Source organism: Chlorocebus sabaeus, chromosome 3, assembly GCF_047675955.1.
Source record: "Chlorocebus sabaeus isolate Y175 chromosome 3, mChlSab1.0.hap1, whole genome shotgun sequence".
Taxonomy (NCBI): Eukaryota; Metazoa; Chordata; class Mammalia; order Primates; family Cercopithecidae; genus Chlorocebus; species Chlorocebus sabaeus.
Window position 1 is genome coordinate 72,827,631 of NC_132906.1, and position 288,358 is coordinate 73,115,988.

General features: G+C 36.4%; 1 non-coding gene and 1 pseudogene across 1 annotated transcript; one reads left to right on the forward strand and one right to left on the reverse strand.

Annotated features, from left to right (window-relative positions):
* The first annotated feature begins 35,426 nt into the window (after nucleotides 1–35,426).
* On the forward strand, nucleotides 35,427–36,851 carry LOC103214877 (E3 ubiquitin-protein ligase HUWE1 pseudogene; annotated as a pseudogene).
* Nucleotides 36,852–69,955: 33,104 nt separating this feature from the next.
* LOC119627593 (U6 spliceosomal RNA) lies at nucleotides 69,956–70,061 on the reverse strand. Its single transcript, XR_005243792.1, has one exon. It is a non-coding gene; the product is annotated as a U6 spliceosomal RNA (small nuclear RNA).
* Between the last annotated feature and the right edge of the window lie 218,297 nt (nucleotides 70,062–288,358).

Sequence of the window (288,358 nt, forward strand, 5' to 3'; positions counted from 1 at the left end):
AGTAATGAGGGCTTTACACTAGAGACAATGAAAGTCACTTAAGTATGACCCTGGCATGATTAAATTGCGCATCAAAAAGATAAATTTCCTCTATGAAAACTTAACAGGAAGGGAGATTTGTTAGAAGATATGAAAATCTGTTAAACAGGCATGCATATCCTATGTAAAAACAAATGAACATGAAAAGAAAAAACTATGGAGAAAGAAAAAAATTGGGTTTTGCTGAGTTAAAGGGGAAGGAGGCATGAAAAGGTGGGGCACAGAGGATTTTTAGGGCAGTAATACTATTTCATATGATGTATGATATCATAGTGATTAATACACATCATTATACACTTGTTGAAACCCATCAAATGTACAACACCAAGAGTGAACACTAATATAAACTATGGCCTTTGGATGATAGTGATATATCAATACAGGATCATCAGTTGTAACAAATGTGCCACTCTATAGGCACCTGTAGTCCCAGCCACTCAGGAGGTTGAGGCAGGAGAATGGCGTGAACCCGGGAGGCGGAGCTTGCAATGAGCCGAGATCGGGCCACTGCACTCCAGCCTGGGTGACAGACTGGGAATCCGTCTCAAAAAAAAAATGTTGGCAGTGGGGGAGGTCATGCAGAAGGAGGCCTGGGAGTATATGGGAACTCTGTACTTTCTACTCAATTTTGTTGTGAATCTAAACTGCTCTGAAAATAAAGTTAAATAATTTAAAAAATAAAACACGGATGCAGTAGAGATGCAATAAAAAGAGGACATATTTGAGAGTCAGTAAGAATGAAGAATGAACAGAAACTGTTGAAAGGTTAGATACAGGAGAACACAGGGGAAGAGGAAGTGAAAGTACCACCCTGGTTTCTAACTTAAGGGTATGAAGTAAAGTGTGATAACATTTAATAATACATGGAATAGAGGAGAACCAAGTGAGGGTGGGAGGTGTGTGAGCAATGATCATTTCTGACCCTACTGAATCTGGGAAACTCATTTGATACTGCAGTAGAGATGGCTGGAAAGAGTTAGCAATCAGAGGCAGAGACCACTAACCTGAGGCCATGGCCCAGGAAAGCAAGCTCCAACAAGTAGGCACTTTCACAGTGTCTGGACTTAGCATTACACAGGCTAGTCACGTAACACAGCTTTATGCTATGACAGTGATATTGGCAGTAGATATTATCTCTTGCTTCCACCTACTTTAGGTCATCTGAATGTCACAAAATTCATCAATAGGGTCTCTGTCTCTTTCTGCCACCACTTTCCAGCCATCTCTGCTGCAATGTCGCATGGGCTCCCCAGATTCAGTAGATGGCCACCTCTAACAAGACAGGCTTATTAGTAGAACCCTTATAACAAAACAGTAAGAGTAAGCCAAGGTGGAGGAAAAGATTTATAGGGAAAATAATTGATAAAAATTACCCTGCTTTTTATCAGAAAGAAATTGAATTAAAACAAAATGAAAAAATTCGGATCCATTTCTATGGCAACAAAAGGATGGTTACTGAAAACTACTATGCTATGTGTGTTAGTTCTGTTTGGTTTCTGTGTGTGTGTGTCTCTGTGTGTGTGTGTGTCTTCTTAACTGAGCACTGGGGATCTATTTACTGTTGAGAGCCTAATTCCATAAACATCGTTTTCTTAATACAAAATTAGGCTATTTTTTTTTTTATCAAGAAAATAGTGCATTTGGGTAAATGTGATTTCAGAAAAGGTCATTTAGTAAAATAATTGGCATGTGCAGAGCTCTTACAACTGAGGAGAATGAATTAGAATTCAATGACCCACTTTCAAACTTGCTCTCATGGCTAGGGATCCAATATCGTTCTGAAGTCTTGTGAAAAACTTGAGAAGATGACCTTTGAAAACATGAGCCTAGGAAGGACCTAAGAAATAAAATCCCCGGCCGGGCGCGGTGGCTCAAGCCTGTAATCCCAGCACTTTGGGAGGCCGAGACGGGCGGATCACGAGGTCAGGAGATCGAGACCATCCTGGCTAACCCGGTGAAACCCCGTCTCTACTAAAAGAATACAAAAAACTAGCCGGGCGAGGTGGCGGGCGCCTGTAGTCCCAGCTACTCGGGAGGCTGAGGCAGGAGAATGGCGTGAACCCGGGAGGCGGAGCTTGCAGTGAGCAGAGATCCGGCCACTGCACTCCAGCCTGGGCCACAGAGCGAGACTCCGTCTCAAAAAAAAAAAAAAAAAAAAAAAAAAGAAATAAAATCCCCTTCTGTAGAAGGCATGAGATTTTTACATTTTGGCTTTCATAGTCAAAATGATGATGATAATGAATAATAATTGAAGTCCTGCATGTGGTGAGGTAGGCAAACTGCAGTGGTGGGGCCAAGTCAAGAGTGGAGAAGCTTCTGCGAGGACACACTCTTTATGAAGGACCAAATCTTCACTTCCCCTATGCAGGAAAGGAGAAAACCTAAGTTCACTAAAACCACAAATATTCTTCCTTATATGTGGATAATTCTGAAATTACCTGACTGTATTAGTCAGGGTTTGCCTAGGAAACAGAACCAATAGAATGTGTATAGCTAGATACATGCCTCTATCTATCTATCTATCTATCTATCTATCTATCTATCTATCTATCTGGAAATTTTAAGGAACTGGTATAGATTATAATGGAAGCTGGCAATTCCAGATTCTGCAGGACTGGTGGCAGACTGGAGACCCAGGGAAGAGCTGATTTTGTTGCAGTTCAAGTAAGAAGTTAATATTCCAACAGAATCCTCTTTTCCTGGGAGTCTAGTCTTTTTTTCTCTTAAGGTCTTCAACTGATTGGATGAGGCCTACCCACATTATGGAGTGCAATTTGCTTGACTCAAAGTCTACCGATTTCAATATTAATCTCATCTAACAACCCCTTCACAGAAACATCTAGAATAATGTTCGACGAAATATCTGGGTGCCATGGTCTAGCCAAGGTGCATATAAAATTAAACACCACACTGATATTTTTCCAAAGTTTGTGAGTTTATGTCTCAATGTAATAATCTGGCCTTTGATATTGGGCACAAGAAGCGAATGGCCAAGGAAAAACAAATGTGCTTTGCCACACTTTGTTCTAGACTCCTAGTGATATGTGGAACAAGTCTAATAGATAATAATGCCAAATGGGTCCAGCAGAAGAGGGAGAGGGAGGGAAAGATAATGCAGGCTGCCCACATGCCAGAGATTAGGAAAACAAGTTTCCTAATTTCCCCACGAGTTATGAAGCATCAGGAGTCTGTTGTCTTCTAGCTAATACTGAAAAAAAGGCCTTTTGCCTCTAAAAGTACTCGAAATATATCCAAGATTCCAACTCTCTCCCTGTCTTTAGGATAGTAATAAAGACTAAATAAGTAGTGTCTATGGTAGATATCAATGAAATATCAAAAATCTTTGCATGCCCATGTAACCCAGATTTGTGATTTCTAAGAAAATGTATCTCTCTGCTAATCTTATTCATATCCAGTCTTCAAGAATATAACCTTGGAAGTTGACCTTTGGATTTATAAACATAGTATTCTGTTATGTCTAGAAATGCTATCCCTACAGTTAGTTCCAAAGCCATCCAAATGTGGCTTATGTGAAACCAATCTCAGGGAGTGTGGTTTTCAGATGATGTACTCAGTCAGTCAGAGAAAATATGACTTACTATATTTTGAAAGGGCTCAGATATTTTATAGTCCAAGGATCATTTCTCAGTCAGATGTTACATCAATCGTAAGGTATATCTGAGTAATTATCTTACCATCTTCAAATCTACTTTTTGTGAAACTATCTCTTTTCCTCCAGCCAACCACCTTCAGCCTATATGAAATCATAGGCTATGAATCCTGAGCTAGCAGCTATCCCCAAAAGTTAGCAATTTGGACCATGATTATCTTAGCACATGGTAAGGTCTCTTTTCTTATATTTTCCAGGGCCTGACAGATGGGCTTGACCATGAAAACCCCTTACCAGAGAACATGAGTCCATGGCTCTAAAAACAACTACATCCCAAGTATAGACACAAAGAGCCCAGCATGAAGTCAGGTGCACAGTCGCAGCACTGGAATACAGCGGACTCGCAGCCTCTTGTTTCTAATAATTTCCCAGACCACGCATGTGGTAAGCTTTTAGGTGGAACTGGTTGTGATAATCCGGGGTGAAGTTTAGAGTTTGAGTAAGAAATGAAGTAGTGAATGAGCAATGGCAGCAGCAGCAGGTTCTGTGCTTCCCTCAGCTGATTTCCATTCATGGGACCTGTTGGGTTAGGTAGACCCATTCAGGGGCTGCTTTCCATCATTCATGCCGGCCACGGGGGTTGACACCAGATACTTTGATATGGTGAAGCAGGACCTATTTAGGTAAATGAAATTCCCAAAGGTTTGTGAACGGACTCTAGAAGGGGAAGAGATCTTGTCCCCAAATCTTTCATTTGCATAGCCTGCTAGACTTACCTGTCATTAACAGTATTCCACCAATCCTGTTAATGTTGTAAATGTTTAGCTTTCTAAGGTGTATACAGGTAAGTTCTGACAACACTGCTGTTCTATGGTAAATATAACTGATTTAAAAGCAGGAGTCAGATAACGGAAATAGATCTGGAAGCAGGGTTTGAGGCCCTGCAAGTACATAAAACAAACAATTAGGTATGTTACTTGGCCTGATTTTCTAGGGACTAAGTAGGATAAAGTAACCGTGGGGAGGGGGGAATATACAGAATATTAAACTTCTTATCATAAAATATTGACTTACCAGCTACAGTAAGGTGAAGGTTTCTTAGACATGGAATTCTTAGAACAGCCATATCTGGTCTCTTAAACAGTTTTATTAATATCACCTATGAGCCATGTATCATTCAGCACATTTATTACACCATATGGCTAAGAACAAGGTCTGGGAACATGGTGCAGTGTCAAATGCAGACACATCATTTACTGAAAGTTAATTCTACTGTGCTGAGAAAACATATTTAATGGGCAATATCTTTGTCCAAAAACAATGACTGAATGACAGGCGAGCTTGATTGGGAAGACATAAAGCAGTACACAAAAGAAAAATTGTAAGGACACAAGCAAGAGACCTACAGTGGATGTGGTGTGGCTGTGGAATGCTTGGGGGGAAAAAAAACGAACACATAATCAGTTATGAAGTAATTGCAGTAAGAGGAATGACTCATTTTGAGCAAGGACAGCCTTTGAAAGAAAAGGAGTCATAAACAGAGTTGGCAATGATTATTAACTTCCATTTGTATGCTGCACAACACATTCCAAAACACTTCCACATGTTTTATCTTAGTCGAATTGGAAAACAATCCTGAAAGTTAGAAAAGGCAGATATTTGTTCTCCCTGTTTTGTATGCAAGGAAAAGAATACAGGGAGGTTAATTGAGCTCGCCGAGGTCACATTGCTAGTTAGAGAACCAGCAAGGAAGAGAACCTAGGTTTCCAGAATCTCAGTGTAATGTATTTTAACCACCCCTGGCTGCACACAGCCGTTTTGCTGAACAAAGAAATTCTTCACTTATGTACAGCTTAGAGAACCCTGGCGTTTTTAGCCAGTCTCTTCCTATTAATAACAATGATGTCAGTTTCACCCCTCTCCAGCTATGAAATCATAGGACCCCAGAGGTCACTGGGTTCATCCACCATCACACAATGTTCACCAACCCAAGATCAAATTACCCTTCTTGCAGCACTATCAAAACGTTTACTTCTATTCATCTTAAGGTCAAACATACGCTTCAGAGATATGTATGATGCATAGAATTACTTAGTTTTACTTAGAAAAATGGAATCCTTGCTAAAGAACATATTCCAACTGCTTTACCTTGGGAGAGAGGAGGCATGAGAAGAATATGAGGTAATTACAATATCTATTATGACCTCAGGCTATTGGTCTTAAAACACCACCTTAAAAATACAAAAGAATAGTTGATGTTTATTTTCCGACCTAACTTATAATTTGCTATATTCCAAATATCTAAATCAAATTCCATCACAATCAGAGCTAAAGTTCCACAGCAATCAGTGCCTGCAGTCAGGCTGGAGAAAAACAGTTGCAGTTGGGTGTCCAATCACAACCTGTCAATACCTGCTGTTGAACAGGAGTGGGCTCCACTTTTAATTGTCAAACAATTGATTTTTCCAGGCAATGTGGATGAAGTGGACAAGAAAAGCTCCTGTGTTTTCATCCAGGACCCTCCTGCTTGGAACAACTGAACCCAAATCAAAATAATTTCACTCCACATCCTAATTATATCAGTTCTCAACACCTCTAGCATCAAAAATATCCCCTTTCTTCCAGTTCAGTATGTCAAGCACAAGAAAATATAATCACAAGTGGGAGCAAAAAGAAACATGATGTGAATTGAGAGAGCTGTTTTGCATGAGGCAAAACTGCAATGTAGTTTGCATTTGAATCTATTTCAGCGTTTGAAGATATGCAATTCTTATCCTACAAGGGTATTATCATTGATTGTGTGATTTGTATAAATAAATGAGGCTTAAAAGACAACTACATGACTTAAAGTTCTTTCACTAGTAAGAATATGTGTAATTTATTCTCCAGTTGGAGACTTAGAATACTGCTGGAAAAAACTCAATTTGTTTAATGTTCTGCCTCTTTTCTCATTGGCTGCCTAATGTTTTTGATCTATTCAATTTAGACCATTTCTGATTGATGGGCACCATCAGAATCTAGCTGCCAATGCAGCTTTCCTGCAATCAATAGCAGTGGGACAATTCTTCATGTTTTACATAAGAATATTCACATAGTTCCTTTGCCATGCTTTAGCAAGGCACATTTTCTTTTTCTTTATTAAGCAAAATCAATTCCATACACTTGTGTTTCAAAGTAAATGGCAAGACACTAATATAAGTACTGTAGAGAAAAGCAATACAAGATATGGCCTCTGATTTTTCTTTTTTTTTAAAGTAAGATTGACAATTTTTGAGCCTTTACCATCTGGGCTATGCCAAGTCTTTTAAATGTAAAGATGGATGTCTAACTCATTCTTGTAAAGAAGAGGACTAGGACTTACAGAGTTTCAATCACTTGCTAAAAGTTACTCAGAGAATGCATAGCATGTCTCTGGTTCCAAAAATTTTCCAGTGTTTTGTGCAACACATTTCAGAGTTTCCCAAAACAGATCCTATTGTCTTATGGAGAAATCAGACACAGAAGTGATGTGTCACACAATTACAATGCAGATGAGATATAGAAGGCCATTTCTTAGTAGTCATAAAGATACTAGTTACTGTAGTAACAATACTCTACGAGTATAGTGCACCTGGAAATTATTTCAGGTGAAGATGTTTAAGAAGGCCTTTGGGGTAGTTAAGAGAATTAAACTACTTCTTAAAGAATGAGAGAATTTGAATGAGATGAGAATAATGAGCTCAGTATTGTGCCATAGGGGAACAGTATGAGCAAAAAACTCAATGGATGTTTAAAGCAATGTACCCAAGTATTTCAATAGGATGCAGGACTTGATTTAAATGCCCTCTTCAGTCTCAAAAAATTAACAAGCTAAAATGTGGTGGACACTGTATAGCTACAGTGTAAGTCGGGCTCAATGGCTTGCCTATTCAAAAATCTCTGCCTTAATGGCTACATGATTACTTGAAATTCTCATGAGTATCAGCTTTCTTTCAAGTTAATGTTTTAGCTTTATCTAGTCACTCTGGTATCTCTTGATGAAAGTCAACATTTTCCTGAAGTTCTTCATACATTAACCCCTATGATGTCACCAACATGTTTGTTTCTAGATTGTCATGGATGTAAGACCCCAAATAGTTATTTTAATTCTGAGGCTTGTGAAAGGATCAACAAGCATGAGATATGGCCTATGAGTCAGGGGTAGGTGGGCAGTGAAGTGAGAAAAGATGGAGAAGTCTCCTAAAACGGTATATACTAAAACACAAGGTGGTTTTAGTGAGAGCTGGCTGAACAGAAATATTTCACATACACTATAACATGAAGGTCAACCAGTATGGTTATTATTGATTCCTGAGAGGTCTCCGGATTCGTCTTAGTAGTTCCTACATTTGGAGAAAGACTATTACTTGGGAACAAATCTATTCTTCACAATATTAAAGATTAAACAGTATCTTCACATTGTGTGATAGAAAATTGCTGAAATTATTTACTAAATGCCAATATTTTCCATTGTGTGATATCTCAGACCATCATAAAGTACCCATGTAGTTGTGTTTAATGGGAATCTTAACTATAGACATAATGGATACATTGCTATGAGAAAGAATGAGATGAGATGCAGAAACAGCTAATAATATACTGTCAAAGTCATTGTTACCTTAATAAAAACACTCCAGCACTCTGTTGCTTTTGCCCCCTAAACCTCTTTTTGTGCATTTGGTATGAGATATACATGTATATAATATGATAAATAATACTTTTCTCTTTGGCAGCAACACATCTTGAACATCTTTGCCTTTCACAATCACTTAAGTTTTTTATACAAAAGAGTTAGCAAATAGTAGTTACTTCTGGAATCTATACTGTCCTCAAGTAATGTGTCTGAGATTCTTGTAATATTTGAAATGATTAAGAATTATTAAGTACCTATCAGCATATAGCAGATGCTTGATAGCTATTTGTTGAATAAATAAAATACATGGATGATTAAAGAAAGACTAAGGGCATACATTTACATAATCCATATTATATGCTACTTTATATGGTTTACAAATTTTACATATTATTTAATATTTATAACAATCTTATTATTAAAGGTAAATTATTATTCCCCTATTACAGATTTTAAAAATTGAGTACTTCATTGTTAGTAAATTCCCAACCAAATATTTAAACCCAGGCACCCCGACACAAGTCATTTCTATTAACTGTTCTGCTGTGAATGAATTAAGTTCAGTAAATGAATAATTGGAACTACCTAGTTTCTTAAGATGTCTGTCACTCGTTTTTTAATAAAATCTTTAGCTATAATCAATTTCATTGTTATATGTCACATTGTGATTCCTTAATAGAATTTTGATAAAATGCACATTTATAATAATTGTTGAAATTTCTAATTGAGTCCTGATATGGTTTGGCTGTTTCCCCACCCCAATCTCATCCTGAGTTATAATAATCCCCACAGTTCAAGGGCAGGACCAGGTGGAGATAATTAAATCATTAGTGTGGTTCCCCGCATACTGTTCTCGTGAGAGTGAGTGAGTTCTCAAGAGATCCCATGGTTTTATAAGGGGCTTTCCCCTTCGTTTCGGTCTGCATTTCTCCTTCCTGTTGCCTTGTAAAGAAGGATGTGATTGCTACCATGATTGTAAGTTTCCTGAGGCCTCCCCAGCCCTGCAAAACTGTGAGTCAATTAAACCTCTTTCCTTTATAAATTACCCCATCTCGAGTATTTCTTCATAGCAGTGTGAGAATGGACTAATATAAGTCCTATATCAGTTTATGAAAACAACACAGTGTATGTGATTTCCTCAGTTTTAGGGATCTTTTGATATACTACCTAGACAATGCAAATTAAAGTCAGCTTGCTGATGTCAATACTAGTAGCACCACAGGGAAGATAAAAACCAACAATTGGGAGATTACATCATTACAGATGCAATTTCCTCAACATCTTTAAGTGTACCTAACCAAAGATTGATAGCAAATTTAATGAACAAGCTGTTCTTATGCTGAATGCACATGATGCTATTATATAAAATGGAAACAACTGGAAATGTGTCAGAAATGCACTTTACAACATTAGTTGAAAACGCCATTGATTGATCAGTATCATACTGTGTTTGACCCCAGCAACTAGTTTTGCAGTGTTCAGGACAAATTACATGTAAAAGAAAGTTTCAGGTAAAAATCCGTGTTTAAGGGGAAAAAAAAACCATTTTTTCATAAAGAAAATGTCAGTGTCTTTTTGAGGCAATATGCCAATGAAATGTCTCCTGTCACACAAAGGAGAGTAATACTTTTTGGCAAATTATGTTGTCTTATCTTTTGCCAGGCACTCATTTGGTAAACTGCTGCATATATTGTTTTACTCTCATAGCTATAAATTATATCTGGTTTCTTCTAAATTGCAACTTATTTAATGGACAATTATTGAGAAATTATTTCTGCATGACTTGACTGGTGAAATGTAAGGGAGAAATGGAGGTCATTTAATGTTTTAGGGAATGTAGTCCCAGCCTGGAAGGAGAACGCAGCATAATGAATAGAAGTTTACTCTTAGTGTGTTCCACATATTCCCCTTTAGCTTTCCCTTTTCATATTGACTAGGTTAATTGATGAGACTCATTGATTAAACAATGGTAGAAAGGGCTGTTACAGCAGCCAGAGCAGAAATCATAAAAATTTGGTTGCAACAAGGCCTAGCAAACTCACAGGTTCTTGTTTTTGACTTTGCTTAATTCTCTTCACCACCTTTTGGGAATGAGTGAGGAGAGAGGCACTAGTTGACCCAAAAGAGTGTGAATACTACCAGGGCAAAGTATGGCAAAATTTTTCTAAAGCATGAAGAAGATCAACCAACTAATTTGGAAAGGGAATTTTAGGAGTTTATCTTGTTATGGTCAGAAAGGAAAATGACGTTGTTACTACTCTGAAGATTGGTCATTTCAATGACAAAACACAGAAAAAGGAGGATCTGAAGAAGTATTATTAAATGTTTCATATTATAGGGAAAGCAGATAATTCAAAATTATAAACTCCTATTATTTTTAAATACAGAAGACAAATAATACCCCAGAATTTATACTCAAGATCAGTAGTTCCCATTCCCTTCACAACCTTTTTGAGTTTTCATTTAATCATATCATTTACTAGTTATCTGATAGTAATGGCTATAATTTTAAACATATGCATATAGAACTCTTTCACAATATATAAGCTTTTCTATTATCTTTGCCTCTTGCAATGAAAGATGGGGGCACAATAAATTTAACTTACTTGCCACTTCCTCTATCATTCCTCACACCCACTATATCAAAATTTTAAATTATTTTTAGTGTTTCAACTGATTATTTTGTAACTGTAAGTGATACATGTTTGATTATATTTCTTGTTGAATCTCCTTTAGACATTCTCTTTTACTTTCCTTACTAGGTATGAATATGAGCATCCCTACATATTCTCCAGGTCACTTTTCCACCACCCACTCCATTTTTCAATAGTTACAGCTCCCTATACCCTTATCTTATCAGGGTTAGTAATTTGTCCTTTAAAAATAATTAGGCACTTAGTCTTTTGTCCACAGATGATTTCTGAAGGTTAAAAACCAATAAACATTTACACAAATCTGTGTATATAAATATTTTTCATTGCAAAACCCACAGCAGAGCTAAGCAGCATTTCCTTCTTCAATTTACAGCCTCTGTAAGGTCCTAGGTCAGGACAAGAGTGTTGCTCACGGTGGAATGTTCCTAATACCAAGCACAAACAAAATTTTATTTTCTTATGTTTCATTCATTGTTCCCAAGAATAGGACATTTTGCCTTGCCTCATATGTAGATCTTGAATTTCTATTATTCGTGTTTAGTAGTTTTGTTTTGCTTGTTTGTTTTTCTTGACTTTTCTGATTGTCAACTATTTTATCTTGTGAGAAAAATAAACATATACATGTATATATATTATATATATATAATATATATATATGTCACTAGTATATTCCAGCTTTTTATATAATTACTTGACTGTTCACTAGCCAATGTGTCTTTTAGACAGGCATTTTAGAGCCACTGATGTTCAGTCTTATAACTACTTTCAATGCTTATTCAGAATTATCCTTTTAGGATTTCATTTCCATGAGCTTTTCTGTCAGGGTCACTGTTTCTGCAATTCCACAGCCTCCGTTCTCTCTTTTTTTACCCCTAGATTGAGTAACTACTTCTGAAATAGTACTAGGAGGAGAGTTGCTTGAAATGCTATCGTTTACAAAAGTGCGTTCATTTTCATTTATAATTGATGGACAGTTTGTCTCAGAGTAGAATACCAGGTTGAATAGCACTTCCCTTAAAAATCTGAGGTGGTTTTATCTTTATCTTCCATAACCCAAAGATTTGATAAATATATAGGTCTTAGCCTTGCTTCTTTGGTGCTAACCTGCTTTTTTTTTCAATCTTGAAGTTTTTAATAATTATCCTTATTAAATAATATTTATTATAATTAATGTTTTAATAATAAATATTATTTATTTATAATTATAAATAATTATAATTATAATTATTTAATAATATTAAATAATTCCTATAACATTGAAAATTCAGAAAGTAAACTTACATGTGAGGCTTTTAAAATTTCTTCTGCATGCCAATTTGTGAATATCTTTGATTTAAATTCTTACATCATTTATTAGATCTGGCAAATTTTCTTTTATTCCTTTAGTGTCTTCCTTGTGTTTTCTTCTTTCTCGTTTAATTTTTTCCTAATTAATTGAAGTATAATAACATGGATAAGTATATAAATCAATAACTAGAGCAATCATGAATGGTCTCAAAGTGAACACGCCTCTGATATCTTGACTAACCAAGCCAAAATTAAAAAGATAACCAAAAAAAAAAAGGAAATTTCTTTATGTTGATTCCCAATTCCTATTCTTTTTCATCCTACACAATATAACCATTAACCCAGTTTCTAAAACTATAGACTAGTTTCTTCTGTTTTGCTTTTTAACTTTTGTAAAAGGAGTCATGCAGTATTTGTACTTACATGTCTGACTTCTTATACCCAGCATTGGTTTTATGAGATTATTATTGAGTGTAGTCATAGTTCTTTTATTGATTGTTTCATTTTAGTTGTACTGATAGGTATTAGAATATCTCATTGTCATATTAATTGGCATTTTACTATTATTAATGCTTGATAGCTTTTCATGCTTAATGAATATTTGGATGTCCGCTTTGGGTAAGTCCTTGCTCTGCCTTTTCTATTCTGATATGTAGGATTTTCTTATATATTCTGGATATGGGCCATTTGTAAATTATATAAATTAAAAATATTTTGTTCTCTGTAGCTTATTTTTATTCTTTTAATGCTTATAGTTCATAAACAGAATTCTTAATTTTAATATTACCCGACTTATTTTTATCTTCCTTTATATCAGGGCTTTGGTGTCCCATTTACCTACCCCCAGTTCATGAAGATATTTTAAAATACAATTCTAAAAGTTTTAACATTATGCCTTTCATATTTTGGATCTACAATCAACATGAAATTGATCTTTGTGTATGATGTAAGATAAAGGTCAAGTTTTATTTCTTTTCATAAGTGGATCCAATTAATCCATTGAAAAGAATATCTTCCTCCCAATACTATTTAATATAATTCTTACTATAAGTCAAGTGTTCACATATGTATGGGTCTATTTTGTTCTAGTAATCTCTTTAGTATCCTTTGTGCTAATTTTATTTTGTATTAATTCAAGACTTTTAAATCAAGGACTGTAATACCTTAGAAAAAGAACGCAGAGAGGTGAACCTTACAACTGCCTCAGCTTATTACTTAAAGGCAATTGCTCTATTGAGAGGTGCGGGGAGACAGTACCCTGCCAGAGTCATGCGATGTAGCTTAGTTGAGGGAGGGCAAGATAGCCAGAGTCTGTAGAGCAGAATACTAGAGAGAAAGTGGTGGCAGAGAGAGAGAATCTAGAGAGTTGTAGAGGGAACCTCTGGAAGTCTTGGTTAAATACTTATCTGTATGTGCGTAAGAAGAAATTACCTGGGACTAGAGAAAGAATGATGCAAACGATTTGTGTCCTATGAGCCAGAGCAGAAAGATCTTACAAACACAGGATATTGGACAGAATCCTAAAAAGGGACATCATCTCAGTAGAGCTAAATTAGCCATATACTAAAGAATTCCATAACACCCACATAACTGAGAATTAAGTTAGAATGCAAAAAGACCAATCCAATTTCAAGTAACTTAACTGAGCAAAGTCCAACACCAAGCAATATAAAATTCAGAGTATACAATAGCCTATCAAAATTTACCAGGCATGCAAAGAATCAGAAAAATATGGCCCATAACTACAGAGAAAAAAATAAATCAATGTAAACAAAGCCAGACATGACACAGATGATGGAATTAGTAGCTGTTGTAAAAATGCACCATATGTTCAAGAAGATAGAGGAAATCATTAACAAAGTTAGAAAGAAAAAGATACAAATTTATTTTTCGTAGCTTATTGGTGATACATAAAAACAAAATTAAATTTTATGTATTGATGTTGAATGAAGATATGCAGGTCAGATAACCCTTCAAGAAAGGCCTTGCTTCTCAACTGCAAAAATTAATTGACTGATATTTTCTATTTTTAGTTCTCTCTGGATATGCCTCAGTATTTGATCTGAGGTCATACTTTTCAGAATGACTCCTGGATAATGACTAAGCAAGAAGATAGTAATGGAAGTCATTCTTCTTCATATGCCCCTAAACAATAGCTAATGCAATATCTTCCTTATAGGGGAGTGTTCCTTTTGTGGAGAAGATAGAGGAAAATGGCCCATCTTGGTTCAATTGCAAATTGAAACAAATATGATTTAGCTCCACATATCAGAGTAAACTGGAATAAAATGTAGCTGTCATATAGGCCCACTCAGGTGCAACCTTGAAAAACAGCACAAATGAAAAATCTCCCCAATGTGCAGAACTTTTGAGAATAACTTTTTTACCTCATCTCTCATTTTGTGTGGAAATAGAAGCTACCTAAGGTGAGAATGTACACAAACTAAGAGGGAGAAACCAAAGACTTTGTCAGGGACCTGGAAGATTAGAAGATTGGAGATGTAGGCATGGGTAGAAGAGTCTGGATGGACCTATGGGAGGTAGAACTAATGTGAAGATCACTGTATTTCATGCTAACGCCTACCAGATGGCATTTACTCTGAAAGAGACGCTGAATAACCAGTAGACGCATTGACTTGGCCCACTGTTATCAGACAGTCTCTGTCTCTGTGAGGCCCAGTTGCGAATGGAGGCATCAAAGTGGCTCCCACTCATCAAGTTTGACCTGTCTACTGCTTCTACTAAATATTCAATCTGCCAGGAAGAGGGATAGGCACTGAGCCCTTATTACAGCATCATCCTTTGAATAGGTCAATGGGCCACATGGTGGTAAATCAACACAGTGGACTTCTTTAACCCAGAATTTTTATTAGAAACATTTCTATCATTTTTACATTTTGCTTTTCTTACCTACAAACCCGCAACAAGTAGATTCATAGCCAATGTATCACATATAATATCGAATTATGCCAAAGAACCCACTTAACAAAAACAGAAGCGTAGTAATTGCCCCATGACCAAGACATTCACTGGTCCTATCCTAAGTCACACCCATCAGAAGCTGCTGGCCTGTGGGAATGATGGAGCCATTGATGGCACAGCTGGGGTGCCACCTTGGAGAGAATTCCCTTTAAAGAGATTAACCTTCCTCCAGGAAACAGTACACTTCCCATATCTGCAATTATTATATAGAGTTGTACCCAGTATAGACTACATAGGTCTAGGAACTCAGGAGTCAAAGTAGGGAATTCTTCATCTACCATCACTCCTAGTAACCTTCTCAGAGAATGTTTCTTTTTCCCACAACTCTGTACCCTGAAGTGTTAGAGATACTGATCTCTCAAAGGGGAAGCACCTCCACTGGGACACTCAGCAATTCCCTTAAACTTTATCCTGCACCTGGCTACTCTCAGCTGTCTTGTCTATGACTAGGGTCCTTCCCAAGCAGCCTACACCAATGACTGGTTGATGTTTATAAAAACCCACCCTCTAGCCCTAAAACAAGACAAATCTGGAGGTCCATGACAGCTTTACACCTTTGTCTGGGGCCAGCTGAAGCCTTTGCCGAGTTTGTATTGCAATTCGAGCTTCTCTGTGTGCCCAAACTTGCTTTCTTTTCTTCCCCTCTCAGGTGTTAATGCTAAGCACATTGTCTAATAAACTTCCAGCATGCCTAATCTTGGTGTGTCTACTTCCTGGAAAATTCAGACCATAACTGCTCATCACTACAGTCAATTTCATCCCTCACCTGGTGCAGTGGCTGACATGTGTAATCCCAGCACTTTGGGAGGCTGAGGCAGGAGGATCGCTTGAGTCCAGGAGTTTGAAACCAGTCTGGGCAACAAAGTGAGGGCCCGTCTCTACAAAAAAGATTGAGGTAAAATAAAAAATTAACTGGGTGTGGTGGCACACTCCTGTATCACAGTTACTTGGGAGACTGAGGCAGGAAGGTCATTTAAGCCTAAATGGTAGAGGCTACAGTGAGCCATGATAATACCACTGCACTCCAGCCTGGGAGACAGTGAAAACACTGTCTCAAAGAAAACAAACTAACTAAGGAAACACTTCATCTTTCAAAATACTTCCAGACACTTTCTGTTCCAGAAATTTTTCAAGGTCTCTTGTCACTGGAAATTGCCTCCTTTTTTATTTCATCATGTGTTCATCTCCTTTTATGCTCTTTTATAATTTTATTTTAATAATTTTGGAGGAAGAGGGACATGCATAATTCTTGACCCAGATCTTCCAGTTTCTAATATTAAGTTTAGTACATATATGATACTTTTATAGTAAAAAATGCTCAATAACAATTTTATGTGAATTTAAATTTGTGATCGAAATTGTAGCCAAATAATACTGTCAAATCTTCATAAGGATGCAATTCTGCAATATGAAATTGTCAATGGCTTTAATAAATGACAGGACTTTTGATGGTACAGGATATCAATAACAGAAATGCTATTGTTTATAGTTGTGTTTGAAGTAACACAATTACATTATCATAAATGGACAATATAAGCAATGTATAACAAAAAGCTTTATGGCATATTATGTTTGATTTTTTCTGACAAAATAGTTTTGAAACTAAAAATGCTAAATTTGTGAATCTCCTCAATGTACTATACTGATACAAGGAAATAATATTTATACTTAATTTTGATAATTTTACAATATTTTATAAGTATTCTAGATACAGAATAGAAACTAAAATTCCCATATTTCTCTATACATATATATCTTGAAATACATTTCTACAAATCTGAAAATAAAATTAAATTTGATTTACATATAGACAGGTCAGTAGCTCAGAAACTCTCTCCAGAATAGTAAATTATCCTGAAATAATTCCTTTGGCATATTTCTGTTTCTTAGGCAATGAGATCAGCTTCATTATACCATATCTTCTATGCTTTCAATGACACAGAAGTCTTAAATTTTTCAATAAAGCTTCCCTGTAGTTTCAAAATACAAGAGATAGTGATGATGCTGAAACAATCAGCAATGTATGTGAGATGGGAATTTTTCAACGCTCTCAAAAATGTTGTTTTGTAAAAAACACTGGATCTACACATGATCATTTCAAAAACTATAATGATACATGCAAAGTGAAACATTTTAAAAATAGAAGAAAAATACACATTTACAAGAACCAAGCCTTTGAAAATGTATGCTTGGGAACCAAATGGTAATTGTTTTCTTTTGCACTAAAACATTTAAGGCAGGATCAGTAGTGAAGCTTTCTTCTGTACATAATTTTGTTTCCTGACCTCACAGGGTTCATTTGTACAGATGTGTTAATCTAATCTGTCTACACTGTGAATATTTCACAAGAGTTATGCCTCTGTCTTGCTTATGGCAAAGATTTCTTTTAAAATTTCTGTTACTCACACAATTTCTGAATTAGTAAATTCTCCCTCTCCAAGGTAGAAGCTACACAATGACTCCAAGTACTCCCCACTTCTTAATGTAATCCAGAGTTAGAACTGTTGCATAGTACGTGTTCAATAAATTCATATGTCTTATATAAATCAAGATCTGTTTAGCTTTCTCTTGACCTGTAAAACAGTCAATGTAAAAGCAGTTTTTGTGACTGCATGTATTTTGCTGCTCAAATAAAATATGTGTGGTGATACGGTTTGGCTCTGCAGCCCCATCCAAATCTCATCTTGAATTGTAGCTCCCATAATTCCCACGTGTTGTGGGATGGACCCAGTGGGAGCTAATTTGAATCATGAGGGCAGTATGCCCTATACTTCCCCCAGTTCATTACCATTCTTATGGTAGCAAATAAGTCTCACAAGATCTGATGGTTTTATCAGGGGTTTCCGCTTTTGCATCTTCCTCATTTTCTCTTGCCGCTGCCATGTGAGAAGCGCCTTTCACATCCCGCCATGATTCTGAGGCCTCCCCAACCATGTGGAACTGTAAAGTCCAATTAAACCTCTCTTCCCAGTCTCCCGTATATCTTTATCAGCAGCATAAAAACAAACTAATACATTAAATTGGTAGCAGTAGAGTGGGGCATTGCTGAAAAGATATCCGAAAATGTGAAAGTGACTTTGGAACTGGGTAACAACAGGCAGAGGTTGGAACAATTTGGAGGGCTCGGAAGAAGGAAAATCCCTAAAAGTTTGGAACTTGTTAGAGACTTGTTGAGTGGCTTTGCCCAAAATGCTGATAGTGATATGGACAATAAGGTCCAGACTGAGGTGGCCTCAGATAGAAATGAGGAAATTGTTGGGAACTGGAGCAAAGGTGACTCTTGTTATGTTTCAGCAGAGAAACTGGTGGCATTTTGCCCGTGCCCTAGAGATTTGTAGAACTTTGAACTTGAGAGAAATGATTTATGGTATCCAGAGGAAGAAATTTCTAAGCATCAAAGCATTCAAGGGGTGACTTTTGGTGCTGTTAAAGGCATTCAGTTTTATGAGGGAAGCAGAGCATATAAGTTTGGAAAATTTGCAGCCTGACTCTGAGACAGAAAAGAAAATCCCACGGCCAGGTGCAGTGGCTCACGCCTGTAATCCCCGCTCTTTGGGAGGCCGAGGCTGGCGGATCACAAGGTCAGGAGACGGAGACCATTCTGGCTAACACAGTGAAACCCTGTCTCTACTAAAAATACAAAAAAATTAGCCCGGCGTGGTGGTGGGCGCCTGTAGTCCCAGCTATTTGGGAGGTTGAGGCAGGAGAATGGCGTTAACCTGGGAGGTGGAGCTTGCAGTGAGACGAGATCGTGCCACTGCACTCCAACCTGGGCGACAGAGGGAGACTCCTCCTCAAAAAAAAAAAAAAAAAAGAAAAAAGAAAAGAAAAACCCATTTTCTGAGGAGAAATTCAAGCCTGCTGCAGAAATTGGCATAAGTAACAAGAGCCAAATGTTAATCACCCAGACAATGGGGCAAATATCTCCAGGGCATGTCAGAGGTCTTCAAGGCAGCCGGTCCCATCACCAGCCGGAGACCTAGGAGAAAATGGTTTCATGGGCCGGGCCTAGGGTCCACGTACTGTGGGTAGCATAGGGACTTGGTGCCCTGGGTCCCAGTCGCTCCAGCTGTGACTGAAAGGGGCCAATGTAGAGGTCGGGCTGTGGCTTCTGTAGGTTGTCTATTCACTCTGATGATAGTTTCTTTTCCTGTGCACGAGCTCTTTAGTTTAATTAGATCCCATTTGTCAGTTTTGGTTTTTGTTGCCATTGCTTTTGGTGTTTTAGTCATGAAGTTTTTGCCCATGCCAATGTCCTGAATGGTATTGCCTAGGTTTTTGTCTAGGGTTTTTATGGTTTTCAATCTTATGTTTAAATCTTTAATCCATCTTGAGTATACAAAAATCCAATTTTTGTATAAGGTGTAAGGAAGGGGTCTAGTTCCAGTTTTCTGCATATGGCTAGCCAGTTTTCCCAACACCATTTATTAAATAGGGAACCTTTCCCCATTGCTTGTTTTTGTCAGATTTGTCAAACATCAGATGGTTGTAGATCATTTCTGAGGCTTCTGTTCTGATCCATTGGTCTAAATATCTGTTTTGCAAATTTACAAGAAAAAAAACAACCCCATCAAAAAGTGGGCAAAGGATATGAACAGACACTTCTCAAAAAAAACATGCATACAGCCAACAGACATATGAAAAAATGTTCATCATCACTGGCCATCAGAGAAATGCAAATCAAAACCACAATGAGATACCATCTCACACCAGTTAGAATGGCAATCATTAAAAAGTCAGGAAACAACAGGTGCTGGAGAGAATGTGGAGAAATAGGAACACTTTTACACTGTTGGTGGGATTGTAAACTGGTTCAACCATTGTGGAAAACAGTATGACGATTCCTCAAAGATCTAGAACTAGATGTACCATATGACCCAGCCATCCCATTACTGGGTATACCCAAAGGACTATAAATCATGCTGCTATAAAGACACATGTACATGTATGTTTATTGGGCACTATTCACAATAGCAAAGACTTGGAATCAACCCAAATGTCCATCAGTGACAGACTGGGTTGAGAAAATGTGGCACATATACACCATGGAATACTATGCAGCCATAAAAAAGGATGAGTTCATGTCATTTGTGGGGACATGGATGCAGCTGGAAACCATCATTCTCAGCAAACTATCGCAAGAACAGAAAACCAAACACTGCATGTTCTCACTCATAGGTAGGAATTGAACAGTGAGATCACTTGGACTCTGGAAGGGGAACATCACATGCTGGGGCCTATTATGTGGGGGGTGGCAAAGGGAGAGGGATTGCATTGGGAGTTATACCTGATGTAAATCACGAATTGATGGGTGCTGACGAGTTGATGGGTGCAGCACACCAACATGGCACAAGTATACATATGTAACAAACTTGCATGTTGTGCACATGTACCCTGGAACTTAAAGTATAATAATAATAATAAAAAAAGATTTCTTATAAGGATAAAAAAATAAATAAATAAATATCTGTTTTGGTACCAGTACCATGCTGTTTTGGTTACTGTAGTCTTGCAGAGCAGTTTGAAATCAGGTAGCATGATTTATGCCTCCAGATTTGTTCTTTTTCTTAGGATTGTCTTGGCTATATAGGCTCTTTTCTGGTTCCATATGAAATTTAAAGTAGTTTTCTCTAACTCTGTGAAGAAAGTCTGTGGTAGCTTGATGGGAATAGCATTGAATCTATAAATTACTTTGAGCAGTATGGCCATATTCATGATATTGATTCTTCCTATCTATGTGCATGGAATGTTATTCCATTTGTTTGTGTCCTCTTATTTTTTTGAGCAGTGGCTTGTAGTTCTTGAAGAAGTCCTTCACATCCCTTGTAAGTTGTATTCCTAGGTATTTTATTCTCTTTATAGCAATTGTGAATGGAAGTTCACTCATAATTTTGCTCTTTGATTGTCTATTACTGATGTATAGGAATGCTTCTGATTTTTGCATATTGATTTTGTATCCTGACCCTTTGCTAAAGTTTCTTATCAGCTTAATGAGATTTTGGGTTGAGACAATGGGCTTTTAAAAATATACAATCATGTTATCTGGAAACAGACAATTTGACTTCCTTTCTTCCTATGTGAATATGCTTTATTTATTTCTCTTGCCTGATTGCCCAGGTCAGAACTTCTAATACTATGTTGAATAAGAGTGGTGAAAGATTGAGGCACTAATTAACAGCCTACCAACAAAAAAAGGCCCAGGACCAGCTGGATGCACAGCCAAATTCCACCAGAGGTACAAAAAGGAGCTAGTACCATTCCCTCTAAAACTATTTCAAACAATAGGAAAAGAGGGACTTCTTCCTAATTCATTATATGAGGCCAGCATCATCCTGATACCAAAATCTAGTAGATTCACAACAAAAAAGGAAAATTTCAGGCCAATATCCCTGATGAACTTCACTGAGAAAATCCTCAATAAAATACTGGCAAACTGAATCCAGCAGCACATCAAAAAACTTATCCACCACAATCAAGTAGGCTTCATCCTGGTATGCAAGGCTTGTTCAACATACACAAATCAATAAACATAATCCATCATATAAACAGAACCAAAGACAAAAACCACATGATTATCTCAATAGATCCAGAAAAGGCCTTTGATAAAATTCAACACCCCTTCATGATAAAAATTCTCAATAAACTAGGTATTGATGAAACATATCTCAAAATAAGAGCTATTTATGACAGACCCACAGGCAATATCATACTGAATGGGCAAAAGCTGGAAGCATTCTCTTTGAAAATCAGCAAAAGACAAGGTTGTCCTCTCTAACCACTTCTTTTCAACATTGTATTGGAAGTTCTGGCCAGGGCAATTAGGCAAGAGAAAGAAATAAATAATAGTATTCAAATAGGAAGAGAGGAAATCAAATTGTCTCTGTTTGCAGATGACATAATTGTATATCTAGAAAAGCCCATTGTCTCAGTCCAAAATCTCCTTAAGCTGATAAGCAACTTCAGCAAAGTCTCAGGATACAAAATCAATGTGTAAAAATCACAAGCATTCCTATACATCAATAATAGATAAACAGAGAGCCAAATCATGAGCAAACTCCTATTCACAATTGCTAGAAACATAATAAAATACCTAGGAACACAAGTTGCAAGGGATGTGGACCTCTTCAAGGAGAACTACAAACCACTGCTCAAGGAAATAAGAGAGTACACACACAAATGGAAAAACATTCCATGCTCATGGATAGGAAGATTCAATATTGTGAAAATAGCCATACTGCCCAAAGTAATGCATAGATTCAATGCTATTCCCATCAAGCTACCATTGACTTTCTTCAGAGTTGGAGAAAACTACCTTAAATTTCATATGGAACCAAAAAACAGCCCGTATAGCTGAGACAATCCTAAGAAAAAGAACAAAGTTGGAGGCTTCAACCACGCTACCTGATTTCAAACTACACTGCAAGGCTACAGTAACCAAAACAGCATAGTACTGGTACCAAAACAGATATATAGACCAATGGAACAGAACAGAGGCCTCAGAAATAACACCACACATCTACAACCATCTGATGTTTGACAAACCTGACAAAAACAGGCAATGGGGAAAGGTTTCCCTATTTAATAAATGGTGTTGGGAAAACTGGCTAACCATATGCAGAAAACTGAAACTGGACCCCTTCCTTACACCTTATACAAAAATTACTTAAACTTAAGACCTAAAACCATAAGAATCCGAGAAGAAAACCTAGGCAATACCATTCAGGACATTGGCATGGGCCAAGACTTCATGACTAAAATAGCAAAGCAATGGCAATAAAAGCCAAAATTGACAAATGGAATCTAATTTAACAGAAGACCTTCTGTACCATGCTTTTTTGATTTCTATATATTTGTATGAGGTTTTGAGGTCACATAGTATGATGCCTTCAGCTCTGGTATTTTTGATTATCATTGCTTTGGCTATGCAAGATCTTTGGTGCTCCATATAAATTTTAGTATATATTTTTTTTCTGTGAAAAAAATATCATTGAAATTTTGGTAGGAACTGCTTGGAATCTATAGATAGCATTAGTTAGTATGGACATTTTAACAATGTAAGTTCTCCCAATCTGTGAACATGGTGTATCTTTTTATTTATTTGTGTCTTCTCCAATTTCTTTCATCAATGTTTTGTAGTTTTCAGTGTACTGATCTTTCACCTCCGTGGTTAAATTTATTTCTAAGTTTTTTTTGGTGGCTATTATAAATGTATATTTTTAAATTTCAGATCAATAGAAGGAATAAGTTCATGAGATCTGTTGTGCAGCATGGTGACTATAGATAGTAACAATGTGTTATATACTTGAAAACCACTAACAGAATAAATTTTAAATGCTCTTATAACCAAAAATCATAAGGATGTAGGTGATAGATATGTAAACTAGCTCAATTTAGCCATTTCACAATGTACACATATTTTAAAACATTATGGTGTACACTATAAATAAACATTTTATTTGTCAAATGATTAAAATGATTTTTTAATGTTTAAATTCGAGTTTTACAATTTGAAAAATTTGATTTTTAAAAATATGGAAACCCACATGTTTTAAGGGAAAGTATCTTTAGTAAGCCAGATACAGTGCAGTTGAGTTTAATGTGTCTTAAAGCATTTCATTCTTGAGCCATGTTTCTGGCAAGTTGCTCTCACCAAACAACTAATAATAACTGTACGAACCTACTTAGGCTGCCATAACAAACTATCACAAACTGAGTGGCTTAAACAACAGATAATTATGTTTTCACTTCTGGAGGCTAGAAGCCTGAGATCCAGGTGTTGGCAGGTTTTATTTCACCTAAAGCCTCTCTTTGTTTTGCAGATTGTGCCTTCTCACTGTGTCTTCACATGGTCTTTTCTATGTGTATCCAGATATCTGCAACTTAAAACCTGTTCTTTATCCTCTTCACTGGAGCCCACATTGCTCTTGTCTCACTTCTCTGGTCTGTCCTGGAATGATCACTTCTGTTTTCCCAAGTTCTCTAAATTGTTTGAAGAGACTTCATCTTTTTGGCTAGATGCAGGGATGGTGAGGTAGCCCATTCTTTCTCTACATTATGCAATGTGTCCTTCCTTCCTTCCTTCCTTCCTTCCTTCCTTCCTTCCTTCCTCCCTTCCTTCCTCCCTCCCTTCCTCCCTCCCTCCCTCCCTCCCTCCCTCCCTTCCTTCTTCTTTCCTTTCTTTTTTTCTTTTTTTTTCTTTTGATATGGAGCCTCACTTGGTTGCCCAGGCTGGAGTGCAACAGCAAGATCTCGACTCACTGCAACCTCGGCCTCCCAGGTTCAAGTGATTCTCCTGTCTCAACCTCCCCAGTAGCTGGCATTACAGGGACTCGCCACCATGCCCAGCTACTTTTTAAATATTTTTAGTAGAGATAGGGTTTCACCATGTTGGCTAGGCTAGTCGTGAACTCCTGACCTCAAGTGATCCACCCGCTTCCGCCTCCCAAAGTGTTGGGATTACAGGTGTAAGCCACCATTTTCTTCATCAGCCTCAGTGTTTTCTGTAGCCTGAGTTGTAGCTGAATTCTGTAGCAATTTTAAAGCTCATTCCTGTTTTAGCTTCATTTAAACTAGATGTGGAAGCTGGAATGTACTCTCCTGTGTAATCGGAGCAAAGCCATCTTTTACCACACCTGTAGCCCCAGTAACTACTTAGCACAGTGACTGTGTGTTAGATGCAGTGTGTGATTATGCAAGCCCACAGAGTTAGTATGTGAACAGAGTATAATGTGAAATTCCAACCTGAAAAATAAATCACTTGTTAAAGTTTCTAGAGCTAAATACTTAGACAATGTTTTCTTCAAAATGTTTTTCTTTCCTTTAACAAAGTAATCATATTTCTATGTGTCAGGAGGGTGTGAAGGCATTTCTTTTGAAATGCTGTTATATCAAATAATAAGCTATCTTGTTATTTGGGGCTATCTAACCACAAAATTAATCATGCAAATTACTAGTGTTTACTACCCTTAAATATAGGTCTCATCTTGTGCCGAGTAATTCTAGGTTATATAAGAAGGATAATAAACGTAGATAAAAATGCATTTTTCAATGTTTGGTTTATATTATCATTTACAGTTGTTAATCATTTTATAATGTTGAAAAGCAAAATTACATCAATTCCAGTTTTGCAGATCTTACTGGCTTTTATTTGTGATTCTAGAATCGAGCAGCAGTCTGGACCAAAAATGGTTCAGAATGCTCCACCCCACCACATGTGCAGGCTATATTTATAGCCAGAGAAAATAGAGCGATGTACAGAAAATGGAAGTGAGGTACAGAGACAGCTTGATTGGTTAAACCTGGGCTTTTGCCTTAATTGAACCTGTTTTGAACAGTTGGCTTCCTGCTATGGACAGAAGCTCGACTTCTGTGATTGGCTGAGACAGCTATTTGTGACATAGGCAAATTTCTAAGTTAGGTTTTCGGTTTTAAACTAGATTGCAATTCCTCAGGCCACATTTCATTTGATTTAAAAATAATGAAATGTAATGAAAAAATAGGTGACAATTTCATATATTTCAACAAATATTCTCTGTGATATGGGAATCTGTAAGTTATTCCATCATAAATTTAATATCACACTTCCATTCTAAAATATTATTGTGATGAGCTAGTAACCTGGATCTTCATAACTCCAGGAATCTCAAAAGTCAGAAAGATTAACCCCTAATCTTTTTCTTTTTCTTATTTTTTTTTTGAGACAGAGTCTCCCTTTGTCATCCGGGCTGGAGTGCAGTGCTCCCATCTCAGCTCACTGCAACCTCCACCTCCCATGTTCAATCGATTCTCCGGCCTCAGCCTCCAGAGCAGCTGGGACTACAGACATGCACCACCACACCCAGCTAATTTTTGTATTTGTAGTAGAGATGGGGTTTTGCCATGCTGGCCAGACTGGTTTCAAACATCTGACCTCAAATGATTCACCCGCCTTCGCTTCCCAAAGTGCTGGGATTATAGGCATGAGCCACTGCACCCGTCTGTCCCCTTATCTTTACGTTATTTTTAAATATATCTGATAGTCATCACCTGGAAGCAAATAGTGGGGTTCCTTCTCATATGTTTTGGTGTCTCACATCCTACAAAGTGAGTTCAGGGTTGTTGAAGTTCTCTGAAAAAAATAGCAAGTTAGCGTGTGATAGTTAATTTTATATGTCAACTTGACTAGGCCATGGTGCCTAGATATGTGGTCAAACATTATTCTGGACGTTCCTATGAGAATGTTTTTCTGTTTGTTTTTTGTTTTGTTTTGTTTTTTTCTGAGATGGAGTCTCGCTCTGCTGACCAGGCTGGAGTGCAATAGTGCAATCTTGGCTCACTGCAACCTCCGCCTCCCAGGTCCAACCGATTTTCCTGCCTCAGCCTCCCAAGTAGTTGGGATTATAGGCGTCTGCCACCACACCTGGCTAATTTTTGTATTTTTAGTACAGACGGGTTTCACCACGTTGGTGAGGCTGGTCTTGAACTCCTGACCTCAGGTGATCCACCTGCCTCACCCTTCCAAAGTGCTGGGATTACAGATGTAAGCCACTGTGCCCAGCCATGAGGATGTTTTTAGGTGAGATTAACATTTAAATCTGGGGACTTTAATTAAGCATATTGTCCTCTATAATATAGATGGGTCTCATCCAATCTGTTTGAATAGAGCAAAAGACTGACCTCCCCTCAACAAGAGGGAAGATTCTGCCTATATTTACCATACCTTGTTGCTGATATGTAGCCATAAAAAACTAATACTTGACCATCAGTTAGAAGCCCATCATTGAGCCTAAGTTATTACCTAATGTGTTAAACGTTTCCTGGCAAAACCTGAACTCATCATGAACTGGAAAATACCTAATCTTTGCTATTCCTAAATTTTAAAACCTTGAGAAAGATTAGAAATACTCATGAAAATAATAAGAATTCTTTTTACAGTGAAAAGGTTTCTGTTGTGTAATCTGATGTGCACCTTTTCCAAACGAGAAATTGAAATCTCTGAGATGAAAAGTGACTTGCTGTGGTCATAATGTGCACATAAAAAATAAATGCCAAGGGAGATTGAAAGGCATATTTAAAAGTAAAACTCTTTGTACTAGTCACTGTTTGTCAAAATCACATTGATTTGTAGCTAGAATATTAAAAAGAAACAATTAGGAATGTTCAGTAGCTAATTGAAACAAAACAACATATAGAATGAAATATTCAAATGCAGTCATAAAGGAGAATTTAAACTTTAAAAAGCAAATTATTTTTAAATAGATGTGGGTCATGATCCTGCCAAAACAGAAAATGGTGATAAAATGTTTGCAGAGCAATGCATATTACAAAGAATAAAGAATAAACATTTTAAAAACATTCTTTTTAACTTAAACTACATTTCAACTATTTTAAAAAGTAATTGTTCTTACTTATAAAATACTTTTTATTCCAATTCACTATAATTATAAAACAACTTTCTCATATGAACCACATCTTTCAAGTTATGAAATTATTTTAAACTTTCAGAAACACTCATGTACTTAGTCTCTGGACAAGTCATGAACTCAATTAGGAATTTGTAAAGATTTACTAAAGATCATTAAATAGGAGCTCTCTAGATCATTGCAAATAATCACCTAACTGCAACTGTTTTTTAGCATATGTAATAAAATAAATACCCATGAAGTCTAGAGTTGAGTATTCTAGTTTGTAATAACTAATACAATAGTCATTACAAAGCTATGTGAGTAAGGAAAAAATATTTCTGTCTGCCCTTTAAAGTTTCTCCCCCATAATACCTCACTCCCAAACTCTATCTTAAAAAGCGCATAAAGGTAAATAAGCATAGATATACCTCTTTGGGTTCCTCCAAGTATCTCCTAACATTGCTTCTAAATGTATGTCTGGTGTGCTCCAGTTTGGCATATAACCTACCTTTGATTTGCACCTTGGTTAATCCTGACTAAATCTCTATTTCTATATCTGCTTATACTTAACCTGTTTAATGAGGTTTGTCTTCACCACTCTTCTTAACACTGCAAGCAAGCCCCTATCCCCACCTTAGCATTCATGATCCCTGTATACTTAGTATCTAAAATAATAAGTATTTTACTTGATTATAATTATGCTTCTTCTCTTATGGCATCTCTTGAGAAACAAACTTGACACTTGGTCTGTTTTGTGGTCTACTATATTAACTAATATATCCCAAGTGCAACATAAGAAACACAAAGTAATATTTGATGAATGATTGAACATTAACAATGAGCATCTATCTCTCTATATTTTTTAATTTGTGAACTATATGTTCTATTTTCATTGTTTTTTTCTTCATTCTCACTAATGTGTATTGCTTTTAAAATGCTCTTGATTTTTAAGGATATTCTTTCAAATATTAATTACATTCTATAATTTATTTTGATATAAGAAATTGAGCATGATATTTTATAATAGTTGACCATCTGTTTTTATACTGTTTGTTAAATAATCAATTCTTGTCCCCTTCTGGAAGCCAAGTAAACAATATATATATACAAGGAAAAGGCAAAGATTAGCTGAACCTAAAGCTGATAGGGTAAGAAGGTAGGAAATGATAATTAATAATTGGGCTTAGTGATTTGTTACAGATGAGCTGCATATATGCACTTGGCTCTATTTCTGAACTTTTGATATTGTTTCTTCATCCTATACAGTTTATTTCTATCCCAGAAGCTTGAGTGATACTTTTACGACATCCTGTCATTCCTTTGCTCAAACTGTTGCTCTTATATTTTACTCCCAATAAAAGCCATGTATCTATCTGCCTACGCTTTTGTGAATAACTCATCTCTAAAGTGTTTAATTTTATAATAAATATTTAAATTTATAGATGCCATCTCCTTTATAAAATGTCTTATTGCTTTTGTATCTATTTTGAAGGATTATTTTCTCAATCTACTTTTAAATTTTAATTAGATCTTCATGAAATAGATCAATTAAACTTACATGAGGACTTAGAGAAACCTCAAAGAATGATCTGGCTTCAAAAGTGTAGGTTGACAACCCAGGAGGTTAGGCTGGATGGTGCATCCCTGACTCCATCACCTTTCAGAGCAGTGGCTATGACGTGAGTCATATCCACCACACAGCACATGAAAAGTCCACTCATCTGAAAAGGACAAAACAAGAGAAGGGAAGTCTGAACTAATATGGTCATATGACTAACAAAAGAAGCCAGATCTTTTGTGCTTAATTATTCCACATTCCTTCTTTTTATGGGAGCGAGCACTACCTACCTACCCCCACCTTCCTTCATCATGCCTAACTTGGCTTAGTTCTACAGGCACAGGTCAGGGAATAACCTGCCAATCTGTAAATCCTCTCAAGCCAGCTTTCCTGGCATCGCAATGACACTCACTGCTCTTCTGCAGCAGTGGTTTGCAAACACTGTTTTGTAAACGATCAGATAATAAATATCATAGACTTTACAGACATTATACAGTCTCTGTTGATTCTCCTTCTGCTCCTCCTTCCTCCTTCTTCTCCTCTTCCTCCTCTTTGCTCTCCTCTTCCTTCTTCTCTTCTTCATCTTTACTCTTTAAACATGTAAAAACCACTCTTAGCCCACAAGCCATATGAAAACAGGCAAAAGGCTGGATTTGGTCCACAGGTCATACTTTTCCAATCCCTGATCTAAAGGCAGATATCTTTCTTTACATTTTTATTAATCAAAATTTTATTCTGTTGTCACCATAAGAATACCGGATGGTACCTTAAACAAATAACGTATTTCATCCAACTCTCAAGAAATAGATTATTCCCCTCCTAAGGCATCTTTAGACTCCCAGGTATAGCAGCCACAGAAATGCACAAGTTAAATCTCACACTGTGGAGAGCAGAGTTCGAACCCCAGTTGCCACCTCTCTGTATTTATGCCGAGGCCATGCTTCCCTCAAGCTGCTCTCAGCCAATGGAGGAACATGGCAGGGTTATTCTGCAAACTCATTACTACAAGAGGCATGACTCCTCTGGGGTTGAGAATTCCCCATATACCTGGCAAATGTCCATAGTCCTGTGCTGCAGTTTGAAACTCTTGCTACTCAGTCCTTCTTTCTTGCCCTTCTATTTCACGGAAGTCAGACTTGCACTGTAGTCTAGAGACTCTCCCTGTTCCCTCCTTTTATCCTTCACAGGGATTTCCTCCACATCTAATCCCACCAGTGCCTATTTCTCAGAGAACCCAAATTAACTCATCAGTTAACCCAAATTAGCTCATTCTGCCTCTAAGAAACAGATTTTCTTCATGCTGATTTTCTTCTTCACCAGGTTCAAATGTATTAGTTTGCTATAGCTGCTGTAACAAAGTACCACAAACTGGGTGGCTTCAACCACAGAAACTTTTTGTATCACAGTTCTGGAGGGTGAAAGCCCAAGAGTGAGTTGTTTGTAGGATTGGTGCCTTCAGAGGGATATGGGGGAAAACCTGCTCAGCTCCAGTGATTTGCTCTTGCAGATGGTGTTCTAGTTGTCTTCTCATCGTCTTCCCTCTGTACATAACACTCTCTTCAGGTAGTGTTTTTTTTGTTTTGTTTTGTTTTTGTTTGTTTGTTTTTTTAAGAGCATCAGTCACATTGGTTTAGAAGCCCACCTTACTCTACTATGACCTCAACTGCAATAATCCTATTTCCAAATGAGTACATTCTGAGATACTGGCAGTTAGGATTTCAACAAATGAATTTGGTGGTAGGGCAGGGGTAGAATTCAACCCAAACACCAGACTTGACATCTAACCTCTTCCTCAGGGACTGCGTGCACAACAATAACAACAAAAATAATCCCCACAAAGCAATAGTGAGGACGTGAGGGTGACATGGCTAGAATCATACTTGAACTTCGTATTCTTAAAAAGTATTTCAGCCAATCACTACCAATCACTACTAATTAGATGATCACCCACTTAGTATTCACCTTCCAGGATGTCAATGGTGTATCTTCCCCTCCCATTTTCCTCTCCTCTCCTGTCTTTCCTCTCCCCTTTTCCTTGGGGAAGAGAAACAAATCCCTTCTAATTTTCTCTTTCATATCAGATGACCATTGCCCTAGAGTAAGAAATGGGACTATTGCAATAAACAAGTCTAGTCTCCTCAGATGCAAAATGCACATTGAAATAGTATTTTGCCCTCCTCCTTCAGGCAGCAGACAAGCAATATAAAATGTTATCACAGGAGCTTATGGAGTATACAACAGAAATTTATTGCTTCATAAGACTGATAGCTTGAGAATATAGTGAACCACAAATTGGATATGGCACATTTTATAGTAAGGCAATTTTTCTTAAAAACATTTTTATCATAAAGTTTTCTCCCCTTTAGAAAAATATTAGTATTGATAGTTGATAATAAATTTCAATGTCAGGTAAAATAAAAATAAATTGTTATAATCATTCTCCCATAATTTCTTACATTTTCCTAACTATCTAACCCTCCCTTTGAGTGATGGTACCACCAGTTTTGTACATAGAAGACTATCCAGAACAGCAAAGAATAATTAATCAGCTGACAAACCACATCTTCAGCAGAGCTGTAGTGCTCTTAGAAGTCAAACTACGTGACTTCATTACCTCTTTAAAAATTGTGTTTCTCATCTTGAGTTTTTGTGTATTTTTTGTTGTTGTTTCTTTTGCCTTCAAAGATTTCTCTTATATTCTTAGTTCAATTATATTTAGGAAGTTTTTACACATTTACATGTTCAGTTTAGATAAACGTTTTGCTAAATATTTTGGATATTTTGGTAGGAAAAGTTGTTGTGTACTGGGAACTTTCCATGATAAAGATTTTTAGCCTTCCAGATTTTTATTTAAAAAGCCACCTTCAACTCAAACTGTCCTGTTAGTTTTCACTAGTAATTCTATGTTGCTGAATCTAATGATAAATTCTGACTGAGTCTTCATCTTATTTGCATAATCATAGCACATGATATACCTAAGCACTTTTTCCTTTTTGAAGCACTTTATTTTTTTCTTCCAGAATACCCTCTCCTGATTTTCTTTTTTTCATCACTGGACATTCCTCCTTAGGTGCTAACTGTACCCTCCTCATTTTCTTCACACTAAAGCGTGAGAAACCTGCAAGTCTCTATACTCAGTCAGTCCCAGATCTCTATATTATTTCTCTGGGTGATCTCATACCGTCTTGTGCTCCAAATACCCTCTATGCACTGATGGTCCCTAACTAACTGTGTGTTGGTAGACTCAGACTCAACTTTCCCTTGAACTGAAGACTTGTATAACAATCGACTATTCAAAATTTCTACTTGCACATCTAAAGAGTAGCTCAAACAAAAGTCTAAATTCTTTCCCTTACCTGTTTCTCCTGCTACATTCCCTCTTAGAAAAGACCACCTCAATTTCTTTAGATACTCAGACAATAATAATAATAAATAAATAAATAAATACATACATAAATAATTATTTTAAAAAACATTAGTCATCCCTGGCTACTCTTTTCTTCATATATTTCCCATATATTAATTTAGATGAAAATAATTGTCACCTGTGCCTTCCAAATATATGGAATCCAAGCACTTTACCACTGTGCTCTTACCACCTTAGTTCCAGCCATGCACGCCATCCTTCTCATACATTGTCCCAGTCACATCCTTATGCTTACTTTCACTTATGTAATGCTCATTTATTTTCCGTAAAGCAGCCAGAGTAATCCTATTAACCTGGACATAAGAGTGTATCACACGTATATCCAGAACCCCTAATGTGTTGTTTTATTACCTACAATAAAATTCAAGTTCTTTCCACCGTCTGCAGGGCTCCATGGCATCTCACCCCTGACCACTCCCACTCAAGCTCTTCCTCTTTCTGTTCTGACTACATCGCACTCTTGGCTATTCTAGGAACATGCCTAGCACACTCCCAGCTCAGGTAGTTTGTGCCTGCTGTCCTCCCTGCCTACACATTTGGCACTGCAAAGTCACGTGGGAACCTGACCAACAGTTTTCTCCTCAATGAAGCCTGCACTGAACACTTTATTGAAAATAGATGCCGCCATCACTTTATATCCCCTAACTATGCTTTAGTTCCATTCATCACATTTATCTCTGCCTCATATATGCGTGTCTTTATTTTTTCATTGCTTTTCCTCCTCAAGATTTTAATCTTGATTTAGACATAGAATACTTCTCTTTTCTTCACTGCTGTATTACCAGCTCCGGAACAGAGCCCAGCACAGAGTAAATGTTAGAAAACCAAAATGCGGTTGAATACGTATGATCTCCTTATACAGATCTCCTTATACAGTTTTATGTGTTACCCAATGTAATTGAGGTAGTAAGTAGAATATTGAGATATTAAATCCTGGCCAATTTAAAAATAATAACAAAATGTAACAAAACAAAAAAGTGATATTTTTCATTGCTCTCTGCTACATTCATAAAATCACAGTTTCTTTGCATGATAGTCATGGGTTCCCCATCTGACCCCAATCTGCCTTTTGAGCCTCATCTAACATATGAATCAGTCTTCTTACAGAAGCCCTATCTAAACCCACTCCTGTTTTTCTAGCTGTCTCCCTTCAAACTCTTGCCCTTGTTCACCTCTGTGCTTTGCCTCATCCTTCTCCCTTAGCCTGGAGTGACCTCTTTCCCTATCTCTGGCTAACGAAATCTTCCTCTTGCTTTACTTAGGTCAAATGTCACTTACACCATTAAGTCAGCTCCGGTCATCTCAGTAAAAATTAATCTCTTTTCCTCCAGGCACTGCCAAAGCACTTCCTTTTCGTTTACCTTTTGGTGGTTTATATAATGTGCCTTGTATTAACTGTAATGACGTTCCCGCTCATGTTGCTCAAGAGAAACTAAGCTTCTTGAGGACAGCGGTTTCTTTCTAATCACCTTTGCATTCTTTTCTTTGATCATTACAGTGTTTCATATACAGTCAGTATGTAAATAGACATTAAAAGCATTCTTTTAACTCTACTGTCATATCCCATTGTCCTAATAAGAGAAATATCCAATTGCTTTTCACTTTTAAAGTTATTGGGGTTTGTTTGTTTTGTTTTGTTTTTTAGGCAGATTTTCACTCTATTTCCCAGGCTGGAGTGCAGTGGCACGATTACAGCTCGCTGCAGCCTCAAATTCTTGGGCCCAAGCCATCCTCCCACCTCAGTCTCCCAAATAGGTAGGACTACAGGTATGAGACACTGTGCTCAGCTAATTTATTATTATTAATTATTATTATTATTTTGTAGGAAAAGGGTCTCAATATGCTATCTAGGCTGATCTTGAACTCCTGACCCCAAGCAATCCTTCTGCTTCAGTCTCCCAAAGTGCTGGGATAACAGTTCATATTATTGTTTTGATGCATAAAGTTATAAACTCAGATTTCTCTTTTGACTGGCTGAAGTTTTACTATAAAGATCAGCAATATAATTCATAACACTTACTTACAACATACTTTCAAATAAATCCACATTACTTAAAAATGTAAATAGAGAACGATTATTAGGAGGAGTAAAAAATAATACATAAAGAGGAAGACAGAGAAGTAAAATATATGTGTGGTTGGGAAGGTAGTTCACATTGTGACATGAAGGGAAACTATGTCCCCTCAGTCCTTTTAATTCTTTGATTCCTTCCCATGCTGAGTCCAGTAGGTTTTCAGTTTCAATTGTGCATATTTATTTAATTTTCAATCCTTAGGAAGTTGCAGTATATGTCGATGGAATAGCAGATATTTTGATATAGTTGTCACTGAAGATACTTTGTGCAGATGCTTTAAGTAGGGTAAATATGACAAGGACAGAGTTCACACTACAGAATACTCATAATGTCATGCTTACATATTGGTGTGTTTTCCTTACGCACATGAAGAAGATTTTGAGCAGAAAACTAATTAAACCTTATTTGAGGTTGGGGAATATAATTTCTGTATTCAACCAGAAATATAAACTGCCTAGGGAAGAAATTTGAGTCAAGAAGTTTTTTAGCAGAATAGAGAACAAAAGCCTCATTTTTAGCAGCAGAGTAGTAATGGTGGAGGGAACAAAGAAATAATAATAATATCAAAGATTGCAAACTTAGACCACAGATTGCACAAAAATAAGTTAGTAAAGTATTTATTAATTGTGAATTTATTCACATGTATTGAGTGTTTTCGAAGTCTTACACATAAGAATGAAATGCTATTAATGTATAACATAGAGGTTTTTATTAACCTAGTCAAGAAGAAGCAACTACAGTTGAGAAGGAAGAATAGTGGTTAACTACTAAGTGAAGAAGAAAGGGAAGCATATTTCGAGGTAGAGTACTTGCAATTTCAGTGGCAGAAGAGCGCGTAGAAAGTTTAAGAAATGCCAAACTCTTGGACCTCAGTGCTGAAGGTGAGGTCATAGCCTAGGGTGGAGACATCATTTTCCAGTAGATAAACCAGACCCTGGTAGAAGTGGTAATCTTCACTCTCCATATCTGTATATCTGACTGACTTGCCCAAGATGTGTTTGTAAAAGGATCAAGTAGAGTAGCACTCCAAAAGATGGTTGTCATATACAGCTTTGGCCACAATGTGTCCGACAAACTTGAAGTAGCTGAGGAGGTTGGGGCTGCAGTGGGAAGATGGAATGATGGTGTGGGTGACTCGATCACCAGGTGAGGTAAGGAACAAGGCATACCTAGGGTTAAACATCTCTCGAGAGATGATCATATACCACCCCCGCAGGAGCCCGCCAGCATCCTGCCCTTCTCCTTCAAACACTATATTCAATCAATTCTTCATTTCTTCGGGGGATTTGCGATGCCTTGTATGCCAGATGAGAATGACAGGAGCCATCTGCAAGCAGCTGGCGGCTTTCTTACAAGGCTTCTATGAGATCACCACAAAGCGCCTCATGTCCATCTTCACTGAGCAGGAGTTAGAGCTGCTTATATCAGGACTGCCCACTATTGACATCGATGATCTGAAATCCAACACTGAATACCACAAGTACCAGTCCAACTCTATTCAGATCCAGTGGTTCTGGAGAGCATTGGTGTTCTTTCGACCAAGGTGACCATGCCAAGTTCCTCCAGTTTGTCACAGGTACTTCCAAGTTACCCCTGCAAGGCTTTGCTGCCCTCGAAGGCATGAATGGCATTCAGAGGTTTCAGATTCATCGAGATGACAGGTCCACAGATAGCCTGCCTTCAGCTCACACATGTTTTAATCAGCTGGATCTGCCTGGCTATGAGAGCTTTGAGAAGCTCCGCCACATGCTACTGTTGGCTATCCAGGAACTCTCTGAAGGCTTTGGGCTGGCCTAATAAGGCCCTGCCCACTTCTGTGGAGTTTTCTTGTTTGTTTGTTTCTTTGTTTTTTAACCATTGTTGGACTTGGGGAGGGGGTAGTTACAAAAAGAACCAGAAAGAAATTATCAAAAACCAATAAAACCAATAAATGAAATCCACCAACTCACCTTGTGTCCCAGCTGCCCCATCTTCCCCAGCGCGTATCTGTTCCTCTCCTCATTCTCTCCCCACCGCCTGTTTCCTTGCCTTCTCTCCCCTTTCTATGCCATCCATGATCCCCAACCCATGTGTTTAAAAGGCAGTAACCTTTGCAGGGACCTGTCTGTCCCAACTGTTTGAACAGTGTGCTCCTCAGATTCTGTGTTCAGAAGGATTTGCTGCATTGAGACTTGAAACCTTTGGATAGGGGAAAGAATTATACATATATATATTTACATATGTATATAAAATAAATATATACATGTATTTATTCTGTTTGCATTTCTTAATTTGTGCTTGGAATGTGTTGATGTGCACAGCTAATGATTCAGTGTGAGACAAGATTGGCATCTGTGTTGTGGGTTTTCAAATAAAGAGCACTCTTCATTAAAAAAAAAAAAGAAAGTTTAAGAAATGCTTGGAAAAGTTCAGCAGTGATCTCAGAAGACAGTGAGAAGGAGGGCTGGATGAGGAAGGCTATTGTACACTACGTTAAGAATTACAATCTTAATAGGATTTGGACGTGCAACCACACTTGCAATATTTTTGTTTTCCTTTCATGAATGCATCAGAAAGTTATAGGACGAATATTTTTTCTCACATCCTGGGAATATTTAAAGTTAAAGCTCTTTCTGTCATTTAGTGAAAAAGAACAAATTCATACTCTGATGTTAATGAAATGCCAAAAAAATGATAAGGTTTTTTATTTGTTTGTCCCTGGCTCCACATCACCCCATCACAACCAACAACAACCAATTAGAAAGATAAAGAAGACGAGGACCTGGGAAACCTACATTGCCTGGAGGAGAGGATGTTACATTATGGCAACTGGGAAACTTGAAAACATAATAGGAAAATAATAATAATAATAATAATGATAACAACAAAGACAGGGAACCTAGAAGGAAATAATTGAGTTGAACTCATCAAATATATTTGAGTGCAGTCCTCTTCAAACACCTAGGATCTCCTATTGGGACAAAATGTGGGGCCGCCTGACCTTCCTCCAGGCCATGGGATTTGCATGAGCATCATCACTACCCTTGATGGCCATCCTAGAGCACTTGTACCCAGTACCTCCAGCATGATTCAGAGAGAAAAGTTCCCTATACAGTTTAAGACTGGGACTACACTAAACAAGCTTAAAACTCCTGGACCAGAAAAGTGATCATTGATGTGACATTCCACTTTTGGTATGAGAAATGAGAAGGAAACAAATAATCATAATATCATATTTGTATTTCAAAAGAAGCCCTCTGGCTGAAAACCATGAAGTATCTCTCAGGGAAGGAGAGATCGTATGCAGCATTTTCAGCCTATTGTAATGGGCACATCTAAAGATTTTTAATAGTGAGGTAGCAGTGGAAATGGAAAGATATATTTTGGGTGTAAAAAAGATAAGGAGGAGCTAATTTAAAATGAATTACTAATGAATTATTGATTGGACATTAAAGATGGAAAAGTAACATTGAGTCAAAGATGCTAAGAAATCTGTCTTGGGGAGTTAGGAGAAAAACTGATGAGCTTGATGTTAGATGAGTTAAGTAGAAAGTTTTCTAGTAATATCTCTACATTGATGTCAAATTGGAAATGGCAAATGTAGATCTGAAACACAGTTAAAAGTTGGAGGCTCCTCTGTTCTTCACAGAACTAGAAAAAAATTCCTAAAATTCATATGGAACCAAAAAACAACCTTCATAGCCAAAGCAAGAGTAAGCAAAAAGAACAAATCTAGAGGCATCACATTACTTGATTTAAAACTATACTATAAGGCCATAGCACCAAAACAGCATGGTGCTGGTGTAAAAATAGGCACATATACCAATGGAACAGAATAGAGAACCCATAAATAAACCCAAATATTTAAAGTCAACTGATCTCTGATAAAGCAAACAAAAACACAAAGTGGGGAAAGAACAGCCTATTCAATAAATGGTACTGGGATAATTGGCCAGCCACATGTAGGAGAATGAAATTGGATCTTCATCTCTCACCTTACACAAAAATCAAGTCAATTGGATCAAGGACTTAAATCTAACACCTGGAACTATAAAAATTGTAGAAGATAACTTTGGAAAAACCCTTCTAGACATTGACTTGGGCAAAGATTCCATGACCAAGAACCCAAAAGCAAATGCAATGAAAACAAAAATAAATAGGTGGGATTTAATTAAACAAAGGAACTTTTGCACGACAAAAGGAACAGTCAGCAGAGTAAATACACAACACACAGAGTGGGAGAAAATCTTCACTATCTATACATCTGACAACGGACTAATATCCAGAATCTACAAGATTCTCAAATAAGTAGTGTGTTAGGGTTCTCTAGAAGGACAGAACTAATGAAAAAAAAAAAATATATATACATATATATATACACACACACACACACACACAAAGGGGAGTTTGTTAAGTATTAACTCACATGATCACAAGGTCCCATATAGGCCATCTTCAGGCTAAGGAGCAAGGAGAGTCAATCTGATTTCCAAAACTGAAGAACTTGGAGTCCAATGTTTGAGGGCAGGAAGCATCCAGCATGGTAGAAAGGTGTAGTCTGGGAGGCTAAACCAGTCTCTCTTTTTCACATTTTTATACCTACTTTATATTTTAACTATGCTGGAGCTGATTAAATTGTGCCCACCCAGATTAAAGGTGGGTCTGCCTTTCCCAGTACACTGACTCAACTGTTAATCTCCTTTGACAACACCCTCACAGACACACCCAGGATCAATACTTTGTATCCTTCAATCCAGTCAAGTTGACACTCAGTATTAACCATTGCAAGTAGCAAGAAAAAAACAAACAATACATCAAAAAGCAGGCTAGGGACATGAATAGATAATTCTCAAAAGAATGTATACAAGTGGCCAACAAACATATGAAAAAATGCTCAACATCACTAATGATCAGGTAAATGCAAATCAAAACCACAATGCTATACCACCTTACTCCCACAAGAATGGCCATAATAAAAAATTCAAAAAATAATAGACGTCGGAGTGGATGTGGTGAAAAGGGAACACGTATACACTGCTGGTGGGAATGTAAACTAATACAACCACTACGGAAAACAGTGTGGAGATTCCTTAAAGACCTAAAAGTAGAAAAACCATTTGATCCAGAAATCCCACTACTGGGTATCTTCCCAGAGGAAATGAAGTCATTATACAAAAAAGATACTTGCACAAGCATGTTTATACCAGCATGACTTGCAATTGCAAAAAAAATGTGGAACTAGCCCAAATGTCCATCAATCAACTAGTGGATAAAGAAACTGTGATTGATATATATGTGTGTGTGTGTGTGTGTGTGTGTGTGTGTGTATGATGAATGATGAAATACTACTCAGTCATAAAAAAGGAACAAATTAATAGCATTGGCAGCAACCTGGATGGGATTCGAGACTATTATTTTAAGTGAAGTAACTCAGGAATGGAAAACCAAACATCATATGTTCTCACTCATAAATGGGAGCTAAGCTATGAGGATACAAAGGCATAAGAATGATAAAATGGACTTCGGGGACTCAGGCGGCAAGGGTGGGAAGGGGTGAGGGATAAAAGACTACAAATTGGGTTTAGTGTATATTACTCAGGTGATGGATGCACCAAAATCTCACAAATCACAACTAAAGAACTTATGCATGTAACCAAATACAACCTGTTTCCCAAAAACATATGGCGATAAAAAGCTTAAATAAATAAACCAAAAAAAAAGTTAGAGGTTAGTGATTTCAATCATTTGTAGAGAAACAATAATAAAGAACAAAACAATGTAGTGAGGGCCAGGTGCTCTAATTTACAAATGTTATTCCATTTTGTTCTCGAAATAATACTGCAGGATGAACAATATAATACCAATTAACAGACGAGAAAAGTAAGGCTTACAAAAGTTAATTTGCCAGGGGTTCAATTTCAGAGTTTGTCTTCTTAAATTACTATATTTTGCAGGCTCTCTATGATGTTAGGGTGCACTAAGAATGAAAGAATTACCCAGAAACAAATAGAAAAAGAATCTCCAGCACAAGGGAATGAAAAACAAGACAGAGAAGCACATGCAAAAAGCCAGGGACTGAAATACCTTCAAAATCAAAGGTGGGGATTTGATAGTTTTGAATGTTAGTTTTATTGAAGTTTGTTACCCTTGCAAAGTGCATCAAAGGTGTTGAGACAGAGGAATAAGGAGAAAAAGTTATTTCATTCAGTCATTCAGAAAATGAATTTAGCAACAAATCTGAGCCAACTACTCTTCTATTTGCTGGAAATACAATAGTGAACAAGACAGAGAAAAATCACATTCCTAATGACATGAAATTCTAATAGGAGACAGACAATAAACAAACTATTGTATAACTCAAGACCATGAATTGACACTTACCAATGAGGAACTCCCTGGGGTTATGTAAGTGAAGCAAATTCTCTGGGTTAGAGGTCAGATGGCCTTGAATCGAAGAATAAAGAGGAGGCGATGCTGGAGTGAAGTAAAGTGAACGTGGATAATTGCTGCACCTTGTGTGTTTACAGAAAGGATATAATATACAGGTTGCTGGAGAATGCTGACAGCAGGTACAAAAGCTATACTATGATATGAGTAGATGCATTAAAGTGGTCCTTAGGTACTGTGATGGTTAATTTTATGTGTTAACATGACTGAGCCACGGGGTGCCCAGACATGTGATTAAACATTAGTTCCGGATGTGTCTGTAAGGGTGTTTCTGGAAAGATTAACAGTTGCACTGATGAACTGAGTAAAGAAGATGGCCCTTCCCAACGTGGATAGGCAACATCCTTTCCCTTGAAAGCCTAAATAGAATACAAATGTGGAGAAAGTTTAAATCCACACTCCCTCTACCTGTTTGAGATGCGACATCCATCTTCTCCCGCCCTCCGCACTTTTGATTCTCAGGGTTCAGACTACTACACCTGCCTTCCTGGCTTCACCCTCCAGCTTGCAGATGGCAGATCCTTGGGCTTCTCAACCTCCATAATCACAAGAGCCAATATTCTGTGCCAGGTACTCTTCTAAGTTCTGTGGATGTGTGTGTGCATTTTGTTTCTCCGGAGAACCCTGACTAACACAGATACTTATGGTCTCCTTTTGTGCAATTTCCAATTAACAGGGAGGTTAAAGTGAGCAGTTGTATTTGCTGTCAAAACAGCATCCCTAGAGTCACCTGGAGGGCTTGGAGAACACAGAGGACTGAGTCCATTCCAAGAGTTTCTGATTTAGGAGGTCTGGGGTGAGACCCAAGGATTTTCATTTGTAACAAGTTCCCGGGTGATTCTGAAGCTGCCAGTTGGTAGACGGTGCCTTGAGAACAATTGCCATAAAAGAGTAAATTTTGTAAATAATTAGAACAGTCCAGGCTTTAGTCACATTCTTGTTCTCTCTCCCAACAAGTTCTTAATCAGAGGAAACAAGATCTTGAGCCAGCTTGAAAAATTCTGTTCTTATTTAATTATTTAGAAAATTGAACATAAATCTCCAACAGGCTGTCTGCTCTATCCCTGACAAAGTCCCTGTGTCTCATTATAATAGAGGCTCCACAAGCCTAGCAAAATGTCAATTTTACTGCTAAAGAGCAAGTTCTTAAAAAATCCGTTTCACAAAGTATAGGAAAACAGCCAATTAAAAAAACTTTTCTCACAGCAGGACCTCCCTTTAAGTAATCTAACCATAAATAATATCTTGTATTTCTGCAAAAAGTTGCATTATGACTAATATTAACTTAAGATGAGAGATTTTACCATTTGCTCCCTTGTAGAAGTTATTGACTTTGTATATTTTTAGTGAATGTCTCTCTTGCACTCACAAACTATGCTCACAAGAGAAGCTACCACCTAGCTGGTCTCTCAATGTCCTTGTCTATTTGTGAACATTTCCTTGACCTCTATACCATTTTGTACACATTTCTATTTATCTATTGCGTGTAACTATGGCTAGATTCTTCTGTTTTTCAAAAGACAGCTTAATAAATGCCATTTCATTGGGAAAGCTCTCTCTGACTCCCTTTGGGCTAGGTCCAGATTCTTTTGTTATAAAAGAGCACACTGGACACTGATTTTTTTGTTTTGTAAACATTGAATTAAGATATTTTTTATATCTGTATGTATAGATGTCTGTTTACGTATGCATAGACAAACACATAAATTCAAGGTATACAAATGAGTATATCTTCAGAAAGTTACCATGCTGTATACCAGCAAACACCTAGACCTAGAATCAGAATACATCCTGATTCTATTTTGCCAGACATCATTTCCATCAGCCATCTTGTGCCCATTTAAGGTTTGGACGAGAAGTCTCAGTGCCCAGTTCCATGTGCCTGCAGACAAGCTCTGCTATGTACTTTAGACCCAGATTTCCTCTGCCTGCAATCTACCTTCTGCCCTTCACTAGAGGGCACATCTCGGCTTTTCTTAGTGACCCCCTTTCTTGAATTATGGTAGCCATCCGCAGAGATTCTAGAGCCCAGGCTGAGGCTGCATGAACAGGAGCTCTGAAGTTAACAAGACAATGACACTAAGCTCTTGTACTTGAGAGATCTGGGGATTCAAATATTCATGAGAGTTTTGTGAGAGTTATATGTTACAGACTATGTAAAGTGCCTAGTACAAAACTGGCACTATTAAAATATTAATCTTCTCCCTTTCTGCTACTTTATTTTCCTGAGGAGTGTTCTCTGTTCTTCCACAATTCTCCCAAGTATTTCTGTTCTTTTTCTAAAATTCTCCATTATTTTATAGAGGTGGAAAATAGTTTCTTAAGAAGGTTGACGCTCAAAGGTCTCTTATTCATTATCCATCCTATGTCACCTGTCTCTAGCGCCATCCCACCCCTTACCAAATCACACATAGAAGTTGATGACAAATTTATTTCTATATACTTTGAGTATCACTGAAAAGCATAATATGGTGGTGTTTTGTGAAAGAATAAGTGTATAGACACTGATCTCTTCTTCTTTGAAATTTTTTGATCTTATTTATTTTTGAATTTATTTATTTATATATACATATATTTAGAGACAAGGTCTCACTCTGTCATCCAGGCTGGAGTGCAGTGGCATGATCATTAGATCCAGCCTCGAACTCCTAGACTCAAGGGATCCTCTCACCTCAGCCTTCTGAGTAGCTGGGACTACAGGCATATGCCACCACACCACACAATTTGTTTTATTTCTTGTAGAGATGCTTTCTCACTATGTTGTCCAGGCTGGTTTGAAACTCCTAGGCTCAAGTGATCCTCTTGCCTCAGCTCTCAAAGTGCTGGGATCACAGGCATGAGCCAACATACTTGGTCCAGAAATTCTGTTTCTTTTGTTTGTTTGTTTGTTTGTTTTTTGAGCTGTAGTTGGTTACCTAGATGTTACTTATGTTGTTTAATGTACCAAATTTTGAGCAGGATATTGGATATTAATAATAATAGTAAGACTAGACACCTCTGTAGTTCCTAAGTCATCTGGTCTATAAAAATGCCAACCCCTTCACATGCTCTAAAGTATGCTTATGATTTCTCATACCAGCAGCCAACGTGGAATAATAAAAGAACATGCTTGGTCAGTATTATTGTTTTATCATGTCTATCTCCAAGTGGTAAGGTGTCCTGAGAAAGCTCTAAATACACTCAAGCGTGTTGTCTTCTGTGTCTCTCTAGGTCTAATTGATAACAATAGGTATTTATGATTTCCATTTAACAAGTGTTTATCAAAGGCCAAGAAACACTGCTGAAAAAGTCTAACTTGATCCTGCTGTTATGGCATTTTAATCTTGGATTAACTATTATGTACCCAAACTTCATTTTACTCAACACCCATATTCACTTAGTAAACAAGCTGAGAGGTGCCAACTCTATGGTAAGCACCGTGGTATTGTTTATAAATGCAAAGTGAACAAGACAGACCAATTAGTACCCTTACTGATATGTGTGATTTTGGCAAATGAATGCAAATGTTTTAGTTTGTACTTGAATTTTATTGTAGCTGCTGCCTAGCCACATGCTTATGAATGGCAGAGCACTACTTAAAAATAGCTATTCTTAAAATCAATGACTCATTGCCCTGTGCTAGAGATTTAATTTTCTGTTTTCTTGGAAAAAACTCTTTCTCAGGAGTATTCCCCAGCCACCCTTCATTCAAAACCTTGGAAAAGACACTGCACTGCACTAATTCTATGATATCCCTGAAAGCCATGTGCGCAAGACCACATTTGTGTATAAAGCCCCACAGAAAACAAATAATATGCAGAAATATGGAAAAGAATTATTTTGACCATCTAATTAATATATCTACCATTTACTCTGTGTCAATATAAGCCAAGCACGTTTGGTCAATTTACATTTATTATTTCAAGTTTTCATAACCTTGCTGCAAGGTATATATAATTATCTCAGAGATGTTAAGTGACGTGTCCCGTGGAGATTGCTCATACTCTTAAAAGTAGGATTTGCATGTAAATACTTGTCATTCTTCTATGCTCTGCTGTTTCTGTGTGTATGATGGTGTATTAAGTTTCGGAGCTTATGAGAAGAAACACTAACGGAATCAGGAAGAATGCAGTCATTTATTTAAAATTCTACAAATTGATAAAAATTCATGTTTTTAAAATGATTTTGAATACAACAGAGTCTTTCCATTTTAAATTGCTTTTTGGTGTTGTAAATATTTAAGCAGTGCTTAAACAGTTTCTAACTGAAACCAAATGATGTTATTATAATTGCTGTACGAATGGAGCAAAATGCTTCAACTTCTCCCAGGAGATCATTGTATTTGTCTCTTCCATACTCTCTTTGGAGGAATAGATTGATTTAGGCAAATACATTACAAGAGTAAAGACCTTTTTAAAGATTGCCTCCTAATCTCTACTCCAATCCATTCTAGCTCTATTCTATCATGTCTCTCTGAGTATAAGCATACTTTCAGTACAAGTTGCTATTTGGTCCACAATTTTCTGGAAATTGTGGTTGATAAATATCTTCACACAGGCATATTGCTATGTATGTCAAGAGTACGGTTATTCAAGGTAAGTGATATTGATGCATCTGAGTCTCTGTACCTGAGTGTTGTACATTTGTGAACATTGTCATCTGAATGATTTTGCAACAGTAAAACACCGTTATACTGTAGGTCTTCTTGTCCCCTGCTGTGTGTTCCATCTGTTCAGCCTTTTGTTTTTGTGTTTTAAATGACACCAATAGCCTTTAACTTATTTTACTGAAATTTTGAATGAAGAGATTAAATATATACACACACTAAGAAGATTTACATTACCCTGACCTTCTAGTTCATCACGATATAAAGTAGGTATTTTGAGTCTTTGCTAGCTTATCTTATCTAATTTTCAAAGTCAAAAGTAATATCTCATAGGATATTTGGTGCACTAAATAACAGAAGAGCCACCAATCTATTAACTCACTAATGTTAAGTCTCTATAAACCTGTGGGACACCAAAGGCTAGAAAACTGAAAATCAGAAGAAAGCTCCAGTTGACTTATTCCTCTGATTTCTGCTAAATTCTTTGATCCTGCTAAGGGAAAAAAAATTGCTTCGGTAAAATACTTGCATAATTTATTCAACATCCATTTCATAGCTTTTTACTTGGTGTGTATTATGGTGGGGAAAGAATGATGAAAATAAAGTCAAGGTTGCTAGTTACGTGAAATTCATAGCTGGTAAGGGTACACATATTTTCAACAGATAATTTCATACATTTTAATTTCATTACAATTGCTCTAATGAACATGAAGAAAAAATAAAATACAGTAAGAGATTATAACGGAGAATATCTCAAAATAGCCTTGGGAGTCAGGGAGAGATTTCTAGAATGGCAGGACTTAATCTCAGACCTGCAGGGTACATAGAAACTTTCAGGGTTCGAAGGGATAGTGACAGCCTTTTGACAAAATGATATGTGTGGCTGTGTTCTCAGGAGAGAAGGTGAATGTTCATTTAAGCAAAGAAATGGAGACCAAAATGGCAACAATGAGACTTGTAAGAGTTGATTAAGATAAAGTTTATGAGCTAGGCAGTGATGAATGCTATGGCCTTTTTCAGTCAGGTGAAAGACTTTGATTCCCCTCTTAAAACCAATGTGAACTGAAAACATATTAAGGGGAGAACCAGCAGAATTACATTTTTGAAGATCGTTCTAGCATCTCTATGAACAGTAGGTGAGAAGAAAGTCAGAGAAGATGTTTGGAGACAAACTTAGAGGCCACTGTACTCATATGTACAGAATTGTCATTGGCTTGGCCTGGAGTGATTGCAGTGAAAAGGGAGAGAAGGAGACAGACTTGATAAATAATCAGATATAGAAAGAGTGAGATTCAGTGATTTATTAGATATATGAAGGAATCAGTTATGGAGGACAACTCTTGAGTAATGAGGCTATCAATTGAGAAAGCAAACATTGGAGAAAGGATGGTTGAGGAGGGAAAGGGGACGAAAAGTATTACCAAGTTTTCAAATTTGACGGATTGTGTGTGAGATGTTTAAGTATTGCACAAGTGCAGATGCTGAATAGGCAGTCATGTATATGTGCATGGAACTTGGTAATGTGGCCCCAGTTGGAGTTATAAATTTGGAGCTTATCAACGTGTGTATGTTTTTTTATTCCATGGGATATTATGAGACTTTCTACAAGAATGGTACAGTTTGAGAATCAAAAAGTGTATAGGACAGAACCCTGAGGAACTTTTGTATTTAAAGTTTCAACAGAAATGGAGAACCCAGGAAGGGTAACCAACAAGGATAAGAGGGGTATAAATAAACAATGAAATTACAGTAACCCAGACAGTAAACTGTTTCATGGTAGAGGAAGCAGTCAACAGAATCCAGTTTTTACCTCAGCATGATTGAAGACATTGATGACTGAAGCAAAAGAAGTCACATCGATCTTATTGACTCAGGAATAAGTTGAGTTGTGGAGTATATGGAAGGAGAAGAAGTGGAGAATCATAGCCAAAAGGAGAGCATGGACTGTGGAAGGAATTTTTTATGAAAAGTGCTAAATTATATTTAAATGATAACTAGAAGGATGCACCAAAGTGGGAATGTTTGAAGATACAAGGAAGCACAGGGCACATTTGATAGCATATACAGCTCGTGAGAAGGGAGCAAAGAAGAGATGAAATTGCATATGGATGAATAGAAAAGTACTTTGGGACTCAGTATGTTTTCTGAAAAAGACACTTCCTCTGGGTCAAAAGGCAGGGAAGTTGCTAAAAATAGATATACTGATGATGACAGATTTAGATATTTAACATTTCAGAGTTTTCTAATAATGTATTTTTCTCAATACAAGCATGATCACTTTCAGTGTGATTGGACCATAAGTAATATGGGTGGTGGTAATAGGAAAGAAGATGCTTATAATGTAGGAATACGGAGTGCACATTAAAGAAATTTATGTGAAGAGAGGATACTGATAAAATTTATGTTTCAGAACATAAATTTTATGTTAACTCTGGCTGTGACAGAAGAAATGGATTACAGATGGTAAATCTGGAAGTAAAGCAAACTAAAACTAATTGTTTTTCCTAGGGATTTTTGCTGATGTTCGTGTTTTTGCTCACCCTTCCCCACCAACTGCCCTCTCCCCAAATGCATACACACACACACACACACACACACACACACACACACACCACAGAGCCATCTGCCACCCCTTCTCATTTGCCAAGAATAAGTATGCCTGCTTTGGCTAGGATAAAGCATTGTTTCATTGTCTGAGTGATAGTCATGTTAATAATGGTTTTCCTAATGTCTCTCTTGCTACCATGAAGCAGACCATGCTGGTTGGCTGGACCCTTAAGAATTATTTTCTTCATTCAACAATGCATTTTTTGGTTTTTGTTTGTTTGTTTATGAGACAGAATCTCACTCTTGTTGCCCAGGCTGGAGTGCAGTGGCACGACCTCAGCTCACTGCAACCTCAGCCTCCCAGGTTCAAGCAATTCTCCTGCCTCAGCCTCCCGAGTAGCTGTGACCACAGGCATGTGCCACCATGCCCAGCTAACTTTTTTTTTTTTTTTTTTTGGTAGAGATGGGGTTTCACCATGTTGGCCAGGCTAGTTTTGAATTTCTGACCTCAAGTGATCCGCCCACCTTGGCCTCCCAAAGCGCTGGTTTTACAAGCGTGAGTCACCATGTTAGCACATTCAACAATATTTTGTTCGATGCCCTATTTGCTCTGTACCAGACACTGAAATTAACCATGGACACAAAGTGGTAGGCAAAAATGAAAAGATTATTTAAACCATTCTGCCTTCAAGAAGTAGACATGGTCTTACCTCAAAACACATGGAATACCATTCCTAATCATTTAAATTATTCCTTTTGAATTCCACTCCATGTACATGAGGTTGTAAACATATAGTAGAAAATCTATGACCTTTTAGGAGTGCAAGACATGGAGTAGCATACATATATTTTTATTAAGGGTGAGCATGAGTCCCTCCACATCCTTGGCTTTAAGGCACCAAAAGTAAAACCTCAAAATTATCCCATTTATTTTGGACTTTGGCAAAGTGGAGCATAGGATGCCTATTCCCAACACCAATACACAAAAATGTTCTAGCCATGCTCTATTTTTATACATCCATGGTAACCTATTTTTCTTTCTTTGTTTCTTCCTTTTTTTTTTTTTTTTGGCTGCTAAGTGAATGTTGCTAAGCAGTTTACATTGCTGTACTGGGTAATTATATAAAAACTGTTACATTTCTTGCAGATTCTCATTTTATTATATACAAATTCTGTCTACTTACTCAAAGAAAAAAATAAGTTTAATGCCACCAAAAGTATTAAACTTATTTTTTCAGAAGCGAATTTTTGTCTTCTGGATTGTGTCATTTTTATCAAAATGTGTTGCAGGACACTTATTATAGAAGCTAAAAGTTTATAAATTACTGCCTGTATATGGAAAAGTCAACTCATATCTGTTAAATGAATAGAAAGCATAATACAGGATGAACTGATGGATTTTGATTTAGCTTGATTTTTCATCTAGCCTCACAGATACCAATAACATACAAACCTACAGAGAAATTCACAATGAGAAAGAGACTCCATCCACAATGTTTTTTCCAGGACCAGTTGATAGAGATTATCTTGTTTGCCACAATGGCCAGGTTGTAGAGCCATTTCTATGCCTTGCTTCTGTTATTTTTCCAGGGAAAATTCACTCTGCAACATGAAAACAGCAGTGTATCTTCTGGAGAAAGAGGTTAAGAGTTGCCCTTGAAACACTGAGAGTATATGGAGAGTAGGTATGAAATTCCATTTCATGAGAAAGAAAATATGTCTCATGTTAATTTTCTTCTAGTAATATCTTCCACAATAAGATGTATTAGGAAATCATAACTGCTTTTTAAATAAAGCAATTATTGTACAATTTTTGCTCCAAATCTCAGAACTAATTTTGGATATGCCGAAACTACTTGGTAATTTATTTTGAGAGATTATTAGATTTAACTTTAGGGCTATAAATTATGACAATCAATTTTGGCATATAAATTTATTATTTCATTGTTCCAAATCAGACTATCTTGGTTTAAATACTGGGCCTGACACTCACTAAGTTATTGACCTTGGGAATATCATATAAACTCTTTCTGTTTCCTATCTCTGAAGTGAGGCTTATGCTAGTAACCAACTTACCTATCAATCTGGGCATTATTTTGTGCATTAATAAAGCTAATATATGTCAAAAACTTAGGTCAAGGCCAATCACATGATAAGCACATCTATCTATCATCATTGTTGTCATCATCATATCTATGAGCTGCCATAATCAAAGCAAACCTTATTTTTGTTATGTAATTATTATGATCTAAGAAAATTTATAAGGGTGAACATGGTATTTGGGTTCTGAAATTTTACTCTGTTTTCTTCTTAAATAAGATGAAAACTCCAACTAGTATAAATCCTTTTTGAATAGAATTTTAACTAAATTGAATTCTTCCTTCGCTGAAAGTAAGTTCAACTGATGTAATTCAGTTTCGAATGTCCTAATGTATTTATCTTGCTTACAAGTGGTTTACACGTGACATACATCAGATTCGGTCAAAGTAATGCAATAGTTTTATTCTTTGGCAAGACTCTAAATATACACATACTGAACAAGGGAAGGGCATTTAAAATCTAGAGACAGAATTCAATGCTCAATAGTAATTGAAAAAGATGTGCTGCTTGGAAACTGCAGAGATCTCTGCTTTGTTTCAAGTGAAGGCTAATACAAATCATGCATTAAAATAGTAGAACCTTTTTAAAATTTCAACAGTGCAATGGATGAGAGTTTTAATAAGCTCTGACACATAACTTAGAATAGTGCATTTCCATCATACAGATGCTTCGCCAAGATAATACACAAACATTGATAGATTTATATTCAGGTTTGTTTGGTTACACACCTTATTAGGCTTCAGGTTATGGGTGCATAAACTGGACCCAGATTAAGGGTAATGAAATATTCCTTCTAAGAATAATCACCCTTTCAGAAAAAAAAAAAAAAGGATCTAATCAGCAGTGTCATGCACCATTAAGTTTCTGTGCATGGGATTTGATGTTTAATAGCTGTTTGGTGACATTTGCAATTGGATGCAGTTATTAAACAATGTAAGATGCTAATTTGTTACTTGGCAGAGGGAGTGGATCCTTCCACTCCCACCCAGTTTCAAAATGTAGTGACCCTGAAAGTTAATGAAAATAGAGATCCACACATAGGGGACAAAAATCACTATGCAGTGGCAATGACCACTCACACTTTGTTTGGCTGCTTGAGGTATGAAAGTCAAATCCTTGCAGACAAGTCCCCTGAATGGTGTAGCACTCACTGAATAATTTCTCCCTCCTGAAGCCTCATTATATCCAAACTTTCTCCTACAGCTCTAGAAGTTATTCCATATTGGAGAATAATTGATCTGCTCTTAGAGCAGTTTATGAGATCCTGCTATTTTTAAAATCTATTTCTTATCTGATGCAAAACTTAGTCTGATGACTTCTTGAAAAATTATAACCCTTTTATAAGCTCATAGACAAAAGTTAGTTTCTAGCTCGTTTTTAAAAGACCATTTTAAATCAAACATAATTATAATCCGTTTAATAGAGGGGAACGCATTCAAGTTCTATTGTGTGCCAGCACACTACTTACTTGATTTTTGCTTTTTAAAGTTCACAATAAACTTGTAAACTAGACATCAATACAATTCATTTCATTTTAATAAGTTGTCAACCATTAAAACCACAAATATACCCAGAAGTCAGAGTCACTTTTGAATACATTTTGTTAACTAGAGATTTTGATACTGTTTCCCTTATTAATGCAAAAATAGCGTTACAAATCCATGGATAAGATAATGAAAAGTTGTAATTTTGGAATGAAATTGCTATGATCCAGAGCTTAAATAAAGGTGATAATACTGCAAATGTTACAATAATTTACAATTTTAAGGACAATAATCTTTAAAGAACTATCCGAAAAGAATTTTTGATACATATACTATATAAAAAATAATGTTTAAATTATCCTTCCAATTTTTCCCATTAGAAAACTTTCCTGATATTCCTTATAATGTATTGTAATTTCCAATATTTTGACACATGACTGTAATTAAGAGTTTAACAATAAATATTTATGTAGTGATTTCTGGCAAATAAAATGTTTTCTTATATTTTGTTTTATTTCATTTTAGCAGTTGAATACAGGATAGACTCGGATAGACTAGTTTATCCTCAGGTAACTAATACCACACAAACCTTACTGACTCAGAAGAACAAAGGCTTATTTCTTCCTCAAATTAGAAAATCTCGGGGGAGGTAGGGAAGCTCTGTTAATTGTAGTCCCTCAGAGGTCAGTCTCAGGAAGCAAACAACGTCTCAATTTTTGACATGTCAGAGGGAAAAGACAAGTGAGTGTCTCCCACCCACTATTAAACACTGCTGATTATCCATAACATTCATCACTTCTGCTGACAAATCAGTGGTCAGAATTGGTTCAACCATAAGGTGACTAGGAAGAACTATCTTTGTTCCCAGAAGGAGGAAAAACCAGAAAGAAGGATTGACTTATTCTTACCACTATCACTGACAGACTTGTTCTTAGCATTGTCTTGCAGAAACAAGAGAGAGGCTTAGAATATTTAAGTAGCTTGTTTAAGATCACCCAGTGATACAAAGTTGTAGAACCAAGTCTCAAATGTATATCTGTAGACTCGCTGACCACTCACCTCACCCTATGCATGCAAGTTATTTCGCACTCCACTGATATCACTGTCCTCAAAAAAAAAAAAAAAAAAGTTTCAGCCTCTTTACCGTTGCACGTTCCACTCACTTCTAAAATGGCCTTTCTTCCTTTCTCTCACCAAAACTTCAAGATCAGTTTCACTGACTTGATGAAACCTGCCTATGTCTTCTAGGCAGTATTATTCTGTCTAATATCTGGCCTTGAATATTACAAGAAACTCTGTTTATCCCTGAGAAGGACTCACAGGATTGTTCTCTCATTTGTCTGTTTACAGTCCTGCCTCCACCTCTGGTGACGAGCACGACTAGAACAAGGATTCTGCATTATTCAGCTGTATGTTTTTAGTATTTATTAATTGCTCAGGTGCATAGTGGTTGCTCAGTAAAGATTTTCAGAATGTTCTTTGGTATTCAATATTTAATATACAATGGTAAATACATTTTATAACTTTTTTGGACAAATACATTCAATACATCCATTTTTTAGGCATATTCAATAAAAGTGTGAAGCATCTTCTATGTATGAAAAGGGAGAAAAAGCTCATTCCCTTGAGAGAATATCCTTAATCAGAACCTTGATAAAGCTCAAGTCATTAAAGTCATGAAAAGCAGAGGAAAAAGGTGTAGTATACACATCGCCAGCAGAAACCCCACACCTCAGAGAACACTGCATCTTCTCAGAGGAGCGGGCACTTCAAGGGAAGCTGAAAGTGAAGAAAATGAATTTAAAATGACTGCTGAGATGGAAGCATTTTGAGCACAAAGAGAAGCACACGTGAAGGCAGGAGGTATGGGCAAATAGAGCATTTTCTGGGAACTACAAGTAGTTGAATATTCTTGGAGTATCAAATGTGAATGTGTGGAGTGTGGACGTGAGCAGAAGGAGAAAAAAAAAAAAAAAGATAAGGCTGAGCAAATTAGTCAGGGAAAGTCCATGAGGACCTACCATGCCATCCAAGGCAGTTTAGAATGTATCCTGCTGTGATGAAGAAACTGAAGCTCTTGGTGTTGGTGTGACTTGTTCAAAGTCACAGAGTCAGCTAGTGAGGGGAGTAGATGCAACCTTGCCTACAGCTTGATTCTTAACAAGTGTTTGTTCATTCTGAATATGTTGCAGTCAGATATTAATTACCATTAAAGCCTGAAATTCCCATGAGATAGAGCTAAGTTTGCTTCACTTTTCAAGATGAGGCTGATTAACAAAATTGACAAGTCAAGGCCACAGTAGAGACCTTTGAATTAAGGATTATCACTGGGTAGATTTCAGTTCTCAGCTTATTTTTCTATCTTTCACCTCTCATAGCGAATTATGTGTTTACATCTGTGAATCAAGACCACAATATTCCACCTAAATCTGATGTTTAACATTTATCTAATTTTCAGACTTAAAATTACATGTCAGATCCATTATCCAACTAAGAATCTGCTAATGATGAAATAAACACCTGATAAACATACTGAAAAAGTAAAATATAGACACGCAATATAGGAAGAGGAAATACATTTCCTTAGATCTATGTATTACTTGACACAGAAGAAAAATGTGAGGTAGTAGCCTTATAATTAAATAACAATGAAGAATAATGTGAACAACAACTTTGTCAAGTGAAAAACTGTTTTTTAGTAACATGATACCCTTCCCACTGGAATGCCTATGTACATATGGCAAATGCAAATCGATCTCTATTCTTAAAAGGAGGCATATTTCTTGAAAAGATTTTCAAATAATCTATGCAAAAATAAACTAATCCTAAGAGCAAACTGCTTAAATTAAATTACTGTAATGCTATCTGGAAGTGGTTGATGTTCAGAGAATTTACAGTACTCCTGTCTACTGTACTATCAGGATGATCTGCTTGCCTTTGAAAGCTTTTGAAATTGTTTTCCTTTCTTTATCCTTGGGACATGAGGAGATGCTGGGAAGTAGTGAGATAATTGTAATGGGATTTTTTTCCCCTCTTAGGATGAGAATTCACTTTAGAAATCTCCTTCCCCTTAAGTGATAAACAGTAGCTGTTTTGATCAAAATAATATGAATAATAAACCACAGCAGGAATCTTCCTCCCTTTTAAAATAAACTACTGCCTTCTTTTGTTATTCACACTAACAGCTTCTCATTAGAGAACGATGCTCATAAACTTTGAGTTAATCTTGAAGGAAACAAAACTTCCTGGTTGACTTTTTGGCAAGGTCTTCTTACCAATTAGTATTTTTCTCTTATCAGCGAGGACTGTTAAAGATTGTGTTTTTATTCCCTCTTACATTTTTGTTTTATTTACTGAGAACAACATGTTTACAACATCATGGTATCAGCTGAGATATAATTATTTTTAATATTTTATTTGTCTCTGCTTTATTCAATGAGCTTCAAAATCCCTAATCATGTTACATGGTTTATAAAGTAGTTGATATGTTAGTTGAAGACTAAATGTATATAATTTATAAATAGATAGTTTTACTTATACAAGTAGTGGACTCTTTTGTTGTTGTTAACTCATTTGTTTGTGGTCAAAATTTGAAGCCCTCTGTTCTATACAACTGTAGCTCTAGAAATTAACTTTTAATATTAAAATATTTCTAGGCTTGTTTATCTCTTCCCTAATAATATTATGGATTAAGAATACTAATGGTATCTTAATTCACAAATGAGGTATCATCTGTTCATCCTCAGTTTCCTCTTTGCTTTGGATCTGATGCTATTCACCATTTTATTTTTTTAAAGACTACTATTGAAAGTTTGCTACCTGAACATCAGTCTTTGTTAACTTTCCTCCTTTTTTTCTGCACTTTCTTTTCATTCATCCTCCTGAGCATCTGTTCTGAACGTAAAGGCCATGTTTCTGAGAACTTCATCCCCAGCAGTCTTCTCTTCCATCTTCTTTCCCTGGGCTACTGCAACTACACATGCTATTTTACCAGCTAAATAATAGAAGGTCTCAACTCAACCTGCTCACCAATGCCTGCCCCCCAACACACACACACACACACACACACACACACACACACACACACACAAACTCATCTCAGGCTCTACATCTTCAAAACTCAACTCAAAATCTTCCCTTCTCAAAGATATTATATTTTGTACTCACACCTGAGAAAAAAAAATAATTATTCACCCATTACCCAATACACAAATGTGATCATTATTTCAGAATCTTTTTTTCTCAGTCTCTCTCTCTCTCTCTCTCACCCCCCGTATCAAATCATTAGCAAAGTCTACAATTCTAATTGCTAACCATTAATTTAATCTGTATTATTCTCTCCATCATAATGTGTTTTTGCTCTGGCCCCACAGATTTTTTAATGTAGATTATCACAATAGCTTTCTATGTAACTTACCTTTTTCCCATCTTGCCCCAGCTGGTCTTTCTCAGACGTTTGAATGATCTTTCAGTGATGACATGATTATATCATCCATTTGCTAAAATATTACCTATGGGTCAGCATTAAGTAAATGATAAAAATATTACCGTATTAACACAATTTTGAAAGGAAAATAAATCTTGGGGTCCCAAAATCACTAAGCTGAAGTGAAAAGCCATGCTGGGAACTGCTTAGGGCAAACCTGCCTCCCACTCTATTCAAAGTCATCCCTTTGCTTACTGAGATAGATGCATATCTGATTGCCTCCTTTGAAAAGGCTAATCAGATAAAACATTATAAAAGGAACCAGGAAATAAGAGAGATATAAAGAAAGTTGTGTAAATAAAGAGGTATTTTTTTGGTAAGAAAGCTTAAACAGAAATATGAGAAAGAATCTTGCATGGTAAATTTAGTCCTAGAATAAAATGACTGGTTGTTTAAGAAAGAGGGATGTTCAGGATAAACCAGAAAGTCCAAGCATGTCATTAATGGTCTATAAAAGTCACAACAAGAGGATTTATTTTAAAAAACCAAAAACTTTTGTATAATCAAGTTGTCTATAATTAAAGGAAAATTATAATGGTCTTTCTAGAGATCAAGTTTGATGTAAAAATAAACACATACACTAAATAATTGATTAGAACAATAAAATTTTCTTGAGGGAGAGAGTGATTTCCTCTTAATAAATTATAAGAAATTAAAAAAATTTTTAACCCAATGTTCAACTATTACATCTCACCATTTTCTATTTTCTCTCACCTTTTAAAAGGCACAAACACTCTCCTTCAAGTCATTTTCAACTCATATAAGTTTTTTTTCCCCTCAAGTTCTGTTTGCTGTGGCCTGATGCTAACAATGTTTTCTTAAGGGTCTGAAGAAAATATTTTCTTCCAACATAATATTCTGTGCACTGCAGAATGTCTTTTCTTTTGCCTTTTTGTAACTGGCCTAACAGATTTTATGTTTTATTGAATAAGTCCTATGCCATTATTACAAAGTTTTGGTTTGCTCAGAAGAAAACTGAATTTTTAAAAAATTAAGATGATTACATCTGTGTATTTTTTATTTGTGCTTTTAAAGTCCTTGTGAGATTTAGCTACAGGGCGTTGGCTCCTGGATCCAAAAAGGATACCAAGTCCTGCTAAATCTTGAACACTGACAGCAACTGAAGCCTCATTTTCAAGCCCAGTAGAAGATGTCGATCAAAATAAACTGTGTTCCTGAGACACAGGAGCACAAATTAAAGCTATTCAGCTCCTCAAGGCTCAGGGACTATTGTGGAAGAAGTGGCCACATGAGATTGTAAGGGCTGATTTTGAAAGATAAAATAAATTCTGTTTCTCTATAATTTAATCATTAATATAAAAGGCACATTGATGCAAGACCAGCATATGGGCCCCTGTGTCAGATTAAGAAGATTTTCTTTAGCATTAACCAACTCCCTAATAAAGATTATAAAGATTAGAAAAGGCTTATGGAAGTTACATCTTATGGTCAAGATTAAAATTTTACAGATTGCTTCTAAAATTTTGAAAAACAAATTCAGTTGACTTCATGCTGTTTTTATTAGGGCTTATCATTTTGAAAATTAAGTGTCTTCTCTCAAAGATGAAGGTTTTTGCCTATTTTTGAAATCCTTGAGTTATCACTTTGGTTAAATGAATTACTTATTGGACAATGACCTGTAATCCTATTTTGTGATATCAAGTGTTTTAAACCTTTGATATTTGACAAACTTTCTGAAATCAAATTATAAATTATGTCTTTTCTGACCTAATTAATCCTTTAAGATATTAGATTCCCTAAAGTTCAAAAATGACATATTTGGCTATTTGTATAAAAATTATATGGGAAGCATTGTCAAATGTGAAATGGTGTTTGACTTTCTTTGGGTTGTATTTGTAAAAATATGTTATTCATATGTGTTCCAAAATTATGGGAAACTCTTATAATTCTGATATGACTTAGTGTATGTTATCAATAATATTTATAATTGATATGTTAAATTATTGTGTACCACAGAGGTAACAAATTTCTTTGTCAATAGTGTCTCTGACTATGGCTGCCCTAAAACTATTTGTCATGCATTAACAATCGTTTTGGTCTTCTTTAGAATGTGGTTTTACGATCAGCTGTAAAACTCTAACAGGTTCTCTCGAATGTAGGTCTCTCTGATAACCTTGCAGATAACCTTGCAGTTCAGAACACAGGAAAAACTTTCAGGACTTATGGAGAGCTGAAATGTTCATGAATGTCAAGCTGAACAAGAATTAACTGCATGGACTGAACTAATAGAAGACTGAAGTGACATTGTTGTCCTTTTGCTTAAAATGTTGCTGATCCTTTGTTTTCTTTTTCAAAGTCAAGGAAACTTTTCTTTTGAGCTATTGACAGCTTTTAACAATTAAATAAAGTATACTCGTGTGGACAAAATTTGGAGCGTATTTTTTCTTTCTACCTAATTTGTCCAGAATTTGAAAACTATTTGTGAGTATTCTTAACTGATGCCAATATAGTTATTTACATAAGTGCAATGAGAATCTATTTTCATTTGTAATGGGACATAATTGGAGAAACTGGTTATTTTCAAGGCTTTGACTGGAATGGTGTGCTTTCCTTTAAGGAATCAAACTTGACTTATGGAGTCAATAAAAGCCCCTTGGGAAAACTGTCCTCATACCTTGTCTACACAGTCCCTGCACAGGGTTCCTGACCTGTTGTGAGTAAAGAATATCACTTTCTAACAGGTTGAGAAGCCCCAACTTTATCTTGTGACTTCAAGAGAAGTGAATTCACTAACTCGTAGGTGTTTGATGTTACAAATCCATGGCTGGGCTTGGCTTTAAAAAAGTCTTATCTGAGATTACCAATTTTAAAAGCCTATGTGAAAAATGTTTTTTCCTGCACTTTACACAAATAATCTGCCAAGTATAATAAAGCAAACTGGTCCTACCATGATTTGTCTTTAGTAAAAATGGGAAATTGGAGGGAGAAAAATTATGTTTTAAAACTGTAATACACCAGTTGTTATATTCTAATCTTGCCTAAAGTTTTTCAATGTTTATTTTCTACCATTTGGTCTAAATTGTAATTTTCCCTGGCTACATGTCTCCAAAATAATGTTTTCAATTTTTTTGTTGTTGTTGTTCTGTCTTTCCTTCCCCCAACCTCGATTTTTCCTAATTTGAAATCACTGAAAACTTAGCTGGGCTTTTTTAAAGTCCAAACTGAAGCTGGACAACTTAAACTTCAGAAGAAAATAACAGCAACCTACTTACATGCGTAAGTCACTTTCATACCTGCCTACTGATGTATGAACTTCAGAGAAATGTGGCCTATATCTATTTCCCATGATTGTTATTTTATTTGTTGTTGTTTTTCCTACCTTCTTCCATTTTCTCTTCACAAGAGATGAGAGTTCACAACCTGCTAAAAATAAGCTTTCCTAATAACTCGAGACTTACCTGTCTAGGAATAAACCATCCTAGCCAGGAGAGATCAGACAAAACCTGAAATCAGAGACTCATTTTTTGCTAAAATGCTTTGTACAAAAGATTTTAAAAAGAAAAAGGGACTGGGCCTGGTGTCTCATGCCTGTAATCTCAGCACTTTGGGAGGCAGAGGTGGATGGATCACCTGAGGTCAACCGTTCAAGATCAGCCTGGCCAACATGGTGAAACCTCATCTCTACTACTACTAACAAAAATAATAAAAAAAAAATTAGCTCAGCATGGTGACATGTGCCTGTAGTCCCAGTTACTCAGGAGACCGAGGCAGGAGAATCACTGGAACCTGGGAGGCAGAGATTGCAGTGAGCCAAGATTGTGCCACTGTACTCCAGCCTGGGCAACAAAGCGAGACTCCATCTCGAAAAAGAAAAAAAAAAAAAACAAAGAAAAAGGAAAAAGGAAAAATGTGAAAGGAAAATAAATTTTGGGGCTCCCAAATCACTAAGCTAAAGGGAAATGTCAAGCTGAAACCTGCCTCCCTTTCTATTCAGTCATCACTCTGCTCATTAGATAGATGAATATCTTATTTCATCCTTTGAAAAGACAGATACTCAAAAGAATGCAACCTTTTGTCTCTCACCTATCTGTGACCTGGAAGCCCCCTCCCTACTTTGAGTTGTCCTGCCTTTCTGGATGGAACCAGTGTATAGCTTGCTTATATTGATTGATGACTAATATCTCCCTAAACTGTATAAAACCAAGCTGGGCCTTGACCACCTTGGGCACAAGTCATCAGGATCTCCTGAAGCTGTGTCATGGGTGCGCATCCTCAACCTTGGCAAAATAAACTTTCTAAATTAACCAAGACTTGTTTCAGATAATTGGGGTTCACACAATCAAGGCTTTTAATGATGTCTTAAACATATTTTTTAGTCTTATTTCTACTTCTCTGCACAATAGGACTCAAATTAATACTTATATCAGTGTGTATCAAGGACTTCAAAATGTAAAGATGAAGGTGACTATGCAGTTAATGATTGAACATTTAGTTCGAAAATACTACTTTAACTATTGGATGAAAGCATTAGTCTATTACAAGAAACAGCATTTGCAAATTTTAAAAATAGATAATAATGTATGTTACCAAGTTAACTACCTACTCCATCATCAATAACTGCTTTTTAATTTTAGAGCTGAGCAGCAGAAATTAGATTGTCTCAAAATGTCGTATCTGCCATTCCTGAAGAGCAGTGTTCACAATGCTTCATATTTCCTGTTTTAGGAAAGACATTTTCTTTCTTTATTCCCTTTAATTATGAAAGGATACTTATGACCTGTGTTCTACCATTCAGATGAGAGAATTAAAGATTATAACAACTGCAAATGATATGTTTAAAATTATTCTTAAAAAGATGGGAAGAAAAATCTTCAAATATTTTAACTATTTGCTCTCCAGTCTTCCTAAGTGACAATAAATCCAGGGTTTGTTTCAATAATGATACTAAACATACACTCCTGACACAAATTATTTTTACCATAAATTACACCAGTTACTACATACTCAGAATGTTTTGTGAACTATGTGGGAACTAATAAAAATAAAGTAATTCATCTAAAGCACACCAATTCTCATGGTGTTTTCAATAAACTTTCCGTGTTTGATGGGATTCACTATCATTTAGGACAAGTTTATGCCCCATTCTTCTAGAAATTTCTTCAGTCAGTTGTTCTAATCATTAAGGTAGACTTGTTTCACGTGAAACCCCAAATTTAAATTCCCTAAGCCCGTTGGGTACTTGGGCAATATTAGTTTTAAACACAGTCTCTCTGCTGTAATTTTGTTTCTATCTGTGATGTGTTTAGTTGATTTGTTCTTTTACAAAATTCCAGAGATTCTTCTCTATTGTACTGCTTTCCTCTTTCCCCATCTCAAGCCAGTACATTTTTTCATAAACTTTATTTTTATGTCAATCAAGCTGTAATTTCTAAAACATAACATACATAAACAAACCAAAATTATTCCATTTTCTGGAAATAATGTTTTAATTAAGATTGAGGCATATGAAACTTCATTCTTCACAACTGTGGTAGTTATGGATTTGCCTGAGAACTGGTTACTGTTGTAACCAGCTTAAAGCAATGCTTTTCTGCAGTTTGGGATTTCAATTCAGGAGCACTAGCTAACCCCCAGGTTTTCAGCATGATTACATTTATCTATATTTAAAGTACAAAAGAATCAACATGCTGGAAAGTAATTGCTCTGTTACCATAGGGAAAGAGATTACAAAAACTGTGTGTTTAAGGGAGAAACTGCCTGTGTAGTAATCCCTTTTATTATCTACTCTTTTATTATCTACTCTAAGCCATAAATGATTCTATCCCAAGCCTAATAAATAATTATGTCATGAACTATAGGGTCAGAGGACTTTAGCAAGATTGTTAAAAAGTCCAACTATAAGAAACTTTCCATATTTCTAAGTCCATATTTTCTCTTTTTAAAGTATCTATTTGACAGCCCAAAATGCAGGGCAGATGCTAATGCACACAGCAGGGGAGAATAATTACCAAAACCATTCATTTACTAGGTGATCTTTAAAGCCTCTTCTAACTTTAAAATTCTATGCCTATGTCTAAATTAGAGAGTCATTTTCATTTGAATTGACAAAGCTAATCATACGTTTTAATTAAGATATTTTCCTTTCATTAAATGACTGTGTGTCAGATTAGGGAATTATGTTAATAGGAAACCAAATTTTGTCTGGAAAGCCAGGGTCATGGAGCAGGCAGAACTTAGACAAATGACTAAGATCTCTCATAAAACAAGTTTGCCAGCAGAGGTTGAGCTAAAGCGTTTGTCAATTGGGCAAGGGAATAGATAAATATATCGATATGGATAATGGGAACAAGAATTAGTGGAGGTAAACATGGAGTCAACAGGTAAAGCCAACTTAGGTTTGGGGAAGAGGCGATTGTGAGTATAATCCTATGTTTCTAATGGGTTACCCAGATTTTCTCCCATCAATTCCACTTACAAACCAAACTAGCTTATGCTTTATTTTTTCCAGGACTGTGAAAGTCCTAGAAAATCCACCAGCCGTCTCAGTCATTTTTCATAATTTATACAGACACAGTCTAAATAAAATGGATAAATTATAAAAACATAATGAAAACTGGTTTAGGGGTTAGCATAGGTTAAGATGGGTTAGAATCCCCTGTGAAGTGACTAGGTACATGCTAATTATTTTATAAACTGGGTGTCTTCTTTCTTGTTATTTTCTACTTCCAGGACCTCACCCTCCACACTGGGGCTGAGATAGAGTCCCGACATTCAGGCATTTGACCAGACAATAAAGGAAAATAATCAGCTGCAATGAGAAAATAATGAATTTGATTTAATGACCTCTCTGTAATACATAAGGTAAGGAAGAAATACCAACCCTCTCAAATCCTATCTCTAACAGAAAATGCTTCAGTAACGATTCCTTGCTAAGATGGCCTCCTTATTCTCTGCATCCCTGTTTCCTTCACTTTAGAGGCACATGCTGCCTCACAGCAGCTCTCAAATTGTTTCATTGCATGATTTGACTATTTCATGAAATATTTTAGAAACGTATGACCATTTCCACCAACAAGACCACTACCTCCTTGAGGAAGTTGCCCATGAATTGTAAGATATTCACAATAGGATAACATAGGATCTAGCCAGGGGAGAGTTGTGTCCATCACATTCAATGTTATATCATCATACGATGCACCCGATAAGTACTTGTAAAAGTTAGGGCAAGGAGTGGAGGGCAGTACTCTTTCTGAATAAACAGAATGACTACACATTTCCATTATGAAAAACATGAAGCAAAGGAAAGTAGGTTTAGGGAAAAAATAGAAATCTTATTTTAAAAATATTAAATATGTAGTAGTTGCATAATGGTTAGGTGTTGATAAACGTATCACTCCTCACTAATGTGTAATGTGTATTTCTTCCTTTAGGTGGTAAGTTTCCCGAGGAAAGGAACCATGATTTGTATGTTTCTTACCACATAACCAGTATTAGGACAATGCCAGAAACACACCAGGTATTTGATAAATCTTGACTATCGCAAAAACTTAGTTAATTTAGTAAATTAATATTATATGTACCCCTCTGTTCATTAGTATCCCAAAATAATGCTTCATATGGTTAATAGGAACATACAATGCTTTCTTTGTTTCAGTTACCATTAAAATATACTAAAGCACTTTAACGTATTAGATAATCAAATCCTTGAAATAACACTAGGAAATACTTACTATCATTATCCCTATTCTATAACATGAAGACAAAGAGGCACTGGGCAGGTTAAGTAAATTGCCCAAGGTCACCAGGCTTGGGCAATTCTTGGGTTAATATTGGTGCTGCTGTCTGAATCTAAGCACTCACTCTCTACAGGCCATGCTGTTACCCATTGTCTTATTCTTCTCTATTGCCTTTATAATGCATTTACATGTATTTTGGCTAGCCGGTAAGCAAAACAATTGGCAAATGAAAAAAGAATTGAAGAGAAATTATGCCCATATGTATTCTGGAAAAAGGGAAAATGAGAGATAAAGAATTGAAATGGTAAAATCAAAATGCATACAGAACCCTATTAGAAGTTGACACTGGGAAGAAGAGAAAAAGGGAAACAAAAATGTTTCTATTTTAAATGGCTCATGCTGGCAGCAATATAAATGTTCATTTTAAGGACATGGTGCTGCTGAGGAAACAACTTTAATTAGCAGGATATTTCAATTCCCCAGGAGAGAGGGAGTTTGAGGAAGTAAAGAATGAAATAAAAGGGTGAGGCTGAGGGGGTGGTTTCAAAAGAAATTTAAAAACGAGAGTTGGACGGGCACAGTGGTGGATAAGACTAGGAGAATGAGAAAATATGAGGTGTAAGTGTAAATCTCAGGCTTCTGGCTTTGATGGCAAAGTGGATGCAGGGCCCATGATCACAAGGCTGTAGGAAAATCCAGATCACATACTGTTTTGTGTGATGACGAGTTGACTTTGGGATGTTTTTAGGGTAAGATACCTATCTGTGTCTCCAGCCTCTTTTCTGGAGCACCATATATTTGCCTACCTGTCACTGCCACTAGTTTATATCTCATGCCTCTCAATCTCAACACATGCAAAACTGGCTTCCTGAGTGCTCTGCAAACCTATTCCTCTTCCAGTGCTCCCAGATTTAGTAAAGGGCACCGCCATCCACTTAGTGACCCAACCAGAATGTTGAGACTTTCTTAACTTCATCCTCTCCCTCATTTCACATCCACCCAATCACGAAGTCCTTCTGAGTCTTCATTCTTAACACAATGGAATACTTCATTCTTTTCAATCCCCGATTCTGAAGCCTTATTATTTCTCACTAGATTTAGTGCTATTGCTAGATAAGTAGGTGTTAACTGAAAGAAAGGTGAGGAGGTGGAACTTGCTCTTCCCATGTTAAAAAAATAAAATCCTTGCTTATCCCCACTTTACAAATCAAATCTTTACTTACACTTAGAGCCCAACCAAAAATTGCTCCCACTGGGACACCCTTTCTAACTTCAAAACTAGAGCAACATGGCCAGGCCAGGCGCAGTGGCTCACACGTACAATCCTAGCACTTTGGGAGGCCAAGGCAGGATGATCACCTGAGATTGGGAGTTCAAGACCAGCCTGACCAACATGGAGAAACCCCATCTCTACTAAAAATACAGAATTAGCTGGGCGTGGTGGTGTATGCCTATAATCCCAGATATTTGAGAGGCTGAGGCAGGAGAATCGCTTGAACCCGGGAGGCAGAGGTTGCAGTGAGCCGAGATTGTGCCATTGCACTCCAGCCTGGGCAACAAGAGCAAAACTCTATCTCAAAGAACAACAACAACAACAATAAAAACTAGAGATTGCTGCTCAGTCACTTGACAGCTTCTAACATTTAGCATCTGTATAATTTGTTCGTTGTCAATTGTCAGTATCATAAAAACGTGGTCTCTGTCTTCTGTTTTCCAAGAGCCTGGCAAGAGTTCAATACTTCATTAAGTGAATGAATGAATGAGAGGTTAGCAAGATAACAACACCAAAAATACCCATTGGCTTTCATAACATAAAAATCATTTATGATTTTTGCAAGTCCATTGTGGCAGCTACATCAGGTTGTATTAAGAGTAAATAAAATAAAAATAAAAACAATAGTTCAAATTTATTTCCAGGAATTGCTTCTGACATTAGTTGAGTTGAAAGAGGAAACTGTGACAATCGGCGTACACTTTGCTCATTGACAGTTACCCACTGACTTAAATAACTGAGAGCTGGCATGCTTGCAAACTTGTTATCAATAGTATCAACAAGAAGTACTGCAGCAATACTTTAAGTGTCTTTGAAAATGCCAAATATGCATCACAGATTTTTTATTCTCAACTGTAGCAAAATAATAATTTTATAAAATTATTACTTATAATCATAATTCACTTGAGGATTTTGAATTGATTTTCTATAGTCCAGAAAGCACAATGAAACCCTAAGGGTCAAACATAGACATAGAACAGCCATATTCAAGGGCAAAGGTGGCAGGGTTTTTAACCCCAAAAAGATACAAAACAATCTAACAGTCTCTCAGGTAGTCAATGCAGCAGAGAAGCTTTTGGAGGTTGAATTTGACCTGCTTTCCTCCTTGTAGCCTCATATTCAAGTCGGCCCCCAGACTTCCCAGAGCTAATCTTGTCACAGGACTCAAGAGAATAGCAAAAAGGTATAACTGTTCTTTCTTTTCAGTTAAAATTCTTCCAAAGACAAAGAAAAGAGGCCTAAAAAGTAGCTTTTACAATAAATATTGTTTTCCTCTATTTTTAAAAAAGTTTCTTTGTAGATCTTGTTCTTTCCCAAGTGAATTTTAACACACAACCATTGCCCTTATACTCCAACAAAATAGTGTTGAATATAGATTAGTACAAGCCACTCAGAAATTTAAAATCTAAACAGAAGAGGGTAATTGAAAAAAAAAACAAAAACAAAAACGTGAACTCGTTTTGAATTTTTGTCCCTCTGGGGACCTGGACTAGATAGCTACTCCCTTATAATAAGTTGATCTTGTCATACGGGTGACCTTTTACTCTATTAAAAATATTTTTGAATTCTAGATTGAAATAATATATTAAAGCATTTCAATTTTATTCAACATTCGCTATCATGAAGAAAGAATTAAAATGCAACAGATTGCTAAGTATATTGGAATAAGCATAATAGCTTTACCCACTAAAGAGTCAATGGGGCTAAGATTTCTGCATAATGAATATCTGTACCAATTAAGATGGTGAAAAAGAAATGAATTAAGTATTATCATTTAATAATACATAAATGTCACAATGAGGCTTCTAGTTCCTATTTCTAAGCTTTGAAACCTGGGGAGTGGGGGAGGAGAGGCCCTTGAAGTGAATTTAAAGTGGGTAAAGTGCCCTGATGACTAGGGCAGTCAATATTCAAGTTTGTCTTTTTGTGTTACCAATTATCTTTATAATTTGTCTCATTAAGATGTTTTTATTTTAATATATGATCGCAAATTACTACTTATTTTTCCTGAGTATATATTTATGGAGACTGACGTCCTAGATTATTTAGAGGATTCAGCCGTAAAAAATTGGGTTAGTTAAGGTGAAATTATGAGGATAATTCTGCTAACTGTAAGAATTCTCAACCTAAGAAACAGACACAACATGATTCTATTTGCATATCCATTGCATCAAATAATTCTGGAGCCCAATTTGCTGACTTGTGAACGAAAGGAGATCTTAGAAAAATCATTTAGAAAATTTTTGTTGGAATAAGGAAACTTTCTCCCCTATATGGTTTTAAAAGTTACTCTCTGCGTTCTTTAGATCTGGGACAGCAGAATTCTGTTAAAGAAGATACACCCATCCAAGGGAAGAATTTTATTTTGAACAAAAATGTAAAATAGACATTAAAGTCATCCAGAACCAATAAGACTGTGCAGTCTTTTCCCTCTCAAGGCGTATCTATCTGTGACTTGACTTTACACCTTTCTCTACCACCATCTCCCTGCTTAAAATTAATTCCTTTTCAACATAATGTTGACTTTAAACATGTTCCATTGAGTACATTTTTATCCTAAGTCTTCTTCGTGACCATTCACCTGATATTCTTATGTAATTAACTTATTCTTTCAGCATTCGGGTTTAATTAGTTCAAATTTCATAAGAGTAATGTTTTTGTTTATCTTTTATTTCAAAAACACCTGGCCTGGCTCTGGATTCATTGCCCCTGAGTCAAGCACTTGTTCTGGATTCTTCAGTATTAACCAAGAGAATGCAGGGCAATATATCATAAAAAATATGACCCCCAATAGAATTGTGCATGAGAAAGTTAGAACTATTTATGGTAGAAAGATGAGTAAACATATCTATCATAAGAAGAACACGTGGACTTACCAGATACTATCAATTAATAAGTTAAATTGCTAACATTTTTATTTGAATGAAACAAATGACAATAGTGAGGGAAAAACAAAATAATTTTGAATGAATGAGCAGTTTCTATTATAATGGGTTTTTTAAAAACTGAAATCAACTTAAAAACTGTAAAAAATTTGCATTAAAAATGGAATATTTTACATTTGAAATTTTGAGGTATAAATGGAGTAAGTCCACTTCCCTCCATTATTATAAAGTAATCTTAATTTTACTAACATGTTTCCAGTACTTTATAATCATGAATGCCAAGATTATTTTGGGTGCAGATCAAATTAGGCACAAACAATAAAAATTTTTTTTTAAATTTCTCACATGATACTTAAGAAATATACAATCATGAAGTGCTTAACAATAGGAATGAAATCCAAGAAATGTGTTCTTAGATATTTCATTTTTGTGTGAACATCATAGAGTTTACTTACACAAACCTTGATGGGATAGCCTGCTACGCACCTACAAAATATGGTATAGTCTATTGTTTGTAGGACACAAACCTGTATATATAGGCTACACCAAACCTATATATGGACTTTTTCTAAACACAGAAAAAGTATAATCTAGTGGGACCACCTTCATATATGTGCTCTGTCACTGACTGAAATGACATTATGCTATACATGACTATAATCCATATGTAATTATGACTTTTTTATAACAGAGCATATTGTCAATGAAAACTGTACTAATTCTAGAATGCCTTTCTTTCAACGTATCTTTTAATTGCAGATCACTCCAATATGAATTTCAATTTGCATATTGTTCTCATAAAGCTACTCCTTCATTTCTTGCTAGAATGCTCAATTTTGAAATAAAATGTACACTTGTTAAACTGATGCATTTCTACCCCTCATTTGTTTGTTCTATTTTAATTTTATATGATAGTTCTCCATTTTATGAGAACAAATAACAATTGCTTTTTCCAAAATCAAGTTGCATATGCATTCAATATGTCAGGTCTGAATTTAGACATATCGTTTCACATACTGTCTTCTATTACTCTAATTACTATGCTGCACATATTTTTCCAAACTGGCATTTCAATATGCTTTACTTTATTTAAAAGCTGATATTCCTAAAATTACCATTTTCCTCCTCACTCTTTCCTTTCACCTTAACTCTTTTCAGTGATGTTTTCTCAAAAGGGAACTTTCAAGCTCAAATAACTATAAAGGTAGGAAAGATGTTTTAATTAATCATAAAGTGGTACTTAAAAGTTTGCATATCTAAATGTGAACTTATACAGGGAGAGAAAAAATGGATTTAGTAGCTGAAAAATATTTAAGAAATAAATTATTCTTATCAAAACATCTTTTAAATTGTTTTACACTGTAGTTTATTACAATTTACTTTAAAAATATATGGTACTTCCACAATATTAATATGCCTTTTCTTGTCTCTAATTTATTTCTTAATTCTCTCTGGATATTTCAAGTAAAGTATACATACATTGGTGGATTATAAATAATATCTCAATATTTCATTTAATTATATCATATTAAAATACAATTATTATTCATTCCCAAATTCACTGCATGAGAATAAAGTAGCATACTGGGGAGGGTAGTGTTAAGGAAGTAAAATAGATTACTTTCACAAATAAGATCTGTAATTTGAAATTTAAAAATTACTTTAATATATGAAAATTCTAACTTTAAATATTGCTAACCTACTTCCAGTAAAAGTAGTTATCCACTGTTGAATGTCTTGCAGAATCCCTTTCAAATTTATAATTCAGCAATTATTTCCAAGAGCATGTTTCACAAAATGCACACAGAATGCTTCCTGAAGTTTTATGTCATTCATGTCATTCTTTGCAAGGACCCTGATAATCTTCTCTGAGTCATTCCAATTTTAGTGTATGTGCTACCAAGGCAAGCATGATTTTAAGATTTTTGTTTTTTGGTCTTATTTGTCTCAATGATCATTAGACAAACTTTTAAATATTTAAAATGTTTCTTATAAAGTATATATTTATGGGGTACAATGTGATGCTATGATTTATAAATGTGTTGTGAAATAATTAAATCAAACTAATTAGCATACCCATAATGTCAAATGCTTACTATTTTTGTGTTGAGAACATTTGAAATTTATTATTTTAACCATTTTTAAATGGACAATACACTGTAATTAACTTCAGTCATCATGCTTTGGAATTGATCTGAAGAAAAAAAATACCCTCATTCTTCCTTTCTAAGCTTTTGTACCCTTTGACCATCATCTCCTTATTTCTCCACCTCTAGCCTCTGCAATTTATATGTTATTCTCTGTTTTTATGAGTTCAATTGTTTTAGATTCCACATATAAGTGAGAACAAGTGGTGTTTATTTTTCTGTACCTAGATTATTTCACTTAGCATAATATTCTCCAATTCCATCCATGTTACAAATGATCACATTTCCTTCTCCTTTTCTTTTTTTTTTTTTTTTTTTAAGGCTGAAGAGCATTCTATTATGTATATATACCACATTTTCTTTATGTACTTATCTGTTAATGGCTGCTGAGGTTGGCTATCATGAAAATTGCTGCAAAGAACATGGGAGTGCAGACATCTCTTCAACAAACTAGTTTCAAATATGCTGTGTAAATATCCAGAAATGGGATTGCTAAGTCATATGGTGTTCTAAGTTTTTTGAGGAACCTCTGTATAGTTTTCCATGTGGCTGTACTAATTAATATTCTCGCCAACAATATACAAGTGTAGGAGGGGCGGAGCAAGATGGCCGAATAGGAACAGCTCCAGTCTCCAACTCCCAGCGCGAGCGACACAGAAGACCAGTGATTTCTGCATTTTCAACTGAGGTACTGGGTTCATCTCACTGGGGAGTGCCAGACGATCAGTGCTGGTCAGCTGCTGCAGCCCGACCAGCGAGAGCTGAAGCAGGGCGAGGCATTGCCTCACCTGGAAAGCGCAAGGGGGAAGGGAATCCCTTTTCCTAGCCAGGGGAACTGAGACACACAACACCTGGAAAATCGGGTAACTCCCACCCCAATACTGCGCTTTAAGCAAACAGGCACACCAGGAGATCATATCCCACACCTGGCCGGGAGGGTCCCACACCCACGGAGCCCCTCATTGCTAGCACAGCAGTCTGTGATCTACTGGCAAGGCAGCAGCGAGGCTGGGGGAGGGGCGCCTGCCATTGCTGAGGCTTAAGTAGGTAAACAAAGCTGCTGGGAAGCTCGAACTGGGTGGAGCTCACAGCAGCTCAAGGAAACCTGCCTGTCTCCGTAGACTCCACCTCTGGGGACAGGGCACAGTAAACAATAACAACAGAAAGCTCTGCAGACGCAAACGACTCTGTCTGACAGCTTTGAAGAGAGCAGTGGATCTCCCAACACGGAGGTTGAGATCTGAGAAGGGACAGACTCCCTGCTCAAGTGGGTCCCTGACCCCTGAGTAGCCTAACTGGGAGACATCCCCCACTAGGGGCAGTCTGACACCCCACACCTCACAGGGTGGAGTACACCCCTGAGAGGAAGATTCCAAAGCAAGAATCAGACAGGTACACTCGCTGTTCAGAAATATTCTATCTTCTGCAACCTCTGCTGCTGATACCCAGGCAAACAGGGTCTGGAGTGGACCTCAAGCAATCTCCAACAGACCTACAGCTGAGGGTCCTGACTGTTAGAAGGAAAACTATCAAACAGGAAGGACACCTACACCAAAACCCCATCAGTACATCACCATCATCAAAGACCAGAGGCAGATAAAACCACAAAGATGGGGAAAAAGCAGGGCAGAAAAGCTGGAAATTCAAAAAATAAGAGCGCATCTCCCCCGGCAAAGGAGCGCAGCTCATCGCCAGCAACGGATCAAAGCTGGACGGAGAATGACTTCGACGAGATGAGAGAAGAAGGCTTCAGTCCATCAAATTTCTCAGAGCTAAAGGAGGAATTACGTACCCAGCGCAAAGAAACTAAAAATCTTGAAAAAAAAGTGGAAGAATTGATGGCTAGAGTAATTAATGCAGAGAAGCTCATAAACGAAATGAAAGAGACGAAAACCATGACACGAGAAATACGTGACAAATGCACAAGCTTCAGTAACCGACTCGATCAACTGGAAGAAAGAATGTCAGCGATTGAAGATCAAATGAATGAAATGAAGCGAGAAGAGAAACCAAAAGAAAAAAGAAGAAAAAGAAATGAACAAAGCCTGCAAGAAGTATGGGATTATGTAAAAAGACCAAATCTACGTCTGATTGGGGTGCCTGAAAGTGAGGGGGAAAATGGAACCAAGTTGGAAAACACTCTTCAGGATATCATCCAGGAGAACTTCCCCAACCTAGTAGGGCAGGCCAACATTCAAATCCAGGAAATACAGAGAACGCCACAAAGATACTCCTCGAGAAGAGCAACTCCAAGACACATAATTGCCAGATTCACCAAAGTTGAAATGAAGGAAAAAATCTTAAGGGCATCCAGAGAGAAAGGTCGGGTTACCCACAAAGGGAAGCCCATCAGACTAACAGCAGATCTCTTGGCAGAAACTCTTCAAGCCTGAAGAGAGTGGGGGCCAATATTCAATATACAAGTGTACCTTGCTCTCCACATCCTCCAACACTAGTTAACTTTCCTCTTTTTGATACCAACCATTCTGACAGGTGTGAGGTGCTATTTCATTGTGGTATTCATTTGGATTTTCCTAATGATTATCTCTAATGATTATTAATGTTGAACATTTTTCATTCATCTGTTGGCCATTTGTATGTCTTTTTAAAAAAGTCTAACCGGGTCCCTTCCCCATTTTTTAAAATCAAGTTATTTGTTTTCTTGCTATTGAGTTGCTTGAGTTCTTCATATATTTTAGATATAGACCCCTCATCAGATGTGGGGCTTATAAATATTTTCTCTCAATCCACAGGTTGTGTCTGCACACTGCTAATGCATTTCTTTGCCATGTAGAAGTTTTTAGTTTGATATCATCCCATTTGTCTATTTTTGTTTTGTTGGGGTCAAATCCAAAAAAATCATTGCTCAGGCCAATGTCATATAGCTTTTCTAAAATGTTGTGTGTGTTTTCTTCTAGTAGTTTTACAGTTTCTGCTCTTACATGTAAGTCTTTATTAAATTTTGAGCAGATTTTTGTGTATGGTGTTAGATAAAGTTCCAATTTCATTCTTCTAAATGTAGATATCCAATTATCCCAGCAACACTTTTTGAAAAGACTGTCCTGTTCTTACTGCATGTTATTGGCTCCTTTGTCAAAAATCATTTCTGGGCTCTCTATTCTGTTGGTTTATGTGTCTGTTTTTATTACAATACCATGCAGTTTTAATTACATTAGTTTTGTAGTACACAGGCATACCTTGGAGATATTGCAGGTTTGGATCCAGATCACAGCAGTAAAGCAAATATCACAATAGGCAAGCCAAATGAATTTCTTGGTTTCTGAGTGCATATAAAAGTTATATTTAAACCACAATCTCTTAAGCGTGCAATAGCATCATGTCTTTTAAAAAGTACAACATAAAAAATACTTTATTGCTAAAAAAATTCAGACACAGAGACTTGAAGTGAGCACATGTTGTCAGAAAAAAATGGTGTTTATAGACTTGATCAATGCAATGCTGCCACAAACCTTCAATTTGTAAAAAATGCAATATCCACAAAGTACAATAAAATGAAGTATAAAAAACAAACAAACAAGTTATGTCTGCAGTTTGAAATCAGAATAGTGTGACACCTTTAGCTTTGTCCTTTTTGTTCATGACTACATTGACTATACATGGATTTTGTGGTTCTATACATATTTTAGGATTCCTTTTTCTATTTCTATGAAGAAAAATGAAATTTAGGGATTGCACTGACTCCATGCTCTTTGGACTGCTTTGAGTAGTATAGACATTTTCACAATATTAATTCTCCTGGTATATGAACACAGGTTATTTTTTCTTTTATTTATGCTCTTTTAAATTTATTCTATTAATTTTTATAGGTTTTAGTTTACTTATTTTTTAACCCCTTGGTTAAATTTATTCCTAAGTATTTAATTTTTTGTAGTTATTACATGTGGAATTTTTTGAATTGTTCATTATTAGAGTATAGAACACGACTGATTTCGGGGTGTTGATTTGCATCTTGTAACTGCATTGCATGCATTTATTAGTTCCAACAGGGGTTTTTTTTTTGGTGAAGTCTAGGATTTTCCATATATAAGAAAATGTTGATGGTAAACAGCAACAATTTCCCTTCTTTTTCTTTTTTTTCCTATTTGAACGCTTTTTATTTATTTCTCTTGTTAATTACTCTGGCAAGAACTTTCACTACTATATTGAAGAGAAGCAATAGGTATTCTTTTTGAATTAAGAAAAGAAACATAAGTTCTCAATTCAGAACTTAGAGAAAAGGCTTTTAATTTTTCACCATTCAGTATAATATTAGCTGTGGGCTTTTCATATATGGTATTTATTGTGTTGAAGTATATTCTTGTTCTAGCTAATTTGATGAGAGTTTTTATTATAAAAGGATGATGAATTCTGTCAAATGCTTTTCCTGTCTAATGAAATTATCATATGGCTTTTGTTCTTCATTCTGTTAATACGATGTATCATATTTATTGATTTTTGTACGTTGAATGATTTTTGCATCCCAGGGATAAATCAGACTTGATCATGGTGCATAAGTCCTTTTAAAATGTTGTGGAATTTGCTTTGTTAGCATTTTGTTGAGGTTCATCAAAACTATTGGCCTATAATTTTCTTTCCTTGTAGTGTCCTTGTCTGGCTTTGATATCCAAGTAATGTTGGCATCCTAAAAATTGTGTAGAATTATTCCCTCTTCTTCTATTTTTTGGAATAGTTTGAGGAGAATTGGTATTAACTTTTTCTTGAATGTTTGGTAGAATTCAGCGGTAAAACCATTTGGTCCTGGACTTTTCTTTAATTGGAAACTGTTTATTACTGATTCAATTTCCCATTCATTATTGGTCTGTTCAAATGTTCTCTTTCTTCATGATTCAGTCTTGGTAAGTTTTCCCTGTTTAGGAATTCATCCATTTCTTCTAGGTTATCTAATTTGCTGACATGTAATTATTCATAGTGATATTTTATTATCCTTTGTATTTCTATGGTATCAATTGTAATGTCTACTCTTTCATTTCTAATTTTATTTTCTTCTCCCCTTTTCCCCTAATCTAGCCAATCGTTTGTCAACTTTGTCTTTTCAAAAATTCAATTCAGTTTCATTGATCTTTTCACTTTTTTCTTGTCTCCCTTTTACTTACTTATGATCTGATCTTTGTAACTTCCTTCTGCTAACTTTGGGCTTAGTTTGTCCTTTTTCTAGTTCCTCAAGGAGTAACTGTAAGTTGCTTGAGATTTTTCTTCACTTTTGATGTAGGCATTTACTGCTAAAAACTTCCCTCTCAGACCCACTTTTGCTGTGTCCCATAAGTTTGGGTATAATGTGTTTTTATTTTCATTTGTCTTAAAATATATGTAAATTTCCCTTTTAATTTCTTCATTGGCCCATTTGTTGTTCAAGAGTATATTGTCTAATTTCCATGTATTTGTGAATTTTCCAAAATTCCTTCTATTATTGGTTTCCAGTTTTCTACCATTGTAGTCAGAAAAAATACTTGATACAATTTCAGCTTTTTAAAATTTTCTAATAGTTGTTTTGTGCTCTAACATATAATCTGTCCTGGAGAATGTTTCATGTATGTTGGAGAAGACTGTGTATTCTGTTGCTATTGAATGAAATGTTCTATACATGTCTATTATCATTTGATGAAAAGTGTTCAAGTCCAATGTTTTCTTATTAGTTTTCTGTCTTGATGATCTGTCCATTATTAAAAGTGGAGTATCGAAGTTCCCTACTACTATTATATTGCAATCCATTTCTCCTTTCAGATCCTTTAATATATGCTTCATATATTTAGCTGCCCCCAACGTTGAGTGCATATATATGTACTGCTTTATCATTATATAGTATTCTTATCTTTTTCTCTCTCTTTTTTTTTTTTTTGACAGAGTCTTGCTGTCACCCAGGCTGGAGTGAGTGGCGTGATGGTGATGTTGGCTCACTGCAAGCTCTGCCTTCTGGGTTCACGCCATTCTCTTGCCTCAGCTTCCTGAGTAACATGCTGCCCTAACTTTTTGTATTTTTAGTAGAGATGGGGTTTCACCGTGTTAGCCAGGATGGTCTTGATCTCCTGATCTCATGATCCGCCCGCCTCAGCCTCCGAAAGTGCTGGGATTACAGGTGTGAGCCACCGCGCCCAGCCTATAGTGTTCTTGTCTCTTTTTACAATTTTTGACTTAATGTCTATTTTGTGTGATGTAAGTATAGCTACTTCTGCCCTCTTTTGGTTTACATTTGCAAGGAGTATCTTTTCCATCCCTTTGCTTTCAGTCTCTGTGTGTCCTTAAAAGTGAGATGAGTCTCTTGTAGGCAGCATATAGCTGAGTCTTGTTATTCATTTATTACATCTCTTTATTAGACAATTTTATAATGGTATATATATATATAGTCTTATAGACAATAATACTATCATTTATATAAATATTGACATGATAATTATTTATATTGATATTTACATGAGAAATATTTGTTGTTTAAGCCATCCAATCTACAGAATTTTGTTATGGCAGCCAAAATTGATGAAGAAAGTTTTTGATACTGACAAGTAGGTTGCTGCTATAACCAATATGAAAAAATGTGGAAGCAGCTTTAAAGGTGATTCTAGTCAGGACTTACAAAGAAAAAAAGCAGGGCTATAGAGAATGATTCTACCTTCTTTTTTTTTTTTTTTAATGAGATAGAGTCTCACTCTGTTACCCAGGCTGGAGTGCGGTGGCACAATCTCGGCTCACTGCAAGCTCTGCCTCCCATATTCACGCCTTTCTTCTGCCTCAGCCTCCCAAGTAGCTGGGACTACAGGCACCTGCCACCACGTCCAGCTAATTGTTTGTATTTTTAGTAGAGAAGGGGTTTCACCATGTTAGCCAGGATGGTCTTGATCTCCTGACCTTGGGATCCACCTGCCTCAGCCTCCCAAAGTGCTGGGATTACAGGCATGAGCCACTGTGCCTGGCCTGATTCCATCTTCTTAAAGTGTACATAAATAGTTACGTATAGTCTGTTGGAAGAAATGTAGACACTAAAGAGTATTCTGATGAAGCCTCATGTAGAAATGGGAAACATGTTATTAGACAATAGAGAAAGGCAATTTTTATTATAAATAAAGGAAGGCTGTCAAACTACTTAGATCCTACAGGACAGGGCTATAAAGCTATTCATCTGTAAACTTGTGATATTCTTCAAGAAAAGGGAAGAATGGCTCTGATGATGATTCATAAATTATCAAGACCACCATCTCAGTTGCAATGTGCTGGACAGTCTCCAGTCAAAACCATAGGAATGGGGCCATGTGGAGTTGACTGTGTATGTCTCCTGCCTGGCACACAATTATTATTTATATTAATATTGGTATTCTATACCAGTATTATATTTTCCTGGCTACAGTGTTCACAATCTGTTTTCTTCACATTTTTATACAGACCATTGTATTAGTCTCTTCTTACACTGCTAATAAAGACATACTCAAAACAGGGTAATTTATAAAGAAAAGAGGTTTAACAGATGCACAGTTCCACATGGCTGGGGAGGCCTCAAAATCACGGTGGAAGGCAAAGGAGAAGCAAAGGCACATCTTACATGGAAGCAGACAAGAGAGCTTGTGCAGGGAACTCCCAGTTAAAAAACCATCAGATCTCATGAGACTTATACATTACCACCAGACCAGTATGGGGGAAACTGCCCCCATGATTCAATTATCTCCACCAGACCTCAAACTTGACATGTGGGGATTATTACAATTCAAGGTGAGATTTGAGTGGGGACACAGCCAAACCATACCAACCATTGACTACAGAATTAATAATTAAGGCTTACCTTATAAATATTAACTATTATAAAGCACTTCATATTATTATCAGTAGAGACAGGCAATCTAGTTGAACAAAAATTTGGCACAATGAAACCATCTTCTTTTCAGTCCTATCCTTGGCATTAATTATCTGTGTGATCTTCAGTTGGGCTCTGTGATCTCTGCCTTGGGTTTGTCATGAGGATAATAATACTTAATCTACATGCTTCCTAGGAGTGTTGTGAACAAAATAACCCTGGTAGCATAATTTGGAAATGTAGCAAATGATAAAATATAACATACATTATTGCTGGCATAATTTTACGTAGTTAAGTAAATTTGATTATTTGAGTAATAATAGACAAACTTAAATATAGCTGCTTCTCTGCTGGATATGCAATTAAATTTGTGGTGAGCATCTGAGAGTCTTTTTGCCCTTTTGGCACTTTGAAATTTATTTCATATCTTAAAAATATGTAGAGCAGAAACTATTTTAAAAATTATTATTCATTATTTAAGAATTTAAGTTCTGAAGGTAATGTTGTTTTAACTTTAGCCTCAGGAAAACCTATTTATGATTGTTTGTCTCGACCTGCTAATATCATTTAAGGTGCAAAGAATGAGCTGTGAGTTTGATTTTACATTAGTCATAAGAACATTACCTTGACATTTAAAGAGAAAGAAAACATTTTATGAGATTTCAGAGGAGCACTTAAAATATTGAAAGGTCTCCTTGATAAAAAACAAAATGTTCTTCTTTTGTCTTTTGAAAATGCCCACATTCCTCTCCATAGAGACATATGTCAACGTATCCTACACAGATTGGGGTAAAGTAGCCCATAATTCTGCAGATTACCATTGGATTTTGCTGTGAACTCAGGTCATTCTTTATCTTGAGAGATAGACAAGTAGGAAGTGATTTTCAGAATGGTCTGCTTTGAGAATGAGGAGATTAAACCGCTTTGAGGAAAAATGTAGATGAATCAACCTTTTTAAAGTGGAGTTAATTTACTTTAATGGGATTATAAATTTTGGGGGTGACTGACAGATATATTTATCATCCTCACACAGTGGTTCATACGGTGTGAGCCATAGAGGAGTTCAAGTGGGAGGAAGATATTGCGATGAAGACAGGTGTCAGAAACGGTCTGAAAATCCATATGCATGACTATATACTGAATAGTCTGTTTTTCAAGTTTGTGCTGATACATACGTATATGTGTCACTTTAAATATATATGAATTTGTATTCTATAAAATATATATGAAATACAAATTCATGTGGCCTTTGTCATTATCAATTTTCTTAATCTGTGGCTACCAAAATCACTTACAGCAGCTGAAGGCCTACTTTTTTGAAGTTTAATGACTGTCAAAAACTAATGCTGATCTTAACAACTGAGAGGATACAATACTTAACAAAGGGGTTGTCAATATCAATTTGTAAACAAAGATGAAATTATCATTCTTGAAACACATGAGGAACACTATTCCCTTCAGTCTCCAAATCAGTGTTTTATATATTTAGTTTTAAAAGGAATAATCATTTACATATTCACTATGTTCACAGATACATAAAAAATGTAAACTAAATGTAAATACAACTATACACAAATGGGAAAACATTTTAAAATATTTAAAACATCAATATCAATAATGTTTTGGATGGTAAATTGTGTTCTTTTTCAGTTTCCTTTTAGAGTTTCCAGTGATTTATATTAAAAAAAAAAAAAAAGTTGCTCTTATAACTAAAAAGAAAAATTTTAAGTAAGCCAAAGCACTCTACACAGTAAAAGGTGAATCTTTCTTTTCCCCATTGTGATTATTTTATCTTTCTTTAGATGGCCATAAGGACTTATACTAATACAATCCAAGCTAAGACTAGAAAATATTCAAATATCTATTTATTGAAGAATATTTATTGAGAAACAAATATCTGAAGCGATTTTTCTGGAGTATTTGGGATTAATTCAAGAATGCAATAATTGTGGTTCATTTACTTGCAGAATTTAAAGCCTAAAAGGATTATGGAAATTACAACAAACAATAGAATCAGAATGATAAAATCTAAAACTAAAGGAAAACAACGAACTATAATAAATATGACAGATATTTGATATGCTCTGTGTATAAAGATTTCCTAAACATTGATAACAAAATCACAGAAATTTCAGTCTTAAAAATGGCCAGATTCAGGAATAGATAAAAATGTAAGTAATGAATGTGAACAAAGATGCCAATATTTAACTTTATTTTATGTGACTACAATGAAGCACAAATATCTGTGCATGTGTGTCTTTCTCATCTTCTTTCTCCCTCTGTCTTTTTCTTGCCCTCTTTTTCTCTCATTGGTCAAGATAAGGTTGACAAGACTGTGCTGGTTCCCTCACACAAGCTTTCCAGAATGCAATTTTATAATTTTTTAAATATATTAAAATGTTCGCTATAATATAAGAAAATAATTTTTCTAATGACCAAGTAAAAATAGTCAGAAATTCAAACCAATATATTCAAGCCAAGATATTAATAATTATTTACACATATATAACACAGGTAATATTATTTTTAAAATTAGTATACTCTTTTCCTATACAGTTTCGTATACTGATCTTCACGTTTTCCTGAGGCATTTATCTACAGGGATGAGGAGGGTACAGGGGAGGAGGCTTTGAAGGACAGGGCATAAGGATTGTTAGAGCAGAGTTTATTATTTAACTTCTAGTATCCAAAACAGAATTTTTGAAGGTGCAGCAGAAAAATTTTTGAATGCCAGGATTTGTGAAGGAAAATAGAGTTTTTAAATTCCTTAGGACACATCAAAAGTCAAGCATCATGGGAATAAAGGGACATTTTGCCACAGACCAGAGAAGAGCTCTCTTCTGCCCATGACTTAGCCATGAGGCCACAGGAGACACGTGACAAAGTCCTGAAGTGATGCTGGTCACACCTTGTGGACCCATGCAGACCTTGAGAGACCCAGAATCTCTCCTGTGCCCTGTGAGGTCACACAGAATTACCAGCAGCTGAAGTCTAGAAGAAGGAAAAAGACACAAATGTCTGGTATGTGGTTTCCAACGACATGTACCAGAGCTTTACCCCGAACTGCCAAGAGACCCTGTCATTCTTTAGTAATCATGAATCACATCCTAGACCAATTCTCTTATTTCACTAAAGAAACAACAGAGGGAGAACCCAAAAGATACCATGCGGATTCAAAGAATTATTTCCCAATTCAGTGAAAAACCAGAAGCCCTGATTACAAATTCTTAGGCCATTGGAAGGCCTTGAAATGGACACTCATCGGTAACATTTACATTTGTTTCCAGGGAGTGATACCACAATCAACAATATTTTCTTTCACAACCAATAATAGGCCACTCCTATTATTGGTTTGGGGATAATTCTTGATTGTACTTAGACCTTTTAGGGATTAGATCTTCATCTAGAGAATTATCTTTTTATTTAAGGCAATATTGTGCAGGTTTCCTTTTTCCCTTTTTTCCTTTTGTAAGCTGTACCAACCAATATTTTGTTTTACAGTAAAATGCAGGCAACCTCACCATACTCTTTATTTTATGTCATTGTTAACATTCAAGTATGAGATACTTGAATACTTACTTTGGATGCATTTTTTTCCTCTAACAGCAAGACATGATTCAGACACTTTATATTGTCCTCTCCAACAAAGATGTTAGTACTACTTAATTTGGAATTTAAATACCAGGATTTTAGTGTATGATGCTACAAGACTCTTCAGTCATGAATGTGTATATTGCTGTTAGATAATAATGTTCAAATCTGCATTTGATCTCACAATTATATTACTCAAGCAAAACACATGCTTCCGCATATATTGTATCGTAATAAACACATGAACTCGTTCAAGTTCACCTAAAATTGCAGTATCATAATAAATTGACCAAAATGTTAAAATTTCATAAAGGAATAATGATAGAAAAGTCCATTTTAACTTCAGATGTGCCAACACTACTTTAGAGGGTATTTCTTATGCTGGTAAGTACTATACTTATCATCATGGTGCACAGGCTCTCTATTTTTATAAAAATCTTTGTATCTGTTAATGTCTTGGTTATTTTATAACATTTATATGTAAAGAAACAAACACTGGCAAAATATAAAATTTGATACCACTAATTATTATTAGGGTTACTATATGTAAGTTTTCATCTCTTTATAAGGTAAACCAAAGATGTGTCTTTAAATGATGAGTTTGCCCCATTTCAGCAAAGAGGTAGACAGTAGAGTCTGTCCTAGCATAGATTAATATCTGATGATTACAGAACCCTTAGCCTTCTGCCTTGAGGGATGGACCTGATCTCCTCAAATACACGCTTTGATTAAAAGGAAGACAAATGAAAACCACGTTCTTTTTTCTTTCCTGCCCATTTCTAAACAGACATACACATCTAAAGTCCATTTATTTCTCTTATGTAAATTCTCACACATACCATGCCCACACAAACTGCCACCTTTCTTTCGGTCTGTGCAGTAGCTCAGAACCAGTGTAAAGAATGCACGAGATTGTTCTGTTTCAAAATTAATTAGAAAAGGTGAGACTCAAAAACTTTCATTGAAGAATAAGCCAAAAAGAACTTGGATAAGAGAGCAGTCTCAGGGGGTCCTAATTAAGAAAGTAGGGATGGGTAAGAAACAGCTTGCTCTGTTTTTACATATGAAAAAGTTCTGGATTAGGAAGAGCCTAGGGACTTTGAATCGGAATACACTGGGTTTTATTTCAGTGCTGACACTGAGAGGTGTGTCATATCTGGCATGACTTGTAACCTCTCATTAACAGAGATATCTGACTCACAGGTTTTCAGGATTCCCTCAGACGATTAGCATAATAGGATTTTATGAAATAGGATGTAGTACATTAGTGTAAGTCATCATTAAGTTAGAAAAGTTATGGCTCAATATTCACAGTGGATGGCTTATTTGCTTAGGTAATACTTTGGAGATAACTTGAAATTGCCTGTTATTACATTTTATTTTTGATAAATATATTCCTGTACCTGTTCCTCTCCTCTGAGTTCATAGGAAATGATTGATTATACAAGTCAATTTACTTAACATTATTGACTGCTTACTGTATGTCAGGCATTTTGCTAAAAAAATAATTTTTCTATGTAATACGATAACTAATTTTTTTCTCTATTTTACACATAGGAAGCTGTGGCTTGGAGGAGTGAATCTCAGGGCACTATTTTTATATATTAAAGTGATGTTTTTCCCCTCACATATTTCTTGTTGCTCAGTACTTTTTTCCCTATTCATCCACAGTTAGCGTATTTCATGCCCAATGCCTCAGGGATTTAAAACACCACGTAATTTTATAATTTCTGATAATATCCATTTGTTTCTCAAACTGTAGTCTAACTACAAACTGTACTAAATATTATGTTAAACTCTTAACAACATAAGACAGTTGTAAAATATCTTACATTATTTTATTTAATCCTCTGAAAAACACTGGAAGCTATAGGCTGTAATTATACATATTCTATAGATACCTTTCCCGTGACATTTTATAAAAATGTTATACAGACCTGAAATTTCTATCTCACCCAGGTCACTTGGATATTAAGAAATAAAGTGAAGTTTCAAACCTCTCTAACCAGCCTCACAACAAATGACACTGGAGACTAGAGGGAGTCTTCCCCTCTATACTCAAGTCTTTTAAATGAACCCAATTAAGGGTTAAAGATGAAAAAAACTCAGCATACTTGGAGATCCAGTGGTGAACCTGTGCACTTACAATGCCCTGGAGAAATTGCAAGAGCCCAGAGTTCCCTGAGCATGCTATCAGGCAGAGTAGAAAAAAATGTTAATTTGGTACTTCTAGGCAGATGGCCAAAATTTAACTTGTTGACATCATCCATTTGCTCCAGCATATCAAGTAAAAAATAGTACGATTTTTGCTGACCCAAAGGAAAACGTAGATCTGGTGTAACATGCCACAATTCTGCTAAGTTTCTGAGCTCTGGGAGAGAACAAGATCTGCCAAAACTTCACAGTGCCTCTAAGGTGGGGGGAGAGGCAAAGGTGGGAATGGCAGAACAAATAAGAGATGTGGGAGGGGCAGAACCAGTCTGAGATTCCCACAGCGGTAACTTGAATGTACAGAAATCAGAAGACACAGTAGAACAACTCCAAAGACAGATTTTGTTGTTTGTTTGTTTGTTTGTTTTGAGACAGGGTCTCACCCTTAACCCTGACTGGAGTGCAGTGGCGTGATCTCGGCTCACCTCAACCTCCGCCTCCCAGGCTCAAGCAATTCTCCTGCCTCAGCCTCCCTAGTAGCTGGGGTTAAAGCACAAACCACCTCACCCGGCTAATTTTTGTATTTTTAGTAGAGGTGGGGTTTCACCACGTTGGCCAGGCTAATCTTGAACTCCTGACCTCAAATGATTCACCCACATCAGCCTTGCAAAGTGTTGAGATTATAGGCGTGAGCCACCACACCTGGCCAGACGGGGTTTTCATGATGCTATTGAATCTTAGTTTCAGGGCTCCTAACTTGTCTAAATTCCTCCAAGGACACAAGACGTGTTGAAATTAGCCCATTATTTTCCAATATCCTATAACTGAAGAATATGTAGTAAAAATATAATATACATGTTTAGAGTGCACAACAAGTTCAGTGAATCTTGGCAAATGTGTATCCTCCTATAACCACCAATTCAGTCCTATGAAGCTATAGAACACACCCATCACCCCAGGTAGTTCCATGGCAACCTCATCTAGTACATCCTACACTCAGAGGCAGTTACTTTTCCTATTTGTTCTTGTTTTTTCTAGATCGTTTTGACTATCCTACGTGTATGCATTTCCATATAAATTTTAGTAGCACCTTGATAATTTCTTCAAAAAGACTTTTACCTGGCAGGAATGAAACTCTACATTTTCTCTCCTTAGTAGTCAGTGCCTGCTGATATTTCTACTTGGCTCTGTCAGACTTCAAGCTCTTGCTTTTTCTGAGAAGCTTGAAAGCGTTGCTCAATGTATGGACAGTTCAAAAAACAGCCAAGAGTCCGAGAAGAGTTTGTGTCCAGATTTTTGACTCCCTCATTTATAACTCCCTCTTCTTTAATTTTTTTCTCAATTTCTAGTTGCTGTTGACCTTGAACTCTGGCCTCTGGCTTCTTATTCCATTATGATTCCACGATTTGCTTTAGCTCTATTTTATGAGAGCTATCTAGAAGGAAAAAAGTTGGGTAGATCTAGGTTTCATGCAATCTCTCTCTCTCTCTTTCTTTCTTTCTTTTTTGTTTCTTTTTTCTTTTTCTTTCTCTTTTTTTTCTTTCTTTCTTTCTTTCCTTCCTTCCTTCTTTCTCTTTCTTTCTTTCTTTCTTTCTTTCTCTCTCTCTCTCTCTCTCTCTCTCTCTCTCTCTCTCTCTCTCTCTCTCTCTCTCTCTCTCTCTTCTCTTGGTGAGAAAAAGGGTCTCACTATGTTGTCCAGGCTGGCCTCAAACTTCTGGCCTCAAACTATCTTCCCACCTTAGCCTCCTGAGGAGGCTGGTCCACCACTGCACCCAGTCTTCTTCTTCTTTCAAGCATCATGTACCCTTTGGTTTCTGTCTGGTTTGGGTCACCCTACAGTGTCTTCAAACAGTTACTTTTAAAAAAACACTAATAATTTGTCTGGAAAGCATCATTGTGTTTGGAAGGAGCTTTAATTTTCTATATAATATCCTAACATTTCCAGAAGCTAGACCTGTCATCTACTTTTTACAAATTCACAGAAATATTTTAGCTGCAATCGGTTAAGAACACTGCCTTTTTCCATACTGACTTCCTCTCTACCACGCCTCCACTTGAGCAGGGTGGTATTAGAATGATTGCAGGCATTTGAGGGACCTGGCAAAGACAGTGAAATTGGCAATACATATAGTTTGAATTCACTGGCATATATTTAGGTGATTCTTAAGTATACTATATTCTTGTTAGCCTCCTGTGAGTGAAAGACTTTCAGGAATATTTTTGCTACCCACTTCACTTTCTTAGCTGGTATAATAACCTGAGTGTATAGTGCCAGAGACTACCTAGCACTGGAAGTATATGGGTAGTGTAAATAAGATTTGAAATGTGCAGAATCATAAGATATCATCTCTGTCAGAAGATTTTCTCTTCTAGTTGTACTTGATGGTGAAGTATATATACTTATTAATGCCATACATAAAGATAGAGCTATAAGAATCATACATATAGAATTTACCAGAACCCCTTTATTTGTAGGTGATAAACCTTTAGAACTCTAATGAACAGTGAGTTTTTCTTCTTGTGAAATCATATTTTGTGATCACAACTATCAATACAAAATATTAAACTTCCAGAGGAAAACACAAGTTACCATTTCCTCTGCATTAATTATATTTTAGAAATACTTGTTTTAAAAAGATAATGGGTTCCATTAAAACTGAGTCAAAATGGTAAACAACAAGAAGTGTAACAGAGTGAGTTGTTATTTCTCTGGAATGTATGCTATTCAAGCTGATACTGATCAGCTTCTTGACAGTTGTGAAAGGCAATCATGTATTTCTGCATTCTAAATATACATTTTCCCTTATATCTAATTTTATGCTCATAATTCTGTCTTATCTTAATTAAACCCTCCACCAAATGTACAATAATCAGTAGTTACAAAACCTGGATTCACTCCCGGGTGACATAAATTTCAGTCTGTCTGCGTATGCAGTTGATATGATATGACAGCTGAAGATCCTCTCTCCCCCAAGCCTCTTACCTTGATACCACATAGATCTTCAGTGCTCAGAAATAATCATAAAAACCCTGCATTGCCAGGCACCGTGACTCATACCTATAATCCCAGCACACTGGGAGGCAAAGGCAGGATAATTGATTGCTTGAGGCCAGGAGTATGAGACCAGCCTGGACAACATAGAGCAACCCATCTCTACAAAAGAAAAAAAAAAAAATAGCTGGGCACAGTGGGCGTGTGTCTATAGTCCCAGCTGCTAGGGAGACTGAGTTGGGAGGACCCTTTGAATCCAGGAGTTCCAGGCTACAGTGAGCTATGATCAGACCACTACACTGCAGTGTGGGTGACAGAGCAAGACTCTGTCTCAAGAAAAAACAAACAAAAAACCCTGTGTTAACAGAGTTCGGTTTTTAACACCCCATGGAATATTTATCATAAAATAAATTAACTTTAATTATAAAAAAGTAAACTTGCTTTTGGGCCTGAGATAAGTACTCATCACAGAGGCTTAACATCCACAGAACTAGTCAATAGTGGAGCCAAGTTTCATATTTAAGTCTTTGGGTTTCACACAGAGTCTTTAATATGGGAATAATGAAAATATAGATGTTGTGCCAACTGCATTTGCCATCTATGTGTATTCCTAAAGGCCTTTTGAATATAACAATATATACATGTGAGAATTCATAGTCTTGTGAGAGAAGATACTTTTGAGAAATGAAATTATAGCCTTTATTTTTTGTTTTATATAGCAAATACCTGAGATACAAGCTACCTTTATGAGGTTTTTAGAAAGGTTAGTAAATCATCTTTGTAACAATTTGATGAGATAGGTATTGTTTTATTTTCTTTTGCAGTGTCAGGAACTATGAAGCATTGGAGATTTTACCTTGCTTTCTAGTTAGCCTGCCGCAGTTTCATAGATGCTGACAGAAAACACAAATATGAAGAGTCAGAGACAGAAAACTTCATTACTAATGGTGTAGCAGCTGCAAGAACTTCATGTTCACCTCAGTTTCGCTTGCTTTCCCCAACCCAAATCCCATGAGGGAGATGGTTAGGCAGGGGCCAGGCAAACGCTGTACACACAGTGGGTTTGGATCAAAAATAAGTAGCACCAAGCTCAGTAAAACCTGTCTTATTAGGTTGGTGCAAAAGTTATTACAGTTTTTGCCATCAAAAGTGCTGGCAAAAGCCACAATGATTTTTGTGACTGCAATCACACCTGCCCAAGGGTTTGGGAGGGAGGGGATCATGAATCTATGTTGTTCTAATCAGGAAACAAATCTGCCTTATGACCCACAGGGAGACTCTGTCGCTATTTTGCAAGACTGTTTGCTTTCTAGGTATCCTTGAAAAGTTGCCAAGACAAAATCTGTCACTAGACATGTGGGGGCGCCAGGAAGAATTGTCCCTTAACCTACAGATGAGGAAACAGAAGTTAGGTGAGTTTTCCATGATGTGATGCCTTCATTAGTAAGTAGTAGAATTGGGATTACAGACCTCGAAAGGGAGGCTCCAGAGCCCATGTTCTTAGTCCCTACTCCTCCTTCTTTTAGTACCTCTCCAAGTGTGAGCAGGTGCATCACTGAAGGCTGAACTGATTAATAAACTTGACTTTCTGTTGCGTGTGAGTTACTAAAGGGTTTTTCTGGGGAGGGGGTTGGAGTAAAGGGTTCCCAAGGGAGATATTCTAAGCCTCCTTGTAAATCAGTAGGATTCTGTCACCTAAACACCTCTAGGAGATTTTCTCTTTTATTCCTCAAAATCCTAACAGATAGGGCTGCATCAGACTTACTTTCTTCTCTACCTAGGAGCATAGTCTTCGTGAAACTATTTTTCACACAAATAGTGTTGGTTCTGCAAATAACACAAGCCTGTAATTCCAGCACTTTGGGAGGCCGAGACAGGCGGATCACGAGGTCAGGAGATCGAGACCATCCTGGCTAACACAGTGAAATCCCATCTCTACTAAAAAATACAAAAAACTAGCCGGGCGAGGTGGCGGGCACCTGTAGTCCCAGCTACTCAGGAGGCTGAGGCAGGAGAATGGCGTAAACCCGGGAGGCAGAGCTTGCAGTGAGCCGAGATCCGGCCACTGCACTCCAGCCTGGGTGACAGAGAGAGACTTCATCTCAAAAAAAAAATAAAAATAAAAATAAAAAAAATAAAATAAAATAAAAATTAAAAAAATAAAATCTTGTTCTAAAAGGGGTCACTGGCTATCCTTATAAATTAACAAGTAAATAACTAAGACCGAAAGCAGTTGAATGAAATGCTCACAGCCATACATTTAGTAAGGAACAAAATCAGCATAAGAGAACTTCTGCTTTTTAACTTTAGTTCTGCATGCTTTCCCCCATACGGTGAAAATGAGCCTCAGACTTCTACATCTTATGCTGTTTTCTTTCCCCGAACCGTTTGAAGAGACAATATCGCAAGTTTTGTTAAGCACTAAGGAGAAACCCAAGAAAAAAATTAGAACTTGATAGATTTTTTTTAATCTAAGGACCAAGAGTATAAAAGTCCAGAGGTAATTAATGGATTTTTAAATATCTGTAAGTTTTAACTGTACTCAAATTACTCACCAAGGCAAGAAACATTGTCTGGATCTAGTAAAGCAATTACAGAAACAAATACTTTCTCTTTAGTAAAATGAAAAAGTCCCAGGAAGAAGTCCTATTTATATTTATTTCCCTTGAGGCTTTCACCCCCCACCCCCTCTGGAAGTGAGTTTTAAGGAGAAATGAAATTTTGGGACTGGATGACTCAATTACGTAAATGCACTAATTATATATGGAACAGATCCTATTTCATATGTTTTCCTTTTTTTTCTTCTCCTTCTAACTAGAAGAAGTGTTTTTAGATACATGTGTTGTCCAGGGTTCCCAGGGGGTGAATGTTCTACATATGTGCAACATTTAGAAATACAGTTCCATTAACTGTCCTCTATAGCTTTTCTAGGTATAGTTATTTCATAATAGGTAATACAATTTTAGGACCAGTGAGATGCATTACTGAAAGTTTCCACAGACCTTCCACCTAATTTGAAAACACTACACTATTATAGCCTCATAAGTAGATTATTAGGTTTAAGTTTATGCTAGAGGAAGTTTAAAAGCTGATATTCTTCCTCTACAGGATCATGACTATCACCCTTCTTTAAAAACCAAATGTGCGGCCGGGCGTGGTGGCTGTAATCCCAGCACTTTGGGAGGCCAAGGCGGGTAGATCACCTGAGGTTGGGAGTTCGAGACTAGCCTGACGAATATGGAGAAACCTCATCTCTACTAAAAATAAATTAGCCGGGAGTGGTGGCGCATACCTGTAGTCACAGCTACTCAGGAGGCTGAGGTGGGAGAATCGCTTGAACCTGGGAGGTAGAGGTTGCAGTGAGCTGAGATCGTGCCATTGCACTCCAGCCTGGGCAACAAGAGTGAAACTCCATCTCAAAACAAAACCAAAACAAAAACAAAAACAGAAAACCAAATGTGCTGCACTGAAGGTAAATTAATACCACTGTTTGAAGTATCATTTTTTAAATCAGGATACACTTGTGTATATATATCTATATCATATCTAGATATTGATATATATCATAAATCTATATCATATCTAGATATATATCATATCTTTACCTCATATGTATGATTACATATGATAAAGCAGAACAGTAATGCCACTATATGGTTATTTTTGAAATACTTAGTTTATATTTTAAAAGAATAGAAATATTCTTCTGAAAGAACTTTTGAAAGAGCGCCTAGGACTCGTTTCAAACATTATTGTAAAGTAGAGGAAATTGGTTTTCAACGATCTCTATCTCAGTTCCTCCCTGCTCTTTATTCGATGGGCCCATGCTCTTCCTTTCACATTTTTCATTTCCTAGATTGAAACCTCCTCTAAGTTTCCTAACTGAATATGTTATAGCCAACTCATATTTCAAGAATATGCATCACAGGAAGTTTTTATTTTGAAGGAGGAATAAAAAGCTTTAAATTGAAAGGACTAAGGTCCAATATTTGTCTGTCCTGCAGGCCAAAATGTCCACCCCTTCATGTTCTGCAAAAAGTCTAGATAATGTTGGAAATTAAAAGTTTTCACTTCAAGCTTTGATATAGTGCCAAATGACTCGGTTGGTTGTGGTCAACTTGGCACCATTGATAGACTTCTCAAAATCTAACTGCTTTTCTTAGAATTCCTCTCTTGTACTACAAATGGTAATTTGCTGATAAAAGGAGCCCATGAGAGATTTGCAAGATGGAAGTGAAACAAATGCCAGGATGTTCAGTGTCAGGGCAGAGGGACGTGGCATGCTGCCAAGGACTTCCGGCCATGGGGTTTGCAGCCTTCCCGAAGCTGTATCGTTTCCTTCCTCCACTGCATGATGTCCTGCTATTGGAGTAAGCACGCTGTTACAGCACCTTATTCTGGCTGCAGTCTTCCTGGTTCTTCAGAATTTCAGCTCCCTCCACACTAGTGGAAAGCCTAATTCTACACAAAACTCCTTATTTGCATAATAGTTGTAGTGGTTTTGCTTTTCTAGTCAAATCCAGCCTGCAACAGCTTTCAGAGAAAAATTACAACATTCTTTGCATTACAACAAATACTGGTTTCATATTTCTAGGTGATACTAATGATTGAGACACATTCTGCAGATAATATAAGTAATTTTCAAAAATATGTTTGGCTTTCCACATGATTTTGATTTGTAATAAGGAGCAAAACTAAAAACTCTTTTATTTAGATGTTTAATTTCCTTTCTCATAAACATATAAAAATGAAGGAGTATAAATATGTTAAAAGACAGAAAATACTGTAATCTTTTTTATGCATGTATATAGATATTTTTAGATCTCAATATATAATTTCTATTAGTTCTATAAAACCTTCACATAAAAATGTTTTATTTTCTTACATAATTTCTAGATATTTTTTAATGTAATTACATAGAATTTACAGAATATATTTATACTTAGTTTCTAGATTTTTTCTAATGTATTCCTATGTATATTATATATATATATGTAAATAATATTGGATATATCAATATCATCTATTTCTTATTAAGCCAAAGCCAACAAAAATGTTATTACCTCACTAAGTGCTTTCAAACAAGAATTCTAATTTTACATATCTCTTCTCTTCATTTTGCTGGAAGGAAATGATATCTAAAGAATTATTAAACTGGTGATTAAGACGGTCATCACTGGTTAAGTTGAAGTGTGAATAAGAGAAAATGAAACAAACTTTATATACTTCATAAAATACTAATTTAAAAGCTTTCTTACACATATTTTCTTAAGTATTTTATGCTTACCACCTTTTACCTTGTATCATGTTGTACCTAAAGACAAGACAAATTAAGGACTTCATTTTGGAAACCTGTGCCCTTTCCAAAGAAACTGCCATTTGCAAAGACCATTTCATAATACATTTATCGGAAACCAGCAGGCATCAAGGATTTTCCTATTGTGGCAAACTGTGGGTCAAACTGACGCTTCAAAAAGGGCAGTCAGTGTTGTATTCAAGGTGGCCTTCTTTTGTTACAATAAAGAATCTTGAAGCATTGTTAAATAAATAAATCCCACGTGCTGCTATTGACCACGAAGCACACTAGATAGAGTTCTCCTGATGGGAGAGCACATTATCAAAGTTCAGTACATTAAATTGAGAGCATTCCCCTTGTGCTAAGGAACTAAGGGTGCAAACATGAAATTATTCTTTGTGTTAAGTATCTAAGGCATCCTCATACAACAATGGTTTACCCAATAGACATTTAGCTGAAAGATGAATGTTTGCATGTCAAAATCAATATATTGGTTGCACGTCAAAATCAATATATTGGTTAATATACCCATTTTCTAAAACCTGAGATAAAGAATACAGAACATTTTGTCAAAAATTTTAATTCTACTTTTAATATTTAAAATGTTGGTCAAATTATAAAATCTTGACAGTATGTCATGAAAAATTAAGTTCTTTATGCTGCCAGGTACTGACTCTGCTATCTACTCTCTACTATGCCTCTTATACTTGCACATCCAAATAGAAGTTGATTTGCAATTGGCTCATGATTTTGTAATATTTATCTCTAATTTTTTAATAGAAGAACATAATTCAAGTGAAAGTTTTTTCAGTAGCACGTTTTCTTGTTTATCGTTTTCTTTTTTGTTTCTGTTTTATAAAACCAGGTGCTTCTCTCAGTTACGCCTTTGTGAGCTATCAAAAGTACTTCGTCTTCAACTACTAAAAACATTTGGTGTTTCAGCACTATCATTTCAACAAACTTGATGTAATCTTTGTCTTCCATGTACTTAAAACTGTAAGGAATTGTTTTAGAACAAGTTTACCCTTGTTTTTTTTTTAAAAAAAACATATTTTACACTTAATGTCTTTTTGAGAAATCTGTTGTTATGAAGTTTGATTTGCAAAAACAAAATATGTTGTTGGCATCTCATTTACGTTAACACTTCTTTTTTTTGTACTTCCTATATTCTTCTTTAGACTGCATGGAAAATGACTTACCATACATATTAAGCAATTTTGAAGATCTTTCTCTTCAAAAAACTTTGGATGGCAGTTATTGTTTTAACTTTATTTCTTCCTCAAATAGGTGAAGAATTTTTAGTAGGACCTTCCTTGAAACACTCCTTGTCTACTTAAGATCAGTACAGTTTTTAAGTTATTTTTAAAATGTTAGGAATTAGAATATAATACATAAGCACTATAATTATTCATATTTTGCTTAATTTTTATAAACAATTTTTCATATAAAAATATGTTCAGAATAAATTTAGCAGACATTATCTTTTAATTATTTAAAATAACTAGCAATCTATTATACTAATTATTTAAATATTCTAAAGTTTTTAATAGATGTTTTATTATTACAGATAATTATGACTAGAACCATAATTAAATATTATGTTATTTTATTCAAAATATTTGTTATTACTTTAACAGACTAATAGAATTTCAAAACATAAAGCACATAAAGTGAATTTTTTACTGGAGAGTACATCTATAATTCTTACTTTAAAAAAGTGAGTATTTTGTATTCAGGCCTTGTTTTTATTACTGACATTTTACTGATGACATATGATGGTAGCCTGTGTGCTAACATGATCATTGATCACATACCAGCTCAGTAATGTCAGAAATGACAATAAAGTTGACATTTCCCTATTTTGTCTTCAAAAGGCTAAAGCTGAAATAGAAGCTAAATGGTAGATTTCAGGTGATTACCGTGGCCAGCGGCAAACATGGCACATTTTATTATTCATATACACCTTCCACAAATGATCATAAGTGCTAGCGTTCTGTGTGTAACATGTTAGTCTATATGCAGGAGTTACAGTAATAAACAAAACAGAGAAAAACTCATCCTTCATTCTGCATCTGGGGAAGAAGAGGCAAACAATAAGAAGTAAAGAATTAAATACCTAACATGGTCAGATTAAGTGTGAAGAAAAGTCAAGTGGACTGAGAGACTAGAATGAGAGGTGCTGTTTTAGAAATCATGGTCAGGAAGGTCTCTGAGGAAATGATTACAGAGAAGATGGGGACTTAGTCATATAGGTCTCTCTCGTATCACAGTTACAACTTTGCTAAAGAATGTCTGCCTCTATTTTTGAAGGAGACCCTGAGGGCCCCCAAAGTGATTTTATTTACCTACCCTCTAAATACAATGAAAATCTGTCTGGCTATTTCACAAAATGTAGACAGATTCGTGTGTTCATGGCTTAGACACTGTGTTTCAATAAGCATAAAGCTATCGACTTTTTATGTTAGAATTTCTCTACTTAGGCAACTTTATTAATCTGAGGAAGCAAATTATAATCTGTCCATTTAAAGAAGAATTATTATGATGTGACCATGTTAGCTTTTAAGGAAACCAAATTACTATGAAGCGATGGGTAATGAATGCTGCATTTCCTTTCAGCCCTTAATGAGCCTGTGCAATGTTAGGTAAAAACTGGAATAGCAATGCATTTCATTTGCTATGAGAGAAAGAGGACTTCCACGTTTTCAAAACCATGAGAAAGGCTTTTCTTGCTTATTTCCCACAACCATTTCATCATAAAATTTTCTCCTAACTTGATCATCTCTCACTACCTCCATATCCAATCCATCTATAAATCCAGTATCTTATTCCTACACACATTCCAAATCGTTCCACTTATCCATTTCGGAAATTACTTGCATTTCAGCCACCATCATTTTCTTCCTGAACTGCTACACTATATTGAGTAGAGGGAGGCTTACTTACCATTCTGGGACTTAGACTAAAATCTGAGGTTGCAAACGGAAACAGTCTGGAACAAGTAATTATATGTAAAACCAGCGTACATCCTGCTATCATTGTTTCTCTCGTATTCCCATGCATTTCCTTTATCTTATTGTCACATACAGAGCCAAGTCCAGATATAGCATAGTCAGGTGAATTGAGGGAAGAATCTGCCTAGGGCTTGGAGAAAACACCCACAGGGAAGAAAGACAATTGGTTTCGAAGGCTTGGTGAGTTCTGCAGCAGGAGCAGGAGCAGTTCCCAAAGAGGTGAACGAGTGCAATTACCAGGACAGTTTTGTGGAGCACATAAGCATTGTTCAATAACATGTTGACATTTTTTAGGAGGGAAACCTAATAGAACAAACTTCAGACTTCACGTGGTTTAAAAAGTGGAAACTCTGAAAGTGTTTATAATTTAAAGAAAATGTTTACTTCTGTAATCAAAAGGCTAGTGAAATTTGGGGACAGATTTATTAAGCAATATTCTAAATTTAGTGTTACTGTAAAGGGCAATCTGGGAATATTTAGTTCTTTCCAGCTATTGACAGAAATAGGTCACAATTAGAAATATTTATTTAAACGGGAGACCAAAGGAATTAGAGTATTCTATCAGTGCCTCTTTCATCTTCACCAATGAGTCTATTTCCTCAACAATTATATCCCAGATGATATGTCAGCAGGCTCATTTTCCAGTCCCCTTGATTAAGCCAAGATACAACTCAGTGAGGCACATGGGTTGAATTCTTTTATATCATTTGAGAGGAATAGCTTCAATTGGTCTCTCAGAGACCTATCAGCTAAATGAAGTGTCTTAGTGTCTTTGCCATGGGCCAACAGAACCTAAGGTTTCAACATAATTATAGAAGTTAGGCTTCAGATGTATATACAAAATCCTAAAGAATTGGAATAATGTTGCTCTCAAGTACTTGAAAAATTTCATTTGATTGTATGTGATTTGTGGTTAAATTCTCTCCAGAATATTACTGCTTATTTTGAAAAAGTCTATTTTAGCATTCAACAGGAGTGCTCAATTAGGGAGGAAAATAATAAACAATAGTTACCTCAGCTATAGATTTTAAACCAAGGATGATGAATCACACAGTTTTAAAGATTGTAAAGTTTAATTTCCGTTGGTGATTAAGTATTACTCTTCAGGCAATTATATTATGCCAGTGATACACCATTCTACATCCTTAAAATAGAAATATCCTCTAACTTGATAAAACAGAATACATCTATATTTCTTTTTCTTTTTTTTTTTTTTTTTTTTTGAGACGGAGTCTTGCTCTGTAGCCCGGGCTGGACTGCAGTGGCCGGATCTCTGCTCACTGCAAGCTCCGCCTCCCGAGTTTACGCCATTCTCCTGCCTCAGCCTCCCCAGTAGCTGGGACTACAGGCGCCCGCCACCTCGCCCGGCTAGATTTTTGTATTATTAGTAGAGACGGGGTTTCACCGTGTTAGCCAGGATGGTCTCGATCTCCTGACCTCGTGATCCGCCCGTCTCGGCCTCCCAAAGTGCTGGGATTACAGGCTTGAGCCACCGCGCCCGGTCACATCTATATTTCTATAAATATGTTTTTTAAGAAAAGATATATGAAAGTAAGGATATTACCATTTGTATTAGACAGGCAAAGGTGTGATAAATTATTTTGTTTTCTAAACACATGATAGTTTCTCTTTCTATAAACATAAAAATGGATAACCAGGCCAAAACATATAAAACTTAAATTTCATGTTTTGAGTTCCAAAACCTCTATACTTAGATTACCTTTGTAGTTCAGATATATATTATAGACTTTTTAATAGGAAAGATACGATAAACTACCCTCGGATTGTATGTGCTTATAATGGCATTATTTCTATCTTGTTGACAAGTCTGCACTCACCTTTCATAAAAGTGGAGAATGACTGTATGCATTTATCACAACTCCTTAAAGTATATAACAGTTTCTAGTTTGTTTAAATTAAGGGGGAAAAAACAGACATATACGTTTGGTAGGAAAATAAAGTCCTCTATGTGTCCATGAATTCTAAGTTAGGGTGTCTGATTTTATAGGAAAACAATAATAATAATAGTAATAAAACAGCTTAACAGTAACAAAGATTCTCAGAGGTTTTTTTTAAGATTGATGCTTAGTAAAAGAATTATAGCTGGAACAGCTGCAGGAAAATCTGGCACAAAGATAGTGCTCTGGTTAAGATATGCTCTATTGCTTTCTAAAACAGAAGGAATCACAGTGGCATAAATGTACAAAGGATGAGAGGGTAAAGCACCTATATTACAGTCAATAACATAAAATGTCAATTCTTACTCAACCCTATTCAAACAACCATGCATGATTTCTCCTGAAATTACTACCAGGCTTGATGTTTTCTTCATTAGATTCCTATCACCACCTCTACATGGTGTTAAACCAGGGGTGAATAATAGTTGCCCTGCAGCGTCATAAAGCGAAACCCCATGCTAACAATCTCTGTAACTACAGAGTGAGAACACTGATTAGCTGGGTAGTGTCACTAGGAAGGAACTTAACTGGCAAATAATTTCTCTTCCATTTTCCCAAGTGATTAGAAGAAATAAAAAGTGAGGCAGTTTTCACAGGGATTTGGTTGTTTAAAACATACATGAAACTTACTGTGGCCTTAAAGTTTATGGAAATATTTAAATGCTCTTCTGGGAAGCAAATAGAGGAAAGTCTTTAAAAGGAAAGCCTAGATTTACTTTGACCTTTAGCTGAAAGCTATTTCCCCAAAGCAATACTTTTGGAATGAAAAGGAAAATAATAATGATACTCCGGAGTTTTAGTTTCTGCTTCTGTTCAACTCTACCATGACAGTTATCTATCGCATGTAGAAAAAAAATACCCCCAAATTTAGAGGTTTAAAACAGCAAACTTTCCTAACCTCCTCGTGTTCGTGTGAGAGCTATATGGCCACAGCTTAGCTGACTCTGAGTTCTCATGAGATTTTAGTTCAGTTGTTAGGCAGGACTGTAGGCATCTCCCGGCTACTGTGCAGCTGAATAATACTCTTCTTCCAAGCCCAGACACATGAACAATGGTAGGTCCTGGTTTCCCACCACATAGAATTCTCCGTAGGCTGCCTGAGTGACCTCATAATGTGGCAGCTGGTGATGATTGAGAGAGCTCCAAGAAACACTCTCGACAGCAGCCACAGTCTTTTTGGAACCTGTTCTTAGAAATGACATTCCATCACTTCTTCCATATTCCATTTTCAAGAAGTAAGTCTAGACCACATTTAACAGGAAACAATTACATAAAGGAAAGAATATCTGGAGGCCAAGATCATTGGAGGCTATCTTGGAGACTTCCTACAACGTCTATGTTTCTTTGTTTACTTCTTTTGGCTTAAGAAGAATCAAGTCCGGCCAGGGGCAGCGGCACACGCCTGTAATCCCAGCACTTTGGGAGGCTGAGGCAGGCGGATCACCTGAGGTCAGGGGTTTAGTTTAAGACCCGCCTGACCAACATGGAGAAACCTCATCTCTCTACTAAAAATACAATATTAGCCAGGAGTGGTGGTGCATGACTGTAATCCCAGCTACTACGGAGGCTGAGGCAGGAAAATCACCGGAACGTGGAAGGCGGAGGCTGCAGTGAACCGAGTTCACGCCATTGCAGACCAGCCTGGGCAACAAGAGCAAAACTCCGTCTCAAAAAATTTAAAAAATAAAATAAAATTTTCTTCTATCTAATGACAGGCAAAGAAACATCTTTTTAAAACTAGCACATCATGAATATAATATTCTTGTATTTAAGAGCACATGGCATAAAATGTTAAAGCAATCTTTAAAAATTCTCATTTTACTACTGTATAGAAAATATCCAAGTTATGCTTCTTCTTTGCAGATATTAATAATAACTCTTTCAAGGAAATAATACATGTTCACATACACATAACTCATACAGGTTGTATCTGAAGCTTAGAAGGTAACTGAAGTTTGTTTATTTCAACTACGCCGTTGCTGGTTCTACGCTAGATTCTGTGAAAACTGTGGCAGTTGCTTCCCTGTGTACAACTATTGTCGGCATTGTGGTGAAAATTTAAAATAACATGCGTGACTAGGAAAAGGCAATAAGCCTCTTTAAAAAGGTAAATGTAAATTACAAAGATGTGTTGTTCTGGAAATAGTTCTGGAGAGACCTGTTATCTGCCACTTCCTACCTCTAACTGCCAGCAAGTTATGGAGCATTAAGTTAGTGCCCTCATTTCTAAAAAGAATGGCTCAGACTAGTAATTTTTAACTTTCTTTTCCCTTGTAAAATGTTGTAATTTTGCAGCAAAATATACCAAAAGGTAAGAGAAAAAGCAATGAAGAAAAATAATATTATTTCATACGTATGCCTTCTTTATGCCTTCTCAGAATTTTAATTTTTAAACCTTAATAATTTTAACATTATAGCTATTCGTTTAGGGAAAGTGTTTGCAATGCCTACCACAAATGTTAAGTAGTATCACTTATACTGCATTTCAGTTTCTTGAAAGTAGTAAATATTAAAAAATAATTCTCCATACATACAAAAAGATGTATATTACTTTTATTATCAAATTTTTTTACCGTTTCGTTTTTTTTTTAAATTTTATTATATATCATTGTAGCAGTCCATTCTCATCCTAATAAATACATAGCTGAGATTGGGTAATTTATAAAGGAAAGAAGTTTAAATGACTCAGCGTTTAGCATGGGAAGGCCTCAGGAAACTTACAATCATGACAGAAGGGGAAGCAAACATGTCCTTCTTCACACGGTGGCAGGAAAGACAAGAATGAGAGAAGTGCAGAGCAAACAGGGGAAAGAGGGGTAAAAACTCATCACAAAACCATCAGGTCTCACGAGAACTCACTATCAAGAGAAAAGCATGGAGGAACTACCTCCATGATTCGATTACCTCCCACCAGGTCCCTCTCATGATATGTGGGGATTATGGGAATTACAATTCAAGATGAGATTTGGGTGGGGACACAGGCAAACCATAACAATCATGTATATTATTAAAATAACTATAAATTACTATTAAAATCAGATTTTTATTAAAGGCACATCATATTTTATCTGATGTTCAAATTCATAAAATTTGCTGTATTTATATAGAAGGCATATTTTCTTGCTCCAGTTTTAAAATATTATGGTAATATTTATTGTTTAACCTAATAAACTGCTTGTCTACAGCAACAATGAAATTGCTAGCATTCAATAATTAAGTTACTTGCAACAGGAGAATGTCATTAAACAGGAACCCACATTCAACATCTGCCTTACCGAAGGAAATATATGCAGAGAAACAGCTGCCCATTCTTGAGAAACCAACATAACATTGAAAATTGATTTCTGATTGTTGGTTATATTTTTACCAAGTATCATACTGTTACTATATGGTAAAGAATAAGAAATTAAATAGGATTTAAGGTTAAATTATCAATACTGAATAATGCCTATTAGAAAGTACTAGAATGAGACATCATTTTTCATCAGCTCTTTAGTAGCATACTTATTCTATTAAAAATTATTACTTCTAATTGTTTTATTTCAAATTAAGTCTCCCTCTATTCATCAAAAAAAATCAGCTGAAAGTCCTAAATGTGTTATTTTTCAGCATCACCATTAGATAAATCAGCAAATATATTTCAGTGATACTGCTGTATTTAAAATCAACTGTCAGGATTATTTAACCAACTTGTATTATATGATTTAACAGAAATGTGTTCTAATAAATTGTAATACAATAATAGAAGTCATCTATAAGATATTAAAGTGCATCTTCTATATTGTAAATCAATAATAAAATATCTCAAAAATTTAATAGATACCCTTAACAGCAGATTGGAGATGACAGGAGATAGCAGGAAAAAAATTAGTTAACTACAGATAGATCAAAACACGTATTTAATCTGAAGCTCAAGCTAAAAATAGATAAAGAGAAATTGATAAATCTAAAGAACATGAGAAAAATTGAAAAGAAGCCATGAAGTATGAACAATATTAATCATTTTGCATATGTATGCTTTGAATTTTAAAAGTAGAGGAGATGGCCAGACGAGGTGGCTCACGCCTGTAATCCCAGCACTTTGGGAGGCCGAGGCAGGAGGATCACCTGAGGCCAGGAGTTCAAGACCAGCCTGGCCAATATGGCAAAACCCTTTCTCTACTAAAAATACAAAGATTTGCTGGGCATGGTGGCGGGTGCCTGTAATCCCAGCTACTCAGGAGGCTGAGGTGGGAGAATCACTTGAACCCAGGAGGCGGAGGCTGCAGTGAGCCGAGATCATGCCACTGCACTCCAGACTGGGTGACAGAGCGAGACTCCATCTCAAAAAAAAAGAAGAAAGGATCTTGATTTCCAAACTTGCTATCTGTCATCTGTCCCAAGTGTCAGGACTTCTCACACTTATTTACCAGTTCAAGTTACCCAGAACTAGGTTTTGCTTTTCTGGAACAAAAGATAGAAAACTTGAACTCATAGACATATAATATGTCAATGATAAATTTGTGTATCTTCATGCATTGTTCTCCATGTTCACCAGGGTCTCCTCTACAAGGAAGTAGACTGCCTCTCCATTCAGACAAGAGTTATGTTTATGTATTTTCCAAAGCAAATAGGTCCAACTACAACTGCCAATTCAGATTACTTGCATCATAAGCCATCAGCTGAGGAGAAAACCATAATCCTGTACTACTCAGCTCAAACTTGCTAGTGTTTCTTTGAGAGATGTGAGGTTTGCTGAGCATGAAAAGATATGTCGACTCTTCGTTCTTTTTTAAAATTGTATTTTATTAAACATGGACAAATTATATTTGCATATACTTATGAGGCACGAAGTGATGCCATGATATCTATGCACACAATGTGGAATGATTGAGTCAAGCCAATTAATGTATTCATCATTTCAAATATTTATCATTTATTCCTCCTGTTTAACTGGAATGTTGTGCACTTGACACTGTACTTCCCACTCCCCAGCCATCATTCTACTTTATCTTCTATAAGTTTGATTGTTTTAGATTCCACAAACAAGTGAAAACATTCACTATTTGTTTCCTGTGCCTGGCTTATTTAATTTAGCATAATTGGACTCTTTTAGGTATTCTTAAATCCTTCAATCAACAGTTTAGGATCATATAATAACCTATCTCCATCCACCACCACTACTGCCATCCCAACATACACAAACAATATGACTAAAATATATTGAAAGGGGAGGATAGCACATGGATTGACACTGGATAGGAAGGTAGAGGCCACTACTGTAGTTTAGGTTTTATTGTAAGAACAAAGATAAATCATTGAGTAGTTTTAAACCAGGAAGTAAAATGTTTTGCTTTATATGTCAGAGAAATAACTTTGGCTTCTGAAAAAAGAATAAGTTTTTCAGGGGACTAATAGTAAAGATGGAAAGATTATTTATAAAGATTTTGCAATAGTCCATCAAAAATGATTTCAGCTTGGATACAGGCAGGGAATGAAGAGTGACAAACAGTAAACATAGAAAAATCAGAATGAAATCAAGATATATCTTGCTTTTGTTTTGTTTTTTTGTTTTGAGGTAGACTCTCACTCTGTTGCCCAGGCTGGAGTGCAGTGGTGTGAACATGGCTCACTGCAGCCTCGAACTCTTGGGCTTGAGCAATCCACCTGCCTCAGCTTTTTGAGTAGCTAGCACTACACATGCATGCCATCATGCCCAGCTAATTTTAAAAAATATTTTGTAGAAAAAGGGTCTCACTACATTGCCCAGGCTGGAAGGTATCTTATAACTACAAACAATAGGACTCTGCGGTAGATTAGTTGTGGGTAATAAAAGAACATGAGGGGCGTGGCATCATGGTTCATACCTGTAATCCCAGCACTTTGGGAGGCCAACGTGGGCAGATCACCTGATGTCAGGAGTTCGAGACCAGCCTGGACAACATGATGAAACCCCGTCTTTACTAAAAATGCAAAATATTAGCCAGGTGTGGTGGTGCATGCCTGTAATTGCAGCTACTAGGGAGGCTGAGGCAGGAGAATCACTTGAATCCAGGAGGCAGAAGTTGCAGTGAGCCAAGGTTGTGCCACTGCACTCCAGCCTGGGAGACAGAGCAAGGCTCTGTCTCAAAACAAAACAAAACAAAACAAAATAAAACAAAGAAAGTGAAGAATAAAAAGTAATTTTCAAACACATATTGAATAAACTGCATTTCTCCACTCTGTCTTTTCAATTCAGTTCCATTAAACTCATTAATAAATTTAATAAATAATTCAAGAAACATTGATGCAATGCGTAATAAAATACATAGCATTCCTGCATGCATTATCATCTTGCTCCTCAGTAATGTTTCTTTAAGGTAAGTTTTAATATCCTCAGTGTGCAGATATGAAGCAAAAGCTCAGAAAAGTTCAGTGAGTGCCCTCTGGCACACAATGAATAACTTACTTACTATGACAGCAACCCAAGTTTATGGCTTCTCAATACTACAGATCTTCCACTGATCACACTGCCTCCCAAGTCAAAGTTGGAAATGCTTGATTTTGAAACATAAGGAACACTAAGAACTATATATATCACGGTGTGTTGGGTTAGCTCTTTATATGTAACCTTGTAATGAGGATCATTATTATCTGTATCTTAAAAAACAGCTTAGATTTCAGTTTTAAAAAAGAAATTCATGTTTCCAGAGTATTGCCATCATCTACATCTTCCTAAGCAGATGCAAATTTGGAGCACCAAAAGGAAAATGAATTTGAGCACCATTTGCTTGAAATAAGTTTTATTTTTAACCTAAAATGTAATGAATGACTCCAAAAATGTAAATGCAAAAATATATACTTGTGTAGTGTTGGGATGTATTTGTATATTCTATTGTGGAATCCTGGAATTCTATGTAGAATGGACCTTAAGTCATATTTCATATCATAAACATGCTTAGTATAAATGAACAAGTGTTGATAAATCTACAGTAGATACAGGGATGATCAGAATAAGAAAAAAAGAGAGTATGATCAACAGCAAGAGAAAGAAAAAGGTATAGACACACAAGTCCCTTTGTTTTGCTACACCATATTCTGTCAGATAAAATGTTTTATAGGTTTGGCTAATTGATTGAAAAATGTTCCCTATTTGGTGATGAAAGAATAAAATTAGAAATATAATTTAATTTTAGAGATCTCAGAATTTTCAGTCAGCATCACCAACTAGTTTAGGATGGCCTTGTAAGAAACAACCTCACCATTTTATTTCTTTGGAATTGAGACATACTGCATATACACACCTATCAATTATTTCATGTCAGTTTTAAAGAAGGACCTGAGCTGAATGGAGTAATGAAAGGAATATGGTCCCATATTTGTGACAAGATCAAATGGCTCTTAATCAAAATACAAGGAATAAATACAAAATGTGTCTTGCATAGACTTGATCAATATGTTGACAAAAATCACACAAGAGAATAGTGTTTTGCTATAGCAATTTTAATTATGTTTATTATTACCAGGCAAGATGGCCAAATAAAAAGAGCTCTGCTCTGCAGCTCCCAGTGAGACTTAAGCAGAATAGGGGTAATTTCTGCATTTCGAACTGAGGTACCCACTGGTGTCATTGGGACTGGTTAGATAGTGGCTGCTGCCCACGGAGGATGAGCAGAAGCAGGGTGGGGTGTTGCCCCACAGGGAAGTGGAAGGGGAGAAGGAACTCCCTCCCCTAGCCAAGGGAAGCCATGAGCAACTGTGCCTTGAGGGAGGCTGCTATCCAACCCAGATACTACACTTTTCCCATGGTCTTCACATCCCACAGACCAGGAGATTGCCTTTACACCACCAGGGCCCTGGGTTTCAAGCACAAAACTGGGTGGCCATTTGGGCAGACACCGAGCTATCTGCATTATGTTTAAACGCGAGTGGCACCTGGAGCATCAGCAAGACAGAAGTGTTTACTTCCCTGGAAAAGGGGCTGAAGTCAGGGAGCCAAGTGATCTTGTTCAGTGGATCCCACCCCCACAGAGTCCAGCAAGCTAAGATCCACTGGCATGAAATTCTCACTGCCAGCACAGCTGTCTGAAGTAGACCTGGAGCACTGGAGATTGATAGGGGTTGGGAGGGGGGCATCCTCCATTACTGAGGTTTGCATAGGCTGTTTTTTCCTCACAATGTAAGCAAAGCAGCCAGGAAGTTTGGAATGGGCAGAGCCCACCACAGCACTGGCAAAGCCACTGTAACCAGATTACTTCTCTAGATTCCTCCTTTCTGGGGAGGGAGGGCATCTCTGAAGGAAAGGCAGCGGCCCCAGTCAGGGGCTTATAGATAAAACTCCCATCTCCCTGGGACAGAGCAACTAGGGGAAGGGGCAGCTGTGGGCACAGCTTCAGCAGGCTTAAATGTTCCTACCTGCCAGCTCTGAAGAGAGCAGTGGATCCCTCAGCACAGTTCTTGAGCTCTGTTGAGGGACAGACGGCTTCCTCTAGTGGGTCCTTCCTCTAGTGGCTTCCTCTAGTGGCTTCCTCTAGTGGGTCCCTGACCCCCATGCCTCCTGATAGGGAGATACCTCCCAGCAGGGATTGACAGACACCTAATACAGGGGAGCTCCAGCTGGCATCTGCAGGGTCCCCCTTTGGGACAAAGCTTTCAGAGGAAGGAGCAGGCAGCAATCTTTGCTTTTCTGAAGCCTCCACTGGTGATACCCAAGAAAACAGGGTCTGGAGAGGACCCCCAGTAAACTCCAGCAGACCTGCAGAAGAGGTACCTGACTGTTAGAAGGAGAGCTAACACAGAAAGCAATAGCATCAACATCAACAAAAAGGACAACCATGCAAAAATTCCATCCATAGGTTGCCAACCGCAAAGACCAAAGGTGGATAAATCCATGAAGAAGAGGAAAAACCAACACAAAAAGGCTGAAAATTCCAAAAACTAGAATGCCTGTTCTCCTCCAAAGGATCACAACTCCTCACCAGCAAAGGAACAAAACTGAAAGGAAAATGAGTTTGACAAATTGACACAAGTAGGTTTCACAAGGTGGGTAATAACAAACTTCTCCAGGCTAAAGGAGTATGTTTTAACCCAATACAAGGAAGCTAAGAACCCTGACAAAAGGTTAGAGGAACTGCTAACTAAAATAAGCAGTTTAGAGAAGAACATAAATGACCTGATGGAGCTGAAAAACACAGCACAAGAACTTTGTGAAGCATACACAAATATAAATAGCTGAATCAATCAAGCAGAAGAAAAGGTATCATAGATTGAAGATCAACTTAATGAAATAAACCTTAAAGAAAAGATTGGAGAAAAAAAGAATGAAAATAAATGAACAAAGCCTCCAAGAAATATGGAACTATGTGAAGAGACCAAACCTACATTTGACTGGTGTACCTGAAAGTGACGAGGAGAATGGAACCAAGTTGGAAAACACACTTCAGGATATTATACAGGAGAACTTCCCCAACCTAGCAAGACAGGCCAATATTCAAATTCAGGAAATAAAGATAACACTGCAAAGATACTGGTGGAGAAAAGTAACCCCAAGACACATAACTGTTGATTCACCAAGGCTGAAATGAAGGAAAAAAATGTTAAGGGCAACCAGAGAGAAGGGTCAGGTTATCCACAGAGTGAAGCCTATCAGACTAACAATGGATCCCTCTACCAAAACCGTACAAGCCAGGACAGAGTGTAGCCCAATACTCAACATTTTTTTTTTTTTGAGACAGAGTCTGGTTCTGTCGCCCAGGTTAGAGTGCAGTGGCGCAATATCGGCTCACTGCAAGCTCCACCTCCCAGGTTCATGCCATTCTCCTGCCTCAGCCTCCTGAGTAGCTGGGACAACAGGTGCCCACCACCATGCCTGGCAAATTTTTTGTATTTTTAGTAGAGGTAGGATAAGAGAAGAATTTTCAACCCGGAATTCCATATCAGGCCACACTAAGCTTCATAAGTGAAGAAGAAATAAAATGCTTTACAGACAAGCAAATGCTGAGGCATTTTGTCACCACCAGGCCTACCTTACAAGAGCTCCTGAAGAAAGCTCTAAATTGGGAAAGGAAAACCCAGTATGAGCCACCGTAAAAACAAACCAAAATGTAAAAACCATCAACACTATGAAAAAGCTGCATCGAGTAATGGGCAAAAATAACCAACTAGCATCATAATGACAGGATCAAATTTACACATCACAATATTAACCTTAAATGTAAATGCGCTAAATGCCCTAATTAAAAGACACAGACAGGCAAATTGGATAAAGAGTCAAGACCCATCAGTGTGCTGTATTTAGGAGACCCGTCTCACTTGCAAAGACACACATAGGCTCAAAGCAAAGGATAGAGGAAAATTTACCAAGCAAATGGAAAGCAAAATAAAGCAGGGGTTGCAATCCTGGTCTCCGATAAAACAGACTTTAAACCAACAAAGATCAAAATAGACATGAAGGGCATTACACAATGGTAAAGGGGTCAATGCAGCAAGAAGAGCTAACTATACAAAATATACATGTACCCAAAATGGGAGCACCCAGATTCATAAAGCAAGTTCTTAGAGAGGAAAATGAGACTGAGGCTTACACACAATAATAGTGGGAGACTTTAACAACCCACTGTCAATATTAGACAGATCAAGACAGAAAATTAACAAGGATATTCAGGTCGTCAACTCAACTCTGGACCAAGCAGACCTAATAGACATTTACAGAACTCTCCACTCAAAATCAACAAAATATATTCTTCAAAGCACCACATAGCACTTATTCTAAAATTGGGCACATAAATGGAAGTAAAACACTCCTCAGCAAATGCAAAAGAACAGAAATCATAGCAAACCCAGTCTCTCAGACCATGGTGCAATCAAATTGGAACTCGGGATTAAGAAATTCACTCAAAACCACACAACTGCATGGAAACTGAACAACCTGCTCCTGAAGGACTACTCAGTAAACAGTAAAATTAAGGCAGAAAAAAATGAGTTATTTGAAACCAATGAGGATAAAGACACAGTATACCACAATCTCTGTGACACAACTAAAGCACTGTTTATAGGGAAATTTATAGCACTAAATGTCCACAGAAGAAAGTGGGAAAGATCTAAAATTGATGCCCTAACATCACAATTAAAAGAACTAGAGAAGCAAGAGCAAACAAATTCAAAAGCTAGCAGAACACAAGAAATAACTAAGATCAGAGCAGAACTGAAGGAGATAGAGACACAACAAGCCCTTCAAAAAAATCAATGAATCAAGGAGGTGGTTTTTTGAAAAGACACAAAATAGATAGACCACTACTAGCCCGACTAATTAAGAAGAAAAGAGGGAAAATCAAACAGACACAGTAAAAAATGATAAAGGGGAGATCACCACTGATCCCACACAAATACAAACTACATCAGAGAATACTATAAACATCTCTACACAAATAAACTAGAAAATCTTAAAGAAATGCATAAATTCCCAGACACACACACCCTCCCAAGACTAAACCAGGAAGAAGTTGAATCCCTGATTAGACCAATTACAAGTTCTGAAATTGATGGAGTAATTAATAGCCTACCAAGCAAAAAAAGCCCAGAATCAGATGGATTCACAGCTGAATTCTACCAGAGGTACAAAGAAAAGCTGGTACAATTTTTTCTGAAACAGTTCAAAAAAAATAGAAAAAGAGGGACACCTCCCTAACTCATTTTATGAGGCCAGCATCATCCTGATACCAATACCTGGCAGAGACACAACAAAAAAAGAAAGTTTCAGGCCAATATCCCTGATGAACATTGATTAGAAAATCCTCAATAAAATACTGGCAAACTGAATCCAGCAGTACATCAAAAAGCTTATCTACCATGATCAAGATCGGGTTCATCCCTGGGATGTAAGGCTGATTCAACAAATGCAAATCAATAAACATAATCCATCACATAAACAGAACCAATGACAAAAACCACATGATTTTCTCAATAGATGCAGGAAAGGCCTTTGATAAAATTCAACACATCTTCATGCTAAAAACACTCAATAAACTAGGTATTGATGGAATGTATCTCAAAATAATAAGAGCTATTTATGACAAACCCACAGCCAATATCATACTGAATGGGCAAAAGCTGGAAGCATGCCCTTTGAAAACCAGCACAAGACAAGGATGACCTCTCTCACCACTCCTATTCAACATAGTATTGAAAGTTCTGGCCAGGGCTATCAGGCAAGAGAAGGGTATTCAAATAGGAAGAGAGAGAGTCAAATTATATCTTGCATATGACATGACTATATATTTAGAAAACCCCATCATGTCAAACCAAAAACTCCTTAAGCTGAAGTCTCAGGATACAAAATCAATGTGCAAAAATCACAAGCATTCTTATACCAATAACAGACAAACAGAGAGTCAAATCATGAGCAAACTCCCATTCACAATTACTACAAAGAGAATAAAATACCTAGGAATACAACTTACAAGGGATGTGAAGGACCTCTTCAAGGAGAACTACAAACCACTGCTGAAGGAAATAAGAAAGGACACAAACAAATGGAAAAACATTCCACGCTCATGAATAGAAAGAATCAATATCGTGAAAATGGCCATACTGCCCAAAGCAATTTGTAGATTAAATGATATTCCCATCTAGCTACCACTGAATTTCTTCACAGAATTAGAAAAATCAACTTTAAATTTCATATGGAACCAAAAAAGAGCCCATATAGCCAAGACAATCATAAGCAAAAAGAACAAAGCTGGCAGCATCATGATACCTGACTTCAAACTATACTACAAGGCTATTGTAACCAGAACAGCTTGGTACACATACCAAAACAGATATATAGACCAATGGAACCAATCAGAGGCCTCAGAAATAAGACCACACATCTAAAATTATCTGTTCTTTGACAAACCTGACAAAAACAAGCGATGGGGAAAGAATTCCCTATTTAATAACTGGTGTTGGGAGAACTGGTTAGCCATACAGAGAAAACTGAAACTGGACCCCTTCCTTACACTTTATAAAAAAATTAACTCAAGATGGATCAAAGACTTACACATAAGAGCTAAAACCATAGAAACCCTAGAAGAAAACCTAGGCAATACCATTCAGGATATAGGCATGGGCAAAGTCTTCATGACTGAAACACCAAAAGTAATGACAACAAAAGCCAAAATTGACAAATGGGTTCTAATTAAACTAAAGAGTTTCTGCACAGCAGAAGAAACTACCAGCAGAGTGAACAGGCAACCTACAGAATGCGAGAAAATTTTTGCAATCTATCCATCTAACAAAGGGCTAATATCCAGAATATACAAGGAACTTGAACAAATTTGCAAGAAACAAGCAACTCCATCAGAAAGTGGGCAAAGGATATGAACAGACACTTTTCAAAAGAAGACATTTATGCAGCCAAAAAACATATGAAAAAAAGCTCATCATCACTGGTCATTAGAGAAATGCAAATGAAAACCACAATGAGATAGCATCTCATGCCAGTTAGAGTGGCGATCACTAAAAAGTCAGGAAACAATAGCTGCTGGAGGGCATGTGGAGAAATAGGAACACTTTTACACTGTCGGTGGGAATGTAAACTAGTTCAACCATTGTGGAAGACTGTGTGGTGATTTCTCAAGGATCTAGAACTACAAATACCATTTGACCCAGCAATCTCATTACTGGGTATATACCCAAAGGATTATAAATCATTCTACTATAAAGACACATGCAAGCATATGTTTATTGCAGCACTATTCACAATAACAAAGACTTGGAACCAACCCAAATGCTCATCAATGTCAAACTGGATAAAGAAAATGTGGAACATATACAACATGGAATACTATGCAGCCATAAAAAAAAAAGAATGATTTCATGTCCTTTGCAGGGACATGGGTGAAGTTGGAAACCATCATTCTCAGCAAACTAACACAAGAACAGAAAATCAAATACCACATGTTCTTACTCTTAAGTGAGAGTTGAACAATGAGAACACATGGACACAAGGAGGGGAACATCACACACTAGGGCCTGTCATGAGATGGGGGAATAGTGGAGAGATAGCATTAGGAGAAATACCTAATGTAGATGACTCGGGTTTATGTGTGCAGCAAACAATGTTGGCACATGTATACCTGTGTAACAAACCTGCACATTCTGCACATGTATCCTAGAACTCAAAGTATTAAATAAAAATATATACTAATAAAGCAACTATTTAAAATTTTTAAAAATTGTTTATTGATGAATGTGCTCCTGTTTGTTTGGTTTTTTTTTTTTCTAAATTATAATCTGTGAACTGGTTAGTGAATCAGGGTATTACATTCGTAGTCAGGAACATTCGCCTGCCTCACTTGACCACTGGAGTGGTGCACAGACATCCCTTTCTCAGCACTGTCATCTAAATTGATGGACTGTTCTTTTAGTACTTCAGTTGTCTTAGGCAAGAAAACTAACCATTATGCCCAATAATTCTCTGCATAGTATTTTAATAGCAAAATTTATGTCTGCTTTTCTCACTTTACAAAATTGAGTCTCTAGTCATTTTAATATTTTGATAGATGTCTTCTGCTCTGAATAAACTTGTTTTAAAGTGAATTTTGGAAGGCAATGGTAAATAAGAAATGCAGAGCCTCTGTGTTTGAATGCCTTAAATATCTGTTTGGTGATTTGTTTCCTGCTTTTACATATGTATTTGCTTGTTTTTATTGCCTTGGTAAGGACTGAATTCTTTTAAGAGCTAAACATAGGATAAAAGGTTGTTTCATTCTTTCCTAATATTAACCAAACTAAAATTTTCCATATTCTCATAAGCTATGAATCAAAACCCAAAACAAGTTCCCTGTCAGAAACCAAACAGTACATTTTAATGTATGGTTGCCACATAGTTGCTAATTCTATGAATTTCTAAACCACTCTCCCTGGTTCGCTATCATTTATAAAGGGAAAAACAAGTACATGTGTTGTTTCCTTGAATATATTTGAAAATATATTAATGCTTTAGGGAGAGTATTTTTTATATGTTGACATTTATTTCTTCTTTTGCAATTGTGTATTTGTAACTTGTCTTCTCTTATTTTTATTGTCTCACTAATCTTTCCCCGTAGCAGATCCTCTATACTTTATTAGAAATACTTGGCTTTTCAGAAATGTACCTGTTATATCCCTGTGGAAGTAAATTGGCCTCAGTTGTCCTCTTAGCACATCAGCTTTCGGGGAATAAATTGGAGGGAGGCCTTAGAAGTATTTCTTAACATGAATCTGATGCTTCAAATAAATCTCTAGAAAACATACTATTTAGAAACAATCATGCTTGCATATTTGTAGTTAAAAAAATCTTTCCAGGCTTTTATTTCATTTCATATAAAAACTGGATTTTTATATTTCTGCAGTTAATCTGATTTTTCACTATATTCTAAATTAAATCTTTTTATGATTTACACATGTAATTATACTTCTATATTCCTGAATATTTGAAAATAGTTGTAGTTTCCTCTGAGATAAGCATGGCATTGATTTACCTGAGAAATATATTACATATTACCCATTTTTGCCAAAATTTAAATGCCTTACAGTTGTGGAGACTCCTTTATGAATACACAAAGGTCACATTAGGTAATAACACTTGCTGACATTTTAGTTTCGCTCAATATTATGTTATAATTACAGTCTTTCTAGAGTTGTGGGTGTTTAGCTAACCTATTTTCTTTAGAGTAATTTTTCTTCAAGCTTTTGTAAATCTCTTTGTAGGTAGTGACCTCACTTCTAGATTTTCTTCTTATCAGGAAATATTTCACCTCCCATAAATCATATCTAGAAAAATGGAAAACAAATAGTCATATTGGTTGGTGATTGTGAGTTTTCTACTAAATTTTATTAAATATCTGATCAATTACCTTTTTTAATGTAATCATTATAACATGTTACATACACCATGAGAATAAGAATGTGTTTAATTCTTTTTGGCTAGGAGAGTCTCTTTTTATATCCTCCTGGGATGCATAGAATTAAACATCTTTTAGACAAATTTCTCTCATTATGCTACTGTTTAATATTCTTATCCTTGGTTTTATGTAGGTTACAGTTCCTCTTCACCTAGAGAATAAATAATACCAAATTCTCAGTCACTGAAAACAACCTACAACCTGTATCCAAACCATCTTTTCTCCTGATTTTGTTTTTTAGTTTCTCTTTGTATATTTCATCATTCCTTACACAGAGTTAGCAAAATAAATTGGTTTAATAAATGAATTAATGAATCCTTTCAGGAATGAATAAATAACACTCACACTTAATCAGGTCAATATCAACATTCTAGAAAAATGAGTTCATCTGACATTTTCTAAGGAAGTCTTGCTTTTCTACTTCCCTCTCTCTGATCCTGCATCCCACAATCCCTACCTCTACATGGTAGAATTCCAGTTGTTTTCCAGGTACAGCTCAAATGTCTTTCCTGATGTATCTTAGAAGCAATATCCCCATTTCCTGAGTTCCACAGACCCTGCATTTCTCCCAAGAGGTGGCATTACGACTATAGCAAAGCCAGCTAGTGATTATCTGGCACTTATTAGTTTCCATACATAGTTCTTTATTCATTGTTTTCAACCTCATGCAACCTTTACAAACTAAAAAAAAAAGAGAGAAAGATACAAAGCTGAGGAAACTGGGGCAGAGAGTATTCATAAGGAATTGAATTTTGATTGGAACCCAAGAAGCTTGATCCACAGTATTATGATTATCTCTATATATAAAATTTATTTCTATGTTATATATATGATATACACATATATGCACGTGCGTGTGTGTGTGTATGTGTGTGTGTATATATATATATGCTCACAAAGGATCTTCAAATAGAATTGCACCACATGTATGATTTGAATTTGACCTGTGTGCTTCTTATGTATGGCCCGTCAATACTGTTGCAAACCAAGTAACTATCTCTTGGTTTTTCCAACATCTATCATGTTATTCAAGCCCAAAATATACCTAATTGTATGATGCCATTAGACCAATCTTGCTTCCTGTTTCTGAATAATTATCATTTTCTTCCTGACCTTTAATCTTTCTGAAATGTATAACTCTTCTGTCTGCAACTAACTTTAGATAAGTACATTCATAAGAGGCTAATTTGTAAGATGAATGTGTTATAAACAAGTTGAAACGATAACAAATAGAAAGTTTAATTATATTACAACGGTATTTTAAAAATTATATTGCACATTTTATCTCACTATTATCAAAACTCTATTTCAAGAAGCTAATACATAGAGATAAACAGATAAATAGGCCTCTTACACTTGGAGAATTCCTGGTTTCCTCATCTAGGTTTCTATAGCTCATATTTCAATCACCTCACTTACCAAATTTTATTATATTATTTTTCATTTCGTGTGTATGTCTTTCTCCAGTCTGTGGGTTTCTTGAGGATGGTAGCTCTTTTAAATACAGATATTGACCCAGCATGGCATTTTCTTTAAAAAAAATTTTTTTTATTCTATTGGGTATATAACAGATGTATTTATGGGGCACATGAGAATTTTTATACAGGCATACAATGTGTAATAATCTTAACAGGGTAAATGGGGTATCTATCACCTCACTTACCATGTCTTTGTATTACAAAATTCCAATTATACTCTTAGTTATTTTAAAATATAAATAAATTAATGTTGACTGTAGTCACCCTGTTGTGCTATCAAATACTAGATCTTACTCATTCTTACTATATTTTTGTACCCATTAACCATTCTCACTCCTTCCACCCACAATACCCACCCACATGATTTCCCAGCCTCTGGTAACCATCCTTCTACTCTCCATCTCCATAGCAGGACGTTTGCTGATGATCTAACCTAATAAAGCCTTCTCCCCTATCTCATTCTTTTCCTGCAAATTACTCTGTTATATTCTCTTAATAGACCAAAATTACCTTGCTAATTTTTTTTTTTTTGTCTGTTAATATTTTCTATATCCAATCTATCACCTCCTCCTTCTAACCTCCCATAAGAGCAGGAATTTGTCTTTCTCCACATTGAATTTCCTGGGCAGAGAAGTGGACCTGGCCCTCGGTAGGTGCTCAATATATACTTGTTTAATGAATAATGGATTCTCAGTAGTTCATTTTGGAATTTCTGAGTGATGATTATAAAACCACAATATTTGGTTATAATATCAAGTAAACTTTAAAATCGCTTTTATGAAAGAAAAGTCAAATTGGGATCTGTTTTTTGCATCTTACATCTAACCTGATTTAGTTCTCTTCATATAGAAAGCTTCACAGAAATACTTGTTTAAATATTAAATTGGATAAATAAGTTTTTAAAAATCTAGTTGTCCTTGGTATTCACTAATATGGGTAAGTTTACATTTTCATCAATAAGAATTTGATTAGAAATGTTCCTAACATTAATAATTTGGTATCTTATCTCAATTGTTTTGTAATGAATGTTGTAGCTACTGTATCACTTATTTCCTCATTTGAATGGCATTTTCTGTAATAGTGGGGTTTTGTTTGTTTTATTTTCCTAATTTTAGATCACAGACCACTTTGAGAGTCTGATGAAAGGGATGACATTTCTCTTCAGAAGAAATACATATGTAATGATATACAGAAAACTTTCCATACAATTTCAGGTAGTCTCTGAGTTGCAGTAATACCTCTTTGCCAAACTGATAGCTTGTGTGGTTTTAATGGAAGATCAAGAAATAAAATATGCATATACCCATAGAACAGCAAGAAATAGTTCTATTGTAACATCATGGACTCTAGAGCGAAAACACACTCTAGAAAAAATATAAAATAAAATTGGACCAAGTCTCTGAGCTTCTCTAATCACTTACATCTCCCTCTGAGACCACCAAGGCGACCAAGAACTCCAAACTTTAGGTCTGCCATGAGGAGGAACAGGGGAAGTACAGGAAGGGGTAGGATTTACCACCTGTATATTTTCTGTATTGCCTATTTCCTGGTTGGGTAGTCAAACTAAGTGAAAGTAACTGCAGCTGGATTCAAGAATTCCTTTTTGTCCTAAGCCTGGATCAATTCTGTGAGCCTGGTCTAACTCCTTTGGCATACTCCTAAGAATCTGTCTCATTGATTTTGTGATTTAATCTGAGAGTGACTGGAGACAGTGTTAGGGATAAAACCTTCTGGAACAGGAATTGCCTGTAAGAATTTTTGGCATTTGATGACCTGTAAGTGTTTACAGAAATAAACATGAAAGGTTAAAGTGTGGTTTGGGTTTTAGTTTCTTGTCACTCTTTATTACTCTGGAGGCTGAATGCTTCCATAGGAATGGTCTATAAAAGTGAATTTCATGTTTGAAGTAAACACATTGTAATTTAAAAGGACTCTTCTGAGCACCAGCACCAAGGATAATTCTCTTAGGTCATTCCCAGCCCTTACTTGGACTCTGCCTGCAGTAGTACTGATGACAAGGAAGTGCAAACTAATAGGAGGAAGTTCAAGAAGATGAGAGACATACAGGAAACCAGTATTCCAGCCTAGTAAGGAAAAGAGCCTCTGATGAACAATCATACAGGGAAATATTGAACTTGCACCAATTCCTGGACATTATCAGTGGAAATTAAAGAATGGTAGATTCTCAAGAAAAATCTTGTATGCAATGAGTTTTACGGGTACTCATGATCTATTCTTGGCATTGGCGATACATGTTTCCATTGTTGCTGATTAAGAAACTCATTTCACCACCATGGATGTTCAGAATGTGACCTCATAACTGGAATTTCACCTCTTATCTTACCTTTAGGCAGACGAAGTAATTGAGTGGTTGATGGACTTTTAAAAGAGCAATGACACAAAGGCGTTCTGATCTTTACCCCTTGATATTCTTCGTATCCAAAACAGTAGCTCAATTAACAATTGGCAAAAACTGAAAGAGAATGACTCCAATTTTTCTGGGACTTAATGAAAGATACTAATGTGAAGGAATAAACATGAGGGGTTTTAAACAACATTCTTCTAACTGCCATTAATTCTAGCTTCTTATTCCAATAGTTGCTACTATGGACATCACAAGGTTGTACCACTCTGCCCCACCTAAGAGAATGGTAGATTCAAGAGCAACAGCAAACAGTCTCCTTAACTGCAAAGCCATCTTTTTCTACGATGCCTCATGTAAAGGTTTTCCTTTCTGGCTTTAACAACAAGACATTGTACCAGGGAGAAATGCGGACAAATTAATGTAGACTAACAAGAGAAGGCAGTGGTATAAAAAGAACAGAAACTTTCTAAGTAGTACACGAGCTCAACTGGTCTTTTTCTACAGCGTCTAGATAAAAATAAATCTTGTGAGGTCCCAGGTTGCTATTTCTGGCATGAGACTATATATCGTACCAGAAAAGTGGTCAGAGGGGATTGCAAAAGTCAGGGGGAAGCCTAGTTAACAAAAAGAGTGAGGACCACATCAGTTACATTCATGGACAAGCTTATCACAAGAGGTGTGCATTAGTTAGTTTTCACACTGCTGTAAAGATACCACCTGAGACTGGGTAATTTAGAAAGGAAAGAAGTTTAATTGACTCACAGTCCTGCATGGCTAGGGAGGTCTCAGGAAGCTTAAAATCATGGCAGAAGGTGAAAGAGAAGCAAGCACCTTTTTCACAAGGTGTCCAGAGAGAGAGCACAGGGGAAACTGCCACTTTTAAAATCATCAGATCTCATGAGAACTCACTCACTATCACTAGAACAGCATGGGGGAACCGCCTACATGATCCAGTCATCTCGCACCTGGTCCCTCTCTCAACACATAGAAGTTGCAATTGAGATGGAATTTGGATGGGGACACAGAGCCAAACCATATCATTCCACCCCGACCCCTCCCAAATCTCATGTCCTTTTCACATTTCAAAACCAATCATGCCTTCCCAACAGTCCCCCAAAATTTTAACTCAGTTCAGCATTAACCCAAAAGTCCAAGTCTAAAGTCTCATCTGAGACAAGGTGAGTCCCTTCCACTTATGAGCCTATAAATTCAAAAGCTGCTTAGTTACTTCCAAGGCACAATGCAGGTACAGGAATTGGGTAAATGTCCACATTCCAAATGGGAGAAATTGGCCAAAATAAAGGGGCTACAGGCCCATGGAAGTCCAAAACTCAGCCAGGCAGTCATTAAATCCTAAAGTTCCAAAGTCTCCTTTGACTCCATATCTAACATTCAGGGCACACTGATGCAAAGGGTGGGTTTCCACAGCCATGGGCAGCTCCATCCCTGTGGCTCTGCAGGGTATAGCTTCTAAGGCTGTTTTCATGGGCTGTGTCGGCGCCTATAGTTTTTTCTAGGTACATGGTGCATTCTGTCAGTGGATCTACCTTTCTGGGGTCCTTCATCTCACAGCTCCACTAGTCAGTGCCCTAGTGCGGACTCTGTGTAGGGGCTCCAACCCCACATGTCCCCTCTGCCCTGCACTAGCAGAGGTTCTCCATGAGGGCTCCACCCCTGAAGCTGAATCCTGCCTGGAAGTCCAGGCATTTTTATACATCCTCTAAAATCTAAGTAGAAGTTCCCAAAGGTCAACTCTTGTCTTCTGTGCATCTGCAGGCCCAACAGCACATGGAATTTGTCAAAGCTTGGGGCTTGCACCCTCTGAAGCAATGTCTCAATCTGTACCTTGGCCTGTTTTACCTGTGACTGGAGCTGGAGAAACTGGAATGCAGGGCATCAAGTCCTGAGGCTGCACAGAGCAGCAGGGCCCTGGGCCTGACCCAGGAAACAATTTTTCCCCTCCTAGTCCTCTGGGCCTGTGCTAAAAAGATACTACCTGAGACTGGGTAATTTATAAATGGAAGACATTTAATTGATCACAGTTCTGCATGGCTGAGGAGGCCTCAGGAAACTTACAATCATAGTGGAAGGCAAAGGAAAAGCAAGCACCTTTTCCACAAGGTGGCAGGAGAAAGAGAGACTGCAGGGGAAAGTGACACTTTTAAAACCATCAGATCTTGTGAGAACTCCCTCACTATCACGAGAACAGCATGGTGGAACTTCCCCCATGAGCTAATCACCTTCCACCAGGTCCCTCCCTTGACATGTGGGGATTACAATTTGAGATGAGATTTGGGTGGGGATGCAGAGCCAAACTGTATCAACGTGTGTAGTCCTACTAATATCCATCATATATTACACATATTGTAAGATACTGTCAGAATACGGATTAAGAGTTACACAGGTCAGATCGGCCTGGTTTTCATCACCATCCCAAGATGCATGACAACTTTAAATGCATCTATAGTGTTGAACCCCAAGAAGTGAATCTTGACAAAATTCTCAAGAAATTGCTCAAAGAGATTAGGTCAAATAAACACAACTCCATATAGTGAAGAATGTGGGATGAATCCACTCATATTTCCTTTACTAGTTAAAAGTGTATTTCATTGTACCTAAGAGAAAAACCAAAATAACTACTAAATCATCTGGTAATTTAACAAGATAGAGGGTTATTTCTCTAACATAAAATCCATAGCTTTTCTGGTCCAGGAATGATACGATGTCCACTCTACAAAATCTTCAGGAAACCTATATCTCCTTCCAGCTCTCTGCTCTGCTATCCAAAAGGCTATAGCCCTCATCCTCATGGTCCAAGACCATGGCCAGTAACGATAACAGCTGGAGAACTGTCTTAGTTTGCTTGGGCTATCATAGAAAGTATCATAGACTGACTGGTTTAAATAACAGAAGTTTTGTTTTCACTGTTTTAGACCCAAAATTCTGAGATCAGGGTGCCAGCATGGTCAGGTTCTGACGAGAGCTCTCTTCCTAACTTGCAGAAGGCTGCCTTCTAAATGCATGGTGAAGTAGGGGGATGAGAAAACAGCAAGCTCTCCTGGTCTCCTCTTACAAGAGCCTGACAGCATCATGAGAGCCCTACACTTAGGAGCTCTTCTAGACCTAATTACCTCTTAAAGGCCTCATGTCTAAATACCATCAAATTGAGGGTTAGGGCTTCAACATATTAATTTGTGGGGTTGGGAGTGGGTGAGGGACAATTCAGTCTATAGCAAGAATGCAGTTTCTGATTTGGGTGAATGCACTCACAGTCAAATAAAAAAATATACAGAATAAAATTTTAGGGTACATCCTACAATCTCAGGAGCTAAAAAATGAACTACACTGATTCTGGAAGCACTGGCTTCCACACACAAGATGGCTAAAATCCTAACAGTTAAAGCCATGCCCTTCCAACAAGTCTTTGATCTGATGTCAGTGATCCCCAAACTCAGTGGTCAGGAAAGTGTTGCCCATGACCAGATATGGCTCATTGTTCACTTTTGTAAAGGAAGTTTTAATGGAACATAGTCATTTTCATTTGTTCACTTATTGTCTGTGGCTTCTTGTGTACTACAGCATCAGTGTTGAATAGTGTAACTGAAACGCTTTGGCCCACAAAGCCAAAATTTGTCTAGCCCTTTAAAGAAATATTTCTCTACTCCTACCTTAAAGTATACTTTACAGGTTTGGGAATCTCAGGAGATGGCACAGAATGAGATTTGTGTGTGTATTTATTGTACAGTGTGGTCAAAATTTTTATCAAGTTCTCAAATTATATGTGACCTACTGATCACTGAAAAAGTTTGTAAAACCCCTATAAACCTTGAGGGAATACTGGATAAGAGATTCACTTACTTGTAAGAACATGCTGATATAGCCAGAAAAAGACAACTGGCTTGTGAACTAATCAAGGAACTGTTTGGTGTCATGTAGATTAGTACCATAAAAGTAATCTATTATCAAAAAAAAATTGAGTTAGAATGTCATGCGAGAACTTGGACTTCATAGAGCCACTTGATGCCTTTGAAAATTTGTCTGCAAATATTGACATTTTATATTATTAACTAAAGCTGCAAGAAAACTCACTAGCAACTCTACTTCTGAAAGTATTTTCAATTGCTTTTGGATCACTTTAGCATTTCAAACATTCATGGAAAAATACGATATAAAAATACTTTCTTTGTAGCTACACTTATTTTAAATAATTTGCAACTAAGGCTGTTATCTATCCCCCATTCTTTTTATTTTGTTTTTAGTAACATAAATCTTTATTCACTGGACTTTCTGCTTGAATTTAAACAGCTTCATTTTTTTCTATTAAGGCAAGATTCATATGACTGTTTCTTTAACAAGTGGCTTAAACTATTGAAATGAGAGATGCCAATATTGCCATTTCTTAGAAAATATGGTCTATGTCCTGATTATTTCAAAAGAAACATCAATTGTGCTCTAGAAAGGCATGTTGTGTGATAATATTAAAGTTCAAGAAAGCAAGGTAAGGCAAGGTCAGGTTTACTTCTTTTTTTAAAAATTCATAAGCCTTATTAAATGTATTTTAAGCTGGCATGAAGGGAAGTATTAATAGCTCAAAAAGATTAGGCCTTTGCCTGCTAAACATCTAAAGATCATTAACATAAAACTTACATAAAATTTATCATTTCTGTGGTATGATAGGCCAATCTTTCACTTTTATACAACAATCTCTTAACACCTTGAATTTGCATAACTTATAAAACTATTTTTAAAAGTGATTTCCCATCTATTAATTCACAGCAACCCCTGAGCATGACAATTATGCTTGCTTTTTATGGGTTACATTTTTGAGGCCCAGAGAAGTTTGGTCTGATAGAAACGTGACTTGATGAACCAAAATTTCTAGTACTGCGCTCTTTTCCTCAACTACACTCTTAGAAAATGCCTGTATGTCTGTATACAGAGTAACAAAATAATGGTCACAAGTTAAATAAATACATGCATTTGCCATCCTTATGCAACAGAAAATACATTTAATCATTATAGACTCAGCCTTATAAACAAAGAAAAAGTTCAACTTACTGAAAGTGTTACTTACTGAATTCCAAGTTTCTTAACATTAACTTGTCCCAGTTATTAAACTAGCACAACTAACATATGATATCTGGGTCATTATGATTGAACAGATATATGAAGATTTTAAGTTCAAATAGTTTTTTCTTCTAGTTTCTGTTTACTTTTAGTGAGCATCTCATTTTATTCTGTGTCTTCACTCTTCCAAGTATAACCATTGTTGATAGAAAGAATGAAAGTCACCAAATATAAACGTGATGATAGAACCACTAGGCTGAATATGTAAATCAGATCTATGTAAACAGAGGCTTTCCTTTAAGTAGTTGAGCTATGGTGACCTTGTTTTCTTTGTATTTAATTCCTCTTTCCAGTTAAATTTAGTAAGTATATAAAATAGCATCTTTATGTATGTTTGGAGAATAAGGTCAATTATATAATTAAGAACCAGCGAGGATTACGGAACCCTGACATTGCTTTCAGTAACTTTAACAATTTGGAATCAGTCTGAATTCAAATCAACAGTCTTATAAATAAGTCAGCTCTGTTCCATTTTCTCTTAGCATTTTTGTCATTATAATCATTGTTTGTTCCTACTAAGCCAATAACCAAAAATAATTCAGCTATTTGGTTTTCTGAGTAATTCAAAGATGTGTCAACTAATTAGGCTATTTGAAAATACAATTGTAATTAAAACAATATGTACTGAGAGGGAAATGTCGTGATGTTTATGGGTTTTAGGACACCTGTGAAGTCACTGGAAATCTGCAACACAATGGGATTCTGCATAATAAAAATGTTAGAATTTACAAAATGTCATCAAATGCTCATGGCCCACTTCTATAAAAAACATGAATAATTCACAATACTATATATGGAATTAGATTTTGCTGTCCTGATTCCATTTAAATAAATGTGTTTATGAGTCACCAATTTCACTTGCCTCTACTTCTAAGTGGTGACCTTTCACTTATGAGCTGAAAAGCAATCAACTCTGGGTAAAGAATAAGAGAAAATAAAATACATTTAAATATTTATAGTAAACGTTTATGGTGGTGTGTGCATTAATGATTCTAAACACATTTTTGTTTAGAGAAAAAAAGATGTATAAAATCCCTTCACTCCACAAATATTTATTGAGAAGTTACCACGTGCCTATTCAAGCATGTTATGTGGTTTCAATGAAAATTATACAATAAAATATGGGACAAAATATAGAAAATAAAATAATGTCCAAGGCACTTTAACTTCTCATATTTTTAAAGCATGCATTTACATAGAGAATGATAATTGAAAATATGTAGTGATTCTTCCAAATTTCTACCTACTATTTATTTGTGTATTCCACACAGTTATTAGCAAATATTTATTAGAATGACTTGACAAGACATATACTCAAAACAAGGGTAATTGTAAAAATAATTTTAAAATTTAAAATATAACTTATCTCTGATTGTATCTATTGTTTTTGTTCCCTTATTTTATTTTCTTTGAATAACTATCTCAATTTCCCCCCAACTCCCTCTCTATCCCAATTTATTCTAGGGCTCATATCAAAAGCAACACTGTATAATGCTCTGCAACTTTGCTGTTATATCCATCACAGAACTGATATCCCTATACCATGCATATTTACATGGCTGTTGTATGCTCCATAATATCAGAATAAACTTTTATTCCCTTGATTCATACAGTGCTTCAGCGATATTTTGTACATGATGGATATTCAATTAATGTATGTGAAGGTCCCATGTACAAAAATCTGTGATGACTATCCATTGTCTACTGCATTTGACTTATCTAAGCAAACCAAGCCTTCAACAGCTTGGCCCCAGACAATCTTTCATGTTTCATCACAATCACTCCACTTCACAATTTCCTAAAATCCATGGACAGTATCAATTGTCTTATACTTTCTGGCTTTGCTTCTCTCAAGCTGTTGTAATCTGTCTTGAATATCTGCTTTCCTATTTCATTGCCTGGCCAAATCCGTTCATACCTCAAGACCTAATCAGTCATCACCTGTTTTCTATAGCACTTATTGAAAGACACCCATGACCTAAAGTACCTCTCCTCTCAACATTTACAAGATACTGTGTGGAATCGGTGTGAAGACACAGCCTCACATGGCTAGTTAGATCCTGTCCTTCTCTCACTAGTTGTCACTCTTGGATACATTTTATAATAGTGAAGAATTAGAGTTTCTTCATTTCCGAGTCATCTTTATAGCACAGGGTTATGGTGAAAGTTCAATAGTATTAAAATTATGAAGTGCCAATTTCAGTATTGACAGCAGGTAATCAAGTGTGCAATCAATTTTAGGTCCCATTTCACCAAAAGGAAGGCCTTTAGAGCTGATACAATGGTCACCTCTTCTTTTCATCATGTAAACATGGTTGAGAGCCAGTTTGGGGATCAGACTGCCTGGTGGCAGATCACAGCTCTGCCCTTGAAAACTCAGACAATTCATTTAACTTCTCCACGCCTTAAACTTTTGATACGATTATTGTGAAGATTAAGCTAACATTTATAAAACCATTGGAAAAGCCCCTAATGCACAGTAATTGTGAAATATTAGCTATTATTGTTCTTATTACTTAAACATAATATCATCTTATTAACTATTGTGTATTAGTCAACACTTTATATATGCAATTTTACAAAACAGTAACTCAAAATAACTTAGTGGAATGAAAAAAAGGGAAGAAGGATCCCTGGGCCTGGGAAAGACAGTGGGGGTGATCACAGGATGGAAGGGCCTCTGCTGATTCTACTGAGATTCAATGCCACCATGATACAATGTGCACCATTTTCCATATACTTGTTTCTTTTTTGTTCATTTTATTTTTTCATCTGGTGTTACATCTTGCCTTTATTTCACCGATTGTGGACAAACCTCCAAGTATCAGGAAACATATTTTAGGCAGCTATACTTTATTGCAGTCCAAGAAAAATAATTAAAGTTCTTTCACTCAGGGTCCATATGCCAACACCCAAGAAGAGCTCATATTTCCACTTTCCAGATCAATCTCTGTTTGCTGAGGAATGAAACAGTCTGATTGTCCAGGTCCGATCATGGTGCTGAGTTCTGTTATTTTCAGTCCTTCCAGAACTATGTAATATAAGGGATGAGTACATTTAACAAAAAAAGGAAAAAGGGATCCTGTTTAGGCAAAAACAAGAGATGTCTACTACATTTGCTTTCTATAACAGAGAGCACCTGGAATGGAGAAGAGCAAAGCCACCCTCACAATAAAGGTGGTAAGAGCCTTTTTATTCTCACTACCTTCATGCAGGGCAGTTTCTCCATGCTGAGCCAAAATGGTCATTGATCAACAGATATTGGTATAGGGTTCAAATACAGAAATTTCTGAGAGCATACTGTGATGGGTGTTATGCCAAGGAGGAGCCACTTGGCCACAGAATTGATGGTGGTATTAAAACAGGACAAGGAAACATATAAGGAAACTCATTGAAGGCTTCTGAATTTGATCACTTGCCAGTTGTGTTGGCTTCATTGTGGTGAAACACAAGTATATACCTGCAGCTCCACATTGTTTTAATATTTCTGATAAATTTGATCATAAGCACATTTGTTCTGTCTAGAAGAAAATTCACATGAATAATATTCCTCGAAATTGAAGAATATTGAAAGAGGAACATCCTAGCCAGTATTAAAATATGTCACACAAAGAAGGAGGATATCCAACAAATATTGCATCAATATGTAGGAAATAATGCCCAAAAAATGTTTTAACAGCACTGTGGGCTTTTTAAAAATATAGTAGATCACATGTTACTATATTTCTTAAAACAGGCACTCAATAAATGTGTTTTGTAAGGAGAATTTATTTAAGTTGGTTCTCAATATAGACAGAACAGTGGAAAAATAGAATCTGATAATAAAATGGGTGGCAGGTATATCTGTAGAAATTCTGCTACATTTCACTAGTGTGAAATGTAATTTATTCTGCTGGAAGCATATCACATTAAACCAAAGGAAGTCTGGTATAACCTAGGTTGTAATTCCCTGTGAACATTTATTTGCTGCGGTAATTATCTCCGATTAGGAAAGCAACAATAAAAGTCCGCATGTTCTTATCAAGGATTCATGTTGACAGTTCTCCCAGTGGGAATGGCCATGACGGTGTTAAAATTATAACTGTTACTATGGACAGTGTAGGTATGTTTTATTTTAGAAAACACTAGACTTAAAAGACTATGATATACAGGAATTGTCCTAATTCTATCAACCTGTTCCCAGGGATCTCATAACAAGGAACTAGTATAAGTGCCAAAGATTGTTGCTGGTTGAGTAGTGGCTTTGGCTGCTGAACCTGGGCAGTTGTAGCCATCTGTTCCTCAAAATTGTTTTTAGAAAGATATATAAAACAATTAGCAAGTTGGAATTCTACAGACTAAGCCAAGAAAATGCAATTCTGCTGAACTGGGTGCAAAATAATTTCCATTTTAGATAAAAGAGAAAATAGAATGGAATTTGTCAGAAGCTATTGTAGGTCAAAACAAACGAGTCAGTGGTAGAAAAAATTTGAAAGAGACAGGCAGTGTTCTTAAAACCATGTAGGTAGTTAAAATACTTTGATACCTGTACCAAAAAAAAAAAAAAAAAAAAAAAAAAAAGAACATGGAACAATAAAAAAGAACAAGGCTAAAGATGTAAATAAGGCAGTTTCTGTAGTATTCACATTGTGTTCCCCAGAACACATTGCAATGAAAAGTCTTTATAAGAAGGTTCAGTAATGTCACTTGTGAGTCAAGGATTCATACTAAATAGGGAGACGAAATCATTGAAACAAGCTAATAAAATTCAGCCCATTTACAAACAAAGTATGACGTGTAATCCAATGTAAATCTGTGGGACAGAACGTATGTGGAGGCTGGTACTAACTTTTATGTCATACAATGCTTTGAACAATGAACTGCAAACTGAATGCTGAAGAAAAACCTTGAGGATACAATAATAAGCATCTTAAAATAAAAGAGAAAAAGAGAGTATGAGAGAGAGACTAGCTACCCAACAGATATGTAGACAATATGGAAGGTACTATTAAGCAAAGGTACATAAATCAAAGCCCAATGGATATTAAACCCCAATGTGCCAAGAATCAGTAGCCTTGTACCTATATGGTGTAGATGGATAGTTGGCTTATCAGGTTTCTCAGACACCGTAGTGTATGTAAAAATGTCATCACTGTAGCCTTTTCTGAAATCAGTTAACAAATTATATTTAGGGTATTTCTTACTGTGAAAGATCTACTTCCTTAAAAGCAAAGCAAAGGAAAAAAAAAAAAAAAGTATGTAAAGTCAGTTTCTCTAATGCCCAAGGAGTTATTTGGCTGGGCCCATCATTAGCAATAAAATGTAAAAGTATAGAAGTGGATTTATTCTTATATGTTTATATGGTTAATTCTACTAAATACGATAGATATAGCTAAAATACTTTTTAAATAAATTGTATCATTGTTTACTCTCTTACACTTCTCAGGAGCATTTCAAGATATTAACAAGTACCTTCTTTTTTTCCTTTTTTTTAACATTAAGATGACTGAATATGTTTTTCATTAATTGTGGCTGATGGACACAGTTGATCAAATAAACTCTTGCTATTTAGATAAATGAACTATATAAAGGAACTTCCTATATAAAGGAACTAAAAATTTCTGAAGATCCTGGCACAACATTTATAGATGTCTGCCTATTCTGTATCTATGCCCTCAAATCATGTTTTAAAAGAATATGCTAAACTGAAAACAAATTGAATTGTATAGGTCCACATTATAACCACATTTTGAAAATTACACTTAAATCCTGAATAGGTTATCAGTGTGTTAACAGATAAAATCTATTGGATGGTATATAACAATGATGACCTTAAAACATTTATTTTACATGTTTCTGCTACTTAGGACCGTATTTAGAATAATTAATCCTTAAATTCATGCAACTTTCTTGCTTCTGGATAAAGTCACCACTTATAGAGACTAAACCAAATTAGATAATGAAACAAACTTTTTTCACTTAAAAGTATTTAGCTTTCTATTTCTCTGGACACATATCTGTGTTTTCAAATCAAGATGAAGAAAAAAACATAAATTGTTACAGAATATATTCAACATTAAATATTTTAAGATTGTATTTAATGAGAATCTAAGGTTTCCTTATCAATTCCATGTTTGGGGTAAATATATTTTTAGGTAGCACCTTTATTTCTTCATTTCTTCTAATCTTTTTCCCATATTTTAGCCCGAGCATATTGCAACAATCTTAGAAAACACGATTTATTTCCTCAGTTGAGAGCTGACTACTCAAGAAGATTGAAGAAATATTTAAAATTTCATGGCTGTGGTGACATATATATTAAGAATTTTTGCTTTGTCCTAAATGTATATGATAGTCATTGCATTAGTCTGTTTTCATGCTGCTGATAAAGACATACTTGAGACTGGATAATTTATACAGGAAAAGGAGTTTATTGAACTTATAGTTCCTGGGGAGGCCTCACAATCATGGCAGAAGGCAAAAAGGAGCAAGTCACATCTTATATGGATGGCGGCAGGCAAAAAGAGAGCTTGTGCAGGAAACTCTGTTTTTATTTAACTTATTTTATTTATTTATTTATTTATTTATTTATTTATTTATTTATTTATGTTTGAGACAGAGTTTGGGTTTTGTTACCGAGTCTGGAGTGCAATGGTGTGATCTTGGCTCACTGTAACCTCTGCCCTGCCCATTAATTATCCCACCTTCCCCCCATTCCCCCGCCACCTTTCCAGCCTCTGGTAAGCAGCCTTCTACTCTCTATCTCCATGAGTTCAACTGTTTTGATTTTTACATCCCACAAATAAGTGAGAATATGCAATGTTTGTCTTTCTGTGCCTGGCTTATTTCACTTAACATAATGACTTCCATTCCATCTATGTTGTTGCAAATCACAAGATCTCATTCATTTGATCACTGAATCGTACTTTGTGTGTATATGAACCACATTTTCTTTATCCGTTCATCTGCTGATAGACACATAGGTTGCTTCCAAATCTTGGCTATCATGACCTGTGCTGCAACAAACATGGGAGTTCAGCTGTCTCTTCAATATACACTCAGTAAATAGTTGTTGAATGAATCATTTAACATAGTAAATAAAACTGGAATTCAGGTGAAGTTTAATAGAAACTGTACAAATAGTATATGAATTTTGAAAAACCAGGTAAAGAACACTGAAAAGAAGTGAAATGAGGATTTCAGGTGCAGGATTGCAGTCTCTCAACTTTTTTATGAAAATGCATAAAGGGAATAATACAAAAGATCAATATGTTGGGAGACAATTAGTTATAGGCTGTTTGCATTTTTGCAGTTCTTGTGGCAGCTTTTTTCTCCTAGACTCTCTTTTCTGAGATATTTGCATAGGTGTTGTCTTGAAAGATAGAGATAGTGTCTCTATTTGGAATGAAGAGCAGATTTGTTTGCTCTTTAGGATAATACAGATAATGTCTCCCTCCAAGGAAAAAGGTGGGCAGGTTTGCTAGAAGTTCCATTTATAAGAATGGACACCTCCTAACCTTGAAATTCCTCATCTGTGGCACAAATTTGTATATGCAACATCCACCTGGGCCTTCACATTGACCCCCATGGGCTTGCAGGGGAAGGAGAAGGATGCAAACCTGAGCTCATGCTGCCTTCAGTGCCATGAGTAAGAAAGTTCAGTATCTCTGACACAGGAATCTTGTGTCTTCTGCCAGTATATATAAAACTGTGGCAGTCTAACCTGTTCACTTGCAAACTAAGTTTTCAGAATTTTCACAGTTCTTAACACAAGCATACACTAAGCTGATATGCCCCCCCAAAAATTAAAAGTGACCATATAGTTATAAATCTAATGTAATTTACAATTAGTAATGCCACTGATTGAATGGTTTTTAAAACATAACACTGGGTTACACATTCCCCGTGTACTAAATCCAGTCAGCAACAACGACCCTCGCTTCTCCTATGTTCTGTTCTAATCTGAGTTTCAAAGGCTCTATTGATCTCCACATTCATACTGCAATTATTTCTGAGCAGGTCAAAGCTCAAACTAGGATCCTTTCTTCCCCAGATTTCCCCACCAACTCTACCTTTTACAATTTGCTTTTAAAAATTCAAAAAAGAATTGTTATGAGTTAAATGTGTCAAATTTAGTAAAACTTTAAGAACTATGTCTAGAGCATTACACACACACACACACACACACACACACACGACTTGTTAAATTTAAAATGAAGCATGTAACATTTTTTGAAGTAAAAACAGAATTTGGAAAGAATGAAAATTATGCAGTTGTTAAATTTTCTGAAGAAAATATTTGAAATCTGCTTGTGTTTGCTCAAGAAACATTTGTTAAATATCTACAAATTACATACCTCTGTCACACCATGCATTTGCTCTGCACAGAAATCTGAAGATTACCTAATTCTTAAACTGTTCTTGCTGCCATATAACAAATAGTTATTTACAGCCTTTCTGTGCTGAGTAGTGTTCTAGGTACTGGCCACTGGGCAATGTACAAAACAAATGCAAATGTCTGCTCTCCAGCAGTTTAAATTCTAGTGAAATGATGTAATATAGAGCAGGGGAAGGGACAGTAAGGGTCCCAGATAATTAACAAATACATGAAAAACGTGTAGTCTGCAAGAGGATGATAAGTGGTAGGGAACATTGGAAACGTAGATGCAATTTTATAATGGATAGTCAGGAAAGCATCAGTGAGGTTCACTGGCTACTGAATGAAACAGAATTCTGTTTTTTGGTTTTTTTTGAGACAGACTTCAAAAAGAATAAGTGTAATAAATTTTCCAAAGTGCAGGATGACATCCCAGTTATGTTGTATTAGCTTACTAGGACTGTGATACAGTTTGGGTATTTGTCCCTGCCCAAATCTCATGTTGAATTGTAATCTCCAGTGCTGGAGATGGAGCATGATGGGAAATGTTTGAATCATGGAGGCAGATCCCTCATGGCTTGGTACTGTCTTCCTGATAGTGAGTTCTTATGAGATTTGGTAATTTAAGAGTGTGTGGCACCTTTCCCCTCACTCTCTCCCCTTCTTCTGCTTTCCACATGTGATGTGCCTGTTCTGCCTTTGCCTTCTGCCATGAATGAAAGCTCTCTGAGACTTCACCAGAAGCTCAGCATATGCTAGCACCATACTTCCCGCAAAGCCTGCAGAATATGAGCCAATTAAACCTCTTTTCTTCATAAATTATGAACTCCTAGGTATGTCTTTACAGCAATGCAAAAGCGACCTAACGCAGGCTTCCGTAACAAAATATCACAGATGGGATGACTTTAACAACAGGAATTTCTTTTCTTACAATTTTGGAAGCTGGAAGTCCAAGATCAAGGTGCTGGCAGGGTTGATTTCTTGTAAGGCCTCTCTCCTTGGCTTGCCTATGGCCTCCTTCTCTTCGTGTCCTCACATGGTCTTTCCTTTGGGCAAATGCATCCCTGTTATCTCTCTGTGTATTTAACTTTATTCATCTGATAAAGGCTGGTCAGATTACACTAGGCCCATACTAAAGGCCTGTTTTTCACTTAATCATCTCTTTAAAGGCCCTGTTTCCAAATATAGTCATAGTCTGAGGTACTAGAGGTAAGAACTTCAATATAAGACTTATGGCGGGGCTGGCGGGGGAGAGCACAGTCCATAACATCTCTCTTAAAATTTGAGAGAGATAGCTGGGAATTAAAACCCTGATTTTATCTTCTTGCAGCACTACTCTCTGAAGCATAGTGAGTTATGTATCATAATTCCATGTTACGCTAAATTACAGATAGTATCTGGTTTTCAGAATTGTTTATTTTGAACCCCTGAAGTGGCAGTTGCCCCAGGAGGGATGTGGCTTGACACATTCCCAGCGAGGTTTGCTAACAAACATAGTATATGCTTGGTTAAGGGAAGGAGAGGTAGTTTCCCTCCCAGTCCCTGTCCAAAAGAGCACACCCAGTGCATGGAGTGGTCTGGCAGCTGGCCGGAGATAGTCCAAGACCTCTCAATAGGACTGTTTGGCTACGAATGACAATGCTGCCTGCTTTCAGCCTTTCAAATCTAATTACAATGACTGATGGGACCCCATTAAGTCTTGTGGGTCTTTTTGTCGATTCTGATTTCCAAAACAATTGATATTAAATTAGAGGCCAGGTAGAATGCAAAGTGGGAAGAGCAAGTCATAGCAAAGAGTTTCAACAAGCTGTTTTTGTATGCATTGCATATACGTTCAGCAAGCACAAAACTATCGTCTTTTCAAAAATGACAGAGGCAGTGACATTAATGAAGCATGAAAGTATTAAACTACAATGAACAGATTGGGAACTGCAAGGGTTTTAATGTAGATAAAACATAGTTAGGGGCACAGATCAAGAGATTAAGGAGGAAAATAGGGGTTGAGACCATCGAAGATTCTTTCAGGCTTACTAAGAACTTGTTTCCTACTTGGTAGTCATAGAATGTCAATTTAATTGAAATGCTTTACACTAAAGAACTTGATGATTAAATGCATGTTTTTAAAAATGAATTCCAGTGGCCACATGACAGATGACTTTAAGTGCTTACTTCTTTAGTACCCAGAGATCTTTCAAGATCCCATTAAACCAAAGTACTAAAATCCAAAATATTTGTTTCATTGTGCCCTTTAGAGATATGATGCTTACAAATGACTCAGTGCAGGAAACAAGAGAATAAACATGAAATGTTAGTTCAAATGAGGTGTGCTTATCACATTAGGGCACTGGGCCTGAACCCTTGGTGTGCCTCCAATCTAGGGTAAATGAAGAGAGAGATTTTTCCATGGGTGTATCAGGAGATGTATGCATGTTAAAGCATAGCGAAATTTGGGATCAATCAATTGTTCATCAGTAGGAGAATGGATAAATATTTGTGAAATGTTCATACACTTGAATTGTATAGGTATAGAATTGTACAGGGAAGAGCTCAAAACACAGCATGGAATAAAAAATTAAGTTGCAAGAATAGGTTGCTTTGTACAGACTGACAGCATTTATATAACTTTGGAAAAATGTAATGAAACACATTACTTATAGAAACAGAATTTCAGTACAAACATGGTCTAATGGAACACACATCAAATTCATCACATTGGTTTACTCAGAGTGGGAAGGTAGGGAAATGAACTTTGAGATACGAAAAAAAACGGATTCTATTTTATTTCTAAACTATTGCAAAAATGATAAAGTATAAATACAGTTAATCCTTCATCGTGAGTATGCACTTCTATAAATCTCTGTACTTTTCTAAAATTGTTTGCACTTTTTCAAATCATCTTTCAAAGAGACTTTTTTTCTCACCTGTAACCCCTTATAATTATATTATACTTTATATTTTTTCCCTGCACTTATTGCCTCATAACCTCCTTATGATTTAGATGGGAAAAAGTAAAGGTCTGTATTCTTAACTAAGTCTTAAAAAGATGAAGTGCCTTACCCCAATGCTTCCTTATAATTATTTAAAAATGAGATGAAAGTTCAATCCCAGCATTTCTGACACCCAGGCAAGTGCCTCTCCTTCTCCAGCAAGGACTCTGTCAGCACCGTGAGAACTTCTACGGAACTCACCAGAATTGGTCAAAAAAAAAAAAAAAAAAAAACACTTAAATTTCAATGTGGCCTTTCTCTTTTCCATCTCTACAATTTGTTTTGTTCTAAGTATAATTGAGGGCCTGGGGCTCTTGAATTGAGGTGATATTTTATGATGCAGTAGATGAGGGTGAAAGCCCTGACTGGTAATGTCACCTCTGCCACATTCTAGCATCCTGGACATTGACAGGCTACTTATATATGCTCTGCCTCAGTTTTCTTGTAGATAATATTACAAAATAATAGTACCTTGGCATAAGATTATTGAGAACGAACTGGATAATCCATAAAATGCTTAGCATAGGTTCTATTAGAACTATCAATATTACAATTGTGGGAGAATAGATGAGCATTCTAGTACCTAAATACAGCAGAATAATAAGGAGAAAGTTTTGAGCTTAATCTCTGGTTAAGCTAGTTTATGCTCTCTGTTAAAAGCTACCCACATAAGATGGAGCCAAACACACATTCAATAGATAGATTAGTAGAAACCCATACGCTGGTGCAATACAAAGTGCACATGTAAGTGAATGTGAACTTCATTTTGTATACATTTAAGAAAAAAATGACACTATGAAAAGAGGGAAGAAGAAGAGAGACAAGGGAAGTCACCCCACCTCTAAACAAAAGACAAAAGAAAAGAAATCTCATTAAGTATATTGGCCAGTTGATTTTTTTTTTTTTTTTTTTTTTTGAGGCGGAGTCTCGCTCTGCCGCCCAGGCTGGAGTGCAGTGGCCAGATCTCAGCTCACTACAAGCTCCGCCTCCCGGGTTCCCACCATTCTCCTGCCTCAGCCTCCCGAGTAGCTGGGACTACAGGCGCCCGCCACCTCGCCCGGCTAGTTTTTTGTATTTTTTAGTAGAGACGGGGTTTCACCGTTTTAGCCAGGATGGTCTCGATCTCCTGACCTCGTGATCCACCCGTCTCGGCCTCCCAAAGTGCTGGGATTACAGGCTTGAGCCACCGCGCCCGGCCGATTTTTTTAAATGTTACAAATCTATCCTGTAGCATGTATCGTAGAATGTATCCTAAAGACACATAAAGTCATATAAGATGCAAACTCACCTTCACGTATAAATGTGATACCTGAAGAAGCTGTGGCCATTGAAAAGAAAACAGGTTTTGAGCCCTTTTAAATGTTTTAGGGACCATTATGTAAAAGGAAACAAGTATAAATAGCTCATTGCAGAACTCATCCCAAATTCCTCATTAGAATTAGCAATGAAAATCCAAACTTGCAAAAAAAAAAAAAAAAGACATATTTTCACAGACGAAATCAATAGTATTTTTTTTGTTTTTTAAAAAAGAGGCTTTCCACATTGTTTTTAGTACCATTGTAAAAACAGTGTCACTTTTATCTCACTCCGATCTTCAAAAGCAGGTGACCCTGTTTGAATTTCAATAGAAAAATCTCTCATGAATTTACATGGCCATGTGAGCTGCATAGTGTTGATTGCAAAGATATAAAACCAAATAATGCCATAAAACAGCCCTTCAGGCACAATGCCTTTTTAGACTATTTGAATAAAGATGGACTGCACATTGTTATGTATATGTAGTTAAACTCTCAAATTCAAAGAAAAGAATAAAGTCCTATTTAGGTTTCCAAGGTGCCAAAAATCATAACCTGTATAATAATCTCACAAAGCAAATTCAGCAAAGGAAGCAAAAATAAAGCATATCAAACTTGCTGAAAATTAGCATTTTGTTTGTTGTGTATGTATGCAACATTAAAACAAACACTTGTCACCTAAAATATCCCTTTTATGTAAGAAATATAGCAAAAAATGTTTATTGACACACTGTGTTTGGGAAGAGTAAGCAAAAGTATTGTGATTTCTCAACTAGTTTTCTTCTAAGTCATGAAAATACAAGGTTAATGATAAGATAAAAATAAATGTTTTTAGCTCCCTTAGGAAAAGAAAAATATTAACATTCATGTGACTTTGTGATTTCTTCTGATATCTGTCATTTTTTTATTTTTGTCAGGTAAGTTCCTATAATTGATGCTTCTTTGAAAGATTTGTGTGTTTTTAAATATGAATCATTGATGAGCTGGTATTTTAATTACATTTATGCAATTAGAGTTTAATGTGTAATTCTAGTCAAAATTTTAGGATGGCTGAACTAAAGATGTGTCTGGATAATTCACATGCATTTCACCATCAGTATTACAAAACAATAACCACACAAATTATGTTGGTTTCCTTCCTTCCAACATTTTTTCAAATAAGGGCTGTTTTGCTTCATACTCCTGGAGAATACACTGAATTGATTTTCTTTTACTCTGTAGCAACTGCAAAGAAAAGACATAAGAGATGCGCTGCTTCTTACAACTTCTTGTAAAACCAAGGGCTAATTTGCCTCTCTGGGATGGTTGTGTCTTTTTAAAAAAATAAGGGACTTGGTCTGTGGTAAGTGTTCAGTCTTTGATGCTCAATGGCACTAAAGTCCCTTCAGAGATGCTTTGAAGATGGGTCACTCTGGGAACAAAGGAAAAGCCAAGTCAAGTTGGTGGTATCCTGGAACCCCTGCCCACTTGAGCCAGAAGGGTTATGCTTGTAGTTCTTTTTTAAAAATGGATTTTATATCATTAGAATAAGTGATCCACCAGTAAAAAATTCTATTACCACTTTTCTTCATAATTGCTAAGCTCTTTCTAGCTGTAAGAATCTGTGAATTATTTTTTATAGTTGATGAATTTGTAAGTGAAGTACTAACAGCAATAAAAAGCTAATACATATAATACTTCTAAATGCAAGGAACTCTTCCAAGGGTTATAAAGAAGTTAATTCATTTAAGACTGACAGAAACTCTTTCAAAAACAGTTATATGAAGATATTCCTATGGAATATATCTGAAACCTTTCATGATATTTATTATCCATTCACATACAAAAGCTCATACAAATCTGTTAGAAACCTACCAAGACCATCTGAAACACTAACAGACTCAAACTACATGAGTTTATTAATATGCAAATTTAAATTTAAACATATTAATTTACCAAATTAGCAAATATCAGAATGAGATAGTGTCCCATTTCAGTGACAAGTAGATAAAAACAGTTTCTAGTTTCTGGTGAGAGTAGAAAGCAGTAAGTTTCTAGAAAGTAATTTGTTAATCAACATCAAGAACTTAAAAAATGTTATATATTGTAATACTTTCAGGAATTTCTGCAAAGGAGATAATCAGATTTATAACTACATAAATGCATGGTTGTTTATTACAATGTGAAATGTAACCCCAAAGTAATTTGAAAACAAATCTAAATAGGGAAATTGAAAGGTAAAACGTGCCTCATTTATTTTATAAAATAGTAAATTAAAATTAAGTTTGCTTCTAGGTTTTTAGGTTTTTTAGAATAAAATATAAGTGTCATGAAAATGAGGAAATATTTTGTATTTAGTAAGAAGGCCTTAGCTACATATAAGTGTACATCCATATACACATATTTGAAACAAAAATAAGTATGAGACTCCAAATTTACTATTAACCACCTGTCAGCCGAGAGCCCACTGGAGATAAGATTAAATTTGGATTGAACACCCAATGTCGTGTCCTACACGAACTCACTGTCCCTCTCCACACAGCTTCTTTTTCAAATTTTGTACACTTCCTTCTCTCACACTTTTCATGTACTTCTGCTCCAAATATGCTGACACGATTTTCACCTGCATCAAGTTAAACATGAAGTTCAACACTCCTTCCCTCAAAAAACTTGCTTATAACATTCTGTGAGTGTATTTCCTTCACCAACATTTTGAAAGACCGGGGTGGAGTCATTTCATATTGTGCATAGATTTTACCCTTTCCCCTTCTATATTCCTTATCTCTTCCAAAACCCCTTCCAAAATCCCCTTTCTGAAATAACGCTTCACATATATGTCACTTCTGTTGGCTTGAGACCTCTGGAGGTTTCAACTTGACCTTAAGGGAGTTTGTTAAGAAATTTTGGGGGACAAATATAACAGTTTAGAATACGAAACTTGACAGGTTTCCCAAAGAATATGCATTTCTTCACCTATTTTATTATTAATAATAAACATTTTTCTTTAAATAGTAAATACAGCCTAATTTAAAGGAAAAATGTAAGATTGCTTCCTCCTATTGAAACTACTTCTGATTTTGATACTGCAAGCCATCTCTCCCGTTTGTGTAGATTTATGTTACCTAAAAATGACATGTCTATCCTGGGGCTGCATCTCTGGGTTCTGGATCTCTGGGTATATGAGAGAATGAATTCTTACCCTCTACCCACCAACATTGCAATTCGAGTTCAAATTACTGAGCTCTCTTTGCTATACTCCAGATCCAGTCACTGTCTCTTTCTCTCTCTCTCTCTCTCTCTTTAACTAAGATCCAGATTGAATGATAGCATTTGTGTAGCTATGATGATAAATTTAAACTAGCAGAAAAGAAAAGCACCTTCATCCTTCTGTCATTTGTCTTCCTCACTTCAATATTTAGATCCCTTCGGCACCCAGCTATGATGACCTCATAATGGAATCTGCTGCTCCCTGTTCTCTCTACCATTGTCTTCTATCCCCTCTTTTTTTCTCTCTCTCTTCCTGTAAGAGCACAACACCTACCTAAAATGCTATAACGTGTGCACATGTATGCACACACATGCGCACACGTGCACACACACACACGCCCCTACATACAAACACTGCCTCTGGCATTTTGAAGGCTTCCGGTGGCCTAGCCATGCAGCACATTATTCTAGGATGTTAGTCTCTGTAGCCAGGTGAAGAAAGCTGGTTCTCCATCCAAAGATGTCAACGTTTGATAAATAACAGAGATGGATTATTTTCCTTAACATTTTTATTCTTGGATTCATACTTTACTCTTAGCATCTTATCACCTATGTCTACTTGGGTTGCCAGATAGTGGGCCTGTAACAAGAGTTCATTCAGGATCCTCCCTCTCTGTTTTCTGACCTGAACTTAATTTCTAACCTCATCACTTTTCCTGTACTAACCAATTTGAGAAACATTTTTATAAACACACATGGACCAAATAATATACTATGTGCATGGGTTACTAGTCCTATCTAAACTATAAAAGATTAAATAAAGGACTAGGGATAGAGAACCTCTGGTCCGGGTATAAAAGCCCTGCATACAACCTCACCATAAGAGTGCCAGATTCTTCACCCCATATTTAGGCTGCAATTTGCAGAAGAGACACTAGACCACCAGAGATAGCACATTAATAACTAGAAGAAAGGGTCTGAATCTCATTTTATTTAAAAGAAGAGGTAGTTGGAATGTTCTAGTTGATTTTCAGCAAAACTAGAAGGAAAAAGTAGGACCAAATGATACTTTGGGAAGGAAAGTATCCATACACCATGAACTAGAACTATTCTTACAAGAGTCATATTCAATCAAATCAACCTCAACAAGGATATGACAGAAAAGGAAAGATCCCCCATTCTGTCACTTATCCCTTCCCCTCTCTATTCTTAGTAAGGGTGAAGAGAAATGCTAAGAAAATTTAAAAGGCAACTACATTCATATGGTGGTGAACCGTGTCTCGTGTTCTGATACTTACAGCTTTCATTCCCTTTTTTAACATCTCCAGATTCTCACTATGAATCGCTACCCTAAGCCCCTCTGAAAAGTCTCACTCTCTACTCACTCTCTAGTACTCCTCCTTTTAGAACCTGGTTTTCTTTCTAAGGAATCAATGCCTCAAGTTTGTCCCCAGTCCCATTATCTAACAGGTAGGAGAAAAGGAAACTCCACCTGGTTCCCTGTGGAACACGAATGTTGAGTGTTTAAAGTTAACGTTTTGAGGCGGTATCATCCTGCATGTGATGCTGAGGTCATCCAATGTTTTTAGTGTAGTACATCCACCAGGAGTCATCTATGTAAAGCAAGCCTGACACAGATAGAAAGGGAACTTGATGACTGGGAGACCTGCTTATTTCCCTGAGTTTGAAATAATAGATTTATAAAGAAACACAAGCGTTTGGATGCTGGATTGTCTGATTTTTAAAATGGATGAATATGAAGAAAAAATGCTTGAGGGTTTCTGGCAAATTTTATCACAATAGATGATAGTGTTTAGACTAGACTATCTCTGTTTAGAGTAATTCTGTCAATACAAACCTGAACACCTCTAATCATTAGTCTTTCTACAATTGCAACTAACGTTATCTCATTTGACTTTACAAGTACAGTTGATGCCAACTGCCAGTGTTTCTGAGGATTTATTTATCCAGAAAGGAAGTACTTTGATTCATAAAACCAATTTATATTTTAATTACTAACTTGGCAGGACGCTTGGTCAAATTGCCAGCACTATAGCAAATAATATCAATAATTTAAATTACTGAAAAAATGGGAAGTCGGGAATTTCTCAAATCACTAATTATTTATTGGTTGTTTATTTCAATTTTATTAAAATCATTAATAAAAAGTTCAAGTGCCATCAGAGCAGGCAAAAAAAAAAAATTGTTTTCTTGGCCGGGCACAGTGACTCATGCCTGTAATCCCAGCACTTTGGGAGGCTGAGGTGGGTGGATCAGAAGGTCAGGAGATCGAGACCATCCTGGCTAACTCCGTGAAACCCCATCTCTACTAAAAATACAAAAAAAAAAAAAAAAAAATTAGCCGGGCATGGTGGCAGGCGCCTCTAGTCCCAGCTACTCGAGAGGCTGAGGCAGGAGAATGGCATGAACCCGGGAGGCAGAGCTTGCAGTGAGCCAAGATCGCACCACTGCACTCCAGCCTGGGCGACAGAGCGAGACTCCGTCTCAAAAAAAAAAAAAAAAAAAAAAATTGTTTTCTTAAATAGTCTGGCATCCATCAGTGCCAGCATTGTAGAGTAGAATTCAGTCTAAAAATACAACAACTCCAGACCATTTATGCTTGCTCTAGAGTAAGCAATGGAGTCAGCCAGTGAAATTGGTGCAGGTAACAGGTTAGGGTTTTGACATAATCATTAACTAATTCACACATTGTTTGATCTTCCATTAGGTATCAGGCACTATGTGATGCAAAGAGAGTACACAAATATATTTATGACAGAGTCATTTTCTCTTGAGAAGCAAATGGCCAATTTCAGGAGAAATATTCAATATAAGGTAATTATAATACTATGTGACCAGTTCAATAAAGGACATGTGACAAAAGGATTGTGAGGCCATCCAGGAAACTTGAGACCTCAATCTTGATATCATGTCTGAATTGTGGAAATCTAGGAATGGTCAGAAAGGAAAACATTAGCCCTGAAGAATTAGTAGGAATAAGAGAGAGAGGAGCACATCACAAAAATAAATGAAAGCACAATCAAAGGAAAAAGGGTAAGGCATGGCATGAATTATTGCTAAGCCCTCACACCATGGGCACTCTTCAACAATAGAGGAATATTAGGAATTCTAGGAAGATGTCAAAAGTTCTCTGTGGACCTATTATCAATCCACTGACTTTGTTTTTCTTTTGAGATTATTAAATGGCTGTCAAGTATCTCTGAATAGCAAAAGAGGAAGAAATATGTTCAAAAGAGTAGATTCACAGCCCACAGCCTTAATACAACTCTTAGGATGTTTTCCCCAGTGATCTGGAAGAGGACAGATGTTCCACATGAAGCTGACTAATGTGCTAGAAGGGTATCCAAATTGTCTCTAACACACAAACTTTGCATCAGTATCTTCAGCAAGAAAAGTTTTGAAGGATAAATTAAGTGCTTTTAAACAAGATGCATTCAGGAAGATAAACATCTGGTAACTAGGAAAAAGACTTTTAGCCACATCACCGTCAAAATAAAAATGAGAAAAGAACAGAAAGAGGAAGAGGAGAGGAGGAAAAGGAATATGAAATATTAAAGTTGTATAATTTATAGTGTGTATTTTTATATCTCATTTTATTATAAAAATTCAGTAGGTGGACTTTTCAAATATAATCCCAAGATAGAATTGATGAGGAAATATAAGGTCAGAGACGTTAAATAATTTGTCCAAGGTCATACAGATTTTTTAAAGTGTCTGAAATAAGGCATCTATGAAAATCTCAACCAAATTATCTTCAATTTTCAAAGCTGCTTCTTCACAAACATTTGTCCCTTCAGTTGCAGCAAAGATGAGACAAATGGTGTCAAATGTTTATGTCGCAGAGAAATGGCTCCACACACATATCTTTCCATTTTTGTTTTCTCTAATGTAAATAATGTACAGAAATCCTAAGAACACAGAAACAAAATCTTGAGTTAAATAAACCCGTATGGTTAGAAATGGACTCTCCAGTGCCCACCATTCTATAAGTGTCCCGTTGCAATGCAGCCGGGTCCTGGCAACAGTGTAGGGTTAAGAGATAGAATCTGGGGCCAGCTGGCCTTGGTTTGAACTTTAGCAAGTAAATTAAACACTCCACTTTCTCGTCTACAAGTGGGAATATGTATAACACTATTCTTACAGGTTTTCTGTGAAATATAAATGTGTTACCTTATTTCAAGCTCTTAGAAAGAGTCCTTGCATTTGGTATGTACTATGTGGATTGATTTTTTTATTATTGTTTTACTTTATTTCTAAATTTATCAATATAGGAAATAATTAACACATTCTTACAGCTAAAGAGACTTCAGAGACTATGGAAAAAGTGACTGTAGAAGCTTTTACTAGCGAAATGCTTATTCCAATTATATCTTTAATAGATGCCAATATGAAAAATAACTACAAGTAGAATCACTCTGGCTCAAGCAGACCAGATGTAATTTCCCCCAGAATGGCTCATCTTCAAGACCCTTCTGAAGAACTTTCAGGGGCCTTGAACATCAAAGACTGAAAACCATTACTCAAGACAAGACCAAGTCCTTTATTTAAAAAAAAAAAAAAAAAAAAAAAAAAAAAAAAAGAGATCATCTCATAGAAATTGCTAAACTTGCCAAGCATCACAAAACAAGTTAGAATAACCTGTACCGTAGTTCCCCACTTATCCATGGGTTTTGCTTTCCATGGTTTCAGTTACCTTTGGTCATCCACAGTCCAAAAATAGGTGAATACAGTACTAGAATTCAGGTTTCCTTGCACTCAGTCTAACATCCCCTTTCCCACAGCATCCTATAGGTGTCTACACAAACTCTGGTATAATAAGGTAACCATTATATATAGCAGAGGACTGATGAATGTAGATGTGTTACCACCTAAAGATGGATCCTGGGTCTATATGTTTCCCTCCACTTCTATTAAATGTGGGAATTTAGTTATTATGACTAAAGCCACATTGTAAAATTAGGTGGAAAGCTTAACCCTTTTGGGGGAAAAAAGCCATTACATAAGCAATATTCTTTCTGTAAATAACATTACAAAACCAGTAAGTTAGAGATCATTCAGATATTCTTCTAGCATATTGAAACTACTCCATCTAGACCATCTTTTAGTCACCTTTCTGATTTCTGAAGAGAACTTCTTAAGAATTGGATCACGGACATGGGTTTGCGAACCCACTCCTCTGAATCCCTTTAAAATTTTACCTTTATAAAAATTATCTTCATAAATTATAGGTGTGAGCCACCTTGCCCAGCCTCCCAAAATCCACTTTAAAAGAAGGTTACGGAGAACAAAAAATTAATAAATGTTTTAGATAATGAATATGTTAATTACCCTAATTTAATCATTATACAACGTACACATGTATGGAAATATCACATTCCACCCTATAGGTATGTACAGTTATTATGTATCACTTTAAAAATAAGTAAATACATGAAGTGAAGTGAAGTGATGGAGGCTGGTTTTGCAAGGCTGAGCTCTACCGGGCCTCAGAAGAAGGAAAGTAGGACACACGCCTTTCTCTGCTTTTATGTGCAATTGCTTTCAGAACCACACACATTATGTCTATCGATAGTATGGAACTAAAAAAAGTTTTAGCGAGGAATTCATTCTTTTGCAATGCTAATTCTGTTTCAAGTAGCAAATCACTATGATTTTTCAGCAGAACTATAAAAGAAGAAAAGAAACTCTCCATTATCATAGAAGAGTGTATAATAAAAAGATACTTTTTTGTTATTTTTCTTACTAACAAAGGTATAAGCCAAGTCAAGATCTGATAGAAATTTGCTTCACTGCATAATCTACAGGGCCATAACTCTTTTATCATTACCTATTGGTTTAATATTCAATATGTGGGATCACAGTTATTTTCTTCCCTCATTGCTTCAGCTCCATATTTTCTAGTTGTTTACCTGTTCTTAAAAAAATGACTTTGTCCAGTGACTATGAATGTCAATGTAGTTTTTCCTCAGTTATAAGTAGAGACACTGTGTTCTTTTTCTGTTTGTTTCAGCACTTTGCAGGGAAATCTAACTATTAAAAATAAGAAAACCTATCAAATTTTCAACTCATAGAGGAGGGGTTAGAGATGCTTTTAAAATAAAGAAGTACCTCAAACATTACCAAAATTCCCGAATTACACTCTTTATACACAACAGAGTTGAATGGCTCTTCCTGAACAATAGGTTGACCTATGTGTTCTAGTCCCCATTTGTAATGCTATCAGAAACATATAAATGTGTTTTGTTTTCTATTGATTTGTTCCTCTTATCAAGAAAAGATTTATGCCTTGTTTTCTAAACAGCCTTGAAATACAAAGCGCTTTTTCTTTCCAGATATTTCAATAGCACCTTGTATAAACCAAACGTCTTGGTTTCTTTAAGCTCATCACTAATATCAGTCCTTTTCAATGTCTTTCTGTTTATTTAATTTGTTTAATTTCCATTAAAGAAATTAAATAAATTAGCATACATCCACAAGCCAGAGACTTAAAAAAAATCAGTCTAAACCTTAAGAAATTGGGCAACAAACTGAAAAGAACCAGGGAGATTGTGATGTATAAACTGCATCTGTACGGTCTCCCAAGAGTTGTTAGTGAATTGTGTGGAAAGTTGAATGTCCTTCTATTTTGAAAATATTTTTATAATGTTTATTTTCTATAAAAACATGAAAATGTTAAATAAACGTATTAATAATTTGGCTTTATCAGAGTATACTAGGAAAATATTGATGTTCCAATTTGGGATGCCAACCCCATTTTCCTCCCCTGGTATATCCTCAGCTATGTGAGTAGCATGTTCCCTTCCCATGTGTGTGTGTGTGTGTTTATATATACATATATATAAAATATGTATATATATACACACACACATATATATATGTTCCCTTCCTATGTGTGTATATATATACATATTTTATATATAATATATAAATATATATAACAGAAACTATAAATATATATTATATATATATTTAAAGAGAGAGAATGTGTCAGAGTTGTTCAGAGAAACAATAAGATGTAGAAAGAAATTTATTATAAGGAATTGACTCATATGATTACAGAGGCTGGCAAGTCCCAAGATCTGCTGGGTGAGTTGGAAAGCTGGACAAGTGCCCATGGCTTAGTTTCAATCCAGAGCAGGAAATAAGCTGATATCCCACTTTGAAGGCCTTCAGCTGGGAAGAAGTCTCTGTTACTAGGTAGAACTTATGCCATGTTGTTCTATTTAGGCCTTCAACTGATTGAATGAGGTCCACCCACATTAGAAAGGGCAGTCTCCTCTACTCAGTCTGCCAATTCAAACATTAAACACTCAGAATTATATCTGATTAAATACCTGGACATCCCATGGCCCAGACAAGTTGATACAGAAAACTAACCGATACAATGTAAAAAACTAATAAATTAGAAGCAGAGGATCTTAATGCATCCTTGTTCTCTTTTCGAGGGTATATCTGTGTAGGGTTGTTGTTGTGGTCATTGTACCTTTTCTTCACCAACACTTACTGCAGTGACATGCAGCGGTTGAAGGTATGGATGCAGGGGTTGAGAGAGTGTGGAATGGCATAAACAGGGTTTGCCACTAAACTTTAAAGAACTAAAGTTTAGTTCTTTAAGAAGTAAGAAGTATCATAAAACTTACATATTCTCAGGCTGATAGTCTTTCTTGCTGAATTAAATAAATAGAGCAAAGCTTCGAGGCAGATTTTTTTTATTGTGTTTTTTTTCCAAATGATTCTGGTAATGAAAATATTACAAAGGGCAAATAAACATTTAAACTGAAAACAAGCAGATGGGAAAGACCTCTACTTATTCCACGCCACGAGAGATTACTACTTATTCCCAAAGCTATGATCAACATGAAATGTGGGATTGGAGAGATTCTTCCAATGTAATTAGTGGTGCTCACAAAAGAATCACAACCTCCAAAAGAGAGAAACATAGATAATAATCATGAAGTCATCATTTCTGTTGATCTCTCATATAAGCAAAAAGATTCTAATGTAATTTTCAAGGCATGGCTCCACATGGCCATAGTATCTTTTTATCACAAGTCTTGAAGTATCAGTTTCTAAAATGTTGAACACCCAAGGAAATGCATTAGCAGGAGTAGAAGAGTCCAGACCAGGGGTTGGCAATACACTGCTAGTAGGCTAGCCAGCTGTTTTTGTAAAAGAAGTTTTACTGGAACAGAACCATGCGTTTTCTTATATTGGCTATGCTACCTTCTCATGAAGACTGCAGTTGGGTAGTTGCTATACCATCTATATGGCCAACAAACGCAAAAATATTCACTCTTTGAGTCTTAAAAGGAAATGTGTTAGGGATGCAAATTATTAAACAAGTAATTTTTGAATGCTTTCTATAAACTAGGTGCTAGAAATACAGAAATGGAGAAACAAAAAGACAAAGATCCTTGATGTTTTAGGGCTTACCTTCCATGTTCAGCTCATATCTATCATTTCAAAAGTTCAATATTCCCCAACTCCCCTCTTTTTGTTCAGCTTTACTGAGGTATAATTGACAAGTATTAATTGTATATATCTAAGATCTACAACTTGATCTTTTGATAAACATATACATTATGAAATGATCCCACAATCGAGCAAATTAACATAGCTATCACTTGCATGGTTACTGTGTGTGTGTGTGTGTGTGTGTGTGTGTGCGCGCGGTGAGAATACTTCAGATGTAAGCATATGTCAAGTACACATTACTGTATTGTTAGCTATAGTCACCACTCTGTGTCCATTAGATCTCCAAAGTTGATTCATCTTGCACAACTGAAACTTTGTTCTCTTCGACAAACAGCTCCCCACTTCCCCTTCCTCCATTCTTAGCAACCATTCTTCTACCCTGTTTCTATCCTTCCCGCCTTTTAAAAACACTTCACTGATTTTAGTGTTGCTCTTGATAACACAAAATTTCCTATCAGGCTGGACACGGTGGCTCATGCCTGTAATCCCAGGACTTTGGGAGGCCAAGGCAGGTGGACCACCTGAGGTCAGTTTGAGACTACCCTGGCCAACATGGCGAAACCACATCTCTACTAAAAATACAAAAATTAGCTGGGCATGGTGGCGGGCCTCTGTAATCCCAGCTACTCGGGAGGCTGAATTGTTTGAACCGGGACGGGGAGGCGGAGATTGCAGTGAGCCAAGATGGCGCCAGTGCACTCCCACCTGGGTGACAGGGATAGACTCCATCTCCAAACAAAAACAAAAACAAAAAACTTCCCATCATGTGTTTTACTCCTCCTGTGAATTGGTTGCTACTCATGGAATCTTGTGAGACTTGAAAGCCTATAGTAGTGTTTTCTGAAAAATTTTTTTGTTAAGAAAGGGGAGACTAAATCAGAGGTGTGAGGTCAGCTTTACAACAAAAAGACTTGCGCACCACCTAGAGGCCGAACTGGGCGTCGGGATTAGTCAGTCCTCCATTGTTGACAGGGGAAATAATAGTGCTCAAAGGCCTGAAATGGAAGCTAATGGTCATACCCACGGCACGGAATGGGAATGATATAAGAGGATGTGCAAAAATTATGAAGCACATCAACTGGTGCAAGGCAAAAGAAGCAACAAGTATTTGCCTTTAAAAAGGTCAAATAATGCATTATATTCAGATATATTTAAACTTAAGATAAATTCAGTCTTCTTTTCTGGTTTATCAAGATGCAAAATCCTATGTATTATTCAGAACTCCCATCATTTTGCTGTATGATTGTTTCTGTTTCACTCTCCACTTGGAAACTGTGAGCTGCTTGGGGGTATCAGAGAAGTTTAAAAACCTCTCTGGTTTTCAAAGCAATATTTGCGATGAAACCAGCACTCAAAATTTTTTTGAACCAAACCGAATAAACAGTAGCATTCCTGAAAAAGCAACGAATAGATGCTTAGTTGACTAGATATTTTCAAGTATTTTCAAATGCTTTGAAATCCTATTTTATTGAAGGAACAAATAGGACTTTTTTTCTTTTTTAAGAAATGTTATAAAAATGTTTTTATAAACCAAAAGTCTAGTTTTGTGTGCTATGTGTCTGCCCATTTGAAATAGCATGTTGTCATTTGGAAATCCTGAGGGTCTTACAGATCTTAACCATTGCAATTATGTTGTTTGTCTTACAGTGTTTATGCAATCAGTGATATAGTTGGTTTTGCACAACTTAGAGAAGCACAACTTTGTCATAGTTGACTACCAAGATGACATTCAGTAAAGTTTTTCACTAAGGAAAATGACATGCCCCAGAGAGTGTGGAGGCTGTACTTCTTTCTTTCAGGTTAATGTGACCCATTAATATATTTCAGAGTTTCTGGTGCATTTAAAATTGGTTTATTAAGTTCTTTTGCGAAGATAAAAAAAATCTTCCAAAGTGTCATAATCCATTTTAAGGGAAAATTCTGAAAATTAGAGCAAGGGAGCCCCCTTGTGGACTGACTCTAATGCCATGTACAATAAATTATCAGTTAAATCAATGATTTCATCAATATTTATAAGATAAATTTAATAGTGACTAAAATAGCAATACGGTTGACCATTGAACAATGCAGGGATTAGGGGCGCCACTTTTATGTAGTAAAAAATCTGTATCTATCTTTTGAGTTCCCCAAAACTTAGAACTAATAGACTACTGTTGACCAGAAGATTTATTGGTCAATTTAACAAATACATAGTCAAATTAACAAATAAACTAGTATCTACACATGTTTTATGCATTAATGACATACCTAACTTTCTCTTAATTTTCCGACTTTTTAGGTTATGCTCTTCATCTGCGAGTCTTCTCAAATTGTCACAAATCTCCAAAAAGTTTCCAATATATTTATTGAAAAAACTGAATGTAAGTGGACCCATGCTGATCAAACCCATGTTGTTCAAGGGTAATTTATTTTCAGATGAACTTTATCAGAAATTAATTACAAATTATATTTTATTTGTCATATATTTATATGAGTATACTCAATATAATGCAAAGTAATTCCTAAAACCTGCCTGGATGAATCCTGAACTTGGAGAAAACAAACTGTCCTAGTCTTAAGTGATTACTCCAACAAAGCTGCCCAAAGGATTGATTCCAGAATCAATGACTGCTCATTCAAGAACTCAAAAGCATAGTTGGCATTGGAAACCAAATATGTTTCTTTGCACGATTCTGAGTTTAAGCAAGAGTAGGTGAATTTATTGATGACTATAGTTTGTTTAACAAAACCAGTTATTTAAAAATGCAACTGCTTATATTTCTATCCAGAAAGCAGCTCTAAAGGATACATAAACAATATATTCTCTTATCTTAGTAAAACTTTTCTCATCTGGAAAGTTGAGAATGGAAGAAAAGAAAAGTATAACTAGATTTATGAGCTGTGAGATAGAAACAAATGCATTTCCTTTAGGCTAAGCTCCTCTATCTCACATCTCAGCTGCAGATCTTAAAAGCAAACTTCTTTTAAAAGCCTGGTTTTGTATTTCCCCATCTATCTTTTTTCCCCATGTGCTATATTTGGACTGGAGAATAAAAATCAGTAAAAGTAAATAGTTACAAAAATTCTAGTCATTAAGTTATTAATTTTTTACATTTTAAGTACCAGTAAAAATAGGTTTATTTATTATTATTATTATTATTATTATTTTGATACAGGGTTTTCTCTGTCACCCAGGCTGGAGTGCAGTGGTACAATCTTGGCTCACTGCATCCTCTACCTCCTAAGGCTCAAGCAATCTTCCCACCTCAGCCTCTTGAGTAGCTGGGACCACAGGTGTCTGCCACCATGCTCAGCTAGTTTTTGCATTTTTTGTAGAGATCAAGTTTCGCCATGTTACCCAGGCTGATCTTGAACTCCTGGGCTCAAGCAATCTGCCTACGTCAGCCTTCCAAAATACTAGGATTACGGGCATGAGTTACCTCTTCCAGCTAGTAAACAATCTTTATACACACTTAAAAACAAGAAGCCTGCATGCTCTAGTAATAGTTTATAAATTTATTGAATTCTTATTGCATTGGAAAATTGCCCAGATGTTAGTGGGTAGAAATAAAATATATGATTTATTCCATTTGAATGCAACTCCCGATCTCTATTGCACACCTCCTTTGATGTTTTATTTCCTCAGGAAACTGCACTGGTTTTCTGTGGGGTTTTATTTGCAACTTGTGATTGACATATAATAATTGTACATATTTATGGGGTACAACATGATGTTTTGATACATGTATAAATTATATAATTATCAAATCAGTCTAACTAGCATATCAATTCCCTTAAACATGTATAATTTATTTGTGATGAGAACATTCAGTAACTTCTCTTCTAGCTATTTTGAAATGTACAATACGTTATTGTTAATGCCAGTTATTTTACTATGCAATGGAACACCAGCATTTATTTTTCTTTTTTTTTTTTTTTTTTTTTTTGAGACGGAGTCTCGCTCTGTCGCCCAGGCTGGAGTGCAGTGGTGCAATCTCGGCTCACAGCAAGCTCCGCCTCCCGGGTTCACGCCATTCTCCTACCTCAGCCTCCCGAGTAGCTGGGACTACAGGCGCCCGCCACTGCGCCCGGCTAATTTTTTTCTATTTTTTAGTAGAGACGGGGTTTCACCATGGTCTCGATCTCCTGACCTTGTGATCCGCCCGCCTCGGCCTCCCATATTTTTCTTAACTAACTGTAACTTTGTATCCATTGACCAATCTTTCACCATCCTGCCTTCCCTTGTCCTTCTCCTTCTTCTGTTAACCAGGATTCTACTCTTTACTTCTATGAGAACAGCTTTTGAAATTCCATATATGAATGAAATCATGCAGTATTTGTCCTCTCCACCTGGCTTATTTCACTTAACATGATGTCTCCCACGTTTCTGCATGTTGCTGCAAATAACAAGATTTCATTTTTTGTATGGATGAATAGTACTCCATTGTATATATATACCATATTTTCTGTATCCACTTATTCATTGATGGACATTTATGTTGATTTCATATCATGGCTATTATGAATAGTACTGTAATAAACATGAATATAGAGATCTCATTGACAAACTGATTTAATTTAATTTAGATAAGTAGCCAATGGTGGGGTTCCTGGATCATATAGTAGTTCTGTTTTTCTTCTGAGTTTTTGATAATGGCTGTACTAATTTACATCCTCACCAGCAGTGTGTAAGTGTTCCCTTTTCTGCAGATCCTCGCTAGCGCTTCTTTGTGTACCTTTTGATTTTTTGATAGTACCCATTCTGACTGTAGTGATAAGATGTCTCATGGTAGTTTTGATTTGCACTTTGCTAATAATTAGTGATGTTGAGAACTTTTTCATATACCTCTTGGCCATTTGTATGTCTTCTTTTTTTGCAAGAATTAATATTGTTTAAAATATCCATACTATCCAAAGCAAGCTACAGATTCAGTGCAATTCCTATCTAAATACCAATGGCATTCTTCATAGACATAAAAAAAATCCTAAAACTCATATGGAACCACAAAGCCCATTAATAGACAAATAAATCCTGAGTAAAAAGAAGAAGGGTGGTGGCATCACACTTCTGACTTCAAAACATACTACAAAGTTTTAGTAACCAAAACAGCATGCTACTAGCATAAAAAATAGACACGTAGGCTAGTGGAACGAAATAGGAGATCCAGAAATAAACCAATGCATCTACAACCAGTGGATATTTGACAAGTGGATATTTGACATAATGTAGAAAGGGCAACCTCTTCAAAAAATGGTGCTGAGAAAACTGGGTATACACAGGCAGAACAAGAAAACTAGACCCTATCCTATTTCCTACCATATGCAAAAAGTAACTCATAATGGATTACAGACTTAAATGTGGGACCCCAAACTATGAAATTACTAGAAGAAAACATAGGGGAAAGCTTCATGACATTGGTCTAGACAAGGATTGTTTTAGATTAAACCTTAAAAGCACAGGCAACCAAAGTAAATATAGGTAAATGACATTACATCAAACAAAAAAGCTTTTAAATGGTAAAGGAAACAACAGAGCAAAGAGACAACCTGCAGAATAGGAGAATATTTTTTGCAAGCTGCATCTGATAAGGGTTTAATATCCAAAACATAGAAGGAACTCAAACAACTCAACAACAGAAGAACTAAGGACCCTATTTTAAAATGGGCAATAGTTGCTTGTGGTTTTTTACAGGTAAAAAAATGTGATGTTTAAAGCCACACAAATCCTCTGTGCACTACAATATTGTTATAATTTATTTCTGTTGTGGATTGATTTCTTTTTTCAAAAAAGTATTTCTATGAGGGATAGGAGATAATATAATAGTGACAGAGTGACAGCTAAACTGTTCTGCATACGCAATTAATCTAAATGCAGAAGATTGAAAGCACTTTGAGGAACTGGGAGATACAAGCAGAGTACTGAGGGCTAGGAAGTAGATGCAATCAATCTGTAGTAGATAGGGGGAAATGCCTCTTAATATAAAATTCCTGGCTGTGGGGATGGATGGCCCAATACTCTTATGCACAATGGTGTCTAATTTTAATTAGTTATTTTTATTGTGTGATGGGCCACTTTTCCCACCACTAAAGAAACCCCTGCAAAAGTTACCAAATCAAAAATGTTTTGTAGGAATGTTGTATTGAAGAAAGCATGGAAAGTGACCTGTTATACATGCAGTTTAGGGCAGAAAAGGACTCAGCAATGGGAAGTCCAATGCAACAGAACAAGAATCCAAAAGCAGTCAGAAATCCAATCCAAATATGACTATCAAAACATAAGCATTCAAAGAAATTGTGGAGGATATACTGACCTCCTGTAAGACATGGATATTTTCACAGGATAATCCGAGACGATAGTTGCATTCCACAATTACTGCAAGCTCCTATGTGCTAGACTTGCCACAGCCTTATAATTTCTTTACCTACACTTCTCACTCATTACCAAGCAAACATTATTTTAACCCACTAACTTAAAACGTGTCAGTAGCTTAAAACCACTCTTGAGATAAAGCCTCTGACTACACCTCTAGCTCCTTCACAACTGTGTCTCTGTAGTCTAGTCACTTTAACCTCTTAAGCTCTCTGTGTGCAAATTCCTTCATCCCTTAGAACCATAGTCTATGCTATTATTCCAATGCTATCAGCTTTTGTTATCTGATGCTTTTAAGCCTTTTCCTTACACATCTCAGCTTTCTTTCCAAATAACAGGAAAGTTACTAAGAGCAAGGCATATATGTCATAATTGGGCACGTTTTCAGTAACAGATCCATTTATTCCGTGTATCTCTGGCCCATTAAAGGATACATTCATTTTATGTATGTGCTCTCTCATTTTCTTTTCTATTTTTTTCTTTTTGACAGAATCTCACTCTGTCACCAAGACTGGAATACAGTGGTATGATCAGGGCTCACTGCAGCCTTGAACTCATGGGCTCAAGCGATCCTTGCCATCACATCATCTATTTTTTTTTTTTTTCGAACTTTTTGTAGAGACTGGGGTCTCTCTATTTTACACAAGCTAGTCTTCAACTTCTGGGCTCAAATAATCCTCCCACCTCAGCCTCCCAAAGTGCTGGTATTACAGATGTGAGCCACGATGTCCAGCTGTCCTTCTCATTTTAACAACATGAACAGAAGAGAAAAAAATAAATCTTCTGAAGGACTATCACTTATCATGTTTCTCTGGTGCTGCCACACCTTGCATATCTGCCTAGGAAAACAACATCAAAGATGTCTTCACCTTACCAAGTGTTCCTTGTGAGATTGTCTTTCTTCCTCTCCATCCACAATCCAGGGTCCCAGGAGGCAGTAGTTTGTTCAGAAGCCCCATTTCATGAAGCCAGTTCAATCTACCTTGAATTGATAGATTGCCTCCCTTTAAACAATTTTCAAGACTAATTCCATCATGCCTTTTTGCCATGCATATCTGACTTCCAGAAACCAAAAATTCCCAGAGAATCTGTTGTATTTTACCACTTTACTCTTCTGTGTATTTCTAACCAGAGCTCTGTAAAACTTTTCCACTGTTCCCTCTGAAACGCCTGTGGAATCACCAACAAGTCTCTATAATTTTCCTTCAAATATGTTTTAGTTTTTCTACCGCCTTTTTACCTTAACTGAAACCTAGCTCCCATGAGAATATCTTTTCACTGCAGCCCTCTTGGGTGGAGCTGTGTTCATGCTTATACCCAAAATTGAGTTATGGCTTTAAGGATACATTTAGTAAGCATTGAAATGGAGGATATTGATTAGTATTGCCTCCAGGTGTCTTAAATATTTTCAGTATCTCTGATTTTTTAATGCCCCAAACACCAAATAAAATCAATGGGGACCCATAGTTGTTGTTGTTTTTTTCCCCCCCTCAGCTTCCTATGGTATGAAAAGGGAAGAAGATGTTGAATGCCTCCCAATCAATAATGCAATCTCTTAGGTTCTCTTCTACTCCACAATTATTTCTAAACTGAGTAGTGTTTTTGATGAGGTCTGGCATCTAGATGATGATGAATTTTTAGAGTAATATGTTTTTCTCCTCAAGTGGATAAAATTCAGTAATTCCCCTTTTGGCATCCCAATACAGACTGCAGAAGAATAGCTTCCCTCACACTAGCACTGACTATACCAAATAAACAGTGGTTTCCACTTCAGATATAAGAAGGACACACTTATGTGGCACACCAAACACAACAATAGCAAAAGTCAGAAGAGTTAACACCTGAAAACTTCAGCAGCTAGCCATTATTCAGAAGAAGATTGAAATGTACATGAAAACCAAAGAGGGATTATTAAAGAACTGAAATAATTAAGAAACACACCTATAGCAGCTGTCAGCACACAGAACAACAGGTTAGCATGAAAGTTAGTTTGAAAACTGTAACTTTGAGTAGGTAGTTAGGTAATATTAAATACCTACTATCTTCAAATTTGTTTAAATTTGCATCACTTGCCCTTAATTGAAAACTGGTTTCTGAGAGAATACTGTTTCCCTTCTGCCCCCTTAGGTGGAATCTAGACTTTCTTCTTACCTCTGTATGCCAGAACTTGAGGGTGGAAATATTGCCATGCTTGTTCCTATTGTGACTTCAAATCTTTTTCTTTGTCCTTTACATCAGCGGACCCCAACCTTTTTGGCACCAGGGAACAATTTCATGGAAGACAATTTTCTACAGACTGGTTGGGGAGATTGGGTGGGGAATGGTTTTGGGATGAAACTGTTCCGCCTCAGATCATCAGGCATTAGTAAGATTAGTATAGGGAGCACTCAACCTACATCCCTCACATGCGCACTTCATAATGGGATTTAAGCCCCTATGAGAATCTAATGGCACCGCTGCTCTGAGAGTAGGCCAAGCTCAGGCGGGAATGCTCTCTCTCAGGCTGCTCACCTTCTGCTATGTGGCCCTGTTCCCAGCAGGCCCAGGGCTGGAGACCCATGCTTTAAATTACACATGGACTTAAAGGACTTAGTTTGGCTATAACTCCCTGAAGCAATAGTTAACAGACCTCCCAGTAACTCTTCTCTATTTGTTGAAAACATTAACTCCTCTTCATTCCTTTCTTTCTACCCACACTCATATCATCATTCTTGATAATATCAACAGGTGGGAAAAATTCAACAAATAATAATATCCAACACTTTTATTGTGCTTATAGACACTATTCTAAGAAGTTTATATAAATAAACTCATTTGATTGATACAAAAACCCTATGCAGTAGGAGCTATTATCTCCATTATATAAACAAAAGAACTGGGACACAGAGACACTCAGCAACTCACTTGTTTCCTTCAATAATAAGAAAAGGCAGGATTCGAACCCAAGGATCTGGCTCCAGAGTTTGTGCACTTAGACGTTAACATCCAGTTAATGGTCACAGCAATTTCTATTTGAATACAGTTGTCTTATACTTGCACACTTAGTCTCTCCAGGCAAAATAACATTTCCTTGTCCTATATCCTGCAAATTTAAGAATCCTCATATTTTGATTATTTCCATTTTAGATACTCAGTGCTTTCAATCTCCAAAAAATAGATCATGCTATTTTCAGTGTGATAGAATCAAAGCAAACTAGAGTGAGGCAAATTTATCTGCTAATATGGACACTAATAATTACATTTACATAGCCTTAGCTTACAAGAACTTTCAACATCCATAGTGAAATAAACGTAGGAATGCAAAATGCAGATTGCATTGAAATTAATATACCAAATTTGAGCTATAACTCCCTAAATATTTGTTTAAGCTATGTCATAAATTTGCCTCTGTGATTTTTACCAGCCGGAATAAAGGGGTAATCGAAATATGCTACATGATTCACAGGTTCATAAGATTAAAGCAACTCATTTCTCAGGGGAGGCACAACCTTCAGTGAAAATGAGATGAGAAAGATGTTTCCCCAATGGTTCCAATTAAGAAAACACTCTGGATATCATAAACATCCACCTAACAGCAAAAATGCACAATCAAAGCACAGAGACTCACAGAGATAGTTTCTTAAAATATCCCCCCAAATATAGGGCAATGGGCTTGCACCAACATGCAAGTGAATAAAGTTCTCTAAGGGACTAATACAATGTAGTCTTTTAAAATGCTTTTGTTAATTAAATTGGTTTTATTAATTAAATGTATTTACAATTCTCAGGTCATAGTAAAACTCATGTTGTTTTTTTTTAATTCAATATACCCTAGATATATTTCCCTCTCCATATATTCATTTCTGAAATCTAGATTTTGTGTATTACATGAAAGACTAAGAAAGATTACTTCCAATTTGCAGAAGAGGAATAATTTTTTTGAGTCAGATAATGATTCTATTTCATTAAATACTGGATAGAATAAGACACTTAAAGTCAGAGTACTATGTTTAAATAACAATGCACTACGTTGTAATTAAGACACTGGTCAGAGACCAAACTGGCTACGCTTAAACCCAAACTCTGACTGTTAATAGCTGAGTGAGTTTGGGCAGGTTTTCTTCTATATGTCACAACTTCCCCATTTACAAAACTGGGATAATATTAGTACATAACTTATAAGGGAGTAATAAGAATTAAATGAGTTATGATATGTAAGGCACTTAGTATAGTGACTAGCAGAGGGAAAACTCTCTCAATATTAGTTTGCACTGAAAATGATGATATTTTTCATGGACAGGTTACCTCATTTTCCTAAATTTTCCCCATTTTCTCATTAGTATAATGGAGATAACATTACTCACATATAGACTTTTTAAAAATAAAAATTATACTAAATTACAATATGGAAGATGGCATATTAAAAGTGTGTATGTAGTTCACTGCCTGGTACATAAGAAGCTATTATTACTGTTATTGTCATTCATTTTCAACAAATTTTATGACCCACTAATAACAAAGCACTTTACTAGTTCTAGAGCAAAGCAGGATATGAATCTTGGAGGATAGTTTTTTCCAACTAATCTGTGGAGGAGGGCAGATAAGCAGGACTAGCAGAATTCTAGCAGCAGGTAAAATGTTGGCTGCTGGAAATAAACATCTGGGCTTTGCTTCATATCTGGTCCTCAGGTGACTGCAGCTCAGAGTAAGGAAGCACATCACGGTCCTTCTCTGGGGTGTGGAGGCAGCTTTACTCTACAAGTCCAGTCAACTGGCTGTCTTGAGCATGCACAGAATGGTCTGGACAGCCCACTACCTGTTCTGGTGTGATCAAGGCTCCAGGTGGGTTCCAATTCAGGGAGGGGAAGGGTGGGTGGGGCAGAGTTCTTTTCTACCGGAACAAGCCATTTGAACAAAGCAGAGTCCTCTTGGTGTTGTCTCTGACTGAGTGGCTGGATGATCCGGAACTTTTGTTGACCACATTCACCCAGATTTTAAATCTCATCTGAGGCTCATTTGTGGAACATGAAGGAGTTTAAAAGCAACTGAATATAGGATGTTGGCACGTGCATGCATGTATTTGTGTGTGCCTGTGTGTGTCCATGTGCTTTTCAAACTGAAGTGCAGTTGGGAAGAGAATCCGGAGACAAGGGAGGCAGCCTCTGGTGTCAGCATCCTACTTTTATGCCATGCAGAAGAAATCAGTTTGAGGATGTAGCCTCTTGTTGCCAAGAATAACTGTTTGGAATCATCAGGGGATTCTAATTTTAAAATGACTATGGCCAGGCTCTAACAGTAAAGATTCATATTGAATAGACTTAGGAAGTGACTTGGTCATCAACCGTTTTTTTTTTAAATTTATTTTGTTTCCCATGTCTAATATGTAGCCAGTGTTGAAAATCAATGCTTCAGGCAACGAGATGCTGCACAAAGATAATAATTAGGAAGTAACATGATGTGATTTGCCTTTTTACAACGATCTGTCAGCAGTGTAGATTAGAAGGGGCACAATTGAACACAGCAGAATACAATTTATTAGAAACATCAAGTTGTTAGAAAACAATCTAAAACCAACAACCAGAAAACAGTTAATTGAGAGGAAATATACCTCCCACTCCATTTCTGCGTTATTCTTTATTGACTGGATAAATTGAATTGCTCACATGTCAAAGAAGACAGTTTATTTGTGTTTTAAATTATGTGACTCCTAAGGTCTCAACCCACTATGAAACACAGTGAATTTTAGTTCCTAGATATAGATATATGTGTGTTTCCTGTTGAACGTTAGACTACATGTGCATTAAGTTTTATATACTTAGATTTCCACACAATATATAAAATTATATTTTCATCCTTTTGAAACTGTTTATATGTTTATTAACTAACCACAGGAAATACATTTTTTAAATCACAAGTAGCAAGAAGGATATCTATTTAGATGCAACCTGAACATGTTGATATTGTTGAATTATGGTATATTGAAAGGGTTCAGGAATTATATGGAGAGAAAGTTCCAGCATCAGCTTAATTATGGGAAGGTATTATATAAAATACCCATTATCTAAAGCCATACCTACTTTGATACATATACTTAGTGATGTTTGGAAAGGGTATCTTTTCTCAATTTTTATTCTTTCCTAACTTAGCATTGAGAGCTGAAAATTTACCATTCATTCATTTGGATGAAAGAACTGTTTCAAATTCAATTGAATGAAATGGCAAGAAAGGAAGTGTGTTAGATACTAAAACCCTATTATTAACTGATTATGTATAAAATTACAACCAAAAGTAAGTAGGTCACTTTATGGGTTATATATTCAAGAGATAAGTTTAATGCACAAAGGGAAAGGTTAGAGAGGGCTATTGAAATAATAAATAATTACAGGGAACATCTTGAGAGCAGAGAGAAAGGTGAGGCTGAAAAAGAAAAGGAAATTAAACCCAAATTAAGAGAGTTCTAAAATCAAATGAGAGTTGTGAAGTTTTAGAACTAGAAAAACACATTAGGAATTATCTACACAATTAGTACAATTAGTCGGAATCAGTGGTGGGACTCGGACTTATAGCCTTCTCCATCCAGATTCAAAGGTCTTTTCTACTACTTGTGCCGCCTTTCCTGTGTATAAAATACTTTTTCTTGAAATATATGAACTCTCTCTCTCCTGACTCCCTGGGCTTGTGTCAGGTCAATATTGGTTATAAAGCTTTGAATTTTAGCAGAAAAATTTTCAGGGCTTCTCTGTCAAACAGATTCATGCCCAAACAATAAAAATGTGATGATCCAGTCTGTGTAATAGGAAAAACTATTCTACCTCAAGATTTCCATCTTTGCCTATAAAGTAGGCATTCCTTCCCTTCAGAATTACAAGGTGCTGGTGAGGAGCTTCTGTTTCCAGAGCATCTCACCTCTGTCTGCACATAACTGCAACCATTTAAGAAGTGCTTAAAAATGCCAAAGTTGGTTATGCTCCCAAATATTCTGATTTAAGTGGTTGAACCGTGTTTGAAAACCATTGCATGGGTGCACTTGAGAGAACAGATAGGTAAGTCCCTCTGTCTATTCACCTGCACACAATCTTCTCTTCCCATCTTGGGCTGAATGATCAAAATCTGCCCTTGTCTATCCTAAGAGCCTGATAAGGCTTCACAGGATCCTCCCAAGGCCTGGATTTAGAGGGTTGTGCTGGAAAACATTTGGCCACAGATCAAAGAATGATGTTAAATGTATTTACACTTCTGGTGTGATTCATTCTTAATTTATCAGTTGAATTAGGACCCATTGGAAGGAAAACGGAGTAGTCAATGATTGTCTTTAAAGCCCATTTTTTAAGGTCTAAGATATAAGAGAAAAATATTTTGTATAATTGCTAAATAAGATGTCATTGTGTTTAACAATAGTTCATGTTCTTTAAGTTTGTATATCTAAGTCAAATATAAATGGAATTTCAGCCAGAAATAAAGAATCTTTATCTTACATCAAATGTATGTATTTTCATACTAATAGACCTTAAAGCCATCTCTTTAAAAAAAGTTAAAATATATAAATGTAGACTACTAAATGTAGTCTCTCTCTATGCATATATATGTAGCGAGAGACTGAATGTCTTATTTCTCAATTAATAGCATATAAATGATATTAATATATCTAAGTTGTGCCTTCCAAAAACACTTGTTTGCCAAATAATCAAAATGAGCAAGGGTATTATAACTAGCAAGAAATTATATAGAGAACATTCAGAAATGGAAATTTGAATAAACCTATGTGTTGGTTTGTTGCGAGAAATCAGGTACCCCGAATGGAGGGACCAGCTGAAGCCGCGGCAGAAGACCATACATTGTGAAGATTTCACGGACATTTATTAGTTCCCCAAATTAATACTTTTATAATTTCTTACACCTGTCTTTACTGTAATCTCTGAACATAAACTGTAAAGATTTCATGGACATTTGTCACTTCCCCAATCAATACCCTTGTGATTTCCTATGCCTGTCTTTACTTTAATCTCTTAATCCCGCCATCTTCTTTGTAACCTGAGCAGGATGAATGTCGCCTCAGGACCCTGTGATTGTATCAACTGCACAAATTATTTGTAGGGCATGTGTGTTTGAACAATGTGAAATCTGGGCATCTTAAAAAAAGAACAGGGTAACAGCGATGTTCAGGGAGCAAGAGAGGTAACTTTGAACTGGCCGCCAGTGAGCTGGAAGGAACAGAGCCATATTTCTCCTCTTTCAAAAGCAAATAGGAGAAATATTGCTGAATTCTTTTTCTCAGCAAGGAATATCCCTGAGAAAGAGAATGCGCCCTGAGGGTAGGCCTATGAGCAGCCCTCTAAAAGCAAGCCGTCTTTTATGGTGGAAGCCAAAGGGATGAAATATGCCCTGGTCTCCTGTAGTGCTCCCAGGCTTATTAAGTGGAGGAAAATTCCCACCTAATAAATTGTGGTCAGACAGGTTATCTGCTCTCAAACCCTGCTTCCTGATACGATGTTTTCAATGACAATGCGTGGCCGAAACTTCATTAGCAATTTTAATTTCCCCTTGTCCGGTGGTCCTGTGATCTCGCCCTGCCTCCATTTGCTTTGTGATATTTTATTACCTTGTGAAGTATGTGATCTCTGTGAACCACACCCTATTCATGCACTCTCTCTCCTTTTGAAAATCGCTAATAAAAACTTGCTGGTTTTACGGCTTGGGGAACATCACGGATCCTGCCGACATGTGATGTCTCCCCCGGACACCCAGCTTTACATTTCTCTCTCTTGTGCTCTTTCCCTTTATTTCTCAAACCAGCTGAGAAACTTAGGAAATAGAAAAGAACCCACGTTAAACATCGGGAGCGGGTTCTCCCAATATTGGTTTCCTTAAATAAATCAACAATTCATTTTTAATCATTGTTTGAGTAAGGTAGCCGTTAAATTTTCTTAAACTTGACTATATTTATTCAGATTAATTTTACTTTTTTACTTATGTTTCAGTTAAACCCATAAACCACACCCAGAATATTTTATCAACAGGGCATCCTGAATAATTCATACTGGATAATAAAAGGGTAAATTTATCTCTCCACACACACACACACACACACACACACACACACACTCATGCAACACAACACGCATGCGCGCATAACATATATAGTCTATTCAGTAAATACAATTTGTATATTTATGGTCAATTTGAATGTGCTTGCATTTCCATGGATACATAGCCATCTATTATTCTAGAAAAATGGCAAACGATACATATATGTGTACATATAAATGTGTGTGTGTGTTTATGTTAACCTTTGCTTACCGCATGCATCCAAGCTGCGTCTAGCAATGTTTTTAAATGGAGATTAAAGCATGCAAGACTTTAGTTCAGGAATTCTTATTTACTTTGGAAATAACATTAAAAGAAGAAAGGTGCCCTGGTTGTTGTATTTTTCACTTGTAGTCACTCCACACTGACCGTTTCCAGTGTTTGTTTTATCATTCCTGCAATATAATTCTCTACAACAGGTCAATCCATTTCTCAACAGTAATTCAACCTTTAATGTCTTGCTGGAGTGCAGTGGCTATCCACAGATCCAATCATAGCACACCACAGCCTCAAACTCCTGGGCTCAAGTTGTCCTCCTGCTTCAGTTCCCTGAGTAGTTGAGACTACAGACACACACCATTTCTTTTTTTCTTTTTCTTTTTTTTTTTTTGTAAGACTTTTTATTTTGCCAATAAGATGGTGTGAAATTATTCTTTTTTTTTTTTTTTTTTTTTTTTACACACCATTTCTTGAAGTGGAATGGGTGTGCTCTGGCAAATCAGAGACCGCGATCTTCAATGTCTTCTGTCCTTTGGCTCCAGCAAAGTCTCCCCTCATGTGCTGCCTCCTTCTCTGCTCTTCTTGATTCAATCGAGGACCCAGATTACTTTCTGCGCTGCCAGTCAAAATGTCCTCAAAAAGTGCCCATATTAGCCTGCCTTCCACAAATCCATAAATATCATTGATATAGTTTGAATGTCCCCTTCAAATCTCATGTTGAGATGTAATCTCCAGTATTGGATGTGGGCTTGGTGGGATGTGTTTGGGTCATGGGGGCAGATTTCTCATAAATGGTTTCGAATCATACCCTTGGTGCTGTTCCTGTGATAGTGAGTAAGTGCTCATGAGATCTGGTCATTTAAAAGGGTGTGGTGGGAAGGGAACATCACACCCTCAGGCCTGTCAGGGGGTGGGGGACTAGCGGAGGGATAGCATTAGGAGAAATACCTAATGTAGATGATGGTTGATGAGTGCATCAAACCACCATGGCATATGTATACCTATGTAACAAACCTGCACATTCCGCACATGTACCCCAGAACTTAAAGTATTAAAAAAAAGAGTGTGTGGCATCTTCCCCCTTACTCTCTCTTTCTCCTGCTCTAGCCATGTGACTGCTTGCTCCTGCTTCAATTCCAGCAGAAGTAAAAACTTCCTGAGGCCTCCCCAGAAACTGAGCAGATGTCAGTGCCATGCTTCCTGTACATCCTGCAGAACCATGAGCCAATTAAACCTCTTTTCTTCGTGAATCACCCAGGCTAAGATCTTTCTTCATAGCAATGCAAGAACAGCCTAACACAATCACTCCACTTTCATTTTATGTGTATATAAACACACACACACACACACACACACACACACTGCATCTTATTTAACAATGAAGCTGCTTTCAGCTATCTGTGACAATGAACAAAACATGAAAAATACGTTTGCTAAGGTGGCATTAATTCCAAAATGATAAACTACAGAATATTAATCCCAGTAAATTTCTTGGTGTGGAGGTGTAGAAACAGAGGGTGGGGATGAAGGAATTTTCTTTAAAAGTTTGGGAAGTGTACAATCACAATATATAATAGTACATATCAAGAGTCCTGTATATTTCATAAATAAATATGTTTAAACTTGTAAATCTAATATATCCTAAAAGGACTTGTCCATAAATTTATTTTTGTCATCTAACACTACTAAGATCCTTAGGAGAAAAAGTTACACGTGTATTCTTGCTTCAGTTATATAAAATTGTCGCCTCTGACTTTATGTGTTATACCATTTACTATATCCCACAGTGCATCTGAACTAATTCACAGTGGACCTGGTTGGAGGCCTGGAGAAAATCGGCAGTCTCACATATAAACCTCCAGTTTATTGGGATGAGCTAAAAGAGTGTATTCTCAACAAAGTCTAGCAGGCTCAGTAATGTGGGTTGCGTGTGGCTTCTCAGGACTCCCAGGTCCTCCTGGGCAGACGTGCTTTGTTGGTGGCAATGGCATTCCTCCTGTCCAAGGAGTTCTGCCTCATCCCCCTCCTGAGAAGGAGCTTGCCATGCTTCTTTCAACCATACCATTTGGAACTCCAGCCTTTAGCAAGCCGTAGCAACTGGGAACAAAGGATTTAGATATCAGGTACAACTTTTAACTTTACTTCCAGTTTTTTCATGCTTCCTGGACCACAAATTATATAACTATGACTAGGAGTCACGCGTGGCCAATCCCAATGAAGCTACCTTGTGTGTAGAGGACCTGCCTGCAGGCCCGTGCAGCCACACGAGCCATGGTGTAAAGGTCTAGACAGAAGTGATCACAGCCAGTCTGGGCATGGCCTATGGCACTGTCCACGTGAAAATATTCTCTGCAGCTTGAACCCAAGAAAAATATTGTCTCCCCTAATACCCTAATATTATTTTGTTGTTGAACACTATCACATTTTAGTATCTTCTTCTCTTAGTACCTTCTTAGTATCTTCTTCCTAGTATCTTCTCTTTAGTATCTTCTTCTCTTAGTCCGACAAGGAGCTTAGAGATAGCTTTTATTCAATTGAAACACTGTATTTTAGGTGCATGATTTTGGGGGAATTTTGTTTGTTTTTTAACGAGCTACTCAAATCATGTTTATCCAAAATTAAAATATACGGACTGCTAAGAAAACTGTGAGGTCTATTTTGAAACAGATAAATGAGAATGAAAGAAGTTAGAGTATAAATGTAATTTAAACATACAATATTCAGCAACTATCAGAAAATAAAAATTTAGTAAAGAAATCTCCTATTCTTTCTGAATTTCTCACGCTAAGGAATAACGATTTTAAAAAAAAGCCATTTGACTTTTGGAATTTTATCCTCGGGGATAAAATTCAGAACACTACAAAATGATTTATGTATGAGAACATTCATTGTGGCATTTTAAAAATTGAAATGAAGAAATATTAAATCTCTAATATACCTGTAAAATTGTTTTTGAAGAATATTTAGTAAAGTGAGAAAATGCTGACAATCTAGACTTGGATAGGAAGGCACATTGAAAATAACATATATAATTAATATAAATACCAATATCTGACGTTTGTGGAGTGCTTACTACGTGCCAGACATTGTACTGAGTATTTTTCTCTGATTACCAAAAGAAATAATTTATTTTGGAAAATGTAAAATATAGGCAAATAAGTGAATGGCACAATCCAAAGTACCCATAATTGTCCACGTAGAGATAAAAAAAATAAAAAACTATCATGAACATTGACAAATATACCAGGAACTGTGGGAGGAAATTTAAGTGCATCCACTCAATTATTCCTCTCAGAAAATCAGTGATGTAGGTTATTTTTGTCATTCATGCTCATTCCACTAGATGACACTGTTATAATAATAATAATAATAGGAGTTATAGCATATTTCCCCTCCTTGAAAAATAATACTTTTAATGATAACCCTAAAGAGCATTAATGAAAATTAAATTCATAATATCCACTTACATATTAAGTATGTTTAATATGTTTTAATTCTTTTGTAATTGGTAATCTATTTGTAGTATCTGTAGACTGATGTGCCGAGGCAGTAAAACATCACAATTTAACTTTTATACTTTTTTATTTTCTTGGAATACAACGTACATGTCCCCATAGGAATGTTTACACAGTAGTTAGTAACTGGTTTCAGGCAAAAAAAAAAAAAAAAAAAAAAAAAAAAAAAAGCTATCAATTCATTTACTTATGAGTTCAGAAGAGGTATGCTAAGGAACTCTCTTCCATTCAAGCACACACACACACACATGCACGCACACACACACACCTGTGGAATAAGCATCTCTCTCTCCTCTTAATGCTGAATGAACTTGCCAAGGGCTTCCGTTGGTAGTGGCCATAACAGACCTCCTCTTATGCTGGATTTGGAACAGGACGTTAGAGGAGAGTCAGGCTTGGACTGGCACTGGAAATGAGGATTCTGTCAAAGTAGGAGGGGATCTGGGTGCCATCTGAAGAGCTGAGACTCAATGCCTTGTCATACGGGCTTCCCATGGGCTCAAGGGAGAAAGGGAGAAGGGTTAAGATTTCCATGAGATGGATGAGAGAGGGCCTTCAGCTCCCAGGACTCTTAGCATGGAGGATGTTCACTAAACGGTAGGGAAACGGGACTCTCAAAACACCGGAACAAACTTGTAGCAGCTGCTTGATCTAACATGGAAATAGCAGCTCAGACATTTTCACTGCTAGACATTCTGAAGAAATATGAAATTTTTTGAATATTAAGAGACCCCATCATCACATCTGTATTCAAAACATCTTTTCATTTATGCTGTTAGAAGATGATTAGAAATAAAATTTGAAGTGAAACTGTACACACTTTTTACCTAGTTTTATCATCCTTCTTTAAAAAATATTCTTGACTATATTCATTACTCTGAGCCTCTACAACATTCTGTTTTATACAGTGTAATCATACTATTGAATAATAATGTGATAATGTGTGAAATTTACTACTTTTTGGATTATCTATCTAACTCTTTCTACTCTAATGTAATACAATTCTGTTTGGTTATTTAATATCACCACTTGCTCTCATTACCTGTTCATTGGGATTGTTTACAGATAATATTTAAGACATAGAAGCAGAAGAAAACGCTAGAATGTAGGACAATAAAAATACTATTTCAAATTTATCATCTCTGTACTGGCCCCAAAAGAAGAATGGTACGTTTAATAGAAGAGAATTATATTACAAATCATGCTTAAATAATAAAAACCATCATTTGAGAAAGAGTCTCCTTCAGAACTGTACTTAAAATAATTTATTTGGGATGCAAAAGTACTTTCAATTGTCTCTATTCATCTTTGCAGTCTTACCTTCAAGAGCTAGTTACAAATCTCATTCTGCATTTTGTCAGCTACTTGAACCCAGCTCTCTCATTTATGAACTTGAACTTCAATTCCATATTGTCAGAATAGTGCATTATTACAGTGTTAGGAGTGTATGTCTATTTTAATGGAAACTATTTTATATTTATGATTTCAAATGAAAATCAATTATAAGTCCAATATAAATCACAAATTGATTAATGTGGTCTCTTGCCAGTTTAAGAGGCTTTTAAAGGCTCTGCAACAGATGGTTGACAGCAGTGTTTTGATGCATAATTTTTTAGAATTTTTGGAACAGTCAAAACTGGGTATTAATGTTCTGTGGCAATGTTTTAGGCATTTTACAAGATAAAGCATTCACTATCAGGAGGAATTACATTCTGTTTACTAATTTCTTTTCCTATAATATTTTAGTACGGTTATCTCTACTGAAAATATATCATTTTTATTACTATTACTGCATTACATATTTTCATGAGTATAATTTAGTTCATGCCCCTTATTTGATTTTTCAAAGAGGAAAGAACAAGCTAGATTTCTTGCTTTGTTAGCCATTAAGAGAATCTTAAACTTGATAATAAATAAAAATATATCATTTTGTTAGAATTAATACAATAATCTCAAAGATATAATTGCCATAAGTGGAAATGATAATAATCATTTGATTTTAGTTTAATTAGAATTTATGCCCTTGAAAATAAAATGTGAAAAAGCAATATAAATTATTTTTTCTCTGAATTTTTCCTTTACAACTGTATATATCAATCATTATACATACCATCTATACATACACCTTGATTATTAATGAATCTAACATTTTTAGCTTTAGTCCCTAGAGTCACCCCCAGGAAGGAGATCTTGAAACCTTTCAATGATACCCACTTCACTTTTACCATAGTCCTTCACATAGTAATATTTAAACCTCTCAGTTTCCATAAAGCATAGTTGTATAAAGAGATCAGATCTGCTTACATGCTATGTCTAGACTGGCCAAATATTCTCAACTTCTCAACTAAAATGTAAAAGAGACAGAGAAAGAAATGGAAAAAGAGTAAGGGAGGGAGGGAAGGAAGGAAGGAAGGAAGGAAGGAAGGAAGGAAGGAAGGAAGGAAGGAAGGAAGGAAGGAGAGAAGGGATGGAAATAGGAAGGGTGATAATTTTACACATAACTCATATGGTTTTCACGAGAATTTAAAAGAAAATACAAAGAATCATTTATTTTAAAATGCCTTCATTGTTGATATGATTAAGCCTGTTATGTAGCAATTAGGATCTAACCTCTTCCTACAAGGTCATTTCCTTGAATAACTATGCACATTTAAGTACCTAATACAGTAGGAACTCAGTAAGTAATACACACCTCTACCATTACTATTAAAAATGTACTGGCAAAAGTGTTTGAAATGCAGTGTGAAGCTCTGAAATTCTGCTATCGATGTCCTGTGGCCTGGCTTGCCTTATTACCTTCCAACCCTTGTTTACTAGTAAATAGACCATCGCAAATCAGTGTAAACATGTGCCTTCCTTGGCAGTATTCTAGAACTATCTGAAAAATGTCAGAACAATGTAAAACTTTGGGTAGATTATTAAGATGAAATAAAACATAGGATATAATGTAGACATTTATGAAATTTTAATATGTATTTTTTTGTTTCAAAAAAAGCAACTCAAGTAAAATACTTATTTGTTGAAGGCCCTGACTGACCATGGTTAGTAGGACCAATGATGATAAATACTCTACAGTGTATAGTTATTCAAGGAAAAAGCCTGGAGAAAGAGGTTAGATCTCAACTGATACACAATAGGCTTAATCTGATCAGCAATATAGAATTTTTTTTAAGATCCTGATCTCTCTTAAATCTGGAGTTAGAGTATTACTTCCTCATTACAGTTGACGTGACCAAAAATTACTACTCAGATCAATTAGTGAAAATATTTTTTGACAGATATTGTGAAATTTCTTTATACTGGGGAATGGAGGAGGAGAGAGAATGCCTTCACTTGGAGGAATAAAAGTACTGTCCTTCACAACGTCCAGAAGCACAGTTCTCCCTCTCTCTCAAATGAACTAGCGTTGGTTATTGGGATCATTCACTTGAACCATAGCTGAGGTTCCTGTCTGGGATTTTGAGACATGTAAGTATCTTACATGTGAAGCAAGAATTCCGGTACAGTTACTCAACTATTGTTAATCACTATATCTTTCATCTTGCAGCCCTATCTGGATGGATATGCAATCCTTTGCATTTTCACTGAACTTCCAATTTCTGCTGATTTGGCACAAGAGGAATTTATTATAAAATGAATAGGATAAAATGACTGCCTACCTAATGACGGAGATTCCAGAAGTTCTGTATTTTAATTGTCATAATAGGCAGGAATTTAGCAGAAAGTGTCTTCTTGTAAGTTAGGTAACAGGATATTAGATATAGTTGTCCCTTACTGCTTCTTGAAACCCTTGAGGTCGAATTTGGATATCTGACTCCCTAACACAGAGCATATGATGTATAGAAGAAAGTTCAAACATCAAATTATTTAGATTGGTTAAGACCACACACACAGAAAGTATTAAGTAAATGTGGTGACCTGAAAAATATATTCTGGGGCTAATCTAAGAGACTATGGAGTAAGGACATCTTGGTAACTAAGTCTATTTCTAATTTGGCAGTTCTAAGTTTAAGCGAGTACTGGGAATACTGAGGGATAAATGAGGATCACTTGTTCCTAAGAGCACTGCCCTGTGGTCAACCAGTCTGTGTTCACAATGTTTATTGTATTACACTAAGACCTATAAGATGTACCTGCCTAAAATAAGATGGCTCCCAGTAGATGCAGTGAACATCTGCAACCATTTGTATGTAAGCCTGGCCACAAAAGGAAGCCTTTGAGCTTTTTCAAAATATCTGATATGGTTGTCGTTCACTCAGACTTATCATTTTTAATTGTGTGTTTACTTCTGAGGGCTTTAAAGGGTGCCTATGAATTTAATCCTCTGTCTATCACTTAAAACAATGTGGATTTTCCTGCTTTATATCCCAACTAGCTGGCTTCTTCTTGCATCCTTTAAATAAGCAAACACACTTGGTGTACCTCAGTCATGCATGTCTGGTCTCCTTCAGTGTAAAGCTCTTATTTACATTAGTAGAATACCTTGATACTAAGATCTCTGATTATTTCAGTTGATTCACTCAACTCCTAGAAGTGGAACAAAACATCTGTTTTGATTCCCATTTTAGATTGAGGAAACTCTGCCATACATGATTAAGAAAATTATCTGGAGTCTCCATGCAGGTGAGAGACAGATTAGAGATGTAAGGGAAGGTGTCATAATTCAACTCCAGCACATTTTTAATTATATCACATTGTCATACAACATAACTTCCAAACTTAGAACTTAGTCTATGGCATTGTTGTAAAGATCACAACTAATGATACACATGAAAGTGGTTTTTGCACATAAGACTATTCAAGACGCTTTGGTTCATAGAAAGTCTCTTGCCCTTGCCTCCAGCCCCTAATGAATAGCTTTGTGATAAAATTAGAAAAAAAACTTCCTATTAAGGTCAACGTTATTATTTTCAAAATATTGAAATTAAAATATAACAATGACCTTTAATCTAAATAATTATGTGGTGTGGCCAGGTATGGTGGCTCACGCCTGTAATCCCAACACTTGGGGAGGCCGAGGCGGGTAGATCACTTCAGGTCAGGAGTTTGAGACAGGCCTGGCTAACATGGTGAAACCCTGTCTCTACTGAAAACACAAAAAGCTAGCCATGGTGGTGTGTGCCTGTAGTAGCAGTTACTCGGGAGGCTGAGGCAGGAGAATCACTTGAACCTGGGAGGCAGAGGTTGCAGTGAGCCGAGATTGCACCACTGCACTACAACCTGGGTGACGGAGTGAGACCCTGTCTCAATAAATAAATAAATAAATAAATACAATAAAAAATAAATATGTATGTGGTGGGACCTGGGGAATGGGTGTTTTGAGAGAAGTGCATATAACTGAAGAAAACAGGAAAACAAGAAAACGCTGATATAATAAATATTAATTTTGGTTTAAGACCAGTACATTTAAAGGTAAAATTGAATAAGGCAAAAATAAAACTATATCAAAAATAAACTTAACCTGGAAAGTCCTGTTTAGAAAGAGCCAGTAGATCTGGATTAATCTAATAAATGCTGAATCTAAAGAAATGTACCTGGATACAGAATTTTGTAGATTGAGGGCTAAGGAAAATGTACTATCTTCTGGCAGAAAGCCTTCTGAATAAATATTCCCAAGAAAAGATACCTGAGTCTATCCTTTTCTATTGGCTATCTTTAAAGCACCCTTTCCCAAGTGAAGGTAATAAATAAAAAAATGTGCTTAATACTATTAATTTGGCTTCTTGTATTTTAATCCTTTATTTCATTCTGTAAATCTAAATGTGAGTTATAGAAATGACTGTCTCCAACTCTTTATGTGTATACTAATGACAAGAAGAAACTACATCATATTCTCTAAAAAGTAGGTAATCTTGATATAGTTTATTTTTAGAACCTAGTTTTTATTCTTGAATAATGTCTTAAAATTGCACCTTGGCACTGCATGTCTCCATAACTACATGCATAAATAAGGAGCCATTAGTCGACCTCAACCTTGAAGCTGACGTATCCCTGAACTTCAAAATTTGAAAACTAATACGTTTCTCATTGTATGTACCAGTTTGAGACAGATTTTCCATTATATAAAGCTGCATATAGCCTAGTTGGTCTACAGTTTTTTCCTAAATGAGTGATCATTATATCCCAAAGCATGTGGTGCAGGCTAGACAGGAAGAGGCAAGTACCTGGAACTGTGAACCAGCTCTAGGTAGAAAGAGTCAATGACACCTGATGAGTTGAAGTAAAACTCAGCAGGAAGAATACAGACAGCAGATGGTAATGCAGGAAAACATTTGGCCTCCTGACTGCCCAACACAATGTAATGAAGGTGCCTCTACAGGCAGTTCTCTGAAACTCAGTGGAGCAAACGATAAATCTGTCACAATTTTCCGTCCCAGTTACACCAGCGTTTAGGAAGAATTAGCCAATTCTTAGAAGGAGAGACAAATAAGAGCAAAACAGAAATCCAGCCTTAGAAGACTCTGGTACTAATTAGATAACAAAAGCAGGATTTTGGATGCTTGAAATAATGGAAAGGGGATGTGGAAGGAGAACCTGGTCTGAGTAAAGTGACTAGAGATGTAAAACTGGAGACAGAGTTGGAATTAGTGTAGTAGAAAGACTAACTTGCTCCTGAGTCTCCTGATTGTTGGAGCAACTTAAATCCTTCTTCACTAAAGTCAGGCTTGGTCCTAAGCCTGGAAGAAGACATAATTATGTTGATGAGGTAATGTGTCTCTCAGTAGAAAGAACATGAATATATTTGGCAACTGAGGAGCCAGTAGGTCCTAAAATGATGACATAGTCATTTGGATTAACTCCTGATTTCTTAATAGCCACTTGACTTTCACAAGTATAAACTTGAAACTTACTCCAGCTCTTAGGTAAGTGAGTTTTGCTTGGCTAGACTTTTCACAGGCATGTTTAGTTAATATTAACAGTATTACAATTTATTGTCGCAGCTGATCTCGAGAAGTCATGGACCTACAGAAATCTTAAGATTTAAAAAGGAAATTGAATCCTGAAAGAGGTGCTCAAGAGAAAATGAGGAATAATATATAAATGAGAACACATATAATTTCTTCAATTTTTCCTGTATTTGTTGAGTTCCTACCTAACATACTATAGCAGGATCAAGCAACTAAAATCACTAACACAAAAGTTTTTTTTAAATGTCTATATTTGGAATACCTTCATCAGAGGCCACCAACCTATAAGAAAGATAAGACAAAGTGACAATCTTTGTTTAAAAAATGTTTAACTTAATCTCTTTTGTATTAGTATTCAAACCATTCAAAGTTCAAGTTCCTATCAGGGTTGTTTCTCCCTAACTTTTCCTACTCCCTAATATGGTATCTAATTTCAAGAAGAAAACATGGTCACAGTTCATTTTCTGAGTGTAAGTCTCTGGTTTTGCTCATCCTGTGTACCTGGTATGGCTTCCTGCTGATGAATTTAGAGGCTGGTGAAAGATGTGGTATGTTGTCTTAGCACTGGCAGCCTGTGATTTTATTAGCTCCCAGGATCATAGTTATTTTCCCTGATTCACTGTCTCCATTTCTATATTAGCAGAAAATGTACTTCTCTGGTTCTTGGGCACCATCTTCATGGTTCCTCAGTTAAGATGTCTAATTTCCAACCCCACCTTCAGGGTACCTTGCCCCCTTGAAAATACAGCTTTGTGGGAGGCATGAAAGCTCTTGTCTCGGCTACCATTTTGCTCCCTCAGTGGTGTTACTGAATAACTTACAGATTGACTGTGTATTAATAGAAGTCAGCAGGAAGTAACATTATTTGTGGCTTTTTCACTTGCACATCAGCCTCCATCAATGCCATAATATATCTGCACAGGTAGACAATATGAGTCTCAACCATGAGTGAGTGGTGAGAACCAAGACATAAATTTTGAGTATTTTGTCCTTTTTCTGTCTCCATTCCATCATGACTCCTCTGGAAATCATGCAAAGAGACCTAGCTTGAGTATGCTGAAAGATTTAGAGATAGTAGGGATGAGAATTCCATTGTGCCACATTCTCAATCCTCTCCATGCTATGACTTAAATGTAAACTCAAGGTTCAAGTTTCTAAGTTTTCTTTTGATAGGTACACATGCTTGTAAGGGAGGAGGGTTAGAGCATCATCTTTACATGAACTGGAAAAAGAAAAAAAAAATCTCCTTTCTCTTCACATTTCTTTTTATCAATCTCAAACCCCTTCAAGGAAGTGAAATATGTCTTGATTTCCTGAGAAGAAAATGTGCAGAAAGAAGACAAGAAAGACAGACAGCAAGAGTGTACTAGAGCCAGAGAGAAAACCTGGTTCAAGCCATGTCAGTTTCCTAGCTGAATTCTTAAGCCTCTTGACTGTTTCTGCCTTTGCTTAGCTGTACAGTACTGTCAGGGTGAGCTTTCTACATTGAAAACCTCATCATCAACTTCCCTGCTTAAGAGTCTTTGAAAACCCTAAGAGAGAGAGAGAGAGAGAAAGAGAACAAGAGAAAGAGAGAGGATTCATATATATCAAAAATATCTGCATTTGATTTATGATATGTATTTATAACATTCCCGAGTAGTCAAATGAACTCAAGTTACAACAACTCCTATTATCACATTCACCAATGACTAAATGTTTGACAAATACACAGTATAATTTTAGCATTTATTTAGACTAATTACTTTCTCTTATAGTAAATTCCTATATTACTAAGTTTCATTTTATTTTATTTTTCTGATTTTTTATTCTCCTGTCCTTCTGTAGGGCTTTTAATTCTTAACCAATACCTCTCAAGGTCTGAGTTTCAAAATTATGTATGTATTGCCCTTATGTTATACAACTGAAACTTCAAACTTAATAAGCAATAACCAGAATAAATGTATCAACATACTCAAAACATTCTTTAAATTCAAACTTTATTTTTATCATGTAATTATCTGTAGCTAGTTTTTAAAAATTGTATTGCAAGTCTTATACAGAAAAGCAGCAATTTTTTAGTTTTTTGTTGTTGTTGTTTTACTTTAAGTTCTGGGATACAAGTGCAGAATGTGTACGTTTGTTACATAGGTATACATGTGCCATGGTGGTTTGTTGCACCTATCAACCCATCATCTAGGTCTCAGGCCCTGCATGCATTAGCTATTTGTCCTAATAATCTTCCTCTCCTCGCCCACAACCCCCTGACTGGCCCCAGTGTGTGTTGTCCCCCTCCCAGTGTCCATGTGTTCTCATTGTTCAACTCCCACTTATGAGTGAGAACTTGTGCTGTTTGGTTTTCTGTTCCTGTGTTAGTTTGCTGAGGATGATGGCTTCCAGCTTCATCCATGTCTCTGCAAAGGGCATGATCTCATTCCTTTTTATGACTGTATAGTATCCCATAGTACATGTATAGCACATTTTATTTATCCAGTCCATCATTGATGGGCATTTTGGTTGGTTCCACGTTTTTGCTATTGTAAATAGTGCTGCAATAAACATACATGTGCATGTATCTTTATAGTAGAATGGTTTTTGTTCCGTTGGGTATATACCCAGGAATGGGATTGCTGGGTCAAATGGTATTTCTGGTTCTAGATCCTTGAGGATTCGCCACACTGTCTTCTGCAGTGATTGAACTAATTTACACTCCCACCAATAATGTAAAAGTGTTCCTATTTCTCCACAGCCTCGTCCGCATCTTTTGTTTCTTGAGTTTTAATAATCATCATTCGGACTGGTGTGAGATGGTATCTCATTGTGCTCTTGATTTGCATTTCTCTAATGACCAGTGATGACGAACTTTTTTTCATATGTTTGCTGGCTGCATAAATGTCTTCTTTCGAGAGGTGTCTTTGTCCACTTTTTTGAAGGTTTTTTTTTTTTTTTTTTTTTTTTTCCTTGTAAATGTGTTTAAGTTCTTTGTAGATTCTGGGTATTAGCCCTTTGTCAGATGGATAGATTGCAAAAATTGTCTCCCAATCTGTAGGTTGCCTGTTCACTCTGATGGTAGTTTCTTTTGCTGTGCACAAGCTCTGTAGTTTAATTAGATTCCATTTGTCAATTTTGGCTTTTGTTGCAATTGCTTTTGGCATTTTTGTCATGAAACTTTTGACCATACCTAAGTTTTGAATGGTATTGCCTGGGTTTTCTTCTAGAGTTTTTATGGTTTGGGGTTTTACATTTAAGTCTTTAATCCATCTTGAGTTAAGTTTTGTATAAGGTGTAAGGAAAGGGTCCAGTTTCAGTTTTCTGTATATGGCTAGCCAGTTTTCCCAGAACCATTTATTAAATAGGGAATACTTTCTCTATTGCTTGTTTTTACCAGTTTGTCAAACATCAGGTGTTTGTAGGTGTGTGGTGTTATTTCTGAGGTCTCTGTTCTATTCGATTGGTCTATATATCTATTTTGGTACCAGTACCATGCTGTTTTGGTTTTGGTTACTGTAGCCTTGTAGCATAGTTTGAAGTCAGGTAACGTAATGCCTCCAGCTTTTTGCTTGGAATCGTCTTGGCTATACGGGCTCTTTTTGGGTTCCATATAAAATTTAAAATAGATTTTTCTAATTATGTAAAGAGTGTCAAATGGTAGTTTGATGAGAATAGCATTGAATCTATAAACTACCTTGGGCAGTATGGCCATTTTCATGATATTGATTCTTCCTATCCATGAGCATGGAATGTTTTGCCATTTGTTTTTGCCCTGTGTTTTTTCCTTGAGCAGTACTTTGCAGTTCTGAAAGAGGTCCTTCACATCCCTTGTAAGTTGTATTCCTAAGTATTTTTTTTCTTTTTGTAATAATTGTGAATGGGAGTTCATTCATGATTTGACTCTCTATCCTTCCATTTGTTGTTGGATAGGAATGTTTGTGACTTTTGCACATTGATTTTGTATCCTGAGATTTTGCTGAAGTTGCTTATCGGCTTAAAGAGTTTTGGGGCTGTGACAATGGGGTTTTCTAAATATAAAATCATGTCGTCTGCAAATAGAATTTGACTCCCTCTTATCCTATTTGAATACCCTTTATTTCTTTCTCTTGTCTGACTGCCCTGGCAAGAACTTGCAATACTATGTTGAATAGGAATGGTGAGAGAGGGCATCCTTGTCTTGTACCGATTTTTGAAGGGAATGCTTCCAGCTTTTGCCCATTCAGTATGTTATTGGCTGTGGGTCTGTCACAAAAAGCATTATTTTGAGATACTTTCCATCAATATCTACTTTATTGAGAGTTTTTAACATGAATCGATGTTAAATTTTATTGAAGGCCTTTTCTGCACCTATTGAAATAATCATGTGGTTTTTGTCATTGGTTCTGTTTATGTGATGGATTAAGTTTATTGATTTGCATATGTTGAACCAGCCTTGTATCCCAGGGATTAAGCTGACTTGATCATAGTGGATAAGCTTTTGATGTGCTGCTGGATTTGGTTTACCAGTATTTTATTGAGGATTTTTGCATCAATGTTCATCAGGGATAATGGCCTGAAGTTTTCTTTCTTTCTTGTGTTGCTGCCAGGTTTTGCTATCAGGATGATGCTGGCCTCATAAAATGAGTTGGGAAGGAGTCTCTCCTTTTCAATTGTTTGAAATAGTTTCACAAGGAATGTTTCCAGCTTCTCTTTGTACCTCTGCTAGAATTCAACTGTGAATCCATCTGGTCGTGGGCTTGTGTTGGTTGGTCAGCTATTAATTACTGCCTCAATTTCGGAACTTGTCATTGTTCTATTTAGGGGTTTGACGTCTTCCTGGTTTAGTCTTGGGAGGGTGTATGTGTCTAGGAATTTGTGTATTTCTTCTAGATTTTCTAGTTTATTTGTGTAGACATGTTTATAGTGTTCTCTGATGATAGTTTATATTTCTGTGGGGTTAGTGGTAGTATCCCCTTTATGATTTTTACTGTGTCTATTTGATTCTTTTTTCTTTTCTTCTTTATTAGTCTAGCTAGCAGTCTATCTATTTTGTTAATCTTTTCAAAAAATCAGCTCCTGGTTTAATTGATTTTTTGAAGGATTTTTCTTGTCTCTATCTCCTTCAGTTCTGCTCAGTTCTGCTTCAGTTCTGCTTAGTTATTTCTTGTCTTCTGCTAGCTTTTGGATTTATTGGTTCTTGCTTCTCTAGTTCTTTTAATTGTGATATTAGGGTATTGATTTGAGATCTTTCCAGCTTTCTGATGTTGACTTTTAGGGCTATAAATTTCCCTCTTAACAATGCTTTAGCTGTGTCTCAGAGATTCTAGTACATTGTCTCTTTGTTCTCATTGGTTTCAAAGAAGTTCTTGATTTCTAACTTAATTTCATTATTTACCCAGTCACTCGGGAGTAGGTTGTTCAATTTCCATGTAGTTGTGTGGTTTTGAGTGAGTTTCTTAATCCTACATTCTAATTTGATTGCACTGTGTTCTGAGAGACTATTTGTTATGATTTCCCTTCTTTTGCACTTGCTGGGGAGTGCTTTACTTCCAATTATGTGGTCAATTTTAGAATAAGTGCTATGTGGCACTGAGAAAATTGTATATTCTGTTGATTTGGGGTGAAGAGTTCTGTAGATGCCTATTAGGTGCACTTAATCCAGAGCTGAATTCAATCCTGAATATCCTTGTTAATTTTCTGTCTCATTGATCTGTCTAATACTGACAGTGGGGTGTTAAAGACTTTCACTATTATTGTGTGGGAGTGTAAGTCGCTTTGTAGGTCTCTAAGAACTTGTTTTATGGATCTCAGAGCTCCTGTATGGGGTGCATATATATTTAAAATAGCTCTTCTTGTTAAATTGATCCCTTTACCATTAGGTAATGCCCTTCTTTGTCTTTGTTGATCTTAGTTGGTTTAAGGTTTGTTTCATCAGAGAGTAGGATTGCAACCCCTGGTTTTTTTGCTTTCCATTTGCTTGGTAAATTTTCCTGCATCCCTTTATGTTGAGCCTATGTATGTCTTTGCACGTGAGATGGGTCTCCTGAATACCACACACCAATGGTTCTTGACTCTTTATCCAATTTCCCAGTCAGTGTCTTTTAATTGGAGCATTTAGCCCATTTACATTTAAGGTTAATATTGTTATGTGCGAATTCGATCCCATCATCATAATGCTATCTGCTTATTTTGCACACTAGTTGATGTAGTTTCTCCATAGTATAATTGGTTTTTGTATTTCGGTGTGTTTTTGCAGTGGGTGATACTAATTTTTTTTTCCATAGTTAGTACCTCTCAGGAACTCTTGTAAGGCAGGCCTGGTGGTGATGAAATCCCTCAGCATTTGCTTGTCTGTAAAGAATTTTATTTCTCCTTTGCTTATGAAGCTTAGTTTGGTTGGATATGAAATTTTGGGTTGAAAATTATTTTCTTTAAGAATGTTTAATATTGGTGCCCACTCTCTTCTGGCATGTAGGATTTCTACTGAGAGGTCTGCTGTTAGTCTGGTGGGCTTCCCTTTGTAGGTGATCTGATTTTTCTCTCTGGCTGCCTTTAACATTTTTTCCTGTTTTTGTCCTTTGAGAGTCTGATGATTATGTGTCTTGAGGTTGATCTTCTCATGGAGTGTCTTAGTTGTGTTTTTTGTATTTCCTGAATTTGAATGTTGGCCTGTCTTGCTAGGTTGGGGAAGTTCTCCTGGATAATATCCTGAATTACGTTTTCCAACTTGTTTCCATTTTCCCTGTCTCTTTCAGGTACTCCAATCAATCATAGGTTTGGTCTTTTTACATAGTCACATATTTCTCAGAGGTTTTGTTTATTCCTTTTTATTCTTATTTCTTTAATCTTGTCTGCATGCCTTATTTCAGCAAGATGGTCTTCAAACTCGCATATTCCTTTTTCTGCCCAGTTGATTCAGCTATTGACACTTGTGTATGTTTCATGAAGTTCTTGTGCCGTGTTTTTCAGTTCCATCAGGTCATTTATGTTCCTCCCTAAACTGGTTATTCTAGTTAGCATCTCCTGTAACTTTTTGTCAAGGTGCTTAGCTTCTTTGCATCGGGTTAGAACGTTCTCCTTTAGCTCGGTGGAGTTTGTTATTACTCACATTCTGAAGCCTACTTCTGTCCATTCATACATCTTATCCTCTGTCCACTTCTGCACCCTTGCTGGAGAGGTGTTGCAATCATTTGTAGAATAAGAGGCACTGTGACCTTTAGGATTCTCAGCATTTTTTCGTTTATTCTTTCTCATCTTCATGAGTTTTTCTAGTTGCAGTTTTTGAGGGTGCTGACCCTTGGATGGGATTTTTGTTGGGATTTTTTTGTTGTTGATGCTGTCGTTTTTGCTTTCTGTTTGTTTGTTTTCCTTTCAATGGTCAGGTCCCTCTTCTGTAGGGCTGCTGCGGTTTCCTGGGAAGTCCCTTCAGGCAATTTTCATCTGGTTCACTCCCATCCTGGAGATGTCACTTGAGGAGGCTGGAGAATAGCACAGATGGGTACCTGCTCCTTCCTTTAGGATCTCTGACCTTGAGGGGCACCTACCTGATGTCAGTAGGAACACTCCAGTATAGGGTGTCTGACAACCCCTGTTGGAGGGTCTCACCCAGTTGAGTGGCACAGGGAGCCTGACCCATTTAACGAATCACTTTGACTGTTCCTTGGTGGACGGGGTGTGCTTTGTTGGAGAGAAACCCACTCATCTGGACTGCCCAGATTCCTCAGAACTAGCAGGAGGAAAGACTAAGTCTGTGGGTCCATGGAGACTATGGCCACCCCTCCCTCTAGGGTCTCAGGTCCAGGGAGATGAGAGTTCTGTCCCTGAGAAGCTGGCTGGAATTGTTGGAGTTTCTGCAGGGAGGTCCCGCACAGTGAGAAGGGATGGGTTAGGGTCAGTCCTGAAGAGGCACTCTGGCCGCAGTCTCCCACAGCCAGTTTGTTGGGTTGTGGGAGATATCTCTTGGGACCAAGCCATCCAGCCTCCCTGGCTCCAGAAGAGCAAAAGCACAGCCTGGAGCTATAGAGGTGGCTGTCACCCTTCCCCTCCCCTGGGAGCTTAGTATGTTAAGCAGTTATCAGTCCTAGTCTTGGCTGCCATCCCTCCTGCAAGGAGTATAAAGTGCTTAGACAGCAGGCAGCCACAGCTGTGGTGCTGGTCGTCCTACCCACTGGGAACTTGACAGGCTTAAGCAGATTCTAGCCTAGTTGCTACTGAGAATCTGTGCTGCTCAGTGGTTGGGACCCTAGGCCTCGGTGGCATGGGCTCACGAGTTGGATCTTCTGATCCATGGGTTGCACAGTTCCGTGGAAAAGGCACGATTTCCCAGGCTGGGTAGCAGGTTCAACCACTGCCTCCCTTGGCTAGAGGGTCGGGGGTCCCCTGACCTGTGTTGCTCTGAAGTGGGCCTCCGCACTACACTACTCTTCCTTCCAATCCATGGGTCACACCAGCCACCTAGTCAGTTCTGATGACAGAACCTACATACCTCAGTTGTTGGTGCAGGATTTGCACACTGTTATGGTTCTTTTCTATAGGAGCCTGCAATTGCCACTGAATCTAGTTGACCATCTTGGCCACTCCAAAAGTAGCAATTTTTTACATCACCATTCAATATCCCTCAGTCCTATTCCACGGTATATTCAGTTTTTCATTTTTTAGCTTTTTTTATTATTTGCCCCCATGTTTTCATAAAATATGCTTATACAGCTATGTCTGGTATTTTCAATTTTGTCATGTGTCATTATTCCAAATTATTTATAACATATTCACTCTAAATATTATTTTTAAAAATTTAAATGGTTCTATGGCTAGTACCGTTACTGGTTGGGTTTTCTGTTACTTGTAGCCAAAAGCAATCTAAAATGACACATGACAGCAACAGTATTTGGGAAATTCCTTCTCCTACCTAGCCCCTTCGTTCAAAATTTAGCTTTCCAGATCCCTCTTCCTGTGAAGTCTATGCTGTCACCCGTATTATCCTACACACACACAGACACACAGACACACACACACACGGTTTGTATTTTCACATACCACCACAGGAATATATCAACGCTCTCTCTTCATAATGTTAAAGGTATTAACCGCTTGTCTGATTTTCCAAATAAATTGTCACTACTAAACAGTACAGTCAAGTGTCCTTCAACTGTTTATTATTATCAAGAATGATGGAGAATTTTCATAAATTATTCGGTACATACTTACTAAGCCAAATTTTTCAGTTTCTGGTTCTATTGTTTATTAATCTTTGATTGTATGCTTCAAACTACTTGAAAAGTGCTTCCCACTTATAAATACCAACTTACTATGCAAGAATCTCAGTTCAGGAGAGAGTAAGCAGGCAATCTATTCAGGGCTACATCATAATCTTGAAAAAGAAGTCAAGGTAAATGTACACTTTGAAAGTTACCCCTACCAGATGATTCTAATACGCCTCCATAACCTACTCCAGATGACAGTCACTTTTCTAAAAATACCACCGAAAGCTTTCTTTTGAATCTGTGACCATAAGTATTTATTATAAATTATTGAATCCTAAATGCTTATTTCTATAATAGTTATTTTAGTTAAACTTGAGACATATATACAAAATAAGGCTGACTGTCTCCAATTAGATTACCATGCACTTCAACCCCAACATGTTCAAAACTTCTTATGAAAACTTCCTGTTTTTCCTTGAAATACTGTCTTAGTCAATAAAACCATAATTTAACTAGTCACCCCACTCGGAATCTTGATAATCCTTGTTAGGCTTCCCTCTTTCCACCAATCACTATGTACAATCTGTTGCCAAATTCTAGTTCAATGCCATCTTCTAAATCTCACACAAATCTATTAAATCCTCTCTAGTCTCATGGCTAATGTCTTGGCTCAGGACATGTCAGTTTCCTAGCTGAATTCTCAGACCTTCTTTCTGCTTCTGGTCTTGCTCTGCTGTGTGGTGCTGTCAGAGTGAGCTTTCTGCAGTGAAAACCTTATCATTACAACTTTTCCCCTTAAAAGTCTTTGAAGACACTAAGAAAAAAATAACTCTCGGTTTCAGCCCTAACTCAAATTCCAAAGCGTTATCTCAACACAAGCTGATACAGGTGAGGCAATACAAGGTGTCAACACATGAACACAAGTTTACATTTGCCCAGGTGTGTTAGTCAAGGTTCTCTATAGGGACAGGACTAACAGGATAGATGTATATATGAAGGGGAATTTGTTAAGGAGTATTGACTCACACAGTCATGTGGTAAAGTACCACAACAGGCCATTTGCAAGCTGAGGAGTGAGGAAGCCAGTCTAAGTCTCAAAACCTCCAAAGTAGGGAAGCTGACAGTGCATCCTTCAGTCTGTGGCCGAAGGCCCAGGAGCCCCTAACAAACCACTGGGGTAAGTCCAAGAGTCCAAAAGCTGAAGAAATTGGAGTCCAGTGGTTGAGGACAGGAAGCATCCAGCATGTTAGAAAGATGGAGACCACAAGACTTTGCCAGTCTAGGCTTTCCATGTTCCTCTGCCTGTTTTTATCCTAGGTGTGCTGGCAGTGGATTAGATGGTGCCCACCCAGTTTGAGGGTGGGTCTGCATCTTCCAGTCCACTGACCCAAATGTTAATCTCCTTTGGTGACACCCTCACAGACACACCAAGGAAAACTACTTTGCATCCTTCAATCCAATCAAGTTGACACTCAATACTAACCATCACACTAGAAACTTTTTTTCATTGTGGAAAAAAAAATACCCTCTCTGAAAGTGACTGAGGTCAGCAATGTGAATAATGTTGAACCCTGTAATGCTTGCACTTCTACTGTCAGGCTTCCTTTGTGCTTTCTGGTATGCTAGCTCATGCTCACACCAAGGCTGCATGTGCTCATAAGCAAAGAGAGTGGGTGTTGAAACCCCAGATTGGGATTGTTGCTGTTTCTTCATCTGAGACAAAAAGACAAAATTCATTCTAGATGTTACTTCTTATAAGCCACTCCAGAGGTTTGTGTCTCTCAGGTGTATTTCAAGGTACTCTCTACAACAGTGAGGGAGAACTCACTGCCTCTCCACTCTTTTCTCCACTCTCCATATAAAAAGATTCTGCAAACCTTGTTTTCTGAGCCTAGAATATCTGTTTCTGTAAACAGCCCCAGTACTAACTCAGGGTTTCAATACAGAAGGTTTTCAGTAATATAACCATAAATCCCACATTGTTTAACTCCGATTACTGTAGGTAACTACATCTGCGGAACAACTGCTTGTGGAATATTCAGATTTCTTGGATTTACCAAATGAATTAAAATCATCAATCTAAAAGAGTTCTATATTTTTCTTTAAAACAGACATTTCTTTTACATGAATTGTGACACTCTGCTTAGGGCTTTATTCTTGACATACACTGACTTACGATAACCTAGCAATTAATTATGGCTACTCCTATGTTAACTTCGTTTATTTTCTTTCACCATAGCTACATCATTCTCATTCTCTCCAGCTTCTAGGCATCTCTTCTCTTTATTTTCTTTCTGTTGATGGCTCATCCACCCAATAGTGACTTTTCTTTTTATGATAATTGGATTTTTGACATGAAATCAGACATTGCTTTTAACCCCTGAAAAGCATTCCCTTGCATCATTATCTGTTCAAATTTAGATTAATAATGCCACCTATTCTTAAAATTATATCAATCATTATAAAGTTTACCCCCAAAGAAAAGCTTTTCAAAGTTTATAAACAAACAAATGACTATTATCACTTTTTATAAATGATGTGGCCCGCTCTCAATTTAATTTCATTTTCTATAATCATTTGCTGCACTTTAGATATGGTTTTATTGTATTATTAGGTAACATTCTATTTTCTTAAATAAAGGAAAATGTTAAAAACAACCTAAATTGAAAAAGCAGAATATCTCAGAGTATTATTCTTACCTCTAAATTCTCAGCATTTCACTGTTTGATGTTGGTCAATTTCAGGGAAAACTCAGGTCTACCATTAATTCAGTTGGACCCATTGCCTGGAAAGAAATAGAGCAGTGTCCTTTGAATTCATGGATTGACTTCAAGATGTCTATGAATTCTTGAAAATTACATGAGAAAAAGTGACTATTCATATGTAAATGTTTACCTTAGAATGATAGCATATAGATTTCAATGAGTTCTCAAATGTGTTCATTAAAAAGAATAATTAGCACTGAATTCTCTATTACAAATATTACTTGGACAAAGTAGTTAGGATTATGTTAGACAAACATAAATATCCTTCTTAGTTTGGGCTTATAGTATATTTTCTATGAGAATATTAACAGGTACCAAAAAAGCCTCTTTTTAAAATAGTACTGAAAAATAACATTAAAATTTCCATATCAAAGTCTAAATGGATTTAGACAGATTCATTGTTTAAAGTAACCCATGCTGAGGAAACTGCTATAAATATCTTGTCTTTAAAAAGTTGTAAAGCTCCTCGTTGAAAATCTAATGTCCCAATAAGATTCTGATGTTTTACACTGTGAATTGTTCCTTCTTTTTTCAAGTTTTTTAAAGTGGTATATATTTTAAGTGGCATATATTAGTTTATACATTTACAAGTTTTTTGTTTTTTTTTTTAATATTTTAAGTTCTGGCATGTGCAGAATGTGCATGTTTGTTACATAGGCATACATGTGCCATGGTGATTTGCTGCACCCATCAACCCATCATCTACATTAGGTATTTCTCCTAATGCTATACCTAGCCCCCAATCCCCTGACAGGCCCCAGTGTGTGATGTTCCCCTCCCTGAGTCCATCTGTTCTCATTGTTCAACTCCCACTTATGAGGGAGAGCATTTGGTATTTGGTTTTCTGTTCCTGTGTTAGTTTGCTGAGACTGATGGTTTCCAGCTTCATCACTGTCCCTGCAAAGTATATGAACTCATCCTTGGTTGTGGCTGCATAGTATTCCATGGTAAATATGTGTGCCATTTTCTTTATCCAGCCTATCACTGATGGGCATTTGGGTTAGTTCCAAGTCTTTGCTATTGTGAACAGTGTTGCAATAAACATACATGTGCATGTGATTGTATAGTACAATGATTTATAATCCTTTGAGTATACACCCAGTAATGGGATTGTTGCATCAAATGATATTTCTGGTTCTAGATCCTTGAGGAATCACCACACTGAATTCCATAATGAGTGAACTAATTTACACTCCCACCAACAGTGTAAAATCATTCCTATTTCTCCACATCCTCTCCAGCATCTGTTGTTTCCTGACTCTTTAAAAATTGCCATTCCAACTGGCCTGAGATGGTATGTGGTCTTGATTTGCATTTCTCTAATGACCAGTGATGATGAGCTTTTTTCATATGTTTGCTGGCTGCATAAATGTCTTCTTTTGAGAAGTGTCTTTACCCATTTTTTGAAGGTTTTTTTTTCTTGTAAATTTGTTTAAGTTCCTTATAGATTCTGGGTATTAGCCCTTTGTCAGATGGATAGATTGCAAAAATTTTCTCCCATTCTGTAGGTTGCCTGTTCACTTTGATGATAGTTTCTTTTGCTGTGTATAGGCTCTTTAGTTTAAACAATCCCATTTCTCAATTTTGACTTTTGTTGTCATTGCTTTTGGGGTTTTAATCATGAAGTCCTTGCCCATGCGCTTATGTCCAGAAGCGTATTGCCTAGGTTTTCTTCTAGGACTTTTATGGTTTTACATCTTACATTTAAGTCTTTGATCCATCTTGAGTTAATTTTTGTATAAGGTGTAAGGAAGGGATCCGGTTTCAGTTTTCTGCATATGGCTAACCAGTTTTCCCAACAACATTTATTAAATAGAGAATCCTTTCCCCATTGCTTGTTTTTGTCAGGTTTGTCAAAGATCTGATGGTTGTATATGTATAGCATTATTTCTGAGGCCTCTGATCTGTTCCATTGGTCGATATATCTGTTTTGGTACCAGTACCATGCTGTTTTGGTTACTATAGCCTTGTAGTATAGTTTGAAGTCAGGTAGCGTGATGCCTCCATATTTGTTCTTTTTGCTTAGGACTGTCTTGGCTATATGGGCTCTTTTTTGGTGCCACATGAAATTTCAAGTAGTTTTTTCTAATTCTGTGACGAAAGTCAATGGTAGCTTGATGGAAATAGCATTGAATCTATAAACTACTTTGGGCAGTATGGCCATTTTCATGATATGGATTCTTCCTACCCATGAGCATGGAATGTTTTTCCATTTGTTTGTTTCCTGTCTTATTTCCTTGAGCAGTGGTTTGTAGTTCTCCTTGAAGAGGACCTTCACATCCCTTGTAAGTTGTATTCCTAGATATTTTATTCTCTTTGTAGCAATTGTGAATGGGAGTTCACTCATGATTTGGCTCTCTGTTGTTTATTATTGGTGTATAGGAATGCTTGTGATTTTGCACATTTATTTTGTATCCCGAGACTGCTGAAGTTGATTATCAGCTTAAGGAGATTTTGTGCTGAGACAATTAGAGTTTCTTAAATATACAATCATGTCATCTGCAAACAGGGACAATTTGACTTCCTCTCTTTTTAACTGAATACCCTTAATTTCTTTCTCTTGCCTGATTGCCCTGGCCAAAACTTCCAATATTATGTTGAATAGGAGTAGTGAGAGAAGGCATCCTTGTCTTGTGCCAGTTTTCAAAGGGAATGCTTCCAGTTTTTGCCCATTCAGTATGATATTGGCTGTGGGTTTGTCATAAGTAGCTCTTATTATTTTGAGATATGTTCCATCAATACCTAGTTTATTGAGAGTTTAGCATGAAGCGATGTTGAATTTTATCAAAGGCTTCTTCTGGATCTATTGAAATAATCATGTGGTTTCTGTCATTGGTTCTGTTTATGTAATGGATTGCATTGATTGATTTGCGCAGGTTGAACCAGCCTTGCATCCCAAGTATGAAGCCAACTTGTTCGTGGTGGGTAAGCTTTTGATGTGCTGCTGGATTCAGTTTGCCAGAATTTCTAGGGAGAATTTTTCTCATCGATGTTCATCAGGGATATGGGCCTGAAATTTTCTTTTTTTGTTGTGTCTATGCTAGGTTTTTGTATCAGGGTGATGCTAGCCTCATAAAATGAGTAAGGGAGGAGTCTCTCTTTTTCTATTGTTTGGAATAGTTTCAGAAGGAATGGTACCAGTTCCTCTTTGTACCTCTGGTAGAATTTGGTTATGAATCCATCTGGTCCTGGCTTTTGTAGTTGGTAGGCTATTAATTACTGCCTTAAGTTCAGAACTTGTTATTGGTATATTGAGGGATTCGACTTCTTCCCGGTTTAGTCTTGGGAGGGTCTATGTGTCCAGTGACTTACCTATTTCTTCTAGATTTTCTAGTTTATTTGCGTAGAAGTATTTATAGTATTCTCTGAAGGTAGTTTGTATTTGTGTGGGATCTGTGGTGATCACTCCTTTATTATTTTTTATTGTGTCTATTTGATTCTTCATTCTTTTCTTATTGGTCTGGCTATCAGTCTATCTATTTTGTTAATTAAAAAAAAAAACAGCTACTGGATTCATTGATTTTTTGAAATACTTTTCATGTCTTTATCGCCTTCAGTTCTGCTCCAGTCTTAGTTATTTCTTGTCTTCTGCTAGCTTTTGGATTTGTTTGCTCTTGTTTCCCCAGTTCTTTTAATTGTGATGCTAGGGTATCGAATTTAGATCTTTCCCACTTTTTTCTGTGGTTATTTAGTGCTATAAATTTCCCTCTAAACACTGTTTTAGCTGTGTCCCAGAGTTTCTGGTACACTATGTCTTTGTTCTCACTGGTTTCAAAGAACTTATTTATTTCTGCCCTAATTTCATTATTTACCCAGTAGTCACTCAGGAGCAGGTTGTCCAGTTTCCACATAGTTGTGCAGTTTGGAGTGAGTTTCTTAATGCTGAGTTCCAATTTGATTGCACTGTGGTCTGAGAGACTGTTTGTTATGATTTCCATTCTTTTGCATTTGCTGAGGAGTGTTTTACTTCCAATTTTGTGGTCAATTTTAGAATAACTGCTATGTGGAGCTGAGAAGAATATATATTCTGTTGATCGGGGTAGAGTTCTGTAGGTATCTATTAGGTCTGCTTGGTCCAGAGATGAGTTCAAGTCCTGAATATCCGTGTTAATTTTCTGTCTCATTGATCTGTCTTATATTGACAGTGAGGTGTTAAAGTCTCTGACTGTTATTGTGTGGGAGTCTAAGTCTCTTTGTAGGTCTCTAAGAACTTGCTTTATAAACCTGGGTACTCCTGTATTGGGTGCATATATATTTAGAATAGTTAGCTCATCTTGTTACATTGATCCCTTTACCATTCTCCGTCTTTTTTTAATCTTTGTTGGTTTAAATGCCCTTCTCTGTCTTTTTGATCTTTGTTGGTTTAAACACCCTTCTCTGTCTTTTTTGATCTTTGTTGGTTTAAAGTCGGTTCAATCACAGACTAGGATTGCAACCCCTGCTTTTTTTTGCTTTCCATTCGCTTATTAATTTTTTCACCATCCCTTTATTTTGAGCCTATGCGTGTCTTTGCACCTGAGATGGGTCTCCTGAATAAAGCACACCGATGGTTTTTGACTGTTTTTCCAATTTGCCGGTCTGTGTCTTTCAGTTGAGGCATTTAGCCTGTTTACATTTAAGGTTAATATTGTTATGTGTGAAATTGATCCTGTCGTTATGATGCTAGCTGGTTATTTTGCACGTTAGTTGATGCAGTTTCTTCATAGTGTCAATGGTCTTTACAATTTGGTATGTTTTTGCAGTGGCTGGTACCCGTTTTTGCTTTCCATATTTAGTGCTTCCTTTAGGAGCTCTTGTAAGGCAGGACTGGTGCTGACAAAATCTCTCAGCATTTGCTTGTCTGCAAAGGATTTTATTTTTCCTTTGCTTAGGAAGCTTAGTTTGGCTGGATATGAAATTTTGGGTTGAAGATTCTTTTCTTTAAGAATGTTGAATATTCGCCCCCAGTCTCTTCTGGCTTGTAGGGTTTCTGTAGAGAGATCTGCTGTCAGTCTGATGGGCTTCCCTTTGTGGATAACTCAACCTTTCCTTCTGGCTGCCCTTAACATTTTTTTCCTCCATTTCAACCTTTGTGAATCAGATAATTATGTGTCTTGGGGTTGCTCTTCTCAAGGATTATCTTCGTGGTGTTCTCTGTACTTTCTGAATTTGAATCTTGACCTGTCTTGCTAGGTGGGCAAGATGGTTGAATAGGAACAGCTCTGGTATGCAGCTCCCAGGGAGATTAACACAGAAGGTGGGTCATTTCTGCATTTCCAACTGAGATACCCGGCTCATCTCACTGGGACTGCTTATACAGTGGGTGCATCCCACGGAGGGTGAGCTGAAGTAGGGGGGGTGTCCCCTCATCTGGGAAGCACAAGGGGTCAGAGAACTCCCTCCCCTAGCCAAGGGAAGCTGTGAGAGACACTGCCATCAGGAACGGTGTGTTCCAGCCCAGCCAGATACTACGCTTTTACCATGGCCTTCACAACCCACAGACCAGGGGATTCCCTCGGGTCACCAGGGCCCTGGGTTTCAAACACAAAAATGGGCGGCCGTTTAGGCAGACACCAAGATAGCTGCAGGAGTTTTTTTCATACCTCAGTGGTACCTGGAATGCCAGCAAGACAGAACTGTTCATTCCTCTGGAAAAGGAGCTGAAGCCAGGGAGCCAAGTGGTCTAACTCAGTGGAGCTCACCCCCACAGAGCCCAGAAAGCTAAGACCCACTGGGTTGAAATTCTCGCTGCCAGCACAGCAGTCTGAAGTCGACCTGGGATGCTTGAACGTGGTGGGGGGAGGGACATCTGCCATTACGGAGATTTTCCCCTCACAGTGTAAACGAAGCCTCCAGGAAGTTTGAACACTGCAACTCAACAAAGCCGCTGGAACCACACTGTGTCTCTAGATGCCTCCTCTCTGGGCAGGGCATCTCTGAAAGAAAGGCAGCAGCCTCAGTCAGGGTCTTATAGATAAAACTCCCATCAGAGCACCTGGGGGATGGTGCAGCTGTGGTGCAGCTTCAGCAGAATTAAATGTTCCCACCTGCTGGCTCTGAAGAGCGCAACAGATCTCCCAGTACAGTGCTTGAGCTCTGCTAAGGGACAGACTGCCTCCTCAAGCGGATGCGTGACCCCCGTGCCTCCTGACTGGGAAACATCTCCCAGCAGGGGTCAACACTCATACAGGAGAGCTCCGACTGGCATCTGGCAGTTGCCCCTCTGGGACAAAGCTTCCAGAGAAAGGAACAGGCAGCAATCTTTGCTGCTCTACAGCCTCCATTGGTGATACTTAGGTAATCAGGGTCTGGAGTGGACCCCTAGCAAACTCCAGCAGACCTGCAGCAGAAGGGCCTAACTGTTAGATGGAAAACTAACAAACAGAAAGGAATAGCATCAACATCAACAAAAAGGACATCCACACCAAAATCTCATCCAAAAGTCACCAACATCAAAGACCTAAGGTAGATAAATCCACAAAGATAAGGAAAAACCAGTGCAAAAAGTTGAAAATTCCAAAAACCAGAATACCGCTTCTCCTCCAAAGGGTCACATCTCATTGCTAGCAAGGGAACAAAACTAGATGGAGAATGAGTTTGACGATTTGACAGAAATAGGCTTCAGAAAGGTGGGTAATAACAATCACTTCCAAGCTAAAGGAGCATATTCTAACCCAATGCAAGGAAGCTAAGAACCTTGACAAAATGGTTAGAGGAATTGCTAACTAGAATAACCAGTTTAGAGAAGAACATAAATGTCCTGTTGGAGCTGAAAAACACAGCATGAGAACTTTGTGAGCCATATATAAGTATCAATAGCCAAATCTATCAAGTGGAAGAAAGAATATCGGAGATTGAAGATCAACTTAATGAAATGAAGCATGAAGACAAGATCAGAGAAAGAAGAATGAAAAGGAACAAGCAAAGCCTCCAAGAAATATGGGAATATGTGAAAGACCAAACATATGTTTGATTTGTGTACCTGCAAGTGATGGTGAGAATGGAACCAAGTTGGAAAACACTCTTCAGCATATTATCCAGGAGAACTACAGGTTTGTACAGGTTCATTATCCAATGTGATCCACCGCTACCGAAGTTGACAGGACAGACATCATTTTCCTCAATAGATGTAAGTTTAAAAGTTCAAATGGCTTCTATTCATGATTACAGCATAAGTAAATTATGGAGCAGAGTCTCATATCAAGGACTTCTAATATCAAGTATAGCTTTTATTTCCTCTATAACCACTCTGTCTTCTTAGACAGAGGAGAAGAAATTATTTTTATTATTGCCTCCAGGAGATACACACAATTCCTAACATTTTATTAAGACAATACTCAAAATAGAGAGATAGCTATGCTTCATAACATATGTTATCATAATGCAATGAGATGGCATTATGAGATAATATAAAAAGTGACTATTTTACTTATTTTGACATCAGTTATTAGCACATGCACACACACCTTTGAGAGAGAACTTTAAAACTTGTATTAAAACTTTATTTTTTCACCAGATTTATTTAATACACTCTGCCTTCTTTGTGATAAGCCAGGATCATTATTTTGATGATTTTTGCTTCACTAGGCTGAAATTCAATAATGGGCCGTGAAGTTATTAAATAGAAAGGAACTCTTTGTTCCCCATAGCAAATGTCTGTAGATTGAATTACAGTTGCTGATTTTATTTCTCCTCTTGTTTTTCTCCCCCTACCTCTTACATCTTAAAGTTTTATTTTATTCTTTTGTCCTCAGTTTCTCCTATTTGCCCTATTTGCTTCCATTCTCCTAGTGGATTTCTAATAGACTATCAGCAGTTACCTAAGGGGAATCCAGATAACCAAACTTGTATCAGTTAACTTTGTTTCATATGCTTAGACATTTGCATCCTTGAGACCTGAAGGTAAAGTTCATGAATTGCCATGAGACATGGTTTTGTACAATTCTTGTTAGTTGCTAATGGTTGCACTTATGGAATATTAGTATTATGCTGTATCATGCATAGCTTAGGATAAATAACCCGTAGGAAGAGTCACACAGAATGTCAGAGGAAAGGTTACATTCTTCATTCTAAATGGAGTGTTTTTCTCTGTCGTCTTCTGCATAGAACTCATGCATTCTTTTTATGGCCAGATAAATGAATGAAATTTACACATTACTCCATTCTTTTCAATAAAACTGTGGAATGGTTGCCATTTCAGCTTATTCTGTATTTCTTAGAGTTGGGGATTGGTGAAATTAAAGCTTCTGGATTGATCTACAAGATAATTCCTCTATCATATTGTTTATATTATGATAGGACACAGCTTATTTTAGACATAAATGAATATTTGTCATGATAATTTCCCTTTGTTTTCTTCCCATTTTGTATATACATGCCATGTAGTTGGTAAGCAATAGTAAAAATTGTTTTTAAAAAGCAATAACATGTTACATAAGCAGAATAAGTATGAAAAAGGTAATAAAATCTACATGACAAACAGGACACATTTTACTTTACATTTTTATCCTTCTGAAAATATTTATGGTGATTATTAAAGGCATACAAACGATTTTACTCCTACCAAAGTACTTTGCACATACCTTTAAATTGGTATTGCTCAATATATGTAAAAGAAAACTGTCAATTCACTTACCATTATTCACTTTAGTAAGCATAAACTGTTTAAAAACAGGAGGCATATACTCTCTGAATTCTGAATCTGAAGGAACTGAAATCTTCAAAGAAATAAACATATTCGTTTTGTTATTATTGATTTCTGTTAAATTTCAATCTGAATCATTTCTCGGATTTACAGTTCTAAAGCAATGATGAATGTGAATATAGGTATATGCCTATAACGGAAATTTGTGAGCCCTGTTGAAATGAAGTCCAGAAGTTGTACTTCCAAAGATGACTGTCTTCAAGCCAATTACTTCCTGCCAGTTTGGTGATCCCTGGTGCTGGCTGAGAGGACAGAGTCTAGCATCTGCGGCAAATAAGCAGCCTGTAACTGCAGGAACTCCCTGATAGGAGGGAAGCGAAAGCAGCTAACACAGGCCACTGAAGGAATCACTTCCTCTATGGCTTTGGCCTATAAATGGTAACCTTTCACTTTTGTGGTGGCTTGGTTTTAATATACAATGCCCTGCTGAGCCATATCACAGCCTGAGACAAAAAGATCAATAATACCGATCACATCTTTATTTAAAAATGTATTAGTTTCTTGATCACTTTTTGTCTTTCAGTAATTTTTATTTTTTAAAAAGATTGCATTAAAACCGTATTTATCTTGATTGCTAAGTTTTTATGGTGCCCTAAACTTTGCACCTGAGGTGGGGAATTCATAGTATTTGTTGTATTGGATCAATAACCCTGTCCCAGTATCTTTTGGGTGAAGCCTAATAATCTGTTTTCTTTTTTTTTTAATGGTTTTAGAGTGTGGTCACTGGACCCCTGCCTCAGAGGCACAAAGGCACAGAATCATAAGCGCTTCATTTGCCTCAGCCTAGACGCACCACATCTTAATAAGAGAGCTCCTCGCGTGTAGTGATCAAAGTTCCTTTTGTATGTCTTTTGAAGCCTGAGTCAATAAGAAGAATTGAGGAGATTTTATTAAGTATATATTGGCACTGCTTTTCATCTATCCTTATAAAACCTAGAAAAGTGATATTCAAAAACTGATCCCCAAAGAAGTCACTGCATCTTTTTTTTTTTTTTTTCTATCTTTTTGCTAAGACTTTTCAAACTGGCAACACTTTCAGTTTGAAATAACAATAAAAGCAAAGAAGCCAGGGGCAAAAGTGAAGTGAAACATAACGCTTTGCTATTAGCATAGTGTGGATATCAATTACACACAGTCAAATTTTTTGTTGCAAACACTTTACAGTTTGTTTCTTCATTTTAAAATATGTATTAAATATTTATTAAATACCCATTCTTTGGTGACTCTACAAATAAACAAAAATATATTAGGAAATAAGAAACAATGTAAGCTTAGGTCTGGTAATGTAATGCTTGAAAAATAACCCCAGAGGAACCATAAAATATTTATTAGCTTAAAACCAAGTTAGATAGTCTAAACTTTCTAAAGCTTTATGGGATCTCATTAATGCATGGAAAATTTGACTGTAAATCCATTATTCCCAATTTATACACTGAAGGTAACATTTAAAAGTCAAAAATCTTATACACAAAACAAATGCAAAACTGAAAAAGTTTCATACCACAAACTTGAAAAATCTTTTCATGAGTTACAGAGCAACTCACTGGAGTGTAGTAAATCATAAAGAAAAATATTGGTTAAAATGGGTATGTTTAACAAAATATGAAATACAGAGACAGGGAGATAAACACCAATGCTTTTATCTCTTTCACATTTTTACATTATAAATTAAATGTCAACACTTGGGTATCAGTTGATTTGGGAATGCTCAATGTGCTACGGAAGAACTAATTATGAAGCCCTTGGGGAAACTGAAACTTACCTAAATCTCTGGGAAATCCTAAGAAAGCTATGAACTAAATAAATATTATTACAGCAACAATTCATGCATTAACAAACCCTAAATATTATTTATCTACATTTCCTCCTCCTTTCCCTCATCCACTCAATAAAAGTATAAGCAATATAGGCACATACAGGAGATAGAGACTGTTATGCAACTCCCAAAAGATTATTTTAACTTACAGCAATGATTTATTGAATCCCTCCTCTGTTCTTAAAACTATGCTAGTTATCAGAAAAGACTCACAGATCTGCGATATCCAACTCTCCAAAATTTCATCGCCCCTCTTTTATGACTCAGGCCTAGCCAAGTTTAGAATAACAAGCTGTTAGGGTCAGGCTGTTTGAATTTAGGACACAAGGCAAAAGGAATCTTTTCCCTTTCATAATTGGAAGTATACACTCCCAGCTGTTAAGCAATAATTATGAAAGTAGGTAAAACCAAACTCTGGATCATTAATTTATATCTGGGATAGACAGAATGATTAGTAAATACCAATGCATTAATCTGTTATAGTATCTATTGCACATTCATAAGTGATATGGTTTGGCTGTGTCCCCACTCAAATCTCATCTAGAGAATTGTAATCCCCACATGCCAAGGAGGGGACACAGTGGGAGGTGACTGAATCATGGAGGCGTTTTTCCCCATGCTGTTCTTCTCATAGTGAGTGAGTTCTCACGAGATCTGATGGTTTTAAAAGTGGTAATATTCCCTGCGCTCGCTCTCTGTCTCCTGCCACCTTGTGAAGAAGGCGTTTGCTTCCCCTTCACCTCCTGCTGTGATTGCAAGTTTCCTGAGGTCTCCCCAGCCATGTGCAACTGAGTCAATTAAACCTCTTTCCTTCTTAAATTACCAAGTCTTGGGTAGTTCTTTATAGCAGTGTGAAAACTAACAAACACGATAACACATTTTCATTGTTTTCAGGAGTGTTAGGTCTCCTTCAGTTTCTCTTCTCCAGCATCTCTCATGTTGTTATTTATTTGCCTTCATCTATTCTCATTCTACATGCTGTAACAAGAAGGCCATATTCACCCCAAATTTCTCCTGTTATCTGTAAGCCATAGCCTGATCATCCCCTCAAAATATTTCCAGCAGAAAATTCACATTCAAAATCTAGGTTTTTATTTACAAAAATGAAATTAGAAGTTAGAACCATCTCTACAATTCAAAATTTAATTCATTATCTTTTCCTTCCACTATGTTCTTTATCTGTTTTTTCCTACTCGTCAGTGACACATATTCTCCCTCATCTCTCAATCCAGCTGCATTCTTCAGTCTCCCCAAAACTATGAGATGAAGGTGCAGAGTTGGTATCCAAAAAATGTGTTCAGAAAAATGTGTAGATAAACAAAATGATGGCATTGTGAACTTAATTTTGTTCACTGACCTTAGTAATAGTTACTTACCCATACAGCTAAATTGTCAAAAATAATTTTAAAACTTTAGTTACATGAATGTTTACATGTGGCTTATAATTGTTTACTTTTAAAAATCTAAATGTTTATTGAACTTAAAAAGGTATCAAATAGGCAAATATGCTTTAAAATTATTGGCAATTTTTGTGTAAAAGTAATACAGTCACTTATATTGTCACCTATACTTTCCATTTTCAGGGCAGCCTGAATTCTAAAGATCTTTGCCAAGTACCAATTACATTTTCTATTGCCATTAGCTAATCATACTTTGGTCTTCTATTAGGAAGTCTATTTAAGACTACTTAATTCATTACTATGTGCTTAATAGGGTTTAGTGCGTGGTCAATTCTGTATTTTACTTTTTGGTTTTCTACCTTTGTTTAACTAAGTCTCTGTAATCATTTTATTCCATTTCTAATAACATCAAATGGGTAACTGTACAAAGGGTATGTTTAGAGTGTGAAGCTAATATATTAACTTTAGCACCTAATTCTCTCTAATGATTAACTGACAATGAAATTTCTTAAGCAGTTTAGTAATCCTCAATGAGCAAAACAACAGTTTATTTGGGTGAAGAAGGTGGAAAAAAAAACCTTCCTTCTCCTCATCTTGGATATCTTACTATAAAAAGAGACTTGCTACAACATAAAACTTCACCAATAAAGCCTAAAGAGCTTTACCTTTCCTATTCAAGGGGAATGTGCATAAATATTACACACAAATTTCTTAATAAAACACATTTTTTCCCAAAAGGATATCACATTATGGGATAGACTTCACCTGAAAGCTACCCTATTCTCCTAATAAGTGAGTGGCTTTTAAACACAAATTTTCCTCTCCTAAACTTTACCAACTCTGCCACCATAACCCAGAGATAAGAGATTAAATAAGGAAAAAATATGAAAATCAGAGCATAGAACTCTAAGGAGACATTGTATGAAAAGGAAAGTACATGTCCTTGAAACCATTATTGATAAAGATCTTGTACTTTGAGGAACAACTTGGAGTAAATTTATTGAGGAACACACTGCTCTAATAAATAAATAGTAAAATAAGGAAGTAATTATTTACTTTTTTGGAGAGTGACTCAGAATGAACTTTATTTATTTATTTATTTATTTATTTATTTATTTATTTTTAAATTTAGATTCAGGGAGTACATATGCAGGTTTGTTACATGGATGCATTGCATGATGCTGAGGTTGGGCACCTAATGATCCCATTGCCCAAGTAGTGAATACAGTACCTGATAGGTAATTTCTTAACACTTTCCCCCCCATCTCGCTCTCCCTTTTTGGAATCCCCAGCATTTATTGCTCCCATCTTTGTGTCCATCTGTACCCAATGTTTCGCTCTCACTTATACCTGAAACACGCAGCATTTGCTTTTCTGCTTCTGCCTTAATTCATTTAGGATGATGGCCTCTAGTTACATCCACGTTACTGCAAAAGCACTTTGGAGATTTCTCAAAGAGCTAAAAATAAATTACTACTGGGTATATATGCAAAGGAAAATAAATCATTCTACCAAAAAGAGACCTGTACTCATATGTTTATCACATCACTATTCACAGTAGCAAAGATATGGAATCAACACAGGTACCCATCAATTGTGGATTAAACAAAATGTGATGTACATACACCACAAAATAACACACAGCAATAAAAAGGAACAAAATCTTTTGAAATAATCCTTTAAATGTCCTTTTGAAATAATCGTTTAAATGCATAGTGTTGAACATAAAGAGAAAAGGAAAGGAAACGAATGATATAAAATCACATTACGAAAGAGCATTCAAACAAAAGCAGATCAACAGAAATTTTTCCTTAGGCACCCATGGCTAAGAGTTTGATTTTCCTTAGTGAGCAAGAATTGAGGCTAGCATACCCATAGTGTAAAATGTGCTTAAGCATCTATATAGTCATTTTATATGCTATTATTAGAGTGTGGTTCATTTCTTTTTAAATAATTTTATGTTTTTCTTATAAATTCAACATTTTAGTTCTCCAAATGGGAAAATCAGATAAATAATACATACTTGTTGAATGCTGGCTCTCTGAAAAAAAAAAACAAAAACCTGTTAATCACACAAAGCTAGATACACGCTATCTCAGCAAGGGAGAACACTACCAAAACAGTTGTAGTAACCTCTCAGAAAGAGAAGAACAAAGTCAGAGTATCAGTAAGACTTGGAATCTGATTTAAGGCAGGTCTTTCATTAAGTGTGGTAGGCACGGGATGGGGAGAGGAATGGGCTTGATTAGGATTAAAGATTATAATATACTGGTTTAAGATTGGTGGATGCGGCAGGGCTTGAAATTTGAGGTGAAGGAGCTTCAAATACTTTGGGGGTAAACAATTGGTTGATGTTATCTTTTCAAGAGCTTTAACAACTTGATTTTCATTTAAATGGTTTTCACTATACCAATAAAGTTACTTTTAATCTTTATCTTCCTGGGCAAAGTTTTCAAGATGTCAAAAGATGTAAAGAAATTAGATCCACTTATTTACACAGAAATAGTAATGCAATAAGCATAAAATTCAAGATGTAAGTGAATACTTTAAAGATAATTTTGCTAACAGACAATATATTGACAGGAGATGTGAGTTAACAAAAAAATTGAAAGAGAGGGAATGATAAAACAGTAAGTTATAATGGAAATGGCTGATAAAAGAAAAAAGTATAAAGTCAGTTTCGGAAGGTAGTGTTCAACAGAAAAAAAAAGAAAATATGAAGAGCAAAAAGCTATTATTATATGTTATATTTTGCCAGAAAACCCAGGACAACCCAAATCCAATAAAATAATACTGATTCAAATAAGTTCAAATAGAAGAAAAATATTAAAGTATATTTAAAATAAAAGGTCAGTGGAAAGAATTTGAACATCACAGCAAACTAAGTGCATGTATCTTTTATGCTTTCTGCCTAAATTCCCTTGAAAAGAAAAAAGATACTTTAAAATGTATAAATCTATAGTAATGCTGAGCAGCAAGAAATAGTGCCAGAAGTGTAAGAAAAATATTGAACAATTCTTAACAAGAGAAAGCAGACAGGACCGGATTGGCAATCAGCAAGACTAAGAAAAGTCTCATGAAGATATGGTGTTGGAAAGAGCTGCTGTGGAACTGGGGATATTGTGAGATGTATCTCAGCATCATAATCAGAAGGGTTCTTCAGGGCTCTATGAGGCTTATTTGAGAAAATATCTTTAGGGAAGCTGGGAAAACCAGCATCTCTCCTCTTGTGCTCTTCTGCTAAGCTGAGTGCAGCCATCACATTGGCACACAAGCTAAGGCAGCCAGTCCTGGAGCCCTAAAGCCACCCAGTCCTGGGGCCCTAAAGGCTGGGCTATGCAGCAGGTCATCGATGGTCGAGAGTGAAGAACTCTCTTCCAGGAGGACACCTCTCAGGAGATAAACCATGGTCATGCCACTTCTGACAGCATATATCACTCCTCTGCCCAAATCACAAAAGGTAATATGAAAGAAGAACCGGCAAATACAAATAGGTTAATTGACATCTAAACGAATAAATAATCAATAACAAACATGAAACATGAAATAAAACCTATTTAAAAGTCGTTCAGTTGAACAAAAACAATAAACAAACAAAAGAAAAAAAAAAAAACACAAGAGAATCAGCACCAAAGCAGTAGAACTAATAAAGCAAACTGAAAAAGACTGTAGCATAAGTAAAATTAACATTCTAGGAGAGAGTGTGGTGGCTAAGGCAGGAGGACTGCTTGAGTTCAGGAGTTCTAGGCTGAAGAAAGTTATGATGGCACCACTGCACTCCAGCCTGGGAGACAAAGCAGGACCCCATTTCTTAAAACAAATAAATAAGCTAATTAAAAAAATTTTTAGGAGAGATTAAAGGAATTATCACATGCACAATCTATTACAAAAATAATTAATTAAAGGTCATGAAAAGTAAACATATAGGTTTGGAGGATGAGGAGAAGCTATCTGGGGTTAATTTAATGGCAAAATAGAAATAGCTAAGGAAGAAAGTTGTGTTAGTATTAAATAAGCTGAAAAATCATAATCAGAAGGATAGGGCCAGTCACAGTGGCTCAGGCCTGTAATCCCAGCACTTTAGGGGGTCAAGGCAGGTGGATCACTTGAGGCCAGGGGTTCCAGACCAGCCCGACCAACACAGTAAAACCCTGACTCTACGAAAAATATCACCCTCAGAAATTAGCTTGCTGTAGTGGTGCACCTGTAGCCTGGCTACCTGGGAGGCTGAAGCAGAAGAATCACTTGAACCCGGGAGGCAGAGGTCGCAGTGAACTGAGATCACGCCACTGCACTTCAGCCTGGGCGACAGAATGAGGCTCTGTCTCAAAGGAAAAAAAAGGATAAAGTGAAAATTATATGAAAGAATTATTGAGAGACAGGAATAGACCAGGAGCCCAATATCTTTTGCTATATTTTGGATGTTTTTTTCCCTTCAAATATCATGTTGAAATGTGATCCCCAATGTTGGAGGTGAGGCCTAATGGGAGCTGTCTAAGTCATGAAGGTGGATTCCTCATAAATGCTTTGGTGCCCTCCCCATGGTAATGAGTTACCGAGAGATCTATGGTTAAAAAGAATCTGGGGCCGGGCGCGGTGGCTCAAGCCTGTAATCCCAGCACTTTGGGAGGCCGAGACGGGCGGATCACGAGGTTAGGAGATCGAGACCATCCTGGCTAACACGGTGAAACCCCATCTCTACTAAAAATACAAAAAAAAAACTAGCCGGGCGAGGTGGCGGGCGCCTGTAGTCCCAGCTACTCAGGAGGCTGAGGCAGGAGAATGGCGTAAACCCGGGAGGCGGAGCTTGCAGTGAGCTGAGATCCGGCCACTGCAGTCCAGCCCGGGTTACAGAGCAAGACTCCGTCTCAAAAAAAAAAAAAAAAAAAAAAAAAAAAAGAATCTGGGATCCTCCACCTCCCTCTTGCCCTGTGATACACCTTCTCCCCCTTCACGTTCTGCCATAAATAAAAGCTTCTTGAGGCCTCAGGAGAAGCCAAACAGATGCCAATGCCACGCTTTTACTGCCTGCAGAACCATGAGCCAAATAAACCTTTTTTCATTATAAATTACCCAGTCTTAGGTATTTCTTTAAGCAACACAAAATGGACTAACATGCCCATCTAAGAGAAGTCAAACAAGATACCAACAGAAAGAAGGTGAAAAAGATAATTAGAAGAAAAAAAAAAAAAACACAGAGAAGAAGATATATGAACCTTTTAATTGAATGGGCACTAAAGCCATTCCATAAAGAAAATTAATAAAACCTAAACATAATGTGATGGAAACTCTGAACGTCACAGATAAAGGGACAAGGATCATATTGGGAAGACTCTAACTTCTCATTCAGCAATAATTAATGCTAGAAGAAAGAGAGACTATTTTAAACCTCTAGTGGAATATGAGCATAGAGTTCTATTACCAGCCAAATTTTCATGATTAAGAGAGAATAAAAAGATTATTTTAATATACAAAACCTCAGAATGACTGCTTTCCATAAACTATGAAAGAAAATCTGAAGTATATACTCCAACTTTGTAAAAATGGATTTTAATAAAAATAAAGACATGAATTTAAAAAATTAGTGTACCAAGAAATTATTGTCTTATCAAAACAATTAATTATTATAAAAATGAGAATTTATCATTGGTATTCAAAATATGCTCAATCTGAAAAGGAAAGAGATCAAAAAGTAAAATAAGTGGAAATGTGCTACTTTTTTGTTCATTGGGAGAATAATATCTAGGCATGATAGGAAAATAAATAAAATAAATTATTAAAATAGATTCTAAAAGACTGTGAGATATATATCCTTCTTGATATAACAAAACAAATACAATAAAATTTTAATAGAATATAAAAAGTCTGGAAAGAAAATCAATACAGAAATATGAATAATAAAGAGTAAAAAGTAAGATTTGTTCCAGTCAACAGTGATTATAATAAATTCAAATGATATAAATCTCCATGCTCCAAGATAGTAAACATCTAGTTGGAAAAAAAAATTTAGACACAAGCTAAAATTCACCTGAAGTTAAAAGATAGAGTAATCAGGTGGGGAAAGAGACTTATCTGGCAAATTCTAGCAAAGTCAATCATGTCCGAAAATATTAAACATATAAGAAATAAAACTCAAAGAAATGCAATAAATCAAAATAAAATGAATAGCTACTTTCATATTTAGTTAGAAATATTTCAGAGACTCAAAGAATCATGAATGGTTTATGTCAAGGTTCATCCACTCAATTATATAGCAAAATATTTTTTAATTAAGTAGATAACAACATAAATTATGCAGGAAGGATATACATGGGTAAAAATGGTGGGCATGACAAGTGTTTTAAAACACCATAAAAGCAACACAAAATGATTAATTGATTCATATCTAACTTATTGGAAACCAGTGCACAAATAACATCTGAATTATGCAAACAACAAAGTTACAAAATACATGTTGTAACTTTGGTCAGGCATGGTGGCTCACACCTGTAATCCCAGCACTTTGGGAGGCCAAAGCAGACGGATCACGAGGTCAAGAGATTGAGACCATCCTGGCTAACACGGTGAAACCCCGTCTCTACTAAAAATACAAAAAAAAAATAGCTGGGCGTGGTGGCAGGCGCCTGTAGTCCCAGCTACTTGGGAGGCTGAGGCAGGAGAATGGCATAAACCCGGGAAGTGGAGCTTGCAGTGAGCCAGGATCACGCCACTGCACTCCAGCCTGGGTGACAAAGCGAGACTCCACCTCAAAAAAAAAAATACATGAAGCAAAAACTAATAAAACTCAAGGAAAACTGAAATATCCAGAATTCTAGGTGGAGATAAGTGTAATATTCTGGTAACTGTGCAAAGGAAGTAGATCAAGAAGAAGAATGTGATCAACTATGTCAAATGCTGCTGATAGTTCAAGGTGAAAACTGGGAATTCACCCTGAAAATAGCTACAGGAAGGTCATGGGAATCCTGACAAAAGTTACTAAATTGTGGAGAATAAGCACGAGTTGGAGTGAGTTCAAGAGAAAAGTGGAAGCAGAATTAAATTAGTATAGAAAACTTTTCGACTTTTCCAAGGAGTTTTGTAAATAGAAGCAAAGTAAAGTGATGCTATCCACAGGAGAACTGACATTAAGAGACCCCTGAGGGGACAAATAATAAGAATAGGATTATGAGTAAATAAAATAGTATCTTTTAGTTTGTTTCATGATTTTTAATAGACATATAATTTTAAAAATCATTAAGACATAGTGTGTTTTGTTTCTGCTTTTGCTTTTTAAAATAATTAGAGAAACAGGTTGTTTGTATGCTGATGCAAATAATGATGTGAGAGGAATTTGACAATAATTAACATACAAAATCAAGTTGCCACAGCCATGATTTTAAGTAGGTGAGGAAGGACAGAATGTACTGCACAAGTGGATGTGTTGCTGTTAGAAACACAGGGTTTAATAATTGTATTAGAGGGAAATAATTGTAATAGGGGGAAAGTGAGGGTACTTCATCACAAAAAGAAGCCTACAGAAGTCCTAGAGCTAAAGAATTTGATGAATGAAATAAAACTACAAGTAAGGGCTTCAACAACAGACAAGACCAAAAAAAAAAAAAAAGGAATTTCTGAACTTGAAGACAGGTCTTTTGAAATAACACAGGCAGACAAGGAGAGAAAATAATAAAAAAGAATGAAGAAGCTTACAGGATTTATGGATTTATGGGACACCATTAAGTGTACAAATATTCATATTATGGGCATCCCAGAAAGAGAAAAGACAGAAAAAGATGCAGAAAACATATTTAATGAAATAACAGCTGAAAACTTTCCAAGTTTTGGTAAAGAGAAAAACCTTCCTTCTTTTTCAATATCTTTCTTCTTTTTTAGTGTATGCATTTACAGCTGTAAATTTTTCTCTTTATACTTCTTCCACTGCATCCCGTAAGTTTGTTATGTTGCATTTTCATTTTCATTTGTCAAAACATATTGTCTAATTTTCCTTATAATTTTTCTTTGACCCATTGGTTGTTTCAGAGTGTCCCTCATTTTTCACATATTTGTAGATTTTCAGGTTTTCCCCACACTATTGATTTCTAGTTTTATTCCATTGTGATTATAATATGCACTTTGTATTATTTCAATCTTCTCAAATATGTAAAGACTTGTTTTTGGTCTAACATGTATTCTGTCATAGGGAATGTTCCATGTGCTGTTGAAGAGAATATATAGTCTGCAGTTTTGGGGTAGAGAGTTCTGTGTACGTCTGTTAGATCCAACTGATCTATAGTGTTGTTCAAGTCCTCTACTACTTGAATGATCTCATGATTGGAAGTGATCTATTAAAGTATCCTACAGTTACCATGCTGCTATTTTTTCCTTCAGTTCCATCAAATTTTTCTTCAAATACAATGCTAAAATTTTTGTTGAATGGTATTTTAACCTATATAAATGGGTATTTCTGCATTTGGGATTATGATAGATTTTTTTTTTTTATCATAATGATGAAGCAGGATATTTTCCTGACCCCTTCATGGGACTTGTGACATGAGTGCCCCATTTTACTCAGCTTTCCACTCCTTGCGGGTGGGAGTTTGCAAGTGAACAAGGCAGGAACGAGTACAGGAGCACTGGAAGCAGCTGGCCGCTTTGGCACTGGCAGAAGCGAACTCCAGGCACTCTGACCTGCTACGTTCCACCCTCACGGGAGGGGAGCATGCAGGTGAGTGAGTGCAGGAGCTGGGCCAAGCACTTTTAGCCACCAGCAGGAGCAAACTTGATGCAAGTCCCATGGCAACATCTAGAGGAGGTGCCTGTGACTTCCGAAGCCCCGGTAGGGCTGTTCCAGTGCTCTTTCAGCTCTGCCTTCCACAGACAGCTTAAGTTTTAACAGCTTAGTGGACACTTTTGTATCCACACTTGCTCCTGAGCTCTTGTCTGGCATCCAGGAAAAATGAAGTTGCAGGAACAAATTGAAGGATGGTAAATGTGGGGAATTTTATTGCTGGCAAAAGTGGCTCTCAGTGGGAAAAGGAGCTGAAAGACGATGGTGGGAGTAGGGAGGTGTGCAGTTAATCTTATCCTGAAGTCCAGCCACTTCTGGCTGGATTCTTCTCAGGAGTTATGCTGTCAAACTGTCCCTCTGAAGTCAAGCCACTTCTCTCTGATGTCCAGCTTGTTCTTCCTCTCTGCCAGCTGAATCTGGGGTCTTTATAGGCACAGGATGGAGTTGGGTGGGGCCATGGATGGCTCAGGAAAAGGCAACATTGAAGTGGGGAAAAGGGATATAAGTTCTCACTTTGGGCCATGGTCTCAGGATTTCCAGCTTGAGGGTGGGACTTTGCCAGGGACCTCACCTTTTTCTGCATAGAATTTCTCTGCCTCCTGTCACTATTAATAAGATATCATGAATAAAAATATTTAAGACTTATAAACTGTTTTGAAGGCTAATTGAAATAATATTATTAATGGTTTCATAGGTTGCAAGGATGAATTGTAGAGAAAACATTTTGTGCATTCATCATGCATAATTCATGTGAGAACTTACTTTACCCTTGTTCCACGCTTCTTTCTGCAGCAACTCTTCTAAGATTACACTCTAGGCCTCTTGCTCCATCCTTATACACATGTGTTCCATGGGATAGGAGTGATTTATCTGACTGTTGAATTTGGAAAAGTGGGCTTTGAGGGTTAGTCCTTCTCCCAACTTTCTTTTACAAATGAATGTATCTACCCCCTGGAACAAATATTCTTTTTCTGCATGCCATAATTTTTACGAGGTAGGTACCTACAGGATAAGCTAACAGAAGCACTTCAGTCCTTTCTAATTTTGGACAACACAACTTGAGTTCATGCAGCTTTATGAAGAACTCCTTCATAATAGAACTGGAATTTGAATCCACTTGAGTGGCCTTATGGCTTGGCATCTTAGTCATTAGGCTACACAGCATCTGTGTTTGTGTCAGGAAGTTGTAATGAAGACCCTATATGATAATGTAACAAGGAAAAATTTTTTCCCCCTTGTATTTAATGTTAAGAGTGTAAGAGATCTCTGTGGTGTAACTCATCGTATGTTTTGTTTATTTTAGCTCTAATTTGTGTGCAATTATGCTGTAACACTTCTTACCACACCAAGAGAGAGGTCTGTCCCACTAAACTTAATACTTCAAGTTGCAGGAAAATACTAATTGAATACACATAATAGGTCAATTTTAGAGAACGGATAAAGAAAGATCAAGGATCAGAATGTAGCAGAAGAAGGGTTTGGAGTCAGTCAATGAAACCTTATCCATTACTCCTCAAGGTGTTTAATCTACACAGAGCCATAAGTAAACCAGAAATCAATACGAAACAAGAGGAAAGGGTGTTTCAAGGGAAAGGAGACAAACCACTGGAGAATAGAGACATAAAAGGTAAGAGAAAAAAAGGAAAAGAAAGCTAGTATTCAGAAGGAGGCACTGGATAACTAAAGGATACAGATTTTATCATGAGACCCAAAGAAATACGGCTTTAAAAAATTAATCAGAGAACAGGCAGTCAATGACCCTGTTTTACCCCGCCCCAGTTAAATAGCATACTGAAAGTGATTTGGTCATATTCAGAGAAGGAAAGATCAACCACACAGAGCTGATCCATATATCAAAAAGAAGCCAGAAAAAATAGAGCAGTTTTATTAGTAAAGAGTATAGTATTTCAAATTTTCTAATAAATTTGTCTCAGCAAAATTTTAAATGAAATAAATGTTATTTTGTTCCATATAACAAAAATGAGTATTTCATAATATTTTCAAGGTTAAAAAAACTTTAAGGTAATGATTAGTTTGATACCACGGGAGTCAAATTTTTTAACATTGATATTGATGTGGTTAATGAACTATGCTTCTCCAACTTGAGGGTGCAATTCAAGCTAGCAAATTCCCACAGGTCAATAAGGAAAAGAAATATCTACACCAGCAATAAAAACAACATTTCTCATTTTATGTTTACAGGGTTTTAACATCATAATGAAGTTTAGATCACACTTGCCCAAAATAAATGATTATGATGCCAAAGCTCAGTGGCAAGGAAAGAACCAAACAATATGCCTAAGTTGTTTTCTTATTCAACTGATTTTGTAGAATGTGCTACACCCGAAAATAAGCTCTGCTACTTGCCTTCCTGAAAATATGTCACAGATTAAATATTTTCTTGTGAGCTTTTAATGAAAGACTGGTTTTAATTATATTCACTTACTATGCAAATTAGGTTTGAGTCTGCCCATTCATTAATATCCTATCTGGGATAGCAAAATAAATACACCGCCTAAATTTTATTAAACATGCTTAGAGGTCTGAGATATTACAGAATGTGAATTTTTAATTATGATACAAATTAACAGATTATCTTATTGCTTGATATAATGGTTCTTGTTACCTGATGTAAATACTTGCAAATATCGCACATATGCAAGGTTTCTTTCTTTTGTTGACATTAACAAGAAAAATCTCTTTATAAAGTTCATTTTCATTTACAATTGCAGATAAGTCCTGAACGTTTTTCCTCATTACATGCAAATCATTAATCACACAAAATGAATGCAGCATCACTTTTTGTTCTCCAGAATGATGGGCTTTGTGATGAATACGTATTATCATAAATCTTTCTAAAAGAGTTCCTAATAGCATCCAATAACTTGCAACATCAGTGAGTAAAATGTAAAGTACACTCTCTTCCACCAGCTTTTATATCTGAAACCATCATCATCAATTTTCACAAGGACAACTTAAAACACAAAGATCCATATAATCAGCAATGCAAAACACATTTTCTCATATTCTACTGTTTTTCTCAGGAACAAGATTTCACAATGCCCTTTGTTTCTCTGTTGTTCCCCTCCTCTTCTAATATCATTAAGCCCTGATGCTCAATAATTAGTTCCTTGTGCCTTGGTGAAACATATTTTCAGTAATTTTTTGCTCAGATCCAGAGTATTTTCAAACATTAAATCAAAGAAAAGATGAAAAAAATTTATTTTGAACACTAAGATATTTTATGATTGTATGGCATTGTAAGGATTTTAAGTGCACTTCTTTTGAAAATTTGAACCTTTCGCTGACCATTTTTGATGGGTTTAAATAGTAGGATTTAGGATATTTACGTTTACACTCACCATGAAACGAACCCAGTTTTCTCATACCACCTAAGCAGTCCTGCCTGTGCTCATTGCCTAGGAGAACCTGGATTCAGCATCCTTGTGAGATTATTCAAGAGAATACGGTAAATATTCATAGGTCAAGACAGAAAAAACAGATATTTTTATAGACCCAAGAGCAAATAAAAACAACCTCATAAAAATGTATTATATTCGCATTTATTAAGCTGCATGTTGGAGTCTTCTAAAATCAATTTCCTCTTACAAATTATCTAATTTTGACCTCTGCGTTTAAAGTCAAAATATTTTTATAAAAGGCACAATTTCCAGGAAACATTGAGATCATTTAAGGCATGATATGGAAGACACGTTCATATAAATGCCATCTATTGATTTTTGTTGTTTTGTTTCCAACTTGAACTAGTTACAGAATCACCATGAAAAGATAAAAGTGTCAGGCTCAGTGACTCATGCCTATAATCTTAGCTACTTGGGAGGCTGAGGTGGGAGGATCGCTTGAGGCCAGGAGTTTGAGACCAGTCTGGACAACAAAGTGAGACCCTTTCTCTAAAAGAATAAAAGATGGAAATAAAATTAGCCAAGTGTGGTGGCGTGCACCTGTAGTCTCTGCTACTCAGGAGGCTGAGGCAGGAGAATCACTTGAGTCCAGGTGTTCAAGGCTGCAGTGAGCCTTGATCTCAGCACTGTACTCCAGCCTGAGTGATGGAGTGAGACCCCATTTCTAAAAAAAAAGACATAAAAATGTCAGGTTCAAAAATTTTCTACAGTTGAGATGCTTAGAGCAAAATAATTGCTGAGTCTTCTTTCTACTGGGGAAATATTACGAATAGAAAGTTATTCAAAACTCTCAAGTGTTTCGTAATTATTATAAAACAGTAACAATTTTCTGAGTGCCTATAACTATGATCCTAGCACTATTTTAAGCTCTGACTCCAATGATTTCTCCAAATCCAGATAATATGTGAGGTAGGTTTTTTAACCCCATTTTATAAATCAGCACAATGAACCTAAGGGCTTACGTAGTTATGCCATACTAAATAATTGACCGAGGAAAAAAATCAGAAATCAGCTTCGTCTGTCTTTAAACCCAGCTTCTTCCATCATACGCCTTTGTATTGCTTATCTTCATTTCTCTTTGCTTTAAATTTTAAGAGGTGGTTTTAATTTCCTTCTACAAATAGACATGAAAGGTTAACTCAGATATATAGTGTAGATATAATAGCTCATAAAGATATACAGCTGACGAGTTCATAAGGATCACATCACAGCAGATATTTTGTGTGTTTTATAAAGGTAATCTTTACCATTATATAGAAATTGATGTTGAAAAAATTATACTACCACTTTCAATGTCATCACTTTTTAATATACTAAAAAATATGTAATAAGTAAAATTGATTTAAATGTATTGTATTACAATTAATTTGTATATGCAATTTGTATCTTCAGTTGCATAAATTTGTATCTTCAGTTGATCCTAAAGATTTTCCAAGGAACAGTGAATTACAATAAGTATTACTAATATCATTTTCTTATCTATAATGAAATATGGTAAAATGCAATTTGAGATCTTTTAAAAATACATTATAATACTACATATAACGTTATATGTGTGGATGAGAGTATACATCATTATATGTGTGGATGTGTGTGTGTGTGTATATATATATTTATACATATATGAGATAAATTTGAATTTTGGAAATTGTAAAAACCTATTGTGTGTCTTGTTTCGCAGCTCAACTCATCCTTCCAAACTCATTCATTAAGGTACATGTGCTTACTGCACATGCTGATTTTAAAAACAGTTAAAATTAGTTATTGTTCTTAAATATATTATGAACAAAGTATATTGCTAATTTAGCTAAAAATATTGCTATATTATAAAATCGAATGTTTAAAAAGATAATTTTAACTTTTATTTTAAGTTTAGGGAGTACTTCTGCTGTTTGTTACATGGGTATATTTCGTGATACTGAGGTTTGGGGTGCAAATGCGCCTGTCACCCAGGTGATGAGCATAGTACCTGATAAGTAGCTTGTCAGCCTTTGCCCCCACTCCCTCCCTTTCCCTCTAGTAGTCCCTAGTATCTATTGTTTCCATCTTTATGTCCATATGTCCCCAATGTTTAGCTCCCACTTATAAGTGAGAACATGTAGTATTTGATTTTCTGGTCCTGCATTAATTGGCTTAGGATAATAATGATCTCCAGCTGCAAAGGATATGATTTCATTCTTTTTAATGGCTGCAGAGTATTTCATGGTGTATATGTAGCACATTTTCTTCATCCAATCCATTACTGGTGAGTACGTAGGTAGATTCCATGACTTTGCTATTGTGAATAGTGCTGGGATAAACATAACAGTTCACGTGCTTTTTTTTTGTACAGTGATTTATTTTACTTGGTGTGTATACCCAGTAATGGAATTGCTGGGTTTAGTGGTAGTTCTGTTTTTAGTTCTTTGAGAAATCTCCAAACTGCTTTCCACAATGGCCAGACTTATTTACATTTCCACCAGCAGTGTATGCATGTTCCCTATGGTCTGCAGCCCTGCCAATATCTGTTGTTTTTTGACTTTTTAATTATGGCCATTTTGACTGGTGTAAGGTGGTATCTATTTTGATTTTAATTTGCATTTCTTTAATGTAAAATCATATCCTAAATTGATATTAATAATAACAACAGTATGTAACGAAATAAGAAAAAAATGGAAACTTAGTAAATATATAGGTTTTGAAACATCAGGAACAAGATCTTATGAAGTATCATACAAGTAATACACTAAGGTAGTGATAATAATTAAGTGGCAAATTCTAAACAGTTGATCGATTGTCACTCAGGGAATAAGTGCTGTTGCAAGTGCTATTATGTTTCTACTCTTGGACAAGGTACTTGAGGGTCTATCAATATGTTAAGGATCTCTGTGAAGTAAAATGGAAGCAGTTTCCACTGGTTTCTTCCATCTAAAATTACCTAGGCAGGGATAAGAGTAGAGAAGTTGTACGTGTGCTTCTTTATTCTCATGAATAATTAAACGATAGCCTTGGGTGGATTTGCAATATGCAACTCAGTTTAAACTGTCTGAAACTCTTCTCAAATTTGTTCACATACCTATCTGTAATGACAGAGGAGGGTGGGCACTTATCTCTAAGTGTTGGAAAATGGGGCCCTCTGAGGCCCAGGAAGCATTATATCTATCGTAAATATATACAATTCTGTATTTGCAATATTTTATATTTGCTTAATTTAAACACAAATTTTAAAATATCAACTAAGCCTTAATCTCTTCTAACTTCATTACTGACACTTTGGAAGAATACATCTATGAAAATTCATAAGTGAGAAGTATGATCTTAAGGTTTATTTTCAGATATCATAAAGCCTTGAAATTTGGGTTTTCCAATGTTCATTGATAAACCTTAGTTTTTATAATTCTGATACAAAATGTAAACATTACAATGTAAAAATGTATGTTTTCAAAATATGAAGTACTCCTGAGGATATTTTGGATTTAGGGGTAAAGTTGTACCTACCTTGTTGAATGACATGTTTTATGTATATGGACTTTATTCTGAATTATTTGACAGAAATTGTTTCTAAAACGTCATCTAAACTCAGGGAAAAATTACTAAAATACTTATATAAATACATTTTTAAATGAGATCTACAGGCATATTTGAAATCCACATAACTTAAGGTCAACTAAGTCATTTTCTTGTTTTCAGATTTTAGTTGATCGTGGTGCTCTTACGGGGATACTTGAGGAGGAACTGCAAATTATAAATCTTAAATTTTCTTGTTTTAATATATATTTGTTTTACTATTTTTTTTCATTTTGGAGGTCTCCAAGATTCATGCTTATAAAATAATTTTTCTTAAAAATGTGTTATTCTAAGCACTAGTCAGTGGCAAATGATAGTATTGAGCTATGCTAGTACTCACATGTAAACCATGTTTATCCTTTAAACTTTAAAAACAGCAAAATGTAGCCTTTTTCCATGCTTTTGTTGAATTCTGTATTTTAAAATGCTAATGGGACCATTAAATCTGTTCATAATTTTTAGGTGTTCTGATGGATATTCTGCCTAGGAGATTATTTAAATGAACTAAGTTGTTTAATCTCCTCTGTATTTAAAATAGTAGACTGTCACCAAAATATAATTTTAATTTCTAGTGCATCCACTGAAATAAATGCAGAATTATACCAACTCACAGCAGGCAATAAGGGGGTTGTGTTTTTCATTTGTTTTTTTTTCCTTTCCAGCTTCTAAAATATGGGAGACCCTCATTAATTCAACCAGTCATTGAACACCTGAAGACTCTCTGCTGGATCTTGGAAAGAAAGAGATGTTGCTTGTCCTAAAGAAAAGCCCAGTTTACTGGAGAAAACAGGCAAATTTCAGACATGGAGGGTTACCTAACAGTAACTTACCCTGTTACACAAGATAGGCATCTCACATGATGTGGCACTAACATAAGTCTCATGGAAGTTGGAAACTGAAATCAGAGAAAAGCTGGCCCACTGTGCGTGGTAGTTCACTACACAACGAACAGAACAGCACACAGTGGACGTAGAGGAAGGCCATTTCACACAGAGGAAATGAAACCTAAGCTTTCTGCCAAAGTTCAAGGAAACACATTAGGATTTTGTTTTGCAGTCATGGGGTGAATGATGTGATATTATTTTCATTTTAGAAAAGTTAGTAACAGTTGCAAATAGCTTGCAAGAAAGAAGCAGGAGCCAATGAGACCAACCCAAAGTATGTTATATATCAAGTAGAAATGGCAAGGACCTGAATCAAGAAGTGATAATGGGAAAGAAGGGTGCTGAGGATATATTCTGGAAGAGGACTGGATGGCCTGTTTAGGCAGGGAAGAAGAGTGAATAAAGAATGTAGGGTGTGCTTCTAATGGGGCACATGGTGGTTGTCTCCACTGAACTGGGATAAAAACACATTGAGGAGGGTCTGTCTTGTAAGATCTCATATGATGAGCTTCATTTCAGTCATGGTGAACTGGAGGTATTTGTAGAATATGCAAGTGGTCTGAGAAGCCCAACAAGAGGCTGGATGCATTGTTATAAAATCAAGAAAAAAGATTTGGCCTGGTGGTATAAATTTGGTAGTCATAACGGTGACGACTGTAGCCAGTGACATCGCTGAGATATATAAGAGACATTATCAAATGGGAAAAAAATGAGGGCAGATAGCAGAACCTTAGATGACACCACATTTAAGCTCTTGATAAAAAAGAATCAACTGTGAAAGAGAATGGAATGTATGGAAGCTCTTTTTTTGCACCCCCCAGTCACTTCTTCCCTGAACAAATGAACACTGTCAGCTACACAGAATTTCCAAGGAAAGGTGTCCATTTATTTCAGTGATGCTGTCATTGCTCAAAACACTTTATTTGGTCCTCTTTCATCTTACCTCCAGACCAGCAGCATTTTCTTTTTAATATCTTCAGTGGTGGCAAAGCTTTGTTTTTTGACAATAAGTGTGTTTTTTTAGAAAGAGTTCAGATGTCAAGAAGATGTAACTACCTAGTAATGATTCTTATATTATAAACTGAGTGTGAAGGCAATTTCAATGAGAGGAGTTATAAAAATAAAAAGCTATGTTTTAATCATCTTCAAAAGAGTATACATTCTGCCAAACAGACTTTTCTGAAAAATGTTTAATAAATTTATATTATATTTTATAGAAATAGAGCCATGCCTTATATATTACTATCTTAAATAATCTGACCTCTAAATATTTCTGAATCTACACAATTTAATGTGGCTTCTATTTTTTATATAAACCTGTCAACTGTCTTATAGAGATTAATGACTCAATGTAAATGCAGACCTTATTTTAAAGTTGCGTTAAAATTCTTACTTGCCTTTACATCTTTAGACATTACTTTATTGCTTTTGCATTACCAGCTAATCTTAATTTGCATGAGTTGTCTATTTTATAAAGACACTGAAGAGTGGATATGTCACCTGTTCTAGTAGTTAATACCGCTCAGCAACCTTTTTTTCTTATTTCTCCTTCAAATTCTCTCCATAGCTGTAACTTAAAGGCATTTACAACATAATTCGTGGTCAGCAGGGCACACTGCTTTCAGCTTTTTGGGAGGCCAAGACAGGAGGATCGTTTGAGTCCAGGAGGCCGAGACCATCATGGGTAACATAACAAGACCCAGTCTCCACAAAAAAAATAAAAAATTAGCCTCGCGCAGTGGTTTGCACCTATAATTCCAGCTACTAGGAAGACTGAGGCGAGAGGATCACTTGAGCTTAGGAGGTTGAGGCTGCAATGAGCCATGATTGCATCACTGCACTCCAGACTGGGTGACAGAGCAAGACCCTGTCTCAAAATAATAATAAATAATAATAATAATAATAATAATAATAATAATTTGTGGTCAATTGAAAATATATTTATTTATGCTGGAAACACTAAAAAACATAGATCACCCATATTATGTTTCAAGATAACAACAAATTGTGTTCAATGATGACAGTAAAACGGAGTGAGTTATGGTATCCACTTCTGATCCGCTAATAAAACATAATATGTTTGTGACAGCACTGTACTGAATGACTCTAAACCTGTAAATAAACTAGTTAGATAACCAAGGTATTGTTTTCCCATTATCATGCAGTATCAAAAAGTTTTATGGATGATATTTAGGACTCCTGAAATTTAAGGCACAAGTTTAGATCAGGCTTATAATCCTGGTGCTCTAACCTTACACTCTTAGCACATAATCTAGAGTCTAGATACTGCTATTATGAAAGTTCATTACACCATACAATGGGCTTCTTAATTTTGAACAGTTGTAAAATTAATTTCTAGGAAAAATATCTATTCCAATTTTGATTTTTGCCCTTATTTTTATTTTGTCATGTAAACATTGATGGAATTCAGCTTATTAAACATTAAGAAACTTTTTTTTAGTATATGACTTCAAATGTATAATGTATCTAGAACCTTCTCATTAGTGAAAAGAAGATTGCTAAATGTAAGATTTAAGTTTAATAAATTGCCTGGTAATGTTATCATAAAGCTTAGATATAGCATGCTCTCAAATCATGAGGGATGTTTAGCCTTGTAAATTATTCTTGATGGGTTGAAAGATTAGACTAGTTTAGTGCTAAAACCCCTACCAACTCCATGATGTTATTATTGCTCCTCAGATTACTTCAGACTGAAACTGTTAGTATTCATTTCAACCTCTGCTTTTTTTCCAAAATCCTGTGCTAGGATACCTTATACATTAATTTAACTGTGATGCTTACACTCTGTGAACTTTTGGATTACATCCAATTCATCTTTTTGCCCTCTTAGAGCACTCAGTACAATCCTTTAAACTCTCTCCTGCCAACCCCTTTTCACACATACATGCAAAGAGAAAGGCAAAGAATGAGTGAGATTCTGCTGCCAGTTACTGGTGAGTTATATTTTCTCTAAATCACTGGATACTTGATTGTGATAAAACTCCAAGTTTCAGCTTCTTCTGCTGTACACTTACATATGTTTCTGGACCTGTCATGACTTGTGACTTCCCTTCTGGTTGTCTGTCTCTGTGTGTTACATGTTATTCCACAATCTATTCTATAAATTAAACTATAGAAATTCCATAGACTATTCCATAGTCTCCTAGAATTTTTCTAACACATCATAATATGTTACACAAAAAAATACTCCCACTACACATGCTAATCAGATGTACAGCCCTTCAATGACTGTATAGGTCATCAGAGTCAACAATTGAGGTATGTTAGTAGGGTCAAAGTGTCTGCCTCCATATAGTCGTCAAATGAGATGCTATGATTAGAAACATCCTGTAGACATCTGTACAATGCAACAACGAAGGAATGAAACTATGTGGGATGAAGATATTTGGTACTCGTATTTTTCTAAGTTGAAAATCATGAGGTCATGGCTTATTCACTACCGAATACTGAATGGAGGAAAGTGAATGACTCAGCACATTTAGGTTTGCATGTGAAGTGCTTAACTCCAGGAACACTAAATTGCAGAAGCAACTCATTACAGAGACAGCATTTTTAAGGTTTCTTAGGTCAAACAATTCTAGCCCTTTGATGAATAAGTAGCAAATGGGATCTTCTAAAAGAAGAAATGGGAAGATGAGGTAACTACTATTTGTCAAGCTTACCTTATATGCTAGGCATCATGTTAGTTTCAACCCTGTGCCTTAAAACCCGATTATTACAACCAGATGGTCCTCAGACACACATATTAACCGTATCATGGGGTAGCACACAGCCAGCCAGGGACTGGTTTAGATTTCTTCCAGCTTATTAATGTAATTTTTCTTTTCTTTTGAAGCAAGGATTCCAGTTTGGAATTGTCCTCTTGCCTTTCACAGTTATTGAAACTTCAGTTTGCATTCATCCCTCAGTGATCACTTAGCCTATCTTTCCACGTCCCCAAGTGAGAGACCCGGTACTCAACTGCAATTCTGTGAAGCCGTTTGACCTCTGTATAATCAGGTGGAATACGTTACGCTTTGGTAACAACTCTCAGATTCACAGCAGCTTGTCTCAACAAGAACTTTTTCCTCTCATAATACAGGCCCAGCAGGAGCTAAGAGTGGAGCACAGAATCACTTGGGGACCCAGCAGGACACAGACCTTCTACCTCCATAGAAGCTTCCATGAACACTGCAGCAGCAGAAGAGCGGGCTGGCTGGTATTATGGCAATTAAGTGCTCCCATCTAAAGTTAGACATATTCCTCTGCTAACATCTCACTGGATCAACCAGTCAATGGTGATGTCTGGGTTCAAGGAGAGTAAGGAAGTGCAATCCTGCCTTAAGTCGTAAGGAGTAGTCCTCAATTGCCTTGCTCTACATTACACAGCCATTGAAACCACTAGTGAGCCTACCCTCCAACACACACAGACATGCCTACCCTCTTTCTGCTTCTCCTTTCCTTCTCAACTCATGGATAAAGAATCAGATGTATGTTACATATGATTGTCTCACTTCTCACAAAAGACCATGAGGGCCGGGAGTGGTGGCTGACACCTGTAATCCAGCACTTTGGCAGGCTGAGGTGGGCAGATCGCTTGAGCTCAGGAGTTTGAGATCAGCCTGGGCAACATAGCGAAACCCTGTCTCTACAAAAAATTAACCGGATTTGGTGACAAATGCCTGTAGTCTCAGCTTTTGTGGGTTACAAAAAATTAACCGGGTTTGGTGGTGAGTGCCTGTAGTCCCAGCTTTTGTGGGTGCTGGGGCCAGAGGATTGCTTGAGCCTGGGAGGTCAGGGCTGCTGTGAGCCAAGATCACGTCACTGCACTCCAGCCTGTGTAACAAAGTGAGACCCTGTATCAAAAAATAAAAGACCATGACGTAGGTATTAATAATCTGCACTTCACAAGTGACAGAACTGAGACTTGTAGGGCTCCAGCGCCTTACATGTCATTGTGCCCATTATGGGGCTCAGCCTTCGACCCTAGATCTGTTTGGACTTAAAATCTTCAGTGAGTATCCGATTTCTGTAAGAAAAATTTTAAATTCTTCAATAAGCTAAGCAGAGTCCTCCAAGACTGGCTTTCCCATCACTCTCATGAGTTAGTTTTTTTTGCCCTCAGCCTTCAAGCCCTATTATACCACCATAAGGAACCTCCTGTGATTTCTTTGGGCTTCATTTCTTTCTTTCTTTCTTTCTTTTTTTCTTTTGACAGAATCTCACCTTGTCCCCAGGCGGGAGTGGAGTGGCGCTATCTCGCCTCACTGCAACCTCCGCCTTCCGAATTCAGCCATTCTCCTGCCTCAGCCTCCCGAGGCACCTGCCACCACGCCCAGCTAATTTTTGTATTTTTAATAGAGACAGGGTTTCACCATGTTAGCCAGGATGGTCTTGATCTCCTGACCTCGTGATCCACCTGCCTCAGCCTCCCAAAGTGCTGGGATTACAGGCGTGAGCCACCACACCCGGCCTGGGCTTAATTTATTTATGCCTTTGGTCATATGGCCACTCCCCTTTTTGACTCTCCTTGTCAGGTCTTCCTGACAAACACTAGTCTGGTTTTAAGTCACAGTTCACTAATTCATGCCTTCTAGGAAGGCTTTTCTAATGATCACTCTTACGCAAAAGTTTAATCAGTTCTCTCTTCATTTTATTCCCATTGTACCCTGCACACACTTTTATGGAACAAATTTTTGTCGTATTTACTGTCTTTTGTATGTCACTTTTATACTCAAGGTGCCTTGGGGATACCTCGTCTTCATTTTTATAACTGAGCATCTGTGTGTCTGTGTTGGTGATGAACACATGGGCTTTTATCAAATGTTGACTGAACACAGAATACACATGTAGCAGCGCCTTCAGGCATATACTCTGGAGCTAGCCAGTCTTAATTGAAATCCTGCTTCTACCATTGCCATTGTCTGATATTGTTCAAATTAATTTCTTTGTGTTTCAGTTTTTCCTCAGTAAAAGTAAGGTAATAATATGATCTTTCCATTGTTGTGTCGGTGTTATTTTCAGAATTAAAGAGAGCATAATAAGGGTTTTAAGGGAGTAATTGTTAATAATCAACACCTCTATCCAGTTATTCGGTGTTATTATAAATCTATGTCTTTAGATCAGACCTAAAAACATAATTGCAAATGGCAATAGGTCTGATCAATAGGTAAAACTTGCAGAGAACTGGATAGATAATTATAATCATATTGCTCAATTAATGCATTCAGAAGTAAATACATAAGTTAAATGACAAACTTATACTAAAAATACAATTTGGGGCCACAGATTGGATGGTTCGAATAATTTTTTTTCTGGTTTGTTCTCTGTTCGTGTGGAATTCATTCCTTTTGTAGTAGAATGTATCCCAATACTAACAGATATGAAAGAGTTAAACCACAACCCTTGAACTATAAGGTTAAAAACTTAGAATTTTTTCCCCATTCACTGAAGCTGTAGACAGGAAACAGTCATAAAAGAAAGGAAAAGTGCTTGAGTAATGGAAGAAAGTTATTTGGCCTGGAACATATCATTTGTTTTTTCCTGTCTAACATTAGGGTGTTCTTTAAAAAAAAAAGTTTCCAAGGAACAGCATAAGCTTTCACAGATATTTTCAAGCATTCTAGGGAACTTGAAGAAAGTCACTTGAGAGTTTATTTCCTGTAGTTTCTGCATTATGTGAATTGCTTCACAGCATTTATGAATATAAATAAAAATAAGAAAAACAGATATAAATATATATTTGTCTATACATCTAAGAAAGAAAGCTTGTTACATAAGACTAAATTTGGGGTAACCAAAAAAAGGAAAAAAGAAAAATTTTCTATCCAAGGCATAAGAATATGGACCAGGCAATGATTCAAAAGCAAAGAGAAGGCTTTAAAAAAGAGTGAAGAAGCAAATGAGATAAGGACAGACCTGCCACTCATGTTTCTCGGAAATATTTCCCCAATCCACAGGTAGGTTGGTGATTAATATTAGAATCACATTTTAGTAATAACTATGTATTAGCCAGAACATAAATGTGAGTGTGAGGACTTAGGTTAGCCATTGCCAAGCTGTCAGTCTATGAAACTCATCATAGATTTTGATAAGTTTGCATTTAATAATTGTTTTCAGTCTTACATTACAAAACTCTTTCTTAGATCATTAAAGGTAGGTTTTAAACTACGGCAACCAGCGTTATGTGTGTTCAATAGTTATGCTTTACAGTTTGGTTTCTAGTAGGGGCCAAATTTTACGCTCTGAACACCTAGTTTTAGAATAGCTAGAACTTTTGGTTTGGTACCTACCCTAACATTGCATACAATGGAATTTATTTTTTGAAATAAATGAGTGTGTGAATCAAAAATGTGAAAGGAATTTGGGAACAGTAATCAATTTACTTCACATATATCACTAATTTGAGGTAACAGGAAAAACTGAAAATAATTATTTTGACACAAATTGTTCAATGCAATGAAAATAGCAGTGCTATGGATGTGGCCATTGCTTGCATAATATTTCTTTTTTTATTACCTAGGATCCATTGATTTGTACTGGAGATAAAATTTCCCCATCTGTTTATGTCAACAAACATAGTGCAGAAAATATATATATGTATATATATACACACACACACACACACACTCAAATTACTAATGTTCATATAACAGCACTATTAATATTAAAGCTTTAAGGTATGCTCATTCTAGAATTTCCGTTTTATTGTCTCATTCTCATCAAGTATGATGATGATTCTTGAAGTTCTTGAGTCACTGGCATGCTACAGGTGACACTTTTGTGCATGTGTCCTATGAGCAAACCATCCAGGTAGAGAAACCCTCTTAACTGTGAGAGAACTGTACAAATTACAATAACAAAGCTTTATTCAATGATTTCTTTTTTAAAACATATAGTTTGAGAGCAGCTACCCAAACCTATCATCTCGTAGCTGTGTTTCTCTTAATTAATTAGAAAAATTATTACAGCAAAAATTTTTAAGTTACAAAATCAGGGAAAATATCATCCAGTTCTCTGCCTTTTGATTTGACTTACTTATCTCTTAAGTTCAAATAGTTATTGAAATTGGATTCAGTATATGTCGCTCAAACATTTACTGTTTTAAAACTCTGGCCTTACTGAAAGATTTCCAAAAGGCAATTTGGATTTCCACTCACTATATCTCTACGACTAAAGTCTCTCCAGTGAAATATGAAATGAGGATCTGGAGAGAAACAAAATTCATTTTATTATAAATTAAATATTTCATGGGCTGCTCACGACTAAATTGAACTAAATCTTATCTAATTTTTCTGTGTAGTCGAACAAACCAGACTTTAACAAATGATCAAAATGTCTTGCTAAAGAATTTGAAGAGTTTAAAACACAAATGTAAGAAATTGATAAACATATTTAGCATCAAATTAAAAATCTCTCTTTGGTGTTCAGTTTTCCTAAAATAAATCGTATCGTTAAAATTATAATTTTCATGTGTACAAGCCAGAAGGCAATTCTTGCTTAAAGAGCACAAAGTTTAACAAAATCCATTGAATCTATTTAGGTTTTCATGCTTTGTAAGCATTCTAGAGATTATTCCTTTTATTTCACAAATTATAGATATAGGTGGATTTTTAAGTGCTTTTTTTCTTTCTTCTCTGCTTAATGAAAATCAGGAAATGTAGAATGTGCCACGATAAAATCCTTCATTTGGGGGGAAAAAAGCTAAATCTAATATGGTTTGATCCATTTGAGGAATTTGCATTGGAATGATGAATTACTACGTTAAATAAATTCTGGATTTTATAGCTATAGGCTCTTATATAATGATAGAAAATACTTTAGGAAATCTGTCACCTTCAAATGCATTAAAACGTTTATGGATGCTACTCCTAAGAGAATGATTCAAACGTTTTTAAATAAAGATGTACCTAACACTTCAATGGCATGAATAGAATCTGAATTTAGGAGCAATATTGGATTATAAAGAAATGCCCACTTACTCATTTCCTTAAACATTGGCAACATTTTAAAATGGCAATTCCAATTATATATAAAACATTTCCTGGCTTTTGAAATCATATATGATATCACAATCATCCAGTTTCCAATAGGACATTGTACTTCTTTCACATACCTCTCACTTAACATTGTGATATGTGCTTACGTGTGTATCTGTCTCATCTGGTCTTAGGTATTATATTGCACCTCCTCAAACATGAGGAGTAACATTTATCTTTTTTTAATACCTCGTGGTGTGTGGCAGTGTCCTACCTTCAGCGAATGCTCAATAACTTTTTCCGGCATCAAAGACTGGAGGAAAAAATTATCGAAATTCTGACTGCTTCCCTGGAGAAAATGGAATGTAACTCCCTGGTAATAATCCTCCACATCTAAAGTAAGAATTGAAGCAAAATAACTATTCGACTAGAAAGAACCCAAACAGATAGAAAAGCCCTGTCATTCACCTCCAGAAGTGCTGTGTGTGCCTCTGTGTGTGTGTGTGTGTGTGTGTGTGTGTCCCACTCAACTAAGGAGTTTTTTTTATTCAAAATACAAATAACCACTCTCCCCACCCCATGGTTCTTTGTATTTTGACAAGATGGGGAAGGCTGGTGGTGAAAAATCAGAATGTGTGTATTTTGAAAAATTTCCTTGAATGAGTCTAAAGTCCATTACTTCTTCCCTTTGTCCTAGAAATTTGACATATTACTAATTAATTAATAATATGAAAATACTAATATGTCTCCTATTAAGAACTAATTGAATGCAGATTGTGTAGAAGTAATCCAGTTTTCCTGTGGATTGTTGTGACCTTCGTCAACAGTGTAAACCTTCAGTGTATACTAATGGAGTTATATCCTTGACACGTACATTGATAGAATATACAAACATACACTATTAGAGTGGCATGTAGTATTTGTAGTCCTCATCTATCAAGGTCCTCATGGCTATATACAAGGTAAATCCATTGGAGCAGATATGGTAAAAACTCACAGGAGAAGCACCGAAGTATTACAATATGAATGAAATCAAATATAAAAATATTAAAATATTTTGATTTAAACATAAAAAAATTTAAGAATGCAAAGAAAACTATATGACCCCAAAGAACAATGTTAAAATAAAGGTGACACAAACTTTGATTCAAATACGAATGAGATTTTTGTCAGATTATCCCACCAACTGGCATACTTAAAAATTAATGTTTAATTTCAAAACTCTTTTCGGTTTTTGTGACTGTACAATATCTGTTCAAGATACTTATGTTAACAAGTCAGTCAGTCAGTCAAATAAATAGCCAAAAACACAGAAAGGAATTTGAATATATTGATTAACTACAGTTCCACAGAGACTATGCTAGGTGCCTTGAAATGTCATGTTTCATGTAATCCTACCAACAAGTTAAACAAGCCCATTCTCTAGATGAGAAAACTATGGATCCAGGGAGTTGAAATACAGATGCACAATTTCATTGACCTAATAGCAACAGACTCAAAATTGAAAACCAAGTATGAATGCTCTAAAATGTGTATTCTTTTCACTATTACTATATATCAAGGTTTTGCATGTATGGTCCATAGGCCAAATCTAGACTGCTTTACCCTGTGAACTAAGAATGGTCTTACATTTTTAAATAACTTTTTAAAAATACAAAAGAATACTATCCCCTGACACACTGAAATTCAGATTTTAATGTCCATAAGTAAAGCTTTATTGAAACCCAACCACAACCATTCATTTAAGTCTTGCCTCTGATTGTTTTTGTTTTTTGTTTTTTTGAGACCGAGTCTCCCTCTGTTGCCCAGGTTGGAGTACAGCAGCGCGATCTCGGCTCACTGCAGCCTCCACCTTCTGGGTTCAAGCAATTCTCCTGCTTCAGCCTCCCAAGTAGCTGGGACTACAGGCGTGTGCCATCATGCCCAGCTAATTTTTGTATTTTTAGTAAAGATGGGGTTTAACCATGTTGGCCAGGCTGGTCTCGAACTCCTGACCTCTGGTGATCCACCCACCTCAGTCCCCCAAAGTGCTGGGATTACAGGCATGAGCCACCACGTCCAGCCACCTCTGGCTGTTTTCATGCTACAGCGTTGGAGTTGAATAGTTGCAACCGAGATTGCATGGCCTACAAAGCTGTAAGTATTCATGATCTGGCTTCTCACAGAAAAAGTTTGCAGACCCCAGGTATATATTTTTACTTCCCCATTAATGCACGCTTGTGGTCATAGATGTGGTCTAAACACAAAGTGTATCCACACACAGAAAAAAGACCATTGATGTGGTCTAAACACAAAGTGTATCCACACACACAAAAAAGAATTTTATTCCAAAGCTACTGATGAGTAATACTTTTAAAGAACAATAATGCGTCAGAAGGACAACTCATCCTGCATTTTCCTTTCCACACAATTTAGAGTTCATTGGCTTGAAAGCTTCCTTGAAGGCTTGCAGCACTTAATACATGCATGTATTAAATCTCTCAAGTTTACTTGGCCTGAGTGTTGTGTAAGAGATCTTGGAAGCAACTTATCACAGAAGAATTTGTCACTGATTAACTCTTTTTCAGATGTGTTGTGGAGCTAAAGTGAAGTCAAGGGTGATAATGCTGACAGGGTATTTACCAAGTGGTGGCGAATCAGCCAGCTGGTGATAAAAGGATTTGTAGTCTCTGCCACATCATGCCCTTTTCTGAAGCCCAATCCTATACCGCACCCCACCCCAGCAACAGTTTCTGTGGAGTCTAAAGCTTTTAAAATTTGAAGGACCCTCTTTAAGAAAAAGAAGACAAAACTACAAATACAAAATTAGACATATGGTCTTGGAGGAGCTCGGGCAATTGAGGGATCCTGAGATTTAAACTTCATTCGTTTCAGGAGAATAAACTTTTACCCCTGCAGAAAAGAGAGAGGGTGGAGGCACCAGAGACAGAGAGTGGCCATATTCGTCCACATGCTAGCCAGGCAAAAACATCAATTTAATCGATTCCATTGTAAAGCAGAGTTTGCATATTTCAGTAGCATCCTGAATTAGGAAAGCACATTTCATATAACTTCAATGTCTTCAGCAAGTAAAGTCCTACTAGACTTTTTTTTTTAATTTTCTAAAAAAAATAAAAAATCCAGCTGAGGAAAAAACAGCTATACTAGCTCACAAAACAGATGGCTGCAGAAGTGGAATTCTTCCCAGTTTCACTTCAGTCCACTCCTGCTCTGCTTTCTTCCAGTTCCTTTTGAGGTTTAAACTCAAAACTACAAACTAAAGCAGCTGCATGCAATCTTCTGGGCTCACAGTGTGTCCAAAGCTTCAGAGAAGCAACCCTGTCTCTGGACAGCCCGACTCCCTTCGCCCACTTCAGAACAAGTGCCAGTCATTCCATGAGCATTTCCTATCCTCTTTTCTCTACTCACTTCCAGATTTTTTTCCTTCACTTTCTTCACCTTTGATTCCAGGTTTCTTCCAAACACAAAAAGGTTTCTTTTTTTTTGTGGGAAGTAGTTGACTGACACTAAGGGCTGAAGCCAGAATAAAATAGGAAAGAAGGGACCAGATGGTGCGGAAGTAAGAATTAGTCCTAGGTCTGGGTGGAAGCCAGATCTGAAAAAGCAACAGAGTTGGAAGGTCTGAAGTAAAAGACCCCAGTGATCCTGCTGACTGAGGTGGTCACTGTTACCGCCAGGAAAGAAGATGAAGGGTTTCTGCTGCTTACATGCCTTTGAGTGAAGCAAACGCTTTCAAATGTCAAAGGGAAGCATGGGATAAAGGAAAGACGCAGGCTGAAGACTTGACGAGGATTCGGCCTGAGTACCACGCTCTCTATTACCAGCTATGTAAGCTCTCAAAAATCAATTCTTTTAAAGTTGATAGATTATTGGTAATTGTTCCTCCCAGAGATAAATGTTGTCAATAAGAAGTGAGACAAAGGGTTTGGAGGGCTCAGTGCCATTCCTGGTATAATGATATTCGAGGACATTAGGTACCACAGCTTTCAGAATGCTACCTTTCCTTAGGAACCTCTCCAACCAGTTACCTGGCATTCCCAAGCTTTCCGATTTACTTCCTGAACGCAGTCCTAAACACCCACCCAAGGTCATGCTAGAGACCCGCCCTGCCTCTTAGGATTCTGATCTGTGCTGAGTATCTTCCATTTGCACCCCGATTTAGACCTTTTCTTGACTCCTTCCACCCTGCTTAGCGCTCTGCTGGCCGCATTCCCTTGCTTGTTGAGTTCACCACACTAGTCAGCATCAGCAGGAGATGGAGAGTGAGAGGGTGTTTACTCCCCCAGCAATCTTACTGCTCAGAACTATTCCTCTGTAACCACGGCTCCCGATGAACAAAGCCTCTTGAGCTGCTCCAGGTCTGTCTGGGCTCCAGCAGTGACTCTATTTCCTCCTTTAGTCCCTTTGACTGCTTCACCTGCTATTCTTTGGACACCTCCCTCGATATCCATTTTTGTTCTCTCAAGCAGTCCCTTCATTGCTGCCTACAACTTTTAAACATAGTCCCTTCCTTAAATTACCTGCATTTGAACCATCAACTAAATTCCTCTAATCGGAACCCAGAGTTTTGATTGTCATCTATAGTTAGTAATATGGTATTTGGGGAAATGTGTTCATAAATAAGTTAGTTTGTAGCAAGCTAACCAATCACTGTTGACCAGGAACTGTTCCCTTCTTTCTCCAAGTCAAGATTTTCAGAAACAAACAGACAAAACTCCACACATCCAACCAGAAAGGAGTCTAGAGGAAAGAGAAAGGACACCCTTTTAAGGAGTCAAACCCCCAGAGATTTTCACTGAGGTCACAGATGTTCCAGGCACATCCTACTGTCTTGGAAAAATTTATCTTGCAGGAAAACAAGTTATATTTTTTATTCAATGGCATAATAACATATAACCTGCTTAGTTATGTGTGATATATGAAAAATAATCTGTCCTTCACTGGCTTCACTATATAGAATCACTACATGTTTGGTTTTTCAGAAAATTCAATTTACCCTTCAATGAGATGAAATTGTTTTAAATTTCACAGATGTGAAAATACTTAAAATATAAACATTATCAAACCTCATTTGAAAACTCATTTTTATTTTATGAAAAGGAGGACTTCGATAACCATAATTCTTACATTTTCATACATACTAGGAAACAAGAAATGTTAAAAAGGTAAAAGAAAAGACATGCTCACAGAATTACAGTTTATAATATCCAGGAGTGAGTCTAACATAACAAAAAGATCAAGAATGTAGTGAAGTTCTATTATCATCTCTCTCGTGATACTAAACATGGCAAGTAATTTTATATTCAAAAAAAGTTTGCAATTTCCAGAGCCATAATTAATAAGCAGGCTGTTTGTAGCTGCTAAGAATGCCAAAAACACTATTTCAAGATTCAGATTCAGAAGAGGAGAAATGATTTTGCTCTTGACAAAGGGTCCTAATTTAGTTATCTTTCCCATTCAAATACTTCCTTTGTGAACCTCGTCCAGTAATCTAATCTAAGTATACATTGGCAGGCTTCCCTTGTGCTTTCGTGTGCATTTCAGACATCAACAGGGAGGAGAGAAGAAAGAGCTAGTATACATGCAAAGCCACCAGTCCAATGTCAAGTAAAACAAGAAATACTGAGACTTCCAGAGAAGAAGTCATGCTTCAGTTGAGGCCACTGCACAATGCTAGTGGGCACCAACAGACATGACAGCCCTGGATCTGAGAGCAGCTTTGTACAGCACTCCCTGCAGCACTTCCATGTAGGAATGTAGGCTGTGCACAGTTATGCTGACCACCTAATTGAGAACAGAACAATGATGTCATCAAGAACATCAATAAATTTTCTTGTAGGACAATGTCTGGAGAAATTGGAATCAGGGAAGATGAAAGAGGTTCTTTTCTTACGCATAGAGTAGAACAAACAGGAAAACAACATGTAGTAGTGTCCATTGTTACTCATGCCCAGTTCTTTCGCTTGTTTGAAAACTACAACTAACTACATTTTTGCTTGCATATACAGTATATGCACTCTCACCATGAGATCTGAATTGAATTGAATACTTTTGGTTGTAAAACTACTATGGACTGTCTCTCTTTTTCCTATGTCCCTGTTTATGCCTGTATGACATTTCAATGCTAAATTAAGAATTATGGCATAATGTTTTGCTAATTTTCTAGATGTCCAATTAAACCAAATAGTTATCACTATGGGTTACAAATGTTGATGTATTATAACACAGAGGTTGTAAAATAACATTCTTTCCAGTTCATTGACAGGATTTGTACAGTTTTAACAATTAAGTCTTCATTTAAAAATTGAGGGATGTCATTGTGGAAAGTAGTGTGGTGATTCCTCTAAGAGCTAAAAACGCAACTATCATTTTACTCAGCAATCCCATTACAGAGTATATAGCCAAAGGAATATAAATTATTCTACCATGAAGACACATGCATGTGAATGTTCACTGCAGCACTATTCACAAGAGCAAAGGCATGGAATCAACACAACTGCCATCAATGACAGATCGGATAAAGAAAATGTGGTGGCCGGGCGCGGTGGCTCAACCCTGTAATCCCAGCACTTTGGGAGGCCGAGACGGGCGGATCACGAGGTCAGGAGATCGAGACCATCTGGCTAACCCGGTGAAACCCCGTCTCTACTAAAAAATACAAAAAACTAGCCGGGCGAGGTGGCGGGCGCCTGTAGTCCCAGCTACTCAGGAGGCTGAGGCAGGAGAATGGCGTAAACCCGGGAGGCGGAGCTTGCAGTGAGCCGAGATCCGGCCACTGCATTCCAGCCTGGGCGACAGTGCCAGACTCCGTCTCAAAAAAAAAAAAAATTAAAAAAAAAAAAAAAAAAAAAAAAAAAAAAAAAAAAAAAAAAAAAAAAAAAAAAAGAAAATGTGGTACATATACACCATGGAATACTATGCAGCCATAAAAAAGAATGAGATTATGCCTTTTACAGGAACATGGATGGAGCTGGAGGCCATTTTCCTTAGAAAGCTAATGCAGGAACAGAAAATCAAATACCACATATTCTCACACATAAGTGGGAGCTAAATGATGAGAACTCATGGTCCCAAAGAGGAGAACAAAAGACACTGGGGCCTACTTGAGGGTGGAAGGTGTTAAGAGAGAGAGGAGTTGAAAAACTAACTACTGAGTACTAGGCTTAGTACCTGGGTGACAAAATAATCCATACAACAAACTCCTGTAACATGATATAGGTAATATAGGTAAACTATATTACAAACCTTCACATATATCCCTGAACCTAAAATAAAAGTTAAAATTGAAAAGTCAAAAACAGGCCAAAAAAAATGAAAAAAAGTTCAACATTGCTGATCATTAGAGAAATGCAAACAAAAACCACAATAAGATACCATCTCATACCAGTCAGAATGGTGCTTATTAAAAAGTCAGGAAACAACAGATGCTGGCGAGGCTATGGAGAAATAGGAACACGTTTACACTGTTGGTGGGAATGTTCAACCACTGTGGAAGACAGTGTGGCAATTCCTCAAGAATTTAACCAGAAATACCATTTGACCCAGCAATCACATTACTGGGTATATACTCAAAGGAATATAACTCATTCTACTATAAAGACACATGCACACGTATGTTTATTGCAGCACTACTTACAATAGCAAAGACATGGAACCAGCCCAAATAGTCCATCAATGATAGATTAGATAAAGAAAATGTGCTGTATAGACACCATGGAATACTATGCAGCCATAAAAAGGAATGAATCATGTCCTTTGTGGGGACTTGGATGAAGATGGAAGCCATCATCCTCAGCAAACTAACACAGGAACAAAAAACCAAAAACTGCATGTTCTCACTCATAAGGGGGAGTTGAACAATGAGAACACATGGATACAAGGAGGGGAACGGCACACACTGGGTCCGTGAGGGTGGGAGGAGTGGAGGGAGAGCATCAGGACAAACAGCTGATGCATGCTGGACTTAAAACCTAGATGAAGGGTTAATAGGTGCAGTAAACCACCATGGCATGTGTATACCTGTGTAACAAACCTGCACGTTCTGCACATGTATCCTGGAACTTACAGTAAAACAAAGATTTTTAAATAAGACAGAAAAAAAGAAATAATACACAATGGAGGGATGTCAAATAATTTAAATGTAAGCGTTTTTATAAAATCAGATCTCACAGCACCGGGTCTCCATTCTTCTGAGACAGTAATCAGCCTGAGAAAGGTGGAAGCCAGCATTCCCTCTTCTTGAAAGCTTCCTTTGTTTTGAGGGGCACCACACCTTCTTTGTTTTCTTCTTGATTTACTGGTGGTTCTTCTCCCATCATTTTGCCAACCTCCCCCAACTTTAAATGTTGTTATTCCTCAGGACTCTGTTCTAGGTCCTGAAGAAGGTTCTTTAGGTGTTTGTTTGAGACAGAATTTCGCCCTTGTTGCCTAAGCTAGAGTGCAATGGCGGGATCTCAACTCACTACCACCTCCGCCTCCCGGGTTCAAGCAATTCTCATGCCTCAGCCTCCCAAGTAACTGGGATTACAGGTGCCCACCACCATGCCCAGCTAATTTTTTTGTATTTTTAGTAGAAACGGGGTTTCACCATGTTAGCCAGGCTGGTCTCAAACTCCTGATCTCAGGTGATCTGCCTGCCTCGGCCTCCCAAAGTGCTGGGATTACAGGCATGAGCCACAGCGCAGGGCCAGAAGGTTCTTTTTCTTATTGCAAACGTTTCTCCTAAGCAGATCTCAATCACTCATACAATATATGTTTTATATATTATGTACCATGCTCCCCCTTATGTTCAGGAAATATGTTCCAAGATGCCCAGTGAATGCCTGAAACCATGAATAGTACCAGGCCCAATTGCCATCAATCAGAACACATTTCTGTTCATGTCTTCTACCCACAGATGTAATGTCTTTTCCATTAACTAAGCACTTATTGCACAATGTGTTGGAAACTTTTGCAGTCTGACATGTAACAGCAAAATTAGCATAAATTTCTCTTCCCTTCTTCACAATTTTACAAATAAAAGATTGATTCTCACAGTAGGATTTAGCAACCTACGCATGAGATTCTTTTTTCTTTCCTTATAAAGAAGTTTCACCTTTTCACTTAAAGGAAAAGCACTTTATGGCTTCTTTTGGCACATTTAAATAGCCAGCAGCACTACTCTTGGCTTTGGGACTATGATGAAGTAAAATAAGGATGACTTCACCACAGCACTGAGACACCACAAGTCAATCTGATCACCGAGCAGGATGAAGTGAGACAGCAAGAGATTTCATCATGCTACTCAAAACGGTGTGCAATTTCAAACTTATGAATGGTTTATTTCTGGAATTTTCACTTTCATATTTTCCTATTGCAGTTGACCTCATGTAACTGAAACTGCTGAAAGTGAAACCCTGGATAAGTGGGGGACTAGTGTGTGTGTGTGTGTGTGTGTGTGTGTGTGTGTGTGTGTGAGAGAGAGAGAGAGAGAGAGAGAGAAACAACCCAAAACGTTTTATTTCCAAAACAGTCCATTTCCACTGTTCTTCCTTCCTGTCCTCTCTTTTTCTTGTACACTCATCTTCATTTTAGTTCTTGAATGAATCACACCATTTCCTGTGACCTGCTATTTGAAAGGTTCTTCCTGTACTCCCTTACTTTTTCCCTGCTTATCGTTCACATTTCTCTTTCAGCCTAAATTTTATTTTTCTACAAAACTTTCCTGATCTAACAAAAGATTATGTCCTTCTATTATCTACTTTTACAAGAGCCTGAATATCCCCTTTGTTGCACTTATTAGGACCATAACAAATTATTTGCTTAATGGTAATTTTAATTAATAGAGACTGTAAAATACATTCAGGCAGGTCCTCTTAGTGCTTTTCACTGCCTTTGAATTGAGCAGTCTTTGATAAATAATGTGCTCATAATAAATATTTATTGATTTTGATATGAAGCTGTTCTTGACTTAGGTATTAGACTAAAAGTTACATGAGATCTTTTAACTTCCCTTTGAGAAATTCAGTAACCCCTTTCTTTCCTATCAACCTTAAGGATATGCCAGATAATTTTAAATAAGTAGGCTGGTAAAGTGATTAGGGACCATGCCTAGTGACCTATTACACTACTTTATATGTAACACATTATTTTAGCCTGAAAAAGTTAAACATATATAATTCTAAAGACTATATTATTGTAGAATTAATAAATATCCTAAATCTGTGGGCAATAATTATGAAGCACTAATCACTTAGAGTTTCTGTTAAAGTAATAATTATTTTAATTAATATTTTTCCAATAAAGAAAAGTATATTTAGAATGTACATAATAGCCATGTTTTAATCAAGCAGTTTTACGGTGAGTTCAAAGTATTTTATTTTTTTAATATGAAATAAATTGAGTATGTGCAATGTTTTCATCACAATCTCAACAGTGCAAATGATTTACCACCATATCCATGGCCAAGGTCACAACTGCCTCCAATTACTTATTGCAAGAACTAGGACAAATGTAAGTTCATGCTTATTATATATAGTTTTTTGTTGAACTGGGGATCTCTGGGCTTCTTCAAAACAATAAGGTACAGAGCAAAAAAGTTTGGCATCTTAAGTTATCTGTTGAGCTGAAAGCTGTCATCTCTTTTCTGCTTTTGCCTAAAGACCTGGAACACTAGCATGTTCACTTGGCCAAAGACAGATGGCTACCCACACATTCTCCCCAGGCCTAACACTTGTTCTCCCAATACCAACCACCCAAGGAGTTTGGCCCACCATCTGCGGATCTGTGTGGCCTCTTTCTCACCGTATGAATTTTATGACAAGTGACCGAGTGGTTTTACACTGTGCATTCTAGGATCATTCTTTTTTGGTATATAAGCACTACAGGCCACCATCTGTACTCGTCAGGGTGGGCCATGACAGGCTGCAGTAACAAACACCACGCTATTCTCAGTGGCTTAACACAAAACTTTTTTTTTTTTTTTTTAATCTCACTCATCTTGAATGTCCAAATGGAGCAGCACTTATTTCAGCTCATTGTAGTCACTCAGGTTGATGGAAGTTCCATTTCAGGACTTGCCACTACAATCGCTACACTTGGGAAAAGGGAGTTCACAGTCATGTGCCTACAATTAAATCTTTCTACTAGGAACTGAAACACTTCGCTTCTGCTCTCATTTCGCTGGCTGCAGCAGGTCACTGGTTGTGCCTAACTAACTGTAAGCATGGTAGGCTATGGGGAGGGGAGTGAGGAAGTGCAATTCAACCATGTGTCCAGAGGAAAGCCAGAATATTGGTGAACATCCCTCAGAAGAATAGTGGGAAAAACAACATTTTGTAGTTTAAAAAAAAACTAATCAGAAATTATGTATTATACTTCTTTTATACTTTCAAAACCAAACAGCTTGTTTTGAAGAAGAGTATGATGTCCACACAGTCAAAGGAAATGAAATAATGTCTTCAAGGTATTATTTCAAGAAACAGGGGGCCAACTTGATCAAATGCTGCTGAAAGTTGACATAAAATGAGACCTGATAATCAGCCATTGGATTTAGCAAAGTGGCTCTCCCTGATGACCTCATGAGAGTTTTTTGGGGGAAGTGATAAGGAGAAAGCTTGATTGAAAGGGATTTCTAAGGAAGTAGAGGGATTGAATTCAGTAAATATAGGCAACAATTTCAAGACACTTCACTCAAAAAAGGAATGGAGAAAAGGTAAATAGTTATAGAGGAAGTAGAGTCAAGATAGTTGTGCTTAATGTTTTCTAAATGGAAAAAAATAGCATGTTTGCATGCCAATGGAAATGGTCCAAAGAAAGGGCAAAATTAATAATGTAGGAAATACAAAGAAGTATTTCTGGAATAATGTCCTTGGATAGGAAGTTAGGGAAAAGAAATATTGGCTTTAGATGATAGACCGTTCTGTTCATCCACACTGACTGGCTTATGAGCACAAATGCAAGTGGATGAATAGACGTGTTCAGGCCAACTCTTAATATTACTTTCATAAAATAGAGGCAAGATAGTACTTTTTCTCCATATAAAAAGGTTCAATATTTCACAATGTCATGTAGAATTAGTGGAATTGTGGAAATATTCAGTGATTAAAATAATATTTATTGAAGTTACGCTTTCTGCCACATATTTCTCTAGACACTGGAGGTAAACTGGAAACAATGTTCCTACTTTTGCAAAAATAGGGATAAACCCAAATATATCACAGGACACATAGCAAAGCCAGCTTTCATAAGGAAATCAGGAGTCAGGTTCAGAGAGAGCAGGCCTCTGGTCCACCATTCTCTCAACATCTACAGAACCGAGGTTCGGGGAAGGGGGTGGCTTGCGGCCTTCTAGTGACTAACTTGAACACGCCATTCCAGATTCATCTCTCACTCTGTCTTTGCACACATACTCAACTTCAGTGACAGCAAATCTAAGCACCTCAGGCAAAACTACACCAACATTGCCAAGAGTACAAGTCTCTTTTATTTCCATACTCTCTCCTCAGCCTCAAATACGCATTTCCCCTTCTCATGGCTTACCAATATTTTAAGACCCGTAAAAAAATAGCACCTTTCCAGCACCTTTTTTTCCAAATAAAACGTATTATCTTTAGGTTCACAATATGTTACTCATTGTACACATTATTTATTTCTTCCAAATTGAAATCATTGATTCCATCAACATTTTCAGCACTAAATATTGAGCAGGCACTGTGCTAGGTACTGAGGTTACATAAAGGAAAGACAGTCTCTCCCCTCATTAAGCATTTTTCCTGTGCATTTTCCCCACAAGCTCATTAACACCTCATTCATCTTTGCATTCCTCAGTGAACATCGCAATGCATCTTCAACGTGTAAAGTGTTGAACCATATCTCAGTGTCTACAGATGGAAAAAGGGATCCTAAAATATATTAAGTGCTATGTGCTAGGCTTTGTGTAAGTAAGTGCTTTTATATAGTATATCATTCACATCAAATAATTAGAACAATTTAGAATAACTAGCTTTCTGCTATGAAAATGGTAATCATTTAGAAAATAGCCATGAATAAATAGGCTGAAAAATGCAATTTGTGGAGAGATGCAGAAAATCTTTGAAAAACAGGACTCTGGATTAAACTGAAAAAGTTTGGAACAATGAGGCTTAATAATTAATAAGCTGCCTTGCTAAACAATTCTTTATCTACTTTGTATCTCAGTGGACAATGCAATCCCTTTTCTGTACACTAACTTATTTGTTTCCATGTTTTTAAACCTTATGTAGATGCAGAAAAAGTTCTTAAGAATGTTTATAAACCTTATATTTTAAAGGGATAATAGTTGTTGTGTCCATTTTCAACATAGTTACTCCACAAAAACAAAGATATAATTAGGTAATTATATCTTATATTTACAATACTTTATCTGGCTTACTGCAGGGTCCAATTGCAGATACTTTTCATAATACAACGCTCAAATAAACTTCACATATACTCTTATTAGTGTGCTGTTTTGAAAGTGATATTAAATCATTAGAAGGGAGGTCAAAATTCAAATACAAGTCATTACTGATTATTGCACTTGAATAGCTAAATTAATATGCTGCAGGCATTACAACCTAAATCATAACCCAATTGAACTGATTGTAAAGAGGCACTGATAAATGAGCTGTTTTAATAAGCATTTATTTATGAATTTGTTATCAGAGTTTCTTCCATTAAAGTAAAATAATTAGAATGCTGAATCAGATCAAGATGACAGAAGTTCCAAGCAACATCTTTTCTTTCAGAAGAGAACACGAGAGTGTTTGGAAGAAAGTCAGGCAATGTTCTTTAATGAAATCCCTTTCGAATTATTCCATTGCTCAAAGAAAGACAGTTATTTAATAAAAAGTCTTAGCTATAAACATCAGTCACAGTTTCATTCCTTATATGCAAAAAGGCAGTGAGCAGGAGCTATATTTCTACTTTGACATTTAGGACTTTTTGTCTCGAAGCAGAGGCTATAAAGTTGAGAGGGTCATTTTGTTGTAAGCACCCAAGTGAAAACCATTATTTGATTACTATGTGTTAATGAGTTATATTAGAAGCTGAGCCAAAGACTGAAAGGGAAATTCATAAAATCACTTAATTCCTGGGATCTTTGAGGTCACCAGGACTCTGAGCCTCAAAGCTGTCCTACGGATGTGTACATGCAGATTTCCCTGTCACGCCCAGCTGCCACAATGACAGACGCTGTGGAGATACACAGATGGCACTTCAATCTCACCATGATCTCTAGTTATCCTTCATCTATTTTCCTCCTCTAACCCATGATCCAGAACTCAGATCAACATGCTTTGTGGCTCATCGATGTTTTTGCAATTGTATAAAAATATAAATATTTGACCAGTATTCTATTAGAAAATAATTATTTGATCTCCTTTCAAAAGTGGAAAATGTTATCCAGTTTTTGAAATATTTCTACACTTTTTTATTTGATATATCAAGGGTTTCTAATAAAGTTGAGTCATACCTTAAAGGCTGACATTTCAGTGTCATTGACTTACTACAAAAGTATATATATTAAATTTCTTTTTTTTTTTTTTTTTTGAGATGGAGTGTCATTCTGTCACCCAGGCTGGAGTGCACTGACTCGATCTCGGCTAACTGCAACCTCTGCCTCCTGGGTTCAAACAATTCTCCCGCCTCAGTCTCCTGAGTATCTAGGACTACAGGCATGTGTTACCACACCCTGCTAGATTTTGTATTTTTAGTAGAGATGGGTTTTTTTTTATATTGGACAGGCTGGTCTCGAATTCTTGACCTCAAGCGATCTGCCTACCTCAGCCTCCCAGAGTACTCGAATTACAGGCTTGAGCCACTGTGCCCAACCTAAATTTCTAAAAAATATATATCTTAGGGAGTATTATATGTAGCACACATATATATATATCTATTATATTCCTAGTGATATATGTTACATATATCTCATATATATGGGGATATATTATATATATATGGGGATATATTAAAAAATGAGGTTTGGATGTGTGTCCCCACCCAAATCTTATGTTCAATTGTAATCCGCAATGTTGGAAGTGGGACCTGGTGGGGTGTGATAGGATCATAAAGGTAGATTTCTCCTGAATGACTTAGCACCATCCCCTTGAAGCTGTCCTCGCAATAATGAGTAAGTTCTCGTGAGATCTTGTGGTTTAAAAGTGGGATACCTCCCCCGCTGCTTCTCTCTTGCTCTTGCTCCAGCCATGTAAGATGTCTTGTGCCCCCTTTGCCTTCTGCCATGATTGGAAGCATCCTGAAGTCTCCCCGGAAGCAGAAGCCACTATGCTTTCTGTACAGCCCACAGAATTGTGAGCCAGGTGAACCTCATTTTTTAAAATAAACTACCTAATACAATACATATATTTTCCACTCTCCCCACACTCTGCTTAAGAAAGAAAGTTAAATAGATTTGAAGGATTTAATATGTAACTGTTGCTATAGGAGTCACAAATCTTGAAATTTCTCCTCTAATGAAAGGTTTAGTGAGTGTATCCTCCAAATTAAATTTTCCTTCTGATAGACATGTGAAAAACCAAATAGCAAGTAACCAACACAATGTATATGGACTTAAACTATTTTATTCATTTCATGTTAAGATTTAATTTTTTAATTCAATTGTCATTATTTTGTACATTGCAATTTGTGTCACATGATCAATTCCCCAAATGACACCAGTAAGCATGAATCTCAGAGGAGGAAGATGGGTGAATAGAAGACTTCACCAATCATCCTACACATAGAAACACCAAATGTAACAGTTATCCATACAAAAAAACACCTTCATAAGAACCAAAAATGAGATGAGCACTCAGAGTACCTGGTTTTAACGTCATATCACTGAAAGAGGCACGGAAGAGGGTAGGAGGGACAGCCTAGAAACACCTACAGCACTCCTCCCCCATGCCCTGGCAGTAGCCACGTCACACAGGGAGAGAATCTGTGTGCTTGGGGGAGGGAGAGCACAGTGATTGTGGGACTTTGCATTAGAACTCAGTGCTTCCCTGTCACAGTGGAAAGCAACATGGGACAGAACTCAGATGATACCCATGGAGAAAGCATTTAGATGAGCCCTCACCAGTGGGGAATTGCCCAACCCAGTGGTTAGAACCTGAGCTCTAATAAGCCTCGTCAGTGTGGGCTAAAGTGCTCTGGTGTTCTGAGTAAATGTGAAAGGCAGTCTAGGCCACAAGGACTGCAATTCCTGGGCAAGTCCTTGAGCCGTACTGGGTTGGAAGCCAGTGGACTTGGGGCACACACAACCTACCGAGATACCAGCTGAGGTGACCAAGAGAATGCTTGTACCACCCCTCCCCCAACCCCAGGCAGCACATCTCACACCCCTGAGAGAGACTTCTTCCTTCTGTTTGATGAGCAGAGAAGGGAGAGTAAAGAGAACTTTGTCTTGCAACTTGGATATCAGTTCAGCCATAGTAGGACAGGGCAGGACACGAGGCAGAGTCCTGAGGCCCCCAATCCAGGCCCTACATCCCGAATGACAGTATTAAATACCCCCTGGGCCAGAAGGGAAACCGCTGTTTTAAAGGGAAGGATCTAGTCTTGGCGGAATTTATCATCTGCTGACCAAAGAGCCCTTGGGCCCTGAATAACCAACAACAGTATCCAGGCAGTACTTGCTATGAGCCTTGGGTGAGACTAAGAGATGTGCTGCCTTCAGGTATTACTGAGCAGATTCCCAGCTGTGGGGGCTATGGGAAAACATTCCTTTTACTTGAGAAAAAAAGGTAAAGGGGACTTTGTCGTATAGCTTAGGTATTAGCTTGGCCACAGTGGGGTAGGGCAGCAAGCAGGCTCTTGGGATGGCATTTCTGAACCTATCTTGGGCCAGAGGGGAGCCCATTGCCCTGGAAGGTGAGACCACGGCCTGGTAGCACTAACCACAAGTTGACCGAAGGGCCCTTGGCCTTGACTGAACATCAGAGGTAGCCAGGCAGTACTTGCACTGGCCTCGGGCAGCAGTGGCCATGAAGAGGAGACACCTCTGCTTGTGGAAAGGAGAGGGAAGAGTGGGAAGGACTTTGTCTTGTGGCTTGGGTGCCAGCTGAGCTGCAGTAGAATAGAACACGAGGTAAATTCTTAAGGTTTCTGACTCTAGGCCCTGACTCCTAGAGGGCGTCTCTGGATGCATCCAGGACCAAGGGAATTCAACACCCTAAAGGGAAGAGCACAAGCTTATCTGGCTTTACTACCTGCTGACTATAAAGCCGTAGGGCCTGGAGCAAATATAGGCAGTAACCAGGCAGTGACCACTTGGTGAGATCCTGTGCTGTGCTGGCTTCAAGTCTAACCCAGTGTAGAGCCAGTGGTGATGGCCATAGGGGTATTTTCGTCACCCAGCTCCCGGTTCCAGGCAGCTCAGCACAGAAAGAGAAACTCCACATGTTTGGGAGAAAGTAACGGAAATGGGCAAGAGTCTCTGCCAGGTAACCCAGAGAATTCTTCTGGAACTTATCCAAGACCACTGAGGCGTTCCTTCTGCGAGTCGGCAAAAGCCACCGTGTTACTGGGCTTGGGGTTCCCCCTAATGCAGATATGGATTCAGTGACCAAAAACTTAGGTCACAGCACCCAAGTTATCTCAAATACCTGGAAAGCCTTCCCAAGAAGGACAGGTGCAAACAAACCCATGCTGTGCACACCATAATAAATACCTAACTCTCCAATGCCCAGACGCTGATGAATATCCACAATCAACAGGATCATCCAGGAAAAAAATCAACCTCGCCAAATGAACTAAATAAGGCACGAGGGACCAATCCTGGAGAGGCAGAAATATGTAACCTTTCAGACAGATAATTCAAAAGAGCTGTTTTGAGGAAACTCACTGAAATTAAAGAAAACACAGAGAAATCATTTAGAATCCTATCAAGTAAATTTAATGAAGAGATTGACATAAGTTAAAAGAATCAAGCAGAAATTCTGGAGTTGAAAAATGCAATTGACATACTGAAGAATGCATCAGAGTCTCTTAATACCAGACTCGATCAAGCAGAATAAGGAATTAGAGAGCTTGAACACAGGATATTTGAAAATACATAGAGGAGACAAAAGAAAAAAAAAGAAGCATACCTACAAGTGCTAAAAAATAGCTTCAAAGGGTAAATCTAAGAGTTATTGGACTTAAATAGGAAATAGAGAGATTGGGGTAGAAAGTTTATTCAAAGGGATAATAACAGAGAACTTCTCAAACCTAGAGAAGATTATCCATATTCAAGTACAAGAAGGTTACAGAACACCAAACAGGTTTAACCCAAATAAGACTACCTCAAGGCATTTAATAAACTCCCAAAGTTCACGGATAAAGAAATGATACTAAAGGCAGCAAGAGAAAATAAATAAATAATATGCCATGAGTTCCAATGTTCCTGGAAGCAGACTTTTCAGTGGAAACCTTACAGGACAGGAGAGAGTGGCATGCCATATTTAAAGTGCTGAAGGAAAAAAGCTATTATCTTAGAATAGAATGTCCAGCAAAAGTATCCTTCAAACATGCAGGAGAAGTAAAGACTTTCTCAGGAAAACAAAAGTTTGAGATTTCATTAATACCAGACCAGTCCTGTAAGAAATGCTTAAAGGGAGTTTTTTCATCTGAAAGAAAAGAACATTAAAGAGTAATAAGAAATCAACTGAAGATACAAAACTCACTGGTAAGAGCAAGTACACAGAAAAACACAGAATGTTACAACCCTGTAACTGTAGTGTGTAAGCTACTCTTACCTTGAGTAGAAAGACAAAAAGATGAACTGATCAAAAATAATAACTACAATTACTTTTCAAGACATAGTGCAATGAGACATAAATCGAAATAAGAAAATGTTTAAAAGTGGGGGCATGAAGTTAAAGTGTGGAGTTTTCATTTCTTTTCTTTTTGGTTGTGTGTTACTTTGTTTATGCAATCAGTGTTACATTGTCATAATTTTAAAATGGGGAATAAGACACTATTTACAAACATGATCCTCAACTTGACATACTGATCCTGCATTTTTAAAGTAAACCATAAAACTGAAACCTATGATATTGAATTTTTATAATGAGTAGCACTTGGTTTTAATAACAAAAATAAGACTTCTTACAAGTGATGTAAATGAAAAGTTACAAGAGTTGACTATGTTTTTGTAAAGAAATTGACTAAGTGGGAAAGGGGAATTCAATGAGAGGTAGGTGGTAAAAAGTTACTAGAAAAAAAAAAACTATTTCCTCTTTTCATCCCAATGAGTTGGAATTTTCAAATAAACTGTTTATAATTATATAAAATAAAACTAGTTTCTCACCAGTTTGGTAAATATCAACCAGTGGGAATTTTGGGTCAGATTATATTCAGCAAATGGAGAAGAGGGGAAGTCCCCAAACCTCTAGAAAGAAATATAGGAAATAAAATATCTATTGATTTGTGTCACATTACTAATGAATACACTGTGTGTTTCATTAGGCGTGAGTGTGGCAAATATGGTATACAGTTCTTTTACTATATCATTAAAGGTGAGTAAGAGTTCTTTGCTACATAGCTAAAACCTAAGCATATTTCTCTTTCATGTTCAGTCTTAGGATAGCAATCTCTTTGGAGACTGGTTGTCTGAAATTCTCTCTTGCATGACCATTCAGGCTTAACCATAATCCAGCTAAAGCTGAGTCATTGATTGACACTAGGAACTGGGGCAGACAGATGAATTTCTTGGGTTTAAAGTTTAATAGAACAGATCTTTTGATCTCTGATTCTGTAAGGAATCTGAAGTTCATTTTTTCTCTCAGATTTCTTTGCTGCTAGTACATTGTCACATATAGATCTCATTTTCATGAGGAGAATGTAATATAGTGAGGTCTACATTGCTAAATGAATTCAGTGATTTCTATTCATGTTTCATGGGAGGTTAACATGATCACTATCCTTTCAGAAGTGCTTAATCTAGCCAATGCAAATGTGATATAGGTTCTCTGAAGATATAAAGTTGGGCATGATGTTTTATATAAATATAAATGAGACAACGATCTTATAATTCATCATGTACTCTCCTATTTCTAAAATGAGCACAAAATCATTTTTAATGTGAACATCAGAGCCTGAAAAATAAAAAATAAAACTATGTATTCTTTATTTCTTAGATTCCAGGATTTTTGCTTATATCTCCTACTACAAGTCCCTACAATATCTGAATCAGTGGAGGGAGAGAAAATACAGCAAGTTATATTCCCCACAGTACAACTCATATGATAGTGCCAGCCAACTCTCAAAGATGCAACCTCAAGACTGGTACAATCTAGCTGGAATTTCTTTGATTCTGCATGTTTATTGAAGTCTCATCCTGACTAGCATAGAATTATTCACACACACACACACACACACAGACACTCAGAGTTTTTGGTTCTTCCAGAGGCAAGTGAGATTGTTGTGCTCTTTGCAATAATACAGCATCCACTCCAGTTCAAAACTACTTAAAGTGGAAGACTTGAGGGTGTAGAAATATGAACAGCCAGTATTTCGCTGTATTTTATTCTGTGTAGAATCTTGTTATAAAGCTCTGTTCTTCCAAGTCTTTACCAGCAAATCAAGAAATAAGATATATTTGGGCACTTTTGAAACTTCAATCATATTCAAAAACAATTTTTGATATAAAAACTTAATAAAACTGGCATGAGAAAACATAGTATACAATTTCAAAACATCAGTTTCTCTCTGTGCATCATCTATGAGCTTCCTCTTCTTAAAACCTGTAGTATTCTTTGAGCAAAAGTGATCAAGTATTTGTTCTAACAGAGCTTTTGGGAGAGTGCAAACTGCTGATAAGGCCAATAAAGCTGAGCTTTTAACCTTTTTGCATTTCAATTGCATAATCAAAACCTGATGGTGGCACATCACACACTCAGAGATCGCCATGGGCATTGCACAGAAAATGAAAATTAGTTCTAAAAGCCTTTTCATTCTTTGTGGCATTGGATGCTCCTCTCCTGGCTGTATATGAAAGAGGATCAAACACAAAATGGAAAAAAATATTATGACCGCGGGTGAGAGCAAAACCCAGAGAAAACTGGGAGCATTGAGGGTTGAAATAGAAGAGTAAGCCGCTGTAATTAGCTCCAGTGTTGCATGAGAATAAAACACAATGCCACTTTAAAAAATATAAACAGGCAGAATGCCAACTGAGATAGTGACTAGTGCTGTAACAAACCTTGGCAAACAGTGAACAATACTAAAGCAAATAGCACTTGTGGATAAAAGTTTGACATCAATTCCATTGGCTACATTTTTCATAAATTACCATCCATAATAAAAGTCATTCCACTATATTACTTTTTAGGTAAGATAACATTTAATACCAAAGATGGTTTTAAATAAAGGCAAAATATCATCACACATCCTCCCTAAACAGACACATAAGGCAATTTTAATTACTGTGTGTTTGGGGAAGAGTGAAATTTCCTACATTTCCAGACATTTTCATTTTAAGAAAAACAGTGAAAGAGTCATGGAGGTAATGAAAGGAAACCTTCTCCCCAATGCTTAGCATTGATTTCTGCCCTGGTTACAGCCTGATTTCCTTATTCGTTTAAACAATATGACTTTGCAAAAGTGTTAAATTAAATCAAAACTTGCCTATGCATTTTTATATGTACTCACTTTAGGTTATAACTCTTCCAACATGAAACCATGAATTATTATAGAAGATTTCACATTTTATTTGCTCATTTCACTGAGTTTTGGTGAAAAGATGCTCAAATCATGTCAGTAGTAGGCACAGGCACACATATACTGTGTTAATAAGGCCCTTAACACATTTAAGGCAACAAATTCCTTAAAATATTGTAACTTGGTCTTCTTCCAGATCTGTTTCAGACAGACACGTGGAGAATGATATCTTGGAACTACCACTTTATTATCTCAGTTTTCTTTCTTTTTCACCCATGGAGTCTGCAAAGCTGTTAAGTTTTTGCAGAAAGCACTATTCCTATCACGTAAAAGCAACATGAATAGAGTCCCATGTTTTCTAAGGATTGTGTTCTATAGGGAGAGCAAGACCAGGGAGTGACTTTTTCAATTCTCCAATGACATGTTGCCATCTTCTTAAATCATAAAATGAATCTGTAGTCATGACTGAGTCTGACTCAAAGATAGAACTCTGGTACATGAGTGAAGAGAAAGCCTCTTTTTTGAAGTTGGGAAACTATGAATCTCCAGCTATTCCCATCCTTTATTTTTCTTCTTTAACTTATCAGCAATTGATACATATATTAATTAATTAACAGTTTCCTCCCACTAGAATGTAAGGATCATGAGAAAAGGAATTTGTTTTTCCCACTACTGTATTCCCAACACCTAGAACTCATTGGAGGTGTTCCAAAAATATGTTGTGAATGAGTGAATGGAGAAGAATCCAAAACTGATAACCTGACATGCCTTCCTTATACTGGTGCTTCCACAAATTTTTCACTTTTTGAAACCTGCACTTTAAAAATCCACAAGGTACCTATAAATGTTATTAGAATGGCTGCTTATTAGTCTTTATTCTTGTCCATCTCTCTGTTTTACCTTATATAACAATGGAACTTTCTTTGTAAATTTTTATTCCACTTAGTCATATTCTATCACCCTTTGTCCCCTTTCAACTATCTGAAAACTCATTCCCGTGTCCTTTACCGGATTCATGATAGGACTAATTGTGGATCTGCCCTGAGCAGGGACTTTGCTATATCACCCTTCTCATCCTGGATCATCTCCATAAGAATCCTGTTCATCTTCTTGGCTTCCATGTTCACAGTTGTTTTAATGACTTTAAACGTTGCTTAAATGTTTAAAGTCTTATCTCTATTGACTTAGTTCTAAAATTCTTTTTCCTATAAGAAACAACATGGTGGGAACTTCTCCTTGTATAACCCATTCAATTTTTTTCTCCCTAGAACTACATATTATTATTCATGGACCTATTACTTTTCTTCTTATTGTTCCTAAGGCCCACAAATTCTAATCATTCACTAAATTCTATTCATTTTTTTGTAAAAAGAGAACTAACTAACTAATCTCTTGCTCCCATTTCCCTGGCCTTGGGATGTGGTGCCTGGGACCTTATAACAGCATCTTTCTAGACTTCTGGCTTTGTTGTTGCTCTCTGTACTCTTTCTAGAACGATTAGAGCACTGTTTCAATCATACAACTCCTTTACTGATTATAAAGACAATTTTTATGATGATTAGAATCTACGTTCTTGGCACAGGTTTCAGTGCCCATTACAAAGAGGGTCCCAACCCCCCTTAACAGTTTTTCCCATAACTGTCTTTCAAGAAATGTCATCTGTAGACTACCCAGTCTACTTAATTGTGTTTTTCTATCTACATATTTACTAATAATAGTACACCACTATGAAAAAGTATTCCACAAATTTACATCTATTCAAATCTTACCTATTTTTCAAGAGAAAGTTCAAATATAATTGCCTTTATGACCTCTAGTAAAAGCCCCCTGACTAACTGTGCTGGATATGTTATGTTTTCTGGATACCCTAGTATGATTTTATCACTCCTTCATGGTCTATACTTTACTACTTGGAGTGTGCATCATCTTTTCTTGGATGTTTCCCTCCTGTCTCCTACCAGATTAAAATTTCTTAAGAGCAGATCCTGTTTACTTCTCATCTATTTAGTTCCTTCAGTGCTTTGCACATAAGATACATGTGTTCAATTAACGTGGGTTATTATAAGTAAGTTGCAATAAAAGGTCCATATATTATCATGTGTAATTCAATGGCAGAACATGAATTTGAGCTGTTCTCTTGGTATTCAGGCATAAAAATGAGTTGTATACACTTACACAGAAAATCAAGACTAAAACCTCTTTGGCATTTAATCCAAAGGGAAAAATTACACAACACAACTCTAATTCTTTTGACATATGCATCATCATATGATTCCTGTTCCAGTTCTCTGTTCTCTGACAATTTTTAAAAGTCAGATTTTTGAGCAGTTGCTCAAAAAGTTATATTTAGGTCCTTCAATTTTGTAATGTTCCCAATGGAACTATACTATTATTAACTTCTGGGATTTCTAAAATCCTCCACGTACTTAATTTTTTTCTTAATTCCTTGCTCTTTGAATTTCCTGATATGATTTCATGGCATTTATAGCACATGCTAAGTGTATCATCATCCTCTATAAATCATCTATGCTGGAGCACATGTTCCCAGTACATGCAGAAGCATCTAGCAGCAAGGGAGGTGATGCCTTCAAGGCCTCTCTCAACCCCAAGCAGAAACTTAAATTGTGACTCAAGCAGCAAGATTGGATTTCATGTATGCATTTCAGCTGTCAAGGCTGATTTTCCAATATATTTAGCTCAGTCGAATTTTTCTCCATTAGCATTAGATATCTAAAAGCTCTAGTTTCCCTTCTAAAAATAGGAAGGTGCTTGCTATACACCTTCTCTCATGAAAATACTACCCATAAAGATGGAAGGGTCATAGAATTTTATCTAGTGCAACCTTGTGCAAATAAGTGCCTGCCACAAGACACTAAATTACTGATTTGGGGCAGAGGAGTATGTTTAAAAAAATTTCAGCAGGCTGTAGTGCATAAAATATCCTGAAATCTACAAAAACTTCTTACTATATTATTCTGCAAATGTTTTTTTCAAATATAAAGTCTAAAATTTTACTAATATTCTGACTTGCAAGTGTAAATTTAATATTTGGAATTTTTTAAATGTATTTTTAATTAAATTTATTTTTTAATTGAAAAATACAAATTTCATATATGTATTGTGCACGTTTTGACATATGCATACATTGTGGAATGGCTAAAAAAGCTAATTAACACATGCAATGCCTCACGTACTTCTTTATTTGTGGTGAGGATGTGTAAATTCTACCGTCTTTACAATTTTTAAGTGTATAATACACTGTAATTAACTATGGTCAACTGTATTGTACAACAGATGTCTTCAACTTATTTCTCCTTTCTAACTGAGATTTTATATCCTTGAACTGATATCTCCCCAAGCCCCCTCTGTCATTTTTAAGATTTAATAAACAAGTGTTTACTTAGTTGTTACTATTCACCTCTGTATTTACTATCTGCCTTTTTAACCACCCCCTGTGTTACATTACAAGTTGGCTGTGTACAGGTGTCAGTTGGTGTCTACTTGTCTGACTCCTCATATTCCTTTACTTTGTTTCAAAATATTTATTTGTGTTTTGTTCACTAGATGACAAATATCTGAAGATTTGTAATTGCATCTTATTTGTCTTTGAACCTCAGCACCTAGGGACATTTAGAACATGGTTGGTGGTAAGTATCAGTTTTCTAAACTGAACTGGATAGGTGTTGGAGAGAAAAAGAGCGACCCTGTCCCAGAACTTCCTGAAAATCTATATTCTACAGTTCACTCCTGACTTTATAAGCAAGTCCTTGATTCAGCAAGTCTGTGATCTCCCTTTAATTCTACCTCTTCTGTCAACTCCAGCTGTTTACACTCCTCCCACAGTTATCCATGAAGTTAATAGCTCATGCCTCCAAAGTACACTGCTAATGGCAAAAAGAATGGTTGGGCTTCTCACCTCTTTTCCTTAAAGCCTCTACTTACTTCACTCTATGTCCACATCTATAATACCTCAGAATAAAAATAAATCCTTTCATCATTACCAAACTAAGGCTGTCAAGTCCTTTTCCAGACTCTTTTATAATAAGTATTGACCCATATCAAAGCATGCATGATATACAGGTACAAAGAAATCTCATGATTTGGAAATTTTACATACAATCTATGTTTATTCATATTATCTTAATGGGCAAATCATAATTACATTCAATTATGCACATAGAGTGTGATGCTTTGATATATGCATACAATGTGGAATGATTAAATAAAATTAATTAGCATATCATCACCACACTCAACATTGTTTTATGGTGAGATACTTAAAATTTACTCTGAGTTATTTTGAAATATACTATACATTATTATTGACTGTAGTCACTGTGCTGTGTAATAGAGTTCAAAACTTATTCTTCCTTTCTCTCTGCATCTTTGTACACTTAGACCAACAGCTCCTCAATATGTCCTCTCCTCTGTGCCACACGCATTGTGTATAATGTAGTTAAACCACAGTCTACACACAACATGAGGACAGATAATTACATTTCAACAAGGGGATTTCAAAAACATATATAGACTTTCTACATAAATATAATGTATTTAAGAGGAATATTTCATAATGTTTAAACAGTCAATTCAACAGGTTGAGAGTATGTTATAAATTTGTATAAATTTAGTCACATAAGCCAAAAATTGACAGAAGGAATATTAGTGATACATCTAAATACTTATTTAGAAATGTTAATATATTTCTCTCAATCTGATAGGACAAATAGGAGAAAAAAAAAGCAGGAAAATATGGATTTGAACAGCACAATTAGAAATAAATAATCAAATGATAACTTGAAAAACCACAAATATTTAGAAATTAATGTATTTTTAAAAACTTTTTTTAGCAATGTAGTAATATAGGGAATTTTAAAAATTCTGATATTGGGTCTCTCTCTCACACACACATACACACATACAAAGACACAGCAAAAACTAAAAAGCAAAAATAATTGTAATGTATAGGTTTTTATTATTTAAAATCTTTATTTGAAAAATATTATTAAGGAGATGTTCAGTAAAAGACATATTCAGACTTACATATGTTGCCAAATAATTTATATTGAAATTTAGCCTACAAATAATGTGATCATTTCACCAATTATCTCATCGTTCAGTGATAAAAATTAAATACCATACTGTTTTGGGTGTTTTCCTTTTTTGCATCTTATATTCAATTTTAACTATTTCCACAGACTTTCATATCTTTGAAATTCTAGCTAAGTTAAACTAATACTTCTACCAATTTAAAATTTATTCATCACTGTAATATTATGTTTCAAAGTTCTTAGAAATTTCTAATTTCTCCTCTAGTATTGTTTTCAGTTTTACTTAAGATCTATAGACTCACCTAAATTAATGGAAATTGAAACATAATACTTAAAGAAAATGAATTAACATAATTTCAAATTTAATAATTTATGAAACAGGGAAATTACTTAAAGAAAATGAATTAACATAATTTCAAATTTAATAATTTATGAAACAGGGAAATTACTATTGTGCATGAGGTAAAACATTATTTGTAGTTAATTTTAAGAGTAAAATACCTATTTAGATATTAATTTCCCCTAATTTTCCCTAAATCCTCATAAGTGACACATCAGTGTATGTATGTTAACGAAAACTCAATTTATCTCTAATATACATTATATAACTTCAGAGCAAAGAAGAAATCATAGAAAGTTTATAGGTACAGGCCGGGCGCAGTGGCTCATGCCTGTAATCCCAGCACTTTGGGATGCTGAGGCGAGCGGATAAGCTGAGTTCAGGAGTTCAAGACCAGACTGGTCAACATGGTGAAACGCCTTCTCTACAAAAATACAAAAGAATTAGCCGAGCATGATGGCAGGTGCCTGTAATCCTAGCTAGTCGGGAGGCTGAGGTGGGAGAATCGCTTGAACCTGGGAAGTGGAGGTTGCAGTGAACTGAGATCACGCCATTGCACTCCAGCCTAGGCGACAGAGCAAGACTCCGTCTCAAAAAAAAAAAAAAAAAAGGAAAGAAAGTTTATAGGTACAAATGTGGAATCAACACAATATTCAGACTATCAAGAAATGTCTTGATCCAGAAGCAGCCTTAGTGTGTCATTGGCAGAAAAGAGTGGGGTGTATGTGGTAATTTTATACTTCTTGATTACCCAGATATAAATGTACAGAGCCAAACATTCAATGAGGATAAAGAAAAGTATTAGTGGAAAACTAACCCAGGCAGGCATCATCTTGCAGTTGGTGTGTTGCAGTCTTCCTCCTGCCATAAAACTGGTACTTTTAGCCTCTTTCTTATTATTAAAATATATAGCTTTCATGATATATTGGAAGACTTCCAAAGAAAATAGGGATTTATTCCAATCTAATCTCTACTCAAATTTATTAAACCAAGGACTCTGTAAAATGATTAAAGTTTTAATACTTCCCAAACTTATTTTACCCTAAACTGCCACTCAATGCCGTATGACTTTTCAGGGTCTCTTACAGTATATACCCCTGTCTCATTTGTACTGGGTTTAATTTATCTAAATTTCATTTATTCATCGATCACTCTTTCCAGTGATTGAAAGTACTGAATTTATTCTATATTCTTCCACTAAAATGGAAGCTCAATAAATGTAAAATGGTTGTCAACTTTGCTCAATTTTATAATCCTAGTAAACAGAACAATACCTGGGATACAATAGCTGTTTGATAAATATTTATTCAAAAAACATACATATAAAATAGTTAAAAATAAATTAGTTTTAAAAAATGATGAATTAAATTCTTACATTTGCTTGTGTGTGTTCCTTGATCTTTCTATTCTCTTCCATAATGTACTAGGTATATACTAAATATGATGTGTAATTTTTTTAAATGAGCCAATAACATCTCTGGGCCTCAGGGAGATCGTAATTTAGTTACTCATTATAACTAACACTCAGATGAATTTTTACAAATTTTTAAACATTGCTTAGTTTAGTTCATGGCAATTTACCTATGAATAAAGAAACAATAAATATGATTTCTACCTTATAGCTATTATGTGCTTGCTTTCTTAGAAAATCTGTAAACACCTTGGATATTTTATCATTAGCTGATTTTAAAGTAAAATAACATTCCTCCTTTTGATGCACAGTAGCAATAGGAATGCCAAGAAAAAGACATAGACTACCTGAGGTGGAAGAATAAAGACACAGTGTGTTTCTTTACTAAAGAACAAAGTGCAGGGTCAAGTACTGATCTCAGAATGAAATCCTTACCAGGCATCCAACTAAAGTCTGAGCAAAATTAGAGAGAAAATCAATATTTCACCACTGAGTATTTTTAGAGTTTAAAATTATAGGACACAGAAGACTCTGACAGAGAGCAAGTGAATGGTGCACAGTGTGTGTGTCTGAAATGTCTAAAAATGCTTCACTTGACAGTGCTCTGCAAGGGGTTATCCAGAGTAGCCAACTTTGATCACTGTTTTTAACTTGTCTTTTCTTTAGATTTGAACACAGAGACAAAATGTTGTGTCTTTTGAAGGCAACATCTACTGAAACTTATGCACTTGCATTAGACTCAATTTTAAAAAAATATTTTAATTCTATGCATTGTCGTTCACTGTAATTTTAAAAATGCAAACTGGTTCAAAGAAGAAGTTATCCGTTATTTAAATAATTGGAAACAAGCACAGGTAATATAATGGGTATACTCACTGATTCAGGTGTGTTATTTCACAAAACAGACTGAGGATCTCAAATGAATTTACTGACATCATAAATAGAATTTCAGGCTGTAATTTTCAAAGGCATTACAATATTTTATTAAATGGAGTGTGCTATAATTTATTTCAACAATTCCCAGCAATTCCATGGGACATCGAGTAGATGTCCAGTGTAGTGCTTTCATAAGCTACCTTGTGATAAATGTCCTTCAAGTAATTTTTTGAAATTTATTTTCTTACAATCTTAAATTCTAATCAAAGGGAGGCTAGAAGTAAAGTTACTGATATTTATGATCAACTCATCATCAGAGAAGGTAAAATTATTTATTTTCTCATCTGTACCAGGAGTCACCATTATATTATCATTTGCATTTTGAACTATTTGGGCTACACATGTTTATGCTACTGGCCAATTATTATTTATACTTTTATGAATTGTCTGTATCTCTGATGATAACCTCTATTATTTGTTCCAAATATTTGGCCCCTTCTTTATATATGGATTATACAGCTATACCTAATACCATATGATTTTTCAAAGCCTTCTGCAGAAATTGTATACATCTCTGCCTTGATGGCATTGAGAATAGTTAATCCCCTCTTGTGTGAACAGACATAATGTTGTTCATGTGTGAGTGGAAAGTTAGAAAGCCATGACAGACATCCACAAACACTCTTGCTCTATTATTTCTGTGACAACAATGGCACATCCCAAATGGACGTTGCTTCTACAGTCTGAATCCTTGGGTTAAATAACATAGAACAGACCTGTATCAGCCCACAGAGACCTGAAGTTCCACTGTAAAACGTTATGGTAAGCCATAATATCAGCTACTGCAGCAAAGCTGATTAATACAATGTTCACTGATAAATTTTCAGTTGGAAATTTCTCTTTGTTTTACTGTTATTAATAAATATTAAGACTAATACCTCATCATTTATTATAAATCTTGTAAAAATTTCCAACCTTATAATTCATATTTTGAATATTATTGTGCTTAAATATCCATACATACAAGTTTAACTTTTACGTAGTCAAATCATATCATCACTTTTCTTAATTGTCTTTCAGTTTCACTATTATCTTTAGAAATGCCTTCTACTCTCCAAGTTTATATAATCCTTGGACTCTTTGCTAGTTATTTTAGGATTTAATTTTTTATGTTTAAACTGTTGATTCATTAAAAATTTAGGTTGTTTTTTAATATTGTACCCATACTTGTTTCCAAATGATTATTCAACGATCCAAATTTCACTTTTCTCACTCATAGGTGAGAACTGAACAATGAGATCACTTGGACTTGGGAAGGGGAACATCACACACTGGGGCCTATCATGGGGAGGGGGGAAAGGGGAGGGATGGCATTGGGAGTTATACCTGATGTAAATGACGAGTTGATGGGTGCTGACGAGTTGATGGGTGCAGCACACCAACATGGCACAAGTATACATATGTAACAAACCTGCACGTTACGCACATGTACCCTAGAACTTAAATTATAATAATAAAAAAATTAAAAAAATAAAAAAAACAAAAAAACAAATTTCACTTTTTAAAAAGTAAACTTATTTTGACTGATATTTTATTTTTAAATAATATTCTGAAATACTCATTTTGTTTTCTAGATGATATTTTTACACATATACTGGTCTCCATTTTTTACCTTATTGTCCTTATTTAGTATCAACTATATGTAAATTAGTATAGATAGTAGTAACATAAGTTGGAAAATAGACTCCACTTTCAGGGAGATGTTAATGTGGTGATTAATAGCAACAGTTAATGTTATTTAATGTTTAATTTTAAATCACACCTACATGAACCAATCTTAATTTAATTCACAGTTTGTCATAAATAGTTTAGAAATAAAACCTTAAAAATATTATTTTAATTATACCACACATAAAGTAATTAAAAATTGATAGTTATATCTTAAATTTTATAAGGGTTATAAAGCTGACTAAATTATTTCCTGGACATCACCTCATTTGATGTTTATGACCACTGTGATAGATAGGAAACTGAAATGATTAAAGCAAATCAATTTACCCAAACTAAGTAGCCAGGCTGAAACGAAAATAAATGCTCTTCAGTTCCAAATTCTATTCTCTTTCCAGTATATCATGTTATTTGTTATTTAACTGACACTTCTCTGGGAAAATTCTCTGTTTCAGATGGAGATACCCAAAACACCTCACTCTTCAGATTGGTGGTATATAAGATAGGATATGCTATGGTATGTAGCAACTTCAAAACCTTGGCATTTTATAACAAGATTTTGCATCTATCTACCTGCCTATCTGCCTACCAGCCTCACACTGTATATCCTTTACATGTTGTCTACATTAAGATAATTTAAATGGGCCAGACGCAGTGGCTCACTCATGGGAGGAACGCTTGAGCCCAGGATTGAGACTGCAGTGAGCCGTGACTACACCACTGCAGTCCAGTCTGAGTGACAGAGTGATAACTCATCAAAAAAAAAAAAAAAAAAGATTTACGTGTATACTTTTCTAAAATAATAAGACTCTAACATGTAACCGACAAATAATAAAAGAAACAATTAATAACTGAAACTACTGTGGATAAGTGGATGGGAAACAATGAACAGTATTTTCTTCCATCTGGCAGGTATTTGATTCTATTGCATATGAAGAAATAGAAAATCTTCAAGTTCTTCCCACAGGCTTCTCCATGAATGTTAATACCAGCACACCTTGTTTTATGGCACTTTGCTTTACTGTGTTTCGCAGATAATATGCTTCATACAAATTTAAAGTTTGTGGCAACCCTGCCTTGAGCAAGTCTATGAGTGCCATTTTTCCAACAATAGTTCTCCAACGTTGTGTCGCTGTATCGCATTTTGGTAATTCCCACAATATTTCAAACTCATTATTGTTATATCTGTTATAGTGATCTGTGATCAGTGGTCTTTGATGTTATTATTGTAATTGATTTGAGGTGCCACAAACTGTTTCCATATGAGACGGCAAACTTAATCAGTACTTGTTATGTGTGTTCTGACTGCTCCACCAACCGGCTGTTGCCCCATCTCTCTCCTTCTCCTCAGGCCTCCCTGTTCCCTAAGACACAACAATATTGAAATTAGGCCTATTAATAATCCTATGATGTCTCCAAGAGTTCAAGTGAAATGAAGAGCTACACATACCTCACTTGAAATCAAAAGCTAGAAATGACTAAGAGTGGTGCGGGAGGCAGGTTGAAAACTGAGATAGGCCAAAAGCTAGGATCCTTGCACCAAGCAGTTAGCCAAGTTGTGAATGCAAAGAAAGCATTTTTGAAGAATATTAAAAATTATATTCCAGGGAACATATGAATGACAAGAAAGCAAAAGAGGCCTTATTGTTGATATGGAGAAAGTTTGAGTGGTTGGAACAAAAGATCAAATCAGTTGTAACATTCCCTTCAGGCAAAGCTAAATCCATAGCCAAGCCGTAACTCTCTTCAATTCTGTGAAGACTGAGAGAGCTGAGGAAGGTGCAGAAGTAAATTTTGAAACTAACAGAGGTTGGTTTGTGAGGTTTAAGGAAAGAATGTGTCTCCATAACCTAAAAGTTCAAGGTGAAGCAGCAAGTGCTGATGGAGAAGCTGTAGCAAGTTATCCAGAAGATCTGGCTAAGACAATTGATGACTACGTTAACATCAGATTTTCAATGTAGATAAAACAGCCTTCTGTTGGAAAAAGATGCCACTGAGGACTTTCATAGCTAGTGAGGAGAAGTCAATGCCTGCCTTCAAAGCTTCAAAGGACAAGCTGACTCTCTTGTTAGGGTTTAGTGCAGCTAAACCTTTAAGTTGAAGTCAATGCCCATTTACCATTCTGAAAATCCTAGAGCCCTTAAGAATTAGGCTAAACCTACTTTGCCTATACTCTGTAAATGGAACAACAAAACTTGGATGACAACACATCTGTTTATAGTATGGCTTACCGACTATCTTAAACCTACTGTTGAAATCTGCTGCTTAGAAACAAAAAGATTTCTTTCAAAATATTTCAGTTCATTGACAAAGCACCTGATAAACCAGGAACTCTGATGGCAACAGGCAAGGACATCAATGTTGTGTATCAAGCGTCCTAACACAGCATCCATTCTGCAGCCCATGGATCCAGGAGTAATTCTGACTTTCAAGTCTTATTATTTGAAAAATATATTTCATAAAGTTATAGCTGCCATAGATAGTGACGGATCTGGGAAAAATAATTTTTTCTTTCTGGAAAAGATTCATCATTCTAGATGTGATGAGGAACAGTCATGATTCATGGAAGGAGGTCAAAATAGCAACATGAGCAGGAGTTTGGGAAAAGGTGATTCCAACCCTCACAGGTGACTTTGAGGAGTTCAAGACCTTAGTGGAGGGAGTCACTGCTGATGTGGTGGAGATAGCAAAAGAAATAGAATTATTAGTGGAGCCTGAAGTGGTGACTAAACTGCAGCAATTTCATGATAAACTTTAATGAATGAGAAGTTTATTCTGATAGATGAGCAAAGAAATGTGTTTCTTGAGATAGAATCTACTCCTGGTGAAGATGCTATATGCATTGTTAAAATGACAACTAAGAATTTAGGATATTACATAAACCTAGCTGATAAGTCAGCAGCAGGGTTTGAGAGAATTGACTCCAATTTTTAAAGAAATTCTGCTGTGAGTAAAAGACTATAGAACAGCATTGTATGCTACATAGGCATCCTTCCTGAGAGGAAGAGTCAATGAAAGCAGCAAACTTCAATGTTGTCTTATTTTAAGAAATTACCACAGTCTTCACCCTGGTCAGTCAGCAGTCATTAACACTGATGCAAGACACTGCACCAGCAAAAGATTACAATGCAGTTCAGGCCCAGATGATTGTTAGCCTTTTTCAACAATAACATTTTAAATTACGTTACGTACATTGCTTATTTAGAGATAATGCTGTTACACATTGAATAGACTGCAGTATAGTAAAAACATAACTTTTTTTTTTTTTTTTGAGACAGAGTCTCGCACTGTCACCCAGGCTGGAGTACAATGGCGTGATTTTGGTTCACTGCAAGCTCCACCTCCCGGGTTCAAGCAATTCTCCTGCCTCAGCCTCCCAAGTAGCTGGCATTATAGGCACCCAACACCACGGCCAGCTGATTTTTTTTTTTTTTACTTTTAGTAGAGATGGAGTTTCGCTATGTTGGCCAGGCTGATCTCGAACTCCTGACCTCGTGATCTGCCTGCCTCAGCCTCCCAATGTGCTGGGATTACAGGCATGAGCCACCACGCCCGACCCCAAAAAATAACTTTTATATGCACTGGAAAATCAAATAATTCGTATGACTCTCGGTTGCAATATTCATTTTCTTGTGATGGTCTGGAAGTTGTGATATTCATTTTCTTGTGGTGGTCTGGAATGGAACCCACAATATCTCTGAAGTATGCTTGCATATTCCTTGATTACTATGAGATACCCAGCTACTCAAAAAGTACCTTACCTGTGCGATTGAAGATCTATATGACCAGTTTTACACTGGAATGTCCCTGACTCTTTTTAGAAATAAACATTGTGGGTCAGGCATGTGGTGTGTGCCCATAGCCCCAGCTACTCAGTAGGCTAAGGTGGGAGGATCCCTTGAGTCCAGGAGTTTGAGGCTGCAGTGAACCGTGATCGCAGAGCTGCTGCACTCCAGCCTGGACAACAGAGTGAGACCCTGTCTCTTAAAAAAGAAAGAAGTGAACATTATGTTTTGTTGATCTCACACCTGATTGCTATAGTTCTGTGCAACCTACCAGGTAACACAGGAAAATTCTGTTCTAGACTTTGCGTCAAAGAGGCAGTGCCCCTTCGTGAACATGTAGATGAAATAGTAGTGCCATTGTTTTACGGTTCACCAATCCACCTGATGTAAAAAGATGAGGTGGACTTGCTATGTGAGTTACCACATGGTAAAACAAATCACACTGTAACAATGTGTATAAAGGTGGGATCCCTGAAGGCATAGAGAAAGGTGACCCCCACAGCTCAGCAAGCAAGGAACTACTCTATGGGTTGTAAAAAAGAGTGAAAAGAAGAAAAGTTTGTTATTATCATTTATCTCCCTGATGCCTTCTACTTAGACATTTAGCCCACATCCTAAACTGATTAGAAATGTGATCACTTTACTACATAATCATGGATATCACATAGTGATTGGTTCCATATGTCTCGGTTATTTCCAACAGTCACCATTTTTGCATGTTCAAAACATCAGCTAAAATCCCTGTTGGCCCAAAGTTTTCTTCCTCAGCTTTGAGAGCGTGAATGTTCCCTGGAACAAATCATGAGATCACAGCCTAGGAAAAAAGAAGAAGCACAAAGAGGGCACGATGTATAACAATTACCACTTCCTAGTTTCCCCAAGTGTTATGTTCACAATGCTCAGTCAACCACTAACAAGAAAGGAAAACCGTGGCACAGGAAAATAGAGTTTCTTCCTTTCTTTAGAGAGAAAATGACAGTTTCATTGACCTAAAATCACCTGTTAGCACATCTTGGACTTACTTCAGGGTCCTGAAGGTGGAAAGATTCAGAAGCAGTAGTAGTTCTTCATTTCTCTGAATAGAAATAAAAACACTCCAATTTTCAAAGATGAGAGGAGAGTAATACAGGAAACAATCCACTGTGTCTATTACTCGAGAAACACCTGACTCTGTCTCAGAAATAAAGTTGCTGAAATACAGAGTTCTGTCACTATATTTTTTAAAAGATCGATACCAATGTGAACTTTCTTCTCGTTCTTACCCTTTTATCTCTAGCATTGTCTTCTGAAATGAGAGGCTCTTTTGACTCAGAGTAAGTTATTAAGCTCTATCTTGTGAGTCCATCTTATTTGCCACATTAATGTGCTTCATATTCATAAAAGAAAGTCAGTGAAAGGTATTCTTCTAGTCTTATATAAACAGAAGTGACTCATGGCCTCATATAGTGAAGTATGAAATATGCGAAGCAAATTGCACTATGATAGTAATTTGACTAAATTAACTTTGTTATTCTTTTTTTCTTGAGTTAATGACCATAAAGAGCTTGTCTGCAACAGTGATTGTTTCATATAAACATTGGATAGAAAAGTGTTCAGTAATGTTTTAAATGAACTCATAGATGTATCTACCATGTCCCAACATGAGCATATTTCCAGAGAACTATATTTCAGACAGTGTTATAAGATAAAGCTAATGGGAAGATATCACTTGCAGTTCAGGGAATCCATAATGGATAATGAAGGAATATACTTTGAACATATTCAAATTTCCTAAAGATACAATTTGTAGTAATTCTGCTGAAACACAATAATTAAAACTCTGTGTGTCGGAGGGTGCTAGCTGATTATAAAACTCATTTCCTCTTCTTCCTGGGCCACAGCTAGATTAACTTTCCCCAGCTCCCTTGAAATTAGATGTGGGCATGTGACTGACTTCTAATGGAATGTGAGTAGAAATGGTGTGTGCTTGCTCCCAGCCTGGCCACAGAAATTTCCTGTGTGTTTATACTCTTTCCTTTCTGTTGCTCCTGAAAAAAGCAGAACCAGAAAATGAAGGGGCAGAGACAATGAATTATGACCAGGCTGGGGGCATGAAAATAAAGCAATGTCTTTTAGGGTCCAGTGGCAAAAACCAGAGACTCCTCTAATATTTCTGTATGGAAACAGATTTATTACAAGGAAGGTGATGCGTACAACCTAGTTAGAAGGATTGGGTGAACAGAAGTCATGGGGCTTCTATTAGATTTCAAGCCATGCTACTGCCATTGTGAGAGATCAGAAAACTTCTGCTGCCACCCAGAGGTGAAAAAGCCTCCTGACATAGCTGCCAACTCTCCAAATGCCCACAGCTCCGAAGTCTGAAACCAGGCAGCAGAACACTGACCTCAACAGTAGCAAAAATCCATGTCCACAGAAGTCTATTTACCAACTGCCACCACTGAGGGAGAAAAAAACACCTTTGCATCCTTTCACCTTACAAATTTTCCATAAGTACATCTCAGTGCAAAACCCAAATAAACTTGAAACCTGCCAGCCAGGGAGTCAGAGTCCAGGAAATACAGTTCCAAGGTTAGAACTGTAGAGAATGTTTCTCTTTATTGCAGAGGATAGACGCCAAAGCAAGGTGCTTGCCCCGGTGACCACTTAGGCAGTAAATGTCAATATGTTATTTTGCCATGGAAGAATATGATGTGCCGGTCATAGATATATAACAAACCCAGAGACCTTCATAAAGAATTAGAAAGATTTAGGGGAGGAGAGCTAAGGCTCTGCTTTTATTCAAGTGGGAGGCAATGAGCCAATATCATAAAGATGTTTGTTTGAATGAGACTATTCTTTCTTAGTCACATAAACACAAAACCTGGAGAGACTTTAATTACACACAGTGGGTTACAATGGACTCAGCTCCATCCCTGTCTTTTCTATGATTTCTATGACTCAACGTTGAACACACACCTCTCTGTTACACATTTGGTACTAAGTCCTGGTGGGATGAGTTTGTCTAGAGCAACAGTATTTATCCTTTCTTAGATACTTGCTGGAAAGCTGGACAAATTCCTCTAGCTTCTGAAGAGAAAATATTCTTTTCCAGTGAGCTTAGGAAAAGGGCCCAGCAGAAGGTGCTGTAGAATAATAATTTCCATTTGAATATATGAAAGAAGAAACAGACACAAGGTTCTGGAGAGGAGGCAAAGGCTACAACCGCTAATAATCAGTATTTCTTCTGTGACCCCTATTCTTCTGAAAGGGCTTTCTTGCTCTGATTTAAAAGTCAGGCCAATAGTTTTCTTTGACACGGCATTTAGTGTGAGTAGTAATTCTCCTATTCAGTTTTACTATCTTTGAGGTAGTTACTCTTATTATCTTCATTTTACAAGTGAGAAAACAGGCTTAGAAAGGTTAAATAGCTTGTCCGAGTACTCTATTTATGTGAGCTACAAATTATATTCTTTCTAGAAGTATAGAACTGAATTTATAAGCTCTTCCAGCTTATAAGGTATAGAAAAGTATACTTAAAGCCAGTGTAATTTTTCTACAAAGTTTATCTAGCTATATCAAAGGATTATAGCCTGCATTGATTTATTATTATATGATGATCAAATTTTATCAAGTTGAAATATATAGAAAATAAAATTATTTCACAACTCCAATCTCGAAGTAAAAACCACTCAACAATTTGAAATACAGAGGTAAATATGTATGTTTTAATTAACAGAATACTGTTATTCATAAACAGTTATGCTGTGTTTCTCCTTTTGAAAAACAATCTCCTTTTGAGCTAAATTGTTTCTTTTTTTCACTATCACAATAATGTTGCAATTGATTTTGAATTTTTTTCTAAGAAATCAGTTTATGTATAAAATAGCCATTGCATTTTATGTTTAATATTTAATTATGATATATGCAAAAATAGGTATACTTTTTTTACCCAAACTTAAGTAACAGGAGTAAAATATTTGTAATTTAGTAACCAGACATTTGCCTGCTTATAACCAGTAAGTTAACTCTTTTCCCGTTTGCCCCGAGAATACTCGCCAGCAGCACTTGCAGCTGCAGCGTTTACCCCGAGATAACCTTACCACACGATATCTCGCTTTTATTATTATTTTCACATCTCTCTAGTATATTGACTTTGAAAACAAAATACATTATTCTATTGGTAGCATTCTGGTTTTAGTAGTAGCGTTTCCATTTACAAAGTATGGTAATTCTCAACTGCTGAAAATGTCAAATCCTAGAAAACATAGCATTCTTGTTCATGATGTTAACATCGTTCTCGAACAGTTGTTGGTTGAAGATTTATTGGATGAATCCAATGTTTCCAAAACAGACTATCAAAGAGCGTGTTTATGTAAAATTAAATGAGTGCTGGCAGCGGGCTGCATTGTCTTTTTCTAAATGGGAACATAAACTACAAAGTGCAATTTACCTTAATGACTCAAATAAGGCAAAAATCCCGGGATGAACTACAGAAAAATAAAAGGATTAAAAGTGAGAGAACTGAAGAAGTCATCTGTGTGCCTGATTACTTCTGTGTCTTTACTCGATCAAATATTTTCATTTAATTTGTTAGAAATATTATTTTAATTATTGCTACTACTGAAAATAAACTTGCCTATTTACTTGAATAGTTGTATAAAGGTACTATATGCACGAGTAGCAACATTATCATGGTCAATCTATCCTATCTGGCAACACAGTCAAACACATTTTCATGAATTAAATTTCTATAATAATTGCAAATACAGAAGAAAACATGGATCCAGTAAAGTGGATTGATTAGGTGAAAGCATTTTCTAGAATAGACAAATGATAAAATGATACTATGTATTATTTACTCCCAGAGAATTTTCCTATATCAATATTTTTATTACATCTAACAGATAATACAAGTCTCTGTCTTCTTGAGAGAATCATTTTCAGACCCTGTGCATACCCAGGTACACAAATCTTAATAACTGCATGACTGAAGGCACACTGGGGTGAATTTAACTAATCTGTAAATTGTCAGAAGAAGCAGGACAGTTATGAGAGAATATGAAGATAAACAAATGCACAGTTGTATAGAAAAATGTTTAGATGATTAGATACATAGATAGATGGATGGATAGGATAAGTATATGGTATTTGAAATTGAATATTCGTATATTTCATACACTGTCATAAGGGCTTTATGTAAATTATGCTTCTTAGCCTTTACAGTAATCCTATGAAGTCGGCATCTTAAATGAGATGTAATATTTGAGACTTGAAGCTGAATTGCGGATGATCTCACACTCAATAAATGACACATTCAGGATTCCAACGAATTTGAAAGCACAGACTCTCACTTATTCATGCAGTATAATCCAGTCACCATTATGTGCCAGCACCATTCTAGGCATCACTGATAAAGTGGGAAACAAAACAGACCACGTTTCTGATGTCCTACCTCTTATATTGTACTGAGGAGAAGAGGAAAAAAAAATGTAAGTACATAATATATTAGGAGCTAATGGACACGGTGAAAAAAGTAAAAGCAAAGTGAGGGAAAAGATCAAGTCAGGGAGTCTAAACACTGTTTTTTGTAGGAAAGAAGATGTTTGAGCATAGACCTGAATGGAGCCCAGCACTGTCATCAGGGTATCTGGATGCAGGACATTTCTTGCAAAAGGAAAAGTTGAGATATTCCCAGAGGGGTGTTTGCTGGATGTGTGAGAACAGTTGCAAGGAGATCAGCATCTGCTAAAGAGGAATGAGTTGGGTGTGTTGCAGGAAGTGGTGAAGCAGCAAAGATATTAGGGAAAGACCACACAGATTTTCATTTGGGATTTTATTCTAAGTGATATGGGGAGTCATTTGAGAATTGTGGTGAAGAAGATGGCAGAGTCTACTACAGTGCTAATAAGCTGACTCTGGCTTCCATAGGGAGAGCTGTCAGTAGGAAGGAAAAAGAAGAGACCAATGAGGAGGGTGATTCTCAACCCCATCAAATCCAGTGCTTTTTTAAATTAACAAAGAATAAGACTCTTTTTTTTTTTTTTTTTTTTACCATTTTAAATAAATCTGAACTACCTATACAACTGATTACCAAAGTAAATCAAAATTTAACCGAGGCATGGTGGCTTACATCCGTAATCCCAACACCTTGGGAGGCCAAGATAGATCACTTGAGGCCAGAAATTCAAGACCACTCCTACCAACATAGTGAGACCACCTCTCTAAAAATTAAAACAAAAAGATTATCAAAAATTGAAATTCCTATTTTTAATACAAATGGGCAATAAATGAAAAATAATGTTTTAAAAAATCATTTATTTTAATGTCTTTTTCTGCAAAAATAATACATTAAAAAACAATAATGAGTGATCAGATTTTGACACCCATGTGTATGTATACTATAAATGTGAAAGCTAAAAGGGCTGACCAATCCAGATGTCTTATATTGGCAAATCAAGGACAAAAAAAACTACATGGCCAATAATAATATCATTGTCCGAAGTGATGAAAATAATCCTAGTAAAGTTTCAAACAACACTTAGTGTAAGCTTTTAATTTACACAGCAGTTATGTTCCTGAAGAATTCCACATATTTTAGAGGGGAAAACATGGGGCCAACCTACTTTATGTTTGTAAGTAAAATAGAATGAGAGTCTAGGCTCAGACATGACCAAGAATGTGAGGCACTTAAAAGTCAAGCAGAGTGAAGGATAATTATTTTTTCTGGTGGGCTTTCCTGTGCATCACTAGTTCCCCTACTCAGTAAAGGATTAATATCTTCTTCAACTCCTCTGATCAATGAATACAGCCCCATAGGTTTTGAAAGTGCTTCCAGAAGAAGGTATTGCCCATTTTAGAATGACTGAGTCAGGAGACTAAAGCAAAGGCCAGGTGAAAAAGGAATCACACTGAAGGTGCTGATCAGTGGCAGATTCAGGATATGAAGTCAGAATTTACAGGATTTGCCAGTGATTGGATATGGGATGTGAAGGAAAGAATGGCATCAAGGATGATTCCAAGTATTCCAGTTTGAGAAACCTGGAGGAAGGAGTTGCTATATACAGAGACAAAAGCTTATGACTACGTTAGATCACTCTCCATGTGTGATAATTACGGGGCTATTGGGAAGACCCCTTCTGACCATAGTACTTTCTCATGTGCTACACCTAATGCCTGGGAATAGTAGAAATCTGGTTAATTATGACAAATGCTTTTGACTATAGTGTAAATTAGATTAAAATTTCCCATCAGACTATTCTTTTAATATTCAGTTGAAGCAAGGACATTGAGGGAGAATTTTAATAGGAAAGAAAAAAATTCCAAATATGTATTTCCGCATAAGAACTGATCTGGTTAGAGCAAAGGACTGATAATGAGCATTGAAAATTGGCCTGAAAATGTGAAAAGGAATTTAGAAAGGAGAAGTAGATGAAGAGTAATGATAAACGTTGCCTGCTTCATTATTTTGCCTACTACAGGTCATCATCAATTATGTACCCACGGCCATTCTGACGAATGACAGGTAAGTTTCACTAAGCACCAACCCATCTGCAGTGCAAGAAAAATAATTAAGTTGACTTCAAATTAAGAAAATAGGAAAAAGTGTCTCTGTTTTCCCAAGAAATCTAATGGATGGGGCTACCACCCACCTCTTACGGAGAGTGGGAGGTCTGTTGTACATCATGACTCAGCTGTCTATGAGCTCACTGTCTCTTTTCCCGTTAGGAGAAAGGAGGTTACTAAACTCTTTCCTTGACCTGCCCTAGGACCAAGCCACAAGCATATTCGAAAAAAAGAAAACAAGCCCAGGAAACTCTTTCTGGGTTTTTATCATGTGCTTCCCTCTGAAATTATATTTTTCAAATATAAATTCTGAATAAGAGAAAATAATGGAAGTCCAAGTTTAATTCCAGTGTTGTCTAAATCCATTCCCCTACAGAAATACACTCAAGTAATCCATGGCATTTTTTCTCACTTGAAAACAAAATCTGCTTTCCCTTCATCTTCACTAGGTGAGTGTGATCAACATAACAATATTGGCTGTAAAAGGGGATCCCTTGATGGTGAGACAACCCCAGAGCTTGAAGCAGCTGCAATGAAAAACAGGAAAAGGCATGATATTATCCTCTGTCAAACAGAAAAAATAATGTGTGATTTTGCAGTTTATATCCTGTGCTACTCTTTGACAAGCACAATGTTGAACTGCATTAAATATTAATTTGTATAATGCAGTAGTCATATAAAACTAAGCATAAAACACAGCAGGGGAAATTGCATTTTCTTACAGTTAAGACTATTGTTACAGTCTTCTGGTACCTCATGCTGTCATCCTACTTAGTAGATTGATGTTTATTTTGCCAGCACACATCGACTGCCATCAATAGCATTGCTAACTTGTCTACTGTTATGTTGTCCTCAGAAGTAGTAAATCTTGCCGACTGCAAAAGGGTCTTTAGATTCAAGGACTACTCATAATCTCTTGACATGAATTTAATCAAAATTCAGAAATGCCACATGAATGTTTGCTTCTAGCAAATAGTTTATGTTAAGCCTAGGCAGAGCTTTGGTTTTGATCTACAGCTCATTTCATGATGTAAGGCCACGGATAACTTAACTCCAAAGTGTCATGCTCCTTTGTTTTCAGATGTGCCATCTGTACAAATAAATGCCTCAGTCCTCTCTTAAGTCTTACTAAAGAAAGGTACGGGCCAAATAGGCCCATTTCCCCTTACCCTACCCATTCCCAGCTTACTCTTTAATCTTCTTGTTCTTGTCATAAGTCATGAAACTATTATTTTGATTTCATTTTTTTTCCAGAACACCTACAACATTGTTCTACAAAACCTGCAAGTCATGAACACATATTATTTAAAGGCAATTCCTTCCTTCCTTTTACATTTGGTTTTGCTCCTGTCTTTTTTTATTTTTTGCTCTCAATATCCATTCAAATCTATAAAATCAACTCTGACTACCTCCACACCCCCTTGCAAACTCTTGCCTCGGGCATTCTTCTATAGAGGCTGATCTTCAGACTCACAGCTGATGAAACGCAAGATGTCACTTAGAAGGAGATAGTTACAAAGCTAGTCAGACTTCAGATACTGTGTCATATTTCTCTACCTTCTTCCATGCACTTTTGCCAAATGTAGCCTTTCTTGATCTTCATGTCTATTTTAAAAGTAATCTCAAAGTCTGAGACTCATTCTTAGCTCAACCCTAAGGAAAGAGAAAGAATAACGAATAGGTACAGAATTTCAGAAATTCAGAGAACAGAGGTTACTTTGATATCTTTGTTTAAAATCATGCATGCAGGAAGGAGGGCTTCAGGAATGGAATTCTGGAATTAAGGACATTGAAAATGTCTACGGAGTTATAAATTCCTCATGAATTGCTGAACTCCATCTAGATTTTGAAGGACCAGAGATAGACTCTATTTTTTTTTTTTTTTTGGCAAAACTCAACCTATTATTTGCAAACAGTTACAATGCCCTCCAATCTTTAATCTCTCTAGAGAAAAAATGCTTTTTCCACCTGTCAATATCATTCATCTAGATTTTTGCATTGATTAAAGATGATATATTTTGCTTACATATCACATTTCTGAAAGAGACTGTCTCATAAAAACACGTGTGATTCAAAATAGCAGACTTCAACCACTGTGCTTTCCCAAGCAAGAAGAAACTGAGATAGCTCCTGTGCTACGGTTTGAATGTCCTTCCTAAATTCAGGCATTGCCAGTGTAATGGCAGTAAGAGGCAGGGCCTTTAAAAGGTGATGAGGCCACGAGAACTCTTCGCTCACAAATGGGATTAAGGCCCTTACAAAGATGCTGCACTGTGTTGGGTTTTCTTGCCCTTCTACCTTCTGCCATGTGAGAACACAGTGTTTCTCCCCTCCAGAGGATGCAGCCCTCACCTTACTACTGAATCTGCTGACACCTTAATCTTGGACTTCCCAGCCTCCAGAACTCTGAGAAAATTAATTTATATTTTGTATAAATTACTTGGTCTTGGGTATTTTGCCACACCAGCACAAACAGATTAAGACACCCTGGTTTCTAAAAGCCTCCCCGGGGATGTTGATCATCATTTGTCTCCATTTAAAAAATCACTGATATAAACACTTCTGGAGTGTTTAGGTTCAAAAGTTTAACACTAGATTAAAATATTTCTGCACTTTCTGCCATTTAATTGCACTCTTTTTTAATTGGAAAATGTTGCAATTACCCAGACTCTTCTTATTCATTTGAAAGTATCTGCAACAGAAAAAACTACATGAGGGAGGGGCCAAAATGGACAATTAGAAGTAACTGTGTCCATGGAAATCACAGAGGAATGAAAGTGACAGGTGAATTCAGCACCTTCAACTGAAATATCCAGGTTCTTGCATTGGGACTGAGTAGGCAAACAATTTGACCCATGGAGAATGAAGAATGAAGAATGAAGAAAAGCAGGGTGGGTGACTGCCCACCTGGAAGCAGCATGGGGGCAAAGGAACCCCCAACCCCAACCAAGGGAAGTGGTGAGCGATTGTGTGACTTCACCTGATAAACCAGCCTCTTCCACAGATCTTTGCAACCCATGGATCAGGAAATCCCCTCATGAGCCTGCACCACCAGAGTCTGATACACAGAGCTGTGTGGAGTTAGGACAAAGCAGCCACTCACACATACACAGAAACCTCCTGGGATGGAGATTCCAGAGGAAGGAGCAGACTGCCATCTTTGCTGTTTCAAAGACTTCACTGGTGAATCTCCAAGTACAAGGAAAACTGAAGCAACTAGAGTCTGAAGCAGATCCTCAGGAAACTGCAGCAGTCCTATGGTAGAGTGACCTAACTGTTAAAGGAAAAAAAAACAGAAAACAACAACAGCAGCAAGATCAACACAAAAAGAACCCACAAAAACCCCATTCAAGATCAGCAACCACAAAGATCAAAGGTAGGTAAGCCAACAAAGATGAAAAAGAATCAATGCAAAAACATTGAAAATGTAAAAAGCCAGAGAGCCTCTTCTCCTCCAAATGACAGCAACACATCTCCAGCAAGGGCACATAACTGGGCTGAGGTTGAGATGGCTGAATTGACAGAGTAGGCTTCAGAAGGTAGCTAATAATGAATTTTGCTGAGCTAAAGGAGCATGTTGTAACCCAATGCAAAGAAGTCAAGAATCATGATTTTAAAAATACAGGAGCTGATAGCCAGAATAGCCAGTTTAGAGAGAAACATAACTGACCAATAGAGCTGAAAACACAACATGACAAGTTCACAATGCAATCCACAAGTATTAATAGCAGAATAGAGCAAGCAGAGGAAAGAATCTCAGAGTTTGAAGACTATCTTTCTGAAATAAGACAGGCAGACAAGAATAGAGAAAACAGGATGAAAATGAATGAACAATACCTCCAAACAATATGAAATTATGTAAAGAGAAGGAACCTACAACTGATTGGTATACTTAAAAGAGACAGGGAGAATAGAACAAAGTTGGAAAACACACTTCAAGATATCATCTGGGAGAACTTCTCCAACCTAGCAATACAGGCCAACATTCAAATTCAGGAAATGCAGAGAACCCCAGTAACATACTCCATGAAAAGATCAACCCCCAGACACATAATTGTCAGATTCTCCAAGGTCAAAATGAAAGAAAAAAATGTTAACGCCACCCAGAGAGAAAGGCCAGGTCACCTACAAAGGGAAGCCCATCAGACTAACAGCAGACCTCTCTGTGGAATCCCTATAAGCCAGAAGAGATTGGGGGGCCAATATTCAACATTATTTTTTATTTTATTTATTTTATTTTATTTTAAGTTCTGAGATACATGTGCAGGACATGCAGGTTTCTTACACAGGTAAACATGTGCCAGGGTGATTTGCTGCACTTTTCAACCCATCATCTAGGTATTAAGCCCTGCATGCATTAGATATTCAATGCTCTTAAAGAAAAAAAATTCCCAGAATTTTATATCTGGGAAACTGAGTTTCATAAGTGAAGGAGAAGTAAGATCCTTTTCAGACAAACAAATGCTGAGGGAATTAGTCAGCACCAGGAGTGTCTTGCAAGAGGTCTGGAAAGAAGCAATAAATATGGAAAGGAAAAACTGTTACCAGTCACTACAAAAACACACTGAAGCACACAGACCAGTGATTCTATGAAGCAACCACCTAAACAAGTCTGCAACATAACCAGCTAGCATCTTGATGAAAGGATCAAATTCACACATAACAATACTAACTTTAAATGTAAATGGGCTGAATGCCCCAACTAAAAGACAAAGAACAGCAAGTTGGATAAGAACAAGGACTTACGTATGCTGTTTTCAAGAGACCTATCTCATGTGCAAAGACACACTAGGTTCAAAATAAAGGGAGGGAGGAAAATTTACCAAGCAAATAGAAAACAGAAAAAATCAGGGGTTGCAATCCTAGGTTCTGACAAAATAGACTTTAAACCAACAAAGATCACAAAAGACAAAGAAGGGTATACCTAATGGTAACGGGTTCAGTTCAACAAGAAAAGGTAACTATTCTAAATATATGTGCAGCCAATTCAGGAGGACCCAGATTCATAAAGCAAGTTCTTAGAGACCTACAAAGAGACTTAGACTCCCACACACTAATAGTAGGAGATTTTAACACCCAAGTGACCATATTACACAGATCATCAAGACAGAAATTAGCCAAAACAAAGGGGCCACAGGTCCAACGCAAGTATAAAACCTGGCAGGGTACTCATTAAATCTTAAAGTCCCCAAATAATCTCCTTTGATTCCATGTCTTACATCTAGGCCATGTTGATGCAAAGAGTGGGCTCTCAAGGCCTTGGGCAGCTCCACCTTTGTAGCTCTGCAGGATACAGCCCTCATGGCTGCTTTCATGGGCTAACATTGAGTGCTTGTGGTTTTTCTAGATGCGTGGTGCAAGCTGTTGGTGGATCTACCATACTGGAGACTGGAGGACAATGGCCCTCTTCTCACAGGTTCACAAGGCAGTGCCCCAGTTGTGATTCTGCGCAGGAGCTCCAACCCTCCAAACCCACATTTCCTCTCTGTATTGCCCTAGTAGAGATTCTCCATGAGGGCTCTACCCCTGCAGACTTCTGCCTGGGCATCCAAACATTTGCATACATCCTCTGAAATCAAGGTGGAAGCTCCCAAAGCTCAGCTCTTGTCTTCTGCATACCCGTAGGCCCAACACCACATGGAAGCTTATAAGGCTTTGGTCTTGTACCCTCTAAAGCAATACCCTGAGCTGTATATTGGCTCCTTTCAGCCACAGCTGGAGCTAGAGTGGCTGCGACACAGAGCACTAAGTCCTGAGGCTGCACAAAGCAGCCAATTTCTCCCACTTGAAACAGGAACATTTATCCAATGCCTGTACCTGCACTGTATCTTGGAAGTAACTAGGTTTTGATTTTATAGGCTTATAGGCAGAAGGGACTTCCCTTGTCTTAGATGAAACTTTGGACTTGAACTTTTGGTTAATGCTGGAATGAGCTAAGACTTTAGGGGACTGTTGAGAAGGGATAATTGTATTATGCAATGTGAGAAGAACATGAGATTTGGGCAGGGCGAGAGGCAGAATGATATGGCTTCACTCTGTATCCCCAACCAAATCTCATCTCGAATTGTAATCCCCACTTATCAAGGGAAGGACCTGGTGGGATCATGGGGGCAGTTTCCCCCATAGTGTTCTCATGATAATGAGTAAGTTCTCACAAGATCTAAGATTTAAAAGTGGCACTCCCTCCCTTCACTCTCTCTCCAGCCACCTTTTGAAGAAGATATTTCCTTCCCCTTTGCCTTTCATCAAGATTGTCAGTTTCCTGAGGCCTCCCCAGCCAAGTAGAACTGTGAGTCAATTAAATTTCTTTTCTTTATAAATGATCCAGGCACAGGCGGTTTTTTATATATCAGTGTAAAAATTGACTAATACACTTTCCCACTCCATTTTCTAATTTTTATTGGTTATTTCTTAACATTAAACCAACTTCCTGAGCATGAACCCCCACAATTAAATTTATTTCACTTCAGCAGATGTTTTTAGTATTCCCACTAAATGCCAGGTACTGTCAAAGACCCTGAGAACACAAACCTGAAAAAGTATTCACATCTGCCTTCCAGGAAGTCACGATAAATTGAGAGAGAATGCCAAGAAAAGGAATAACTAAGATCCATTAAGAAAGTGACCTCTTACATCCATCATCTCAAGCATGGCATACTAATTCTCCCTCTTCAAATGCACAATTGCCAGTACTATGTTAACAATACAAAAATCAAAAGTTGTTCATTTGACCTTGATAACCACTCAAATTTCATTCCCTCTCCTTAAACTGCCCCCTCCCTGGCACACCCACACCAGATTTCTCCACTGATGACTTTGTTTCATGTCCTAGGAGACCTCTTCAAGAAGAGCTAAAAACCACTGCTCCAAGAATTCAGAGAGGACACAAACAAATGGAAAAACATTCCATGCTCATTCAGAGAGGACAAAAACAAATGGAAAAACATTCCATGCTCATTCAGAGAGGACAAAAACAAATGGAAAAACATTCCATGCTCATGAATAGAAAAATCAATATCATGAAAATGGCCATACTGCCCAAAGTAATGTATAGATTCAATGCTATTTCCTTAAGCTACCAATGACGTTCCTCACAGAATTAAAAAGAAAAAAGAAAACTTTTAAAGTTCACATGGAACCAAAAGAGCCTGAAGAGTGAAGACAAACCCAAGAAAAAAGAACAAAGGTGGAGGCATAATGCTATGTGGCTTTAAAATGTATACTACAATGCTACAATAACCAAAAAAGTGTGGTACTGGTACAAGAATAGACACATGGACCAATGGAACAGAATAGGGAACTCAGAAATAAGACTGCACACCTATAACCCTCTGATCTTCAACAAACCTGACAAAAACAAGCAAAGGGGAAAGAATTCCCTATTTAATAAATGGTGCGCTGGGTGAACTGGCCAGCCATATGCAGAAAATTGATACTGGACCCCTTCCTTGCACCATATACAAAAATTAACTCAAGATGGATTAAATACTTAAATGCAAAACCCACAACTATTAAAACCCTAGAAGAAAAATCTAGGCAATACCATTCAGGACATAGGCACAGGCAAAGATTTCATGAAAGGCCAAAACCAATTGCAACAGAAGCAAAAACTGACAAATGGCATCTAATTAAACTGAAAAGCTTCTGCCCAGCAAAAAAAACTGTTATCAGGATGAACAGACAACCTAAAGAATGGGAGAAAATTTTTGCAATCTATTCATTTGACAAAGGTCTAATATCTAGAGTCTACAAAAAACTGAAACAAATTTACAAGAAAAAAACAAACAACCCATTAAAAAGTGAGAAAAGGACCTGAATCAACACTTCTCAAAAGAAGTCATACATATGGACAACAGATTTTTTTTTTTTTTAAAAAAGCTCAAAACCACTGATCATTAGAGAAATGCAAATCAAAATCACAATGAGAAACCATCTCACACCATTCAGAATGGTGATTATTAAAAAGTGCAGAAACAACAGATGCTGGCGAGGTTGCAGAGCAAAAGGAATGCTTTTACACTGCTGGTGGGAGCATAAATTAGTTCAACCATGGTGGAAGACCATGTGGCAATTCCTCAAAGCCCTAGAGGCAGAAATACCATTTGACCCAGCAATCCCATCACTGGGTATAATCCCAAAGGAATATAAATCATTCTACTATAAAAATACATGCATGCATACATTCATTGCAGCACTATTCACAATAGCAAAGATATGGAATCAGCCTAAATGCCCATCAGTAAGAGACTGGATAAAGAAAATGTGATACTTATGTACCATGGAATACTATACAGCCATAAAAAGGAATGAGATCATGCCATTTGCAGGGACATGGATGGAGTTGGAAGGCATTATCCTCAGCAAACCAAAACAGGAACAGAAAACCAAACACGTCCTCACTTAGAAGTGGAAGCTGAATGATGAGAACACATGGTGAGTAACAACACACTGGGGCCTGTCAAAGGGGTGAGTGGGAGGAGGGAGAGTATCAGGAAGAATAGCTAATGAATGCTGGGCTTAATACCTAGGTGATGGTATGATCTGTGTAGCAAACCACCATGGCACACATTTACCTATGTAACAAACCTGCACATCCTGCACATGCACCCCTGAACTTAAAAGTTGAAAAAAAAAGACAAAGAGATAGAAAAGTATCTGCTATTATTATTCCCTAAAACAACAAAAATCTACTTTCTAACATGTATTATTTCAACACTATTTCAAATGAAATAACTCCCAGATATAAAAATAAAGTTAGAAATTGAAAATCCACACTGGAAGTTTTAATCATCTAAATCAAGGGATCCAGAGTTACTGGCAAATCATCCCATGACAGCCTATGAAATATACTAATCACAGGCCACTGACTCAGTGGACATTCAATAAATAACAACTGATGAAGTTGAAAATATGTTGCTGCAAGTTGACTTTCAGTCTTAAATAACCACTTTCAAAACTCCACCTGAAAAATGTCCTGAATATAAAGAATATTTATGAGTGACAGCTCTCTTCATCCCTTTCATAGAAGTGATTTAGTTCTGGCAGATAATACTGGATCTCCAATATTGAGGTATTCATGTTTAAAGTCCAATATACGAATAAACACCATATATAAGCATTACTACTGTTAATCAGAAAAGTAAGTAAAATGTTAAATAATAAAATAGATTTTATCTGTATTCAACAAAATTTTAATAAGAAAAATAAAAATCAAGAAACATGATCTGATGAAATAATTTCAACAAAAGGCAGAAAATGGAAACAATAAAATTACAGACATAAATATGTAAGATGCCTTGGGAGAGTGGCAATGAAGAAGAGTAGCACTCCTGGCATATACACCATAGTATCTGAATTAAGGACTACAGCTCATAAAAGGGGACATTTGGTTACAGTATAAAAAGAAAAACCTAATTAGGCTTTGTGAAATATTTGGACAGTTTCTAAAATCAAGTTATGGCTTTTTTTTTTTATTAAAAAGACTTTAAGGATGCCTTTAAGAATGATGACAGTGAAATGTTTAGGCCAGTTTGCTGTAAACCTGAGTAAACTCCAAATGCTCGAGTCTTCTACTATACTGCAGCAGCTCATCGTTAGGTTTCTCAAAAGTCCAGGAAAGGCCATGTTTTCTCATGCTCACTAGCAAACTAATATATTTGTTTATATACGCAAATATGATTTCAAAAAATAGGTCTTTTTTCTGAAATCTCTAACGGTGTTAAGTGATTTTACTAGATGTGATTATGTCTAGTCCACAACAACTCAATTCTACAATTATTACAATGACTATATTAGAAAATAACTACCTGCTACTATACTGGGGAAAAAGAAAACAGACATTAAATGCTTATGAAATGATAATATTTTAGTTTTTCTTTTATTCTGCAATGATCTCTACATTAAATGATATTCCTTTTTCCTTTCAATTTGAATTTTTTGTTTTTTTTCAGATGAGGGTCTCACTCTGTTGTCCAGGATAGTCTCCAACTTCTAGCCTCAAGCAATCCTCCTGCCTCAGACTCCCATACCAAAGTGCTAGGATTAGAGGTATGAGCCAATGTGCCAGGGATAATTTGAATTTTTAATAGTGAAGTTTTACATTTTTGTCTCATGTTTTTTAGCCATTTGGATACTCTGATCTGTAAGTTGTCCTTAAAGAGTCCTTGGAAACACAGCACTCACTTTGAAAAAGGCACCTTTTACGAGATGTGGTCCCCCTTGGCTTTTCCCTATGGTAGTTGCTGGCACTCAGCAGTAGGTGGGTTTCAGCTGGGAGGTGCAATCAGCTACTACACTCACAGACAGGTGACGCATGACTAGAGTGAGCCCTGTGCTGAGGGACACTAAAATGATCTAGTCAGTTTATCTTTGTTAAAAATCACAGAGTTTCAGCCTGTGGTTCTGTGAGAAGTAGAGCAGACCATCAGTAAATGGTATTCTTGATGATCTTTGTATGTTAGATAATAATAAATTTTCAGAATAATAGGTTTTTCTTCTCAGGTTGATGAAATGCAACACCTAGACAATACCTCTAATTTCCTTCTTGACATTCCTATATAGATTTTGAAAGGAACTGGGCTTTTTCTCATTAACACTGTACAAAGCAAGCAGGGGCTTCTACTTCAGGTATAAAGAAAAACCACATATAAGAAGCATCTAGCACAACAGTACCAAAGTGCTTAGGTCATAAGATTTATGTGTCTGTAGAATTTATATCCAGCCATTATTAGCCATTATTCATAAGAGGCTTGAAATGTACATAAAAATAAAAGAGAGGCCGGGCGCGGTAGCTCAAGCCTGTAATCCCAGCACTTTGGGAGGCCAAGAATGGCGGATCACGAGGTCAGGAAATCCAGACCATCCTGGCTAACACGGTGAAACCTTGTCTCTACTAAAAAATACAAAAAAAGAAAGAAAAAAAAAAAAAACTAGCCGGGCGAGGTGGCGGGCGCCTGTAGTCCCAGCTACTAGGGAGGCTGAGGCAGGAGAATGGTGTAAACCCGGGAGGCGGAGCTTGCAGTGAGCTGAGATCCAGCCACTGAACTCCAGCCTGGGTGACACAGCAAGACTCCATCTCAAAAATAATAATAATAAATAAATAAAAAATAAAAATAAAAGAGAAAAAATTGAAATCCTTAAGAAACAAACCTGTAGCAATAGTCAGCATAGAGAATGGAAGGATAGACACTGGTTTGAAAACTTAATTCTTGCTAGTTATGCAGCAGCATTCCCTAGGGTTAAAAAGACTAAAACACAAGAATCATAAGCAGAAGAACCCCAGAAAGTCCCATGATCATTGGTAACCTTTGGGTTAGGGGTATCAATTTTAATAACTTTTGTCATTAAAAACTTATATGGTTTTTGTGTTATATCATCATATTAGGAAAAATAATTCAGTATTAGTATGACAACTGGTTATACTGTCAACAATATTATCTTATTGGAAAATGAAAGATCATCCAATTGAGTATCTTTCTAGCAAACTGATGACTAAAATCTCAGAAAAATGTCATATTTGTAAATCACACACTACGTTCTATGTTAAGATATTCTCTCTCTCACACACACACACACACACACACACACACACACACACACACACGTCACAGAAATCTGAGACTATCCTATGCTATTTTGAATGCTCCTTCTTGCTCCTCCAATGCTGTGCTCTTCTGTTTGTAACAGAGCATATAACTGAAATATTCTCCTCCCCACTCTTTGTCCACTTAGTAGAATCATGATCTTTCTTTAAGATTCAACTGAAGTGATTTATCCTCTATGAAACACGACATAAGCCCTTTATCATGATGCATAGGATGGTGGCCACCCTCAACCCCATTTCCATAGCCTTCTCTACTGCTGTGGTGTTTCCCATAGAGTACTGAAATTTGTTATAGGAGACTCTGTGTAGAATAGTTGCAAAAATGGTTAAAAGCACAGAGGAATAGATGAGTGAAAAATCCAGATATATGACTTATGAAAATACTAGCTGTATAGCTTGAATCAAATCATTTAACATCTTTGAGCCTTAATTTCTTCATCTTTAAAGTAGAGACAAATATGCCTGCCTTACAGATTACAATAAAGGTTATGTGAGTTCATACATATAAAACATTGCACAGCATCGCTCCTATGGAAACAAGGAATTATAGTAACTGTTAGGAGGAGGAGGATGAGGAAGAGCATAGTAATGTTCCATTATCTTCTAAAATAGAAGATAAATTTCTATTTTATCTAGCAATTGATAGGTAATCATTAACATATCTAAAGCAAGGAAATGACATGATAAATGTTACCATTTTAGACATATAAGCAACAACCTGGAAAACAGATTGCAAATATTTTTATTCTATGGCTATAAATGAAAATATTTATTAACTTCAGCTATGTGTTCTCATTTCTATTACTGCAGATTCGAGGAAAAAAATTGGCATTTTAAATAATTATTTTAAATAACATTTTTCTTTGTTTTGTTCTGTTTATTAAATATTATTCAATCTAAGATTGGCATATATTTCCCTTGGATATTTTATACTCTCTGCCATATATATTTTTCTATTATGTATATGTGAAACAATGAAGAGTATGTCTATGAGGTCGAAAGTTCACTGAAGTCCTTTAATCACATTTTTAAAACTAAGTAATTACAGAAAAATAATGTAGAATTGTAAGAATTTTCTAGTTGATATTCACAGAGGAAGAAATCTTGACAAGAATAGAAAGGTCCTTGGTAGGTCAGTCGAGCATTAAACATTTTATTCACATTTCGGCATTAGGAAATAAAAGTTAACTTTCTTGCTTTTAGATGCACTTAATATTCTGTAGAAATATCCTTGAGCCTCAGAGGCTATTTACCTTTCTTTGCAATGTACACATGTGTCAATCTTTAAAGAGCTGGAAAGTTTGAATAGCAAATCCTCTAAAGTAAATGGCATAGCATGCTTAAGTGTTTCAGTTTGCTAACATGTATTTAGTCTTTCTCATTACCATTATTCCTGCAATAAAAGGAAAGTGTCAACAGGGAGTTGAGATTTAAGTAATTTTTAAAAACAGAAAGGCTAGTGATTCTTACAGACAAAATACTATTTTTATTAAATGTGTTAAACACAAAATATTGTATTACTATCCTTTGAGGCTGAATAATATCACTTTGCCCAATTAATATTTTAATCAATCAGGACATCAAACAAATTTTTATCTATAAGCAGGTCTTGTGTTAAACAGGTAGCTAAGTTCAAGAAAATAAGTCCTTACCTAGCTATAATGTGACCATAATAATAATAAAGGTAATTATTTTATTTATTAGGGGATTTGAGGTGGTTTCACAAATAGTACAGAAATCATAGAGATATTTTGCTCGCTGGAAGTGAATTGGAAAAGGAAGCTGGAATGAGGATTCAGGACTGGAATTCTACGTATTTAACTATCTAAGCATTGTGTCAGTTAGAAGGAGTGCTTGTCATCTATGAAAGCAGAAGGAGTCACCAAGGCAAATGTTGTTAGTGCCTGTGTGCTCATTGTCTAGGAGAGCAAGAGCTTGAAGTGTCGTAGAGCCACTGACAGAGATAAACATAGGTGACTATAGCCAAAGAAATTCAAATATTCTGATCTCCCAAATTAACAATAATATAAAAATTAGTGAATTGGATTCATCAAAATTAATAACTTTTGCTCTTCAAAAGTTAACATTAATAAAAGAACAGGTCATAGACAAGGAGAAAATATGTGCAAAACATATATCTAATAAATAATTTTTATTCAGAATATATGAAGAACTTGTAGCTCAATAAGAAGATGAAGAACCCAAATTAGAAAAGATTAAAGGTAAATAGACATTTTACCAAAGAAGATATATATTCATACAAAAAGCTGTACATCAATCATCATTAGAAACACAGAAAATAAAATTACAATGAGATACCACCACACACAGTAGATTGGCTAAAATCAGAAAGACTGGTAAAACCCAGTGTTGGCAAAGATAAGGATAAACTGCAACCCATTTGTATTGCTGATGAGAACATAAAATAGTATAACCATTTTGGAAACAGTTTAGCAGCCTTGTAATAAGTTAAACATACACTTACCATATGGGCTACAAAGTATGAAAATAAATATTTACACAAAGGCTTATATGCAAATATTTATAGCATCTGTATTCATAATAGCCAAAGAATAGAAGCAACAAAAATGTACTTCAAACTGCTCAATGGATAAACAAATGGTAGCATATCCATACATTGGAATAATACTCAGAAATAAAAAGGAGAGAACTCCTGACTTATGCAACAGTATGGGTGAATCTCAAAAGCTAAATAAAAGAAATCAGACACAAAATATTATATACTATAAAATTTCATTTTTTCAAAACTTATAAAAAAGGTAAAAACTATAGAGACATAAAGCAAGTGAGTTGTTAACAGGCAAAGGGATGAGAATGAGGATTAGAAAATGGCTGGAAGAAATTTTCTGGGAGTGACAGAAATGTTCTGAAACTGGATTGTAGTGATGGTTGCATATCTTCATAAACAATAAAACTCACCAAACTATATATTTAAAATGAAAGAATTATAGAGCTGTTAATTCTCCCTGAATAAAGCTGTTAAAACATTAATAAAAGGTGAAAGCCAAGGAAATCTCTATATTAGTCTTATAAAAGGAATAAATATTATATAGAAATTCAGAGGGCATAAAATAATTTTAGAGAATGAGGAAGTTTAAGTGACAATGTGCAAAACATCAAACTACAAAATGAATCAACAGCTGGCTATTTTCTAATTCCATCCTCTAACTGGTTCATTCTTTTCAAACTATAAGAGACCTTGCTGAACTAGTCGAGATAATGCAGTATTTTTTATTAACTCATCCTGAATTGAAAACCAATTAAATAGGTTCTAATAGTATCTGGAAGGCAATTTTTAGATGACATGGCAAAGGTTGAACAGAAACAGTGACCTAAAAAAATACATGTTAATAATCACCTATTACAGCTCTGACTCATGCATTTCATCACATCAATCACAGTATAAAGTATAAAATTTAAAGCTCATTTTAACAAAACATGGCTGAAGTCAACTGTGATCATTCAACATGGTGTAGATAGTACAGTACAGGTGCTGCTTCTGATAAATATAGTTTGCTTAAAAATCTGTGAATTTGAACAAAATTTCCATAACTGGATTTTGAGATCTCTCATTCATATTCCCAGATCCCTATCAAAAGATCTAATATATAATTCATTTCAATATATAATCCCTATCAAAAGATCTAATACGTAATTCATTTCTCTATAATTAATGTTTTAATTTTCTTTCTTCTTTATTAGTTAACTTTTTGAGAACATGTCTTATGTATAATTACATTACTTGTATATATTATCGTAAAAATATTTACAAAATCATTAGATTCTTAAATAAATAAATAATAGGAAAAAGAAAAAAATGCTAGTGCAAATTCTTGGCAGTCCCATATCGTTTGCCTGCGCATAGTACATTCCTATTGATGGTAAAACTTGAATGAGCTAGGCGATTGCTGCATCTATTTATCAGCCAACCCAGACTTTCGCAGGATTCTGTTGAATGAAAATACAGTGTATGTGAATCAGAAACTCATGGAAACCAGCTTGTTAGGAGACAAGTCTCCAGAAGCGTCTCAGTTTTCTACAGGTCTTGCAGAAAGGCACTGCTGCCCGTAAGCAATAGACTATCTTCTCAAGTATGTCTGGATAGTGAATAGCCTGGGAAAGTGAGTAGAAATAGTTTAGTATCTCTCTCTCTCTCTCTCTCTCTCTCTCTCTCTCTCTCTCTCTCTCTCTCTCTCTGAAGTTGGGATTTCTTACTGCCCATAAGAAAAGATTCAGGTTGCAGCTTCAGGGTCTCCATCTTGTAACATATCCCACTGCAGCTGCAGGTAATACCTGGCCTTTGTTGTGTAACTCTGTAGGGTCAGGGGCTTGAAGAATTAGGGCAATGCTGATATTCAGACTGCCAGATTGCTGCGAGTAATAAAGTGTTTTGTCTCTGACACAGTAGTCTCCTATATTCTGTCAGCATCCATAAAACTTTAGCAGTTTAATTTATTAGGTTGCAAGTAGGGTAAAATCACAGACCCTTCAGAGTTCTTGACACAATTTCACTTTAAACTTTCCTTACTTGGTTGTCAACTCTGTTTCACAAGCAGAAAAGCCTACATTTATTTTAGAAATAGAACTGTGCAATACTATTTAATTTGGTCAATTTAGCCAAAATGAGACCTAGTAAATTCATGCTCAATAATTTTTATTTTACATACTACTTTGATATTACTTTGCAAAATAAACGTTTTACCTAGAAAATGTTAGTTAATAAAGATGTATAAAGTTAATACAAAACATTAAAGATTAAAATGCACAAGGAATATAGTAAAATTATCCATTGATTTCAAATTGTTCAATCTTTTTTTAGACTACTAGATTAATTTCTTAATTGTGTAATTTAAACATCAAACCCATATATTTTTCTAAAGATTAAGGATATGCATTCTACCCTAAAATCTAAGCAAAACTTAATGTTCATTAAATTAAAATTTATCCTCACTGTAGTACAAATTTAAAAGCATGCCATAAAATAATATAATAAAATTACTACAATGTGTCTTTTTCTAGTTTAAATAAATATTATTTTGATAAACTAAAAGTCTTACAGGGTAGTCTTAAGAAGCGGCATCAATGCAGGTACAGCCTTCTCATTTAAAGATTGCTGGTTGAGAAACTTCACTGTGACAAGTACTTAGCAAAACAGTCATTATTAAATCTGGTTTCTGGGTTCTATCAATAGCCATTGATAAAATGCCTTCAAAAGAACATGTATCATTTTGTGCAATTTTGAAAGTGCTACTTTTGATAATGTAACAGTGTCCTTAACCTTTTTGGAGGAAAAACTGAGTGCATTATTGTCCTTATAATGACAGCAATAGCAATTATTAAACTGTATTTCTAGAAGAGCAAACTTATTTGTTTTCATTGACACCTTAGTATCAGCACAATCACTTTGCTTTGAAGGAAATGAAAAATGACTTTAGAATGTCAGAGCCTATATATAGTTCATCTCTGATAGGGGCTTTTTCTTTTAGGACTAATACTAAGGACACTGGTTTGGAGCATTCTTAAGAACTCTCTTGGGAAATTACATAAACATGACACACACACACACACACACACACACACACGTGCACACACACAGAGAGAGAGAGAGAGACAGAGAAAGGTGCTCTTTTAAAGAGCTCAATGTAAACTGGTTAACTATACTAATAATTAAAGACACAAATTATATGGGCAAATACAGCCACAGCTGAAATATATTAAGCTTTGTATTAAAAATTATTATGTGGAATCAATACCTTTCTAAGTTCTTCAATAAATACATAGATGCTATGGAATGAAACAAAAGAGTAAATATAATTCTGAAATTCTATATAATAATATTACATTCTCTTTTTATGCTATCTATATGTTTGATATAAAAGTTTATAGTCCATATTATATGTTATTGTTTTTGTTTCTTATCTATAAATCTATATGCTAATGCAGTGATGCAAAAAGAAAATATAACATTTGCTACTTTAAAATTTTGTATGAGTTTTGTCCTGAAAATTGTGTTTTGATAAGAAAACATATCCAAAAAAAAAATTCAACTTAGCCAATTCATCAGCCATTTCGTGTATAAATAAATAAATCTCTGCACGCATATACATAATTGGGAGGTTTAATATAAAAATCACTTGGGAGAAGGAGGCTAAAGGAATGTGAGCCTGAGTTTTATGACAGAAAAATTCAAGATAAATTATGCTGAAGACCCACACATAATGTTTTTGTTTTACCTTCTCATGTTATTTTTGATGCTGATTACATTTGGTCTAAATGTACAGATTCTTAATCAAGGTCTTACTACTTTAGGTAGTTTACTAGATTTTTTTTCTTTACCCCATTTGCCCAGATTTATGAAAAAGAAAAATGCAGCTGAGTTTAATACTAAGGTGATATAAAAGCAATTGGCATATCAACTATAAAAAACAAAGTTTTCCTCAGCATTTAATTGTATAATTAGCTACACTGAATTTACTCAAAGAATATAAATTCCTGTCTTTGACTTCCAACTTTTCAACCAGTCCTAGCTAGGCAAGAAAGAGTGAAGAGGTTCACTAACTATAAGCATGTCATTATTTTTTAGAAAGGCAATCTAGTGCAATGATTACATATTTGGTATGAGGCTTTGGAATCAAACAGATGTAAGTGAATCTAAATCCCAGCTCTGCCACTCATCGTCTGTGTCAACAGGAAGTTACTCAACTTCTCTAAGATTCAGGGGAAAAAATAAACTATTTAAAATCAATACTGCCTGTAGGCCCTTCTGCCATTAGGAAGTTGTCAGACTGGGAGTGGGAGGCATCATTCATATTAAGGGGGAAATAAATTTCTAAACTGCTTCGTTCAACTTACCTTGGCTGGGAATGGGATAAGAGAAGGCTGATCTTTCATAATCTTTGCCAGTTCTTCTCTGATACATCTAAGGTGACACTCAGAGTAGATGACGGTGTCTTCAACAAGAACGTAAACACATTTTTTGGATATGCGAATGATAGTCCAGATCCTAACTAGGAGTAGAAATGTGAATTGTGCTGCCTGATCTCAGGACTTTAGATTTCATAAGAAAGCCCCAATGAAGCAGTTTATATACTTTTATATAAACTCCCAAAGACAGAGAAACATGAGATTTAAAGTGAGTTAAAGGACGAAGCAGCAAGTTGGGAAGAGCAAATTTTACAGTATCTAGAAAATAAAATGCTCCAAGAATTTGAGACAATCAGGCACCATGTAGAGACAGAGATGTCTCATAGTTAATTTTTAAATTGATATCCTAATTTTCTGCTATATAAACATCCTCTAAAACTAAGGTAAATCCATTTTGTATAAGTACTGTGTAAACTTGCAGCTGTTGCTCCTCCCTCCAACTGTCCTTGGAAGACAGTTCTGAGTGAGCCTAGACAGATTGACCAGTGCCCCTCTGCAAGATTGCACCCCCTTCCTGGGCATACTGCCCCAGGGCCTTCTCAAACGCCACAACAGTTTGTTCATCCCAATATAATCCAGACCAGAATGCAGGACAGTGTGCACAGCCACTTCAACCTTCAGCCAATGTGGGCAGAAGATGGCAAATATATGCTCAGACTCCTATCTTGAGAAAGGACCACTCTGGCAGACATTCTGCATGCTTCCTGGTAAGCTCTCGGAGGGTGGAGCCCTCGCTGCTCACAACAGAGGCATCAACAGCACATCTCATGGGGGCCTGTCATCCTTTCTGACTCCCTCCTCTCACTACCTCCAACCCCTCTACCAAGGCTTTGTCTGTCCATGCATCTGCTTTCAACAAACCAAGATGCTTTATGAAAACTGATTTATGTGACAAACAAGGGGAAAGAAGCTATCCCTCCCTGAGCCAGTACAGAGCTGAAAGGGCCAGCAGGCTGTGGAAGAGAGAAGGCTGAGTAGAAACACAGACTCCACGCTGGGACCCTGAGGAGCACGATAATTCCTTTGTGAAGTAGGATAAGAAGCTTCTATCAATCTTTTTTTCTTGAATCAATTTTATTTATATCTCAAATGATGGTACAATCTTAGTTAACAGATACTTAAATAGTAGGTACACAATACATGGAAAAATAATTTAATAAAGCTGATTAGTAGAATTTAATATTCTGAACCAGTTTATTACGGTCAAGATCTTCGGTTTCAGTTTAACTTTGATGAATCTCAGGTTCCATGGATATTGGACATAACTTTTAGTGAAGTATCCACCAATTGACAAGTGGCACATTTTGAATCTCAGAGACATTGTATGAGTTGGTAACAAACTATTTTTGAAAACTTATTTCCTAAAACTCACATTCACGTACTCTACTTCAGTCAAATTATTACCTATATACACCTTGCATTTTACCATTCTTTATATTGAAATAGCCTTCATTCTCACGTGTCATTTCCCCAATGCCTATACATCATGTACTGTCTGGAGGAGTACATGGCCCATGAAATCTTCCTGAACCATACCAGATTGTAACTAAAAGTTTCAAGGTAGTCACTCTCTGTTATCTCTTGTTATATTTGTTAATATTTTTCACTTTCTCCCATGTCACAGGATGCTACTTATGCTTCATTTATCTTTTATTTACATACGTTGGGGTTTTGGTATACAGTCCAAGATTGGATCTGATCACTTCTTGGTCCCGTTCAAAATGCTGGACATATTTTTAATACAAAGGATGTTGCTATCAGCTTTCTCATTAACCTCCAAACTTCTGTGTGTCCCATCCTACAATCCGTTCTTTCAAACATTACCAATGACAACACATCTTATTCTGAAACTGAATTCTGACACTTGTTCCTAAAACAAATACCTACCTGTCGTCAACATTTCACTTTCCCCCAGGTTTTTCTAGCCCTTCTTATTCACAGGATTATGATGTGTACCAGTTTGTCCAGAGCATCTCCAGTTTAAGCCTGTTGTACTGATTATTTACAGTGCCTGCTGCTGCTCTCAGAAGTTTCCAGGTTTGGAGGATAAATTATATAGTCACCTTATCTATACAGCTTGCAACGAATTTCTGCTTTCCCTTCTCATCTGTGCTTAACCTATTTTCACACTGGATTGCATATTTTACATCCACTATTTCAGAACATACCATAATTTTTGCAAGTGAGGGAAATTGTCACATAAAATGATGTAACGTAGTCAGTTTGCTCTGGGCATAGAGAAAGACTTTTCTGTGACCAACATTATAAATATCTGAGCAGTATTAACTTTGAAAAGCAGACACAAACCAGAATGGGTGGGGAGAGAGATTGCATTTGGCACAGCTTCAAAAACATCATTTCAGAAAGAAAAATCCAATTCAATTTTCAGAATGACTGGTTAAACCAATCCATGACAGGTCTATATAATCAATATCTACTGCTACTTACCTTGGCAGCATTCCTGGAGAGATCATTTTTCTAAATTGTCCTCTTCTCAGCCACTTTCCATTGTGTTTTATGCAAATTATTTTGGCTTGTCTACTGTATTTCTTTCTTTCTTTCTTTCTTTTTTTTTTGCTTCCACTGCAATAAAGAACATAAGCAACATATTGCATTGCATATGAAATAATAGGTATTTTTTAATCCCTATATGCATTTTATTTCTTTGTGCAGTCAATTTTAATATTACTCTAAACTATGACAGAGATGGGTCAAAATATTTTCCCATCTTCATAGCGTCTTGTAGATAATTCTAACCCAATGCTAAAAACCAAGTATTTCTATCTCTGTCATCAACCCCACTTTTACAAATTATCATGCACCCTCCTGCCTTATGATGTTTCCCTTGGAGAAATCAGTGTTTTCCCAGCCAGCAAAGTCTTTGGCAGCAGATATAGCCACTGGATAGAAAACTGTTGATCCTCTCCAAAATACACATCTGATGAGCGCCCTCTGTCAAAGGATAAGCACCCAGTTAATTTGGGACTTAAGAGAAGTGGATCAGGAACCACTTTCACTTCTCCACTTAAATATACCCTCATATCTCTCAATAGCTTTCCATTGCTATGAGAGCAAAATCTAAACCTAGAACTGTGACTGATAAGTCCCTGCCTGGCCTGGCTGCAGCCCACCCCTCCAGCCCCGTCTCATGGATTCTCCCCAACATCTGCCATGTTCCAGCTACACAGGCCTCAAGTAAAGCATGACACTGGATAAGTTCTCTAATTTAGGAGACTCTGATCTGACCATTCCATCATGTATGTTAGCTCAGTTGTGTATTAGAATCCCACGGGGAGTTAAAACAATACTAATGCCCAAGAATTACTCTAATATGGGGGAGAGGGGAAAAAAGGATGGTGATGTTTGTTTTTTTCTTATTTTAATCTTGGGCTGTGAAAGTGAAAATATAACCAAAAGCTTATATTTTCAGTGATACCCAGTTGTACTGGGTTGAATAGTGGTCCCCCAAAAGATATTCCTAATTGCTGCACACTGTTGACTTTGTCATCTAGTGATGACATAACAAAATACCATCCATTGGATGGCTTAAAACAAAGACATTTATTTTCTCACAGTCTGGGAGGCTGGAAATTCCAAAAGCAGATGCCAGCAGATTCAGTTCCTGGAAAGGACACTCTCTGACTTGCAGACAGCTGCCTCCTAGACGTGTCCTCACATGGCAGAGATAGAGAGAGAAAGGGAGAGCAAGCTCTGGTATCTCTTTTTATAGGGGCACTAATCCTATAATGAAGGGCCCACCCCATAATCTCATCTAAACCTAAGTACTTCCTAAAGACCCCAGATCCAAACACCATCACATTGGGGCTTAGGATGTCAATGTATGAATTTGAAGGAGGAGAAAAATTCAGCCTACAGCCGCAATAAATGTCACCTAAAAGGTTCTTTGTAGATGTTAAATTAAGGATCTTGAGAAAAGATTTTCCTGGATAATCTGAGTGGGCTCTAAATCCAATGACAAGTGTCCTTATAAAAGAAAGGCAGAGGGAGATTAAATACACAGAAGAGAAGGCTTGTAAGCACAGAAAGAGAGGTTGGAATTGTGCAGCCCCAGCAGCCCACAGAAGTTGCGGGAAGCAGGGAATAATTCTCCCTCAGAGCTATCAGAGGGAATGCAGTCCTGCCAACATCTTGATTTTAGACTTCTGCTGTCCAAAACTGAGAGACAATAAATTTCTGTCATCTTAAGCCAAAAACAAAACAAAACAAAAAAACTAATGCCCATGTTCTATCCCGAACCAATTAAATTGGTATCTTCTGGAAGTGAAGCCCTGGCACTGCTATTATTTCAAGCTCCTGAGATAGTAACTCTGCCATGTAATCAAGTTTGAGAAGAACCAAACTAAATAGCTATTCCTTCCAGAGATATTTTCATTTTAATTAAGGTTTCTTCCTTCTAAACAAAAATAATCTTGATCTTCTACATAAATATTGTCCAATATCAGATGCTTTATACCGGAGAATATATTAAAAATTTGGTATAGTGATAATATATAATAGAGACTTACAGCTCCTTTAAAATCTGTTGTCACTTCTATTATGATGGGAAAGGATTTTTTTATACTTGAAAGATAGACTAAAGTCACTAGGGAACAATGTAACATTTCTACCTCTTCATTTTACACTATAAATAATAATTCAAAGTTGTCCTGCATAGTAACATCAAAAAGCTGGGTATTTTCTTTCTTTTGTGTTATAATTTCCTATAATTGGTTCCTATTTTCATACTGATCAATAGTGAATAAATCTTGCCATACCATGTGAAATAATCATAACCTAACAGAGAAATACAGGCTGTTCATCTAACCCCAATCCTTTCTTTTTAACCTGCCATCAGAAGGAAGTGCAGAATGTCACCTCTTCATCTCTATTTCTTAAGGAAAGAATTACTCATATGTATTGTTAAATTGGCTTCGTCCCCCAACAAATAAATGAGAGATGAACTGCATTGAGCATAGGTACATCACTATGCTCAGAAAACCATTTGCTTGCAAGAGGAAATTAATGTAAAGCAGTCTTACAACATTACACGACATTAAATGTCTATAATCACTTTATTCTGCTTAAGTTGTATGATGTGTTCAGCCGGCATTCTCCTTCTACAATCTCCCCCTAGGAAAACTCATCTTCTTTCACAACTGCAGGGATCACTTCAAAACTAATAGCTCTCAAATCCCCATCTCTATCCCCGACATCCCTCCTAAGCTCCAGAGGCCATATGGTGCAGTAGTTAAGTATGAATATAGAGGCTTTGGAAGCAGAGTGTGTACAGGCAACTTCCAGCCAACACTCTTAGGCCAAATTATTTATGTTAAATACATTTCACTTTCCTCATTGTTGAGAAAAATGCATGCATCCCAATGCCTGGCAAGAAGGAAGTACTTCATAAATGTAATATTTACTCTAATTATTATCATTAGGCCTAGCCACACAGATGTCCCAGGGAGTCATTTTGTATTCTCTCTTCTCCCTAATTTCCTTTTTTTTTTTTTTTTTTGGCTTTATTGAAGTAGAATTGGCAAATAAAACTGTATATATCTAAAGTGTACAACATGATGATTTGATATATGTATACATCAAAAATGATTAGCACAATCATCTTCATTAATTTATCCCTCACTTCAAATAGTTACCTTTTGGGGGGAGTGAGAATGCTTAAGATCTACTATCTTAGCAATTTTCAGGTAGAC